This window comes from Canis lupus, chromosome 14, assembly GCF_003254725.2.
Source record: "Canis lupus dingo isolate Sandy chromosome 14, ASM325472v2, whole genome shotgun sequence".
NCBI lineage: Eukaryota > Metazoa > Chordata > Mammalia > Carnivora > Canidae > Canis > Canis lupus.
This window is the reverse complement of record NC_064256.1, coordinates 26,887,582-27,175,939: the sequence shown is the minus strand read 5'-3', so window position 1 is coordinate 27,175,939 and position 288,358 is coordinate 26,887,582. Positions and strand designations below refer to the sequence as shown.

Here is a 288,358-nt window from a genome sequence, read left to right as displayed (position 1 = left end):
GCATTTAAAAGGATCTCATGTTTTCAAATACTGTAGACCTCTACAGAATCTGGTTCTTAGTTAAACTAGAAATAAAATCAAGTATAGTCTTCCATTCTCCATGAATTCTGTTTTAATTAATATTTTTTATAATTGTGTTTCTCTGAATGAGGTTGTTGAATTAAAGATGCCTGAGAAAATGCTGTACGATCTAGCATATACATAACCAACCAATTGGCATTTACATGACAAATTATTTTGTAATGTTAGACTAAAAACCTGGAAATGTATACTGACTATTAGGGATTTTTTTTTATTATGATCAATGTTTATTGCTTTTTGACCATACTATTACAAGGCATTATGGAAAAGATATATGCATATACCTGAAATACATCCTATTCTAGTGCAGAAATAGGTTTCTTTTTATATTTCAAATATATCCACCATAATAATCAGCATTTGGGGAGATAGCCATCACATTATTTTCTTCATTTTCCATTATTTCTTTTCTATGGTCCCTTTACTTTTCTGTGGTAAACTAGAGTAATAAAACATGGAGCAATATAAGGAAACACTTGTTAGCCAAAAAAATTAACAAATTGTAATCAAGATTGGTTTCTTGTAATAAAGATTAATTATAATTATAACTATATTTTATCAAAAGTACTTCATTTTTGAGAATTTTTTTTTTTTTTATTCATGATAGTCACAGAGAGAGAGAGAGAGAGGCAGAGACATAGGCAGAGGGAGAAGCAGGCTCCATGCAGGGAGCCCGATGTGGGATTCGATCCCGGGTCTCCAGGATCGCGCCCCGGGCCAAAGGCAGGCGCCAAACCGCTGCGCCACCCAGGGATCCCAAGTACTTCATTTTTGAAACTACATATTTCTAACAGCAACTTCAGAATGCATTAGTGTTATGGATACATAAAACCTTAAGAAAATATGAAATCACACAAAACATTTTATAAAGTTATTTTGAATCTCATTTCTTAGACAAATACATAATTTATAAGCTGGATTCTATTCCTGTTGGGTGTCCAAGTGCTTCCACATTTTTTGCTGAGTTAGTCTCAAACAACCTTGCATTGGTCACATTCATGCAGGTGCAGCTGGTGCTATAGTCTGTGGGTTATATGATTCTGCTGTTATATGATTTGAATTTATCCAGCACTTATTTCATTCTGAAATGCTGGAATCTAGCTCTCATTCGCTTCTCTAAATACATCACTTAATTCAAGGGAAAGCTTGGATTTTCCAAGAACTGTTCTAAAAGTATAATTGACATTCAGCCATAATTTACCTGGTTAGTATTTGCATCTGTGATTTTCCTGCCATATGTGTCCTGTTTTGCATTTGCCCTTTACTGAATTCATTTTGGAAGAAAGTTTTAGTGAAGAGCTCTTTCTCAGATCTTGGGAAACTTAATGGTGAGTGAGAGAGTCTGGAAGTTAACACTTCACAGGGTTATTTAGAGGTCTGGGAAAAGCAGTGACAAAATGGAGAGAGATGATTTTCTAATTAAATAATCTCTGAAAGTTTCACTTAAAAATAAATTCCTTGTTAGAGATAAATAACAATATACATAATTTATTAAAGTATATTGACAACATTTATGATTTATTAAACAAATTTTAGTTTACTTATCTTCTGGTCAATATATATTCTAAAGGCTCACATGAACATTGGGAACTGGTATAACTCCCATGGAGTTTTTGTTTGTTTGTTTGCTTTGCTTTGCTTGAACATTGTGGTAAGAGTTGCCTGATTCTAAGATGTTCATCAGTGGCTTGAAAAATGAGAATAAACTTTAAATGTTGACGTTATGACCAGTTATTTTCCATGCACAGAGATCAGCATATCTGGTTTCTATTGATTATAACTGCATAAAGGTTGATTTTTTTAAACAAACATATTGAATTACTAGTACTTACTAGTGCTTAAGGTAGGGGTGCTATAGATCACTTTGAAGATTGAAATTCTTTTCATTCAGTTGAAAATATTTTTGTTTGCAATTTTTCCATTACTCTTTGATACTGAAATTTTGCAGATAATTGGCTCTAAAGACTGTATTCTTTTATTGATCCAAATTAATGCTTTGATTTGGCTTATTTCTGTAAAAAAATTAAAGCAACAGCACTCAAAATATTTTTTTGGCCTTCTGTAAAGAACTGATGTAAAATTTAACTTACAATCCATCTTGTCATTACATGGTCATAGACGGTGAAAGGACTCTAAAGTATTCAAAACCATTTTCATGTGTATACCTTGTTCACACACTGGCAACATTTGGGCCACTGTCTCCTTACAGAGACCAGATTCTAATCATTAGAGAAATAATGTTTTAAAGTCGATGCAATATGTCTTCATGTAAATTCAATGTAGTTTTTTTTTATGTTGGGTTGATTTCAGTATTCTTACAAGTAATGTGAATTTTGAGCTTTGAGACAAATTTTTAAATTTTTTCTCTAAATTCCCTCCTCAAGTTTTTGGATATTAAGTATCAGGTAAGTGAAGGAGACTCCCAATAGAGTGAACATCAGGCTCATAATCCAGGCTACCAAAGTTATTTCCACATATATTATATTGCATTCAAGGGGTTATTCTCTGAAAAAAAAAGTAGACATCAAATTTAAATAATAAAAATTAAGTAAATTTTCTAATTGTGTTAGATTTAACAATAATGTATCAGTTGCTTTGCAATAATATTAGCAAATATTTATTTTATTCTGAAAATATATTCTAGGCATTGTTCTACATGCTTACTATCATTTAATTCTAACTTAAAAAAAACTATGGGGTTCCCTCATTTGATGAACACAGTGAAGTTCCAAGAATGAAGCTTCAGGATAGTGTAAACAAGGATTTGAATACAGGTGCTCTGTCTCTGTCTGGAGACCATGTTGTGGAGCAAAGCACTACATATATTCAGATTGGAATAGTGTGTTTCTCCAAAATTATTAAAGAATACATGTAAAATCAACTAGAGAATCACGATTTAATAAGCCATAGTCCTTTCTTTCCATGTACATATACTAATAGAAAAATATCAACTATAATCCATTTGTTTAGGAGCACATCAGTGAAGTGATGAAGCTGTGGAGACTGTATTATTAGCATATCTGACTGCATCTGGATGCCATGGAACTGAGGTGGCAAAAGAGCAAATATAACCTAATAATAATTATTCAATAAATATTGTTACTGATTTTTTTTTGGGGGGGGGGAAGAGACACGACTCAGTTCACTGGAAAGTTATAGAACTCCTAGGATTCATAAAAACCTTATCGGTAGAAGAAAGAAATCAGATCCCACCACAACGATGCCCATTTTATAGAGGAAGACAGTTTGAAATCCCCTAGATTAAGTGACTCATTCAAGGTTTAAATGAGTGAAAATAGGCAGAACTTGTGTAGGTCATTTTGATTTCTGGGCTTACATCTCCTCTTGGGCAAAACAAGTGTATAGAAAAAAATGAATGGCCAGAATTTTTATTTTATCCACATTTTCGGACTCATCTTCTGCCAAACTTTGAAGCAGTTGAGTTACCTCTGCATGAGCTATAGACCATCTAGGAAAGATAAGAATGGTATCTCATGATCCACTGACTACTATGTTGGATTAAAGTCCTACTTGTGATCCAACTTTCTCAAATCCCACCACTCAAGTTGACATGCTAATGCTTATCGTACTTCTGCTTTGAAAGTCTCTCCTATGTAAATTATAATTTGTATCTCAGGTTATCAGTGAATAAGGGAGGTAGAGAAGAGTTTAGTTCTCAGAGTCTACTTCATTAAGGACTTCATTATCTTCTTGCCATACCACTAAAATTTAACTTCTATTATTTTGTGGAACAGTTTAAACCAACAGGAATTTAAGGATGCAATACTTTTGAAAATTGCATAGAAATGCAAAATGTAAACTACTTGTTATGAACTGACTAAATATGACAGATACACATCTAAGATAATAGAACAATTGGGGGGGAGGGACATTTTAGTTTTTTTCATTGCAATTGAGTAAATGTTAAATAACATAACAGAAACACACAGAAGAAGAAAATCTTAGTCCAAGAGTCAGAGATAAGTATTTAGAATGGTGTCCTAATAGACGTAAAACATGTCTTCTATTACATCTTCCATCCTGAAATGAACTGTAGCCCACCTTTAGATGTCTAACATTCTATAGTAACATGCATATCATCCAGAAAAGTAGCTGACAGCACAAAATATGGTAATAGCATTAATGTACCCCTCCTTGTTGAGACTTTATAAAATAATTTATGAGAGAAAAAGTAAATGGAGCATAATTAAATGGTACATTTTCTACCCATATACTGAGTGCTAAAAGTTAATTTAATTCATTAAAATTTTCCGGTATTTGTGGAAGAAAGAATTATCTCTACTGTAGAGATATAAAAAAAAACTGTAGTTTTGAGATGTAAGATAATTTACTAAATTTAATCAGACAATCCATGATGAAAGTAAAAATAAATTTCGATTTCCATCTACACAAACAGATATGTTTCAGGTACAGTAAGCCATATTTTGTCCATAGTTGAGCCATGTCATAATATGAAATATAAAAAAGAATACAACTCCAAATCATGGTTTATAACACATAATAACAACCCTTCAAATCGTATAAGGCTGCTATTTTTTTAGTGCATTATGAAGACCAAATTGTTTAAATGAATTTGAATAAACATACAGAGTTTAGATATTTTGATAGTGATCTGTCCCTTCTTCAGTGCTCTTATTTTCAATATCCATTCTGTATTTGAAGTAACCTTATTCCAACATAAGACCCTAATGTATCTTTTTATTTCCAGAAACACCCTAAACTCAAAATGAAAAGACGTAGCAATTTGTTGAAGAATAATGCATTTGTTACTATTTCCCTGATCTTTCCAAAGATAAATTATTGAAAGGAAAGATTTGTAGCAGCTAGAAACTAACCAGCAATGAGTTAAAACTCCAGTAGCACTATTTCTCTTCCTTAGCTTTAGTATGATCCTTTGGGTTGTCCATAATACAAGATGGATTTCCGTCCTTTTTTTCCCCGTGTCCTTTGTTTTTGATAGACTTTAAAAAGTTAATCAAAGAATATTTTTCCTTGTCTGAGATCTAGTGGATGTTACCTTGAGACAACATTTATAGAAAATAAAAACCTCCATGCCCAATTTTGGAGACACTGACATTTCAGAAAAACTCCTGATGTATTCAAGTAGCGATATATGGACATTTCAGAAGGTCATATGAAGCAATCCATCCACAAATGCAGAAAAAGTAGTGTAACCCTCCTTTGATTTACATATGATATGGTCAGGTAAGCCTTCTGTGCTATCTCAGAGGAAAAAAAAACAGATTATGTTCACAGCAGTGTGTGCAAATTGAGTTTTTTCCTCAAAAGGTATCCAGATATAAAAATGTCAGCACTTTGAGGAGACATATTTTTTTCTGTATCTGAAATACCAAGCTAGTATATTTATGACTGTGACCTCTAAAAACTAGTGAAGAAAGTAGAATTTTTTTCTTTTCCAAAATTACTTGCATAGTACATTTTCGCAGGTGTAGGCAGCAATATGTGTACTTAGAACCATCCTGTTAGTCCTGCCCCTTGGAAACATAATATGGATTCTAGGAAATAGGTTAATTCTGGTTGCCTTTAAATTTTGATCACTGGAAAAAAAAAAATAAATAAAAATAAATAAATTTTGATCACTGGATTTTTGGAATTCAATTTTTCACTTGGGTTAGATGTGGGCTGCTTATTTTAAATGTGTATATTCTAATTCTATTAACATTTTGCAATCACTGGTAATAATAAAGGAAATGGGGAAAATCCTTTCTTTTTAATAATAAATTTATTTTTATTGGTGTTCAATTTGCCAACATACAGAATAACACCCAGTGCTCATCCCATCAAGTGCCCCCCTCAGTGCCCACCATCCAGTGACCCCCACCCCCCGCCCTCCTCCCCTTCCACCACCCCTAGTTCATTTCCCAGAGTTAGGAGTCTTCATATTCTGTCTCCCTTTCTGATATTTCCTACCCATTTCTTCTCCCTTCCCTTCTATTCCCTTTCACTATTATTTATATTCCCCAGATGAATGAGACCATACAATGTTTGTCCTTCTCTGATTGACTTACTTCACTCAGCATAATACCCTCCAGTTCTTTTTTTGTTTGTTTGTTTGTTTGTTTGTTTGTTTTACCCTCCAGTTCTATCCACGTCGAAGCAAATGGTGGGTGGGTATTTGTCGTTTCTAATGGCTGAGTAATATTCCATTGTATACATAGACCACATCTTCTTTATCCACTCATCTTTCGATGGACACCGAGGCTCCTTCCACAGTTTGGCTATTGTGGACATTGCTGCCAGAAACATCGGGGTGCAGGTGTCCCGGCGTTTCATTGCATCTGAATCTTTGGGGTAAATCCCCAGCAGTGCAATTGCTGGGTCGTAGGGCAGGTCTATTTTTAACTCTTTGAGGAACCTCCACACAGTTTTCCAGAGTGGCTGCACCAGTTCACATTCCCACCAACAGTGTAAGAGGGCTCCCTTTTCTCCGCATCCTCTCCAACATTTGTGGTTTCCTGCCTTGTTAATTTTCCCCGAAATGGGGAGAATTCTTGAGAGACTTTTCTTTATGTATTTATGCTAGAGCAGTCTATCTCCAAGTGAAGAAGAGTATATATATATATATATTCATTGATTGTAATGAATTGAATTGAATATATACATATTCATTGATTGTAAACCTTGACAATTAACATATCCATGGGACTCCTGGGTAGCTCAGCGGTTAAGCATCTGCCTTGTCTCTGGTCCATGGTCCCACTCCGGGATCAAGTCCCACATTGGCTTCCTGCATGGAGCCTGCTTCTCCCTCTGCCTGTGTCTCTGCCTCTCTCTGTGTCTCTCATGAATAAATAAATAAATAAATAAATGAATAAATAAATAAATAAATAAATACATACATACATAAATAAAATCTTTAAAAAATTAATATATCCATTACTATTGTATCAAACCATTCAATAATTATCAGTGATCAAGTAAATATGATTAAAATTATGAAGTAAGGGATCCCTGGGTGGCGCAGTGGTTTAGTGCCTGCCTTTGGCCCAGGGCGCGATCCTGGAGACCCGGGATCGAATCCCACGTCGGGCTCCCGGTGCATGGAGCCTGCTTCTCCCTCTGCCTATGTCTCTGCCTCTCTCTCTCTCTCTCTCTCTGTGACTATCATAAATAAAAAAATTTTAAAAAAATAAAAAAAATTATGAAGTAAACCTATTCTTTCTAGAAGGTTTAAAAATATGTTAAAAAGATAACTCAATATAACTATGGATTTTATTACAGATTCCTCTGCAAAAGGGAAAACAAAATCTCTTTCACTATCATTTTTTATTAATAATACAGTTATTGGTTTTTTGTGGGTTTTTAAAAAGATTTTATTTATTTATTCATAAGAGACACAGAGAGAGAAGCAGAGACACAGGCAGAGGGAGAGGCAGACTTCCTGTAGGGAGCCTGATGTGGGACTGGATCCCGCGACTGGGATCACGCTGTGAGCCAAAGGCAGATGCTCAAACGCTGAACCACCCAGGCATCCCTAGTTATTGGTTTTTAAAATTTCATCAACATAGCTTTACAAAGGTCTAAATCCAATGATCACATTTTGGATTATGGTTAACTTCACATTAGCTTGGGAAATAAGCACCTAATTTGATTTTATTTCTGATTATCTCCTTAGATTGGGATACAGGCGTATATCAAAGTACGTAATGATTTTTAAGTTCATGATCTATATTGACATTGTTTTTGGAGAAAATATACAAGTTTACATTGCTTTAGGAGAATACGATTGTATCTGTGTTTACTGTACATCTATCAGCATTTTGTGTTCCTTCTAAAGATGTTTTCTAATTGATAATGAAATGGCTTTTAATTTTTATTTCTATTTTTAGTGTAAATGTGGTTGAGTCTTTTTAGATATATGTATTAACCCCTTAAGTTTTCTCTTCCGTAATTCATCTGTTTATATCCATTGCCTGTTCTTGTTACATAAGTGACTTCCTTTTATCTTTATGCTTTAAATAGTTTCTCAATTAGAAAGTCAAACTTAATTCTATATTTGTAACTATGAATCATTATATATTTATTTGACAGAAGATGAACTTGTTGCATTATTTGTAAATACAATTATAATAGGAACTCTAATTCAGCTATTAAGTTTTGTTTTTTAATCTGTTACCATACCTTTAAATACACCATTACAGGCAGCCCCGGTGGCTCAGCGGTTTAGCACCTGCCTTTGGCCCAGGGCCTGATCCTGGGGACCCGGAATCGAGTCCCACATCGGGTATCCCTGCAGGGAGCCTGCTTCTCCCTCTGCCTGTGTCCTCTGTATGTGTGTGTGTGTCTCATCATGAATGAATAAAGAAATCTTTAAAAAAATAAATAAATAAATACACCATTACAGATGGTGGTCTGAGCACACTGGAAATCTGGTATGAAGGAGCCACTTGAGATTGATAAGTTTTTTGAAAGCTGTAATTTTTTATCCCAAATGAATTAATTCAGAAAATGAATGACTGATGAATAAAGCCATCTAAAGATACTATTATTAGCACAGAAGAACCTGGCAGACCCAGTATACTATTCTGTTGATCATAAACAAAAGGGTTTTGTCTACTTTCTCTCAAATTCTGGCTATTCTAACTTCTTTAAGTGGAGATATCAATAAAATAGATATTTTTATTTTCTTAAGAAAAAACTTATAAAATTATATATGCATATTTATATTCACATAAATATATATTACAAATATATATTACATATTTATTACAACTCCCTATATACATTATATATATTACAACCCCTACACCAAACTGATTGGAAGACAAATATAGTCCTAAAGGGGGAAATGACAAAGGTGTTTTACACACTTAGGAATAACAAATAGAGCAAAACAAAACAAAAAACAAAATAATAGTGAATGGCAGTTCCCTAATTGAAGACAACTAGGGAAATTAAAATGCAACACAGCATGTTGTTTCTAAAATGATTTTCTAAAAATAATATCTTCAAAGATGAAATCTTGCCTGTATCTGTTGGTTGTTTTTCAGTTGGCCATTTTAACAAGTTAAATATAAATGGACACCAACACTTAATGTGATTAAAAGAATATGAAAAGCAAATTATAATGGCTTCTTAGTAACTCTGTAAAGGAGTGATGGAATGTTAACTTAGAATAAGGTACACTATTTATGTAGGTTCTTCTTTAGCAAATGATACAGCACAAAAAGAAAAAGTAGTGTTTATTTCTTATTTTTTAAGTAGCCTATTATATTAAGTATGACAAAATGAGTGAATCACTTTGGAACTCCTTTTTATTTAATTTGAACAGAAATTTCGGTTTTGTTACACAATTATATAAAACTGAAAAATAATATATAGTCTTAGGTTTTAGTAATTTTCAAAAATACTGAGAGAATGATCCTGTATACTTCTTCATTTGAGTGTTTTCTGGGATACATGACTGGTTTGCTAGGAAGAAAGAGGGGACTCTAGAATGAAATAAAGAATAGCTTACATGAAATTAACTTATAAATATGAAAATTCAGTTGGATACAAACACTCCAATGACTTTCTTGATTCTAGTTTTTCACTTTCTTACATTACAGCTGATAATGATGTCAATTAGGTATGAAGACTTTGTAGGTCACAGACTATTTTAAGAATCCAATGAGCACTATGAACTACCTTTCTTTAAAAATATCACACCTCACAAAACATGTTGGATATAATTTCAGAGGTTTCACAGAATCTGAGCTTGATTCACTAATTATAGACACAGATTAAGATCCTTGTCTCAAAGAAAACACAATACATATATCAGGAGATCATAATAGTTAAATTTTAAAATAACCGGGTTTAATATTATGGGCATAGTAAGTGATCTTTGGTCATTTGTGGGATTTATCTTTATAAAAATTACAACAAAAAAAGCTCAATGAAACTATGAGTCAAGATAAGTAGTAGGTCAATTCAAAACTCCTTTGGTCAGAAGTGTATTGCTTATTTTCAAGTTTAATTTTAATTTTAAATAAATTTGTAAGACTCTAGTTTAAGTTTGTTAGTTGAATGACATGAGGTTATAGCATTTTCTTTGCTATATTAAAAAAAGGGGGGGGGCTTTTTTGCTTTAAAAAGGCATCAGCTGTGAATACCAAGACTGGCTTTTATGAAATATTTTCTCAAATTTATTTTTCTGCAGGAAATCATCCATACACAATCATGTCTACTATTTGATTATAAAAAACAGACTGAAAAAAAAAATAAAAAACAGACTGTTGGTGTCATATGATGTCAGTTCAGAACATTTATCTTATTCAACAAGCAGTATGGCACAGCTGATTTATTGCTCCCCCAGTTCAAGTGATATTCTGGTTTTTTTCCTAGTTAAGGGGCACATTATTGATCTATTCAGATTAAATTGTCACTTAAGCAAAAATCAGAATGCTTATTTTTTGTCTTCATTTATAAGTATTCTCATTTTTAGTTTTCTTGCATATTTTATTTGTCAAAAATTTCTAATTATAGTAACTTCTGGAAAACTAACAGAAAGATAAAAATAAACATTTTATTATCTCTAAAAAATCTTTTTTTTGGTGATAATCCATCCTCAAAATACAGATATTTTTGGGATCCCTGGGTGGCGCAGCGGTTTGGCGCCTGCCTTTGGCCCAGGGCGCGATCCTGGAGACCCGGGATCGAATCCCACGTCAGGCTCCCGGTGCGTGGAGCCTGCTTCTCCCTCTGCCTGTGTCTCTGCCTCTCTCCTCTCTCTCTCTGTGTGCCTATCATAAATAAATAAAAAAAAATTGTTTAAAAAAAATACAGATATTTTTACAATGAATTATTGTACTGTTCTTCTTTCATAACTAATATGTGAATATTATTTTAAACTGCATTAGTAACTGGTTTATAAGACAACTAAATCTGTGATTTAATAAAAGAGATTGCTAAATTTTAAGTCTCAATATAATACTTGAAATTGCTCAAATGACATATTTTAAACATTAAGTCATGTACTATGGTTTTTAATCCCATTTATCTAATCTCCATTTTGTTGTAGAGGTAGTTTGTATATACAGAATGGCACATATTTACATGAGGGGAGAGATTGTAGATCCTGCTGCATCTGCTTACACATTAAATTATTGTACTGTAGGTAAATGCAGGTTTTGTTCTATGTAAATAAGTGAGATGCCAGATCTTTTTACTAATCCATATTTACATGTATTATCTAAATTTTTACTGGTGACAGTGAATCTAGTTAATAGCCATGGACCTTTATGGAAATGTATATTGAAAAGTTAAAACTACTGTATAAACAGAGGAAAACATTACAATAGATGAGTTAACTATTATTATTATTGTTTGCCATCATAAAATATAAACATATAATCATAATTTAAACTCATTCTTAAACTTATTAGTCCAATACTCTGAAATCCTGAAATAACCTTTGGTATTAAAAGAAGTCTACTTAACTGAGCAAATGTTCTATGGAACTATGGATGCTTTGTGCCACATGGCTCTATGTCTATGTCTATAAGGAGTTACCAACATCGGGTGAGAGAAATTTTAGGAGACTAGCTTTTGGTAAAGCAAAGCACAACTCTCTAGTCAGAGTTGGATTTACCAGGAAGCTGTTGAAGAATCCACAGCTTCAGGGCTTCTTACTATGACTGGTCATGTACTTCCAGGGCCTCACAAAGGACCTATAGCAATGGGAATCAGCACATGCTTTTGTAATACTTGCAAAAGTCAAGTATTTTATATGAAAGCAGTTAAGACTGTTCTCTCTTCACTTTGTATTCTTTCTACTTTCTTCAAGGTAAATGGGGTTGGAATGATTGAAGAAAGTTAGAAGGGTGCCTGAGTGATTCAGTTGGTTGAGTGTCTGACTCTTGGTTTTGGCTCAGGTCAAGGTTCCAGGGTTTCAGGGCTCCCTGCTCAGCGGGGAGTCTGCTTCTCCCTCTCCCTCTGCCCCACCCCCACACATTCTCTCTCTCTTTCTCTCTCTAAAATAAAAGGAATAAATTTTTGAAGAAAAAAAGGAAGAAAGTTTTGAGATTAGTCTAAAAGCAAATTAATTGGGACACATTGCAATTGTGTTTAAAATAGCACCTAGTTAACATGGCTCAGTCTCTCACATGGATAGTAGCATCATTTTTGGTTGCCTCTGTCTAGAAATGACTTTCTGTGATCTATCATACCAATGAGTGTCATGTCACAAGGATGTTAGCACCTGAGTCAGAGGCATATTACTCTATAAACATGTCCAACAGCATCTGACACTAGAAGAGAAATGGAGGAAAAAAATGGTCTTAAAATATACCTACTCAAACACTAGCCTGTGAAAATGTGTCCAAACTCTATAGCTCACAAATGAAAGACACAACTACTGCAAAACTTTACTTCAAAGCACTAGTGACAATCTGTGAATCTAAATGAATTTTTTGAAATTATTATTAGTAATAAAAATTTTCTATCAACTATTCTAGAAGATTGTCATAAAAATGTCATTATTTCAGGTGAGGAGGCACTCAGAGCATGCAGCTAAAAATTTAGGAAAAAGTATTATCGAAGTTATTAATAAAAATATGCATTTTGTTTGCATTTTGTGATATTTATGGGTTTTGCCAGCTTTTTAAATATGTAAGATATTGTGATTTTTCTCTTTCTAAAAAATATTCATTTTGTATCTGGTTTTGTATGCATAAATTTGTATTCTTTTTTTATAAATAGGGTCCAGATTATACAAACTTTAGGCCTCTTAGAACCTGGTTCTGTCCCTTACCTGAGAAAGTCAGAAAGAACTCTAGCCAGAGAATTTTAGGTAAGGAAGAAGCAATCCAGTGACCTTTTTCTTTCTCTCTTTTTTCTTTAGTCATCATTTTCTTATGGGTTTCTAACTTGATTCCTCATGCTGCCACTACAATTAGCCCTCCAGAAAATAGATTTATTTTCTGTTTTGAAATTCTGTGCCCTGTCTCCACTCCTTCCAAAGAAGAAAGTTTGCATCAAAATTTTGTTAAACTGAGTCATCTTTGTATGACAAGGTTATGGGTGGTTTTTAAAATGTATATTCTTTTTTCCCCTCTTTTTAAAAGTTTTGTTTTAATTCCAGTATAGGGGCACCTGGGTGGCTCAGAGGTTGAGCATCTGCCTTTGGCTCAGGTCATGATCCCAGGGTCCAGGGATCGAGTCCCACATCAGGAGCCTGCTTCTCCCTCTCCCTGTGTCTCTGCCTCTGTGTGTGTGTGTGTCTCTCATGAATAAATAAATAAAATCTTTAAAAAAAAATAATTCCAGTATAGTTAACTTTCAGTGTTGTTAGTAGCAGGTATACAATACACAACAATTCTATGCATTACTCAGTGCTCATCATAATATGTGTACTCTTAATCTCCCTCACCTACTTCGCCCATCCTCCCCCACCTCTGAGAACCATCAGTCTGTTCTCTATAGTTATGAGTCTGTTTCTTGGTTTGTCTCTCTCTTGCTTTCTTTTTTTTTTAAATACACATTCTTCTGACATTGCTTATATTTATTTTCTACATTGTAAATCTGCTTTCTTTTTTTAGTTAAGGTTTTATTTAAATTTTTTTTTACCCTGGTTCCTTTTTAAAGATTATTTATTTGAGAAAGAGAGAGCAGAGCAAGAGAAAGAGAGTGTGTACATGCATACATGTGTGTGTGTGGGGGGGGGCAGCAGAAGAGAGAGAAGCAGACTCCTTGCTGTGTAGGGAGCAGTGGAGTTTCCAGGCCCTGGCATTAGGACCTGAGCCAAAGGCAGATGCTCAACTGAGCCACCCAGGATGCCTCAAAATTAAGGCTTTATTTTAAAAAAATTGCTTAAACACAAGATGAAAATCATCTTGTTCTCATAAACTCAGTTTGAATTGATCTTAAATTTACAATATTGAAAATGTATCACATGCCAGGCCACGGAATTATCCAAATAATTAATTCATTACAATGTTAATTTTTAAAATGTGTGAAGAGCAAAAAACAAAAAGGCTGAAAAAAATCCTACAATATGTGCTGAATATTCAATCTTGCAAAATATGGTTTTCTGAAGGAAACAGCTTATTTCTCATAAATTATCTTGAGCCTCTTATCCTATCTGAGCAATCTGTGGAGAAACAGTTGACTGACTGCCTGAGGAATCTTCATCTCTCCACTTCCTCCTTTGGTCCTTCCTGGTCTATGGAGACTTTCTGTGGAGGGCAGTGAGGGATAATTGGGGTTAAAACCTGTTATAGACTAAAGTATTCCCATTTTATATGCCAAAATCCTAGCCCCTAGTGTGCTGGTTTTCAGAGGTGGGGCCTTTGGAAGTAATTAGATCTCAATGAGGTCAAGAAGGCAGGGCCTTTATGATGAGATTAATACTCTTGAATCGGAAACACCAGAGTGTTTGCTCTCTTTGCCCCGTGAGGGTACAGCAAGAAGAGAGCAGCCATCCACAAACCAGGAAGAGGGCTTTCACCAGAATCAGGATCTTCTGGTTCCTTGCTCTTGGACTTCTCAGCTTTCAGAATTGTTAAAAACAAATGTTTGTTTTTTAAACCACCCAGCCTGTCGTATTTTGTTCTGGCAGCTCAAGCAGACTAAGACAAAGGCCTGTCTCTGTTTACCTGGGGAAGGGCTGCAGAACTCATATTCCCCACGACTGCACAAAAGACTGACCACCTTCCAGATACAAAAGAACCATTTCTACATGTCACTATTTTCCTTGTTTTTCTCCCTTCATCACCCATTATGGTTATTTTCTCAGAGGGAGGCAATTCCTACTCACATGTGGTGAGAACATTCTATTCTCTTAGTTGTTGGTAGGAAGACTCCTTGAAGGGATAGCTTCTCATTATTCTTAGTGGAGGAGATGATTAGTAAGCCTGCTTTAGGGTTCAAATTGAGCCTCCATAGGCCTGTTCTCCCTGGATTTCAGACATTTAGCAGGAAGCCTTTTATTATAGGCCAAGGAACTTGCTTGCTTTCCCAAGGAAAAGTCTAGAAGAGGTGCAGGATGGATGGAAAATCCAAAAGGACAAATAAGAAATTCCCAGTTATTTCATTATAAAATGTGCAGTATAGGTCCTTTCTTTTTGCTCCTTGCAAAAAAAGATGAGATTATTAAGAAAAGTCTTTGGCTTGATGTACAGGCTTGATGCCTCTGCATTCCTCTGGAAGGAAGTTCTGAACAAGTGCTAAGATTGGGGTTCCAGGGACCACACAGATGTAGGAGTCAGAGGACAGCAGGAGAGCCAACATCCAGGCCATGCACAATTAATTTTGGTGAATATATGAATTATGAAAACTAAGAAATACATAGCATATTTTAGTAAAACTCCAAAGCGGTAGACAGAGACCTAGGTAGAATGTGAAGATAAAATATAACATTAATGTCCTCACGGTGTGCTGCTCCATTCCAAATTCAGTCCTGTTCTTCCAGACTGTGGGAGAAATACGTGGCTAAGATTCTTTCCCAGAAGAAAAGAGATCATTTCAGGATATGGGTTGTCCATGAACTGATTTAACACTTGTCTCCTGGAGTGATGTATCTGCTTTGGGCTATTTCACTGTACAATGACTCCCCAAGAACAATGAGGAAGCAATAGCTCTTACTAAACACCCCTTACAAAGTGATCCTTCTTAGAATAAGGTATTTATCTGAAAAACAAAACACTGCCTCTATCCCAGGTGGCAAGATCTGTTTGTAATTCTCCCCAAACAATTTTTCCAGGTAAAAAAACAAAACAAAACACCTTTTATATATCATATAACCATTAGCTATTATAACTTGAAAAGATAAAGAGATGGAATTATATAAAATGTATTTGATGCATATAAAAGGTATATGATTTGACTTGAAGTGTACCTTAGATTTTGAATAATTGTGCCTTTTAATAACCTCTAGAATTAAATGAACTGTTATTTACTCTCTCAACAAGCATTAAACAGTCAAATCTATTGAGATTTTGTGTGAATATGCAGTAAGCAAAGTATACTAAAATTTGTTTCTATTAGTTTATAATTGGTATGCATTGTTTTTAAACATGTCTAGACTGAAATCTGAGTCAAAAATGTTCAGCCCAAAAGAATTCTAACAATTTCTTTCTTAGAAAATAGAAATTTTATATCCAAATATCCCAGCCAATAACTTAGTAGGGTTTCTGCTTATAATAACCTTTTATGTCATTTGAAACATAATATGATCAGTTGTAAAATTCTTCACACTAAATGCTAAAGCATAAGTATTAAATTGTAAAAATTTGGAATAGCTCTTAACCTAAATGATGATATAAAGAATATTTTTTTTAAATTTTTTTTATTTATTTATGATAGTTACAGAGAGAGAGAGAGAGGCAGAGACACAGGCAGAGGGAGAAGCAGGCTCCATGCACCAGGAGCCTGATGTGGGATTCGATCCCGGGTCTCCAGGATCGCGCCCTGGGCCAAAGGCAGGCGACAAACCGCTGCGCCACCCAGGGATCCCTAAAGAATATTTTTAAATCAAATACTACATCCATACAATCCACACAATGATATAGGAGTGTGCAGTCATTAAGAGGATGATATGTAGTTTTCTCTATTAAAATAATAACAATATATCAGAAAAATTTAAAAAGGCTATAAAGCACATGAATAGTAACTTAATTATGCTAAATATAAGTAGTCACACAAAAAAATTGAAAGGATGTGCATTACATATTTTTGTTGGCTATTACTTGGTAATTTCTTTCCTCATTTTTTCAGTTTTCTAGTTTAAACATCTATCTTTAGACTTTTATATAAATGTAGCTTTTTGATTGGAGGTAAATGTAAAAGTGAATATATATATATATTAAATCAAAATGGAGAATCAGAATTATAATCATAACCATGTATATCTAAAATATGGTTTTAAATTACAGATTATTCCATTATTAATTGAGCCTTTGGTTCTCAGAGAGTGTGTTACTTTGTTTAAAGGAAATTTAACCACCTTTTCCTCCTCATATTTTATATTTTATTCTTGGATCCAACAAGTTTTGCCTCCTGACACCTCAATCTAAAACTAGCACCATTTTTATTAACTTTATCCTTGAATGAAATAGTATTACTATTTACTTGTTAGTTGTTTCCGTTAATAGAATATAAGTTTCATGAGGTCTAGAACTTAGCTTTGTTCATCCCTATTACTTTAGTGTCATGCATGGCATCTAGTGAGAAAATTAATGAAATCCGACTGTCAAAATGTTTTCATTTACAATAGCCTGTGTCAGTCTCTCAAATGTTTCCTGTATGTTTTACACTGAGCTATTTCTTCTTTTCTCACCAGAACTATGAATCCTGTTGCTTATTTTGATACTAAAAATATGTTCATGATTCAGATGCACAAACCACAGAGAACCTTGTGTTATTCACTTGTGTGTTGACTTTATTCTTGGCTTCATTTTATTTGATATCGTCAGGTCTTTGAACTCAATATACTTACCTTTTTATGTTATTGTGTCATTTACAAAGATCCTTCAAATTCTTTTGAAAATGAGAATAGTGGAGAAGTAAGAGTAGCAGCATGCAAAAAAAGTAAAGAATGGCTTTGATTATAGTTAGAATGACTATCTAATTTATGGCTCAGACCATGGAATTTTTGAGAATGAAATGGAAAGTGAATAATAATTATGCAAAATAAGATGTCACTCTAATTGTAATAACTTTCTGATGTGATAAGATCAAAGAAAATGTTAATACAAAAATGATCAGTCATAAGATATTTACTTCTCTGGTCCTGCCTCACCATTGGGATGATGACAGAGAACATGACCTGCTCTCTAACCCATTTTCCCTGTGTATGTGTCATTGCCCACCTTTTCCCCCTATGTGGCCATCTGGAATATTTTTTACATGGAGTACAGAGGTGCAAGGGCATCATCCTACCCATGAAGTACAGATTTTTCCTTATGAATTGTAATCTACTAAATTCTCCTATGAATTTGTGAAATTAAAGCAAAAGCTGAGATTCTTAGTATAGTCTAGCTTTATGTCTCAGAATTCTCCTTCAAGCAATGAACATAGAGAAAACTACTTAAAATCTAAATAGGTAAAAGGCAAAAATATTGGAAGAAGGCGAAAGAAGTTAGCATAATATTTCAAAACATTATTCTGCCAGAAATGCAAACCTTCACAGCTGGGTTCATTCCAGCTTATCCAATGTCTTCACTTGCCATTCTCTTGCTCAGTGAGATTTTGCTTCTACAAAACCAAACCCAGGGCAGCCTGGGTGGCTCAGCAGTTTAGCGCCACTTTCAGCCCGGGGCCTGATCCTGGAGACCCAGGATTGAGTCCCACATCAGGCTCCCTGCATGGAGCCTGCTTCTCCCTCTGCCTGTGTCTCTGCCTCCCTCTCTCTCTCCGTGTCTCTCATGAATAAATAAATAAAATCTAAAAAAACAACAACACCCGACTAGTTTTCTTACTCCTCAGGATTTTTTTCACCATATCTTTACATGAGTGGTCTCCTCAATGTATGGGCTCCTTTAACCATGCTTTTGTCCAGAACTTCTTAAGAGTGCAGTTACCTTTCTTAACCCCACAAGCAGGATCTAGCATTCCTTCCTTCAGGTTCTCATGGCACTTTTTACTCTGACTTGAAAATTTTGCATCTCCCTGGTTAGACTCCTGACTTCATTTTACATTTCTTATTCTGTTCTCCTTTATCCCAATTCTTTCCCTAAAGTGAGAGAGAGAGAGAGAAGGAGATATTTAATTTGTTTTATTATCACAGAAACAATATATTGTGAATGTTAACATTTTGACAATTCCTTAAAAAAATTTAAGTGTTTTTCTTTATTCCAATCTCAACTCCTTAAGATACCAAGTATGACAATTTGATAAGTATCCTTAGACATTTTTCTATTAAATTTTATATATGCATACACATACATATATAAATGTAGAATTTCCTTTTTCACTTGATATATAATAGACATCTCTACAAATCAACATATCAGATCCAATTCATTCTTCTGTGGAATATTCCACAGTATGACTTTATCATTGTTTTCCAATATCTTAGGAAACTTACATGAGATAACACACATAGTTATATTTGCAATCACCTGGCACAAAGCAAGTTCTCAGTAATTTCAGCTATTATTCAGAACAGTATAAGAAGCAACATTTCAAATCTTTACACCTCAAGTATCTCTAAAATCTGTTTTGTTCTCATCCTTCCTACCACGGCCATCAATTTTATTGTGGAATTTGATAAAAATCCTTACATACTAAATATAAGAAAGAGCTCTTTTAGTGAAATGAGATGATACACAGCTTAGGCTTTTCCTTTGTAGAAATGTTTATATTTTCTTTCATTAAAATAGTGCCAATTATGATTTTGGTTTACAGTTGTTTCTTACTGTTCTGTGGTAGTTCAAAAACATAAACCAAGATTCTTTGACTCTCTTCCCATTGATATGAGTGTCTGTGCTCTTCCCTTGAATCTAGGGAGGCTTATTGTGGATTTTACCATTAATGGTAAAAGTAACACTATGGGATTTCTGAGCTAGATCAGAAAACGCCATTCAGCTTTCACGTGGTTCTCCTGGGATGTTTGCTCTGAGATAAGCCAGCCACCACAGAAGAAGGCTAACTACTCTGACTCTACCATGCTAGAAAAAAAGAACATTATGGAAAGTTGTCATATGCTGAGAGACAAAGTATGTTGTAAAAAAGGGGAATTTAAAAAGGAAGTAAATAAAAACTGAATATGTTAACAGTCATTGGCTCTGGCTGTCAGGATTATAAATCATATTTTCCAGGCTTTAAGATTACATTGGCGTTTCTTTTTTTTTTAAGATTTTATTTATTTATTCATGAGAGACACACACACAGAGGCAGAGACACAGGCAGAGGGAGAAGCAGGCTCCCTGCAGGGAGCCCAACGTGGGAATCGATCCTGGGACTCCAGGATCAGGCCCTGGGCCGAAGGCAGGTGCCAAACCGCTGAGCCACCCCGGGATCCCACATTGGACTCTCCAAAATATGTATTTAGGACTTTGTATTTCTATTATTATTAAAACAAAATAAGCCAATAAAGGAAGGGGAAAATAAACTATATTTTTTCTATGTAAATGCAGACCTTAATATTATGTTGTTATTTAAAAATGCTTCCCTTGCTACTCTCAAAATAAAGAGATATTAACTAAAAATAAAGCAAATTTTTTAAAAACTTGGGGATAGGTTGACTAATTACATTTATAATTTCTATCTAAAGAATAGACAGAGGTCAAATTTATTTATTGAAAATTCTTTGTGGGACCTATTGACTAAATGAAATGTTTTTAAATGAACAAGGGATTGCTGATTCCCAAGTAATACAATAACCAAAGGTGATTTATAGCATGTCAGATTTAAAGGTATGATAAAATAAGCTATATGGCATAAAATAAATCAGAGTAGGTCATGTAAAAGTCAGATACCAGGTGTAGAAGCTAAGATGCTCCATTTTTTTAAAAAAGTATTTATAGGATTATTTATAGGATTTATAGAATTGACACCTGAAAACACACAAATGCACACAAAGACACAAAACTATTTTCTTCTTACTCTGTTCCATTTAATTGAAATGTTCTTAGACTTCACCGTATTTTTTCAGAAATAATTTATTTTATTTTATGATTTAAGCAATACTAACACAATCATGTCATTAAATAATGAAATAAAATTATGACTATTCAAACTGTATATGCAAACCAGTGAAAGATGATACAACCGCATTAAGTATTTCTTAGTAAAATGATTGGCAATGTTAACTCCTATGTCAGAAGCAAGAGTCTAATGCTGATTTACTCAAATGAAATAATGTTAATACTTTGCTCTTTCGCACAGTGTTAAGAAAGGAAAAAGTCCTGGGTAAGAATTACTTTGTTATTGCTAAAGTGTTGCTGTTGTTTATAATGTTGGTTATTACAGAGCCTCCCTATTGCTTCAAGTATGAAAGGAGGTGAAAGAAACTTATGAAGTAATTTTCTGGATGATAAAATTTCCTCAATTCATAAAAATGCTAATATTGGAGAGGGAATATAATCCTAGGATTCCATAATCTCAATAAATGTTTATTGACTAAATAAATTATGAAAATGGATAATTTGACAAATGAGTATCCAGTATGTACTCACTAATAGTGTAGACTCTGTAGCAGATATAAAGTTTCAACTTAAAAAAAAAATAAAGTTTCAACTTGAATCCAACAAATACTATATATGGAACTTTAACAGCATAAAATGCTCTGTGCCTCTCTCTTCTTTTAGGAAAATAGAAAGCTCATCACCACCTGGTTACTGTTATACCCATTCTTCTTGCTCTTCATCTTTAGTAAACTATCTGTTCTTCTATGTGGCTTCTTCACTCTCTAGTTTGTGTAGATTATTTATTATGAGAAGTTTTTTTTGTTCATGATTTCTGGAGGCTTACAAAAAAGGATAAAAGCATCAAGTTTCCGTATAGGTAGCAACTATAATGGAAACAAATCAAAAGTAACAATCAAGTTACTTATAACCTGTTATACAAAAATTTAATTCCACAAATTACTAACAAGTAGCTTTGCCAAGAACAATACTATTCAATTAATTAGAAACAGCACTTAACTTTTGGTGTAAAAATTCTGTGGACTATCCCTCCATGAAGAGTAGCTTCTTGCTTTGAGTGGTGGGAATAGACCTTGAGAGCTGGGAGAGAAGACTGATCCTCAGGCACTGACTGGAACAGTTGCATTGAACATGGCAATTATTTGGGTTACACATAAGGACCCAATTCAAAATTCTGGCTTTCCACTTACACTGTGAACTAAAGCAGAGTGACCTGAAGTCCTCAAAGACATGGCCAAGGAAAGATCAATAATACTGCTTTTGTCATCAGTCAAATCCAAAAGACAGCCTGGACCACAAAAATGCATTGACTTAAATGAGAAGAGAGTAAGATTAGGAAAATGGGCTGCTGACACTACAAGCTCCATTCCTCGGTGCACCCAAAATATATTGATATCTATACCTATACCTATATCCATATCCATACTTACACCTACCTGTACCTATACTCATACACATATCAACTCTATCTGTATCATCTATCATCTATCTAACTTTTTCTTTTTGTAAAACTAGTGTTAAGAATGCTCTTAACTTCTATCGAAAGATATATGGAGTATGTTTTTTGACATTTAAATTTTGTATTTCAAATGAAAAGTGAGTGAATAGGAAAAAATTGTGATACATGGGGAGATTATCCTGATACTCATGATATTATAAGAGTCTCACAAATTGATAAGAAAACAAATATAAGAATGGGCAAAATATATAAAGAAAATATGGAATGAAAACAATCACAGATGAGGAAAATCAAATGGTCAGTAAATATGAAAAAATACTTTCTCTCACCAGGGGCTGAAAAATGTAAATTGAAGCAGTATCATTATTTATTCATTGGATGATAAGAGGTAATGAGTTTTTCTATCCAGTGTTGTCATAAATGTGAAGAAAGGGAAATGCTCATGTATTTTTTTTACCATTTTTAAGTATACAACTCATGACATTAATCATGCTCACAGTGTTGTACAACCATCACCACTCTTGATTTCTAAAACTTTTATCACTCCACCAGAAACTGCAACCATTAAACAATAACCCCTAAAACTCCCTCCATCCAGAACCTGGTAATCTCTAACCTATTCTCTAGCTCCATGAACATGCCTATGTTAGAGCTTTCATATAAGTGTAATCATGTAATCGTCTTTTGAGGTCTGGCTTACTACACTTGGCATAATGTTGTTAAGGTTCATTCATGTTGTAGCACGGATCAAGGGTTTATTTTTTAGGGCCATTGTATGCATGTACTACACTCATTTGTCAGTGGACACTTTGATTGTTTTCACCTTGTGGCTCCTGTGAATATGCTGCAATGAACATTGGCATACACAAAGGTGTTGAGTCCCTGTTTTCAATTCTTTGGGGTATATGCCTAGGAGGAGAATTGTTAGGTCATGTGGTATTTCTGTTTAGTTTGTTGAGGAACCACCACTATTTTTCACAGTGGCTACCATTTACATTCCCACCAGCAGTGAACAAGGATTTCAAGTCTCTCTATATCCTTGGTGACAGTTATTTTCTTTTGCTTTTGAGGTTTTTAAAAATGATTATTAGAGGCATCATGGTAGGTATGAAGTGATGAAGTAGGTATGAAGTGATGTCTCATTGAGTTCTTGATTTGTATTTCCCTCGCAACTGATACTGTTAAACATCTTTTCAATTATTGGCTTATTGGTAATTTGCATATCTTCTTTGGAACAGTGTTTATTCAAGTTCTTTGCTTTTTAATTGGGCCACATGTTTGTTGTTAAAGTTGTATCAGTCATTTTTGTAATCTGGTTATTAAACCTCTGTCAGATATATGACACGTAAATATTTTGTCCCATTCTATAGGTTATGTTTTCAGTTTCTTGATAATGGTTTTTGAGACATGATAGTTTTTAATTTTAATGAAGTCCAATTCATCAATTATTTACTTTTGCTGCTCATGCCTTCAGAGTAATTCCTAAGAATTTATTGCTCAATCTGAGTTCATGAAGATCTACCTCTGTGTATTTCTCTAAGAGTTTTATGTATTTCTCTAAGAGTTTTATAGTTTTAGCTTTTATATTTAGGTTGTTGATCCATTTTGAATTAGTTTTTGTAGATGGTATAAAGTAGGAGTCCAACCTCATTCCTTTGTTTGTGGAAATCCAGTTGTCTCAGCATCATTGGTTGACAAGACTGTTCTTTTCCTATTGAATGAACTTTTCAACTTTGTCAAAAATTAATGGAGGTATGGGTTTATTTTTGGACTCTCAACTCAATTCCATTGTTCTAAATGTCTATCCTAATACCACTACATACTGTTTTGATTCCTGTAGCTTTGCAGTAAGTTTTGAAAATGACTTGTGAATCCTCCAAGTTTGTTCTTTATTTTCAGATTTTTTGGCTACTCATATGAAACTGAGAACCGACTTTTCCATTTCTGCCAAAAGTTTGTTAAAATTTTGATAGGGATTGCAATGAATCCGTAGATCACTTTGGGTAATATTGACACCTGAATAATATTAAGTCTCCCTGGGGCACCTGGCTGGCTCAGTGGTTGAGAGTCTGCCTTTGGCTCAGGTGGTGATTCCGGGGTCCTGGGATTGAGTCTCACATCAGGCTCCCCACAAGGAGCCTGCTTCTCCCTCTGCCTATGTCTCTGCCCCTCTCTCTCTATGTCCCTCATGAATAAATAAACAAAAGCTTTAAAAAATATATTAGGTCTCCCTATTCATGAGATGTAGTTCTTTTTATTTAGATCCTCTTCAATTTATTTCAATAATATTTTGTAGTTTTCAGTGTACAAGTCTCACCCTCTCTTAATAAATTTATTTCTAGGTATTTAATTCCTTTAGATGCTATTATAAATAGAGTTGCTTCATTAGTTTCCTTTTTGGATTGTTCACTCTAGGCATTCAGAAACACAGTTATTTTTTTGTGTTAATCCTATGCCCTTTAATGTTGCTGAGTTCATTTATGAGTTTTAATAGTTTTCTCATGAATCCTTGGGATTTTCTATATACAGAATCATGTCATCTGCAAATTGAGATGGTTTCACGTTTTCCTTTCCAGTTTAGATGTCTTTTTTCCCCCCCTTTTCTTGTCTAATTGTTTTTGCTGGAGCTACCAGTTCATCACAGTGGTAAAGAAGTCATCTTGTCTTGTTCCTGATCTTAGGGGGAAAGCTTTCAGTCTTTCTTTCTTTTATTTTTTTTTAAGATTTTATTTATTTATTCATGAGAGACAGAGAGGCAGAGACACAGACAGAAGGAGAAGCAGGCTCCTTGCAGGAAGCCCAATGTAGAACTCCATCCCGGGACTCCAGGATCACACCCTGAGCCAAAAGTAGACCCTCAACCGCTGAGCCACCCAGGCATCCCAGCTTTCGGTCTTTCACCATTGAGTATGATGTTAGCCATGGGTTTTTCATAAATGCATTTTAAAATGTTGGTGGAATATTATTATTGCTTTTCAGGCATTTTTTGGTAATAGCAATTAAAATTAAAGAGTAATTTGGAGTTTCTGTTCATATATGATTTCCCAAAGACAAAAGGACTATTTTTTAAGTGTTTTTATTTTTTTAAAGATTTTGTTTATTTATTTAGTCATGAGAGACAGAGAGAGACAGAAAGAGAGGCAGAGACACAGGCAGAGGGAGAAGCAGGTTCCATGCAGGAGCCCAACAAGGGACTCCATCCCGGGTCTCCAGGATCAAGCCCTGGGCTGAAGGCAGCACTAAATCACTGAGCCACCTGGGCTGCCTCAAAAGGACTATTTTTAAGGGTAAATTGCAAATTATCTATACAGAAGTATTTTGATGAGATGGATTATTAAAAGCTGATATCAACTTAATTATCCATAAATATTGACTAGATTTTTATATGTATACATTGTGGAATATTTTATATTTATCAAATATAATTAGATATATACATATAAACCTTGAAAATGTACATGATTTTTTTCCAGGTAAAAAAATACTTTATGTATATTACTACAATATAAGCTCATTTTTTATAAAAACTAAACCAAAACTGCTCTAAATATTATGTGTGCATCTGCATGTGTATGTGTGTTTTTATAAGTGTTAAGTATGAAGAAGGATCTATACCATGTAATTATACCTAGGGATGCCTAGGTGGCTCAGCGGTTGAGCATCTGCCTTTGGCTCAGGGCATGATCCTGGAGTTCCGGGATCTTATGAATAAATAAATAAAATATTTTTAAAAATATTGGGATCCCTGGGTGGCGCAGTGGTTTAGCGCCTGCCTTTGGCCCAGGGCGCGATCCTGGAGACCCGGGATCGAATCCCACATCGGGCTCCCGGTGCATGGAGCCTGCTTCTCCCTCTGCCTGTGTCTCTGCCTCTCTCTCCCTCTCTCTGTGTGACTATCATAAATAAATAAAAATTTAAAAAAAAATATTTATAACTGGTTACCCTAGAAAATAGAAAAATTTCACTATTTTTTGTTATTAATTTTTAAAGATTATTCTGTATTATGATATAAATGTTTCAGAAGATGTAACTAATATTTTATTAAAAATTTACTGATGAGTACTTCAGGAAGACTCATTGTGGAATGAGTGATAAATACTTCAGGAAAAGTCAGAAAAAGAGGTTCTTTTGTCAAGGGGAAAAATTATTACAAAAAGAAATTAATCAACTTCATAGTTTTGCTCAATGCCCACAAAATGAAAATATAGAGGCCCACATGACAGCCTCTACATAAAAGAAACGGGAAAGAGTAAGACAATGAGGTTTTCTAAGTGGCTCTGGAGATAATGAGTAATCATGACAGGAAAATACTTCAAGGAGCTTAATATGTTGTGTTCTGTTTTTAGTATTTCTGGAAAATTAAACTTTGCATAGTGGTTATTCATGTAAAGGCCAAAATATACAGTAGAATATATACCATTTTAACTTGTGATCAACTGAACCTATGCACAGACCATTTTCCCTCTAATTTTAGGAGCTTGCTGCCACCCAAGGGTAACAGTAGAGTATGACAATCTGCATCAATACTCCAATGTCCATCAGTGAGCTATAGAACAGCATCAGATGTAGGCTTGCATTTCATACATTTTAGTTCAGTTCAAATAATATTAATATCAATATTAAATGCTGAATTCGGCACTGGAAATCCATATATAAATAAGGCTTTGATTCTCAAGGAGCTTATAGTATAGTAGTTGAGATAAACCCAGAAACATATAATTTTAATACCTTGAGATAAAAGATCCTGTGCTATGGGAAAACAGCAGAGTTCAGTGTTAATAACGTGTCGGTATGAAGCATAAACTATGAAGAGTAAAGGGTGAGAAGTTAGGCATATCCCAGATCATGGAAAATTGTGTTTTAAGGTAGAAAAATATTTCATGTAGATTAATACAACATAAGTATGGGGGGTATGGGGGTTGAATGATATACAATAGTTATATCCTGGACATGTTGGATGGACATGCTTATAATATGAATCTGAAGCTCAGACAAAAGTCAGGAGTGGATATTTACATTTATGAGCTGGGGGATATGAATAATAGAGAAACCACGAGAGAGAATGAATCATACAATAATACTGTATAGACAGAGTAAAAAGAACAATGAACCAAAGAGAGGAGTTAAGAACACATTTATTAAGAGTCAGAAGAGCAAAAAAACCTATAAGGAGATAGTTTATAAGGATAAAACCAGAAGACTAATAGGACACTGAAAAGGAATTTTTCTTTTTTTTTTTGTGTCACAAGATTCTTTAAAAATGTTTGATTAATAAATGGATGTTTGTCCAGAAAAACACAAAAAACTACATAAAGAATAAATAAGGCATTATGTTTATTTGATTTCTTTTAAAATAGTTGTAAAATGTAAAATTAATAAAATTTTAACTAGAATATATAAGGTTAACTAATATCACTTAGTATAACTAATCAGTACCAACTTGTGGAGTTATATATTTCATACAATCAGTTATGGAATATAAAAGTAACATCAACTAATAGTTACATCCTTACCAGTTTCAAGTACAGAAATGAAACTTGGAAGCAAAAAAAAAAAAAGCATAGTTTAGTGTAAATGATATTTGACTTTCAATTTGCAAAGTAGACTTCTATGTGCAAAATAAATATTACATTTGACAGTAAATTAATATTTTTACTTTAATTAATGTTTAGAACTAAAAACCTCGCCTCACAAAATGACATAGCTACATACAGGGGAAAAAAACTATGAAACCTATTTTACTAGAAAAGTGTAGGTAAGTGTAATATCACATCACATTTTCTAAGACCTTAAGCAGCATTCATTTCAAAGTCTGTCCTATTAATGATATGCTTGCCAGTTGGCAACTGTCCTAGACACTGGGGAAGGACTTCAGGACTCCCATTTCATCTTCCACAAAAGTTGTAGACACACACACAAATCTAGATAATTTCTCCAATAGATTTCACATGAATTACAATACAACAAAAAATAATATCATATGGGTAAAAATTAAGGAAATAGCCAGTCAGTCTTTGCAAGACATGTTGACAATTATTAATGCAAACTGCAAGGAATATGTTAATACACTATAGCTGGTATGCCGAATTACAAAGCTGTGTTGTGTAATTGTAGATAAGGTTTTACTGTAAAACAGCTATATCCATTTGTTTATCGATTGTATATGGCTGCCTTTGCTTCACAACTGCAGAGATAAATAGTTTCTGCAAAAGACTGGCCAGTGAAACCAAAAACATTTACTATCTTACCCTTTACAGAAGAAGTTTGCCAAACCTACAGCAAAAGCTGAGCATCACCTACTGAGCAGAAAGAGTCTAGCTCAGTTGGAGACTAAGTATTTAGAAATCCTTGGCTAAGTGTTAACAGACAGTCTCTCTGTCCTTCTGGGTCTTATATTCTAATTAGCATGTTCACTCTGTCACCAATGATAGAAAAGGATATTTTATGTACTGTGCTTGTAATGATGACCCAGCAATGACAGTATGGTAGGAATCACTGCCAATGAGTATTTACTAGTCATTGTGCTCAATATTTTGTATGCATCATTTTATTTAAATTTTATACCAACTTATTTCCCTTTTTAAGAGGACAAAGTGAAGCTTAGATATATTTTGTAACATAGTTAAGGTTGCATAGAATCAATGTCGAGAGACTCAGCTCTTACTAATGAGATTGGTACTTCATCTCTTTCCCTTGACAGTAGAACCTCCCTTTCTGGCTATCCTTGAAGGATTTAACACTCATTTCAAATGGCTTCTCAGTATGTATTCAACAATTAGTTTCTACTAAGATATAAATTACCCTCTAAAGTATTTGTATCATAATACAAGATAATTTTTAAAAATCATAACCAAAAGTTTCACAAGATTGCACCTTCCTTTTTTAGATAAGCAATCATTACCATATACTCACACACACTTAAAATCACATGCACACACACATATACACACAAAAACACACATGTATAGGCAGAAGGGAGGCTTTGGGGTTATTGTTTCTGTTTTTGCAAATTGAGGTTATGCCGTTCCAGCTATGTAAATTGTGTTCTTACTGAAAACACGTGCTGTGCATTTCTCCATGTCTGTAAACATAGATTTAACTCTATTTTTAATAGCCACAGGGGGACATATCCCAATCTATTCAACATTCCTCTCTCAATGAATAATCAGGTTGATTTCAGCTTTTTGATCCTCCCTACTCAAAATGCTATCATAAAGATCTCTTCCAAGAGATCCTAATATGGACTTTTTATATCTGTCGAATTTATATTTAGATGAGAAAGTGCTCTCTCAAGGGTATATTTTAAATTTTTTTTCTAATTTTGCCAATGAATTTCTCAGAAGGCAATAATAATTTGTATTTCAGCCAGCAAAGCAGGAGAGTTGCCCTTCTTCACATTCATGGCAGCATCAGATAGTATACTTTTATATATATATATATATATATCCACACCCAGCATGAAGCCCAATGCAGGGCTTGAATTCACAACCCTGAAACCAAGACCTAGATCAAGAGTCAGATACTCAACCAACCAAGCCACCAAGGCACCCCACAGAGCTCCTTTCAAAAGACTTTTCTTCTCTTTGGGATCTTAGTCCCTGTGTTCTGGCTGCTTTAGTGTACTCTGATGCCTGAAAGCAGCTAATTTATCATTTTATATAAGCTACTTTACATAGAAAAAAATATGTCAAGAGTAGTCATAACACCCAGTTCCAAAGAAGGAAACAAAAAAAGATATAGATAGATATGTATGTATATACACACATATTTTAGGTGCAATGAGGAAAGACGTAGCTTATAGTATCAACTCCTCTTCTTTTCACTGAAGGCAGAACATTCTTCTGGGCCCGACTCTTCTCAGCTTGATTTTTTGGCAGACACAGAATAATCAGTCCCTTCTAAATTATCTCAACTATTCTAGGACATTCCTCTTGAGTTATTAGTTCAAAGGGAAATCTAGTGTTTTATGTTGGTTTTTGTATCCAGAATCCAAATAAATGTGTAATGTGGTACCATCATCCCTACCTACTTCTTGAGGATCAACCTTCTCACAATGCCCAGTTGTGGGAGTGTTGACAACACTGACACTATCCTTGGCCTTCCGTGCATTCATGCCCACACAATGGCCTCCCTTAGGACTATATTTTCCAGGACTCTTGGAAGTTAACATATGCCTTGGCCCAAATTTGGGAAGATTTGTTCTGATCTTCCCGAAAGTGGTGCACAGAAAGCTCTATTTTAGATAACTGCCTTTCGACTTCAACACAATGCCCCTAGCTCTATAAAACCTGTGGATTAAGGTCCGTAGAGGCAGAGAATAGCTGCATAGCACCTGGATTATTGCCCCTGTCACCACCGTCAATATGTTACACTGAATAAAACTCTGTGTAAATGGTATAGAGCGGTTTGTTTCATTTTTCATTCTCAAAGTATCTTCACAGTTTGGAGAATACTTTATTGTCTCTCCTTCACCTTCTAACACCAAGGGGTATGTTAAAGAAATTCCCATTACAAGAAATCCACACAACCTAGAGAGTAAGGCAGTCAGTAGGAAAAAAGTATACTAAAGGTGAAGATAAAGGATAATGGTGGATTTTAGAATAACAATAATGAGATGGTGAGAAGCATTCTTTTTGTTTAAAGACAGACTGGCTAAACTAGACTGCAAAAAATCTATATATATCATCTGTTTTACTCATATTGGATTGGTCACATAGTGGATACTTAATAGATTTGACAAATTAACAATTTTAATCATTTAATCAGTCAACAACCATTTACTGAGAGTACTGGGTTCATATGATTTTAACCTTTCTCCAACGTCAACACACTAGATGAATTTGAGATGTTTTCTTATCTCTAAAATTGTTACAAGTTCTTTCCAGCTCTTTTTCCATTTAAATCTGTAAGTAGGCTCTGTCATGAATAATGCTAACATTAAAACAACAGCAACAGCAATACAAAATAAAGCCCCTAAAGTATCAATATCAAATTTTTCAATAGTCACATGTATCATTTTACTTTCTTCATTTAGATATACATTTTCCTGAAAACAGAGCACTTGGAGAATTTGCATTACTTTTCTTTTTTCCCAATTCATGTATATTTTCAACTCTGGAACTAACACACAACAGGTGCTCAATATACAAGTTGAATTGATCAATGTATTTTGTTGATTCAGTTCACTGAGATGCAAGAAGACAAATACAAACTCTAAATGCACAGAACACAGAATACCATGAAGAACTACAAAGAAGAAAAAGTATATCAAACATTCTGTTACTTACAAGAACTTGTAAGTTCAAGACCAAAACCATTGCCACTTTGTTCTGATGGGACCAGTTAGGAATCTTCAGATAAGTCTGAGAATCAAAAGCTTTGTGAAATATAACGTAAATTTAAAAGGTTCAAAAGTCGGGACACCTGGGTGGCTCAGAGGTTAAGCGTCTGCCTTCAGCTCAGGGCGTGATCTCAGAGTCCCAGGATCGAGTCCCATGTCGGGCTCCTTGCAGGGAGCCTGCTTCTCCCTCTGCCTGTGTCTCTGCCTCTCATGAATAAATAAATAAAATCTTAAAAAAATAATAAAAGGTTCAAAAGTCTGCTTTAATGGCCAAGTTTTAGGAAACTCTAACATTATGTAAAATGATATAAATAAATGAATGCCAAAAATAAACTTCCTTTACAGCACTACACTACACTTTTCAGCATATAATACAACTCTTTAGTTATCAAAAATATTTACATTTTTGGGAAGACTATATTTTCACGTGGAGAGTTACACTGTTAGGACATATCTAAAAAGGATACAACTGTGCCCTCTAACATAGGAGAAACTTATACCAAAAAATCCCAGTATGGAAGACAACAAAAAATAGCTCTTTAAATTTATATTTTATTACAAATGCCATCCAAATGTAAACAAGAGAGATTAGACAAGACAAAATGTTTTTATTGTTGATAGTACAAAATAAAAAGAATATTCTTTTAAAAGATGAGCAAAAAGACTAGTTTGCCACTTAATATCTTTGCGCTAATTCCACTCACTTTCCAATTTAAAGCATCAGATCTGGGATATTTTAACTGCATCTTTGTTGTAGTAAGTGTGTGTAGGAGAGGAGAAAAACAGATAAAGATTACTTTCAAGTCTATATTAGCTTGGTCCGTGTTTGAATAAATTCTAAAATAGTACTGGTGTATACACTAAGAGATTGTGATTATTGTAAATACTTAATAATGTCATATGTTATTGTTGGGCAATCTGTTCAGAAAACCATAAGAAATATACAATAAAGAAAGGACACTATTACCCCCTTGCATGTGAACAAACAAAAACAAACCAAAATCTTTTTTTTTTTTTTTTTTTTTTTTTTTTACAAACCAAAATCTTAAGTGAAAATATGTAAAAGAATTTTCCTCAGTGCCTGCTGTATGTCTTCAGAATATGTCTTACAATTAGAAATATGTCAACTTGGGGATCCCTAGGTGGTTCAGGGGTTTAGCGTCACCTTCAGCCCAGGGCATGATCCTGGAGTCTCGGGATCGAGTCCCGTGTCGGGCTCCTTGAATGGAGCCTGCTTCTCCCTCTGCCTGTCTCTGCCTCTCTCTCTCTTTCTCTCTCTCTCTCTTTCTTTCTGTCTCTCTCTCTGTGTCTCACATTAATAAATAAATAAAATCTTTAAAAAAAATATGTCAACTATTTTAACTAACTCCTCCTATTTTTACTTATAAAGTTAATTTCTCTACACAGCTTCTCCTGCAGAAGAACAGATGTAAAATAGCTTATTCTCTCTATGTTTCCATAGTGTCTGAGTTGACATTTCAATGAAAATTGACTCTATTAACTTTATTTTGATACTAAAATGAAGTATCAGTTATAATTCTATGATAATATTCTGGTAACACAACTATCATTATATAAAAAGTCATTGGCTCCATTATTGCTTGCATATACTATGAAACTAAGGTGTTTTCTAATACCACATATCTAAGATAAATCTTCTGTATTTCTGCTGCTAGTGACTTGTAAATGACTCTACCATGCGTCAACTGAAACTTCCAATTTAATAAGGATTATTTAATTAAATACTTTAATGCCCTTATGATGCTTGCTAAATATAAAAGATACTCAATAAACATTCATTTCCTCTCACTTCTCCTTGTACCCCTACTCAATTAAACTAAAGGATATTATCCCCTTTACTTTTAGAGGAGCTTAGAACCTGGTAAGTGATAATATTTGTCTTAGCGAGATGCCATTACTATTTATGTGATGGCTGTAAAGGAGATATGTGGTCTATAGTAAAAACTGAAATACCTCTCCTTATTAAATTTTGGTCAGGATGCCTGGGTGGCTCAGCGGTTAAGTGCCTGTCTTCGGCTCAGGGCGTGATCCTGGAGTCCTGGGATTGAGTCCCACATCAGGCTCCCTGTATGGAGCCTGCTTCTCCCTCTGCCGGTCTCTGCCTCTCTCTCTGTGTCTCTCGTGAATAAATAAAATAAAATTTTGGTCAAGGTTTTTATTTTAAATAGTTTGTCTAACCGAAATTAACAGACATGCACTATCTTATATGCATGCATTTTTAAAAGATGTTCATGAAGACACAGTAAATCCATGGTAAATTTGCTAGCAAAACAGAGGAGGCACCAACCAATGATACCTAGAACTCTGAACCTGGTGACAATGCTTGCCTTAAGTAGAGAGATGACAAGGCCACTTAGGGCTAAAAAGAGAATAAATATAAAAGAGAAAAATATAATAAGCTTTTAAGTCTCTTTCCTTTTTATCTTTTTTATTTTTTTTAATTTTTTTTTAATTTATGATAGTCACAGAGAGAGAGAGAGAGAGAGAGGCAGAGACACAGGCAGAGGGAGAAGCAGGCTCCATGCACCGGGAGCCCGACGTGGGATTCGATCCCGGGTCTCCAGGATCGCGCCCTGGGCCAAAGGCAGGCGCCAAACCGCTGCGCCACCCAGGGATCCCAGTCTCTTTCCTTTTTAATATTTTTTTTCTTTATTTATTTATGATAGTCACACAGAGAGAGAGAGAGAGAGAGAGGCAGAGACACAGGCAGAGGGAGAAGCAGGCTCCATGCACCGGGAGCCCGATGTGGGATTCGATCCCGGGTCTCCAGGATCACGCCCTGGGCCAAAGGCAGGCGCCAAACCGCTGCGCCACCCAGGGATCCCTCTTTCCTTTTTAAATGTTGGTCAAGTATTTTCTTGCAAAATGTTTCGTCTTTTTATAATAAATACATGTTTTATAAACTACACAAATCCACTTTTTAACATTCTTTATGAAGATATTATTTCTGTTGGAGAAATTTAGAAAGCACTTATACTCAGGTGTGTTATTTCAGGATATGATCTAATAAATTCGGTTTAATATTCATTTTTAAATTGTGTGGTGGGTGAGAGGACAGCTCCCGATTTTTACAAATCCTAAACAGTTATTAAGTCTTGCACTTCACCCTTTTAAAGCTGTCGATAAGATTCCTCCCCCTACATGACAGATTTCGTTTTGTGAAACATAGGGGTATCTGGAAAATAATGTTTTATGTTTACTTATATTTTATTTATATTTATTCTTTTATATTTTATTTATGTTTATTATTGTTATTATTATATTTTAAGATTTTATTTATTTATTCATGAGAGACACAGAGAGAGGGAGAGAGAGGCAGAGACACAGGCAGAGGGAGAAGCAGGCTCCCTGCAGGGAGCCCGATGCGGACTCGACCCCAGGACCTCGGGGTCACGCCCTGAGCCACAGGCAGACGCTCAAACACTGGGCCACCCAGGCGTGGCTATTTATATTTATTATTAAAATAATTTAATACTCCTGTCTGCATAACTACCGAACAGTGACTAGGGATGGCTAAGGCACACTGTTGCTGTCTCAAGCGCGGTGCACTAAGCTCCGTCGTCTTTGCGGGGACGAAAGGAGTTGGGGCGGGGTCTTCCCGCAGCCGAGGTCTATCTACAGTAGGAGGGGCTGGGGCGGAAATCCGCGTCTCGCTATGCTTCTGGCTAAGTAGCATTTCCTTGCCAGTAGGATGCCTTTAGGAGCGAGTAGAAGTTCCTCACGGATCATTAAGGAGATTTTAAGGAGCAGGGTGTCAGAGGAAAAAGAACAGCCACGGCCACCGGCGGGAGCAAACGGCACTGCACAGGCAGGGGCGAGGCCTGGGTCCCGCGCGGGGATGCTCGGCGGCGCTCCGGGGGAGCCCTGCGTCCCCGACCTCGCGGCGGCCTCGGCCAGCTCCGCGGGCGCGGCTGTGGGGGAGGAGTCCGAGATGTCACGGAGCCCGAGGTGCGGGGACAGGGGCTCCGCTGGTCCTGCGACATTTCGGATCGGCCCGGCGTCCCGCCTCCCGGTTCAGGGGGCGCGCGGCCCAGGCAGCGATTTGGGGCTGCGCGGGGCCCCTGCTGCCCCCCCCCCCCCGCCCCGCGACCCCGCCCGCCGCCAGTCTCTCCTACTCCTTCTCACTCTTGCATCCTGCGCGGCCGCCCGGCCTCAGTCCCAGGGAAGGCTCGCCAGGGGGGATCGGCAGGCAGCACCGGGCTAAGTGCAATTGTTTGGGGAAGGCTTAGTAGTTCTAGAAACTGCAGAGAGGAGCTTCCAATAGATGGAGCAGGTGGAGCTCAGTTGGAAGGGGGTAGCGCCCTGACTGTCCCAGCAGACAGGTTCTTTTTTTTTTTTTTTTTTTTTTTAAGATTTTATTTATTTATTTATTTATTTATTTATTTATTTATTTATTTATTTATTTATTTATTTATTTATTTATGAGAGAAAGAGAGAGAGCCTCTGAGAGCCAGAGCCCCTGTGTGTGTGTGTGTGTGGGGGGGGTGGTGGTGGAAAAGCAGGCTGGAAGGTGCAGGGTGGCAAAGAATCCCAAGCAGACTGTCCCTGAGCATAGAACCCCACCCGGGCTCCATCTCAGGACCCTGAGATCATGACTTGAGCAGAAACCAAGAGTTGGATGCTTAAGGATTGAGCCACCCTGGCACCTCAATCAGCAGACAGATTCTTTTTATTTTTATTTTTTTAATTAATTTTTTTCTTTTTCTTTTTTCTTTCTTTATAAAAAATTATTATTATTATTATTATTATTATTATTATTTACAGCAGACAGATTCTTAACCTTCCAATCCTCTGTGCTGGATTGCTCATGAAAACCTTGCTTCTCAGGAGATGCTTCTGCTGCCTTCCTGCACAGTGAGAAAGTGGAGACAAATGTTGCAAAAGCAGCATCCCTCTTCCCCTGCAGATATCACAGGATTTAAGAAATGAAAGGAGCAACCTAAGACACCATTCAAACCTGTGGTACCAGTAAACAATATATAACAGTGTGTCCAGAGTTCTTTCAGCCCAACCTCTCTGCTGGCTCCATACCAGTAAACCCAAATGCCTGTTGTCCAGCTTCCCCATGGTCCCCAGATCCAGTTATGTCCATTGCTCCCATTCACATACCTGCTTCAAAACTTCTCTTTTCCATGAGTTCCTATTTTAGGAATAATTCCCTCACTTCCTGTCAACTGGAAGCCTGCGGGTCATCTTCATTTCCTTCCAAAGCCAGGCAGTCCCCAAAACCTATCTGCTCCTTTAGCAAAACTCAATTCCATTCATTTTCTCCATTTCTTCCTGACACTGCTTGGGCAGATAGCCATCACCTCTCTCCTATGTTAGCGGCAGTAACTTCTCTTCTTGCTTTCATGTTCATATTCCTACTTAAATCTATCAGTTCATCCACATTGTCCTTTGCATAAGGCCCCCTGTTCAAAAGATAAGCTATAGGAGTCTTCAGGGTAGACTCCTTTTTATCTTTATTTATTCTTTTTTTCCCCACACCCTCATTCAACAGCTTACAGTTCCCTGATATGACCAGCCTCTCCTTCATTTCTTTCTTTCATTTTTCCTGGCCTGAAGGTTTTCTATTCCATCTTTTTTTTTATCTGGCTATCTTCTATTCAGCCTTAACTTTCAGCTGAGACCTCACTTTTTCAGGTATTTTCTTAAACCACCAAGAAAGATTTCCATAGTTCCATGTACTAAGCATTCTTCTGTGTGAAAACTTCCCATTTCCCCGTCTGCCTATCCTATCAAATTGTAAGGTTCTTGAAGTTAAAGATTGCTATCTCCAGAGAATGGCTCAGTAACTGAGACATTGATGACACTCAAAAAGGACTTGCCTGATTAAATTTAACCTGGGGGTGCCTGGGCGGCTCAGTCATTTGAGTGTCTGACTCTTGATTTCAGCTCAAGTCATGATCTCAGGGGCCTGCTGAGCCTTCAGTCATGCTCTGAGCTGCAGGAGCCTGCTTCTCTGTCTCTCTCCCTCTGTGTTTGTGCCTCCCCACCGCTCATGCTCATTCTTCTTTCTCTCTCTCTGTCTCTCTCTAAAATAAATAAGTGAATCTTTAAAATAAATAAATAAAATAAATTGAACCTGATGATAGTATGAATTGTGCTGATGAGGAAAGGTAGGCAAGGGCCTGAGAGGACGGACTTATTCAGTAGGTTCATGAGAAAGTTAGGAATAAGGCCGATTATTGGTCTCAGGAGACAGAGTTGCTTCTGCAATCCCAGCTGAGAGACTCAGCTTTGACATATGAAGGTGCCAGATACCCTGCTTAAAAACTCATCTGCTTTGTCCTCTATTTTTTTCACCCTCAGATATTTAAAAAACAAGAGATTAAACCTAAGTTGATATATAATCACTGCCAATTGATTCTACCTGCCTACCAAGTTGTTGCAGGGAGTCATCAAAAGGACGGACAGCTGTTTTACGTGAGAGCTGAACCCATGGCTCCTCATCTCTTCCTCTCTCCCTGGAATGCGTGACCTACCCTCGTTCCCATAGCTGGGGCTGTTCCAGGGACACAGCCTTGGAGAGTAATGTGTTGTTGAGACCATCAGGATGTTGTATGCAACTGAACCCAGTGAAGGCCTCTCTATAAACTTTTAAGATTCTAGCGGGTACATAGCCAAGACAATTCTTCTTCCCTTGCTTATTAAGCCTGCCAGTCTGGGGAGGTCTGGCCCTTTCTTCACTTTGTCCTTGCCTGCCTTGCAGTGGGACCAATTTATGAACCAACACAGGGCAACAAAATGCTCAGTAATTAATCATATTATAAAAATATATACCATTGTTTTTCAAGTCATGGTACAATTCCGGTTATATATTTGCTTAGCATGATATAACTCAGGGATAGTATATCCAGACTACAGACTATCAATGATAAAGGGGTCTTGTATTTGGATTAGGAAATTGAGATTGATGCACACCATTTTCTGTAAGTACACTCTATTGCAATGTGATATCAAAATGTACGTGTTCTCACACTGCCATACCCTTGTTCACACTGTTTTCTTTGCCCAAACTGCCTTTCCTGCTATTTCTTACTGACAAGACCCTTTCCATGATTCAGCTGAAATAAATTCAGTGGTAAAGGAGTCATAAATTCCATGCCAAGAAAAGTAAGTCATCTCCAGAGTGTCACATTCATTGCTCTCTATGCCTCTTCATTGTTGCACCCATTAATCTTCATCCATACTTGCATAGTAATTGTCAAGCTGTATTTTAATAAACTTTATATGTCTCCCTCCAACATTAAAAATGATTCATTTCTTGCAAATAAGTGACACCGGCAGGCTGTGTTTGGAAAGAAATGTTGCCCAACAGCCAGCACTAGAGCTGTAAAGCAAATATGGCATTTTTATAAGGGTTAATCTCAGTTCCACTGTGCTGTGTGAAAGTAGACAGATTCAAACGGCTACACATTGTTAGATTTCATCAATGTGGCAGTGTACTACTTGGTCAGAGAACAGCTTAGCAGGTGTCAGGGACTGGAGGTGGGAGATCTGTTGAATTTAAACGAACACTAGGGACATTTTGGGGGGAGATCCCTCTTTATCTCTTGCTTAAGGGGGTAGGTGCACACACATTATGTCATGAAAACGTTCAGAGCTCTACACAAAGAGGATACATTGAATGTTCAGAGATTGTTATTTTAAAAGGAGAAATACAAAAGCATTGTGCAGTAGCCACACTGGTGATTCATACCCATAAACCAAAATCTTATTTGTGGTTCAGCTTCCCAGCATGGCAAGGGGTGAGAAGGTTAGGGAGGACTTGATCCCAATGGTCTTTCTCTTGGTTAAGGTGCTATAATAGGGAAAGGACTTTATACTCACATAGTCACTGAGTATTTCTGATTCACTTTCACTTAGGTATGTGTGCCATATGTGACCTTATAAACTTCATAAAATTGTAAAAATCTAAGCCACAGATAATTTCATTTTTAAATATCAACCTATGAAAAGAATACATCCCAAATTATACAAAGAGTCTAATCGAAGGAAAGAAAATCTCCCCTAAATGAAGGAAACAAATATTAATATCTTGAAATATTGTATTTTCATAACTATTAACAAGTTAAAATACCTAAAAACAAGTCTAAAAATAAGTGTGCAGCACATGGATGAGAAAAATTCTAAAGAATATATAAAAAGAGTCTTAATTAAATATATATGTATGCTTTCCTGTGGATATGAGTCAACTCCCCTAAATTGGTCTATAAAATTATTACTAAACCGACAAACAATATATTTTGCTGGGGCTCAGGAGGGAAAGCTCAACCAAACGACAATGGATGCATCTGCAAATGATTAGCATATCTTAAAAATGAGGAAAATTATTTTCTTTTTAAAAAGATTTTATCTATTTTTTTTTGATTTTATCTATTTATTTGAGAGAAAGAGCATGAATGCAGGGTGGCAGCGAGGAGAAAGAGAAGGGGACTTCATGATGAGTTAGGAGCCTGGTGTAGAGCTCCATCCCAGGACCCTGGGATCATGACCTGAGTCAAAGGCAGATGTTTAATTAACTGAGGCATCCAGGCAACCCCAAAATGAGGAAAATTCTTAAAAAGAATGAAGAAACAAAACATTAATAAATTTTGCTTGGATTTTGTTGTTTTATGATTTTGTGGGGAGGAGGTTCTGTTACTTTTAAACCAATAATCAATTATTAAAGTAAATATTAAGTTACTTCTACAGATTTTTTAGTGTACTTGATAGTATGTAGAAATAGACTTTAATGTTTCAAATATCTTCAGCTGGTCATGTCAAACTTCAGTTATAGCTAAAGTAATTGTGGGCCAATTTATTCCTTTAAAAATACAATATTTATATAATCTAATTTTGTAAAGTCCAATGAAATGGAAATAATACATTAATAAGAATTATATTTCAACCATCTATATTTGGGAATCACTCTCTTAGGAGTTATAATATATAAAATTTTGAAATAGAACATGCATCATCAGCTACAGGGTGCCATTTACACTTGAAAGAGCTGGATCAAAACTACTTTAAAGAGAGAAAACCCCATTCAGATGTCCTGCCATACATGTGAATGTTCAGACTCAGCTGTTGTAAATCCGAATCAAACCTGTAGATCACCCTGAACCTTTGTGCCCTCACAGTCCCCTACCCCTCACTTGGGAACCTGAGGATGTAGGGAGTGCTCTAATTCTCTCTGGTCACTGCCCAGGGCTGCCTGGAGAATAACAGGTGCAAAAGGGCCACTTGGCAAAGGGGGTCCAAAGCTCTGAGTTATTTCAAACATTTCCTTCCCTTAGCTCATGGAGCTTTTTTTCAGTCAACAGAGCTGTCAAGCAACATTCTTCAGGGTTTTCGTCACAGGAGAAAATCCATCTGTGATAGAATAAAGTGATCCTTTCCAATTCTATCTCCAGATCTTTGGCCATGTTACTGCAGGTGCCAGATTTTCAATATGTAAGGCCGATGTTTTCATAAACTTTGGGAAGTTTCTACTCTATTTCTCTCCCTCCTTCCCCCCTTCTTTTAACCTAAAGAAATTGTATTATCTCACAGTTCTGGAGGCCAGAAGTCAGAAATAAGAATCACTGGGTGGAAATCAAGGAGTTGGCAGGGCCCTCACTTGCCATCGGGCATCTAGGGGAGAATTTCTTCCTGCCTGTTCTAGTTTCTGGTGGCTGCCGGTATTCCTTGGCTCATGGCCACATCACTCCTTTCTCTGCCTTCATCTCCACATTACCTTCTCCTCTGTGCATTCTGCTCCATCTTAAGCTATAAGTTTCCTCATCAATTGATTTACCAAGACGCTGCCTGACACATTCATGGTGTAGTTGAAGCAGCATTTGAGGTGTTGGCTGAAGCTCTTGAATCACGTTTTCAAAATGCGTATTTCACACTGTGAATATGCTGTCTCGGTTTGAAACTGAATTTTGCTTCATTCATTTGACTGCCTTCACGTAACTTTAAAAATATTTTTTAATATTTAAATTCTCATTTTTCCTGAATCACTCTTTTTCTCTAATTCCAAGTGGATATCACCAATGTGATCTTCTCCAATGAGTTCAAGCGTACTCATCATCTTCAGGAATGTTTCAATCAGAGAGAGATTCACAAGTTCCCATTGTATGTTAAAGTTTTTTTTTTCTTTCTGTTCCTTTAGTTTCCACATTCTTTCTTGCCATTCTGCATCTTCTCTGGCCAAGAGTTTTATGCTTTCTTGAACCTGAGTTCTTCCATCAAAACCACTAGTTATTCCACTCTGATGTAGTTCCATTTGCTTCTAAGATGCCTTTAAGTTGTCCTTGGCCCCAGTAACTTGAAATTGGAAGGATTTTGATGACTCTTTGAGTGACATAGCGACTTCCTTTAAAGATAAACTATCATCACTCCATTAAATGAAATTTTTTTAGAAAGATTTTATTTATTTATGTATTTACTTACTTACTTACTTATTTAATTTATTCATGAAAGCACACAGAGAGAAGCAGAGACATAGGCAGAGGGAGAAGCAGGACCCTGGACCCTGGGATCATGACCTGAGTCAAAGGGAGATGCTCCACCACTGAGCCACCCAGGTACCCCTCCATTCAATAAAATTTTTGGTGACTCTCTTTTTGAGTCTCTGTGAAGGTCTCTGTCCCCCAGGGAAAAGGTAGACCTGTTTGCATCTTTACTAAGTGCTGCCAAACACAGAGTCTGTACCTTTTGAGTACTGGCCTCTACCACAGATGAACTCGAGAGCATCATATGCTTCTTTATTAAGTCTAATCTTCTCACTGACTTCCTGATGTTCTTCAACTCAAACAGAAAATATTTTGCTTAGCTCTTTTGTCTTTCCTTCAAGTAAGTTGTATGTTTATAATAAATGCAAACAAAGAAGTTCATACCAGAATTTCATAGGAAAATCCAAACAGATTTGAGCCTTGTATCCATAATTCAGTCCACACTATCAGAAGATTGCATAGATGCCACAGACTATCTGGAAAGACATATTTTGTGGCCATCAGGAGGCTCTCTCTGGCTCCAAAGGGCACTGCATCTTTCTCTGTGGACATGAGTTCATGGGTTGCAAGTTGCCAGCCTGGATGGAACCTGCAAGTATTTTAATTTAACCCAAACAAATGCCTGGAAACTAGGACAGACCATTAGCAGGAGTAGAGCAGGAGGGCCAGAGTTTACAGCTTAGTGTACTCTAGCTGTGCTCTGGTACTGGAGCTGTCTTGGAAGTCATAAGGGAAGGGCTGTAATCTGATTGGACTGTGTCCTTGTAAGAAGAGGAAGAGAAAGATCTCATTCTCTCCCCACCATATGAGGACACAGAGACAAGGTGGTCATTTGCAAATCTCCTTATGATCTCATTTAACCTAATTACCCCTTAAAGATTCTTCCTCCAGATATAGTCACATTCACGATTACATCTTCAACATACAAATTTGGGGGAGTAGGCTGCATAGCAGGAGGCTCCAAGTCAGATGCTGATTTTGTAAACACATTAAGTCTTCATCTTTGGAGAGTTTGAATTCAAGGCACAGAAAGTCAGCTGGATAGGAAGTGAGTTGATGCCAGGTCACTGTTGCCCTGAGAGTTACTGCATTAAACTCAAGGACAAAAAAATAAATAAATAAATAAATAAACTCAAGGACAATGTAAGGCAAGTCAGTGCAGTAATTAAAATCATGAGTCTGGAATTAGAATGACTTGTTTTGAAAACTGGCTTTGCCAATCATCAACTAGGCAATTCTGAGCAAGTTCTTTTAACTTGTCTTTACCTCCATCTCCTTCTTCTGTACAATGGAGATAATAATACTCTTTGCCTTGTAAAGTTATTGTATGCTTAATAGATGTCTAAGGCTTTTGTTATTATTAGTATTATTATTCCTCATGTGACCTATAATGTAATCTTATTAATTCAGCAAATTTATTCAGTGCAGCCAGAAAAAGCTTAAATTGCATATTACTCTGTGAAATTGTCAGGGAGTTTAGAGATTGCTTATGGACTTCATACTCTCAGTCTCTTTTCTTGTTTTTGTAGCTGACTCTTCCTCTTGCCTTATGAGTTTGCTAATACATCACCTCTAGCAAACTTACCTGCACTGAAAACTTACCTGCTGGATACGAGCAACCCCCAATATTTGCTCCCATGGCCCCCTAAGATGAATTTAACCAGCCTCACAATTTGCTCATGAAAAATTCAAAGATGTAGATTCCAGCTTCAGAGTCCGTACTTAGAACTTTTTGTACAGAAAAATTCTTTGCCACTGACACACTAATTTCTAGGACTGACTTGTTAGCAGGGTGTTAAATTTATTTGGTAAATAATAATTTCAAGAACTGCAGAAAATTACTTTTAACCATGTAGGAAGATTTTTATAAAAACGAGTATTTTCTGGGCAGCCCCTGTGGGGGGTGGGGTGGGGCGCGGCTCAGCGGTTTAGCGCTGCCTTCAGCCTGGCGCGTGATCCTGGAGACCTGGGATCGAGTCCCACGTCAGGCTCCCTGCCTGCTTCTCCCTCTGCCTGTGTCTCTGCCATCCCACCCCACCCCCCCGTCTCTCTCTCTCTCTCTCTCTCTCTCTCTGTGTGTGTGTCTCTCATGAATAAATAAAAATAAATAAAAATAAATAAATAATACTAAAAATAAATAAAAAATAAATAAAATAAATAAAAATAAATAAATAAAAATAAAATCTCATAAATAAATAAAATCTTTAAAAAAACGAGTATTTTTAGAAAGCCTTGATAAACTGGGGAACCCAGATAAATGTAAATGCTATATTGTTATTTGGTAAGTGATAAAAACTTTGGCCTTTAATGTCTTACTATAATATTTCATTTACTAAACCACTTGCTACTTTAAGGTCATCTAAAATAGACAAAGGTAATTACCATAAATTAGATTCTGGGAGAAATTGTGTTTACATTAAAATAATTAGACGAGCATGAAAAAAAAGGTCAACTTTTCACATCTAATGCTGTGTATCCTTGTTATATATAACCCAGAAATGTGATTTTAAAAAAAGAAGAAGAAAGATCTGAACTAAATATGTTGAACTTTTATTTTTCCTTAATAGTTGTGGGAAAAACTGTTTCCATCGCTTGGTCTGGGTAAAACTAGCCCAAAGTTTATATTAAAATGAAAAGACAAGGAACACCTGGGTAGCTCAGTTGATTAAACATCTGCCTTAGGCTCAGGTCATGGCCTCAGGGTCCTGGGATGGTGTCCAAAGTTGGGTCTCCCCACTCAGCAAGGAATCTGCTTGTCCCTCTCTCTCTGCCCCCCTCACTCACGCTCTTTTTCAAGTAAATAAAGAGAAAAATTAAAAATATATATATATAAGTTAAAAAGGCTGGAAAATGTGGGACAATGAAATGTAGGTGACTCGAGATCTTGACTAAGAAAATCTTCACAAAGGTTTCAGTTTAATAGACTGTCTTCTCCTTAAAATTTGCAGCAAATTAGATTTTACGCATTGCAATCTTATATAGACTAAATTTAAACTTCAAAAAAAATGCAAATTTAATCTAATAGTACCTAAAACACATTTAGAACTTTTGTTTCCTTAGTTTTGTAAGTAGATTATACCACCTATGGGTGGTGTGGGATATTACATGTTTCCTTTAGGATACCCCAGTAAACTTCCAGTAGGTAATGGAGCTGTGAATGTCAGATGTAGATTTCAAGTAGATTAATTTTAGTTTGGTCTAATTCAACAGTGTTTTTGTTATCAGTATTAAATACTAAGGTAAGCATTGGGTTCTCAAAGTTGAGTAGTAAGCAAGGTTCTGCTTCTAATGGAGCTTAGAGCCTAGTGGGTGAGATAAAACTTGAAACAGATAACCTTTCAATACCAGTAGATAAAAGCAAATGTACTACGGTTGAAAACAGAGATCGTTTCCATTGTATCTAAGTGTGAAGCAAGAAATATGAGGTGCTGAGGTTGATGAATTACACACAGCACAGATCGTGGACAAATGTACACATTATAAATGAGCTAAGTCTTGGTCATCATGTTGGGGACAGATTCTGATTATATGAAACTGAAGCTCAGGCAGAAGGTCAGGACTAGAGAATCACATTTGTAATTTAGTGGGCAAGAAAAGTAGATAAAGCATCAGAGTTGATGGATAATGCAAAAATATTACAAATGTGAACAAAGTAAGAATGATGGGCCAAGGGAAGAAGTTAACATCATTGAATAAGAATTAACATAGCAAGAAACCTTTCGGGGAAATAGTTAAATAAAGAAAAGAACAGGAGATGCCAAGGGCAGTTTCAGACTTTCTTGCTCTATTTTGTCTCATAGAATCTGGTAAAAAAAAGTTTGGTAAAAAAAAAAAAAAAAAGGTTCCTGGGGCACCTGGCTGGCTCAGTCACTAAGGCATGCAACTCTTGATCTCATGGTCATGAGTTCAAGCCCCACATTGTGTATAGAGATTACTTAAAAATAAAGTCTTAGAAAAGCACAAAACATAAGGTTCCTTTCCAGAAAGTCTTTATGTAAAATCTAGCATACAGAATAAATCATACCTTGTATTTTTTATTTATTTGATAATTCCCAAAAATTAATATTAAATGATGTACTATAATGGAGCATTCAGTTAATATTAATTAATACTATTTAATATAACAATATAATAAATACAAACTAATAGTCATTAATATAAGACATATAAACAACATATGTATTAGTGGCTTTAAGCAAGGCTGGGAATTTTTTTTGGTAGTTAAAAGGAAAGAAAAAGATCTATTTAAAGGCTTCATGTTATTGAAAGTCTATCATTAAAGCCCTATTCAACATGGCATTATTTGTAATAAGTACTGTATTTCCCCAACATTTTTTATACTCTTGTAAAAAATTACATTCATTTGCTTGTACATTTTGAACTGTAGTTTCTTCTTGTTCTACATTAAGCAACTCAAATAATAAGGGTGAAGCTGAGATATTCAGTGTGTCACTTGTTACCTGCTAGACAAATTTTCTTGTATGACTTTGGTGAACTTGCACGTTCAGTGTTATCTATGTCATGAACTATAGTCTCATCCCCTCTGTTTTTAGAAACACCCACATAAACCTGTGATGGGTATTTGTTTTATTGCAGAAGAATACATGAGCATATATTTTGGACTTATATGATAAATTTGGGAGAAATTTATTCTGTAGACCCAAGGGGAAAAGCATATATATTTATAATCATGCTTACCCAGTGAAGCCAATTAGGCCTATACTTTCTCTTTTCTCACTAACTCACACTCAATTTTTTACTTCTATCTAAGATTTAGGAATATCGCAGTTTATCAAATAGTTACTATATACAGGGGTGAGGATAATACTTTCCATTTACTATCTCATTTCATCCTCACTACAGCCCTGTGTGATATGCATTTATTACTATTATCTTAGAAACAGGCAAACTGAGACACAATGGAACCCAGAGCTAGAATTGTGGAAAGTTCTGTCCAGCTACAAAGTCCAGGCTCTTAACCGCTGTAAGATTAGCTCAAAACTCTTCTCAAATCAAAGATAATGTGTTATTGATCTAGCATTTGGTTACCGAGGTCATAGAGCCATATGCCAGACTTATTCAAGTTATGAAGATTTCTGATTCTCCATTACCTCATCTCTACCCTATTGAGTACAGATTGCTAATTGGCAGTTGCCTCAAACAATTGTTTCTTTGGCCAGAACAAGGTTGTTGTTTAATTTTTAAGATTAATTGCAACTTAAAAATATTATACTAAAAAAAACCCCCACAAAACAAGAGTAAAAAGAAAATATTTTTAGTTTTTTCTTGAAAAAACAAACCATCTGACAAAATAGGACCACATTCCTTCAGTGCAACAGTCAGCTGGGATAGACAGTTCCCTTTAAGTTATCAATGCTCTTTTGACTTTCTAATTCCTACTACTCTCAGTTGCCTTGCATTGAACAGAAGTCACCCATTTTCATCTCAGGCACTGCCTGTGTGGACATCTGAGTATTAGTCCTGGTCTCATGCCATGTTTCCAAACTGCTCCCTGCAGAGATGCATAGAATTTCCACACCATCTTCAACCAAAGCCATTGTCACCTGTAATTAACTTTGAATAAATAGCTCTTCACCTTAAATAAGCTTAAAAACAATTTCCCCAAATATTTGAAAATGTCTTATTTCTTACTTTTCAAATTTTCCTATATATTTAAGGTTATTACTATTTTGTTTTTAAAATAATTACTTGATAATACATTTACAAGTAACTACATATAATTATATAACACAGGTTCATGAGTAGTTACTCGCCATTCTTTTGAAGAATTTCCCTTATAATTTTGGTATATTAAACCATCCAACATGCATTTTTAGGTTGTTTTAGAAGACTGACTTTTTAAAAAAATATGTTCTGTGCCCAGCATGGAGCCCAAATTTTACTTCAGTAAAATTCATAGTTTTGCTAGAACCAATTTAATTAGGCATGTGTGGATTGTGTCTATGATGCCTCAAGCACTGAGCCAACCTTGGGGAAAACATCACATCTCAGAAAGATTTACCTTCCAGGACGTCCTCATATGGTGAGTTAGACAATCCGGGAGGAGGAGATTTTTAATGCCATAGGTGAAGATAAGAGCTGCGAGAATGTGGAAGATGAATGCCATCGGAATGATTGTTAGTGGGACAAGAAAATGCTGGAGAAAAAGATGTCTCTGTGAGACTTAAACTCAGGGAGTAGAAAGCCAGGTAGAAGGTGAGGAACAGAAAGAATGCAGGCCAGGGATCCAGTGCTGTAAGGAAGTACTTGCTCAATCCAGGTAATTCCAAGCTGTTTATTACGGCTGGAGAACTGTATTGTGGTAGGAGACTCCAGAGATGTAGGCTAGACTCTTCAGCCCACCCTGAAGAGCCCTGCAGGCTATCTTATGGACAAAGATAAAGGGGAGCTGCTGCAGAAGTGTTAGGAGGCCTGGGGGCATGAATGAAGACCACGGGGTGAGTTCACCTACTTACTAACCCCAGGAGGGGTAATGGTAAGCTATGCTAATGTATTATCAGTAGGAAGGTGAGAGATGAATGGAATTGAGTGATATTAAAGAAACAAAAATTAAATGGAATGGCTGCAAAGGTGAAATAGAGGCAAACATGTCTTTTTCTTCAGGCAGAAAAAAATGTGAAGATACAGGTTTTCTGTAGCAGTGCTGACTTCCTTTGCGCCCTGGCTTCAGTTTATTGAGTATCTAGAGGCATTAGAGTGAGCCTGGTGGCCAGACTCTCTTCCATTTTCCTTGTATCAACATTTTAGCTTTTTGGCGCAGTGCTGGTGGCTGCAGTGGCAGAAGCATTGCTGGCTTCATCTCCACCTACTGAACGCTGCTTTGTAGAGAAGGTAATGGGTCTTTTGAGTCGATATTTCCAAGGCAGCCTCTTGATTATTCACATTTCTGACAATGGTAGAGATCGAAGCCCACTTATCAGGGCAGATCTTCATGCCAAGAGATTCCTGGGACCTAGACTGAAGTCTTTTCCTCAGACCTTGCAATGATTGAGGGAGCATCCAGTTCCTCCATTAAATCCCTTCTTACTTACATCACAGAGTCATTGTTTCCAGCACAGCAACTTGACTGACACAACTTTATCACTAATTTTTTTTAAAGATTTTATTTATTTATTCATGAAAGACACACAGAGAAAGAGAGAGGCAGAGACACAGGCAGAGGGAGAAGCAGGCTCCATGCAGGGAGCCCGACGTGGGTCTCAATCCCGGGTCTCCAGGATCAGGCCCTGGGCAGTGCTAAACCGCTGAGTCACCGGGGCTGCCCTCACTATTTTTTTTTTTTTTTAAGATTTTATTTATTTATTTGAGAGAGAGAAACCAGCAAAAAAGAACTGGCAGGGAGAGCGGCAGAGGGAGAGGGAGAAGCTGACTTCTGGATGACCAGAGAGCCTGATTTGGGGCTCCATCCCAGGACCTGGGGATCATGACCTGAGCTGAAGGCAGATGCTTAACCCACTGAGCCACCCAGGCACCCCACTTTATCACTATTTTTAAGTGGCCCATGTATTATTTATATCTGTTTCCCCTGCAGTACCCAACAAATCACGGCCTACCTAAGAATTTATTTAAGTGAAAAGTAATAAATATTACTATTTTGATTTCTTAGGAATCTTTCACACAACTAGATTACAAAACCCAACAGTCCTGCCAATTTGGTACTTACTCTAGTCTACTATTTTCAACAATTTTCATTATGAATAGGTCATGATGATTTATCAAAGCAAGCTGTTCACTGTTTAAATAATCAGGTTTAAAGAGGACTATAAAAAGAGAATTTTTCTGCTTTGGACTCCTGGGAGTCTTCTTGTTTTATATCCTGCTTCTAATGGTGAGCTATACATTTGATTTTAAGAAATGAAACATGAACATAGTGATTTGTTTTTGAAACCTTTCTTTATTTAATTCAGATAATATCCTCTATCATCTACAAAATCCTTTTATTACAGTGCTTTGGTGGTGTATGCCTTTTTGATTACTGCCTGAAGTTGAAATTGCCATTCAATAAAAACAACTTGTAGCTCTAAGAAATAACAAACAGGAAATTCAGTTCCTTGAAGCAAGACTTGCTTGGATTTGCTTTGATAGTTAAAAGGAAGAAAGAGATCTTTTCAAAGGCATTATTTTATTGGAAGTCTCTCATTAAAACCATTGTTCAACATGATATGAATTTCAAGAAGCCATATGTTTCCTCAATGTGACAATTTCTTCAGTCTCCTTTTGTAGTGAATTATATTCCTGTGTTTGCTTATTTTTAGGTGTAGTTCCTTTCTCATCTAGCTTGAGTGTTACAACATTTAACATGAAACTGAGATATGTAATGTTTCACTGACACTTGCAAGATAGGCTCCCCTATATGACTTGGGTTTCCATGAATTGTCACTGTTACATATATAGAGGGCTACAGTCTCATTCCATCCGCCTCTGGAAACTTCCAAAAGCATTCATATTGTCCTTGTTTTCTTGATTGAAAACTAATATAATTAAACAACTTTTATTCGTGTAATAATTTTTGGAGACTTTAATTCATTCTGTAGACCCAGAAAGACAGAAATGTGTATATGGACATAGCCACAATTGACCAATGAATTAGATCTATATTTTTCACACTTATTTCTTATCAAAATTTTCATTACTTTGTAAAATTTAGTAATAGGCCCATTAATCAAGTGATTACTATATGCCAGGAATGGGACTAAGTGATTTCCATTCACTATCCCATTTAACCCTCTTCACAACCTTGGGAAATATGTGCTTATCCTTTAATGTTACAAACGAAAAAGCTAAAATATAATAGGATTCAGAGCTGAGATTTCTAAAACAGGTCTGTCCAACCACAAAGTCTGCTCTCTTAACTACTACATGATCAGCCCAGTTCTCTTCCTAGTCAAAGATAATGTGTTAGTGAAAAGTGTATTTGGACACCAAAGTCAAAGAATATATACCAGCCTTACTGAAGTCATGATTTCTGATCTTCCATTCTCTTACCCATAAAATGAGAACCTTTTTTTTTTTTAAGATTTTATTTATTTATTCATGAGAGACACAGAGAGAGAGGCAGAGACACGGGCAGAGGGAGAAGCAGGCTCCATGCAGGGAGCCTGATGAGGGACTCAATCCTGGGTCTCCAGGATCAGGCCCTGGGCTGAAAGTGGCGCTAAACTGCTGAGCCACCCGGGCTGCCTGAGAACCTTGATCCTAAGCAGAAGTTACTGATTGACAGAATTGTTTCTTTGATCTAACAAAATATTGTTTCTTTTCTGTTTGTTTTAAACTAGTTTCTAACTTATTTTTTTTCAAGATTTTATCTATTTATTCATAGGAAACACACAGAGAGAGGTAGAGACATAGGCAGAGGGAGAGGCAGGCTCCCTGAAGGGAACCTGATGTGGGATCCTGTGTGGGACTCCATCCCAGGACCCTGGGATCACACCCTGAGCCAAAGGCAGACACTCAACCATTGAGCGCCCAGGCATCCCAGTGACTTTTAAAATTGTAGTGTTTAATAAGTATTTTAAAAATGAAAGAATGAAAGAATGCTTTTTAGAAAAAAGATATATTTAGCAAAATAGGTCCAAAATCTGTTAGTACAACAATCAGATGGAGGTAGCAGCTACTTTATGTAATCAATGCATATATCATGCCCTAGTCCCCACCTTTCCTAGTTGTCTTGCACTGAACCATTGTCACATATTTACCTCTCCTGCCCTACATCTGTGGAATCCTGAGTACGTACCCTGAGTTCAAGCCATATTTCCTAAACCGTCCTCTGCAAAGCTAGTAGGTAGGGTTTCAGGACTTCCATTCCATCTTCAATCAGAGCCTTTGATACACACTTTTTTTTTTTTATAAATTGTCTTAAAATAAGCTTAAAAACCATTGATCTTGATGACTTCTCCAGCTCTAAATAGGTAAATTCTATTCAAATATAACTAGAATATATATATATATATATATATATATATATATATATATATATATCACGCCCTCTGCTGAAGGCGGCGCTAAACCCCTGCACAGGGGCTGCCTGAGAATGAGTATTTATGATAGCCATAAGCAATCTCTCAGTTTCCTGACAATTTCCTGTAATTTAAATTTTTTTATTTTTATTTTTTATTTATGACAGTCACAGAGAGAGAGAGAGAGAGAGAGAGGCAGAGACATAGGCAGAGGGAGAAGCAGGCTCCATGCACCGGGAACCCGATGTGGGACTCGATTCCAGGTCTCCAGGATCGCGCCCTGGGCCAAAGGCAAGCGCTAAACCGCTGTGCCACCCAGGGATCCCCCAATTTAAATTTTTTTTAGTTAAATACCACTAATTAACATATAGTGTATTATTAGTTTCTGAGGTAGAATTTAGTGATTCATCAGTTTCATATAACACCCAGTGCTAATCACGTCATGTGCCCTCCTTAATGCCCATCACCCATTTACTTCATCCCGCCTCAACCCCTCTAGCAACTCTGTTTGTTTCCTGTAGTAAAGAGTCTCTTATGGTTTGTCTCTCTCCTCTCTCTCTGATTTTGTCTTATTTTCTCTTCCTTCCCCTATAATTATCTGTTTTGTTTCTTAAATTCCACATATGAATGAAATCATACAATGGTCTTTCTCTGACTTATTTCACTTAGCATAATGTCCTCTAGTTCCATATACGTAGTCTTATCAGTAAAGGGTTAGTACTCAAAATCTAGGAAGAGCTTATCAAATTCGACCCCCCAAACCAAATAATCCAGTCAAGAAATGGATGATTTCCTATAATTTTATCTTCTTCAGGCTGCAGTTACTAGATGTGCTAAGGTAAAGGAGTTTGCACTGATTCAGTAAATGAGAAATTATAGTATTAACAGTAACAAAAGCCTCAGCCATTTGTAGAGCATATTCCGTACCTCATATAAATTGTTTAGTTTAATTCACAGAAGAACTTTATCAAGGAAATACTATTATTAACTTCATTTTAGAGATAAATACCAGCCATTCCATTCCTAGATCACTTTGCATCTTATAAAATTCTGGCTTATTTCAAACTGGATTAGGGTGAGTGGGACAGTTGGACAAAAACAAATTTACTAGATTTAGATTTATTAGATTTTTGTCATAAATCTAACTATTCATTTTCTAAATAATGGAATTTCTGCTCCAATATTATCAAACTTCCCTTCTATAGTTACAGAATTTAGCTAATCATATATTACAAGTCATAATTATGAGGCTCAAAATGTTTTATGATTTAGAAAGGGATGATAACATAAATCATATAAACAGAAATGTTGCATAGTTTTCCCACCTGCTACAACATTTTATTTAAGTCTTCTGGAAGAATCTAAATAACATTCAAGTATAATCATGACACTTACTAGGCAGACATTTTGGTTATAAAGGCATTTTATAATATATACTTCAGATGCAAACAGTATTACTTATGTGTATGGATGGCTGTTAAAGGGAATAATATACACCTTTTCCAATTCCATTCAAAGGAACTTTAGTATTTCACTCTCATTTTTAAACCACATTGTGGAAAATATTAAGTTGAAACAAGTTAATTTCTTTATTAAAATAACTTCATAAAATCTGCTTTTATTCTATAAAAATGACAGAAACAAATCTTTGAGAAGTAATTTATGTGAAATATTCTGACTGACGAGATAGGAAAACTGCTGAGCTGGCAAATCTTATGTCACCATGTTGCAATTTATGTGGTTTTGCATGGCTGATTGATGTGTAATCAATTTGTAATCAATTTGTCAACCTCTGTAAGTATGAGTTTATGTCCCAGTTGTAAACTCAATCAGAAGTTAAACTATTTTTACTCTACAACATTTCAAGAAATCTTCTTGTAGTCAATAATGTTGAGATCTGTTTAAATGAAGAGTTTACTTTCTGGCTGATGTCTGAAAGATTCACTCATTTTATTTATTTTTTCTTATTGTGAAATTTACATAACAAAGTTATCATTTTAACCATTTTAACTATACAGGTCAGTAGCAATAAGTACATTCATATTGTTGTGTAATCATTATCACCATCCATCTCCTGGAGTTTTTTTATCTTTCCAAACTGAAACTCTGTAATCATTATATAATAATTCCCCTTTGCCCCTGCCCCCAGCCCTTAGGAACCACCATTCTACCTTCTTTCTCTATGAACATCATTACTCTAGGTGCATCACATAGTGGACTCATACAATATTTGTCTTTTTTTTTTTTATATTTGTCCTTTTAACTGGCTTATTTCACTTAGCATAATGTCTTCAAGCTTCATCCTTGTTTGTATTGTATCAGAATTTCTTTCCTTTTTATTTTTTTAAGATTTTATTTATTTATTCATGAGAGACAGAGAGAGAGAGAGAGAGAGAGGCAGAGACATAGGCAGAGGGAGAAGCAGGCTCCATGCAGGGAGCCGGATGTAGGACTCGATCCCAGGACTCCAAGATCACGTCCTGAGCCAAAGGAGACGCTCAACCACTGAGCCACCCATGTGTCTCTTTCCTTTTTTATTTTATTTTTTTTTTAAGATTTTATTTATTTAATCATGAGAGACACAGAGAGAGAGGCAGAGACACAGGCAGAGGGAGAAGCAGGCTCCATGCAGGGAGCCCAACGTGGGACTCAATCCCAGGTCTCCAGGATCACTTCCTGGGCCGAAGGCAGGCACTCAACCACTGAGCCGCCCAGGCGTACCTCCTTTTTTAAAGTGATAATATTCCACTCTATGTATATACCATGTTTTGTTTACCATTCATCCATCAGTGAACACTTGGGTTTCATCCACATTTTAGCTATTGTGAGTAATGCTGCTTTGAACAGGTGTGGAAAGATTCATTCTTCTAACCAGCATTCATCTTGGCAGGCAACTCTCCTCTCTCATGTTATTTTGTAGAGGCGTGTCACGATAAACATTAAAATTCACAGTTAATGGATGTTCTCAATGACTTTCCTTTAATATATCAAATCTCTAGTTCACTCCTCATTAAGAAAAAGAAGCTTGTATTCTTGGTAGTAAGATGTCTATTCCATTTAGTGTCTCTGTCTGGGAGCAATAGCCTCCTGAATATAAACTCGGAATTAGAGCCAAGACATTATTTATGAAGCTCAAGTATTGATTTGGTGATACCATTATCTCCCCCTGATGGTATTTCCTGTTAACCCTCCCCCAACTGCCAAGAAAAAAATTAGATGTATCTGGGAGAGAGCCAGACTCTCTCATTTAGTTAAATATACACTGGCTGAGGAATTCATATGTTATATAAATGTGTGTTTTCAATAATTTTACTCCAAATTACACTGTACACTGTTACAGGATACTACTGAGAAACTATGTACCTTTACATAATAACAAGATAAGAAAAAGAATAATTATGTGGTATTACACCTTTGTTTTATTAACAGTAAACTATTATCTGCATTCATTTTAGTTACTCTGCACCAGATGCTAAGTGTTCTCTCTTCAGAGGAGTCTGAAGTCTTAGCACCCATCCCCACACATATATACACTTCTGTTTCTTAAACTCCGTGGAGTATGTATTATTATTATCATCATCCCCGTTGTACAGAAAAATGAGATTAAAAGAGGTTAAGGGTGGTGTCCAAGGTTACATAGCTAGTAAATAGGTAGATCTAGGATTAGAGCCTGGGTGTTCTGACTCCAAGGTCTGTGCATTTAATTTGCTGTGTCTTTCTGCCCCCTCCAAATTTGGGGGCTTTACCTAGACAAGTTCATCATCATTTTGCAAATGAACCTGGCAAGTGCTGAGTTATTTTCATTTCCAAGAAAAAAAAAATCATCCTTTGAAAGTTTCTATTGATGGGCTTTTCTCTTTATTCAAGTTATATTGTACTTATTGACTCTTGGCTTCATTTCATCTTCCCTGGGACATTCTATACTATTTTCCTCTTAGTGATATCTGCTGCGTTTCCCCAGCGCTTTAGATATTTACAATAAGGGTACCATGCATTCACTGTTTTTTCTCCTTTTCAAAAAAAAATAAAAACTTAAAAGTGTTTGAATCCTTTGAATTGGTTTGAAATCCAATTTTTGATGAACTTCACCAGATATGTGTTAAAGCATCATTTTTATTATGTTGCTTTTTCCCACAATCCTATGACTAATTTTTATTTGGTATGTTCTTACAGACCCACACCAGTTTAGACAATATTTCCATTGAGATTTGAAAATCAATTTTTTGAGTTCAGCTTTTTTTTCCATCTTAACTTACTTATATCAAAGAAAGTTGGTTCTTTGTTACAAATGTAACAAATGTATTGTAAACTCATAAAATGGTATTCATCATCAAAAACTGAAGGGAAAAATGGTACTTAAATTGTATAATCAGGGTTTGTTGAAAATTAGGTAAGTAATGTTGTCCTCTAAGAAAGCATAAAAGTTTATTGCATTTCTACAGATATTGTTGAACCAAAAAATTTACAAAAAGCCTGTTACAACTTAATCTTGATTATAACTATTATTTTATTCCTTGTGATTTCACAAATTGAAACAATTGATATTTATTTTTCTGCCCCAGTTTTTTTTTTCTTAAGATTCATTTATTTAAGGATCCCTGGGTGGCGCAGCGGTTTGGCGCCTGCCTTTGGCCCAGGGCACGATCCTGGAGATGGGGAATCGAATCCCACGTCGGGCTCCCGGTGCATGGAGCCTGCTTCTCCCTCTGCCTGTGTCTCTGCCTCTCTCTCTCTCTCTCTGTGACTATCATAAATAAATAAAAATTTTTTTAAAAGATTCATTTATTTATTTGAGACAGACAGCGTGAGAGAATGGAGGGAAGGGCAGAGGTGAGGGAGAGAAAGAATCCTCAAGCAGATTCCCCCACTGAGCATGGCGTCCTATGCAGGGCTGGATCCCAGAATCCTGGGATCCTGACCTGAGCCAAAAAAAGAGTCAGCAACTTAACTGACTGCGCCACCCACGTGCCCTTCTGTCCCAGTTTTAGTAGGGCCTTATTAGCTAAAACCAAAGATGTACACTAAAAAATCTCTCAGCTTTCATCCTGCTTATTTTAAATTGTTCTTCCATAATTAGTCTAAAGATAAAAATCATCTATCCAGCCCCACCAAAAAGTTATGTTTCATTTTTGTTCTGGATTGGGTGCCTTCTTTGTGTGTAAAGGGGGCTACGCACAACTTTTTTTTAAAATTATATTTATTTATTCATAAAGACACACACACACACACAGAGAAGCAGAGACACAGGCAGAGGGAGAAGCAGGCTCCATGCAGGGAGCCTGATGTGGGACTCGATTCAGGATCTCCAGGATCATGCCCTGAGCTGAACCGCTGGGCCACCCGGGCTGCCTTACACACAAGTTTTGTGCACTGCAAAGTTTTTTGTTTTTCTCAAAATAGGTTAATACTTATATTTTGGAAATAGGTTTAAAATTTTTAATTGCAATTTCTCTTTCAAGTAAAAAAACTAAACTATTTTTAAAAGAACTTCTTTATGCATTTGGGCATCTTCTGTGTTATCAGCATGCCTCATCCAAGCCTCAGTCTTCCAAATCTATAGGTGAAACTGTGGCCTGAATCCTGGAACACACCAGGACCTACCTTCTGTTGACTAGTGTCTTCTTTCTCCTCAAGTACCAGCTCTGAGGGCATAGTTCTAGGTGATGGATAAGGGGACTCAAAAACTGAGACTGCCAAAGAAAAGCGAGGAAAGTTGAGGTTTCATTTAATGACCTATGATACAGAATCAGGTGTTTGTTTGTTTTAAAGGTGGGGGCCTGTTTCCTCTGCAGAGGGAACCACACATATGAAGATAGCTTCAGATCAAAGACCATTTCCCAGGCCACTTTGAGAGTCATGTGACCATGTACTAAAGGATCCTGAGTTACTGGGTCACCACTGGATAACTGAAAGAACAGTAGGATCACCAGCCAATACAGCCAGCAGCATTAATCTCACTCCCTCCCTCCCATCCTTCATCACTGAGGCCTGAGGGGACAGGGGCAACTTCTGAGAAGCATGTGTGCCTTTGGAGGCAAACCAGCACCCCCAATGATCAGGCTAAGAATCCCTCCACGGGTATAATCAAGGACACTGCCCCTTCCAACAGAAACGGCTCAAAGGTTGCTTTTATTGAAGGCCCATCTGAACAATTTCTAGGATTTATCAGTGAGATGCGAGGTGCCAAGCTCTACCCCGGGGGCTTGCCCCTGCACGCCTGTGGTTGAGATCCAAGGTGGTGGAGCCAGAGCTGGGAAGCGCGGGAAGGGTCCCCGGGGAGGGGAAGTGGGCGTGGCTTTGTGTCGGGGCGTGGCTTTGCGCCGGGGGCGTGGCTTCGTGTCGGGGGCGTGGCTTTGCGCCGGGGGCGTGGCTTTGCGCCGGGGGCGTGGCTTTGCGCCGGGGGCGTGGCTCCGCCGGCTGCTGCAGCCGCCGAGGGGAGGCGCGAAAGGCCGGCGCGGCTCCCGGGAGGGCGGCTGCGTCCCAGAGCGAGGACCCGCGGGGACCCTGCGCTCTGAGCGCGAACCGACTGAGAAAGCCCTGATAGGAGGGGACAGGGGCCCGCGTCCTGCCTGCACCCGCTGCCAGGGCTCTGCGACAGCGGCAGGGATGCTCGGCCGGGTCTGGGCGCTGGCCCTGCTGCTCCTGGCCCCGGGCCGAGGTCGGCAAGGTAGGGCGCAGGCGGGAGGGAGCCCGGGGCCACGCTCCGGCCTTCGGGGGCGCGCGGTGCCCTGGGTGACTCGCGGAGCGCCCCTGCGCATCTGCTCCTTCCTCCCCGACCGCAGCCTTTGGCCAATGCATGTTGCTGTTCCTCTGTTTCCTCCTCCTATCCTGGTCCCTGAGGGCTCTCTAATTTGCCGTAAGAAACTTTCACTGGATCTGCCAGGCATCCCAGCTGCAAGTGGATCCGCATTATCCGAAAAGAGTTCGGTTCCAAACTGCTCGGTTTCTACCCCACTCCCACCCTACCGCCGGAAATAAGTAATTGATGAACATTTTATCCCTACAATAAATCAGTAAGTTTTGTGTATGATTTTTTTTTTAGTATATCTATTAGAATCTCTCTTGATCCTGTAAGAGGTCTCTACGAAAAAAATAGCCCTCCTCCCCCCAAAAAAGAAAAAAAAAAAAAAAGCACCATTCCTGCCTCTTTAATCCATGACAAAGAATAGTATAGAATGCAGTGAAGTTAAAACGTTAATTAGCGCTTCCTGATTGTTTTTTGTGTATATGTAGATAAGATATTAAGTGAAAGGTAGCTTATGCTTGTATTATAAATTTCCATATATTTTTCAGAAATAAATCTGTTGTACAACTTCGAAAAAAGAATTATGTGCAACATTTATAATTGCTTAGGGTATAATTTTGTCTTATTATCTTGTTGATCTCCATCTATTTTACTAAGGTAAATTTGCTCTGTAAAAAAAGCAAGTTGCACTAGCCCATGTAACATTTTTTAAAGAATATTAAATATATTATTTCCTGAAAGGTATCATTAGTCTATACCTTCTTTGATTTGCTTACAGATTTACTAGATCTTCCTGAAGAACTGTTCAACATACGTGTAATGACATTAAATATGCATGTATTGCGGTTAGATAAAATATTTCTTAAAAAATGACCAGTATATATAAAGAGAATTTCAGTGTTGACTATAGATCACATAACCCCTTCTTGCCTCTCCATAATAGCTTTATCATCTCTCTACTGAAGCCAAATATTAACCCTTACCAGGTTCTAAACTCGTATCATGGTAAAGTTGGTAACTTTTTTATATTTAATAGAGATAGGAGAGGAATGGAAAATATGAAACTTTTTTCAGACTTTATTGAATATAGTCCACAGTGTACAATAGTTATTGCAGTGTACAGTGATCTGGTTTTTAGTATAGTCACAGATATGTGCAACCACTATCATCAGTTTTAGAACATTTTTATCACCTTGAGAAAAAATACTTACTCTAGCTTTCCATCCCCTATTCCCTCCATGACCCTCTCCTCCCACTCTTCCAAGTGTAAGCAATCTCTGATCTTACTTTCTGTTCTATGGATTTACCTATTCTGGATACTTTATATAAATGGAATCATGTAACAGGTTGTCTATTGTGACTGAATTTTTTTCACCTAGCATGTTTTCAGGGTTCATCCATATTGTACCATATTTAGTACTTCATCTCTTTTTATGGTGAAATAGTTTTCCATTCTAAGTATTTACCACATTTTGTATGTACATTCATCATCTGATGAACATTTGGGCGGTAATAAATATTACTACTCAGAACATCATGGTACAAGTTTTTATGTGGACACATGTTTTCATTTCTCTTATGCATAGGTATAACTAGAAGTGGAATTACTGAATCATGGAATAATTCTATTTAACCTTTTGAGGACTAGATTGTTTTCCAAAGTGGCTGTGCTGTTTTATAGTCCCATAGAAGTGCACAAGGGTTCTAATTCATGCATGTTCTTGTAAAGATTGAGATTTTGATTTTAGCCATCCTATTATGTATAAAGTGACATTTCATTGTGTTTTGATTTTCATTTCCCTGGTAGCTAATGATGGCAAGCATTTTTCATGTGTTTATTGGATATTAGTATATCTTCTTTAAAGAAATACTACTCAGATACTTTAACAGTTTTTAAATTGGGTTAAGTTATATGAGTTATTTATGTATTATAGATACAATTCTCTTACCAAATATGTGATTTGCAGTTTTTTTTTTTTTCCCATTCTGTGGGTTGTCTTTTCACTTTCTTGATAATGTCTTTTGAAACACAGAAGTTTTAATTTTAATGAAATCCAATTTATATATCTTTTCTTTTGTTGCTTGTGCTTTGTTATCATAGTTTGGAATTTGTTGCCAAATCTAAAGTTTCATGAAGATTTACCCCAATATATTTTTAAAGAATTTTATAGTTTTTGCTCTTGTATTTTGGTCTTTGGTACATTTTGAGTTAATTTTTATATATGGTACAGCATAAGGGTCTAAGTTTATTTTTTTTTGCATATGAATATCCAATTTTCCCAGCACCATTTGCTGAAAAGACTGTCCTTTCCCCATTAAATGACGTTGGCCCCTCATGCCGAAAATTAGTTGAAAACCATAGGTAGGTACGTGGGTTTATTTGTGGACTTCCAATTTTATTCATTGACCTATGTGTATCCTTATGTCAACACTATGCTGTTTTTATTGCTGATGCTTTGTAGTAAATTATGAAATTGGAAAATATGATTCCTCCTATATTTTTTCAAGATTGATTTAGCTATTCTGTGTCCCTTGAAATTCCATATGAATTTTGAATTAGTTTGCTAATTTCTACAAAGGAGTCATTTGGTATTCTGTTAGTGATTTGATGAATCTTCATGTTAATTTGGGGAGGATTGTAATCCGAACATTAAATCTTCTGATCCATGAATGTAGATGTATTTCCATTTACATAGATCTGTAATTTCCTTCAACAGTGTTTTTTGGTGTTTAAAGTGTAAGTTTTGGCTTCTTTTGTTAAATTTATCCCTGAGTATTTTGTTCTTTTGAAGCTATATAAGTGAATCGTTTGAATATTTCATTTTCAGTCTATTTGTTGCACATGTATGAGAGCATAATTAAACTTAGTATCTTGATTTTGTATCCTGAAACCTTGTTAAACTTGTTCATTGTAACTTTTGTGTCTGTAGATTTCTTAGGAATTTTTACATAAAAGATCATATCATCTGTGAACAGAGATGGTTTTTCTTTTTTTCCATTCTATGTACCTTTAATTTATTTATCTTGCCTAGTTGTCCTAGTTAGAACCTGAAGTACCATGTTAAATGAAAGCAGGGAGAATGGGCCTTCCTAATCTTATAAGAGAGCATCCAGTCTTTCTTCATTAAGTATGATGTTAACTGGAGGCTTGCTTTTTCTTTTAATTAATTTTTTTTTTAATAGATTGTCAGGTTGAGTAAGTTCTATTCTATCCCTAGTTTGTTGGGTATATATATCAAAAAAAGGTGTTAGATTTTTTTCAAATGATTTTTCTGGGTCTATTGAAAAAGCACTTGTGAATTTTTCTTTTTTTATCCTATCAGTATGGCATATTATGTCGATTCATTCTTGGAATTTAAATCAACCTTGCACACCTGGTTTAATTTCCACTTGCTTATGGTTATAATTCTTTTTCTAATTTCTGGATTCATGTTACTAATATCTTGCTGAAGATATCTGCATCCATATTCAAAAGATACATTGGTCTACAGTCTTCTCTTCTTGTGTTTTTTTTTTTTTTTCTTCTTGTTTTGGTATCAAGAATAATCCTGGGTTCATAGAATGAATCTGGAAGTATTCCATCCTTTTATATATTATTTGGAAGTGTTTGTAAAGAACTGGTATTATTCTTTAAATATTTGGTAGAATATAGTATTGATGCCATCTGAATCTGGCCTTTTCTTTATGGGTGTGTTGTGTTTTGTTTTGTTTTTTAATTTTTTTTAAATTTTTATTTATTTATGATAGTCACAGAGAGAGAGAGAGAGAGGCAGAGACACAGGCAGAGGGAGAAGCAGGCTCCATGCACCGGGAGCCCGACGTGGGATTCGATCCTGGGTCTCCAGGATCACGCCCTGGGCCAAAGGCAGGCGCCAAACCGCTGCGCCACCCAGGGATCCCTTGTTTTGTTTTTTAACTCAATATTTTTACATGATGTAAACCTATTCAGATTGCTTATTTCTACTTGAGTCAGTTTTGTCATTTGTGTCTTTTTAGGAATTTGGCAATCTCATCTAACTTATCCACTTTATTGACATATACCAGCTTGTAATAATATTCCTTTCTTTTAAAAAAATATTATTTATTTTAGAGAGAGAATGAGAGAATGTACAGAATGGAGAGCAGAGGGAGAGACAGAGTGAGAGAGTCTTATGCAGATTTTGTGCTGAGCACAAAGCCTGAAGCAGGGTTTGAATTTACGACCCTGAGATTATGACCTGAGCTGAAACCTAGAGTCCAACACTTAGGCACCCTTGTAATAATATTCCTTAATAAAATCTGTAGTGATGCCTCCTGTTTCATTTCAGATTCTGGCATCTGAGTCTTCTCTTTTTTCTTTCTCAATCTCATTAGAGATATGCCAATTGTGTTGATTTTTTTCATAGAACCAGCTTGTGGTTTCATTGATTTTCTCCATTGTTTTTCTATTCTCAATTTTATTAATTTTCTCTTTAATCTTTATAATTTCCTTGCATCTGCTTCCTTTAGACATAGTATGCTCCTCTTTTTCCAGTGTCTTAAGGTGCAAGGTTAGTTATTACATTGAGATCTTACTCTTATCTAATGTAGGCAAATACATCTATAAATTTCCATCTAAGTACTAATTTGGCAGCATCTCATAAATTTGACATATTGTATCTTTGTTTTAATCTTTTCAATGTATTTTCTCATTTCCTTCTTAATTTCTTTTTTGACCCATTGATTATTTAGGTTAATTTCCACCTATTTGTAAGTTCTATTTCTGCCATTGATTTGTAATTTCATTCCATTGTGATCAAAGAACGCATTTTGCATGATTTCTATCTTTTTAAAAATTTATTGAGGTTTATCTTGTGGCCTAGCGTATTGTCTCTCCTGAAGTATGTTGTGTGTGCACTTCGAAAGAACTTCTATTTGCTGTTGTTGGGAGGAGTGTTCTATAGATGTCTGTTAGATCACATTGGTTTATAGTATTGTTCTAGCTCTATTTCTTTGTTGATCTTCTGCCGTTTTTCTATTCATATGGAAAATGAAGTATTGGGCACCTGGGTGGCTTGCTCAGTGGTGGAGCATCTGCCTTTGGCTCAGGGCGTGGTCCCAGGATCCTGCGATTGAGTCCCGCAATGGCTCCCTGCAGGGAATCTGCTTCTCCCTCGACCTATGTCTTTGCCTCTCTCTCTCTCTGTGTCTCTCATGAATAAATAGATAAAATCTTAAAAAAGAAAAAAAGAAAAGAAAAGAAAATGGAGAATTGTGGGGCACCTAGGTGCCTTAGTTGGTTAAGCATTCAACTCTTGATTTCTACTCAGGTCATGATCTCCTGGTTGTGAGATTGAGCCCTGTGTCAGGCTGCATGCTCAGCGTGGAGTCTGCTTGTAACTCTCCCTCTGCTCTTGCCCCTGCTCTTTCTCTCTCTCAGATAAATAAATAAATAAATAAATAAATAAATAAATAAATAAATAAATAAATAAATAAAAAAAATATTTTTAAACAATGAAGTACTGAAGTCTCCAACCATTACCATTGAAGTACGTATTTTTTCCTTCTGTGCATGTGTGTGTATTCGTAATTGAGTTTCTTCCTCATGAACTGAACCTAACTGCCCCTCCTTATCTCTAGTAACATTTTTAAAGGTTTTTTTTTTGTCTGATCTTAATTTAGCCAATCCAGATTTTTTGTGGTTGCTGTTTGCATGATATTTCATACTTTTACTTTCAATCTATTTGTATTCTTTGCAAGAGGCATACTTTTTGCCTCTTGATATAAAAGAGGGCAAAGTAATATAGCAAACTAGTCACTATTTGACCTTGCTTTTCAACCTTTGTGTTGTTGCAGGATTCATAGTCCTATTTTGAATATCAGAAGCTTTAGGGAAGGTATAAAAATTTTAAAAATCCACAAATATTTGAAATTCCCATAGGGCAATATACCAAAGATTTTATATTTATAAATGAAAATATTATGAAGTACCTGTCTTCAGATATTAATAAGCATTTTTGCCTTTAATAATACAATGATTTATCTACTTTCTTAACATATTTGTTTATCCACCAATTATGAATTTTAAAGAATCTTGGCTATTGTGTTAAACTAGAAAACAATTTGGTACAGATTATCTTGTATCTACAAACAAAACTAGAAAACCATTTTCATATTGTATCATTATGTATCAACTTTACAACTTGACACGCTCTCCCTGCTCTCCCTCTACCCCTGCTGCTCCCCTTGTGCTCTCTCACTCTTTCTTTCAAATAAATAAAATATTTTTTAAATAAATAAAATCTTAAAAAAAGAAGACAGAATAAATAGAAATGTCAATTTTAATGTGTATTTTCTATGTATTTCTGAAAAAAAGAAAGATTTTATTTATTTCTTTGAGACAGAGAGAGGGAGAGCAGAGAGGAAGAGGGAGAAGGAGACTCCCCACTGAGAATGGAGCTTGACATGAGGGTGGATTCCAGGACCCTGAGATCATGACCTAGGTTAAAGACAGATGCTTGACTGACTGAGCCATGCAGGCAACCCTATATGTACTTTTGTTATGAAGGAAAAGTTATATTGGAAGTTTTCTAGAAAGCTTAGCATATTATTCATATCATGAAATTGATTAATGAGTAATTGTAATAATCTAATTGTAGAGCTTTCTTTTATTATTTGAGAAATATTATTTATTATTTGAGAAGCTAAGTCCCCAAATTTCCAAATGGGAGCCAAAACCATCCTAATAATTCTCACCTAGTTAATTATATGTTGCATTCTAGGGTTAAGGTTGTAATTAGGTTTTTAAGAGTGTGGCTTGTTCATTGCTAATAAAATTTTTAAATTTTCTACAGAGACCTTGAACTTTTTAAAAAGACAAGCAGAAAAAAAAAAGACAAGCAGATTTTTTGGTAAAAAATGAAGTGAACAATACAAAATATGAGTTCTTTTAATTATATGAAATAAGAATTTTTGTCTAAAATAAATGTTAAAAATAAATAAACTTTTAAAAATTTCTGAGTAAATATTTTATAGTTCTTTAGTGTTTTGATGTGGGGAAAAAAGGCAAAAGAAAAAATTAAATATCCTGGAGGATCCCTGGGTGGCTCAGCGGTTTAGCACCTACCTTCGGCCCAGGGCGTGATCCTGGAGATCCAGGATTGAGTCCCACGTCAGGCTCCCTGTGTGGAGCCTGCTTCTCCCTCTGCCTGTGTCTCTGCCATTCTCTCTCTCTCTCTCTGTGTGTGTTTCATGAATAAATAAATAAAATCTTAAAAAAAAATTTCCTTACAACTTAAAACCCACTGACAAGTCCTTGAGAAAAGCAGAGTGACCTTTCTATAGGAACTCAACTGCTTCAATGTAATACTTTGCTAGTACCTTATCTTAATATTAACCCAACCCCCACAATGCTGTAAGTCTCCTTTAACATATAAAAATTCTTTTGGAAACTTCCTTTATCTCTAGCCCCACAAGATACATGTTAGCAATCATACCCCAAGCACATGGCCCATTGATACACATCTACAGGGTCTCAAGACTAGGGTTTTAGTAGACAGTAATGAATGGCCTTTCTCTAACAATAGCTAACCCCCTCAAGGTCCTAGAAACTTTGCTTCCAAAATTACTCAGAGAGTTACTCTAACCCCCTCTCAAAAGCATAGAAGTCCTGTCACCATGCTTTATTTTATTTTATTTTATTTTATTTTATTTTATTTTATTTTATTTTAATTATTCATGAGAGACACAGAGAGGGAGAGGCAGAGACAGGCAGAAGGAGAAATGGGTGACTCAATCCCAGGACCCCGGGATCACAACCTGAGCCAAAGGCAGACTCTCAACCACTGAGCTACAGGTGCCCCACCATGCTTTAATAAAACCACATTTTTGCACCAAAGACATCTCAAGAATTCTTTTTTGACTGTTTGCTCTAAACCTCAGAATTTCCACACACTGTTGATGTTATGCTGTGATTGCCACTACATTTATTACATTTTTAGCTTTGGATTAGTGAACAATAATTCAAAGTGCAGAGTCAGAGGAAATGTGAGCACTACAGAAACATTAAGGAGAAAAACTGTACAGAATAAAAACGGAGTTAGTGACTTTTTTTCCCAAGATAATATTCTATCGCAGGAAAGAGAGAAAACATTTCAATAATTCATGCAAACCTCACTGGTAATCTCTTTTTAAATATTTTCCTAAGTTTCCAACCAGGTACAATGTTCTGATATTGAGAGTATCTTGGAGTTATTTCAAAATTAAATGAAATGACAGCATATATATCCCCTGAGTTCTATCCATACACATTTTATGAAATATTTATCTAGTGTTGACAGATTGAGATCATCAAAGTCAATAGAGCATTTTGGATTACATTTTTCTTGGGAAGTTGAAAACTGGTGGAGCAAGAGATAAAGGGAGGAGAAATCTTTTGTGCTCATTCCTAAATTTTTCTACTACAAAAAATTCTTTGAGGAGACTTTGTCTTGAAGAACACTATATTTTGTACAGTTTAATTGCTATCTCTACAAATGACAAAAAACAAAGTTATAATAATAACAGTTTTTATAAGCTACACTTAGGAGATCAACTTGCACATTAATATCTCTAATTTATTGTGCTGTTATTAATTTGTTTCTAGGATATATTTCTACCCCAGTTTCTCTCTTCTTGCTGGGACAAGAGCTCTATGATCTGCCTATGTGGGTTTGACAGAAAAGGTATCTATCTTCCAGGTCAAGTGCTGCTCAGAAAATGGCTTCCCTAAAAAAAACTACAGAACTCTCCCTTTCTCTAGGGTCTTTTCTTGTTTCTCCTTCAAAACTGCTCCCCTACACCCTATTCCTTTCCTGTGCTTGGTAATAAAGTGGATTTCAATACTTTATCTTTAAAAAAAAAAAAAAAAACTTTGAAAACTTTATATTCTTTCCTGTACTGAAGAATGTAAGGAACTTCAGTAGGAGAGCATTTTGCAAAAAATAGATTGACATTAAAAGCTTAATTTACTATGTTGCCTTCCAAGATGTGGCAGAGATGGGACTTGGGGAGTCATGTGGAAAGCAGGTCATGGAGGGTCGTTGATGGCTTTCAGATCCGGAAGGCCACTCTCAAGAGGAGTCTTTGCAGGGTCTGTGACCTCAGGTGGCAACAGTCCTTTTATTTATTTATTTATTTTTTTTAACAGTCCTAACTCAACAGTGATCAGCAGTATTCCTTGTCCAAATTAAATGAAAATAAATTTCTTGAAATACAGTACCTCAAACATTCTTCAGTTTGTAGATTGGTTTATTGCATTTATGGAAAATGCAAGTCATCTTTGACTAAGAGACCCTGACATTTCAGATGGTCATGATGTGCACTTGTAGGTTATTTGCTTAATTTGGGGGAGAAATCAATTTTAATTGAGGGCTAAATTATGTTAATGAAGAAAACACATACACATGAGACACCTGTCTTTCCATCCTAGTTCAGGAGTGCTCTCCTGGAGGACACCAGCTTCTTCAGAGCCCTTATAGAAGTGTGCATTTTGACTCAATGCACCTCCAGCATTCTCCCTTTCAAGACCTAATATGTGACCATTCCCTGTCTCCTGGATGGTATCGATTTCTCATCTTTGACAGACCTGCCGAGATGCCCACCAAATGTGTTGAGGTATTTCAACTACTAAGAACTACACATGTATTTTCTTATATATTCTTTCATGTGAGGATTGAATCATGTTACAATCCATTTATTTCTTGCTCTGAAATATTTTATTATAATATATATATTATTATTTAATATTATAAATTATATTCTTTAATATAACTAAATATTATTTTATAATATTTATTTTTGTGTCAAGATTGAATTAATGCAAAAGAGCATTGCCATGTTTTCTGTTCTAATAATAATAGTAACATTAATATTATGCTCATTCATGCAGTCCACCTTTTAAATCAGAATTTAAAAGTAAAAATTGAAAAAAAAAATAAAATAAAATAAAAATAAAAATAAAATTTGGGAATGCCTGGGTGGCCCAAGGGTTGAATGTCTGCCTTTGACCCAGGGAGTGATACTGGAGACCTGGGATCGAGTCCCACATTGGGCTCCCTTCATGGCGCCTGCTTCTCCCTCTGCCTGTCTCTGCTTCTCTCTCTCTCTCTCTCTGTGTCTCTCATGAATAAATACATAAAATCTTTAAAATAAATAAATAAATAAAAGTAAAATTTGAGGAAATTCACTACATCTTTAAATATTTGTGTTCTTTTTCTTTGGCTGAACTAATTATAATTGTATCTAGAGCCTCCCATAAATGTAAAGGTGAACTGATTTTGCTGGGTCTTCCATGGGGAAGTGTTCCCTACCCCCACCCTCTCATCCTACTTGAGCCAAGGCTTTAGAGCATCCAACTGGAGAATTAGTAGAATTTTTTTTCTTTAACTCTACAGGATTGTACAAATCTGTGTAGATAAATGCCTACTTATGATGGTTAAAATAATTCATGTGTATTATAGAAAATTTAGAATAATGGACAGTTTATAGCATAACATTCATTCATCATCTACTCACACAGTCATACTACCATGAACATTCTGCTGTCTTTCCTTCTTTTCATATTGTTCTGTAAGGTTCATGCTGCATGTTCAGTTGCATAACATGCTTTTCTCAGGTACAGTTTTCAGTTTTCAAGTACAGCATTAGCATTTGCCTATACTGTTGAAAATTCTTTAATATTAATGTTGAAAATAATATTCTGTCATATATAAGCCATATTTATTTAAACATTGTCATGTGTGCACAGTCAGGCTTTTGCTGTAATAATTCTGCAATTAGCATATAAATCACTACTACAAAAAAAATCACTGTTACATTTTAGTGTAGTTAGATTATTTTTATAAGTAAAATTAGTGAAGGTTAATGTCCTTTTGAAGGTTCGATACATGATTATTTTTAAAAAATATAAGGCTCATTTCTCATTTTAGTAGATAAAAATATCTTTTCTAATACTGAATAGTTTCATGTATTCATTATTAAGCATCTGTATGTTTCTTCTGTGAATTATGTGTTTGCGTATTTTACCCATCTCTGATCTTAAGAGTTTTTAAGTGGATAATATTATATCATTAAAATAAAATAAGAAATATAATAATGTGACAATAAACAATACACTGAATATAATGCTATTAACAAATACTTTTTCTTATTCTTATATTTTAAAAACTATTATTTAAACATAACTATCAATCTTGTCCTTTATGATTTCTTTTGTTTTTAAGCATGGAAATAGTTATAATATTGAGCATTATTATTATTATTGAGTTACTGACTCATTGTTTTGTAGAAATTATGTTATGTACATAATTATACTTATATCTCACCACAGCACAGTGAGGTGGGTACTACCATCCACCTAGAGCAAAAGGGAAGGATATTGGGTGCCTTGCCTGAGGTCATGCATTTAGCAAGTGCTTGGGTCCTTCCCAAATTATATAGTTTCCTCTTATTTTTCCTGGGTCAGTTTTCTATTTAACTCCATTTTCCATCTGGAAATGATTTTGATAATTGGCTTCAAGTGAGGCTTTAACTTCATTTTTTTTTCCAAATTGCAAACCCATTGTTTCATCACCAGATTTTGAACATCTTTTCCTTCTCCCCTGACTTTTGATGTCTCCTGAACTGTGCATTAACTTCTTACATACCCTATATCCAGTAATTTTAGAAGAAACCTCCAAGGTGAGTTTATCTTTTGCTCTGTATTAAGATGACTTCAGATTCACTTATCTTAGGATGTATCACTATGGAAGTAAGTTATCTGACACTGAATTTCTCTTGTTTACAAAGGTAACAAATAGAATACATTTAAATTGAATAACATTATTATTGGGGATCCCTGGGTGGCTCTGCGGTTTGGTGCCTGCCTTTAGTCCAGGGCATGATCCTGAAGTCCTGGGATAGAGTCCCACATCGGGCTCCCTGCATGGGGCCTGCTTCTCCCTCTGCTTGTGTCTCTGCCTCTGTGTGTGTGTGTGTGTGTGTGTCTCATAAATAAAAAAAATAATAAAATCTTAAAAAAAAAGAGTTAAGATTATATTAATTATGAGCAATTTACCTTAAATTTAGTATTCTATAGTTACTTTAATAGTAGGGTACAAATTATTAGAATCTTTAAATAATTTATTATTTTAAGGGTTATTTAGAAGAAAATGCAAAGTTGACTTATCTATCATGTGTGAAAATAAATTGGATTTTCAACTTTTGTTTTCTCTGTTGCAAAAGATGAATCACTGTGGAACACAGGCTCCTATCTGGCTGTCTCTGAGAGATACAGAGACCCTGCCTTTACCTGGAGAGATCAAGCAACTGACAGCTTGTGCTACATGGCAGGTTTTGTTTAGTGCTACCAAAGACTGCTGCCTTTTTCAAATCCCAGTGTCTGTAAGAAACTGTGGAAATTTTTTTGTGTACTTACTACAGCCCACTCAGGGATGTATGGGATATTGTGCAGAAGGTAAGAAAATATGAGTAATATATGTGAACTGCTAGTCACAGAACTGTGTGTGTTGATGTGTTGGGGCCATTCTCTGGAGAGGTTGTGTTGAGATAATACATATCTCAGGAAGAGTCTTGGTCTGCCACTGCTGCAAAATGACAGCTAAATTTCTGGTTTAAATTGTCCAAATTTGTTTAGGATTCTTTACCAAGATCTTAAGATCTTGGAAAATATTTGTTGATGTGAAAGTATCAGAGCAGATTGCTTGCCATCCCTCCCATTGAAAATGATGATTGAGAAAACTGGTCAATGCAATAGGCATTGATTGGCACAGGGTTGCTGCCTTACAAAGAATACCTGAAGAAGGTTTCTCTCAATAGGTGATGAACTTGAGCTGAGCTCTGAATGAGGACAATGGGCCAGCCATGGATACTACGGGGAAAGAGCATTCCAGGTAGAAAGAGCAACAAATGTCAGTGTCCTTAGACAGGTATGAAGATGGCCCTCCAAGGAACTGAGGGAGGAACAAAATGGCAGGAAGACTGGGTGGATGAGACTTTAGAGATGAAGTCAGAGTAATAGGAAGAGGCAGAATCTATAGGTTCTGTAGACCATGGTAAGAACTTAGAGTTAGTCATAATTGCAGTATAAAGTCTTATGGGGTTTAAAGTAGGTGAATATGATCTAAAGATTGTATTTAAAGGGCCACGAATGCTGCAGTAAGACTCCACCTAGGAGGCTATGGAAAGATGGTGGTGGCTCAAAGGTGGGGGGAAGAGGAAATGATTTAAACTAGTGGCAGAGGAAAGAGGTTATTGAGTTCAGATGTCTTTTGGAAGCAGAGCTCATGCATTGAATACAGAAGATGGAAAGAAAGGAACCAAGGGCAAATCCTAGTTTTTTTTGCTTGGGCCACTGAGTTGGGAAAGTAACACATCAGTTAGAGTGAAGATAGAAATGGAGAGTTGTATTTTGTCCTGTTCTGTAAGAGGGGACATGAGATGTACAGACATGAAATGCACACCAGATTCATGAGCCTGCCACTGATACGGTATTGACTAAGGATGTTGGGGAGTAGAGTCACTTGTGAGTAACTCCCATAATACACTATCATGGAGCTCACAATAGATAATTGAACTTAATGAGGTTTTGTTTCTTTTTTCTCTATACTCGATTATGACTATGAACTCTTTGAAGATAATGTACCCTTTATACCAGGGTCTCATGACCTTATGTCTTGAACAAAGTAAGGACTTAATAAATGAATGTTTAATAGAACTAGTGACCCAACTCTTCAGATATACTAGAAGCTCAAAATAGAAAGAAACTCCATAATGGTGATTTTTTTTTTTAACTTGGGCTGCTTAGATAAGAATGAAGCCAATAATTCAGGGATTTATTCTTTTGGGAGGATGGAGGGAGTGTATTGATATGCTGTTACGTGGCCAGATTGTGGGAGAAGACCAACCTCCCTCTGCTATGTTATCTGGACTCCTCTATACGTAGAAGATTGAAAATGCTGGGAGATAGTGTTGTAGATCAGTGTTCTTAAACTAGGCAAACACTTGATTCAGCAAACAATAATAATTGTATGAGTAATACCTACAAACATTTTCATTTGAGGTTGTTAGACTTTCCAAATTAAAAAACCCAAATAACAGATATGGCACAACGATGTTAAAGAGCATACATGGAACCCCAAATTGCAGCGAATGGCATGAATGAGGAGATTAAAAGTTGTAGCTGAGAACACCGGAGAGGAGGGAGGGTGACATTTACAATGAGGTGCCACCTGAGAAAGCCTCTTCTGAGAGCAGGGCATTGACAGAGTTTGAGGCTAAATGGTCCTGGGTCAGAGAAAGAGAAGAGTGTGGGGAAGAACCTTCCAGACAACAGCATGTGAAAGGCCTTAAGGCAGTGAGTGTGGTGTTGCTTCAGGAGTGAAGCCCCGTAAGACATTGGAGCAAGATATTGGATTGCCAAGAGTGAGGAGCGTAACAAGCCATGGGTTTGGAAAGGCAGCAAGGCCTGATATTTAGCGAGCTCTTCATTTTATTCTCTGTGCTTTGAGAAGTCTTAGGAGAATTATCCTAAGAGCCATAGCCAGTAAATCTTCACATTTCTCAAAGGGCTGCTAGCCAGTTAAAACTGGCGGAAAGCAATATATTCAGTAAGGACGGACAACATCTGCTCAGTTAATACAGCTAGTGTTATTCACTGGGAAGGAGAAAATCCAGGGAGATGCTTCAGCTTCATTGAGTGGCCAAGATGAGAGATTTTGAAAAATGTCTCTTTGTGTATTTTTCAAAATTCTGGTCATTAAAAATAATTTTTATAAAATCTCAAATAATATTACCAAGTATGTGTGGAAAATGGTGTAGGTGTTGCAATGGGGAAAAAAAACCCAAAATATGCCTACATTATTTTAAGAAATATTGATTACTATTAAAGATGAAAATAAAACTTTAACACCAAATAAATAAAGACAATCACCTCAACAGAAAGAGATTACATTGAATTTAAAAACAGTACATAAAATTTGCATTTTTATGACAAGCCTTTAAAACTTAAAAAAAATTTCTCGTTTATGCCATTTCCACCCATTCAGTTCCTTAAGCTTGAATATTCTGGATTATTTCTCTTATTTTCCATGTTCAAGTCCTCCTACTGGTTTTAAGTCAAGAGAATTTTGGAGAGAAGATAGTTATTTTTACTCTGTGTGTTAGTTATTAATCAGATAAACACATGAATTATCCTCTCTGATGTGCCAATAAAAGCTTACTTTGAAATACTCTTTAGACTTGAATTACACTTCATAGATAGCAGACAAAAATGAGTCACTTAATCCACTTAAGTGTCTCTTTTTCTTGCTTACTAAGAATCTGAAGCAGATGTTCCCTGGTGATGGTGATTTGGCCACTTTACAATGTCAGGTGGAGGTCTCTCTGAGTTTCTAGGCTTTTGCTTTTCCTTCACAGTGATGAGATGAAGCTCCAGTTTTAACCCTTTATGTGCATTTTAGACAAGAGAAAAGCAGAAGCCCTAGGGGCACAAAGAAGGTGTTTGCTAACTGAAACTTATCCCCCTTTAAGGAGCTTATTTGGAAGACTTATCATAGCTACTTCAGAAGAATTCTTTAGCTTATCTCTGTCCTCAGAGGCAGTCTGTAAAATGTACTGTTTTTACCTGAACATACTTCTGCTTTCAACTAATAGGCTATCAGATATCAACAATTAGTCATATTTAGCTTAAAATAATCAAAACAGAAAAAAATAAAGATGTTTCCAATTTAATAATATATCCTCATAGTTATGAGGATTTTAAAAATAATTTATATATAATTTTTACACAATTTATCTGTATTTTCTAGAAGCCAAATAAAAGAAATGTTAATTTCTTATACTTACAGTCAATGCCATTCAAACAAAAATGACATATAAATCTGTCATTTAAGAAGAATTCACTGGAAAAATATTTTTCACATTTTCCATATTTTTACTTAGCAAGGTACTTAGATGCTAATGCTACACCTGAAGAGGCATTACATCATTTGAAAGTAGGCTATGAGAATTTGAGGGCAGATATTATATATCCTACAGGACCCACTAGAAAATGTATATGTGTGTCTGTGTGTATAATAGCTAATAGCCAATATAAGAGATAAGATGCACAAGTTACACATTTATTTAAAGATGCAGAAAAAGGTGAAAAGTGCTAATAGGACATATAGGAAAGAGCAACATGGTAAGTTTAAACCCTATAGTATCAATAATTATATTAAATATATATTATCTAAAAACCCCAATTGAAAGTCAGAAATTTCCATTCCAGAAATGTTATCCAGATTGGATAATAAAAGCATGCTCAACTAAAGGCTGCCCAGAAAACCCTATTTTAAATATAAAGAAAAATGGGGTTGAAAACATAAAGATAGAAAAATATATACTTAGGTATCACAAATCACAAGAAATCTAGAGAGGTGATTTTAATATTAAAGAAAGTAAATTATTGAGCAAAGAATATTACCTATAAAAAAAGGTCATTTCCTAAAGACAAAAGGGTCAATTGAACAACAGGACAAAACAGTTCTAAATCTTTATGTACCTAATAATGGAATTCAAAATACATAAAGCAAAACTTACAGAACTTCAACAAGAAATAGACAAATCTATAGCTCATGTTGATAATTAAGCACATAGACACAACAACAAAATAATGGAGGAGACTAGAAAAACTCTATCAACCAACTTGATCTAAATGACAGAGTGTGGAGGTTCCTCAAAGAGTTAAAAATAGATCTGCCCTACGACCCAGCAATTGCACTGCTGGGGATTTACCCCAAAGATTCAGATGCAATGAAACGCCGGGACACCTGCACCCCGATGTTTCTGGCAGCAATGGCCACGATAGCCAAACTGTGGAAGGAGCCTCGGTGTCCATCGAAAGATGAATGGATAAAGAAGATGTGGTCTATGTATACAATGGAATATTACTCAGCCATTAGAAATGACAAATACCCACCATTTGCTTCAACGTGGATGGAACTGGAGGGTATTATGCTGAGTGAAATAAGTCAATCGGAGAAGGACAAACATTATATGGTCTCATTCATTTGGGGAATATAAATAATAGTGAAAGGGAATAGAGGGGAAGGGAGAAGAAATGTGTGGGAAATATCAGAAAGGGAGACAGAACATGAAGACTCCTAACTCTGGGAAACGAACTAGGGGTGGTGGAAGGGGAGGAGGGCGGGGGGTGGGGGTGACTGGTTGGCGGGCACTGAGGGGGGCACCTGAGGGGATGAGCACTGGGTGTTATTCTGTATGTTGGCAAATTGAACACCAATAAAAAATGAATTTATTATTAAAAAAAATGTAATTCCTCAGGGATAAGATGCTTACAAAAATTAAATCAAATAATCCCTATGAGATATGAAACTCACGGTATAGTACATAAACAGATCTAAAGACATTTGTTAAAATAAATTACCATTTTATAATAAAGCTATAAATCACAGCTCTTATAAATAAATAAATAAATAAATAAATAAATAAATAAATAACAGAGAAGATTCCACAAATGATTGAACAACCCACATTCTTTACAAGTGCACAGGAAACATTTACCAAGATAGATTATAGTCCAGGCCATAAATTAAGGAAATTAAAATATTAGAAAAAGTTTGATGTTAGTAAAAAGAAAAACCCATTAAATATACTGTGAAAACAAGAAACTTTACCAAAAACAAAACAAAAAAAACCCTCAGCTAATATGTGAAGAAACTAGAAACAGCAGCACAAAGGAGACCCAAAATAAGCAGAAAGGAAATAATGATCAGAATGAAAATCAATGAAACAATATACAAAACAAAAAACTTAAAATCAAAAGTTAGTTCTTTGAGAAATTCAATAAAATTAGTAATTCTCTAGCCAATTCAGTCAGTACAGAAAGATAAATTTCTAGTATCAGGAATGAGAGGTTTATACAAATACAAACCCTACAGATATTAAAAGAATAAAGAATTATTATGAAGAATTCCCAATACTTTTGAAAATTGAAATTAAGACAAATTTCTTGAAATACACAGATAGAGCTCACTCAAAAAGATAATTTCAATAGTCCTATATTTATTTAAAAAATTGTATTTCTAGTTAAAATCTATTCCATAGACAAAACAAAACAAAAGGAAATCCCTGGCCCAGATGGTTTGGGAATTCTTCCAAATAATAAAGGAAGAAATAATACCAATTTTACACAACTTGTCCAGAAAAATGAATAGTAGGAACTACAAAACTTCTGTAAGGCCAGCATTAATCTGAAACTAAAAGCAGACACAGACTTTATAAGAAAACTATGAAAAAATGTCCTTCATGAATATAAATATAGATGATATCATCTATTTAGAAGTCTAGTTGAATCTATAAAATAGCTCCTGGAGCTAGCAAGCAGCGATGCTGAAAGAAGAAAGACCGACATATTAAAAGACACTTGTATTTATATACTAGAGAAATTTCATCTAAAAATACCAATTATAGTACCAAGAATATGAAATATTTAGGAATAAATATGGAGAAAGTTGTATAAGGCCTATAAAGTGAGAATAGTAAAACTTTGCTAAGATAAATTGGAAAACTTAAAATAATGGAGAAATAAACCATGTTTATGGAACAAAGATTCAATATTAAGAAATCAGTTCTCCTCAGAATAATTTAAAGCTCTAAAACAATCCTAGTCAATAACTCAGCAAGCTTTTTTGTGGAAATTGATAAATTTATCCTAAAATTTATATGGAAATATAAAATACCTACAATACTCAAAACTATATTGATAAGGGAAAGAATTGGACAATTTATACTAACTTTTAGACTTAATCTAAAGTAGCAATGATCTACAGAGCGTTATATTTCCATCAAGATAGACAGATCAGTGGAAAAAGAATGGAGAAGTCAGAAATAAATTAACATATAATTAACTGATTTCAACCCAGGAACACAGTCAATTCTTTAGAAAAAGGACAGTGGTTTCAATAAATTAGATTTCCATATACAAATAAAATGATAAAAATGCAAATGAAAAAGTGACTCACAATGGTTATTAGAGTTGCAAATACTAGAAAACAAATAAAAACAATGTTTAAAAATGATGAACTGTTGGTGGGAATGTGAACTGGTGCAGCCACTCTGGAAAACTGTGTGGAGGTTCCTCAAAGAGTTAAAAATAGATCTGCCCTACGACCCAGCAATTGCACTATTGGGGATTTACCCCAAAGATACAGATGCAATGAAACGCCGGGACACCTGCACCCCGATGTTTCTAGCAGCAATGTCCACAATAGCCAAACTGTGGAAGGAGCCTCGGTGTCCATCGAAAGATGAATGGATAAAGAAGATGTGGTTTATGTATACAATGGAATATTACTCAGCCATTAGAAACGACAAATACCCACCATTTGCTTCAACGTGGATGGAACTGGAGGGTATTATGCTGAGTGAAGTAAGTCAGTCGGAGAAGGACAAACATTATATGTTCTCATTCATTTGGGGAATATAAATAATAGTGAAAGGGAATATAAGGGAAGGGAGAAGAAATGTGTGGGAAATATCAGAAAGGGAGACAGAACGTAAAGACTGCTAACTCTGGGAAACGAACTAGGGGTGGTAGAAGGGGAGGAGGGCGGGGGGTGGGAGTGAATGGGTGATGGGCACTGGGGGTTATTCTGTATGTTAGTAAATTGAACACCAATAAAAAATTAAAAAAAAATAAAAATAAATAAAAAAAATAAAAATGATGAACTGTAGAGATTTTAGGAAATGTTATTGAATCTGAGGAAGAGTTACATAGGAAGGCCTCAGAAGGTATGAGCCATAAAGCAGCTCCCATGATGTTGGCAGAAATCTATAGACATTCCATCATTGACCTGACTCAGATTTCAAGTTCTATCTCTCAGTTTAAATTCTAAATTCTTCCAAAAGGCAATGTGATGAGCCTATCTTTGTTCAGGTAGTTACGCTTGTTCCAATTAACTGAGCTGTGGCATTGAGTTATAGTTATTGCCATGACAGTTGTTGACTCATTTCTGTGATCCTGCACATGATTAGACGCGAGGCAAGGTCCATGGAAGTGGTTCAAACCAACTGTTGTATAAATTTACGGAAATTGTTTCATTACTTAATAATGTAGACTAAAATTTAGAAAACAAGATATGGGATGCCTGGTTGGTTCAGTTGGTTGAGCATCTGCCTTCAGCTTAGGTCATGGTCTCTGGGCCCTGGGAACAAACCCCTGTCAGGCTTCCTGATCAGTGGGGAGTCTGCTTCTCCCTCTCCCTCTGCTGCTCCCCACCACTCATTCTCTCTGTCTCTCAAATAAATAAAATCTTTAAAATAAAGAAAGAAAAGAAAACAAGATATGAAAGCTATTGTTTTAAAATGGGATTCCAGATTATCTCCACTTGATCTCATCCTGAAAAGGGAAAAAATTATTATTAAAAAAATGAGAAGTCTTAGTCTTCATTAAAACATACTTCTCAAAAAAAAAATAAAAATAAAACATACTTCTCCAAAGAAATGTTATTTCAGATATTTATGTATGTATTTATATCTTTATGCTCAATTGAATAAGTACCCAAACCTTAACCTTCTGCAGCTATTTCTGATGCAAAATTATACCCATGTGACCCTGATGAAATTGAAATTGGAGGTAACTGTGTTCGTAAGTATCACGTTATTTTTAATAATGTATTATAAATTAATAATTTCAGTGGGTTTTTATGTTCTATAACTTAGGTGTTAATTATACTGTTTGACAATGCCTCATTCTAGTGGCTATCAAAAATGAAAATCACTTTATCATGCCTTTAAGGAATAATACTGGAATTGGCAAATATACAGAGTTGAGCATTTCCATACCCTGAAGACATGTATGTATGTTGGTAGCATCTTTTTTACAAGGAAATTTGGCAATTTATTTTAATCTTAAAAATTAATGTGTATTTGTAACAATTCCATTTTCAAAAATCTAGCTTAGAGAAATATTTAAAGTATATAAGTAGAATGTTTCAAACAGTATTTTCTAATAACATGAAAAAAATAAATTGCAGATATCCAATAACTGTTGATAATTCAATATTTTTGATGTACCCATTATAATAAAATATTCTTTAAACAATATTAAAATTCAGGAATACATTCTTAGACATTAGTAATTATTAATAGCATATTGTGGGTAAGAAATTTGATTACACAGCACAATCCCATTTTTGTTTTCTGTGAATTATTACATTTGTACCAAATAATTCTTGAAAGATAACCACCAAAGATGTTAATGATACTGTTTTTCTCCTCCTCTCAATCTCTCTATTTTTTTTATTTTCTAACTTAAATTTTTAAGTTATTTCCAAAATAAAGACTCACTACTCAATATTTCTTAAAATAAATCACTCTAAATAGATTGTCTAATAAAATTTATGATGTCTACTTAAAGGATGAAAAGAAATTAAAAATTTTTATTGAAACATTAGCTTTTTGGTGGAATCAGATATATTGATGGTAATAGGAAGATATTCTAAATGAATAAGGGATTGTTGACATATAATTAATGAAGGTGTTTTAATGGTGAAATAAACCATAATGATATAAAACAGATCAGGATATATCACATAATATTTAGATACCAGTTCTAAAAATTAATATGCTTTGCCTTGAAAAGTACTCTTATAGCAGTGGTCAAAACAAATCACTTGTTTCCTATATTCTATTCCAGTTGTAAATGGATTTGCCTTCTCATTTTTCTCGTGTTCTTTAAACAAGCTGTTATTTTATTTGAAAGTATCCGTTATATAAATCCTGTGATTTAAGATTTTAAGAGAATAAAATAATATCCCTAATATAGTGGACATTAACCATAAAGTATAATTTCTTGGCTGTTCTGCATAATAGGTTTGGATTTTCTTTCTCATACACATATATTATAGTAAAATCACTTTCTCTTCTGAATAAGTAATAAATTTAAGCTACTTATGTTATTCAGAATGTTTATGCAATTAATTGGAAAAAATGCTATACAAAACCATACACAATTTGGGGAGGTGACACTTGAATGGAAATATTTAGTCAAAAGTCAACAGCTTCAGGTCACCTGGGTGGCTCAGTGGTGGAGCGTCTGCCTTTGGCTCAGGGTGTGATCCTGGAGTGCCCGGATCGAGTCCCACATCCAGCTCCCTGCATGGAGCCTGCTTCTCCTTCTGCCTATGTCTCTGCCTCTTTCTCTCTCTGTGTCTCTCATGAATAAATAAATAAATCTTAAAAAAAAAGTCAACAGCTTCAGGATAAAATAGAGAATATGTTAACATATTTAGCAACTCTTAATATTGGAATTGACAAAGGGATAATAATTATGCTTATGAAGCAGAGATCATTTATCTCCGTTTTTGAAACCGTTCCTTTTAAGTATATGTTGACAAAGTTTCTTTGATCTACATTGCTGTAATGATCTGTTTACCCAGAGTTGATGCCATTTAAAATACTGATTCAGGGACGGCTGGCTGGTTCAGCGATTGAGCATCTGCCTTTGGCTCAGGGCTTGATCCTGGTTCTGGGATCGAGTCCCACATCAGGCTCCCTCCGGGGAGCCTGTTTCTCCCTCTGCCTGTGTCTCTGCATCTCTCATGAATAAATAAATCTTTAAAAAACAAATAAAATATTGATGCAAAAATTTTAATTTTCATGAATTATTTTCTTTTCAGTTATTTATCATCTCTAACTCTTAACCATCATTTCCACAGATAGTTCTTCCCTGTTTAGATAAAAGTTCATCTTCTTTTTCCTAATTTATTTAAGAGGGAATTTTCCCTTGGATATATAATTTTTAAAAAATCAATGTACTAGGGACGCCTGAGTGGCTCAGCAGTTGGGTGCCTGCCTTTGGCTCAGGTTGTGATCTTGGGCCTCAGGTTCGAGTCCCACATCGGGCTCCCTGGGAGGAGTCTGCTTCTCCCTCTGCCTGTGTCTCTGCCTCTCTCTCTCAGTCAGTGTCTCTCATGAATAAATAAATGGACCTTTAAAAAAAAAATCAATGTAGTAAAGGGTAGCCTATTATTTCAAATCTGAACATAATGATTTGGTGTTTAGCAAAATATTTACTACTTTGATAAATTTGAAAAAATTCATTTGTTATTGAGATTTTGTAACTAGATATCTAACAAAATAGCACTTTAAAATATCTCAAAATACATTAGGTTTTCTCCCATACATTTAGGTTAAAGTCCCTCAGAGTTTCCAAAAATCTATATGATGGGGCTAAACTTTTAACTTTGCAATTCTTGTAAAGTTACCACCTATTTCACAGAAGAATATTTGTACATTTTAGCACATATGTTTTAAATCTTGTAAAATTTATCACTTATTTTTTTCTTTTCTAAAACAAAACAAATCAAAACATTTAGATCCCCAAATTAATCTTGCAAGTGACCAGAGATAAAAATTGTGAAATCTTCCTGTTTCTAGAGAAAATTTCAAACATTTTTAATATCAGAAAAATGAAAAGAATAAGACTATTTTTTAACATTAAATGTATTTCACTGAACAGTATAATCACTCTCATAATGAGCAGCTCTTTCAATCCAGAGTAATGATGTGTTGAGTTGTAAGAGTAAATGATAACAGTAAATAGTAAGTCATTTGAATTTACATTATAATTTTTAAGCAAGAAATTATAATGTAAAAAATCTTAATTTTGTTTGTTCCATCTTTTAGGAAAATCTTTCAGAAATTTCTTAAAAAGAGGTAAATTACTTTAGTGTTCAAGAGCTAGACTCTTCAAGGCTAGATGTATCCAACATGCATTAATATAAACTTGATGAGCTGATGAATTTCTCTGCCATCAGTATTTCCGTGATTATGGGTCAAAATAAGAACATGCTATTTTGCTGATTGCTAGAGAATAATTATTTCTCTAAATGTTATTTTCCTTTTTGTAATATAAATCCCCGAGTTACAGTCTCCATGAGCTTTACCCATAAGCCAGTTTCCATTCTTTAAGATGCCTGACTACAGATCATTCATTTTCTCCCATCAGGTCAGCTGTCTGCTTCATTGCCACCACCACCCCCAGGAAGGCCGGAAGTTGTGGTGGAGCTGATTGGATCCAGGCTTTTCTGTAGGTGTGCTTTTGATGTTTACCCTACAAACACCTCAGTGGGATTTCTCATAACTTGGTCTAGACTTTCTTCTCAAGAAATCAAAGAGGAACTGAAGCAAGAGGCCACAGTTCAGGCATCCTCTCTATTAGAACTGGATGGCATAAATCTCAGACTTGGAGATAGGGTATGTTCACAAACAATTGGGTTTTCTTTTTCTTTTCTTTTCTTCTCTTTTTTCTTTTCTTTTCTTTTTTCTTTTCTTTTCTTTTCTTTTCTCTTTTCTTTTCTTTTCTTTCTTGTCATGAATGTATTAATTTTCAAAATGGATTTCTTAACATAACATATCCTGAAAATACTCTTGTCCCCAAAATATAAAGCACTATTGTTTTTCTTTTTCTTTTTTCCTTTGCAATTGTGCCAACTCCAGTGATTATTGCATGATCAGTAATCTTAGTGACTACGTATGAATATCCACTGTTACAGTTTGCTGTATTATCAATGAACCTTTATAACTTGATGCCTCTTTCTGGTTTTAAAATGATATGTTTTTATTCTAGAAAAATGTTTTTATTTTTTTAATGATGGTATCACTTATTATATATTTTTAAATATATCTTAAACACAAAGTCTATAGCTCTTTAATTTATGTTGAGGCTTTGAATAGCTAATACTTTTAAATGGTGGAATTTTTCTCAATTTTCAATTAAGTTTTAACATCATTTAATTTCTTATTTTCTTTTTTGCACTACCAAAAGTTAAGTACTTAATTATAAGTTTACACATATTTTCTCCATAATTTTACTACTAAATGATTATTTGTTAATTGTATTTGTAGATATTCTGTAGTGCTTCCATCTTTTTATTGGAGAAACCACACGTACAAAGTATAGCCATCGAAAGCCAAGAATTTTTTGCAGGCATTAAGGTATGTAGCCATAGGGATGGATCAGAAAGATTATTTCTCTATCACTGTGTTTTCCATACTGTGGATGCTGGTTCCAGGATCTTTTTTTTTTTTTTTTTTTTTTTTAGATTTTATTTATTGACTCATGAGAGACACACAGAGAGAGGTAGAGACATAGGCAGAGGGAGCAGCAGGCTCTCACAGGGAGCCTGATGTGGGACTTGATCCCTGAACTGAGGATCACATCCTGAGCTGAAGGCAGACGCTTAACTGCTGAGCTATCTAGGCATCCCTGGTTTCAGGATCTCATCATAGACTGAATATTGAGAACCAAGAGCCTCAAAATCCTAATTTTTTTTTAAAAAAGGTCCAATTATACACAATAGAAACCAGGGAAAAGGGGATCCCTGGGTGGCGCAGTGGTTTGGCGCCTGCCTTTGGCCCAGGGCGCGATCCTGGAGACCCGGGATCGAATCCCACGTCGGGCTCCCGGTGCATGGAGCCTGCTTCTCCCTCTGCCTGTGTCTCTGCCTCTCTCTCTCTCTCTCTCTCTCTCTCTCTATCATAAATAAATAAAAATTAAAAAAAAAAAAAAAAAAAAAGAAACCAGGGAAAAGAGTGAGAAGATCAACCATGTTGCCAGAACAGCATAATCACAGTGGAAGGAGAGCAGAGCTCAGATGTCGGAACACAGAACCTTTGGATCTCCACTGGTGAACACTCAGCAGACAGTTTCAGGGACAGTGGTCAGCCCCCAGAAAATGTTTTTGATTAGGCTAACAGGAAGACAGTGAGGTGCTAAGAAGCATCTGTTTTGAGAGCTAGACAAGAATCAAGACTGAGTAAAAACTTCCTGCCTCAAAAAAGGATTGATCTATGAACTGGGATAGGACCAGTTTTAGATTTCAATACTCCATAATCCAAATAAGGAAAACAGAGGCTGTGAAATAAGCTGAAGGTTGAAATGTTTGAGGTGACAAAAGTATTTCGATTTATATATTCAAAAATACTTAGCTTTCTGTTTGCAACAATGTGGATGAACCTAGAATGCATTATGCTAAGCGAAATAAGTCAGAGAAAGACAGATACCATATGTTTTCACTCATGTGGAATTTAAGAAACAAAACAGATGAGCATATGGGAGGGAGGGGAAGAAAGAAGAGGGAGACAAACCATAAGAGACTTTTTTAAAAAGATTTTTATTTATTTATTTTTGTGGGATACAGAGAGAGAGAGAGAGAGAGAGAGAGAGAGAGAAAGCATGAGCAGGAGAGAGGGAGAAGCAGGTGCCCCACTGAGTAGGGAGCCCAATGTGGGACTCGATCCCAGAACCCTGGGATCATGACCTGAGGTGAAGGCAGATGCTTAACCATCTGAGCCACCCAGGTATCCCCATAAGAGACTCTTAATGATAGAGAACAAACAGACTTGATAGTGGGAGGTGGGCAGGAGATAGGTTAAATGGGTGATGGGTATTAAGGAGGGCACTTATGAGCACTGGGTATTATGTGTAAGTGATGAATCACTAAATTCTACCCCTGAAACTAATATTGCACTGTGTGTTAACTAACTAGAATTTAAATAAAAAATTGAAGAAAAAACCCTTAGATTTGTAACTTATGTTAGGGATGATATTAATCCCTAAGAATAAACAGACTCGTAACCTTGGTGAGTCAGTAAACAGTAACAAACAAATGAAAGAGTGTAGGCATTTCTTTGTCTCCTCCATTCTCCAGTAACCATTCCCAGAACCATAATCGCGAAGGCAGATTCCTACCAGACTGCCTAACATGCTGGGGAACCAGATTATGCCTTAACTCAGAGCAGTCCAGTGACTCTACATGCTGCTAATGTTTTTAAGGGTTTGGTTTTAACTGATCTTATTTAATTAAAAAAATTCCAGGCTTATTTGGCAAAATATGAGCTGTTGAGAAAACTGCTCTTGCAAATTTTTGTCTTTGGAATAAATTCTATTTCTACATATCTGCTCTACATATTTTCTTATACCAGTTACACCCTGAATTAAGCACTATATCAGAAGATGGGAAAGAATATCAGTTGAAGATAGAGAGCACAGTTCCTGTCATTTGTTCTGAATTCAATGAGCTTGACCAGGAATGCAAAATCTCATTAAAACTGAAAACTGTTGAGCAAGGTAATATACTAAATTCCCTTATTTTTATTAGATTTCAAATAATAATTAATGCTTTTTTTCTTCTAGAAAAAGTCACTGGAGTGTACACATATAATTCATTATGTTGTGTGTTTACACCAAATTACAGCTCAGTCATGTTAATAATACTGGGCCATGTTTATGACTGTCAAAACAATCTATGTTGCAATTCACATTTATCCCTCCTGGGCTTGACCACAAACTCAGTACACATTAACTCTCTGCTAGCTCTCTTATTCCTTCTTTTCCCCTTGATGTATCTTTTATGGCCCGGTCCAATTTCCCTCCTTTTTAATCAAGGTGGAAGTAATTTTTATTGACTTTGAGCTCTTATGAACTAAATCTTCAATATAAGTATTTTGATGTTTTTCATTCATAGCCTTATTGTCTTTTTATGTGTTTAGCATATTTGCCTAAAATATATGCTCTTAGAAAGCAAAGGTGCTATCTATTGCCTTAAAGTAATTCTCAATGTTTGGTTAATGTTTTTTGGTTTGCTTTTAAACTAATTAACTGACTATGCACATATACACACACACATACATTTTTATATGCATGCGTACACGCACACACACACACACACACGACGGCAGCAACTTCACATTAAAAAAATCAAACAGACAGTAATGAGCAGCTCCTCCTCATCTTTCTCTTCTTCCTCCTCATTCTCCTCCTCCAACTTATGTTTTTTTCTTTGCTTTGTTTTCTGAGTTGGAGGGACAAACTGCCCTTTAAGTTTTTCCAGATACTCCTAACTAGGGAGGTATGATATGTTATGCTAACATAAGTTCAAACTTGGGCAACACGGATCTCCTAACCTCTCTCTAACATAAGCTGTGTTTGAGATCTTTTGTTTTAAAATTCTATTTAAATTACTAATTATATAGATTGTATGATGCGTGGCTGCATATATGTCACTGTCATAGCCTATAGATAGAGATGAAATTCTCCCATAGAACACGATAGACTGAGAGGACAGACCATATATAGCAGTCATTGGCTTGATTGAGTTTTATTTCTCCCCCTGAGACTTAGATGCAGAGACCAAAGCATGTAAGAGATACATAAATTAGAATATAAGTTGTAAGAGAGATTCTGTTTATACAGTTTTTCACCATAAGACATAAACTGTTATGTAGTAAATACACCAAATACAATGTATCTAGGTCTTCATGTCTATGTTATATCAAATTAAACCAGAGAAACAGATAAAAATGCTAGGAGAGTCCAATGGGAATGAATGTTGCACTCAGAAAAGAGATGAACATGGAAATAGAGGCATCAGGAGAGGCTATACCAAGACAATTGACAATAAGCAGAGACTGAGGTAATACCCCACTACCTATTTAGATTTCAGGAGCATCATGAACAACACTGTGTTGTGAAATTCAGCACAGAAATATGCAGTAAAACCGTCTATCAGACTGCTTGACATAATTCTACTTCATACTATCTGTGAAAGACATATTTTGTAAATTTTACTATAGTTTATGAGGGGCAAATAGGAAGAGGATGATGTTATCAATATTTTCCAGGCCTGTGTTAGACGAAGATTTTCTTCAGCTGCAAGTTTACTTTAAACTATATTTTTGTGCTCTCAATTCTTTCAACAAGACAAGCATAATTATAATAAGAAAGCAATATATTTTCTACATTTTAGAAATTGGCATGTTCCTATTATTTTTCAATTAAAAATAATTTCCCTTTTTTTTGGAGAAAAATTCCTGGATTTCATTCTGGATATGCCTCATTTTATCTTTTTTTAAGTGTATCTACTTCCATACAGAACAAGTTGGTGTCTCTTAGTGATTTTCTACAATGACTGCGCTAATTTTTATAGGCTTACAGAGAACAGTATTTGGCCCTCACACTGTGGATCAAGGGAAATGATGTCAGGGGCTATATCCAAGCCAGATATATTCCATAATTACCTTAGGGAACCGGCTAAGAGTTTAGATGTTTCTGTTATTTTTTAAGTGCATAGGAACAGTATGTATTTCTTGGGGAAGAAATGTACGAAGTGGAACTTTTTTTTTTTTTCAGGATTTGGAGTCTAGTGCAGTGTTCTATGTCAGAACAGTATAATTTTATACTGAAAATTATGTGTGGAAGAAAAGAAAATAAAAAGTTTTTAATGACTGCTTTTTTTCCACATCTCAAAAAGGTTTTGTAATCATTGATTAGATATAAGAGCAAACTTCCCTTGTTGCCAGTTTTTGGAGCAATCTATCCTTTTTGTTTAGTTACACATTTGCGATGTTCCTTTCTTCTGTTACTATTTTCTTTCTAAATTACTAGTTTTTATTCTTTGTTCCATAGGAAAGGGAGCATCTTAGGGTTCTGAATATATTGGGCCATTTGGGAGATGAAAAGCAATAGAGAGTTTATTACTGGTATGGAGTTACTTAATATATTTTAATTTTTCCATTTTTAAGATGATGATACAATAATCATCTCTATCAATAATCATTGCTAACACTCATCAATGGATAGAACATAAGTACAAACCCTGTGAAATACTACAGACATATCTGGACCCAAAGCACAATTTTTAAGTGGAAAGAACATCAAATTATATTCCTTGGTGGTAGAATTATGATTTTTTTTACAGAAATACAATCAATCTTATATATTGCTTTTGAATTTTTTACAAGTACACATGGGTTTATACCTTATTGAAAATAGTACTGTGTATGTATAGATATATGTTTATATTGCAGTTGATTAATTATTCGTAAAGATTGGGAAGGGTTCATAGCTTTGGTTTTATTTAGACAAAATTACAACCATATTTTTTAAATAAGAGAAAATAAGAATAATCTCTCAACTCAGTGTTCCATGTTAATCAAGTTATTACATGTTTTGGTTGGTATATTTCCTTAAAAAATCTCAATGTATTCTTTCACAAAATAGGTAAAGAACAGCTAGGTTTAAATTTGGCATTGTCTTCCTGTCACGCGGACCTTCACCAAACATCATCCTGTGCTAATGGATCCTGTAGCCATGCTTTTGTGTACTACACTGCTGTAACAGATTTTTCTCGAGATGGAGATCGAGTTACAAACATTGTAGTGGAGCCTATAGTTCATGAGGATTTCCTGTGGAACAGCTACATTCCAGACAGCATCCAGGTTGACAAATTACAAAAAAAATCTTTACAATTGGAGCTTTAAAAAAGATATATTTATTTGATTAATGCATCTTGTAAACTTTTCATTTCAAAATTGTTTGTTTTTTCCATTTTAAATGATTCAATTTCAATAACTATGATAAAACAATAATTAATGAAAAAGTCATTGAGATTGCTAAGAAATTTATTGTGTATCAGTAAATACAATTAATGATAATATTTACCAAAAATATCTTTGCTTTTAAGATCAAAGTAAAGGATGTCCCAACTGCTTACTGCTATTCATTTACTGACCCACATATAATTACATTTGATGGCAGGTAATTTCCTGAAAGTTTTTTCTTATAGTAGTTGTTGTTTCCTTTGGATTTTGCTGTTGTCTTGTTTTAAATATCTTACTATTTTATTATTTCTTCATCCTGGTCACTGAAAAATTAGAAGGGAAGACATATATGGATATCGCTGGCTTGTTTCAAACTACTGATTTATTTGTATGGAGTGTTTTTACCCTAAAATTTGGCCCTTGGTAAATACACAAATTAGTTGTGAGCTGAATTTGTAAAAATGAAAATTCTAAAAAAAAAAATGAAAATTCTTGCAAATATGAACAATCATTTTAACTTGATCATTTAGTTATTTTTAATAATGGTTTCTTTACTCTAGTGAATTTTAGTATATTACATTTCTGAATGATACTGAAATAATCTTTAGGATTTAGGCAAAATGATTAGACTAACACATTATAATTATTTTTAAAACTAAGCATTTCTACTTCATGACAAGAATAATCAGGGTAAAACTATTGTAGCCATCATGAATAGCTGGATATCTGCCCCTGGAATGCAAGTAAAGTGGGCAAAATGATCAAAAAGTAATCTAAGCTATCTTGCTATTAATATCTACCTATGAGGATTTAAACTTAGTTATACCATTCTGGGAAATATATAATTTTAAGATGTCACTAAAGAAAATTATAAGAACACCTCTTTGTTGAGTCAAAATTTTCTTCATGATGTAAGGTAAGGTAATTTATTCTTTACAAAAAAATTTTTTAAAGATTTTATTTATTTATTCATGAGAGACATAGAGATACAGAGACAGAGACATAGGCAGAGGGAGAAACAGGCTCCTCACAGGGAGCCTGATGCAGAACTTGATCCCAGATCCCAGGATCACTCCCTGAGCGGAAGGCAGGTGCCCAACGACTGAGCCCCCAGGCACTCTGCATGATCCCAGGATCGGGGAGCAAGTCCCACATCGGCTTCCCTGCGGGGAGCCTGTTTCTCCCTCTGCCTATGTCTCTGCCTCTCTCTCTCTCTCTCTGTGTGTGTGGGTGTGTGTCTCTCATGAATAAATAAATAAATATTTTTAAAATTTTTTTAATGTGATCATTGTCAGTAATATTTTTCAATATGAGCAAATAGATTTTGAACTCCATAGCAAATGATAATCCAGAAGTTGGAGCAAGTGTTGAAAAGTTGTGGAAACTGATTCCACATGCAAGAATCCTTTATGGTTACAATGAAAAGCTTAGAAGTTTTAGTGGAAAAGCCTCCAGAAAGCATAGTTGGGATTACTTTAATTGGTTATAATTCAACAAGATTAATTGTGCAATGAGTGACAAACTTTGTGCTAAATGCTGAGGGTATGGCAGTGCATAAAACAAACATCCTCTGCTCTCATGCAGCTTACATCTGTATAGGTAAAGAGAGATATGCACAATTAATAAATAAAATACATAGTGTATCTAAGGAACATAGGTGCTATGAAGAAAAAAAATACAGCAAGGAAGAGAGGAGAAGAATCTAGCAGGAGTTGACTGAAGTGGTGAAAGGAAGAAACAAGTAGTGAGATCACTACTTTGTTTCATTCAGTTCTCTAAACTAGTATGAAGCAGGGACGCTTGGGTGGCTCAGTCGATTAAGCATCAGACTCTTGATTTGGGCTCAAGATCATGATCTCAGGGTCCTGGCTGGGACCTCCTGTAGGGCTCCACACGCAGCAAGGAGTCTGCTTGAGATTCTCTCTCTCTCCCTCTGCCCCTCCTCCCTCTCACATGCATGCATGCACTCCCTCTCTCAAATAAGTAAATCTTAATAAAATAATATGAAGCTATGAGAAATATGGATTTTTCATTCTTGCATCAAAATATATTGAATGTGTATGAATAAATTTAACACACATTTTTTTGCTTATAACATATTACTGTGGTATTTTGTACCAATTCTTAATGCAGTTGATTTTTGTTAATGATAGGGTATATGATAATTTCAAGACTGGAACATTTGTGCTTTATAAGAGTATGTCACGTGATTTTGAAGTCCATGTACGCCAGTGGGACTGTGGAAGCCTTCACTATCCTGTGTCATGTAACTGCGGGTTTGTTGCCAAAGAAGAAAGTGATATAGTAACTTTCGACATGTGCAGTGGTCAGCTACATGAATCACAGCCATATTTATCTGTAAAGAGTCAAGATGTAACCAGCAATGTCAAGATAAGTGAATCTTATTTAGGAAGAAAAGTCACAGTATGTATAATTCTTTACAATTAAAAGTATTTTTCCTCTTTTTCCTATAGATTTTGGCTTAGTCTGAACTTTTTTTCATCTCCATTAAATTAAGAACTATCATTTTCTAACATTAGTTTTTTTCCCCAAAATAGCTTTTTGATTAATACTGATCTTAGAAGGAATAACATTTTTTTTCACTTTGCACACACAAATAGACACAACATGGTTAAGACTCTGTTAAATCTAAGCAGCCTTATTTTAAGATTTTGGTAACTTGATGGGTTATTCCTAAAAATTATTTTTGATGGTACCTAATAAATTATATGTTACACAGAAATGAAATATATAATTAAGAATAAATATTCAGGAGTAGTTAGCCAATTTTTGAAATGAGTACAGGTGGTTCTGCCTCAGGAATAGGCTGGCAGGTACATGGAAGAGATTAGAAAACCAACAAACAGATCCAAGAATATGTATTCATTAATATTTTAAAATAATGCTTGACATCTATAAGCTCTTTATGTTATAATGTCATTTTCCTTTCATCTTCCAAGAAAGTAAATTCCAGGTGAATAAGGTTCAAATTTAAATGAAAATATTAGAAAAGATAGGTGAATGTTTTTTTACCTGAGGTGAACAAGAATTTTTAAACATAATGTTACGTATTTGAATTCCATCCTCAAAAAACCAAAATGCAAATGAAAAGTTGGGGAAATATTTTCTACATATAAAACATACAGCTAATAGAGAAAATATGCCCTTTTAAAAATATGTTTCTATCTTCCAATATATTTTTTTTAAAGAAACTCTACAGCCAACGTGGGGCTTGAACTCAAAACCCCAAGATCAAGAACCACTACTGACTGAGCCAGCCAAGTGCTCTTAGAAAACAATCTTATACTTTACTAATAATCGGCACTCCAGTTAAAATGAACAAATAATATACACAGGCAATTTACAAAAGAAATAAAACTGATAAATATATCCAAAAGTATAAATAACCAACAAAAATATGAAAACCACAACCTCATTAGTAAAGAAATGCAGATTAAACATCTCATACAATATTGGCAAGAGTAGAAATAGTATCTACGCTCTTTCCAGAGGACACATATATTATGCATGCATAAATCCTTTGCATGTCATTTTTCAAGAAGTTCCTTCTGGAAATTTACCATAATAAATAATTAAGTATATGCAGAGCCCCAATGATATTAATTGCATCTCTCTCTAAAGGAAAACGTTGAAATTAATCAGTGAAGAATATTTTAGGTTAACCAAAACTCTAAGTGATGTCATATAATAGAACACTTTCTAGTCGTTAAAGTTTTGGAGTTGATTGTATTTTTTTGGAGTTGATTGTATTTATTGACAGGCAAAGATAGTTTTAGAAGAAAGAAGAATTAGAAGAATCTGTACCACATTAACATTAAGAAGCTCGGATTGAATTAAGCAATATAAGGTTTGTTTGCTTTTCAAATAATTTTCAGGAATGAGCACTTACCATTTCTATAAAGAGAAAAAAGTGCCATTTTTAAATTTAAAAAATTAAAGGAGAAGGAGTCAGAAGAACAGACACAGATGGTGTATCTTCATGATTTTTAGAGGATAGTTTTTCAACATTCAGGTCCCTGATCTGGGAGTGGTGATAGGCCTTCGAGGAGGATCATAGATGACACAGGCTATTAAGATAATTCAACAAACCCCTTGCTCTCATTCCAACTCCCCAGATATGCCCTGGTTATAATTTGGCTTCTGATTAAATTTGCCGACTGTGAAGATGAGAATATTGATTAGCCACAGGAACATATATTCTTCTGGAATTATATTTATCTGTATAAATTAATTACTTGGTAGTCTAAATCTATATTTAATTATCATCAGAAACATTACTTGGTAAACATTATCCTCAACATCTATAACTGTTTTGATTGTATAAAATATCTCACCTTAGTTTAAATTTATTTAAAGAGGCTTGAACAATATTTATCAATGAAAGAATCAATATGAGATCAAATTTCAAGTCAGCAAAGTGCAAAAGCCCACTGGTTTGACATATAGCATTAAAAGGAAAATTGTAGTCTGAAGAAAATCATTATTCTGTTCTCTTTTTATATTGAAGGAATAAATGAATTTATTTCTTCTCAAATAATAGTTTTTTTCTTAGTCCATGTTGAATATTGTTTAAGCATCTTTTATTTCTGTATTTCAGATCTGGTTTTCTTCTGGAGCATTTATCCGTGCTGATCTTAGTGAATGGGGCATGAGTTTAACAATCAGAGCCCCTAGCCTAGACTACCAAAACACTCTGGGACTTTGTGGCACCTTTGATAATAACCCAGAAAATGATTTCCATAATAAAAATGGGATAAAAATTGATCTAACATTTAATAATTGTGTTGCTTTTATTAATGAGTGGAGGTAAGAAAGTAAACTATTTTCATTTGTTATTGTATTCACGTTTGATTTAAAATGGTGACACGATTCTCAGATTTTTTTTGCAACACATTACTGAGAAAACATGTTCTTGTCCAATTTACTTTTCTTTTCTGTTTTTCACCTGGAAGGATTTTGCCGGGGAAAAGCATGTTTGACACAATGCCAATTTCTCCGCCATCACCTGGAAAACTCTCCTATTGTAGCTGCTCATTGAACACTAATTCATTATATCCTTTTGATCACCTGGACAGTGTATCTCAACAAGAGATTATTTCAGGTTGCAAAGATCTCAAACATGCCAAATTCTCTTTCCTGATACCAGAACTAGATGTCACCTCTGAATATATTAATTCAGAAGCTCTCATCAGAGGAATAAATGAGTATACATCTGGAGAAGAAAATAACTTGAACTTCCTGCCTCAAGAAAAAAAGCATGTGAACCTAAGCAAACTGGAATTACATTTACAAAAACATCCTGGAAATGAAAAACAAGAGGCACCGAAGACTTTGGACAACGAGAAACATACACAGGACCAGGGGAGCCACAGCCAGGAAATGAGGCGGGATCCACAAAACAGATGGAAACGGCAAAACTTTTATGAGTTTCTTCCTATGTTTGCTTTCCAGAGTCTCAGCCAAAGTGACCTAGAAGAATTGACTTATTTTTTCCCTGAGGACCATACTGAGGATGTCCACCAGGAGTTTGTCCCTACGTGGCCCACACCCTCTGGTCTCACCGAAGGCCACACTTTGGCACTGTGCCAGCAGACTCTTGCCAACTCTAGTGTAGGAAGACACTGTCTTGCCTTTCTGGGCAAGAGTCTGGACAATGCTATAGATATGTGTGTTAAGGATGTTCTCCTAAAAGATGACCTCAGCTGGGCAGAAGCAGGTGTGGCTCTTTTAGAAAATGAATGTGAAAAGAGAATTTTGGAAGAGGGGAAATACAATGCAGAAGAAAATAGCAAGTCAGTCGAAGATATTCTCTTGGTACTAAAATGCCCCAATTTATGCAGCGGCCATGGGCAGTGCATGGAATGGGGATGCGCATGTTCCCCTGGCTTTGGTTCCTATGACTGCAGTGATTCGCATGGTAAGTACTCTCCAACTTCGATATTGTGTATGTTATTTGATTATGAAAATTCTTTGTTTTTTACCTTCAGTATCTTAACAATATTTGTTCAGATTATATAGGGCAAAGAACCCAAATTATTTAATCAATATAGTAATAATTCTTCCAAAGTGTCTCATCTTACTCAGAGTAAAAGCTGAGGTACTTATAGTAGCCTATACTGCACAACATAATCAGGCACGCAGTAACTCTTCAGTCATCCCCTACAACTAAAACCCTTACTCATTTCATTCGACCCACTTTGGTTTCTGTAAAGCCAAGTTCTCTTGACCTCAGGGTCTTTGCACACAGCTCATCCCTCCACTTGTAGAGAATAATTATTTTTTCTAGAACTCAAATTTAATATTTTTTGAGTACTGTGTTTATAATACTCTGCTAATCATACCAATTTGCTTAATTTTTCTCTAGTCCACCTACGTGGCACAAACTATTATATCTCAATATGTAAGAGAAAGAAATTTTTAAAAATCAATTTGAGGGGTGCTCAGGTGGCTCAGCCGGTTAAGCGTCTGTCTTTGGCTCAGGTCATGATCTCTGGGTCCAGGGATCAAGTGCTTCCTCAGGTTCCCTGCTCAGTGAGGAGTCTGCTTTTCCCTTTCCCTCTGCCCCCAACCCTGGCCTTGCTCTCTCTCTCACAAATAAATAAAATCTTTTTTTAAAAATCAACTTGATTTAATTAGCTATTAAACCAATTACTCCTCCTGATTTTCCTTCTACCCCCACCATCCTGCCCTTTTCCATCTGCAGACTTTGCCATCTCAGTAAATGCACACTTCATTTCTCTTAACTGTTCACATTAAAAACTTGTAGTCATGTTGACTTTTCCTCTTTTTTTCATGCCTCAAGCTTAACCCATTAGTAGCAAATCCTGCTCTAGCTTCAATGATTTTCATTTCTTCCCCTGGTACAACTTAGTCCAAGCCACCATTAGCTCTCACCTAATTATAAATTCTCTCAAAGCTTATTCTCCATGCAGCAACTAAAATGATCCCTTTGAGGGGCACCTGGGTGGCTCAGCGGTTGAGTGTCTGCCTTTGGCTCAAGTCGTAATGCCGGGGTTCTAGGATTGAGTCCCATGTCAGGCTCCTCGCAGGAAGCCTGCTTCTCTCTCTGCCTCTCTCATGAAGAGATGAATAAAATCTTAAAAAAAATAGTAATCCCTTTGAAATGATAGTGAGATCATAGTACTCCTGCTTAAGTCTCTCTAATGGCTCTCCCCTCTCCTTCCAAGTAAAATCTACATTCCCTACTACCATGGCCTAGAAGCCCCTATCCAATGGGAGTCTCCTCTCTCACTGAATTTCATCTGTCATTCTCTCTATAACTCACTTCACTGCTCCCCAGTATTCTTAAGTGGTTGTTTGCTGTTTCTCAAAGCCAAACCTGCTTCTTCCTCAGAATCTTTGCATTTACTTCTTTCAACACATATCTTCATGATGGACTTCCTTCTCATCTCTCTTCAAATGTCATATTATCTGAGACTTCTTCCATGGTCATTCAAAATAAAGTGGTTTTCTTCACACAAGTCTATAGTCTTTATGTCCTTTCATATGGTTAATATATATGTTTTCTCCCTAGTCTTGAAAACATTTATGTTATACACTTTATTTTTCATTTGTTTATTTTTTTGTCCTCCTATATTAGAATGAAGTTATATGAAGGCAGGAACTTTATTCTGGCTATATATCCCAGGTACCTAGAATAACCAGAAAAATAGAAATTGCTTAGTAAACAGTTTGTCGAATATGAAAGCATAAACTACCAAATATGTTTTTATAATTTTCATAAGCATTTTTGGGATTCTGAGTACACAAATTATGATTTTATATTCCACTGCTAGTAAAGTTCTATTCACTTCAGTTTTGCCAATAGAGGATTCAATTACTTTTATATGCTGCATTAATCTATTTTGACAACTAGATCTTGCTTATACAAATACTGTGTTATCTTACCAATGCCAGAATCATAGATATAACTATATGAAGATCAGTTAACACTGTCTGCTAGGAGAATTTTTTTCTATGATTGAAAGTACATCTAAGATTATGGTGGCATATAAGATAGCAATAATACCTAAAAACATTAATAACAGTTAAATGAAATTTTGATACCTCTTATGTTTAAGAATTTTTAAGAATTTTAATACATTACATTGCTAGTTACACTATTTTTAAAAAATATTTTATTTATTTATTCATGAGAGACACAGAGAGAGAAAGGCAGAGATACAGGCAGAGACACAAGCAGAGGGAGAAACTGCATCCTGCAGGGAGCCCAATGCAGGACTCCATCCCTAGACCCCAGGACCATGCCCTGAGCTGCAGGCAGATGCTCAGCCACTAAGCCACCCAGACCTTCCTAATTACAGTATTTTATTACCAAAGTATTTTTTTCTGTAACCTATCTCTATGGCACAAACCAAAATGGCAAGAACAAAACACAGACCATTGTAGTAGTAATTTCTTAATACTTGTAAATAATTGATATTAAACTTTATTAAAACATGAATTAAACCTGCATATTTAGGTATTGGTAATATCTTTATTGCTATTTGTATTGGTTTGATGGTGGGTCACACTTCTTTTAACATCAGATTATTCTTAATATTTAATAGTTTAATTAATGTGCTAATATTTGGAGTAGACTTCAAAATATTATGTTCCATATGCTTTTAATTTGGACCTTGAAAATAATTAGTTTATTTTTCTGGAATTAAAGAAAATTTATCCATTTTGTTTTATCATTCTTTCCAAAAGACATGCCTCCTGAAATTATAGAACTTGAGAATGCTGGATTCTGTAATATTCGAAAATATAATTGTATGATAGTGAGAGTGTTTGGTAAAGGCTTCAAAGAATCACCTTCAATTAAATGTGAAGTTACTAAACTGCAGGTATGTTAAATTTAGTGTTGAAAAACAATTAAGTTTATGAGTTATTCAGATTAATTTTATCTTGGACTAATTTGGTTTACCAGTTAGCAACATAATCCCAAAAGATGTCATATCCACAGAGAGCTCAGTAGGAAAATGGCTAAGTTGCTTAAACTTAAAGCTTCTCCCTTATTTGTTAACTCTATTAAACTATTTTATATAATTCTTATTGCAGTATTGGTTCACTATTCCAGTCATACTAAGAAATTAATATGATATTAAGCTTGATATGCAAGCTTCTGTATTCATCGAAATGTAAAACCACAAAGAATGGAGATCATTTTTATCCAAGACAATCTGTATAACTTATAGGACATAAGGATATGAACAATTCCCTTTACAAGACAAAAAGATGAAGATTAACTGCACTTATCCTGTATATTCTCTTACTATGGATTTCAAAAAGAAAATAGTGTTTTCTTTCTTCGGGCCACAAACAGCACATATGATCACTCAGTCTGAACACTGGTATATCAGATTATACCTTATTTGGATGATTACTTGTATGTTCTTCTTTTTCTTTATTCAGGTGGATTTTTATTTTAAGGAAAATTCTTTGAAGTACTTACTTGGAGAAGCTGAAAACTTAAAACAGCAAATGACATTTTAGCATTCTTTATACTTTTTTCTCTAAATTGTTGAAGCCAAATATAATACTGGGTTTGAGAATTTAAGGAGGAAATAACTTTTATATCTGTCTTTATCAAATCATAATACAAGACAAGTATACTTACTTCCATGTTTTTTTTTTAAATTTATTTATTCATGAGACACAGAGAGAGAGAGAGAAGCAGAGACAAAGGCAGAGGGAGAAGCAGGCTCCACGCAGGGAGCCCGATGTGGGACTCGATTCCAGGACCCCTGGGATCACGACCTGGGCTGAAGGCAGGCGCTAAACCGCTGAGCCACCCAGACGTCCCCTTCCATGTTTTTTGAGTAGAGCTTTTCTAAATAACCATGAAATATTTTAATCCCAGTGAAATAAGACAGAAAATAGAAAACGGAAATTTTATTCACTTCAGTATTACTCAAGAGAGTAGACATTATGTCTACTGTTGTTCATGTAAAGTTGTTCATGTTGTTCATGGCAGAATAAATTATATGACATCATACTACTATTAAGTGACTTGCCAAGAAAGAGTTTTGTAGGTTTATATTCTCTTGGAAAGTACACATTGTGCTTACTTTCAGATACATTATTTGCTGTGATATTTATTCTCATATTACATTCCTTTTCTAAACATCTGATAAAGAGCACACTGTGAAATTCTCTAGCACACTATACAGAACTACAGAAAGAAATATCCATGTTCACTAGCCCCAACCGAACTTACTTAGATTAGCTATTTTCTTTCGCACCCTGTTCAGGATATTTTTGTATTTCACTTGTAAGACAATTTGGTTTATTTTTAAATATTTATACTCCACTTCGCATTTTCTCCACACTGTAGTTGATTTTAGTTATTTACTTACTTGGAAAATATACAAAATAATATCATGGTTCTGAGGGTCTGCGCCATGTGAAAGGTATACACAGAGAAATGCCACTGTCTTATCATCTCTGCCACTCTGTCCATTATCCTTTCTTTCCATTCCATTTCCATCTATCACCTTGAGGTATCCACTCTCATTATTTTCTGGTTTATCCTTACTGCATTTCTTTTGCACAAAGGAACAGATAAATCCCTTCTTTTTGCATGAAGGGTAGCGTATTATTGATGTTCTTTTCTGCTTTTGCAGTAGTACTTTTAAACAAGCTTTTATCTAGAGATGCAAGCACCCAATCCTTTCTTTCACTCCCTTCCCCCCAAAACAGGAGTTTATAGAATACAATTTTTAAATACTTATAGGATTAAATCCAAGTAGCTATCCTAGAAATGAATAGCCCTTTGTGATCCAGCTCTTGTCTAATTTTGCAAACTTGAACTCCCTGGACATGTTCTACTAAAATCTCATGCTGTCTCATGCATCCTTGCCTTGCACTTGGTATCCCCTCCATTTCTGCTTCCAATGTCCAGATGAATGGCACTCTCTCCATTTCTGCTTCCAATGTCCAGATGGCAGTCTCTTCTGCTTTCAGGAAGAGAAGCCTCCCTAACTGTGCTAGACTCAATGGCTTCCTTCTCTCTCACTAAGCTTTATTTGAGTCTCGATTACAGCAATATTAAAATTATTTTGTCTGTCTTTTCCTCTGTGATCTTTTTTCATCAGAGAGTCCTCAGCAAAAAAAAAAAAAAGAGAGTCCTCAGCATATAAAGATACACAAAATATGGATAAATGGAAAATAAATAGAACTCTGTTTATTCCTTATTTGGGGTAGGCTTCTCCAAAGACAAGTGGAAATAATTTCTGGATTTCCAGTCATTGGCTGGAGTCTTGTTTCAATGCACAAAGTCCTGTGTCCATCCAAGTGTCCATATCATGACTACCCTGAGACATTGTTGTCAATTTCTCTCCACTAGAGGGGGACTAGAGAGGGACCACTGAACTGACCGATCTGTTGGGCCAGATTGTACACACTCCCTTAAACGTAGAGATTTCTACTTTGGCCTACTCTTTCAGTTATCAAATCTTAACAGGATAGTTTCTGTTGGCCACAGGTGAGCATATTCTTACTTTCTTTCCCATCTCCGACTGACCCTCAGTATGGAAGTGTCAGCATGCTCCTTGACCATTTCTTTTTTTTAAAAAAATATTTTATTTGTTTATTCATGAGAGACAGAGAGAGAGAGAGGCAGAGCCACAGGCAGCGGGAGAAGCAGGCTCCATGCAGGGACACCAATGTGGGACTTGATGCCAGGACTCCGGGATCACGCCCTGAGCCAAAAGCAGATGCTCAATCGATGAGCCACCCAGGCATCCCTCCTTGATCATTTCTGAACAATTGAAAGCATTCTGCAGTCAGAAATGTTTTTAAAAATTGAAATCAAAATATTGTCAATAAAATATGTCCTTTTAGTTTTCTGTGTAGTTACCAGTACACAGAAAATTATTGTGGCTTTTCTTTTTTAGACACCAGTGCATTTTAATACTGAAAAATAGTCCTTTAAGCATAGGCTAAGTGTGATATGCCTCTGAGTTATTAAATAGGGCTAACTGATTAGAATTTAGTTATAAGTTACATAAATTCATTCAAACTACCCTGAGCAAAAATAGTATTTATTATGAGGACAAGATGTTTTTCACAGAATCAGGATTAGAATGTAATTGCTGAATTCTCAGGAATAATTTGAACTTGAGACTTGAACACATAAAAACTCTGTCTGCACTTATATGTGTGTTTATCTGTCTCAGTTCTGTTTTTTCTCTTCAGGCTTCATTTTTCCCCTTTTACTAGATACTAACTTTCTCCAAGTAGTGAGAAGCACAGCCCCCACCGCTCCATAACTTTGTGTCTTGCACCTCAAGCCACCAGAGCTGGACTGGCCTAACATACCCTCTAGTACAAAGTTAAAATATTCCAAATAATCAAAGCATTGGCTCAGCTTAGATCCACCAGGGAGTACTTAAGTGTAGTTAGGAAGATGGGTCATATAAGAACATGAGGGGGTTCTGGGAACCACACAGATGGAAGAATGGAAAGAGCAATTTTGAGTAGAAGTAGAAAGGAGCTTTTGCAGGAGAGATTAGTTTCTGGGTAGGAAATCAATCCACTGTGTGTCAGCTATGTAGTCAAATGTGTTTCCTCTTCCTACAAAACTCACTACATGGTGATTCATTATGTATGATCAATATTGGTAACTTCTTTGATCTGAACCCATAAGAAATGCATGAGGCATTAGAAGCAGTTTATGTCAAATTAAGGTGTATATGATTTTCATTATTCTGGATAAAATTCACTGTGGATGTCACTTTTATTACTTCATTATATATTCCAATATACCAGGCATGCATTTTAAAATTTATATTTTGATTATACGTAATTCACTAGCAAGAGATTTCCATAATTAAAAGGCGTTAATTACCTTCTCATTATGCCTTTAGTATAATAGCAGTAAATGGGTCCTTGGAAAAACTGTCTACACGCATACTGTTTTTCAAAATAGCAGAACTGTTGATTGTCAGCTGCCCCCTGATGTTCAACCATCTGATACCATGAATCTGATGGATGAGAAACCAATTGCGAAGTGGCAATTAAAGGTAAAAAATATATATATTATCATATTTGTAAACAAAGTAAATATATATTAAAATTTCATAATTTATGAAGCCACATTTAGAATAAATTATCTTATTATAAAACTATATCTTACAGGTATCCAATGATGGTTATAGGTTCAGTAATCCCAAAATAATGATCATTTATGATGGAGCTTGTCAAATTTGTGGTCTCTATGGGAACGACTCATGTGCTCTAAAGGTATGTATTTTTTTTTCACTTATTTTCACATTTACTTGATAGGTTTTTTTTATTTCCCATGCTACTGGCATGATAATGGTATATTAGTTTTTTCACCTTCATATCAGAAATACTAATGGAGAAAAGCCTTTCTCAAGTTTATATGAGGTTAATTAAAATTGGTACTCTGACTGTAACTCTTGTTGAAATGGCAAGGAAAGGATTTCTACCTTTTGTGTTTTGAAGTTGGCAGATTGTTTATTCTTTAAAAAAAATTAAAAGAGGAGGTTCAGATTGAATTTTAATTCCTGCATATATTTCTTTTTAAGGACTAAAAATTATTTTCCAGTAAGATGTTTCTCCGCAATCACCTAATCTTTGTAACAAGTGGTGTGCATTTGAATGGAGCTTGTAAAATGTATAAGGCTAACACTTTTACAGGAAGGAGGTTTTTTTTGGTTTATTTTATTTTATTTTATTTTATTTTATTTTATTTTATTTTATTTTGTGGCAACTAAATTAATTGAACCTTGCAAATCTCCACCACTGAAAGGATCACAGAACAACCCAAAAAAAGCTGAATCCTCACAGCCACACCCTCTTAACCTAGGTCCAGTCTGTTGGGTTTATCAACAGATCTTTCTCATATGCCAGCTGCTGATTTAATAGATACCATGGATCTAATATTAGTTAGCTCTTCAAAACTGAGAAGCATATCAAATAATACTCAAATTTAAAGTATTATTATTTAAAATTTTAAATCTATCTTCCCTTGAGATTAGTAATTAGACCATATCAGTAAGAAGTTTCTGTTTCTGAAAAGTTGTTTGATTTTTACTTTCCCCTAAGTACTCCATTTCCACATCTTAAAAGAAATACTTTTTTCTTTTTTTAAAAGATTTTATTTATCTATTCATGAGAGATATAGAGAGAGAGAGGCAGAGACACAGGCAGAGGGAGAAACAGGCTCCCCTCAGGGAGCCCAGTGTAGGTCTCAATCCCTGAACTCCAGGATCACCCCCTGAGCCAAAATCAGAGCTTAACCACTGAGCCATCCAGGCATCCCAAGAAATACCTTTAAAATGTCGTAACTCACAATTGTTTTATATTCTTTCTGTTCTTATTTTTGCGTCATGTTCTAAGTGACATCAGAAGAGATTTTGTTAAATGGGCAAAGTTTATATATGCTGAACAAAATTTGGTCTTCTACCCAGGTTAAAAATGATTGCTACATTAAACATTATTTTTTTGCAGATCAGCCTTTCTTTCTACTATTTTGTAAAAGGCTATCCATTGTCAAGTGTGGATAATTATGCCATGGTTCTGGTTGAGTTTCACCATGTTCAGAGGACATAGTGGGCTCCTAGAGCAAGGGAAAATGCTATAAACTAATGTGTTTCTGTAAGATGAGCAGGGGAAAAAATTGCTTCATTTCTTTATTAAAAGAGTACTTCCAGCTGAGTTAGCAGTAAAAAAACAAAGAACAAAACAAGAAGAAAAGACAGGTTTTCTTTTATGTTATTTATAAGCTATAATTCTACATAGATAAAGCTATAAAGTGTTTTCTTATTCTCTCCATATTGATCAGTTCCATTAGGACATATGAAAAAATCAAAGCAGACTTAAAATATACTTTCACTAGAATCACCAACATATGTGATGCTGGCTTTCTATGTACATTTTTTCCTAAACACTAACTATGGTATCTTGTTTTTCTTTTTAAATTTCCATTAGGAAAATGTTTGCATTATTGATGGACTCTGCTACGTTGAAGAAGATAAAAATCCTACCAGCCCTTGTTTGATTTGTAAACCAAAAATGTCAAAATTTACTTGGTCAGTTTTAGAAAGTAAGTTAATCTTTATTAATCCAAATGTTTTCTCTACAAGATATTTTTTAAGTGATTATAAACCATTAGTTACATAAATGTGTTTAAGATGAACACTGTGCTTAATTTAGCATCTTTCCTGTCTGCATGATTTACTTTGCTTGAATGTAATATAAGGTGAAATGTTATTTCATGTAATTTCTACAATTATACTACAATAGAGTATGAGATTTTCATTTTAACGTTTGATACTGAAAGCAAATGTGAATTATTAATAGAAGAAATGGAAATGATTAGTTCAGCTATACAGTTTGTACAAGTCAAATAGCTACTAACAAAACAACCTCTAAAGTACTAGGTAAGTACATAAAACATCCATCAGTAAGGTTGGTGGGTATAGTGGAAAGAGAACATTGCTTTGAAACCAATGCTTTATATCCTGTTCTTAGCCTTAATTCTTTTTTAGTTTTGTGACAAGATATCTAGCTATTTAAATTCCAGAAGCCATGCATTCATCACCTATTAAATAAAATTACCTGGACTCACGAATCTATTAAATGCCTCCCAGCCCTACCATTCTGTGACTACTTGAGTATAATAGCAGATCCAGATAATGTCTGGATACTTTGTTCCATCTGAAAAAATACCCCACATCATAGTTATGTACCATATAATTTCATCACTTCCTCAAAATACAGCATCCATTCCTGATCAAAACTCTTCAGAGTGTAGGGATAGAAGGCACATTCCTCAGCATCTTAAAAGCCATCCATGAAAAGCCCAGAGCAAATATCATTCTAAATGGGGAAACACCAATAAATAAATTAATTAATTAATTAAATTAAGAAATAAAAAAAAATAAAAATAAAAAAACATTCCTTGGCATCTTAAAAGCCATCCATGAAAAGCCCACAGCAAATATCATTCTAAATGGGGAAAAACCAAAAAAAAAAAAAAAAAAGGAGGGGAAACCGAGAGCCTTTCCCCTAAGATCAGGAACACAGTAGGGATGTCCACTATCACCACTACTATTCAACATAGTACTAGAAGTCCTAGCCTCAGCAATCAGAAAGAAAAAGAAATAAAAGAAATAAAAGACATTCATATTGGCAAAGAAGAAGTCAAACTCTCCCTCTTTGCAGATGACATGATGCTGTACATAGAAAACCCAAAAGACTCCACCCCAAGATTGCTAGAATTCATACAGCAATTCAGCAATGAGGCAGGATACAAACTCAATGCCCAGAAATCAGTGGCATTTCTATACACTAACAATGAGACTGAAGAAAGAGAAATTAAGGAATCAATCCCATTTACAATTGCACCCAAAAGCATAAGATATCTAGGAATAAACCTAACCAAAGAGGTAAAGGATCTATACCCGAAAAACTGCAGAACACATCTGAAAGAAATTGAGGAAGATACAAAGAGAAGGAAAAATATCCCATACTCCTGGACTAGAAGAATTAATATTGTGAAAATGTCTATGCTACCCAGGGCAATTTGCACATTCAATGCAATCCCTATCAAAATACCATGGACTTTCTTCAGAGAGTTAGAACAAATCATCTTAAGATTTGTGTGGAATCAGAAAAGATCCCTAATAGCCAGGGGAATATGAAAAAGAAAACCAGAGCCGGGGGCATCACAATGCCAGATTTCAGGTTGTACTACAAAGCTGTGATCATCAAGACAGTGTGGTACTGGCACAAAAACAGACACATAGATCAATGGAACAGAATAGAGAACCCAGAAATGGACACTCAACTCTATGGTCAACGAATATTCAACAAAACAGGAAAGACTATCCACTGGAAAAAGGACAGTCTCTTCAATAAGTGGTGCTGGGAAAATTGGACAGCCACGTGCAGAAGAATGAAATTGGACCATTCTCTTACACCAGACACAAAGATAAACTCAAAATGGATGAAAGATCTAAATGTGAGACAAGAATCCATCAAAATTCTAGAGGAGAACACAGGCAACACCCTTTTTGAACTTGGCCACAGCAACTTCTTGCAAGATACATCTATGAAGGCAAGGGAAACAAAAGCAAAAATAAGCTATTGGGACTTAATCAGGATAAGAAGCTTCTGCACAGCAAAAGAAACAGTGAACAAAACTGTAAGACAACCTACAGAATGGGAGAAGATATTTGCAAATGACATATCAGAAAAAGGGCTAGTATCCAAGATCTATAAAGAACTTATAAAACTCAACAGCAAAGAAACAATCCAATCATGAAATGGACAGAAGACATAAACAGAAATTTCACCAAAGACCTACACATGGCCACAAGCACATGAGAAAATGCTCCATCAGGGAAATACAAATCAAAACCACAGTGAGATACCACCTCACACTAGTGAGAATGGTGAAAATTAACAAGGCAGGAAACAACAAATGTTGGAGAGGATGTGGAGAAAGGGGAACCCTCTTGCACTGTTGGTGGGAATGTGAACTGGTGTAGCCACTCTGGAAAACTGTGTGGAGGTTCCTCAAAGAGTTAAAAATAGATCTGCCCTACGACCCAGCAATTGAACTGCTTGGGATTTACCCCAAAGATACAGATGCAGTGAAACGCCAGAACACCTGCACCCCGATGTTTATAGCAACAATGTTCACAATAGCCAAACTATGGAAGGAGCCTCAGTGTCCACAGACAGCTGAATGGATAAAGAAGATGTGCTTTATGTATACAATGGAATATTACTCAGCCATCAGAAAGGACAAATACCCACCATTTGCTTCAACGTGGATGGAATTGGGAGGGTATTATGCTGAGTGAAGTAAGTCAATCGGAGAAGGACAATCATTACATGGTTTCACTCATACAGGGAATATAAAAAATAGTGAAAGGGATCATAGGGGAAAGGAGAGAAAATGAGTGGGAAAAATCAGAGGGGCTGACAAAGCATGAGAGACTCCTAACTCTGGGAAATGAACAAGGGGTAGTGGAAGGGGAGGTGGGCGGGGAGATGGGGTGACTGGGTGACGGGCACTGAGGGGGCACTTGATGGGATGAGCACTGGGTGTTGTACTATATGTTGGCAAATCGAACTCCAATAAAAAAAGATATAAAATAAAATTTGTCACTTCCTGAAATACAGCTTATATAATTCCATGTAGATATTTCTTCATTCTCTTTCCTCAGTCAAAAGACCAGGCATCGTTACCCCCTGCCCCCAGCCCCATGTAATTTTATCTGAGTCGTAAAACCTTATACTGTGCTTTGTAACATCACTATATATATTATTGTATATAAAAATTCCGTTACTGTGTTAGACCATTTGTCAGATAATTCATCGCTCAGGTGCAAGACTCATGGGGTGTTATAGGAAGACGATGAGAATTTGGAGAAGAATTTAGTGCCGGAGACCAGGGAAACACAATAGAGCTTATGAATTGATGTCTATGTTTTTCATGGCTTGGTGTGACTGACTCATCACAGATTTACAATGTTCAAGGATAAAAGGGTCTGGAAATATCATCTATCCCAAATTTCTCATATTGAGGGGTGAGGACATTAAAATCAGTAAATTATATAAAGATATATGAGGGCAGGGACGCCTGAGTGGCTCAGTGGTTAAGCGTCTGCCTTTGGCTCAGGTCCTGATCCTGGGGTCCCGGGATCGAGTTCCACATCGGGCTCCCTGCGGGAAGCCTGCTTCTTCCTCTGCCTCTCTCTCTGTGTCTCTCATGAATAAATAAATAAAATCTTAAATAAAAAAAAGATATATGAGGGCAGAACAGGAGCCAGAACTACATTCTCTTGGCATCAGTGCTTTGTTGATGTCAGCAGAGTGTATTTGTACCCAGCGCAATTAAAAAGGCTATTCTTCCTATCTGTTAAGCCGGTGGGTAAGGAAGGGGGACATTTTTTTAATGTGACAGTATAAAAAGATCTTTTAAAGCATGACATGAGCACAAAGGGAGCCCCCGTGCCCTCTGAAATAACCAGCATTCCAGCATGTGAGCTTGGCAGCAGGAAAGCCCTTGGAGGAGCAGAGTATTGCGGTGACTCTCTGGCCCCCAGTTCTAACTGAGGAGACAGGTGCAGTGAGGAAAATTCAGGGGACAAGAAAAATGAACAAGAAAAAAAGGTGTCGAGGGGGAAAGTAAAGCTGAAAAGGGAGAGGATGAAGGAGAGTGAAAGAGCAAGCAGTTAGTTGGTCGACTCCAGAAGTAATTTTCAGATCTCAAAGAAGATGCATCCTGTCTGAGGAATGCAAATGTGGCTATGTATCTTATGCTCTGGTCAAAGTGCTTTTATGCTCTCATAGCAAATTTTGAAGTCTTGCACCTGCCAGTTACTTTTACATTTTCTAAGAATGCAATTTAATTTATTTCAAATGTAAAAAAAAAATTGAAAAAGGAGTCAAGGTAGGTATTGGATGTTATAGCAGAGTTCAAAAACTTCATCAGAATGTTGAAGTGAGAGCTCTCTGTAGCCTAGTCTCCCTTTTCCTTTATCTTTCTACACAAATATAAAGTATATGTTTTCTCTGTGACAGACAACCAACCTCCAGTGATTCAAATACCGCAAGACAAATTACAGACATTTTTCGGGGAGAACTTTTTGTACCAGTTCACGGCCTTTGATCCTGAAGGTTCTGACGTCCGTTTTACCTTGGACTCGGGTCCTGAGGGAGCAAATGTTTCCTCTTCAGGACTTCTTATGTGGAAAACAGAATCCCAAACTCCACAGGAATTCACTCTACGTTTTAATGACGACTGTAATGCTGAAACGAGAGTCACGATTATGGTAATATTTATCATTACGTAAATGCCACTGAATTAACAATACCATTATCTATTTTAAACTCAAAATATAATTCTTAATTTGTGATGAGGAACTAAATTATTCAACGTCATGGAAAAATTAAACTGCCAAAATTCTGTTTTTGTTGGAATTTAAACCTTAGGGAGAGTCTCAAGTCTAGAGCATGGAGCTAAATGACTAATTCCTAGACCATTTTGGCCTGTATATAACTATGAAAAAGATAAAGAATACATTCATGTCTATCTCTCTGAATGATCAACCTAAGATTGATAATTATATACTTTTCCTTCAAGGAAAGTCATTTTTTATTGACTGTTATTTTGGTATTATCAGTCATGAGCTATTAATAGTGTATTTTGTACACTGTATTCACTTGAAATTTGGGACACATTTATAGAGAAGTAGTAGTATGAAGCGCAATTGTGTACTGTCATGTTAACCTGTTAATTCAAGTGACTGTTTATTCTCTATATTTGGGATAACTGGTGACTGTTTTACACTTCAGGGATTTTTTTTTTCTAATTGTGTTGCTTGCATTATAGAAACTGATCGATCATCTAGTAAAATTTAAAAATTTTTCCCCAGCATTTATATTTTGGCTATGCTCTTGAAAGTTGGCATAATTGCTTTATTAAACTATCTTTTCAAATACTCTTGTACATGAAATATATATGTATTTTTAATTTTTTTTAAATTTTTTGCAAAACTTGTGATCTGGTCGTACTTACACATAAACATGCATACTTATCACAATTTCTGGGGGCATAAACTGAAGTTACTTTTATTGAAAAGTAGAGCATTTACTTTTTGTTTCTTTTGAAGGTGACTGTGAAGTCTTGTGATTGCTTGAATGGTGGATTATGCGTGTCAGACACTAAATCTCCTCCAGGAAGTGGAATGTACCTGTGTGTCTGCTTGCCTGGCTTTCAGGGCAGTCTTTGTGAAGTGAACGTCACTGAGTGCCAGTCAAACCCCTGTGGTCTTGGCAAATGTGTTAGTGGATTTCAGAGTTATTCTTGTGTATGTCCACCTGAACTCAAAGGTAAGTTTTGGTTCTTCGTGAATGAAATTAATATGTGAACAAGTTAGACAGCAGATTAATCTGCAAACAAATTAATCTGCAGATTACTCAAGCAAGTATATGGTCCTAAAGATTTTAATACACATTTAGAAAGTCTAGTAAAAGTCATCACAAATACATTTGCTACCCATATTCTTTTATGATTTACATTGAATACACTCTTATAATTTTTCCCATTTTCATAATTTTAATGGCAATATTCCATGTCCATGTAGTATTTTGCAGGTTCCCAAACACTTCTGTATATATTTAGTAGGTAGAAACATATTTTAATGAATTGCCATTAAAATATTGTATGGAATAATAAGGAAATTTGCCATGGGAAATGTAAAAATTATCATTTAAAAACGTTGATATTTCATTAACTTAAAAGGATCATGAAAAAAAGATCATGACATAACGTTAGAGTTGAAATTAAATGAAATTTGCTAACTCATTAATTATCCTAAAGTGTCTGATTCTAGAAATCTCAACCAAGTATATGAATGACAACTTTTAATTTCCCAAGGCTTTTTATATGTCATACCGATATTTCCTCTAATTTCCAGATATAAATTTTATTTTATTTTATTATTTTTTAGATATAAATTTTAAATAAGTAAATATGCAATTATTGAGCTGATATTTTCCTTAAAGACATCTATTTTAACATTGTAATAGAACTAAGCAGGATATTTAGGTGTCTACTAGTTTTCTCAGCATTTTGAAATAAAAATAATAGGGGCACCTGGGTGGCTTAGTCAGTTAAGTGTGAGACTCTTGATTTCAGCTCAGGTCATAATCTCAGGGTCTTGAGTTCAAGCCCTATATAGGCTCCATGTTCAGCACAGAGTCTGCTTGTCCCTCTCCCTCCCCTTCTGCTCCTCCTACTGCTCACATTCTCCCTCTCTCTCAAATAAATAAATAAAATCTTAAAATAAAAACTTTATCATTTTATAATTTGGAACTATTGAACTATAGACTACATTTAAAGAATTCATATGTTGTACTCTAATGAATAAATGACTATGAATATATTCATTCAATTAAGTTTTTAAGCATTTCAGAGAGCAATACTTGATCTCAAAAAATTTTACTGAGGAAAGATTAACTTTTCCTAGCATGCTGTAAAATTTTCATGGATTTTCACGGCTAATGCATTAACTGCACTGAGTAAGTTGTCCTTAAGTTAAGCAGGCAGTCATTCTAATAACTTTTTAAAAAATTCCCTGAGCTTTTTGTAACAAGGTAAAAATTGCTGCTATTATATGGTAATTTTTTGCCTTAAAATATTAATGGCTTTCTTATCTTCTTTTTTATAGAAAAAAATCTTATGTACTTGAAAGGTCTTTATTTAATGTTAAATAGAATCTAGTTAATGACTTTTTAATTCTGCTGTAAATTTTAAAATGAGTACATTCCTCTTACTGTATGATAGCTTTTCCAGAATTTATAAGACATAGCTTAAAGTAAAAGAAATAAGGATGTCTTTAGGAAAGTAAAATAAAATATCTTTAGGTAAAAGAAATCAAATAATGAGTGCTTGATAGGACATATGATGTTTTTAAAATAAATAATTTAAACTCTCAATCTGTATTTTGTTTAGGCAAAACTTGCCAGGAGGATGTTGATGAGTGTGAATCCAGGCCTTGCTTTCCAGGAGCAGAATGTCTCAATACCTTTGGTTCCTATCATTGTGGTGCATGTCCAAAAGGATTTTATGGTGATGGGAAAATATGTCATGGTAAACGTCTCGATTTTCTGCCATGAAATGTTTTTTGCTACATTTCATTAATCCAAATTTCTCAGTTCTATTATCTCTTTAACTCATGCATTCATGTGGTATATATTCTTTAAGTGTCATGCACTGAGCTGGATGCAGAGGATGCAAAAATACATAAGACATGCCCTCTGACCTAATAGGTTTGAGTATAATACCAGGGAGTCTAATGCGTAATCACATAGTTAAATATGGTGTTCTGTGTCTTGATAGAAGTGCCTGGAGAGAATAGAAGGAATACGAGACAGGGAATCATGTCTACCTGGAGGGATAATGAAAAGTTTTAAAAAGGAAGTGTCGTTACAGCTAAATCTAATGTATCCAATCAAGAGAGAGAAGCTTTCTAGGCAAAGAAACATCTTGAATAAGGGTGGAGAGGCATGTAATGTCACAGCACACCTTGGTCACTATGAATAACTCAGTGTGCTTAAAGTCGAGGGTAAAAGGGACTGCTACAAAGAGTTAAAGCTAGAGAACTAGCCAGTGGCCAGATCACTGAGACACCATGAGAAACATGATACAGTTTACATCTGAGAAGTCTACTCAAGACACGTACAGAGGATGACCACTTATGGGTGAGGAACTGTGCAAGTCTGAAGGTGGGAAGAAAAGCTGAGACAATATTACAAATAAGTAGGAAAGACATGAAGATATTCTGACCTTGAATAAGGAGGTAATGTCTTAAAGAAACACTAAAGAAGCAAGTTGATGGCCTGTGGTCTGTAATTAATATTAATGTGGAAAAAGAAAGAGTTACTAAGTCCCAAGCACTCAGTTTAGGCAAATGAGTGTGTAGAATTGGCATTCGCATTGAGATTAAATGAGATCATAAAGGAGGATTTGGATCCAAAAGGATTAGTATCCTTATAAAAGGACACAACAGAGAACTTACTCTCTTTCTGCCCTGTGAGGACACAGGGAGAAGGTGGCTGTCTGGGAGCCAGGAAGAGACTCTCACCAGGGACCAAAAGGGCCTCCATCTTGATCTTGAACTTGCTACCCTCCAGAGTGGTAAGAAAATAAATTCCTGTTGGTAGGACACTCAGTCTCTGGTGTTTTATTATGGCAGCCTGAGCTGACCAAGACACACAACATGCGTGAAAACTAAGAAAGAAGAAGTGATTTGGGAAGGGAAAGAATGCATTCAGTATGGATACATAGAGATTGAGGTGACTTCAAGTGGCACTCAGGAGGGAAGGTTAAAGTAAAGATACAGTTCTTAGCGGCATAAGTCCTGGATGAAATTGCCCAAAGAGAATGCTAAGAGAAGGGAGGACAAAAATTGGTGGATGCTAACATTTTAAAAGCTTAAAAGAGAAAAGTTATTTATAGAAGACAGTGTCAAAGAACCGTATTTTGGTATCGTTAAGTAAATAAGACCCCATTTTGGTGAAAAATAGATATTAATGCAGGATGGTAAGGGAAGTTCCCTATGAGCTCAGCCACTCACATTTCTCCCTCCATACACAGTCCCAAATACTCAACAGTATCATACCCTTCACTCTATGAACTCAAGTGATCTAAAATCTGCCTTTCACAGAAACTCATTCCCTGAATGAAACCTATAGCAAGTGGAACTTAAGACAAAAGCAGGTTGAACCAACTCCCATTACACATGAGTGATTAATAAATTTCTCAACTCTGTACAAGACATTTGTGTATTTAAGAAAATGCCTATACAAAATATTTTTTTTTATTGTTGGTATTGTTTGGTTAGTTTTATAACAGACACCAGAGTCACTGACTATAAAAGGAAATGCAGCATAGTTCTTATTCTTGAGGCTGCTAACTAGAAAATGAAAGAAACACATAGGAGTTAATATCATGAAAGACAAAACTCTCTGGGAGAACACAGATGGATGAAATTGGTTGGGTGGCTGTAAACCGTCGGAGCATCTGTTATTCACATCGGGCTGCCATAACAGAATAACACAGATAAGGTACTTAAACAACAGAAATTCATTTCCTCAGAGTTCTGGAGGGTGGTAGGTCAGGATCAAGGTGCCAGCAGGATTGGTTTCTGGCTTCTCTCCATGGCTGACAGATGGCTACCTTCTCACTGTGTCCTCACCTGTATACCTTCCTTGTGGTTCCTCCTCTTCTTAAAAGGACACCAGTCCTGTTGAAATAGGACCTCACTCATTACTTCATTTAACCTTAATTACCTCTTTAAAGGTAATATAGTCACATTTAGAATTAGGGCTTTAACATAAATAAATAAATTTGGGGGAACACAATTCAGTCCATAACGCATGGATTTGCTGAAGAGGAACATTTAAACTAGCTCTGTAATCTAAATTGTGAAGCGTTCATTCCAAGTGACATTTTTTTAAAAGATTTTATTTATTTATTCATGAAAGACACACAGAGAGAGAGAAAGAGACAGAGACACAGGCAGAGGGAGAAGCAGGCTCCATGCAGGGAGCCAGATGTGGGACTCGATCCCCGGTCTCCAGGATCAGGCCCCTGGCTGAAGGAGGCGCTAAACCGCTGAGCCACCCGGGCAGCCCTCCAAGTGACGTTTTTATTGTATGTTCTTACAGTATTTTGATTTTGTAATAGTTTAGTCTGTTTTTCATGCATACATCCATAGTTGAAACACAGATTTTACATGAATCTACTACACATACTGTGGTTCTGACAAGTTCTAACAAAAGTAAAACTAAGGAAGAGAATGGTAAAAATGCCATACAAAGAGAGAGCTATGTTAAGTCAACAAATGGAAATGCCTCTAGTAAGTAACGATCTTGCTAAAATTTAATGATGAGTAATACCTCCCATTTATTTCCAAGAAGACCAACATAGTTTTCCGTAGGGATTTTTCTTTTTAAGATTATACAATACAGTTAACAGATTATTCTTTTTCTTGCTAATCCATTGACTCCTTTGGTTTATATTCTAGAAAAATGATGCATGTTGTATAATGAACAAATGACATTTAAGATGATTTCAGAGAAGCTTATGACTGGAAGTGACCATTTCAAAGTTATATTTTATAACTCCGTGGTCATTCAACATAAACTCAAACCCTAAAAATTATAAGAAGCTCATTATTTCATAATGCCTTTTCTCTTCCTAAAGAGTACTATCTTTATAACTCTTGATTTATACAATAAATATTCTAATTGTCTTCATAAAGACCTTACACATTTTACATTAGTTTTCTTTATGCTTTTGCATTTTGTAATATTAGCTATTCATCTTGCAAAATTATCACTACACATTTATTTTGAAAGATATCATTGTTGATTACTGCAATATAGGAAAGCTATCTGATTTTAATGTATTCATGCATCGTTACCTTACTAAACGCTCTTATTTACACTGTTTTTATAGTTTATTCTCTTTCTTTGTTTTATAAATAGGTAATACCTCTTGCCAACAGTGAGTTTGTCTCTAACTCTTATTTACTTTCTTATTATAGTAGTAATTATGATTTATTCTGTATTCATGGTATACCAGCGTTAGATATTATTTATATACTATCTCATTCAGTCCTCTCAATAGTTATAGACAGTAACTGTTATTATTTCCATTTAATGGATATTACTCATCTTTACAGAGGCATAGATGAGTTAAGTATTCTGTTCTGATTTATAGAGTTTGTAAAAGAAGAGAGATTTGAACCTGAATAGTCTGACTGCAGAGTTCCAGCTCTCAAACTTGGGCCCTCATTGAAACGGCTGGGACCTCCAGTGCAAAGTGTGTAGGGAGAGAATTGTTTCTTAATGGTTTTAATGGAAATTCTTCTCACGTTTCACCATTAAGTATGATATCATCATAGGTTTCTGCTAGAAAACCTTCACCCAGTTAAGGATGCTTTTATTTGTTACTTTCTAAGAATTCTCTTTAGTTTTAAATTAGAAGTAGTTTTCAAATTTTATCAAATGGTTTTTCAGCATCATTTATTACTTGCTGTTATTTCTGTTAATGTTTCATTAGGCTAACTTTTTCAGAATGTTTCAACAGAAAATTGTAACAAATTACTTTTTAACATTTTATATTGCTCTCTTTATTAATATTATAATGCAATTATATGTAATTCGATTAGTAGAGATACAAGTCTATTTCATCCTGATGTAAGAGTCTGTAATTACACTGCTGCATTTGATTTGCTAGTATTTCATTTAAAATGCTTATGTATTTTCATAAATGGTATTGATGATAGGATTATGCCACTTGATCAATTGTTTATAAAACTTTTCATCTCTTTCTGTGCATTGCAAGAGTTTTATAAAATATTCTTTCCTTGATAATTTGGTAATTTTTTTCCATTAGATCATCTGTCTTGGCATCATATTTGGGGGTGACTCTAAAATATTTTTGTTTCTTTCCTTGCAATTGTTCTATCAACTCCTCTGTTTCTTCTTCAGTCAATTTAATCATTTATAATTTGAAAAAAAATGTTTATCTCTTTGAGATTTCAAATTCTTAGCTTAGAATTATACATAGTATGTTTGTATAATTTAAAATTTGCCCCATGTCGGGCTCCCTGCATGGAGCCTGCTTCTCCCTCTGCCTGTGTCTCTGCCCGCCCCCCCCCTGTGTGTCTCTCATGAATAAATAAATAAAATCTTTAAAAAAATTTTTGCTTCAGATTATTATTATGAATTGTGAGTAATTTCCTTTGCTTTGAGCCTCAGTGTATGAAGTGGTCAATAAATGTTTGTTGGCTATTTCTAACTCTTAATAAAATTATTAGTTATTGTTCTTTAACTTTTACAATGTTTAACATTCTATGTACTTGGCATATCCAAATGGATTACAAATCCCTTGAAGGCAGGAACTGATTGGTGACTTCTTATTACTATACAACTCCTAGTATAATGGTATACATGTGATAGACATTAAATGAAGGAATTAATTGCTTAATGTTAAATACTATGGGAAGAGCAGAATATTAATAAATGTTATTGACTGACATTTCTTTTTCTTTTTTTCGTTCTTTAGATACAGCATTTCAGCCACCATCAACAGATCACTCACCATCTGGGGCAAACTTTACCCACAGTCCTCCTACTGTCAAGAAGTTCTTGGACACACCCAGTAACATCTCACACTTCTCATTAAAATCAGTTACAACTCAAATGAATAATTCAAAGAAAGTTCTTTCCCATCAAATATCAGGCTTTGAACAGATGGATCATACTATCAGTACAAATCTCAGTCTGGAGGAATTGGGAGTTTCCATGAACAACCATAATTCTTTAAGCATTAACCCAAATCATTCCCCTGGTGAAGTAAAGGATTTTATACAGAGCACCATCCAAACAGAGGCAGGAGGGCATAATTCTCAAATTAACAGGTCTGCCCAAAGTTACACGCAGTATAAAGATAGGTATGCCTCATCAGTTACTAGAGCCATCACTGTTTTGCCAGAAAAGCCTGGATGGATGAAAATATCAACTTGTGCTGGATCACCTTGTTTTCTCGGTGTTTCTTGTGTGCCAACCACAGATGGTCACTTCCAATGTGGACGCTGCCCCTTTGGATATTATGGAGATGGTATCAATTGCAGAGGTAGTATGAAAATTCTTCAGAAGATGGGAAGAAAACTATTTGGTTCACATTTAAGTAATTAAGAGATGCTTTTCTTTTTACTTCACTTAGTTCACCAATTTCTACACCAATTTCTATTCATTGTATTTGTTTATTATTTGTATAAATACTCTTCATATTTCAAAAAAATATTAACATGAGTGTTCCTGAGTTATTTTTTTAAATAATATCAAATAGTACTAAAACTATATATTATAAATACTTTCTGAGTACCTTCTGTGTTCCAAGGTCTATAGAAACATTCTTTGTCAGGTATGCCATATAATGCATAAAGACTCCACATATTATGTGTTATTTTTCCCATTGTCCAGATAGGAAGGCAGAGCCTTAGTGGGCTAGCTCACTTGCCTAGCATTAAGCAGCTAAAGAGATAAAATAAGGATGTGAATGACATTGTGGTCTGGGTTCTTTTCAGCTCATGGTGGGCATTTAGCCCATTAGTAATTTAAATTACTAATTCTGGCATATTCACTTATTTGCATAAACTAGATTTCTCTGTAATTCCTCTAGCTCTTGAGAATAAAACAAGTTGGGCATCACTTTAATTTTGAAAGGAGCGTTTACTCTTCACAATTATCAGTATTGTTTTCTTCGATGCAAATCAAATTGTTGGCTTTGGTACTGCAGAAGCTTTTCTGTGTTGCTGTTATTTTGTTATTTGTTTTGTGTTATTTGTATTTTGATTTATTTGAGACCAACTTAAGCAATAGAGCTTGTTGGAGTATTTCTTTGTTCCCAGTATTACTAAGAGTAATTACTTTGTTTTTTTGGTTTTCTTTCTTTTTTTTTTTTTTTTTTTGTAGGAATAGTGATAATAATAACTTTCAATTCTTACATGTTTATAATATAAACTCCATATTATTAATAAACAAAACAAAACAATCACATACATTTGGGTTACCTCAGAAAAATGTTAAATGCCTAATAGAATATATCATGAGTTAAAGAAGCTTAAGGAATACAAACCTATAAACTTAGGATGTGTTCCTAGCATCTTGCTCTTGCACTTTTATATTCTGATTATTCCTGCCATTTACCAACATTTACCTGATTAGTATCTGAAACTTTACAGACCTCTGAAAGAAGACTATAATCCCATTTATGGCTAGCAGCCACCTTCGTCAGGCTTTGCTATGGGAGTAATTACCACATATGGTACTTCTTTCTGACTATATTAGTCATGTTTCTCAGTCACTCTAGTAGTAAAACAAATACAAGGGAAAAATTTTATGGATAAATGCAGATGTTATTGCTTAATAAGCAGCCTCAAAATTTTCAAATTTCAGAGAATTTGATCTTCCTTGTAAGTCTATGAGCAACATGTATATATTGTATCAATAATTCAGCTTTTTTTCCTTCATTTCTGCAGCCATTTGTAGACACCCATGTGGAAAAAGCAGGGAGTGTGTAGCCCCAAACATATGCAAATGTAAACCTGGTTACACTGGTTCTAACTGCCAAACTGGTAGGTATGGTATTCATTAGTTCACATAATGAATTTAATTGATAATTGACATTTCTAAAACATGAGCTTTATTTTACGCAGCTGTATGTCATCCTGATTGCAAAAACCATGGAAAATGTATCAAGCCTAACATTTGTGACTGTCCCCCGGGACATGGGGGTGCAACCTGTGATGAAGGTGATAATTCAAATTAAAAATCAAATAACAGATCCAAAATAAAACTGTTTTCTTTAAAGTTTTTTTGTAAAGATAAACCAGTTTTACTGTGTTTATACTAATATATGCTCATTAATGCTGGTGGGGAAGTCTAAGCTTTTTAATGTTTATTAAAAATAATTTATTTAATTTTTAAAGATTTTATTTATTTATTCATGAGAGACACAGAGAGAGAAGCAGAGACACAGGCAGAGGGAGAAGCAGGCTCCCCGCAGGGAGCCCAATGTGCGACTCAATCCCAGGACACTGGGATCATGCCCTGAGCCAAAGGCAGCTGTTCAACTGCTGAGCCACCCAGGCATCCTTAAAACTAATTCATTTGAAGATTCTGAAAACTTAAAAATAGAGAATTAGACATCCAAAGAGTAATAGCTTATTTGTCCTTGGTAAAATTGTCTTCGGAAGTAATATTTTTGAGTGTTAGTTATAAGGTGCCATATCCCTACGTATATTTTAGCTTCAAGCAAAGGACACCTGATTATTGAATAACTTGCCAAATGTGGCTCCAAGAAAGTGCTAAATCCAAATAGTTAGAAGATACTAAATAGTAAAAAGAATCCTGAAGAGTGATTTTTAATAACATGTCTTTAGCCATATAATTTTATTATTTTGGTTGCAATCTTTGGAGAGGTTATGAAATGGCATTTTAAAAATGGTTAATATTTTAAAAGAACACATTTGTTATTTTTAATATAACATTTTAAAGAACACACTTTGATAGATGGTACAATAATTATGAATAAACTAAGTTACATTAAATACTTTCATGTCAAGCGTAGGTACAAATTAACAAATTAAATTCAGTAGAGAGTGAACTAATAGAACACTCAATATTGATGGCATATGAAAGTAATTGTGGAAATATAGGAGTATTGTATTTTTAGGGCAGGAACATGTAAGTCTAAGTCTCACTTTTCAGAAGAAACCTAAGATGGTATATTTCCATCCAACTAACCCAAACATGCTGATGATTTGCTGGTGTTTTTAGGGTATAAACCCGAATAGTCAATCCCACAGAACTAAATTTCATAGTAAAAGAGAACTGAGGTTGGGTGGGTGACTCAGCGGTTTAGCACCTGCCTCCTGCTCAGGGCATGATCCTGGAGTCCCGGGATCGAGTCCCACATCAGGCTCCTTGCATGGAGCCTGCTTCTCCCTCTGCCTGTGGCTCTGCCTCTCTCTCTCAATCTCTCTCTCTCTCTCTCTCTCTCTCTGTCTCTCATGAATAAATAAATAAAATCTTTAAAAAAAATAAAAGAGAACTGAGTTTATTATAAATTGCTCTTACAAGAAAGTTTATTGTGGCTATGATTTGTAAATATAAACTGACCTTTTCCTAATAGCTGATATAATAACATAATCTGTGTCTGCAGAACATTGTAGCCCACCTTGTCAACATGGTGGCACCTGCTTGGCTGGAAATCTCTGCACTTGTCCTTATGGTTTTCTAGGACCAAGGTGTGAAACAAGTAAGCAGAACTCTCTTGCAGCCTAATGTAATGAAACTGCTCCTTTAAATAGTTGATGGCTTTAATACTAAGATAAACCCAGAGCCTAGTTATAGAACGTACATTAATGATTTATTATGACAGTTATCATTCTGCATACCACCAGGAGCCCTGGGTGCCAGTACTAAGATAAAGAATTTTGTTCTTAGCAACTCTCTTCTTGACCATTTCTTTGAGATAATAAGAATTTCAGTTTGTTGATTTGCATGTAAGTTTATCTTGTTTCATTTATATCTATGATTATTTTCATTAATAACTAATAATTTTCTCAAATACCCAACTCTTATTTACCATTCAGTTCAGTGATTTTCTTCTTTCCCCATATCTATTAGCAAAAAAATAGCTGAATGTGAGAATCAGAGACTATTTAAAGCCAAAGAATAAATTATTTTTATTTTTCTTTCTGATCTCATTCATTAGAAAATGTGATAGGCAGTTATGAGCTAGCTAGGTAAGAGCCAATAATATAACCAATTCCAAGACTAATTTACTTTGCTTTTATTTTTATTCTATGACCTTAGTGGTTTGTAACAGGCACTGTGAAAATGGAGGTGAATGTCTTACACCAGATATTTGCCAGTGCAAGCCTGGCTGGTATGGACCTACTTGTGGTACAGGTAAAATAAATATTTCAATGAATAAATCAGTTAAAACAAATTTAAAGCTTAAAATTAATATGATAAGATTAATTTGAAGTTTTACTAAAACCCTATCTCTTATCTTGGTTCTTTTTCTTGTCTCAGACCATAGAGTGTATTTCAGCTTTACTGTTATCCACCCCAACCAATACCTTTCTTTTTCTTTCTTTCTTTTTTTTTGGCGGGGGGGGGGGGGCTTTTTATTTCCATCATCCACTTGCCTTAGAGTGGAGAGAAACGGATCTGTGCTACATCTTCTCGATCTCTTTCAAGTTTGTTTTTTTTTAATCACAACACAGACATTCTGTTTCACGAAACATTCAAGCAATTGAGTTAAGTGACACCATCACATTATTCTGTTTCTTTATCACAATATCAGGCTTACTTCTTTGCCAGCAATGTTTGCAGGTATCTATGTGTAATCTAATCTATTGTGATCTAATGACTTCACAAATTTAACTTAATGTTTATAGCTTGCCAACTATGTGTGAAGCATGATGCAAGGGGGAAACAAAGATCAGTTTGATGTTTGCCCTGACTTCAACTAGCATAGCATTAGTGAAGGAGACTTAGGATACAGTTATTTAAAAAGACTATGATACAGGTTGGATTATAATTGGCAATGTAATTAACGCACAGTTCCTTGGAAGCAGAGAGGACAGAAATTCATTCTGGCATGTACAGTTTGGAAGAAAATAGTATTGAGGTAGACCTTGGAGGATAGGTAAAGTCTGGGTTGAAAAATTGAATTGGGGGTGCCTCTCAAAGTGGGACAAGGGAAGAAGCAAAAACAGAGAATGCTTTTGAAAATGTTAGGACTTGAGTGTTCCGGGCAGCCCGGGTGGCTCAGCAGTTTAGCATGGCCTTGGGCCCAGGGTGTGATCCTGGAGTCCCAGGATCGAGTCCCACATCAGGCTCTCTGCATGGAGCCTGCTTCTCCCTCTGCCTGTGTCTCCTTCTCCCTCTGCCTCTCTCTCTCTCTCTCTCTCTCTCTCTCTGTCTCTCATGAATAAATAAATAAAATCTTAAAAAAAAAAAAAAAGAACGACTTGAGTGTTCCAATTTGGATTAGGAAGGAGACTTAAAGAGGTATTTGAGTAGATTACAGACCATCCCTTAGTGCTGTTGAAATGTCTTCTAGTTTCCCATCATGTTCTCAGCCTACAGAGGGCATTCTGAATTCTAATGATAACCTCCATATTCTTAGCGTGGTATTATTTGTAAACTTAATGAACAAACTTTCAAAGCTATTATCCAGTTATTTCATTCCTCTTATGTTTGGCGAAGTCAAATTAATTGTAGGTTATGGGTTTTACTTGCAGTAAAAATAAAATATTTCATTATGCACTCTTTTGTACTTCAGTGCAGCTTTCATTTTATAAATAATAAAACTTTTATGGTGTCTCTTCCCCCTGCTGTTCAGCTTTGTGTGACCCCGTTTGCCTCAATGGTGGTTCCTGTAATAAGCCAAACACTTGCCTCTGTCCAAATGGATTCTTTGGTGCACAGTGTCAGAATGGTAATTAGTTTTTATGTCTTTCTTTTTTTCTTATAAATAAAAAGGGAAAAAAAAGGGAAAAGTATAAACAGAATTCAGAGTAAACATAAGATAAGTCTCAAAAGGGAAGATGCTATTTTTTTCTCTATTTCTTGTGATGTTGCACCTGTGGCCACCAAATGACCAGATCATAGAAATGTATGAGTTATTATATAAAATATTTGTATTGGGATCCCTGGGTGGCGCAGCGGTTTGGCGCCTGCCTTTGGCCCAGGGCGTGATCCTGAAGACCCGGGATCAAATCCCACATCGGGCTCCCAGTGCATGGAGCCTGCTTCTCCCTCTGCCTGTGTCTCTGCCTCTCTCTCTCTCTGTGACTATCATAAATAAATAAAAATTTAAAAAAATTAAAAAAATAAAATAAATATTTGTATTTATTCAACATACATTAGGCTCCCGACCTTGGCACTTGTCTGTGCAGTTCGATAGGATCGAAGTGTGAACCAAATAAGCAAAGTTCTCTTGCAGTCTGTTGTGTGCAGTGGTGTCATTTTTATTGCCCCCACAGCAAAAGCATTTGATTTATGGCTAAGCTAATGTCTGCTATTATCTCATGATCTCTCAACTTCAGTTTTATTAAACGTTTATGAAAAGCTAGCTATGCATGGCACTGTGCAAGGTGATATGGGGACCTAAAGACGCATCATTTCCCCCCTTTGTGGCCTGCTATTTTAATGCTTTTCCTGATATAGTAAGGATACAGGGTTTTGTTTTGTTTTGTTTTTTCAAAATAACGAGCATGTCCTGAAGCTCACGGTGTAGTCATGAATTAATATCAGTAAATGGAATTTAAAATGTATTTTCTACATCATCATATCTTTGGGTTTATGCAAAATGCAGAGTAGATTTTTAGTAGAAACATGTCAGAACCTGTCATAATTCAATTCCTAAAACCTATACTTTCCTTGCCATGTTATACTTTGATGTGATTTCATTTCTTTTATTTGGAGGTTGGCTAGGATTCTTTCATTGCCATTGAGGTAGGGAAGAAACCATCACTAGAGTACTAGCTATATAGGCATGGCAGATGAGTTTTTCTAATTAAGATTTCCTTTAAGGAACTAGTTTGTGAAAGGGGAGGAAGTAAAGACTAAGTTAAGGCAAACCTTGGAAACCAAGCGACTATGTCTAAACCCATATTTATGAGCTATAGATGTAGTTTTGACTAAGAATGTAAGAGAGAAATAAAAAGCTGATCTCTCTCATGCTCCTTGCAGTAGATGTAAGATAAGAGTGAGAAAACTTCTCTAAACTTTATATGCCAACTGTATAACTGGGAAAGGAGCAGATCTCTCAATTATTAAATATTGAACTAAAATGTACCTATTGAACATATGTCATGTTAGCAGGTTTTGGAATTAGGTAGCCTCTAAAAGTTGTAGCTGGCATGGTTTGAAATTTACTTAAAGTCTCTAGGATTAGACCTCCTGACTTTCAGGTTTGAACTAGACAGTTGCTGTAGGATTAAGTGAGACATACATACTGTAAGCACATGGCTAGCTACCATAAATAATAGTATTTTTTTTCATTTTTTCGTTTTTTTGTTTTTAGAGAGGAATAGGAGGAAGGGCGGAGGTAGAGGGAGAGAGAGAATGCTAAGCAGGCTCCATGCCCAGAGCAGAGCCCAATGTAGAGCTGATCTCATGACTCTGAGAAACAACCTAAGCTGAAATCAGGCTCTTAGGTAGGGCGCTTAACTGACTGAGACCCCCAGATGCTCCATTGTCTTTAAGACATGCTGGACAAGATGCAGGAGAGATTAAAAAACATGATCTTTATTATCATTTACAGAAAAAATAAACTTTAAATTTCCAGGCAGGATTGCTTTTTTATTTTATTTTTATTTTTTATTTTTTTTAAGTAAAGGCATTTAATCATCATGTCTGGAAGAAACATGAAACAATAAAAATTCTCTCGTAAAAGATGATAAATATTAACTTCTGAATTCCATGGAGCAGAATCATTTACACAGAAAATACGAGTAATAGCATAGTCAAGGTTATCCAATAAATATTCCTAACAAAGCCAAGGATTTATTGTTAAAATGAATTTTCACTAAGCATCCACAGAAATAAGTCACATATAAAGCTCTGCCTTTATTCAAAAGTCAATTTAAGATTATTTTCCAAAAATCCTATGACAGATTATTGACATTTTCTAATTTCTGCAGGAATAGATACATTTCTTATTTTGAACCAGGTTTTAACTTATTTTCTTGGTTCCATCCAGATCATTTCACTCACTCTTAACTTATAAGAGTGGTGAAATATAAGATTCATAATTTAAGCATTATAATACCAAAGATGCCATTTGTTGTGAACATTTCATCAATACATTTCAAATTGTGCTAATTCACTAGCTGCTTAAAGCTATGAGCATTGGATTTTATGATTTAGAAAGGATGGTTTTAATCACCTGCAGTTGTGATCTTTTATTTTAATAGCACATTTCTCTGCCTTATGGCCCCATAGATAACAAGCACATGATGCAATATGTAATATATAATAATTGAATTTGTAATATTCACAGATTGCTGCCATGTGTTCTTTTAGCTATCTGTCACCCTCCCTGTAAGAATGGTGGCCGCTGCATGAGAAATAATGTGTGCGCCTGTCGTGAAGGATATGCTGGGAAGAGATGCCAAAAAAGTAAGACACCACTGGATGTATTTGCCAACCACAGGTAAAGCAGACACATTAAATCTCAAAAGTATTGCTGTTTCAGGGCTGTTTCATCCTTTTACCTTAAGGTATCTGTGATCCCATGTGCATGAATGGAGGAAAATGCGTGGGACCAAACATTTGCTCTTGTCCTTCCGGTTGGAGAGGGAAACAATGCAACATAGGTAAGAATACTCTTCAAATGTTAAAGCCTCATGAGAACATAAAGCAGAATTTACTACAAAAAACATTTTCCTTGTTTTTGTTGTGTTGTGTTTTTTGTTCCTACTTTAGGGGATTCCCTTTTGAAATAGAGTAAAATGCCAAGCGCTCTGAATTCATTCTTTCAGGTTACCAGAGAAAGAGGGTGTTTTTCCAGTCTCTACACTGTGATTGCCAACATAAATGACAAGTCTTTAAGTCCTGTCTCCTTGTCATTAAGTAGAAGACAGGAGAAACGGTAAAAAATGACATTCCTCCACCCTGTCTCAGACCAACCAATTCAGAACCTTCCAAGTTGGGGTGCTCCTGCTTTCAAGTCTGGCTAGATTTTGAGGTGATAGCAGCTCTCCTCATCCAAATGATTCATTTTTTTTCCTTTTTTAAATTATTATTTAAAATTATCAGCTATTATAAGGTATTTATCAAAGTGAAAAATAAGAGGCAACTTAAATATCCAACAATTGAGGAAAAGTTGAAACACAATGCATTAGATCAGTGGAACGTTATATACTCATTAAAACCAACTTATTAGAGTCAGCAAGAACAGTGAAAAATATTCTTGGCAAAATGTTACGAGAAAACTTTAAATCATCAACTTTTAACTGGTTCTCTCCTTTAGTGAAATTTTTTGCGGTTTAATTTTTTAACTTTTTTATATTTCTGTTTACAGCTCTCTGCTTTCAGAAATGTAAAAATGGTGGCGAATGTATTGCTCCCAGTATATGCCATTGTCCTACCACATGGGAAGGAGGGCAGTGTCAAATACGTAAGCCTACAAACTTTGTCTTTTAGTCTACATTCTTGAACCTGAATCTTTACAATTATCAAAGTGTAGTGTGAGGAAAAATCACAGAAAAGAGCAAATCCCAGCATATTGATCCATTCAAAAAATGGTTTTAGAAATAAAGAAAATCTTATTCATTGTTACACCCATTCAAAAGGAGAAAATATGGTAAAATGATTTTAAGATTTTGTATGATAGAGTTAACTCCAAATTACAGTCTGTGCATTGCCTTTGAAGTTCTCTCAGGTGTGCTGAAGAAGCACTTAATATACACTTTGAGTATTTTTTCATATTATGAGAAAAATACATATTAATCATGAAAATAATAAAACATTAAAAAAAATTTTAAACTAAATTGTCCCAGATTTCACCACCCAGAACTAATTCCTTTTATGACTTTAGTATGTTAATATAGTTCCCTTTAGTTTTAGTCATAGATGTTACATAGATGAGGTGTCAGGATATTGAAGAAAATCAAATTTCATGAAATTTTGAAATTTATGAAAACTTGAAATACCATGTTAAAATATTTAAAAACTTGGGGATCCCTGGGTGGCTCAGCAGTTTAGTACCTGTCTTCAGCTCAGGGTGTGATCCTGGGGTCCTGGGATCAAGTTCCACATCGGGCTTCCTGCATGGAGCCTGCTTCTCCCTCTCCCTGCGTCCCTGCCTCTCTCTCTGTGTGTGTGTGTGTGTGTGTCTCTCATGAATAAATAAATAAAATCTTTAAATAAATAAATAAATAAATAAATAAATAAATAAATAAATATTGAATAATTGACTCAATGGGAAAAACTGGAAATCCCCCCAAATATTTTCAAGTGATCAATAATTGCATCATTTCAAAACTGATGATCCAAGTGCATTGTAAACTGAATATATACAGTTGCAAAATGACCATGTGTTTTTACTAGAAATACTTGCCCTGTTTTTTGATATTTTATGAACCACACTTCTTTCCATGTACCAGAGAATCTGCATATATCTTTTATGACTCTTTGACTTTATTTTATTGGTAACTGCTATTATAATTTGTACATTTTTCATCCTAAGAAAATATTATCAAAGAATTCACTAAGTGCTAGTACCTAGTTAGGAAATATCTGCTCAAAAGTTTGATCTGCTTGAAGGTCAGTGTGATTAAATTGCTAGAAAAAAGAGCTATTACCGTCAATTTGGCCTGCTTACTCTGGAGAGAGGTCTATGTGGACCAGGAGGGAGAATGATAAGATATTAAAAGCACATTAATGTGGGACGTGACCTAGTGTGTGTGGATTGAAGTACTCTGACCACGGCCTGAAGATGTGCCTCTAATTTTGTACCTTGCAGCTTCTCTGAGAATTTTTCAAAGTCCCCTTCCTCAAAATCCTTTATTTCCAACTGTCCAGAAATTCTAAATATTGACGTTACTTGAACTAGATGTCTTATTGCCATCTGCTGGAAAGTTCTTGTAACAAATATTCAAATCTATGATGTCTGTGATGTGAAAAGTTCTTCTTTAGCTGTGGAACTTTGTGCCTTACACAACCTGCCCAACCATACCTACCAGCCCTGAGAAGAACATAACCTTTTAATGTTGCACTTATACCAAAGAAAATATTATTCTTGAGTTATACAAGCTTTCATTACGAGCTCTGGAAGCAGATACCTCTCTCATGAAAAATAACTGTATTGTATGCAATTTTATATTATGCTTATTTTCACTCAGTATTACTTAAAAGCATTTTCTATGTCCTTCAAAACATAATTTTGAATGGAATATTAAGTTCTGTAATACATATAAAATGTAATTTTAAATGTAACATAATTTATATGTACATATATACATATGACATTCACTTGATTTTTACTCTTATTTTGAACATTATAGTCATTTACAGAGTATTACTCTACCAGGCATTTTCTCTATAAGTCAGTAGGTAGATAGATGATAGTGTAGGTTGATAGATTAGATAGATAGATGATAGATAAGTAGATCGATATTGAGGTATATTGAGATAGGTATAGGTATTAGATTTCATGAGAAGAGATTTTAAGGAAGAAATTGCTAGTGTAAAAATTTTTAGGAAGTTTCTTTTTTTTGTTTGTTTAAATATTTTATTTATTCATGAGAGAGAGAGAGAGGCAGAGACGCAGGCAGAGGGAGAAGCAGGCTCCATGCAGGGAGCCCAATGTGGGACTTGATCCTACCCCTCTGATATCACGCCCTGAGCCAAAGGCAGACGCTCAACCTCTGAGCTACCCAGGCATTCCTTTAGGGAGTTTCTAATAAAGTTATTACATTCAATGATAGTATATTAAATTGTCAATTTTTCCATACACTGGCCAGTACTGAATTATCTCTTTTAAACTTTTGCTAAATTATTAAAAAGCAAATTATGAATTCTATTTTATGTTGCTGATTTGTATCTCCTCTCTAAAGAAAACAAAACCATATACCTAGTGTTTAAAGTGTAGCCAATGAAAATTCTATTTGCTTTAATAATATCTTCATAGAAATGTGAAAATACTGTGTTGTGTTTTGAATGTCTTGTTTTTTTGTGTATGAGTGTGTGCGTGTGTGTGTGTGTGTGCATGCACAGTGGCTGCACAAGGATGGGACTGCAGTTGGTCGTTCATAAAATCTTATGACTATTTTATAGTTGAGTAGCTGAATGGCTTCAGACCACCAGAATAGATGATGTCATAAGCATTTGTGTCAAAGGACAGTAATTGTAAAAATCTGTGTATTGCAGCAATTTGCAAACAGAAGTGTCTTTATGGAGGGAGATGTGTATTTCCCAATGTGTGCTCCTGTCGCAATGGATATTCTGGAGTCAAATGTGAAAAGAAAGTACAGGTATTTTCAATTTTAAACAGAAAATAAATATTATATATTGACATCTGCTGTCTACTCAGATATTCTACTTAGCAATTGACACCTACCTATTATGTTTATTTTCTTTTACTTCTAAATAAAAAACATGGGAGGATTTACTATTTGCCTCTGAAACTAAAAATAATATCATTTTGTATCATTATAGAGTTATCTTATTCAAAATTTTGATGTGCACTTAAGGAATTTTAATGAATAGATATGACTGGCAAGTATAATGTTTTATTTCATGGCACTGGAGCTGAAAGAAAACCAATATTCCCCAATATGGACTTAAGACCATTAATTTATATTTTGGTCAAATACTAGATTAAAAGACTACCTTCCTCCTCCCTCAATTTTTTTTTAAATCCACTACTTGATTGATTTGAGGATGAATTGTGTGCCATTAAAACTTTGTCTATCAGGCAGCCCCGGTGGCTCAGTAGTTTAGTACTGCCTTCTACCCAGGGCATGATCCTGGATCCTGGAGACCCGGGATCAAGTCCCACGTCGGGCTCCCTGCATGGAGCCTACTTCTCCCTCTGCCTGTGTCTCTGCCTCTCTCTTTCTCTATCTCTCTGTCTCTCATAAATAAATAAATAAAATCTTTAAAAAAAAAAAAAACCTTGTCTATCCTCATTCTTTTCTCAGACAGTATTTCTTTTCTTTTCTTTTTTTTTTTTTAAGATTTTATTTATTCGTGAGAGGCACAGAGAGAGAGGAAGAAACATATAGGCAGAGGGAGAAGCAGGCTCCCCAAAGGGAGCCCAATGTGGGACTCAATCCCAGGACCAGGATCACGGCCTGAGCCAAAGGCAGACACTCAACCACTGAGCCACCCAGGTGTCCCATCAGACTGTAATTCTTTCTCTTTATTTGCTCCCTATTAGAATCAATTTCAGGGAAAGAAAAAAAAAAAAAACCCTCTTCTTATCATTAGAATTTGGATCTATTTAAATTTTAAAAATCAAGAAAACAAAGGAAAAATAGATGCTTTCTTAGAGTTCCTGATAGAGCCCCACACTTATTTAGAAGGCCAGTGCTATAGAAACATCTATTTTAAGAGTTTCTGTAATCAAATCTGTGCTTACAAGATTAAACTGAATTTTATCTTGTCTCCAGTCTTAAATTTGTAAATATCTACAGCCAAGGTATTTTGTCAGTCCTAATTCCAGTATGTATGAGGGTAATGCTAATCGCAAAAACAACAACAACAGAAAGGCAGCAGAGCTCTCGAAAGTTTCTTAAAGTTAATCTGCATTAGTTTTAATTTAAAAAGCAATTATACAGCAGCCTGGGTGGCTCAGGGGTTTAGCACAGCCTTCGTCCCAGGGCATAATCCTGGAGACCTGGGATTGAGTCCCTGCATGGAACCTGCTTCTCCCCCTGCCTGTGTCTCTCCCCCGCTCTCTCTGTTTCTCATGAATAAATAAATAAAATCTTTTAAAAAATAAATAAATAGCAATTATATTCTATTTAGCATTTCAGAAAGCCCAAGGTTGTGAATATCAGTCTGCTGGAGTACCATAATTTGAAAAATGATAAAGAATTTTCTTTCTGAAGTGTGATAGTGAATCAATGTGGCTTAGAGGCAAAGTGGACATGCACTTGCACTTCTCCTTGCCCTGGTGTCCAGCCTGGATGCATACAAAACAAAAACAAAAACAAACTCATAACATTACTGTGTTTTGAAAACCAGAATACCAAAGTTATTGAGTATCCATTTGATTAACTGTTGTTAAGAACAATAAAAGTAAAAACCCGAATGCCCTGATTCAGCAGCAAACATGTCTATTATTTTATTTTATTTGAGATTTTTATGGCACAGAAAACCCTATGACTTCAAAAGCTTTCAAATCCACTTTGACATACTAAACTAGGTGTCTTCTCTATAACCTATATTTATCTATTTCTTCACTACCTCACTCCCTCCTCAGATTATCTTCATCCCCACTAATGGTGCTGCTGAGACTGTACCTGGAGTCTTATTAAGGAAGGAAAGAACAGTGGGTCATGGAGAAGGAAAAGGAAAACAAACAAACAAAAAAATAGCTCAGGGACCCCATGTCCTACTTTCCTATAATCTTCTCTTCCAAATTCTTGACTTCAGTTCTCACTTGAGCTTTACTCTATTGCTCATTGGTGAGCAATAACAGAGGGTAAAAATAAATTTCTTTTTAACAGGGAAAAACAAACAAACAATTACTATTTATGGGTTTCACAGAACCCTCCCTGACTCCTCCCCGAACTCCTCCCTGCTCCCTCCCTGTCTACCTTCCTGGCCCTTCTTCCAGCATCCTGAGGTAGTGGGGGGAAAAATAATGGAAGATAGTGATTGAGTTGCTAGAATTTCAATGGAAGCAACAAAACGAGAATTTCTAGCTAGAAACAAGTGCTAAAGACAGGTGGATTTATGAAAGGCTTCCAGAGGTTTCAGAACTTGCTGCCAGCTGCTAGGTACATTTAGCATTGGCCCTGCCACTTATTCACTCTATGACCTTCAGCAAGGTATTGAAACCCCCTGAGTTTCAGTTTCTTCATCTGTACTACGGTGCTCATAACACCTAATCATAGGATTGTTAAAGGACTAAATTAACACATATGCCTAGTATGGAGAAAACATTGTGTAAGTTGGTTATCGATTATTACGATTATTACGTTGAATAGAGGAATAGACCTGTAGAAGGAAAAAAATGAGGAAAGAGACTGGAGAGAAATGTTGTCACACACTGAAAAAACAGTCTTTTCCTGAAAAGTTTCAGGAAGAAATGTCCTGGCTTCTATTCAGCATGGATGTTTCTTGAATACAACCTTTTGTCAAGATGGAGTAATGTAGTATCCAAGCTCCATTTAGTCACAACTGCTTTGATATTTAAATATGATCTGGATTAGATCTTAGTTTTATGAGAACAGTATTTAGTCTGCAGTGGCAAACGTAGAACCAAGAGCTTTCTGTCACATCAGAGAAAAGGAGGTACAAATAATGAGCAAGGGTCAAATGGTTTTCTAATATTCATTGAAACTTGATTTCCCTCTTCCTACTACAGACAAAACGCCATTAATATCAAGTTATGTGCATCACAAGCCTGTTGTAAGAATGAAATTTTTAATTCAGAAAAAGTTGAAGATAACTACTTGAAGTTGATTTGAACCTAATTTTAAAAATTATTTAAAGACTGAAGAAACTAATAACATATAGAATGCTCTTACCTGTCATTGTTAGAGAATATCAAAGAAGAAATCCAGGTAATCTGAATTGACCTGGAAATGTGATTTGTTATTTTCATATTGAGATGATGTATCTGATATTTGAGACATTCACCATAACCTAATAAACTGAGTATTTCCCAATTCTTACTGTGATGGTGTCTTTATCATCAAGAGTAAGTCATCAGTCAACATAACAGAAGCCATTTGATGTATCCAGATATGAAGTGTTTAATGCAGAATTAGGAACTCTGAGGATTCTTGGAAGAGCTGGAGGTGAGGGTGGGGAAAGGGGAGGTAGAGGTCAGGAAAGCAGCTGCTGGAGCTCAGAGAAGTACATATTGAAGACAGCCTAAAGGCTCAAGCAGATGCCTTTCAACTTTCTTAGAGCTGCTGCAATACTTGAGAATCTTTAAAAACTCCACCAATTTCTCAAGCAAAGCAGGTCATTATAAAAAAATTGTTGCAAAGCCACTGTAATTTTTTTTTTTATCTATCCAAATACCTAGATGCAAACACCTTGAAAAAATAATGACTTCCATTTCCATCTCCTGTCTCTCTGGAAAGCTTTTCTCATCAGCAAACTCTAACCGAGAACCACATAGAAAAGGGGATTCCGGAGAATGTCGCTCCAGCCTTAGAAGGAAGTCAGTGTTACCGACGAGACAATAGTAAGCTACTAGAAGACATACCCTGCATCGTACTTATTGCTTTGGGCTATATTCCAGAGACTAAAGCCATCATTTTTCCATGATAAAAATACTATATTTAGTTTTGCTGTTTTTTCCCCTCAAGTCTTTCTGTTGCTCTAACCTGTACCACTTCTGAATGAAGTGGAAGAAATAATGAAATTTTTGTCTTGGAAGGCTTACTTGGTCACTGTACTGATATGTAAAAAAGAGCATGAAATTGTCTGTTTCATTTTTCCATTCTTTTGGTACCTTGATCTATTTTGATGTAGAAGCAAAGAGAGAAACTATCACAAAATCAAATCCTTCTACAAATATCAAAAGAGAAGTGAATGCTAAATAAAAGAAAAACTTTTTTTTTTTAAGATTTTATTTATTCATAAGAGACACAGAGAGAGAGAGGCAGAGACACAGGCAGAGAGATAAGCAGTCTCCTCTCAGGGAGCCTGATGTGGGACTCAATCCCAGAACCCTGAGTCGAAGCCAGACGCTCAACCACTGAGCCACCCAGGCGTCCCAATAAAAGAAAACTTAATGGCATTAATTATTGGGGAAGTAGGTAATGTCAACAAGTATAAACATGTGATTGAAGGATTTGCCTCAGATATAAATAATTCTAGATTATCTACAGTTATAAATCTTTTCCTCTCCTATCTCATATTTGACCTCACTTTGTCTTTTCCAGAAAATATTTTAATTTAAAAAAAATATTTTTATATTTATTTATGAGAGAGAGAGAGAGAGAAGTAGACTCCCCACTGAGCAGAGAGCCTGACACCACGCTTAATCTCAGGACCCAGAGATCAAGACCTGAGCCTAAGGCAAACATTTAACCAACTGAGCCCGCAGGCACCCCCAGAAAATATTTTAATTTGAAGATATCTATTTTAAAGCATGCAAGTTCACAAAACTCATTTTGTTCTTTTAAGTGGAAATATTGAGCATTCCTAAGTCATGTTTATTTTTTTTCTAAGTCATGTTTAAACTATAAGATAAAGTAAGACATTTTTAGACTAAAATTATGCTGACTTTGGTAAGAATCTTGTAAATAATAGCATTTAATGTCAGAATTAAAGAGATTTTAATTTATTTCATATTTACGGAAAGGTATTTTTAAATAATTATTTAAGAGGGATCCCTGGGTGGCACAGCGGTTTGGCACCTGCCTTTGGCCCAGGGCGGGATCCTGGAGACCTGGGATTGAATCCCACGTCGGGCTCCCGGTGCATGGAGTCTGCTTCTCCCTCTGCCTGTGTCTCTGCCTCTCTCTCTCTCTCTCTGTGTATCTCTCATGAATAAATGAATAAAATATTTTAAAAAAGAAAGAAAATACAGTATTTCACCATGTTTTACTTTGTTACCAAAAGTACAGATACATGAATGCAGAATGACAATGCAATTGACAATTAGTGTGTGTCTCAATTTTTGTGCTCTCATAAAAATATAAGTCCTAGAAAGAAAAAGAAAACTAGATAAAACTGAATACTTTAAAAAAAAAAAAAAACTGAATACTTTTTAAAAGTTAATAATTGGAATTAAAATTCCTACAAAAATAGATGTAATAAAAATAGATATAATTTTAATAATTGTCTCTTTACGACCTTTGCTGTATTCAACATAGCAACTTTATCAATACCTTATTAAATTAATTTTCAATGTATTTTTTATGACTAAAAAGTTATAATTGCTCAAGGATTTATTCTGAAATGTCTAAACCAACACTTTTAATCTTTCATTAATATTTTCTAGATCTACATCAAGAACCCCAAGCTACAATTAAAATATTAATCAGTAGACTATCCATTTATAATAGATTTAATGGGCCTGTACATGCTAATAATGAAGAAATGCTATGGTTTACAGATTTTATATAAAAGCACTCTTTATGAAAGCTAATGACTCATGCAAATGAAAGTAATGTTTTAGAAATATAATATGAGTTTAGAAAAGCAAGTAATTTGATAAATTTATGGAGAAGAAATTTAATTTTTCTTACTTCTTGTTGATATTTTTACATTTATTAACTTTAAAATGTTTTATCCAGAATCCATTTGGATAATACTTTGAAGATAATGAGTGTCTGAGAACTTAAGCAAAAATGCTTTAAAATGTGTACCTTTCAATGTTTACCTTATAAATCATTTTCCAAAAAGAATTCAGATTATAGGCTTTGTTTAATATGCTTGGCTTTTTGTGTTTATTCATGTTAACATTTAAATGAAATGTTTGAGTTGTCCAATATTCCAATCCTTTCTCTGGCCCTCTATTTAAATATAAACTTCTCTAAACTTTTAAAATATCCCTGCCAGCCCTTTTTCTAAAATATTAAAGTATCATAATCTTTTTGATGGAATTATAAATATATCTTATTTTTCATATTCATGAATTATGAAACTTATCCAAATCACAACATACATAATAAAATTTTAAATTTTAGATTAAAATTATCTGTAAATATTTAGAATCAATAATGGAACATATATATATTATATATTTTATAAGTATCATTATTACTCTGTAATTATTTTTATAGTACTTATGTGCTAGAGTTTAAACCAGTGTATTTATATTAATTAAATAATGTAATATTTTGCTTTCCTTTATGCCACTTAATAATTCATTCTTCATGATATGTGTGCCTCTTATTTCTAAAATGATATGAAGTAGCCTAAATATTAAACATGTTAAATGGGGAAACAAAAGAGGAATAGCCTCTTTTGTTCATAAAAGATTTGTAGATGATCTATGTGGAATGTATTAATTACTTCTGAGACTTTGATAGCCCTGTAGCTGATGTTTTCTCAGTCACTGTTTGCAAATGATACCAAAAACATCAACTCAATTCTTTATAGAAAAAGAAAATCCTGATAGTCTTAAGAATCCATACATTTTCAACATATTTTCCTCATCTGATGAAGAGGATGAGATGATATATTTGTAAACATTAGTAAAATACAGTTATGCTGAAATTTCTAATATTTAACATTGAATAAGAAACATCTGGGTAGCCCCAGTGGCTTGGTGGTTTAGCGCCACCTTCGGCCCAGGACCTGATCCCGGAGACCTGGGATCGAGTCCCACGTTGGGCTCCCTGCATGGAGCCTACTTCTCCCTCTGCCTGTGTCTCTGCCTCTCTCTCTCTCCCTCTCTCTCTCTCTCTCTCTGTGTGTGTCTCATGAATAGATAAATACATAATCTTTTTTTAAAAAAAAAAAAAGAAACATCTTACAAAGTCTTTTCCTAGATACCTTACATTTTTCATAGAACTCAGCCATTAATCCTGACAATGGGCGGCAAAAATGAGCCTGTTGATGACTGTCAGTTTTTCGCTTCCCAAGGACCTCCTCATATAACTCTTCAATGATGTTGAAAATGATGGGCAGCAAAAAAAAAAAAAAAAAGGATGGGCAGCATCATTGACACCATATCCTCTGATTATCTGTTCGCAACAGCCTGGAATACTTCAGAGTTTGCTGCATATATGTATGTGGGACGGCTACCTATCCCTTGTGTTGAAGAGTGGTTAACTGCCCCCAGCTTCCTTCATTTTCTGTCTTGTCGTACTTTGCTGAAAACTGCCTCTTTTCGAACATACAAAGCATCAAGTTGTAAGTCTAATTGAACGCCGTGAAAATGACTTAGTAAAAGAATATAGAGAAATCTCATAAAGCTCAAAGGCAAGATGCAAAGTTGGGATTAATGGGAACCAGAAACAATCAAGAAAATAGACCCACTCTTTTCTCTTACCAGAGCTGCATAGCTCATCTTCCCTTGGTTTTTCTGAAATTTTCTAGTTCTCTCTACTCTGCTGTCCTTTATGGATCCTCCTCAGGATCCAATATAGCCACCAAATCCACATGGCAGTCTTTCAGTTCCCATAGCAGCCACCCACTGGCTAGAAAACATCTCGTTTAGTTCAAAAGTCTAGAGTGAGAAAAAACTCAGAAGGTAATGAAAGTCTAAGGATTGGGTAGGCTTGAACCAGTGTCCAGCTCTGACTAGCCATGATCACAGCCAGAAGAGTTACATGGGTGGAGCTGCCTGTATTTAGGCTATGAGAAAGTTCATGTTCTGAGGTGGGTATATAAGACTTCTAAATACAGGAAGATCCCAGTATACCATGGGTTTTGTGATGCTGAAGTTAGTTGAGTTAAATAACTAAGAGTTTGACTTTGGCGCTCCTGAAATTAATTGAGGTAAATAATTAGGCCAGAATAGACCCCTATTCTTGAGAAATTATGGTAATTCTAGATAGAAAATTGTTGTCAAGGGAAGTTTTTTGTATTTGAGTTTTCTTTTTAACTATTTTAAAGATTTATTTATTTATTTTAGAGATAGCACTCATGCTCTGTCTCGTGTGCTTACCAGTGTGGGGAGGGGCAGAAGGAAAGATCTCCACCACACCCCTGGCTGAGTGGAGATTCCCCCAGCGGGACTCAATCTCATGCCCCTGAGATCATGACCTGGGCCAAACCCAAGAGCTGGATGCTTAAATGACTGAGCTACCCACGCACCCCTGGATTTTAAAAAAATTATGTATTTGAGGCAGGTAAACTAAAGCTCATGAGAATAAATGTCTGTTAAAGAAAAATGCTACCTATGATACTATCTCCAGTCAACATCCACTCTTTTTTCATAGATTTTTTCAGTAGCGAATTATGAGAATCAGAAGTATTTTCTTGATTTGAAGTAGATCAATTATGTGATTATCAAATTGTCAGGCTACATTGAGAGAAATAAAACTAAACTGTATTGAACACAACGCCAGGGATTTTAACTAATATTAATTATTTAGACCTCACAAAATTATGGAGATAAGGAGATTCATCCCCTTTTTACAGATAAAGATTCCAAAGGCCAGAAAAGTCCAGTTGTTTAATATGCTGCTACTTATGTATTGCAGTGGTTGTATTTGAATGCGTATCTATCTGAAATGGAAGCCTATTATTTAATTGCATCGTATCACTTATTTAAAAAAAAAAAAGCTGAGAATTTTCAATGGCTTTCAATGGCTCAAGACCACTTGATAATTTCAATAAAGGATTCCTCTTGGGTATCTCTCCCCCTCCATATCTTTTCGATCCACAGTATGCACTGATAAAAAAGACAATGCATGTTAAAATAAGGGGTTTTAATTTATTCACTTATCTAGCAAAGGTATTTTTGAATGGAACACATTTCAAGAAGACTTTCTGAATTAGTAGCCTGTTTTATTTTAATTGTGGAATATGCATCCATATCTAGAAAGGAGTCTGATAAGAAAGAGCATTCTCCAGAAATAAAACGAAAGGCAGGAGAGCAGCATGACATTGGGCTGGGACTTTAGAGTTGGGGGAGCCTGAGTTTAATTCAGCCTCAAATCTTTGCTCCACCTCTTCCCAGTGATGTAGACATGCACAGAGAGCTTCACTTCCTTCATATTTAATTCCTTCATGTGTAAGATAGGGGTAAGTAATATTTATTTCATGGGAACACTGGGTAATTTTAAATTGAAAATGAGATTATTAGAAATGATTTTTCACAATGACTGTCATCTATTAAGTGCCAAATATGTGGGTTTATTATTTATATTTATTATCTATTATTTCTGTTGGTGAAAATAAGTCTGTGGAACCACCCAAGGACAGGATGACAAATCTACTCCCCTACTTGGGTTCTAGGTTTTCCAATGGTTCCTGTATATTGGTGTTTCTTGTTCCCTGATTAAAGAATTTATTTAAAAAAAAAAAAACGGCATTGATTAAATAGTATGTGAGCTGAAAACAAGATAAAATAAGTGGATGTAAATTTTAAATCAAGTCTGGCATACAATTAGTGAGAATGAGACTAAAAAGGCTTTAAAAGCAGCTGGTGTAGAATGACTACAATTTGTGAACTGCGTGTGTGCCAGGTTGTGTTGTAAGTGCTTTACACGGTTCAGTTGATTGCTCCTCCTGACTCATCTGTGAGGAGTGCTCTTTCTAGCTCAGCATTGAGCCATCCATGGGTGCTGAGCCCTCCTGTCTTTCTGGGCCCCTTCCTCCACTTAAAAATATTTAAAATGATATTCTTCAGGTAGGTTGATAAAAAGGCCAATATATTAATATTATACTTTAAAACATTTTCTTGGGGCACCTGGATGGCTCAGTGGTAGAGCATCTGCCTTTGGCTCAGGTCATGATCCTGGAGTCCCAGGATCAAGTCCCACATCAGGCTCCCTGCATGGAACCTGCTTCTCCCTCTGCTTGTGTCTCTACCTGTCTCTCTCTCTATCTCTGTCTCTCTCTGTGTCTCTCATGAGTAAATAAATAAAATACTTAAAAAATAAATAAATAAAACATTTTCTTTGACCTATAAATGCTTTTTCCCCTGATTTTACAAAAAATTAAAACATTTTCTTGAGCCTCTAAAAGTACTGTGGATCCTAGTCACTGTGTCTTTTGTGCCTAATCAGAAAGGTGGCCCTGCCTGCCAGTGTAGCAGCCGGTGGCATACCGAGTCTTAGACCACAGTACTACCCACTGTGGATGCTCTGAGAGAATGAAAGAAATGGAAAACAAACTAGATGGCATTTCACCTGACATTTTTGTTGTAAGGACCGTCTTCTTCATTGGAGAAACAATTTTAAAGCTTTGGAAAGCTTTAAAATATTGGAAAGCTTTTGTAAAACTGTATCCTGCCGGATGAAATTAGCCAATTTTCGCCTGCAGGTGGTGCTAGATCCTCAGTTCCCAGGTAACACACCAGAAATGCAAAAGGACTTTAGTAAGAGAGCCTACTAAATATTTAATGCAAACAGGACATTCTTCAAAATTAAAATTCTTCATTAATACAGCATCAGTCTTTCCTGCAAACCTAGATATCTTCATCACTCCTGATGAGTAATCAATAATAACAGCCACATGCCTGAGTGCAGTGAACATTTCATTCAAAGATGTGGTGATTTACCCGATCTATACTAGATTAAAACTTTTGTGAGTAATATTAATGTAAGCAGAAAACCTTTTGATTTTCATATATACCCTGAACTTGGAAAATTCTAGCAATTTAAATAGCCAGTAGTTTCAAGTATTTCAAAATTACCTTTTTTTTCCTGTCCTTAAAAAATAATTCTAAATCAAGATTCATAGGATCTCTCCATGAAAGAGAAAAAAATATTTGTGAAGGATGCTTTCCTGAATATGCTCCTTCTTGGCACCAGCCTTTTGTCTGCAGTAAGTGGGATCCCCCCTAGCCACGTGTCTTGTACATGAGGATACCTAAAGAATCTTTGACTAAAAACACTATGAACTTGGGGAGCCCTGGTGGTTCAGTTTAGCGCCACCTTCAGCCCAGGGCGTGATCCTGGAGACGCAGGAGCGAGTCCCACATCAGACTCCCTGCATGGAGCCTGCTTCTCCCTCTGCCTGTGTCTCTGCCTCTCTCTCTGTGTGTCTCTCATGAATAAATAAATAAAATCTTTAAAAAAAAACAAAAACAAAAAACTATGAACTTGAGAAAAGTATAAGACTTACTGGATACAAATATTAGAGTAAGAATAATCTCAATTTGTTTTATTTTTTAATTCCCTCAGGCAGACAGATACATAGATCAAAATATATAGAAGGGTTTCTTTTTTTTTTTAAGATTTTATTTATTTATTTATTCATGAGAGACAGAGAGAGAGAGAGACAGAGACACAGGCAGAGGGAGAAGGAGGCTCCATGCCGGGAGCCCGACGTGGGACTCGATCCCGGGTCTCCAGGATCACACCCTGGGCCAAAGACAGAGACTAAACCACTGAGCCACCCAGAGATCTCGAACAGGATTTTTATTATTATTATTATTTCAAATCCTTTCTGGTGCCAATTTTCCATTCTTTCTTTGGAGTTGACATGAATCCTGTCTCCCTATATCAAAGAGTCAAGCCATTTCCAGTGTAATGTCATAAACACAGCCTGCTGCAGCATTACAAGTAAAATGAATAAAGCATTAACGATGTATATACATAGTCTGACCAATCATTTCCTACTCAATGGACTACATAGGAGAGTAGAATGGTTTGATCCAGGAAAAAATAAAATCACAAGGCACCAACAGAGCTTGGCGTAAAATGTGGGTACCTTTATACAGAGAAAATGCATCATGCCTCACATGAGTTGCAAATACTTTGAAAAAATATTTTAGTTTTACTTGTCACCCCATAAGAGAAGAAATAGCTATAGGAAATGGAAATTTGCATTCCCAAAACATAAAGCCTGAATTGCTCCTTTTGAGGGTTTGGCATATGGCTGTGTGCCTGGCTCTGCAGAACAAGAGTGGGATTTTTCTAAAGCCATATGGTCAAATCAAGAAGGGCAACGGGCTAGAGCGGACAGAAGGCAGTTTACCGTTAATGATAAAGTCCTGATGCATAATATATTCTAAAAAGCTTCCAACATTAGATTCACGTTAAAAAAGGAGGAGCCTGCCAAGGAATACATTGTTGTTGTTGTTTCACCTAAAATGAAAGAACAAAGATCCCAGATAGAATACTATCTGTGAGCTCTGTTTAGCTGACCTAACCTTCCTATCACTGTTAAGACAAGCAAATTAAGAGAAAAATTCTATTTGTAATTGTTTTAAACACCATAACAGTCTTCCAAGCGAGTAAATATTGAGTTTCCACTAAAACAGAAAACTCCTTTACCAACCCAGACAGGCCTATTTCAGGCCCTGCCTTTCCCTTTAACAAGCATCAGTGAGATAACTTGCAGGAAAGAGGAACGGGGTGGGCTCCCCTCCCTTAGGAAATACTCAAAAAGACAAGTGTGCTTGAAACCAAAATGAATAACCAGTTTGTAACTTCTGATAGAATACTCATGCAGAAAATATACATGTGAGATTTTAACTAATGAGGCTCCAAGCTCTTTGTAAAAGCCACATTGCAATTAATTAAGATGATTGCTACTCATTATTCTTTAAAAAGCAAAGTAAATTCTTTATCTTAAGTGTAAGACTGTCAGAGGAGAGCAAATACTCTTATACTACCATGTGATAGTTTTTATGCTAAATTAGATAAAATATTTAAGACTAACTTTATTTTTGTTAAGTTGTTCATTTGAGTTGAAACTGACATACAATTATGAATACTTTAGTTAATATATAATATAATTGAATTAACAAGTGAAAATTAAAATCAAAATCTATAACCTTTCATTGATGCCCAAACTTAAAGAATTATCACATCTATTTAGTGCAATGAACTGGGACCTGCCAGTGAAAATTATGAGATATGGCCATTTAAGAGAGCACATGGAGGGCATGTGGCTCAGCGGTTTAGCACCGCCTTCAGCCCAGGGCATAACCCTGTCCTGGGGTGGAGTCCCACGTTGGGCTTCCTGCATGGAGCCCGCTTCTCCCTCTGCCTCTCTCTGTGTGTCTCTCATGAATAAATAAATAAATGTTAAAAAAAAAGAGAGAGAGAGAGCACATGGAGATTTAAAATTATAAACTCTGGTATGTTACTCTTCTGATAATTTAATTATTATGGCAATAAATAATTCCACTGCCAAAAATGTTTATTGTGGCATAGTTTCCAATACGAAAAAATAAAAAAATAATAAATAAAAATATTTAAGTGACTAATAGGAAAATAGTTAAATTATTGTATACTCATGTATAGAATTTCTATATACTCAATAAAATAATGATTCATGCAGAACTATGTCTTATATCTTGGAAAGATGGCTATGTTATAGCAAATGAAAAAAATGCAGAGGCAAATTTTCAGGCAATAATTATAGTATATACTCTGAGTTTAAAATGTATATGTTTGCATATATATAAACAGATGTGTATTATTAAAAGCATAGAAAATTTCTAAAAAGACAGATATTGGGACGCCTGGGTGACTCAGCGGTTGAGCATCTGCCTTTGGCTCAGGGCATGATCCCGGGTCTGGGGATCGAGTCCCACATTGGGCTCCCTGAGAGGAGTCTGCTTCTCCCTCTGCCTATGTCTCTGCCTCTCTCTGTGTGTCTCTCATGAATAAATAAATAAAAATCTAAAAAAAAAAAAAGACAAATATCAAATGTTTAAAATTTTGTAAGTCAGGGAAGTGGAATTAGGAGCTGAAGGATGATGTAGGTAGATTTCTTTATTATTTCGTATATCTTTGTACTGCTTAAAATTTTAATAATAATCTTATTTTTACAATATAATTTTTTGCAGAATCTCTAATTAACCCCAAACAATGCAGCTTTCTTGAAATGCCAATTAAGAGACACTCAAAAAAATAGGAATTGAAAATCAAAGAACCAATGCGTAGTTTTCTTTAACTGAAAAGGGTAAATAAAAATGAGTTAAAATATAATATGTTCTTTGTATAAAATTTTAGCCATGATGCTTCTACTCTTTTTCAGAGAAAAGATTTTGCTAATTCATTTTTGCATATGTGTTTAACTTGGAAACCATTGTATTTAAATTAGGGAGAATGGTTTACAGTCCCTTGAGTATTATCATAAGATTAAAATTAATTGCTCAGAATTTTCATATGAGGCCAAACGGGACAGGTAATCAGTCACAGGCTAATGTTATTAGCTTGATTCATGTTATCAAACTATATTTCTAATACTATCAGGCAAGGGGGTGGGCAGGAGAGAAATATGCTACATATGAAAATGATGAAACCAAGTTCTTTTGTTTGCATTAGTTCTAACATTTAGAGGTCACACATTTACAGCTTAGAGTTGAGTTTATTACCTGAATAATTCAATCAAGGAGTTCACATTTGCCTAAATTTATGGGAGAACATATACCACAAAATAATGTTTTATACTTATATGTTGTAGAATGCCTATTATGTGAAATTTTTGGAACCTTTATTTTTTTTTAAGATTTTATTTATTTATTCATGAGACACAGAGAGAGAGGCAGAGACATAGGCAGAAGCAGGCTCCCTATGAGAAGCCTGATGTGGGACTGTATCCCTGGACCCGGGATCAAGACCGGAGCCAAAGGCAGATGCTCAACCACTGAGCCAACCACATGCCACTTTTTGGAATCTTTAGAGAAATGACTTAATGATACTTTTTTTTTTTTTTTAAGTTTTATTTATTTATGATAGTCACAGAGAGAGAAAGAGAGGCAGAGACATAGGCAGAGGGAGAAGCAGGCTCCATGCACCAGGAGCCCGACGTGGGATTCGATCCCGGGTCTCCAGGATCGCGCCCTGGGCCAAAGGCAGGCGCCAAACCGCTGCGCCACCCAGGGATCCCGACTTAATGATACTTTAAAGTGAATTTATGAGCATATTAATTTACAGATAGAATTAAAATGCTCTATTCATTATATATATATGTATATGCATATATATGTATGTGTGTGTGTGTGTATATGGCAGATAGAGATGAAGCAACTTTCCCAAAGACTCATAAATCAAATGAAATGCAATGACTAATTTTCAGTAGAACTAAAGAGGTCAGTACTGAATACATAGAGATTTGTTTTGTTTCGAGGACGACCGGTACCTTTCTTTTTGAAAAGACATGTGGTATTTTATGCATGTAAAAGAAAATAGTATGTATCTCTAAGGTTATAAAACATACCAAAATAGACATCCACAATTCAGTCATCCAATCCAGAAATATGCTATGTCAATATGATTGCACCTACTTCTATGCTCCTCTTGTGACTCTGCTTCTCATGGCCCCAAGCTACTGCCCTGTATTGTGTCTATTACCTGTGCCAGGCAACTTCTAAGATGCCCACCAACGACTACCACTTTCTCCTAGTCATACCCTCATGTAATCCCCTTCCTTTGAGGGTGGGTTGCATTTAATGATTCACTGCTAACAAATAGAATCTGAGAGAAGTAATAATGGCTGTCACTTCTTAGATTATAGAATAACTATAACTTCTCCCTTGCTCCTCTCACCCCTCCTCTCTTGATCTCTGGCTTGCTCTGGGGAAAGCCAATTGCCATACAGTCAGTTTACCTATGAAAAGGTAGCAAAGAATGAGGAGGGCCTCCAGCAATCAGCCATTAAGAACCGAGGCCTTCAGTCCAAACAACCCAGGAGGAACTGAATCTTGACAACCACTGAGAGATTTTGAAGTGGATCATGCCCAAGTCAGGCTTTGAGATGAAAGCATAGCCCCAGGCACCACTCTGATTGAAACCTAAAAGTGACCCTGAGCCAGGGGCACTCAGTTAAACCAAACCTGAATTCATGACCCACAGGAAATGGAATATAAAAGATGTGTGTTATTTTGAGAGACTGTTTTGGAGTGATTGTTTGTCAGCAGTGGACAACTCATATATTGTCCTTGCCTTGTATAAAGTGTTGATTAATGAACACAAAGTATATTAATTTCTGCTAAATCAAACTCTTAAATTATGTTGTTCAATTTCTTCACCTTGCAAATTTTTTAGCTGTTTGATCTTCCGAAAATTTAGAAAGGTATTGAAATCTTTCCTTTTTAAAATCATTTTTGTATTTGTCTCTTTCTCCCTGTAGCTTTCTCAAATCTTACTTTATAGGGGCACGTACGGGTGGCTCAGGTTGCAATCCCGAGGTTCTGGGGTTGAGTCCTGCGTCAAATTTCCTGCAGGAAGCCTGCTTCTCCCTCTGCCTGTGTCTCTGCCTCTCTCTCTCTCTCTCTGTATCATAAATAAATAAATAAATAAATAAATAAATAAATAAATAAATACGTACATACATACATAAATAACTTTATATTCTTGAGGCCATTAAATTGGATGCCTACAAGTCTCTAGTACAGTTAGCCTTTGATCAGGGACCATATCTTGGTGGTTTAGTGCATGGACTCTAGGGACATATTGCCCTCTGGATTTGAATCCTAAACTTATTAGCAGGGTGATCTTGAGCAAATTACTTAACCTCTATCCCTTCATTCTTCACCTGAAAAATGGAGATAGAAATAATGCCTACTTGAGGACTGAAATGAGGTTTAAATAAGTTAATACCTACAAACCCATAGTAGTAAGTTTACATACAGCTATTGATAAATCAATACATGTTCTGACTTCTTTATTCCTAATAATGCTTTTTTTGATTAATGGTTATTAAAGGTTACTTACAGGTTATTGATAGCTACTCCATTTTTTAAAAAAGAATTTTCCTGAAAAAAAAAAATCCTCCTGAGTAATCGTTTTCTCCTGTGTTTTCAACTTTTTTCTCTTTTATGCATACCTCTTGAATTCAATATATAGCTGGATGCTAGATTTTTTTCTAAAAATACAATTAGTTGGGGCAGCCCCGGTGGCTTAGTAGTTTAGCACTGCCTTCAGCCTGGGGTGTGATACTGGAGTCCTGGGATTAAGTCCCACATCAGGCTCCCTACATGGAGCCCGCTTCTCCCTCTGCGTCTCTGCCTCTCTCTCTTTCTCTCTCTCTCTCTCTCTCTGTGTGTGTGTGTGTGTGTGTGTGTGTCTCATGAATAAATAAATAAAATCTTAAAATATATATATAATTAGTCATTTTGTCTTTCAACCGGAAAGAACTGAATATTGTGATTATAAGTACTTTGACATTTCGATTTTTTGTTTTTTCTTTTTTTGCTAGTTGTCACATTTTTACTATTTCCCTCCCTTTCTTGGTTTATTTTTGGATTGACTGAGATATTATGTTTATTTGATTATGATTCATCTTTTTGTTTTAACAGGCTTGGGAGTAATTTATATTATATTTTGATCCTTTTGATAATTGCCTTTGAAATTTTCAATTGATGAATAAAATATAAATCCCTCTTCACTCTCATTTTAAAAAAATATGAGCCATTCACAACCTCCTTCCAAGTTACATGTTATTGTTGTATTTTTTTTAAAGATTTTATTTATTTATTCATGACAGACACAGAGAGAGAAAGAGGCAGAGACCCAGGCAGAGGGAGAAGCAGGCTCCATGCAGGGAGCCCGACGTGGGCCTCGATCCCGGGTCTCCAGGATCACGCCCTGGGCTGAAGGTGGTGCTAAACTGCTGAGCCACCTGGGCTGCCCCTGTTGTTGTACTTTAATTTTATCTTCTTTTACATACTAAATTAGAATTTTTTATACTTTATTTTATTTATTTTTTTAAAGATTTATTTGTTTGTTTGTTTGTTTATACATGAGAGGCAAAGACAGAGGCAGAGACAGAGGCAGAGGGAGAAGCAGGCTCCCCACAGGGAGCCGGATGCGGAACTGGATCCCAGATCCCAGGATCACACCCTGAGCTGAAGGCAGAAGCTCAATTGCTGAGCCACCCAGGCATTCCAGAATTTTTTAGACTTTATAAAGATAATTTATAAAGACAATTATTACTATTACTGTAAAAGACAATTATTTGCTTAAATCTAGCTAAATATTTATCAATATTTTCTCCATTCTGCCTTGCTTCTTCACCTTCTTTTTGCAATTAATTTTCGTCTTCCTGAAGTACATTCTGAAGCTCTTTTAGTGAAAGTTTTGAATGCCAACATTGCTTTTACCTTAGAATATTGCTGTGATTCCCTCATACTTGAAAATAGTTTTATAGGACACCTAATTATACATTCATAGCTATTTTCTTTCTATACATTGGATTCTTATTCCAGTGTTCTTAAAATTTCTGTTATCAATCTAATTATTGTTACTGTCTTTTATTTTGGCTCTTTTCTCTTTCTTTTCTTTTTACGTAGTATGCTGTAGTTTGACTACAAGGTGAATGTTAGTTTATTTTTTATTTATACTGCTCACTAATTACTGTGTTTCTTGTATTTTTGGATTCATGCTATACCTACTTCTAAGATTTTTACATTGATTAAGTTAGTTAATGGATGTCAAATACCCAGCACATAGAAAATGCTGTATGTGTTTTCTATTATTATTATTTTTAAAGATGTATTTATTTTACAGACAGAGAGAGTGCATGCAGGAGGAAGAGCAGAGGGAGAGGGAGACAAGCAGACTCCTGGCTGAGCAGGGAGACAGTATAGGGCTCAATCCCATGGCCCTGAGATCATGACAGGAGCTGAAACCAAGAATTGAGCACTTAACTGACTGAGCCACCCAAGCTCCTCCACGTTTTCTCTTATTATTGGAAAATGACTACTTTTATTAACATCTCCTTTAATTGTGCCTCCTCCCTTTATTTGTGTTCTTTCCTCCAGAATACTCATTAGAAATATAAAACACTTGGGGCACCTGGGTGGCTCAGTGATTGAGTGTCTGCCTTTGGCTCAGGTTGTGATCCTGGAGTCCTGGGTCGAGTCTTGCATTGGGCTCCCCATATGGAGCCTGCTTCTCCTTCTGCCTATGTCTCTGCCTCTTTCTGTGTATCTTTCATGAATAAATAAATAAGATCTTTAAAAATAATTAAATAAATAAAAATTTAAAAAACAGAAATATAAATCCCTTGTTCTCTTCCATTCTGCGTGTCAATTAACTCATATTCCTTATTTTCCAAATCCTCTCGGTGCTACTGGATGATTTCTTCAGACCTATATCTAAATCGCTAATTATCTTTTAAATTTTGTCTAACCTGCTGTTTGACCCATTTGTACTGGTGGTTAGTCATTCTCTGCCTCTGTGCCGTCCTGTTGATTTTTACAGAGAGCCTTACCCTGGCTTCCTGCAGGGCAGCTTCTGAGGCAGCCAGGACACTTGGAGTCAGCAGCAGTAGATCTAAGATTATTAGGAGGAAGAGACATCAGGGTACTCAGTTCTCTCTCTCTCTCTCTCTCAGTGTCCTAGCCCTTGCATTTTAGCGGAATTAATATTTTACTTCCTTCTGAAGCTTCGATTTATTCTTCAGTAGATGAAAGACACAAAAACACAAAGGGTGTTTTTCCTCAGACGAGTGAGTTGAATTCTTCAGAGTCATGACTAATTCCCAAATAAATCAGGAAAAACAAAACATTTTTGCTTCACCTGAATACTGCCATGCCCATCATCTCTGGGTGTTTTATGTGGGATTGCTTCAACAATGTTAAAGATAAATAAGCAAATCCTTTTCCACTCTAAATAAGAAAGACAGAGCAATTCTCTATAGATGTAGCACATCTGGTAACAGAATGGGCATTGTTGAATGAAGATGGGAAATCTGATAACAAAAAAAAAAATTTTAATGCATAGAGATTTGGCATAATGGATCCAAAGTGTTTAGAAAAGGAAAAAATAAAGACTGCTGAAAAATGAATTTATAAGCTAAAATGTTTTTTTCCCTTGGCGACATAAAAGATGGTAATCATAAAAATGCTTTGTTACTTTTCTGTATAGTTTTATTATTTATAGGCAATTACTGCAATATTAATGACACATGTAAGGTAGAAAGATTGCAAGTTAACTTCTAGATTTAAGAAGGAAGAACGGAATTTTAAAAGTTGAAGAAATTAACTTCATACTGCAAGGAAACTGCTGCTTTAGCATAAAACTTCTTCATCTAGTCTATATTTTACAAATTTTCCCTACCATCTAATGTAGTTAAGAGTGGGACACGTGGGTGGCTCAGCGGTTTAGCACCTGCCTTTGGCCCAGGGCATGATCCTGGATTCCCGGGATCAAGTCCCACATCGGGTTCCCTGCATGGAGCCTGCTTCTCCCTCTGTCTGTGTCTCTGCCTCTCTCTGGGTCTCTCATGAATGAATAAATAAAATCTTTAAAATAAATAAAAATTAAAAAAAATAAATACAGTTAAGAATGAGAACGGACACTGCCATCATTCAGGCTCATTTTTAGTTTCCCTTTGAAGCTTAGGGGAACTGAAGCATGTGTACATCATTTCCAGAACTGCTTTTCTCTCTCAGCACTGCTACTTGGTGTTAGTAGCTGAAAAGCTTAACCAACTTCCCTGCCCTGCCCAATGACCATCTCACAAATCCTAACCTGTAATAGTGTCACCAAAGTCCTTGAGATGAGAAATAACAGAAGTCAATTTGTCCAAAGCATCTCTAACCAGTGACTCCATTCTTGAACTTTCCTTTTGACCTAATTGTGCTTTTAATCATCTTATAGTGACAGAAGTAAAAATAGTAATGAAATCTAGTATGACAAATGTTGACCCTTACATGCATGCTTTTTAGTTGTTAGGTCAAAGATGTCATTACTTACATGAAAAAATTGTCTATAATACTTCAATGCATATAAAACAGTTCAACTATTAAATTATAAAACATTTAAATCAAGAAAAAATCTAATGAGATCTGCTCTTTAACAAAGAAGCTAAAAAGTATTGGTATTCATGTGTTGCAATGGGCAAATTAAGTTGTTTCAGAAGTGCTACATGTATTTAAAGAGAAACCTCAAATTTAGAGTATTATTGACTAATGCAGTAGTGTGCCACTTTTGATAAGATGACATTTAAATGGAGGTTTGCTTCAAACCAACAAAGATATACACTGCATGTTTTGAAAGTGCTAAGGACAGGGCAAGTATGAATATTTCTAGAACCAAACCAAATTTATTTTAATTTTAAATAAATTGACTAGGGTATAACATCAAGGAAGAAATGTGAAACAGTACCCTTTGTGTTGCTTAAAATTTGGAAAAAAAAAACTATGAACAAATGTATCTGTCTTGAAAAATATATAACTGAACTCAGCAAACTTGATACTTTATCAATTATTAAGAATACATATAAAGGGAATTTCTCTGCATACTTTCCTTCTCCCCTCTGCCATATAGCTTTAAAGGTTCTTTGTTCCTTCTGATTTACTGTCCTGTTTGTACATTCCAGCCCCGGAGTCATAGTTAAGGGGACAGCCTAAATAAAGGGACTAAGAAATAGTCTGTCAATCTTTGCCCTTTGGGTAGAGGCTGCTATAAAGCAAATGAAAAATGAAGCATCATTAAGAATAAATTGTAGGTTTTGAGTATGTTCCTTTATTCTCAAAATGGTTTTTCTTTTTTGAGAATCATCTCTTTCCATTTGAATTGGCTTGTATTATAAGCTGATTGTGGCATTCTGTTTTCATCGGAGTCTGCCCAGATGTTCCTTCCATTTACAGGAAAAATTTCTACTTCACATACAAAATTCTGTATTTTTAAGGCCTATCTGATGAGTTAGGCTTCAAAGTCCTAGTAAAGTTTTCAGAAACTTTAAATATTTTCATTTTTATTTATTTTATTTATTCATGAGAGAAACAGAGAGAGAGAGAGACACACACACACAGGCAGAGGGAGAAGCAGGCTCCATGTAGGAAAACCGACGTGGGTCTCGATCCTGGGTCTCCAGGATCGCGCCCTGGGCTGAAGGCAGCGTTAAACCACTGAGCCCCCAGGCTGCCCTCAGAAACTTTTCCTTTCTTTCACTCTACATTTTGCTTTCTAATTTGAAGAGAACTTCTGTTGATTTTGTTTGTTTGTTTGTTTGTTTTATTGAGCTTTGAAAATTATATTGCATTTTACCAGTTTTTTTCCATTTCAAAGCAGGATCTTCATGTTAAAACTGTAACCTGAATGTTCAGCTTTGAAATGTGTTAATAGCTTTATTTTTATTTTTTGTTTCCATTGATTATTACTATGGATGGAAGTTTTAATGTTTCTAATCATAGTAAATTGACAAATACAGAAAACCATATATAAATATGAAAAAAAAATGGTAGAAGAGAAGCCAGGTCTTGGCCACAGGTAGCCTACCCTACAAAATAGAAAGGTAAAAAAGAATTTCTCAGACCAGTTATTGTAGGAGTATCATTGGGAACAAGGTTAGGAATTCACAGAAGCCATTCCACCCACATCTCAATATCCAAATATAAGCGAAAGGAAATCTCTTCAGGTAACCCCTAGAAGCTGATGGAAGGCTACTGCCCAGACTCCTACAGTGGCAGGAAGGACTGTCCAGGGTACGTCAGCAAAAACAAGAGAAGAATGAGGACTCTACCATAGCCCAGCACCCTGCCACAGTGTGCCATCCTCCACATCTTGTCCTGGTATTCGGCGCCCTCCTTACCCTCCAGGCTTATTTCTCTTTCCTCCATGCCACCAGGCTGGACTACTTCTCAGCTGAACTACTGAAAAGTCACAGACCAATTTTTTTTAACCCACTAAAGAGTTCTGGCTCAAGTTTTATTTCCTAAAATAAAAGCCATTTCCTGGCTCCTCTAGGCAGCATGAGTATCTGCATTCCCAGAGCCTTGAGCATATTTTAGCTGTCTCTGTTTCCATACTCTATTATAAAGCTCCCAGCACCAGTCATTATTCCTTGTATATAGGAGGTGATCAGAAATGTCTGGTAGATTCATGAAGGAATCAACAGAATTTTAGTTCTAAGTAAACCACAGACTGACACAAGATTTTAAAAATTGATTTAGCACATGGTTAATGAACTCTTGGTTATTATTGATGCTACCTTAAGGAGACATGTTCTTTTTTGGAACACATTTTAAAATTTATAAAAACTAGCTAATGATTTTTATGGATATAACTGATTCCAATATCAACTTTTACTGATTCAATCGCTGCTATAAAATTTAAAAAGAGGCCTATTCCTCAGTTATCCAGTGCAAATTGTCAGGCCATCAGTTTTCACCATGCTGAAATTTAATAAGAGTGTAGGATTTTTATTGTAAAAAGGTCTGAGGTCAAATTATAAGTCACTTTATAAGAATTGTATTCTCACTGTGACTGGAAATATTTCTTAGAGGGAACATAGATTAAACTCAGTTTTTAGCTACAAAGTGTTATCTATCAATCAAAGGAAACTGAACATTGTTTTTAGGCCCCGAGTGACCGAGGAGAGGACATGTGCAAAGGGGAATTACAAAGATTTTCATGTTTACAAAGTTGAGTTTCTATTTGAAGAGAAACTGATTAATTTATATCTTCATAATAAAAGGATAAAGAAATAAGTGTTACCCCAGCCCTATTTATTGACATATGATCTTTTCATTCAAATATTTCTGGCTCGTACATTTTATCACCATAACTTTTATATTTTAATGTGATTATCCACTGGCAGTTTTTAAAGCTTTTCCAGTGCAAAGATGGAAAGAGACAGCACACGGAATTTACAGGAGGTGAAGGTCTCTTTAAATACTCTTGAACTTCTTCAGTATGCAATGATTTAAGAATTGGATGACATAAAGCCATTATTTTTTCTTTCCATACCTTAATGTCATTTTTCACCAACCAACCAACCAACCAGCCCCACAATCCTTATTATCATACCCATTTTTCTCCAGGGCTAGTGGATTACGTAAGTCTATACACATCACTTTCTACCTGTATGTCACCTGAATTCACCACAGGTGCAGATCTTACTGATGCTGCGTATCCCAGGGACAATCACATCCTATTGCCACCAGCAATGGGAACTTGTTGGCATTTACCTAGTGTGTGATTGATTCAATTCCATTATTGTGTCTCAAGGCTTTACTTTCGATACTGTCTTAATTTTGCTTATCCCCACCCCAAGTCGACCTAAAACAAGGATTTGAGTTTAACTAGTTTATTGGAAGGTGATTCTAGATAGCATTTGCAGGGTAGTGAAAAAATGAGGCAAAGAAGAAAAGAAAGTTGATTAAGAGATTTTTTTTTTTTTTATTGAGGTCAGCTGAAGCCTGATCTCACACAGTAATGGCCTCATATCTCAAAACTCATTCACTGAGGCAGCAGTAGTATTTACCTACAAATTTCCACTAGTCACTGTTTGAAGGATGTTATGGGAGACTAGAAGGCAGGCATTATGTGCCATTCCAGTTGACATGGTCAAAGTGGAATAGCCAGAAAAATTCTTCTGGCAAAGAAATACACATGTTGACAATTAGAAGTAAGGTTTACATATCATGCTTGTTATGGAAGTCAGATTGAGGAGTAACCAACAAAATTACTTCTCATTTTATAAAATTCAAAAATATCAAGAGCAGACCAGTAGAGAAGCCTGCTACAATGGAAAAATCATTGATCATGTTACCCAGTTTCTAGACCTAAGCCATTTCTCATTCCCAATTGAGAGGGATGTTGAGTGCTATTAAGGAAAGACTCTAACACCATGGCAAGTAGAGTAGGTATTCCTACTCTTCATAGTATTCCTAGTCTGTCCCCAGAGGGATCCATGACATGTACCCATATAACTGTATGCAAAGGAAGAGTACAGATATTCCTCAGGACTGTTGGACACCGATTTGTGACTGATGCTGACAACCAATATTATGCGATAGGAGGTAGAGCAGACAGCATGCAACCATAGACCCCATAGTTTGGTTTTACTAAACTTATCACCCAAAAGCTGCCGGACTGATCTGGAATGGCCTCTTAAATGCCCAGCTAAGGCTTCAGTCTGAGGATGAGTGGTTGGCAGTTGGGACATTATTATATAAGATGTAGTATATATGTTAAACCAAAAGCCATTATATGGTGATATTTTCTCAACAACTATAAATGCATGAGGCAGAGTCCCAGGCAAGTGAGTACAATTAGACTCTCTTATCATCACTCCTACTGACCCACCTGAGGAATGTGTGCTTAACTCTGACACAACTTTGGGCTTTGTAGGATTAGAGGTACTGGTTTAGGGAGGGGTAGGGGATGGAATGATTCTTTCAGGAAACACAGCAAAGTTTTGCCTGTAAGCCTATAGTTGTGGTTGCCACCTGGACATGTAGGATTCCCAATACCAAGAGACAAGCAGGCAGAGTTACTATAGTGGGAGAGGTCATGGATCTGATTATCATGAGGAGGTAAAGTTGCTGCTACTAATAGAGGCAGGAAAGAGTAAAGTTTGAAATTTAGAAAATTCTGTTGCATGTTTCTTGCTGTCTGTCATCCCCAGTGATAACCATGAATGGACAATAAACCATACACAATCCATTATCATATTGGTGAGGAAAAAACAGCATTTTGATGCTAGTTTGATATAAAGAATGTTAAGATACCGAGAAAAAGAGTTTCTAAATTTATTTGTAATTTTAAAAACTTAATTGTTATCCTTATTTTTCATTATCTTCTATCATAGAATATGATTTTTTAAATTAGAAAATGGGTTATGGATAATGTGCAATTAAAAAGAGATGAAGCTGTATATACAAAATCTACTTTTCTTTAATACCAGAGCTTGTTTGAAAAGCCACAGTGTAATAAGACTTCAACTGAAAATTGAGAAGGTTAAGCTATTTGTCAGAGAACATCTATTTCTAATTTCAAAGATTATTAAAATCAATTGAGAAACTCTGTTTTGCCTCATCCTTTCATTCCACTTCAGAGCACTCATATTGAACCCCACAGGGCTTGGACAATCATGGCAAGCTAGCTATCATGCAGCATCATTTTAAAGCCTGTTGGCTTATTACGTAGTCATTAAGGAGATTGATTTTTTTTCTAAAGTAATTTTCATATTTCCGATTAAACCTTTCCATGGATTTATTTAAAAAGTTGTGGGACACATCAGAGATGTAGAATACATTAAGCCTAAGTTGAAACCTCACTTAAAGCACTATTTGATAGTTTAACACATTTAACTAATTTGCTTCTGTAAGGGAGTAATTTTTGGAGATACTCATTTTTGTTTGGCTTCCACTGCTATGCCAACTACCTGCCAGTACATCTGCTGATGCCTTCTCCATCTTTTCCCACCCTGTTTTGTGCCTCAGGATGCTGAGCCCAGGATGCATCGGTGATTCCCTTGCTCACAGGCTTTGGCTTCAGCCAATGGGACAAAGCCAGGAGATTGGAGAGAGTGGGGAAACTCATGTCAAAGTATGCATTCTTTCATAATCAGCACCTGGCTGACTGTGGTCTGCTGCGAGGCCACCCTCTCTCCACAGCTTTCTTCTCTGGGATCTAATCACTGTTACCTCCCTTGGCCTCTATCAAGTTTGGGCTGGTAAAGGCCCTTGTTAGTTGCACAAGCATAGTGTATCACTCATTGATGCTTTTTCTGGACAATGCTTTCACTATTGTAAAGTCCTTTTTACTAAAAATTCTCCTTCATGACCAAACTTGAGCATACGTGTGTTTCTTACCGGGACCCTGGTTAGTATAATTACTCTAAGTATATTTTTCTTCCCTACAACAAAAAGCTAGCAAAATTATAAAAGGTAATTATTACTTTAGAATTCATGACTTATAATCGCTACACTGAATTTCCTTGGACACACACTCCTGAGCTTGTAAATCCGAGATGGATGACTGAAGTTCTTCCTTTACCGACAGAACACCTTTCTTCCTATTTTCTCAAATCAATTTTATGATCAGTTTACCTTGAGCTCCTTTCTTGTGCTTGTCGCCTCCTCCTATTCTCTGATTTCTCCAAGTGAACCAAAGATCTAGACTGTATCTTCCCGTTATATCAGCCTCCACTCCAACTAAAGCCTAGAACAAACACAGATGTTTGGAAACATCCTAAGCAATTTTCAAGCCCTTCTTTTATTTTGTTTAAAGATTTTATTTATTTATTCATGAGAGACACAGAGAGAGGCAGAGACATAGGCAGAGGGAGGAGAAGCAGGCTCCCTGCAGGAGCCCGATGCGGGACTCCATCCCAAAACTCTGGGATCCCGTCCTGAACCGAAGGCAGAGGCTCAACCGGTGAGCCACCCAGGCATCCCCAAGTCCTTCCTTTAACCAGTGTCTAAATGAATACAATCAGTTATCTACTGGAAATTTCTACCAAGTTATCAAGCACCTGTGATTTAAAATGCTCCAATATTGTCTTTATTTTCTAAGTGATTTGCTACAACATCCTTGCCAAACTAGAAACTGTGTTCATCCTCCTCAACTTTTCATTTTTTCTTTCTCTGACATCAAGTAATAATACTTATTAAAAGTATTGCACCAAGCATGCATTAATTACCTTTATATCCAGGCCCTAAAATCAGTACTACACATAAATTATTATTATTATTTGTTTAAGATTTTATTTATTTACTCATGAGAGACACAGACAGAGAGAGAGGCACAGGCACAGGCAGAGGGAGCAGCAGGCTCCATGCAGGGAGCCTGACGTGGGACTCGATCCCGGGTCTCCAGGATCAGGCCCTCAGCTAAGCCACTGAGCCACCCGGGCTGCCCATAAATTATTTATATAGCATTTACAATAATAGCTAATATTTATTGGGAAATTCTATTTATCAGATTCCTTGCTGAGTTTAATTTGTTTTAGCTCAATCTTCATAACATCATTTCAATGTTAAATATCATCTTCCTTTTCCCAAATGATACAGAAACACAGTAAGCTGTGTAATTTCACAAAGTTACACACATCATAGCTGACATGACCTGAATGCGGGTAGTTTGAGTTCAAAAACGTGCTATGAACCACTCCTTTTTTTCCCCTTTAACTCCATATGTAAGAACTATTACCCCAATTTCACAGATGAGAGAATGGATTTCCAAAGATGCTTAATAAGATTGCCCAAGACTATACAGCCAGTTGGAGATAAACATAAGTACAACACACAATTTTTTTCTTTAAAAATTCCCAGAAACAGAAATTTTATTAGGATTTGCTTATAGAAAAAAAGAAAAGAATAAAAATTTGCAAAAAAAAAAAAAAAAAAAAAAAAAGGAAGAAGAAGAAAAAGAAGAAGAATTTGCTCATAGGTCTTCCAGAAAATTTTTACTTCGAAAATCCCCCAAACCTGAGCATTTGAGCAAATTTGGATTTAAAAAATAATATTTATGAACCATTTTTAAGTTTTTAAAAGATTTATTTACTTATTTGGGAGAGAGTGTGTGCATGCCCTTGAGTGGGGGGAGGGGCAAGAAGGAGGGAAGCAGACCTCCTTTCTCCCTGGAGGCACAGAGCCTGACTCCAGGCTCCATCTCACAACCCTGAGATCAGGAATTGAGCTAAAGTGAAGAGTTGGTTGCTTAACAGACTAAACCACCTAGGCACCCAGGACCATTTTTTAATGAAAATTGTGGGGCAGCCCTGGTGGCTAAGCCGTTTGACGCTGACTTCGGCCCAGTCCTGCGTGATCTTGGAGACCCCGGATGGAGTCCCACGTTGGGCTCCCTGCTTGGAGCCTGCTTCTCCCTCTGCCTGTGTCTCTGCCTCTCTCTCTCTCTCTGCCTCTCATGAATAAATAAATAGAATCTTTAAAAATATATATTAATAAAAATTGTGTGTACAATTATGTTCTAAAAACACCAATACTTGGCTATCCAGCTAGTAAGAGGAAGCATGAGGATTACAGCTAACAGTGTCTCACAGCAAAGCCCAGCTCCTTCATCTGCTGTTATTATCAGATACAAAAAAACAACTCTTTAAATTTTCCCTATTTCCTCTCGTTTTCCATCACTATTGCTTCACCATTCCTCATTTTGAGTTACTCCAATAAGTTAGTAATTGTTCTTCCTTCTTCCTTCCTCATTCCTCCTAATTAGAGGGAACAAATATTTGTAAATCATATATCTGATAAGGGCCTAGTATCCAAAATATAAAAGAATGCTTACAACTCAACAATAAAAGACAAATGACTCAATTACATTATGACATAAGATTTGAACATTTTTCTTAAAATGATGTAAAAATGGTCAATAAGCACATGAAAATATAATGAACATCACTAGTTCATTGGGGATATGCAAACCAAAAGCACAATGAGGTATCACTTCATGCTCGCTAAGATGATTCTATTCAAAAGGATGGACAATAACAACTATTAGCAATAATGTGGAAATATTGGAATCTTCGTACATTGCTAGTGAGGATATAAAATGGTGCAAGCTGCTTTGGAAACAGCCTGTCATCTTTTCAAAACATTAAACCCAGTGTTACAATATAACTCAGCAATTCCACTTCTCAGTATGGACCCAAGAGACCTGAAAATACATGTTTGCACAAATGTTCATAGCAGCATTATTCATAATAGTCAAGAAGCAGAAACAACCCAAGTGACTGTCAGTCAATGAATGGATAAACAAAATATGACATATCCATGCAATGGGTATTTCAGCAGTGTGGGAATGAAACCTTAAAAACATGGATGAACCTTAAAAACATTATTCTAAACAAAATAAGCCATTCACTAAAGGACACATAATGTATGATTTTGTTTATATAAAAATATCCAAAATAGGCAAATCCACAGAGTCAGAAAATAGATTAGTGATGACTGGGTGCCAAGAGGAGGAGAAAATGAGGAGTGGCTGGTATTAGGTATGGGATTTCTTATAGGCCAAGCCTTTCACTACAACTGTTCTAATAGTTATATTACCTACACCATATTAGTCAAGACAGACTTGGTAATCCTGTAGGAATAAACCCTGGTAAAATCTCAGTAGCCTAAAACAATCAAAAGTTAATTTCTCATGAATGCTGTAAGAAATATCTCATATTGGGTCATCTGGGTGGCTCAGCGGTTTGAGCATCTGCCTTTAGCTTCGGGCATGTCCTTTGACTCTGGGATCAAGTCCCACATCAGGCTCCCTGCAGGGAGCCTGCTTCTCCCTCTTCCTGTGTCTCTGCCTCTCTCTCTCATGTGTCTCTCATGAATAAATAAATAAAATCTTAAAAAAAAAAAAGGGAATATCTCATATTTACTAGAAAGAATCAACTTGTCAAACCACTGGTGAAATGTTAACTGTATCACACAGAGACTGAAAGGAGAGACAGAATTGCTTTAACATACCTTCCATTGACAGCATCCTTAGTAAAACATATTTTGCAATATAGGCTATATTTTGCCTCGTTTTTTTCTTTTAAAAAAATCCTTTAACTAACTTATTAAATTTGAATGAAGCCCTGAAAATTCATTGCTCTTTAATGACCTACAAAGATATTTGTCTTCCTAGTTTAAACATGTTTTATGCCCAATTAAAAATAAAATAAGCATGTCTCATGTGGTGAATTTTCATATCATTTTATGACTATAAGAAATAAAATTAAATTTTGTAGTCAACAGCCTGCTAATTTTTGTAGTTTAGTAATAAAAGCTTAGATGTAATGAAAATATATAGTGATTTACCTTGTAAGTAATCAAATGATTGAGGGCATAATTTTAAGGGTATAATTTTTAGTATAAAGTAATATTTTGTTACTCTGAAAAAAAATATTTTGTTACTCTGAATAAACAACTAGTCAATTAAGACATTACTTCTTAAACTTTAAAAAGTATTCAGAAAGTTCTTAGTAGCTCAAATTTTAAGTTGCTACATTTCAATAAAATTTTGTTATATAATGAGGCAGAATTTGAAAGTTAAGCAACACATTCTGTAACAGTAGGATCAACTTCTTCGGTAGACAAAATAAGGATTGGCTTATATAATTTGAGGGTGTCTCTCCAAAGAAACTCCTACTTGCTATTCTGTCTTACATTCCAATTAAAGATTTAGTCACACAACAAATATTATCTACTATGTATCACACTTTGTTCAAAGTCCTGAGAATTCAACAGATAACAAAAACAAAGACCCTGTTCCTTTTTTGGAAACTTTGTTCATTGCCACTTTGATAAAGTTTGACTCGTTTGTGTGTGTGTGTTGTGAATTTATTATCTCTTTTGAGAAAAAAAAAAGTCTAAGCTGAGATTACTTTTTTTTAAATATTTTATTTATTTATTCATGAGACACACAGAGAGAAGGCAGAGACACAGGCAGAAGGAGAAGCAGTTTCCTTTCTGGGAGCCCAATGTAGGACTTGATCCCAGGACTCCAGGATCATGCCCTGAGCCAAAGGAAGACTTTCAACCACTGAGCCACCCAGGTGCCCCTAAGCTGAGATTATTAATAAGGGAAAAACAAATCCTGTCATTGGTGTGCTGGACAGTTTTGATTTGCTCAACTAGAAACACTATCTTCACCCTACTCTGTATTCTGGAAGACTGGACTTTTATGGATTATGTCAAAAAGCTCCCTTGTTGTAGGACATCATTCAAGGGAGGAAAATGAAATATGAATGTATTTTCTCTCTGGCTTCCTTCCTGTGAGGTGACATGGGTTGATGAAGTCCCTTGACTAGATCTCAGTACCTGCCAAGAATTCCTCTCAAAACAACTTTTTATCACTTCCCCTTCTGTCCTAAGGGTGGAATTAGTGCCAGGATTCATTCACTAGTCCCAAGATATAGGACTATTTCTTGTAGTTTCCCTGTACTCCGTCCACACACCTAAGGAAAAAAAAAATCATTTCATTAAACATTCCTCAAGTTATCCAATTTTTTAAAAAATACTTATTTATTCCAGAGAGAGAGAGAGAGCGAGAAAGTGTAGTGGGAGAGGAGGACCAAAGGAAGAGGGAGAGAGAATCTCAAGCAGACACTCTCCCACCCCCACAGCCACCACCACCACGTGCCACTGAGAGCAGAGCCTGACAGTGGGGCTTGATTTCACAACCCTGAGATCATGATCTGAGCAGAAAACCAGAGTCTGATGCTCAACTGACTGAGCCACCCAGGCACCCTCCTCAAATTACCCAATTTAAATGTATCACTTTTTTATTTCCTGATAGGTCCCTGACTAGCTCAGTCATTTATCTTCTGAAAAACTTCAGTGGTTTGGGACCAAGTATGTAGCACATACAATTAATCTTTCATAAAGAGACCTAATTTTAAAATGACATTTTACTGTAATGTTTTATATTTCAGAGAAAACACTCTGTACTAGCATTAAAAATTCGGGTCCCTGCTCTCTATTTCATTATAACTTATGGTCATTATCTAAAAGGGGCAAAAAGGGGAAGCCTAGGTGGCACAGTGGTTGAGGGTCTGCCTTCGGCTCAGGGCGTGATCCCAGGGTCCTGGGATGGAGTTCCACATCAGGTTCCCTGCAGTGAACCTCTGCCTATGTCTCTGCCTTTCTCTCTGTGTCTAATGAATAAATAAATTTTTAAAAAGGGGTGGGAAGTTTGGGAAATAAAATACAAAATTTCTAAAATAGCTAAAATCTCCTATTATCTGATTGCAAATACATATTAAATTTTTTTTTCTTATAATAAATTAGTTTTCAAAATTTAATGGCTGGTTCTGGCTACTATGGAGTAGCTAGGACCAAGTTTAAACTCCTGTTGTGAATATAATAAAAACTGGAAAAAACTTCTAAATTTAAAAAACGATTTGCTGGCAATGAAGAGCTATCACATGAGGTTACTTATGATCTTGAGCAAAGGGAAGAAGGTAAGATGAGAGCACCACATTCACTGGCTTTCTGACTGAGGCATTTCCCACACAGTAATTCAGGAAAACAGAGCCCAATGAGAGGGTGTAGTCTCATTGTGGGAAAAGAAAACAAAGATCAGAGTTCAGAGTTACATAATTATTTGAGATTTGAGAATCAGAGTACTGAAGAGGAGGCCAATACACTAGGCCTCAAAAATCTGCATAAAAATTTCTCTCTAATCTTTGGCCAACTCCTAAACTTTGCATATGTATTAAGAAGGGCTGGGAGGTCTAGCAGAGAATAGCTGTTGGGATCCTGAAGGGATGAGTAGAGATGCTGGAGCTGCACAGAACAGTGCCTTACAGGGACAAAAAACTAAGAGGAAGAAGATGGCTAAAGCTAACCAGGCTACACATCCCTATATCAAGCCTTTTAAAATAGGTGGTGTTAATTTATTGCTGGCCAGAGGAAAACATGACAAAAGCTAGAAGAATATAATTAAGAACTCCCATATAAAATAATTCACAATATTTGGCATAAAGTTAAAAATTATTAAACAAGCAAAACAACAACAGGTAGTCATTGATATTCAAGATGTAAAATAGTCAACAGATTCAGACCCAGAGAAAACTAAGGAAATGAAGTTGAAGAAAAAGAACTGCAAAATAACTGTGATTAAAATATTAAAGAGAGGAAAATGAAGAAATGAATGAATAATGATTTCTATAGAACTTTAGAATCTGTAAGAAACTGGACAACAGGACAGCAAAATATAGTATCTGGAATTAATAACATTGAAGAGTTTTAGCAGCATACTAAGCAAGGGAGAAGAGAAAATTAGCAAATATGGAGATAAAACTTGTACATAAAACCCAAGAAGTTTATGCTCTGCATCCCGCAGTTCTTCAAAGTGACATTTAAGTGTTCTTACCGGTCTGCAACTCAGCTTCTCTTCCAGGTCAGCTGATTTCATCTGGGATTCTCTGTATTTGCCTATCTCTTCAGATTTCGCATGGTGATTTGCTCTGTAACCTCAGGTCTCCAATAAGCCCAAGATAAACCACAATTTTCAGTTTTTTTTTCAAAATTTTTCTTGTTGCATGATCTGAGTGATGACTTCTAAGTTCCTTACATGTCAGAGTTTAAACTGGAAGTCTGCATACATTTTAAATTAAACTTTTTATTTTAGAACATTTTTATACAGTTTTCAGAGTCTATCTGTTAATTGAAAACTAACATGTGCCCTGATATCAAATAAAGAAGCATTTTCCAGAATGTCCCTTTTTGGTTTTCTTTTCTCTCCTCTTGGTCTCTCTCTCTCTTACTGTCTCTCTCTTTTCTTTGTTTGTTTACAGATCAGTTTCCTCCAAAGGATGTGCCTGTGCTTGTTTCTTGCATGCATCTCAACTGCAATTTGGGAGAGACATGACAATCTTCTCAATAATGGTGTTGGGTCAACTAGTTTATGCATTTTTTAAAAAGAACCTAGACCCTTATTTTATACCACATACAAAATTATTCCAAGATTGGTCCCAGATTTAAATGTAAAACTAAACCTCTACAAGATACAAAGTAAGATATATGCATGTAGTGAACCATAAAACTATTAACATTTGTTAAATTAAGAACTTAACGTTTATTAAAATATGGGATGCCTGGGTGGCTCAGAGGTTGGGTGTCTGCCTTTGGCCCGGGGCCTGATCCTGGAGACCTGGGATCGAGTCCCACATTGGGCTCCCTGCATGGAGCCTGCTCCTCCCTCTGCCTGTGTCTCTGCCTCTCTCTCTCTCTGTGTCTCTCATAAATAAATAAATAAAATCTTAAAAAAAAGAACTTATGTTTATTAAAATAAATTATTAAAAGGATGAAAGGTAAGTCAAAACTGGGAGAAAATATTCTCAATACATAGTATGTCAACAGGCTCACATTTAGACCTCCTAAAGAACTCCTACTAATAAATAAGAAAAAGAACATTTAATTATTAATGAATAAGAATTAAACACTTCCTAAGAGAATCAAAAGAACCAATAAATATATAAAAAGATCCCAAAATATTAGTTATCAGAAAAATGTAAGTTAAAACCACTCCACATCCACCAGAGTAGCTTAAATGAAAAAAAAAAAAAACAAAAGAGGATGGGTGAGGATGTGGAGCAACTGGAACTTTTACTGTTATCATCTATCACCAATTTGGAAAAATATTTGCTTTTCTACAAATGTTCAACAAACTCCCTGATCTACCAATTAATGCACAGTAACAAAAAGTAACTTATTACCGATACACATGACATGCATGAATCTGACAAACTTAATGTTGAGTAAAATAAGCCAGATGCAGAAGAATATTTGATGTAGGAACCTACTGATGAGGTTTAAAAAGTAGCAAACTGGGACATCTGGGTGGCTCAGGGTTTGAGCATGTGCATTTGGCTCAGGGATGGAGCCCCACATCGGGCTCCTGCATGGTGCCTGCTTCTCCTCCCTTTGCTTATGTCTCTGCCTCTCTCTGTCTCTCATGAATAAATAAATCAAAAAGTCTTAAAAATAAATAAATAAATAAAAAAGTAACAAACTTAATGTAGTGATCAAGAGTAGTGCCGTGTGTGTTGGGCGCGGGGACAGGGAGTACCGGTGGGTATGGGCACAATGGAATCTTCAGGGAGGTTTAGAATATTCTATATCTTGATTAGGGTAATGGTTAAATGAGTGAACCAACATGTAAAAACTTATTAAGTTGTGTACTTATGATCTGAGCACTTTATTTTGTGTAAGTTCTATCTCAATTTTTAAAAAGACATATTCTCCTTTCCCTTGCAAATGAAATCAATATAAGGTTGAAATCTTTCCTCCCTACACAATCAATTTTTAGTGCTGCTGCACAGACAAAATAGAAACATTATCTTCAAAATATAGTACAAATTTTCCTTTAAAATTTAATTGCTAATGTATTTTTTATGATAGTAATGTTAAGCTTCCTTTTAATTGTTCATGTTATAAAAAACTGAAGCAACTCTTTGCCAAGTATACACAGAACCATCTACCCTAATGTTTTTGTCAAATACTGAGAAACGGGTGGGATACTAATCATAATCAGAGATTTAAAGCAAACATATTTTTAGGATTGAATAAAAGTTTCTGTTGGATATTGCTCCAAAAAGAGAATGCCTCTTTCAGCTGTCCCCTCATTGTCTAGTGGAGTCCTGAAATGAACTAAGGATCATAAGTACCCAGTTAACTTTTTATATATAGTTTTCTGTAGGTTTACACAATATTTGCTTAGTAACAATCAATTCCAGTTAAACCAGTAAGCAATAATGTAACAAACCAAGAAACAGGGGAATGTTACCTTAATTTAACAGAAACATGACCCATGTATAAATTAAAATAGTGTAAAAAGAAATATAGTCCATGTATGATATAAAATAGCTTTTGGGGGCATTTTGTATTAATGATAGATCAGCCATTTGGAATGATTATAACACAAAGATTAGGAATCTGGCACCAATACTATTTAATTATAGGGCCTTAGCTGAAGCTCTTGGTCTCAACTTCATCATACATATAAAATGAAGGGTTATTTCTAAAGTTTTTTTTATTGCCTAAAAGAAAGTTCCATAATAATTTTTAATACACTGTATCATGACTTTCTACATTAATAGTCACTTATAAATGCAGAGTTATTAGGGATTTAATCATTTTCCATTTTAAATATAGATCAGTGCTTTGCAAACTATGAGAAAAAGAGTCATTTTGTTATGAGTGGCAGTACAATTTTAAGAAAACTTCATAGCATGCATGAGATTCCTCCATTCTCTCCCCTTTTCTTGCACTGTAGCATGAAAGTATTACAAAAATACTCATCTGAATCAGTAATTTCCTCTCAGTCCTATACCAATAGTACCCAGGGATGCCATGAATGCCCTGTTAGGTAATCAGGTCTAGCAGTCCAAACATAAAAGATACAAAAAATAGGCCAACAAATTGTTAAATATTTTCTACCTTTGTAAAAACAAATACAGCTCTACACAGTTGTGTGTGTGTGTGTGTGTGTGTGTGTGTGTGTGTGTGTGTGTGTTTAATGTCAGTAAAGAACAGTAGGATGGATAGCAGGATTTCAAAATTAATTTCATTCTTTGCCAAAAACATTGTGGTACAAGGCAGTGTAGGCAGCAAAGGAGAAGATTTCTTGAAGGCTTGAAGGCTTCTCTTTAGGTCTAGAATCCTCTGACCACCTAGTGATCCCAGGCTCTACCTCCTGGGTTCTTCCTTAAAAATCCTGCAAGAAGCCTAAGGCTGAAAGACCATGTTCTATTTGAGGCTTTTCAGATCAGACCTTGTGAGGAATTGTGTGTGAGGTTAAAGCTTGAGACACCATAAAAAAAGGGGGATTGGGGTGATGTCTAGGAATTCTGAGGTCCCGGGGAGCCCCTTCACCTTCAGCCAAGGGTGTGATCCTGAAGACTGAGGATCGAGTCCCACGTCGGGCTCCCTGCATGGAGCCTGCTTCTCCCTCTGCCTGTGTCTCTGCCTCTCTCTCTCTATCTGTCTGTCATGAATAAATGAATAAAATCTTAAAATAAAAAAAAATAAAGGAATTTGGAGGCCCCAATAGACTTTCAGAGTTTTTTTCATCCTACAACTAATGTAGTGATGGCAGGAATTGGTCCAGTCCCATCTCCAGCTCTCTCCACTTTACCACCCACTCCTGTTCCCCATTCCTTCTCTCCCCAACAGCACTCTACACTTGTGCCTCTGGTGGCCAAAGGACACATTCACATCCAAGATCCATGGACATCCCTGCTAACAGCTGTCTCTTGCCCACCCTTGGGATATAAGGATGAGTACACGGGGCTGAAAAGTGGGCTCAGAAACAGACATCCAGAGTCCCAGCTACCCATGGTATGGTCTAAAGGCAGAATGTGGTCTCTGGATGACCACATGCCCTTAGTCCTATAAGGAGTGACATGGTGAAAAACAGCTCCAGAGCTCCAGCACCTGCCTGGGTAGATAAAGACCTCTGTTGTCCAAGTCTGAGATGAACTGATCACAGTGCTACCAGAGGGACAAAATTTAGTTAGAAAATTTAGTAGAACAGTTAACTGTGTTCAAATGTCAATGCTGTAAATAAAAAGCAGAATGCTGGCAAGAATGTTCAGTGAACAGAAAATATGATCAGAGATATATGCCTCTGATGTTCATTGACAATCCCATCTGCTCCTAGGCAGCACATAAAGCATGTGGCTTTTGTATTGATGTCTTCCCACTTTTCTATGTCCCCTCTGCCCTTTCAAGATGAGGAACCTGCTCAAAACTTGATAGTTATCTCACCCAGAATTATTTTCCTCATAAGGATATGACCTTATTATTTTCCCTTTCCTTCTAGAAATTCCCTTTATCTTAAGGAAAGTGATGCCACCTAAGGGAAAGGCAAAAAGCAAGGATGAGAAGAGCAGTCTCAACAGAATACTCTCAGAGAATTTTTTTATTTTAAAAGATGATACTCACTGGGAAAAATGAATCTTTCATTGGTGGATATCATATTACAGCAAAACTTGTTGAAGAGATCATTTGGGTTAATGTATTCTATTTTTAGACACCTAAGTTTAAATGAGGAAAATACTACAATCCTATTGGCACATTTTGGAAAATATGATAAAAGATACACAGGCTTCTTGTAAAGATTTTTTTTTAAACCTAGGAGCATTAAAAGTAACAGACTGTATATATAGTGTTAGTAATGGAGGTGAGACTGGAAAAGAGGAATAGAATATGTATAAAAATAATATATATAATTTCTATTAAACAGAAAATATCATAACTTTTTCAATGTAAAAAAAATTTAGCTGTCCCTTCCATTAAAAAAATTAGTGCTTTTTCAAATTCCTTATAGTCATTTATATATTGTCTATTCCAGATTTTCATTTTCCTACTTTACAACCTAGGAATGAGTTCTTAGAGGTGCAATTAATGACTCCATTCTCGTTAACTAATATGAGAGTATAATGATTTCATTGGAAGTCACTACAATGTAAGATTTTGTACTTTATTTTTTCCATAACTTTGTTCATATATTAGCTTCATACAGTGTCTACCGTATAAGATATTATAAGAAATTATCAGGAGAGATTTAATGTAGAAATAACTATGGTATATGATATCCCTACTTATTCATTTATGCTTATATAACCTCGGAGGTGCTCAAAGAGTTCCACAAATATTGAGTCATTAAAGCTTAGTACCCCTGTGAGGTGCACTTGGTTATTAACATTATAGCTTATTATTATTCCTACAGATCAAGTTTCCCCTGGAGTGCTGAGTGGCTCTGTAGAAAGTGTTGGCTTTTTAATATTCTGCATCTGAGAATCACATTTCAGGTTTATAAAATCAGTTCATTTTTCCTTGTCTCTTGTGAGTTACCAGCGGCCATCATCCACTTCAGGTAACATAGAACTAAGTAATCACCCAGTTTCAGAAAGCCTTCTACTTAAAAGGGCATTTTTGTTTCCTACCAGAGGTATGGATAAAAGGCAAAATACTTGAGGGATAAAAAGTAATCAGTGGATGGTTTGCTTTCCCACACCATCAAGCAATTCTCCAATTTTCAGTGAACATCAACTGGGTATCCTACAAATATAACTCAATCCAGACAATATTTACCTGAAGATAGCATCAGATCCTGCAGGTTAAGGGTTCAGCCCCACAACACTGCCCCCGCTTCAGACACCAACTTCAAGTCCAGATTGTTGGCTGTACTTGGAGTCACAGGCTAAAACCTGGAGTTCTCATGACCCCTTCTTTGAATTCAATTTGCTAGAATAGCTCACAGAGCTCATGGAAACATTTGCCAGTTTTTTATACGGGATATGGATGAACAGCCTAATAAATTGGTACACTGGGGATCCCTGGGTGGCACAGCGGTTTGGCGCCTGCCTTTGGCCCAGGGCGCGATCCTGGAGACCCGGGATCGAATCCCACGTCGGGCTTCCGGTGCATGGAGCCTGCTTCTCCCTCTGCCTGTGTCTCTGCCTCTCTCTCTCTCTCTGTGACTATCATAAATAAATAAAAAATTAAAAAAAAAATTTAAATTGGTACACTGGGTGAGGTACAGAAGGTCCTCAATACAGGTGCTTCTGTGTCCATAGAACTGAGACTTGCCACCCCCTTGGCATCTGGATGCCTTCACCAACCTGGAAGCTTTCCAAATTGTGTCATTCTGGATATTTATGGAAGCTTCATTACACAAACATGACTGATTACATCACCAGACACTGATAACTGAGCTCCATTTCTGGTCTCCCCCACCCTTCCGCAAAAATCTCAGGGATTACATTGCCAGTTCCAACCTCTAATAGCTGGCTTTCCCAGCAACCAGTCCACCCAAGGAATTTTCCAAATACCACATCATTAACATAAATTCGGCTGTGATTGAAAGGGGCTTGCTATAAATAAGAGAAGGCATTTTTATCACTCCTATCACTTAAGAAATTCCAAACGTTTTAGGACCGCAGTACCAGGAATGTGATGAAGACCAAATACATGATTATAAATCACACAGTAGGTGATGTGAAAATTATTGGCAATTTAGCATCAAAATACAGCCTATTTAAATCAATTACTGTGGTTTTTTCATACAGTCCTCTTCATACAGTAAAATGTTAGCTTGACTTACAGTAGGGGCTGTTTTTAAAGAGGGAGGATGGAGAGATATGGCAACTTATGGAATCTTCCCTTTTGGGGAAACTGTGCCTGGTCTTAAGTAGCCCACTGGTAAATTAGGGCCATTTGGAGGTTTTGAGGTGGGTCAACTGATGGGCCCATCTGTATTCAGCCAGGAGGTTGCTGTGACCCTCTCCTACATCCCACAGCTCAAGCCTGTTTGCCTAAAAGTCGTCTCTATAAGGAAGATATTGGTTTAAGGTGCTGCTTTTAAATTAAGTGTGCTAAGTAATGTGAATATTCAAATAACATAGTTTTACAATTTCTAAAGCAATATTCCATATTGCTTAACTTAAAAACACAAAAGTTACCTGGTAAGGACTCAAAGGTAAAACATAACAAGTAGGGATGTATTTTTTAAAATTTATTTTAGGATGTAAATAGAAAAAGTCTTTTTACTCAAATCAATTTCAGATCCATGAAAGTTCACATTTTAGTAAACACCATTTAAAAGAATCTGACTTTAATCTTATTCTTAACTTTACATAGGTTATTACATATGCCTGATTATCTCCATTTGTATTTGTTCTAAACAGCGGAAATAATTGTTCACAAATTACCAACAGGGCAGAAAACTCAGTTTTGTTTAGGAAGTGCACCCTTCAAAATTTAAGAATTAAATATCTGAAGCAGATATGGGATTGGAATTCTTTGTAGTTCTATTCTCTTCTGGTAACTTAAAAAAAATGCTATTATCAATATATTCTATTCATGAATCTGGAATCCATTAAATAAAAATAAATTCATGGGAGGCCTGGATGGCTCAGAGGTTGAGTGTCTGCCTTTGGCTCAGGGCGTGATGCTGGTCTTGGGATTGATTCCTGCGTCAGGTTCCTTGTGAGGAGACTGCTTCTCTCTGCCTGTGTCTCTGCCTCTCTCTCTATCTCTCATGAATAAATAAAATCTTTAAAAAAATAAAATAAAAATAAATTCATTATATAATCACTTTAAGATGATACACATTGTCCAAAGTCTCAAGCCTTTTTTTTCTCTTAATTTCCTTTGATCCTGGAGACCCGGGATCGAGTCTCACATTGGGCTCCCTGCATGGAGCCTGCTTCTCCCTCTACCTGTGTCTCTCATGAATAAATAAAACATAAATAAGTAAAAAGTAATAATTTGAAATATATGTAAAAATGGAAAATCACTAATTAGAAAGTTAGGAATTCCATGAGCTCCCTTTGTCATTTTAAAACAATTCATAAGGGCAACCCCGGTGGCTCAGCGGTTTAGTGCTGCCTTCAGCCCAGGGTGTGATCCTGGAGACCTGGGATCGAATCCCAAGTCAGGCTCCCTGCATGAAGCCTGCTTCTCCCTCTGCCTGTGTCTCTGCCTCTCTCTTTCTGTGTCTCTCATGAATAAATAAAACCTTTAAAAAAAAATAAAACTATTCATAAAATATAAACCTAAAAAATAAATTTAGGCTTGTATTTGCTCAGTTTCTAAAAATGTGCTAGTCATACACAAAAGGAATTTTAAGTTGCCCTAAGTTATCAGTAAAGAAGTGGCTGCAGGTTGGCTTCCTCTTCTACTGTGGAAGGAGTTGTCTCGGACTGCATGCATGCATTCTGCTCCTAAGTCAAAGTGGTTAGGTTTTGTCATAATGGGGTTGTATGTAAGATGTTACTTTAAAAATAGGTTTCACAATTAAAATGATAAAAAATTCTGAAAACCACAGATCAAAGGAACAGAAATCTACCAGAAAAAAAACTCTCACAAATTTGCTGGTGATTCTTCTTTCTCCCTTTGGAAATTCACTAGGCAGAGCACACCCAGGTAATAGATCTTTTTTATTCCCCTATTGAATAACTATCAAGTTGTTTTGGTTAAATCTCATCTAATTTCAGATCATGCTACTTGAAACAAAATTTTTATTTTTTTAAAGATTTTATTTATCTATTTACGAGACATACAGAGAGAGAGAGAGAGAGAGGCAGAGACACAGGCAGAGACAGAAGCAGGCTCAATGCAGGGAGCCCGATATGAAACTCAATCCTGGGACTCCAGGATCAGGCCCTGAGCCAAAGCAGAGCTTAAACTGCTGAGCCACCCAGGCGTCCGGACACAAGATTTTTAAAACTATAATTAAAACATTAGTTGTAAACTTGCAAAACATGTAGTAAATATTGATTGAAATAAAAGCTTAAAACAAGTTTTTAAGTTCAGTTCAAGCAAAAAGTTTTGAGTTCAAAACCAAAACCTTCTTTGTGATTGGACAATTCTTTTAAAAACTGTGCCACATTTGGAAAATAAGTCACTCAATGTGTGAGTGAATATACAGTAAGAGTCAGAAAGTCGAGTGGGGCACTGGGCTGAACACTGAAGAACAGATAGGCTTGAGGATTAAAGAAATGGTCAAATAATTTTCACAGGAAAAGGGAACACAATGAGCAAAGCATGGATAATGGAAAGGACTATTTCCAAGAATGGCCAACATTTCAATCTGGCTGGGACAGAGGTGAAGGAAAATGACAAGAAAAAAGAGTGTGGATTTAGGTATGGCCAAAATATGGAAAGTTGTCAATACCAGTAGCAAGGAAATGGGCTTTCTTCAGTAAACAAGTTAGGGAGTAATAGCAACAGAGATTTCAAATATGAGACAGATTCCAGAGATATTACAGACATAAAACAGAATTTGACAACAGAATGGAAGCCAAATGGATGAAGAAAAATAAATCAAGGATGATGCAAAAGTGGAATTCAGGAGAGAACTGAAAGGACTTGAGAGCTCTGAGCTAAAGGACTTTCAATATCTACATTGATTTGTTTTTGTCAAGGGAATTTCAAAAGTAAGACCAAGATACTTGCCTGATACAAATTTTATTTTTCATGCTAAAATGTTTACAAATTTTATTTTGTCAAACACAATTACAAGAGCAACAGTTACAAGTAATTAAAAAAATAGCATTTGGGAGCACTTCTATTCCTTTTACTAATATAAGCATGTTTTGTTACATGAACAGCAACAATAATTACAATTATAGAACTGCTCAACTTGGAAATTCAGCGTGTTATGGTGTTATGATGGAGGCTAACACATAATATTAGCAAAGAGTAAGTGCCCAAACATAGTCTTTCATTCTATATTATGCTTTATTCCACAAGTAGAATCATGGATTAGAATCTATCCAGTAATGCCATCATTCAAGTATCTGACCGATCAGGTCAAGTCAGCAAGCATTTTAAATTATTTTCCAAAAATCTTACTTAATATAGTTCTATAAGGAAATATAAGACAGAACACAAGGCATAGCTTGCTGGTATTTTATGCCTAAAACAAACCATTACATAACAAAATTATGCATATTTTGCAACTTGGCATTTGTTCCATCTTACACAATAATTAAAAGATGAATATACTTACAACACTTTAGAATCACCCAACCACAGCTGATACATTATCTCCCAGACTTCTAGTTTCTAAAATTCTGGGGGAAGTGGGACAGTTTGAACAATAATAGTCTACATGGTAGTAATATTACCTCTTGGCCATTGGCCCAATACTAACCCTTTTTGTTTTTTAGTATACAAAATATGCTGAAAACATTTCTCTTAAACACATTTCAATTAATGTAATTAAACAGAAGGCAACAATTTCCTTCTAGAAGAGCTATTTAGCTATGAAAAACTTGCCATATATTTGTTAAATTAATTTATGGAATAGTTTTAGGGTCAATACAGATATTTAATTTAGACTCTGTGCTAAACTTGTGTAAAAAGAACTATAAACATAATTATACTAGTTTTTTTAATGGAAATTATCATTTTTAATTTATCCCTATAGTAATTTTATAAATATATCACTTGCTTTTATCCAAAGTAAGGATAAATTTCAAAAATCCACTGTGAAATTTACATTCTCACTAAGCACAAAAATACACAAATGTTGGTTCTAATCAGAAATTTCAGCTAAGTGAAAATTTTTACTTTGAAATAAGATCTGGGATATAGAATAAAATTTTTGATTTAAGCACATCACAAATATATTGTTTTCATGTAAAAATAATTTTTTTTAAAGAAATAATGTTCAAGTCTTTTAACCCCATCTTCTCAAACACATATATTTTCCTTAAAATAAACGTTTCAGATAAACATCTCATTTAAAATCTGATTTTATGAAAAAGAGAAATAAAATTTAATTATTCTTAGATGTATTTGAGTCATGTAGTTGCTGCTTCCAGATACTATGACCTAAAAATCATGACACAATGGTAAATAACCTTTGGTTTGCAACCTAATAACTTGAAATTCAATTCACACTGCTCACCAAAGAAGTCTGATGTATATTTGTAAATTTAAAATTTTCTTTAAAAAAAAAATCCTGTATAACAGATAAGTATGAATTTAAAAATTTTAAAATTCATTGAGAAACGATTTTTATCATACCAAAGATCTACAAAATAATAAAGTATACTAATAGTATTTTTGAAAATACTAGCAAAACCCTCAAAATCTTATATATTAAGTGCAATAATCAATACATTTTTACAAATAAAACATTCTCAAAGGCTGGAAAGAAGATATGCTAATTTTAAGAGCAATGATGTTTTTGAGTCAATCAGACACGTTTTGAATTTCAAATCTGCCACTTCCAACCTTATGTATATTTCTTAACTTCTCTAGAACTCAATCTCCTCAGATATAAAATGAGGCATTGTCAGTATCAACCTTAGAGGGCTCTTCTGAGTAATAATCAGATAATGCACATAAGAGATTACTACAGTATATGACACAGTAAATAACTAATAAATGTTGTTATATTGAGCAGTGACTTACTTTGGGGGTCAAGCACCTAACAAACTATTTTCCAAAATGAAATATAATCATTATATAAAGAATTAAGGAAGTTTTAAAAAATTGAGGATATAACCTACATCAAAACATTCAGAATTATATTGCAGTAATGATAGTTTTTGTGTTTTGGCAATCATTTTCCTTCTAACACTGCACTGTATCACTTCCAAACTATAATTCAGAAGATCTAAATTGAATTTTGTTTTGTCATGAACTCTTAAGAGAAAGTAATTACCTCACTGGCTTAAAAAAGAAAAAAAAAAAGCATGAAAAACTGCTCATAAATAAAACCAATCATTTACATGTCATATACTATATTAAAGACGGTTATTTAGCAATTTCAAGCAATTTATTCGGTATTTAATATTTTCACACTGTTCTTATTTCTAATCTCAAATACATTAATCTCTATTATTTATAAATAGCCTACTCTGACAACGTATCAGTCATATATTTATTGGAATGATCAAGGAGTATAAATTCTAACAGAAAAAAATCAGCTATAGTTTATGCTATACCAAAATATTGTACAAGTGCTCATTTTTCATTTAGAATTATTTCAGGTACGGTACTAACTTTAAAAGTACCCAAATCTTAGTTCATCAATATTATTTTGATTGTCACTATTAACTAAGTAAATGTTTTCTCTGAGTTTTTTCATACTAACCTGAGTCAACAGGGCTTCCTAATGGACTCTATTTTAAATGACAGAGCACCCACAAAGGAAACAGAAAAACTAGATCTGGGCCCAATATAACTATTTACTAAGTAAGTAATCTTCTTCAAGTCCCATAACTTCCCTATGCATCTCCTTCCTCTTCTAAAAGATGAGGATCCTGCCATCCTTTGACTCACAGGACCAGGGAAATTATATAAGAAAATTATGTAAGAAAAACATTATGAAAGAGCTCTAGAAGACCATAGTATCAGATATAATATCAATACACAGAGACTTGTTATAATATTGCATTTGGTTAGAACGACCAGTCTATTAAAAGTGTAATTCAAGAAAAAAATTATTCTTGAGTATCAGGAAAAAAATTTAACATCTTTACCATATCCTTTGAATAAGATCCAAGAGCAGTTAAAAAAAAAAAATCAAAAACACATAACAATATCTACCCTACCATTATGCAAGAAAAAAATTCACTGAACAATGCTCATTCATTCTTCCCTATTTTTTTTTTAATGGCTATAATTTTGTTTCACCTGAATGTGTTTTTGTAATTTTATTAACTTACAGCCTACTCTGTTCCAGGCTTATTCTGGCAAGTTACTTAAACCTCTCTGAAAGCAGTAACAGGTGATCCTCTTTTCCTCTACTGTTGATTTGCACTTATTTTAAATTCTAGGTTTTTCTACCTTATACTTCATGGAATGTAGGTATAATAAAGAATTTTTAATTAAAAAAACGAAGACAAAAAAATGAAGACAAAATATTTAAAACTAAGTCACTAAAAGTAAATGTTCCCTCATTTTTCTATCTCTTCAGCAGACACTATGCATGCACTCTAAAAGGATATCAGAACCACAAATCAATAGAAAATTCCATTTAATTTACACTACATACCTTTCCAAGGTTAAAAGATACAGAGCAGAAAAATAAATCAGGATTGATTTTTGAAGGAGGCATATCTGAAGGATGATTTTGAAAAAAATGGTGATTTTGAAGTACACAGGACTCAAGGACAAGAAAACAGAATATGATTAAAAAGTTTTTCAAACATTTTATGATTTTCCACAGTGTCACTGAAATACTATTATCTCTAGGTAGACAGGTGACCAGTCAGGTATATAGAAAGACTTGGAAGCCCTAACAGATGGTTAATTAAAGGTTACAGAATTAGAAATTTTGAGGCAAAAGAGGATCTAAATAATACTCATGTAAAGATGTCAAAAGACAGGGAAAATGAAATGCAAGGGATTTGAAAAATACAAATAGAATCAATATATTAGAGGCGTGTAGTTTCAAGGAGAATGGGAGTAGTCAAAAAACACAGCAGAAGAAAAACATATTAAGACTGGATTTGACAGTGAGTCTGTAACAAATATGATGGGGTGACTTTTAACAGTGAAGATGGATGAGTTCGCAATGGATTAAGGTAAGACAAGCAGTTAAAAAAAAAAAAAAAGTTTGCGTATTCCACCCATTTAAAATGTTCACTCAGGAAAAGGTGGAGAAAATATGAAAGCTAAGGAGAGACCTGAGTGTTTCAAGGCAGAAAGGAGGCTTCATTCACTCTAAATAGTTAGACAAAGCTTGTGTGTTATAGCTGGAGTCTGACTGATACTAGGTATGTTTCAGATATAAGTTAGGCACTTTTTTGGGGGGGAGGGGGAGACCTGACTTCTGTCACTAGGAACCAGAAAGAAATTCATCTCAAGCCACGTATTTTATTTTATTTTATTTTTTTGGTATCACAGTCGGCCCCTACCCTCAGTGGTACGTATTTACAAGGTAATCAGAACCTGATAAGTGAAAAGGCAAGAAGCTCGAATGGAAAATGGTATTGAAGATATAAAACAACGATGTGAAAAAGTAATTTATACTTGAAAACAATTTTAAATAAAATCCAAATAAAAATTTGAAAATTTTAAAATGTAACCACTAGAGGCATGATATCCATGTGAAGTGCAAAGTGATTAATTTTTTAAAAGGATAATACAGCTCTTAATTTTGATATAGCCACCATCGCTTAATGACAAAATTTCTTGGATAATTTCTACCAAAGACATAATTTCCTCCTTAAAACAGGTATAAAATGGATGACATGGGTGACTTACATACCTAATAGTTGTGAAAAGTATCTCTACAACTTCTTAGTATGCAAAGCAATATTTAAAAAAAAGTGGAGAATCAAAATACTTTATTTCAAAACTATTTTATGCCTGATCCCATATGTAATTGGAACCATATTCACATTCTGTAAGTTTCTGAATTTCATTCTCCTGTTTATTTTTATGAGCGACTTACTTTGTTGAAACTGTACTTTGATATTTATTAAAGCTGTATAAAAGCCATGCAAAGTTTATTTACAATATTGTACATTAACTATGTTTGAAGACTACACAAAAATTTCACAAAACTTACTTACATGGAAAGACATGTGAAACGGGGCTTTAAAAAATTTTTAGGTACAGAACTTTGCAAAGATTATTTTGGTTTCTAGTGTTATGCAAGTACTAGCTTGAAATAAGACTGTCAAAATGTGCAAATGAGTAGATTTTCAACAAATGAAAAACTACAAATGTTTAGCTAAAAGCTAAAATATCCTGAAATACTACTATGTAGCAATGGGAATTTGTAAAACAGAAAAAAAGTTATTTTTTAAAAGTCTTTCATGAATAACAGGTTCTCGGTAATATTCTATAAAAACATCCAGAAATAAAGTTTCTCCAATTATGTTCATCATCAAAATTATGTTTCCAGTAGTCACTGAAGCTGTGAATTATAGATAATTATTTGTTGTCCTACCTGGGAAGTCTCAATGTCCCCATTAGGGGAGGAGGGGGAAGAAAATCAGCAAATTTAGATTCAAGTAAAAGATCCTGGTACAGATATGAACACAGAGTATAATGTACAAGTCCACACAATTTTAACTGTACCCCTAAAATGGAAGTGTAAACTTTAGGTTTGTTCAATTGAAGATCTTCTATCAGGAAGTAAGTACCTCATCCTTCCGAGTTCAGAAAAATATCAATAGGGATTTCTTCTCCAGTGGCATCTCTTTCGGTTTTTACTGTTGTGGCTGAAGTACATTTAGATACTCAGATTGCCCCAACTGATAAGTTGTGTTCCTTCCACAGTCAACATACTGGTACCTCTCCTGGGATATCTGTTCAGAGTGTCCGAAGTATGTTGTTGTCACAGTAACTCTAAAAAAGAAAACAACGAAAAAAAAAAATATATATATATATATAAAACGTTTCCTAAACTGAGAATACTTCTATATATCAAAATTTTCTTCAGAGACTGATTAATGATAATTTTGTGGATGTGGACCTCTTGGGGACTATTTCCCTAATAGAAAACATAAATGCTGGTTTAGCAAGCCTTGCTCAAATAATTATACAAAGCAAAATATGTTTCCAGAACACTTATCATGAAATAAAAATACATTCATTTCACTCTTCAAAATAATTATAGAAGTGGCTGGGTGGCTCAGTTAAGCATCCAACTTTTGGTTTTGGCTCAGGTTATGATCTCATGGTCATGGGATTGAGCACTCCATCGGGCTATGTGCTCAGCAGAGTCTGCTTCAGATTATTTCTCCCTCCTCTATTTCTCAAATAAATAAATAAAATCTTAAAAAAAAATCATATAGTTCTCTTATCACAGGAAAAGGATTATTTAGATGTCAGCTAATGACCCAAACACCAAACCTATAACCTACAATTTTTTAATGGCTTTGAATAATACCCATCTTTCAAACCAGTAACAGTATTTCTCATTACTTTTAAGGATTATTTACTACAGGCAGTCCTCCTCTCTGTCCCAACCCCCTCCTCATTTTCCAGCATTCTTGCAAGGTCCAGATTCACTGCTTAGTGGCCATGTCATCCTTCATTGCTTCCTTGAGCTCCTCTTTTCATCATTTGTAAAGTGGAATATTTACTCACCTCATAGAACTTTTATAGGGTTCAAAATTCAATTGAACTGATATTTGTAAAGGCGTTGCATATGCTATAAGCCAATGTTATACATCTTAATTTAACAAAGAAATACCTCAAAAAAAATTCATACTTACTGCATCATGAGTACTATGTTATGCACTTTGATGGACATCAGTGTACAGAAATCACTGTTAAAAAGAAAAAATGTGAATAAATGCAAGCTATATTATAAATTTAAAATTATTTAATTATGATTCCTCCTGTGTTACAACTAATAGAGATACTATAAAGAAGATATAAGTGGAGTGCCTGGGTGGCTCAGTTGATTAAGCATCTGACTTGATTTCAGCTCAGGTCATTAACTCAGGGTCCTGGGATCCAGCCCACCATCGGGCTCCCTGCCAGAAGGGAGTCTGCTTCTCCTTCTCCCCCATCTTCCCCCTCCCCACCTTGAGTGCTCTCTCTCTTTCTAAAATAAACAAATAAATCTTAAAAAAAAAAAAAAAGATAAAAGCATTTATTGACTCAAAACTTTCTATAGCTCAAATAATGGTTAAGTATCTTCATGACTTTTTATTCTAAAAACAGACATGCTTTCCTACTATAGAACTTGTAGAGCTATTTAACCCAGGCTACAAATTATTGCTACTTTTTACTCACTTTTTGAAATTTTAGTAAACAGTCTACTACTTAGAAATTCTATGTAAGCCTGGTATAAAGGTGATAAAAATGTATCTTTTTTCTTTTTTTTTTAAGATTTTATTTACTTATGAGAGACACAGAGAGAGGCAGACTCAGGAGAAGCAGGCTCTATGCAAGGAGCCCGATATGGGACTGGATTCCGGGACTCCGGGATCACGCCCTGAGCTGAAGGCAGATGCTTAACCACTGAGCCACCAGGCGTCCCTTATCCCTTTTTTTTACTCAGTAAGAGTCAATAAGAGTCAATAATCAGTTAGATTCAACTGAAAAGCCTGAGAATTTCAAACCAATAATAGAGTATTATAAATTACTAGTATTTTTTTTTAGTTCTCTTACACTAAAAAGTCAACAAATACTAAAATATGTAAGAATATCTTAATTCTGAAAAATAAATAAGTAAAAAACAAATATTAAGTATATAGGTACATAATGTACATAAATATTATGTATGTTGACAAGGGCAAAGAGAACAGAAACAATCAGAGGCCAACAGGATTATTCCAAATGTGGTTTCCATGTCCATATACTTTATTCTTCATACTTTATAATTTAATGAGAAAATGATTAAAAATCAAAACTTACTACATATAACTCATTTCCTCTGCTATGATAGTAGGTACTGTATAATCAATCTGAAAAGCAAAAAATGAAAATAAGCCAACTGGAAAGAGGATCAAAGAGTCAAGTATTGCAGACACATTTCATACATAATCTCAAGGTTTAGAAATTTCTCCTTTTGCAAAGTTGATTCTAAGACTTTCTCTTATACATGGACGGGACACATGTCAAGGTCAGTTTTTTGTTTTTTTGTTTTTTTTTTAAGGAAATCTCCCCACCTCCCCTTGACTCAAGTTAATATGATAGACAAAGTCAAGATTCATTTAACTCCTCCAAAGTATTTCATGATGGAAGCTTACTTGTTTCATATCCAGTGGGCCAATATTGGTTATGTTGTTTAAGCGTGCCTTTCCAATAACTGTTTTTGAAAATTGAACTTGTGCAGTGATGTTTTCAACTTCAACAGAATAGTAGTTATTGTTTGTTATATTTAGTGTGTTCTGCAAAAGAAAGATAAAAAATGTATAAACATAACAAATATGTACTCAGAATTAATTTTAGGGGCACTGGGGTGGCTCAGTGGTTGAGTGTCTGCCTTTGGCTCAGGTTATGATCCTGGGGTCCTGGGATGGAGGATGGAGTCCGGCATCAGGCTCCCCACAGAGATCCTGCTTCTCCCTCTGCTAGGTCTTGGCCTCTCTCTCTGTCTCCCATGAATAAATTAAAAATAAATAAATTTTTTAAATGACCTCAAAAAAATAAAGACTTCAGCTGTGGCCATGCTTCAGTTATTAGGAGGAAGAAAAGTATTGCCAAAAATATCAAAGGACATTAAAGGAACTGCTTATTTGGTTTTATGGTGAGTACTATGTATATAATATGCTGATAATAAACACAATAAAAAGTCCAAAAAGTGTATTGTACAGGAATATAGAAAAATGAATGTTAGAAAATCTATTTGTAGTCTTAGCAAAAATTCTATTAAAAATTTAAGTTTCACCTAAGTTTTTGATAAATGTTAATATATAAATATCTTCACAGTCAATATTAATAAGCTACTTCCTAGTCTACTAAACACAAAGATGACCATTTAAAATGTTAAATAATACTTTAAATAAATTTTGTTTAAAAGAAATTGGATTTTAACTTCTGAGTAGAGATTCTAACTGGGTCACTTTGAGGAAGAAATGTGATACATTCAAAGTCTGTTGCAAAAAAATGGAGCTATATATTTCTATGCTTAATAGCTGGGGCAACTTCTGCAATTCTAATTCATAATGATTATCTTAAATTATTTTAGAAAATGACCAATGAAAAAATGTTAAATCAAGAGACAAAAAATAACAAATAAAACATCCAGAATAGTCATCACGAAGATATCAACAGAAACTAAATGATAAATATTTGTAAGGCAGATTGTAATGGTTATCATCTACACAAAAGGTCCTTATAAACCAAAAAAGAGGGCAGCCCGGGTGGCTCAGCGGTTCAGCGCTGCCTTCAGCCCAGGGCCTGATCCTGGAGACCCGGGATCGAGTCCTACGTCGGGTTCCCTGCATGGAGCCTGCTTCTCCCTCTGCCCTGCATGGAGCCTGCTTCTCCCTCTGCCTGTCTCTCTCTCAGTGGCTCTCATGAATAAATAAATAAAATCTTAAAAAAAAAATCAAAACAAAACAAAAAAACAAAGCCTTAAGAGGAAAAAAAAAAGCAAAGCATGAGTAAACAAATCAAAAGAGTACAAATATAAATGGCCAAGAAACACTTAAAAATTCTCAAATTCATTTATGGTTGAGAAAAAGTTGAATTTAGTACAGAATATTGCTTTAGATACATTACACTAGTAAAACTTGTAGAAAGCAACAAATTCTATTCCTGACAGGGATATGAGCAAAAGGGTCTATTTTTACATTCCTGGAAAACATGTGAAGTCTTGCAACCATTCAAATAAGGAAACTAGCAATATCCACTAAAATAAAAATAATGTATATCCTGTGACCTATCAATCCTACTTTTGAGCATTTATTCTAAAGAAATAAAAATATTAGGATGTTAATGACAGTAACATCCTAAACAAACAAACAAAAAAACTGAAAACAAAGTGAATGCCCATTCACAAAAATGGCCGAATAGCATTAAATCATTACATGGAATATTATGTGGCCCACTGGAAAGAAGAGATTAACTCTAAACCAGAAAATTAGGAGAGATTTCTACAAAGTATTAACAGGTGAGAAAACCAACATGTATAAAATATGTACAAAATATTATTCTTTGAAAATAAGTATTAAACTAAAAAAAAGCTAAATGTGAGCTTATAAATTAATATGAATATGGAAAAAGGTAGAACAATGCCATATGGAGTAAATGGAAAGAAACAACAGTCTCAGTAAACAAGGATTAAAAAAAAGAACATGGTAGGGGCACCTAAGTGGTTCAGTCAATTAAGTGTCTGCCTTGGGCTCAGCTCATGATCCTGGAGTTCTGAGATGGAGCCCCACTAGCTTGCTTTTGGGCTCCCTGCTCAGCAGAGAGTCTGCTCTTCTCATTCTCTCTACCCCTCCCTCTCCCACCACCGTTGGTTTGCTAGCTTTCTCTCTCAATAAAGTCTTAAAAAAAAAAAAAAAAAAAGAATATGCTAGCAGTGATTTTGTGACCCCATTTTTGCACTAATTTATAGTTATAAATATAGAGAATTTTTAAATCCCATAATAGTAGAAATAACCTTTATCTAAATATATAGTTTCATTTACTTGGCTCTTATTACCCATGTCAATTTAATTTCTAAACACTACAGGAAAGGGTTGTTAATCTGAAGTCAATAGACTTTCTGATACACGCCAAAGGGGATTCAGAAGAATCTTGGAATCCTTTGCACATGCAAAATAATGCTGGTATGTTTCTTTCTCTGAAGTGTCCATAGCTTTCAGTAGAATAGTGAAGGGATCAATGATGCAAAACAGGTTGAGAATAAAACTACAAGAATTAGAAAAAGATGTATTGAAGATTTTTTTTTAAAGATTTTATTTATTCATGAGACATACAGAGAGAGAGAGGCAGAGACATAGGCAGAGGGAGAAACAGGCTCCATGCAAGGAGCCCGATGTGGGACTTGATCCCAGGACCCCGGGATCACGCCCTGAGCTGAAGGCAGATGCTCAACCACTGAGACACCCAGGCGTCCCTAAAGTAGTTCCTCTAATGTACCGAAGATTAAAAAGATAACAAAAAACAACAGCCAAAAAAAAAAAAAAAAAAAACCCAAGACAGAAAGTTTAGCATTATCAGACATTTTGTTGCTGAGAGCAGTGAGAATCCACTTAATCTGTAAGTCAAGAGATCACAGTCGTAAACTTTTAAGTAGGGCAGCCTGGGTGGCTCAGCGGTTTACCACAGCCTTCAGCTCAGGGTGTGATCCTGGAGACCCCGGATCGAGTCCCACATCGGGCTCCCTGCATGGAACCTGCTTCTCCCTCTGCCTGTGTCTCTGCCTCTTTCTCTCTCTCTCTCTTTCTCATGAATAAATAAAATCTTAAAATAAACTTTTAGGTAATGATGACTTATTATCAAAGGTCTTAAATGATCTGTGATCTTTAGTTAGCAAATTTACACTTAGCAATCTATCCTATAGAAGTAACCTGAAATGGAAACAAAGTTTAAGTACAAAGATGTTTTCTGAATATTTATAATAGCAAAATTAAACATCTACTAAGAAATGGTTGAGTAAATTGTAATACATCCATATAAAAGACTACATGAAAGCACTTAATATGGGAAAATTTAGTGAGATTTCACTTAAGGTAAACTGTGCATGTGTATACACTTATACACGTGTGTATCCCTTATATACATTATGAAAATACCTGACTACATTTCTAAATGCATATAAGTATGCAAATATATACATGCATTATTAGCAAATATATGTATATATTTATAGTTAGATCTAGGTAGAAATAAAAATATACATCACAGTATTTTTCAAATGTATTACAATGATTAATATGTTCATAAGCAGAAAGACAAAAGTTATTAAAGCAGAGTAAGCAGTACTAATGTATATTCATTTTAAGAAACAAACGCAGTACTATATAATCCACTTTTCAAAATACTGATAGAGAACCTATGGAAAACTCAACCTCATCTGATGGTAATCCAGTCAAGCTTAATGTTTATCTTATATAATAATATTATTTCTTATTTAATGTTCATACGTTCTAAGTGTTAGCATCCCAAAAAGTGGGAATTCCTGAATATTTACTGAAAATAAAGTATATTTACATCTAAATATATTTATATTTAGAATGGAACATCATAGGACTTTTTAATCTTTTATTATGAATTTATAATATTTGATACTAAAACAAGTTTCAGAGGTTGGCCAAAAGAAAAATCTGGCCACTGCCTTAAACGCTGTACAAAAAGAAAAATACAATTCTCATTCCAGATGACTGTTAAAGTGAGAAAATATAGGACGCGAGAAAATATGGGACGCCTGGGTGACTCAGCTGTTGCCTTTGGCTCAGGTCGTGATCCTGGAGTCCGGGGACCAAGTCCCACACTGGAATCCCTGAATGGAGCCTGCTTTTCCCTCTGCCTATGTCTGCCTCCCTCTCTCTGTGTCTCTCATGAATAAATCAATAAAATCTTAAAAAATAAATAGAGTGAGAAAATAGTCAACAATTATTCACCAGTCATATGAAATGATTTATAATTAGCATTATGTTGTTTTATGCACATTTTTTTCCATAGATGCAGTTGTTTTTTTAAGCCAGGAGATTAACAACTTTTGGTGGTAAGTAATGAGGATAAATGGACCCAGGAGAGTTCTTTTTCTCCTGTAATTAATGAGCAATTCCATTTTAACATACCATTCCCCTATACTCCTGTCCCTCCAAACCTCTCTCCTCACAACTACAACCAGAGGTATCTCTATTTCTACCTCAAGGATATGAACCACCCCTGCAAGGAAAACCAACTAGAGTCCAATATTGCTCTTCCCAACAAACCACTGCCACACAGATGCACCCTTGTGGCATGACCAATACACATTTTCCTTTTTAATTATTTAGTGGTTTCCAAACCATGCTTCTTTTCAAACAAATGTTAACAGTTAAATAGGCAGACCTTCTCTGAGGTTTTGTTTGTTGCTTTCAGGAGTAGGGAGGCTGTAGAGTACTGAAACACCACTGTCCAGGAAAATACTGTGGATATTTTCCCACTCACTAATTTATAAGAGAAATCAAACAGTCATCTATACTTTATCTTTCAAGACCATAAAGGAATAGTCTGGTAAAATGACAAAAAAAAAAACAAAAAAAAACCAAAAAACAAAAAACAAAAACTGTACTCCACCAAATACAAGGAAAAGAAAATGGTATATTTATAACATTTATAGAATCAATTATTTTAACACTTTGCTAGAAGCTAGTTGAAGTCAAATGTTGAAAAGTGAACAAACTGTTAATATTTTTTTGCCCAAGATTGTTCATTTTACCATCTTAAAGGCAACTTCAAATGCTTAAATGATTCTTGTATACACAATTGCCAGTACTATTTGCCATTTTCAGCAGAACCAGAAATGATAAAGATCAATAGCAGACACACAGAAGCAAACTGACCAGTGCCACATTTAATATTCTCTAAAGGGACAAAGGCATACTTAATATCATAAAGGAATATAGTAAAATATTTAACGTAAATTTGTACTTACCGTGATATTTAAATATACTGTACGCTTTTGAACATCATAACTGACGTATGCTGATTTTACGCCAATGTATTTCACGTCAATAGAGCGAGGGAAAAGGAAAAATACAGCCAATCCAGAAAGGAGCAGACAAACAAACACAGAAGCCATCACATACAGCTTTCTGAAAAGAAAAATGAAGTACTGAAATACATGTGCATCAAAAAGTACATAATAAAAACATTTAGAGAAGATATTTTCAACTTGAATTTTCCCTATTATACTTGCAGTAGATGTACAATTTTACCAACTTTTTGTATTATAAAAATATTTAGTAGGATTGGGTTTGGTCTATTAAGTGTTAAAATGTCCTCCTTAAAAGACATATGTACCATTTTGGAGACTGGGATTTCAGGGCTATCGTAGGTAGAATATTTACTACAGTAATTCCTAAACCAGGCTATACACTATAATTAATTAAGCTGAGGAACTTCATAAAAAAATAGACTTCAAGACTCCCTTCTCTCCCTTCTGAATTCACTAAAGCAGAATTTTCACATGTGGGTTTTGCCATTATATAATTCCCTAAAGTGACGGCTCATCAGAACCTGTGAAATCCTTAAAAACATAATGACATAACCACATGCCTCATCAATCTCACCAAGTCGCACTAACACTTTGAATCTCTCATTCCAAAGTATTTATGTACTCCAGTTTTAAAAATACTGTTGACATTAATCAACTCTGCTTTGATGATGTTGTTAAACTGCTTTTTTGAAAATCAGGAAAGGAGTAATATTATGCAGATATAAGACAAGAAAAAAATAAACTTTCTATGCCTTTACTATTTTTCAAATTCCCCTTGAAATCTAGCTCTTCTTTTTCTCGCTCTTTATTTCCAATCTCCAGGGATCCGCCTCCATCCTCAAGTTTACCCTCCAAACTAGGGTTTCAAAATACAATTTTCCTGATTTCTCCAACAAATAACTCCACAGCAGCACCTTTGTTTCTTTCTATGTCTTGCATGTCACTTTATGTCATTTATTGGTCTGTTTCTATAAGTGAACTCTCCTCATTATGGGCCACATCTTTCATCTTCTTTCCATGCTTGGTAATTTTTAATTGGATGCCGACTCATGTATTTTACCATGTTGAGTGTTGGATATTTTAGTATTCCTGCATATATTCTTGAGTTTTGTATGGGGTAGAGTTGAGTTTCTTGAAAACAATTTGAACCTTTTAAGGTCTGCTCTTGGGTTTTGTTAAGCATGAGCATTACAGCTTTTAATCTACTGTTTTTTCTGTTACTGTGGAAATAATCCTGAGTACTCTACACAATTCCCTATGAATTATGAAATTTTCCATAGTGATTGGTGGAAACTATCCCTAGCCCTATGTGGGCTCTGAGGATTGTTCCCTCTGTCCTTTTTTGCATGTTTCTTCCTTCAGTCTCAAATACTTTCCTTATACACATACACTGACCAGTACTCAGCTAAACACTCAAGGAATACCCAGTGTGGCTCTCTACTGCCTAGTAGTACTATGTCCTATTAAGTCTGGTCTTGGCCTCCTAGATTCCCATTACCATTTATCTCCTCAGTTTAGGGGCACTGCTAAACTCTGTCTGGGCTCTTTCCATTGTGCTGTGGTCTGATATTTTTCCCTAGACACTAATGTGATACGATTGTAGGACTTACCTTATTTGTTTTTCCTTTCTCAAATACCACTGTCCTGTACTGACTGATGCCTATTGTCCAAAAATATGGTTTCATTTATCTGTCTGGTTTTTTAGTTGTTTTATACAGAAAAATAAATCTAGTGCCTATGAGGATTCCATCTTGGTCAGAAGTAAAAAATCAAATTTATTTGATTTTGTATTTGTAGCCCTTTGTTTTTATGCAAAGAATCTTGTTCCCTAATGGCATTAGTACATAACTATCTGCTTTATGTATCAGTTTCAAAATGATACTAACATTACTTCTAATAATGTAGCTATTGAGTGCAGTTTAAACTTTTGTTTTTAGTTGTCTTTGTCATTTAGAACATGTCTTACTAGACATTGACAGTCAAAATGAAATACTGTCAAGTCACTTAAAAGTGATTCTCTCAGGGATGCCTAGGTGGCGTCTGCCTTTGGCTCAGGTCATGATCCCATGGTCCTGGGATCAAGTCCCTCATTGGGCTCCTTGCTCGTGGGGAGCCTGCTTCTCCCACTGCCTGATGCTCCCCATGCTTGTGCACAGTCTCTCTCTGACAAATAAATAAAATCTTTTAAAAAAAGTGATTCTTTGATCTGTGGTTATGCCACGAACTGGAATTCAGTTAGAATCATTTGTTTCAGTTTTTAGGAATTTTTTTTCCCTTCTGATTTCAACTTTTAAGTTCTCTTTTAAAAAAAATGTATTTCTAAAGTCCAAACAATATAAATACATATACATACAGAGATCTCACTTGCTTACCTGTTCCCCCTTCCTAGTTCCCTCCCAAACTCTCAGAGTAATTGTTTTATAAGTCTTTGGTTTATCATTCCACTGTTTCTCTCTCCTTCTCTGTATGTATGTGTTTATTCAGATAAAAACGTACTCTGGATATCGACAGTAGTACAATATAGAGTTCTCCCTCATTTCATCATCGTATAGATGTAGCATAACTTATTCTACTAGAACCTCATCACTGGCCATTTACATTATTTCTAGTCTTTTGCTATTACAAACATTGGCACAGTGGATAACTTTCACAAAAGCCACTGACTATATCTGACAATTATCCTTAGAAAAAAAATTTCAAAGTAGAATTCCTGAGCCAAAGGGTCAATGTATATGTAATTTTCCTAGGTAATGCCAAATCCCCCTTTACTAACAAGGTATGTGTGTGCTCATTTCACACAGTACTGCCGACAAAACACTGTCAAAATTTGGAGTTCTGGCTAATCTGGTAGATAAGAAGTGGTATTTCAATGTTGTTTTAATCTGTTTTTCTCTTATAAGACTGAACATCTTTTCCCATGCTTAAAAGACATCTGTATTTCTTTCTTGTGGACTAGTCATTCATAATATCTGTGATAATGTACAGACATCACTCCCAGCTTGCCATTTAGATTCTGGCTTTAATTAAGGTTTTTGTTTTCATCTTATAAAAGTTAATCTATGCTCTGTAAGATGAATTCCATCTTTTCTTTCCTCACTGGATTTTGAATCAAATGCAGAAAAGGTTTTTCATCCTAAGATTTAGAGGAATTAAGCCTAATTTCTTGAATATTCATAACCATCTACTATAGACTTAAAAATCCCTGGTTCATTTTCCTTCCATAGATATTTATTTCCAAAGGTTTTATTTATTTGAGAGAGAGACCACAAGCTGGGGAGAGGGACAGAGGGAGAAGCAGACTCCTTGTTGACCAGGGAGCCCGATGCAGAACTCGATCCCAGGACCCTGAGGCATGATCTGAGCTGAAGGCAGACACTAAACTGACTGAGCCACCCAGGCACCCCTTTATGAATGTTTAAATATTCTGCTCTACTGGTTACTTGTTTGGAGCACTGCAGTCAAGAAGAAGCATGCTAATCTGATTTTCTGTCCCTTATAAATTAATTGATCCTTTTGCCTGGTTTTATCGAGGTTTTTTTTCTTTCTTTTTTTAACCTTCAAAGTCCAGTCATTTCACTAGGATGGGTAGAATATTTTGAAGTTCATGTCTTGTTTTACTTTAGAGAAGTGTTCTTGAACTGAATGTTTAGTATTTGTTCAGTTTGATTCCTTTGATTTTTCTTCAGAGGCTTCAATAACATGTGTGTTCAATCTTCTTTGTGTTCTATACCATTTTATCTTACTTTTCATTAACTGTGTTTTCATTTCCTCCTTTGTAACTTCTACTTCCTTTGCCATACTTTACAATTTGCACTTGTGTTCTACCAGTTTTCATTTCCTTGGTTTCATTTCTGAAATTAATTTTTTCTAATTCAAGGTACATAGGTTTTCCATGTCCTCATGTTGTTTAGTCATCTCATTTCTGAGCTTTTCTATTTCCAACTCCTGCAATTCTTTCATAGCTTCCATAGTTTTCTTAATTTCTTTTAGAATAATTTACAATATTAAGTTCCAGTTTTCATGTCTCCTGATATGCTTCTACTATGGGTCAGCATTTTGTTTCAGTTCATTTTTTTTTTTTTTTAAGATTTTATTTATTCACGAGAGAGGCAGAGACACAACACAGCAGAGGGAGAAGCAGGCTCCATGCAGGGAGCCTGATGTGGGACTCGATTCCGGGTCTCCAGGATCATGCCCTGGTCCGAAAGCAGACGCTCAAGCATTGAGCCACCCAGGGATCCCCACTTTTTTTTAACTGTCTTTGTATGATGCTTCATTGCAATACTTTTTTGTTGCTCATGTTTAAAGGACATGTTTTTGTACCTTTAACAGAAACTTGCATTTTAGATGATAAGGATGGGCCAGGGTGGCCTTCCTAGCTTCACTGCTCAAAACTCCTTCTATTGGAATACAAAGTTGTTCTTTTTTTTTTCTTTTTTTTTTATTTTTATTTATGATAGTCACAGAGAAAGAGAGAGAGAGAGAGAGGCAGAGACACAGGCAGAGGGAGAAGCAGGCTCCATGCACCGGGAGCCCGATGTGGGATTCGATCCCGGGTCTCCAGGATCGCGCCCTGAGCCAAAGGCAGGTGCTAAACCGCTGTGCCACCCAGGGATCCCCTTTTTTTTTAAGATGTATAAACACTTCTATAATTCTGAGATTCTCTCTTTAGTTTTTTTTTTTTTTTTAATTTTTATTTATTTATGACAGTCACACAGAGAGAGAGAGAGAGAGAGGGAGAGAGACAGGCAGAGACACAGGCAGAGACAGAAGCAGGCTCCATGCACCGGGAGCCCAACGTGGGATTCGACCCCAGATCTCCAGGATCACGCCCTGGGCCAAAGGCAGACGGCAAACCGCTGTGCCACCCAGGGATCCTCTCTCTTTAGTTTTTGAAACTTTTCTTTTTTCCCTATTCTTTCTTTGGACAAAATGGATTCAATCCCTAGCAGGCTTTTCCTTAGGGTATGTCTGTCCTTTTGAAAGAGTTTTTGGTGTTTTCCCAAGGTCTTTGAGAGATCAAGGTGGTCTAGTACCTTCTGATCTTCTTAAGGCCCGTTAGTGTATCTCTGTAGCCTTTTCTACACTCTTTTCCAAGGTATATAACACCAAGAGTCCTCCCATTTTGACAGGTTATCCAGAAGCATTTGCTGGAAGTGCTCTGTGTGGGATCCTCTTCTTTTGGGAATTATGTATCAGAACATTTGCTTTGTATATCAGGGTTCTCAGGACCTTCAGCAATTCTTTGTTCCCTTCACAAATTCTACACAGCTGCTAACATGCTTTGACCCTTGCTCCATTTTTATTCTGGGATGAGTAGGAGAACCTTAACACCCATTTTTTGATGAAAATGTTTCTGTGTTTCCTACTGCTATTCTAGGTTTGTCTGTTTTAGTAAATAGATCTGAGAAGATTCAGACTAAGCTGCTTTGAAGACGTTACCCCAAATCAGAAATCCTTTTTTTAATGATATGAAGCATCTGATAGCATAATTTAACAACCTGATAGCATTTTTCATTTTAATACTGTTAATTAGAGTAATTATATGTAATTTGAAAAGCAAAAAATACTCAAAAATTTTGCTATTTTTTTTTATCACTTACGTCCTTCTTGGCCTTAATCTCTGATCACTATATGGAATCAATGCCACAAGCTGGTTTTCTTGCCCTAAAAGTAAAAGGTTTAGAAATTTATTAACATAACATACATAACATTTGGTAGTGGCTTTCTACCAAAATCTGGGTCTCATCTTATCTCTCTGGTAAATTGCTCTCGAAATTTTCAAAACTTATCTAGTAGACACAGAGTTCCAAACAGATAACATATTTTTCATAGTTTGATGTCTAGCTATGACTACAAATAATACAAAGAATGAGAAAGAGTAATCTGTTTACTGAAAGTCCCAGCTTTTGGTAGATCTGAATTTACCAAGACTTCTTTCAACTATTTTCCATGTAGATTCTGATTTGGTTATCTGGATAAGAACAGAAGAAATATTGCTACCTTAATGTCCTAAAATTCTCTAGAGGTTACTAAACTATGCCCCTTGAAAACCAAATCTGACATATAACAAGTCTCATGCTTTAAGAGAGCATACAAAATGAGGCTTCCACAACTCATACAGGCCACACACTATCTACAGTAACTCAATTTAAAATCCATCTTTTATTTCTTAGGTTGGGCTATATCCATATACTTAAATGCATAAATAGATCTTTAATAAACAATTTTTCAATCTTATCAGAAATGTGGCTCTTTGTACTAACTCTTAAACCACTATAGTCAAATTATTTTAAGCTTCCTATAATGCTTCCATTATTCCTCCATGCCCCTTCTACCAATTCTCCCCTCATGTACACACACTACCTCCCCACACCCACATGTAAATATATGTTATAATATATATTTTTCTCTCTGTATGTACATGTATCCTGTCTTGTTTGGGGGTATTCATTTGGCTAAACTACAATCCTGCTTAAAAGAAATCTTTTTTTTTTCTTTTTTAAATTTATTTATTCATAGAGACACAGCTAGAGAGAGAGGCAGAGACACAGGCAGAGGGAGAAGCAGGCACCATGCAGGGAGCCTGATGTGGGACTCGATACCGGGTCTCCAGGATCACTCCCCTGACTGCAGGCGGCGCCAAACCGCTGCGCCACCGGGGCTGCCCTAAAAGAAATCTTTTAGCTAATATGCTGATATCCATATGGCTAAATGTGGATAGAGAAAAATATGCAACTCTGCTCACTGGCCTTGTTTAGATCAATAATCTCAAGCGGCCTTTAATGATGTCAACCATCATACAATACTCCCTAGTTCACACTCTCAACTTGCCTCTCCAAAATCACAATTCTGTAATTTCACCTCTTGCTTCAAGTTGCCAATAGCTCCTTCCATATCCTCACTCTTAGCCCATGATGTGGTAAACAAGAAAGAACTTTCACAAGCTACCACTACCACATCCACCCACCTATTTCTGTATCTATATACTACCTTTTCTCCTTTTACAAAGAGTAAACTGTAGGTGCTCCTCTGTAAGAGCAGTCACCTAAACTTGTGCACTACATCTAATAATTCTCCCATCTCCTGCATTAACCATTGTTTTTCCTCATCAGCAAACATATTATTCACCCCATCTTTAAAAAAAATTCCCTCTCCTGGCCTCATAGCTCCCTCCAGCTACCACCACTCTTCTTCTTTATATATATACTATTATACATACTATATATGCTATTATATATATACTATACTATATATATACTATATATATGTATATATATAGTAAAACTCAAAAAATTTTTTTACTATATAACTTCACTCCTCCTGTGCTCTCTTGATCCCACTCTGTATATGCTATACATGCTTATGCAACTTGCCAAGCTGTTCTTTTAAAGGTGTCCACTAGTCTGTATCTATATCATCAAATCCAATGGTCGGTTCTCAGTCCTTATATTATCTGATCTGTTGGTAGCATCTAACAGTTCCTTACTCTCTCTTTTTTTTTTTTTAATTTTACTTATCTACTCATGAGAGACACAGGCTGAGACACAGGCAGAGGGAGAAGCAGGCCCCACGCAGGGAGCCCTATGCGGGACTCAAACCCGGGTCCCCAGGATCACGCCCTTGGCCAAAGGCAGGTGCCAAACCGCTGATCCACTCCCCTCACTCCCTAGTCTCTTCTCCTTAGTACACTTCCTACATTTATTTCCAGGACACCAGACACACTAGAATTTCCTCCTTCTCCTTTGGCTGCTTTTTCATTGTCTTTGCTAAATCTTTATCATATCACTGACTTTGAAATGTCACAGAGCCCTATGGTTCAGCACTACGGTGTCTTTTTAATTTACACTGATTGCTTGGTACTCTCATCCAACTCAGCTTTAAGTACCACCTATATTCTGATGACTATAGCAGAGGCCTTGTACTTGAATTCCAGGCACTTATTGTAACTACCTACCTACTGAATATATCCACTAAGATGTCAAATATGCATCTCCAGAATTATATCTGTAAAATAGAGCTCCTGATCTCTCCCAGAACATACACATACACTCAAATCTTTTCTCCATTCTAATAAAGAGCTAGCTACTTCCATTCTTCCAGCTGTTCAGACAATAATACTTTCCGGAGTCATCCTTGATTTCCTATCCACTTCCAGGCTACCAAAAAGCCTACTGGCTATACCTCAAAAACTCATCCAGTTGCTAAAATAGTCCTTTTTTCTCTCCTCTGAGCCTGAGGCACTAATCCCTTTCACTTAGAAAAATCCTTTCATTCTCCAACAGCTATTTACCCCTGCAAAGATAAAACCATCACATTCAAAAGGCCAACTCTCTCTATATATAAACTTCCCCAACCCAGGGCGTTAATTAGAAACTGGTGTATATTCTATTGTCACGTTGTCCTTCCCTCATGGTTTCTCCAGGGCTCCCTATCAACTTCAACCAAGAACAAAACAAGATTAGCACAAGGTATTTTTATTATTTCCATTGTGGCCACTTTTACTAAAATTTGTCTAGCCTACAAACAGCACATGAAGATTATTCCCTTCTGGATTTCCCTATGATATACCACAAACTGATTTTTCCCCCATATTGCTCATCTTCATTTACCATCCCTCTTCGTGTAGTTCCTCTTAAGAATGACTAATTAGGGCATGACTGGCTTCTTACTATTCTTTAGTTCATGAATAAAAATATTAGGTCACCAAACTACTTAAAATTGTTCCTAAAGCCCAACATGTGATTATGACCCCCTACTGATGCCAAATAGTTCTAAAATGTTTCAGTCAAGTGATAGTACGTATCTGCTATTGCAGGTGGGAAAGAAAAAATACTAGCGGTAGACGGGTGGTTTTCATGACTTCTTTAGGAACCTTAACCTGTGTATTTTTTTTCTAAATGTTTATGTTTGTTTCTCTGTGTCCCTTTAACTGAAGGCAATACATGGTTTTGACTTTAATCCTAAAAGAGTTTTAAAACAAAGGACTGTGCTTAGATCTATGGATTTTATATTACTTGTGCGAAAGCCTGGAATTACTCTTTAAAGGAAAAACAACACAGCAACACATACCTCTAGGAATTCTTCCCGTTCCTTGACAAGTGGGGCAAGTGACACTATCTCTTCCTGTAAATTCCACATATGGAAACTGAGAGACATCTCCACCTCTCCCATCTTCATTATGGACTTCATTATTAACCAGTCCATTCCTCATACTTTCAGTTGATGTGACTCCATCATAAGCATCTTCTTTATTTGAATGCAAAGGCAACTGAGAAAAAGACTTTCCCATGTCTAAAAGAAGAAAAATCTTACAGTAAATTTTAGGGAAAAAAGTATACATCAATACTGTGGGATTTTTATACCAATCTAATTAATATAGAGCAAACTACAAGGGAATATTCAAATTACTTTTGATTAGAATTATATTTAATGAAAGTAATGTCTGAAACAAGGGAGCCAGGAGTCCAAAGTGTTCTTCCGACAAAAAATTATAAAATGATATATCAGACTTATGATGAGAAGTCTACACTTCCCTAAGGGTTCTCTGAAAAGAAAGGGGGCTTTACTTTTCTTAGAATAAATAAAACAAAAACATTCTATCTTTAAACCAATTAGTGCTAAATGCTAAAATTGGTTTAAACAGATTATGATTACCTATTATATGTATAGCCAGGTAAATCTAAAAGACTACAACTACCTCCAGATAGACCTCAGGCTATACTTTCTAATTAAATTCTTCCTTCCAGCTTATCTCTTAACTCAGGCAAAAGACCCTGAGGGTAAAGCATCCCTATGGAGGAAAGCAAAACTAACACCTCAAGCAGTAAGAGGCAGCTTGACTAATGCAAGACAATGACGGATCTAACCTAACCTTTACTGCCCACCTGCATGTACCCACCCACCTTTTCCCCACATTTTCCTTATATAAACTCAGAAGTATTTTCTGCACTTGAGACAGTTTTTTGAAATGTTAGTCCGCTGTCTTCCCCATGCTGGCCTCACTGAACTAAATTCCTTTGTTTCACCACCACTCCTCTCTTTGCTTTTGGATTTTGTCAGTGGTGAGTGGTTGAACCTGGTGTGTTTGGGACTCCTGGAGCCAGGTTCTCTTGGGCCCCTAACCCCTGGTTATAAGTTCAAAGTAGTATTTTTTAGCCTTATAAAATTCATTCCCCTTTGTGATAAATAAAATCCACAATTCTTCTCATTCTCACATTTCTAGCCTTAACGTTTAAACATTTGCAACAAAAACTAAAAAAACCAATCATGAGATTATTTTCATTCAACTGCTGGCAGTTAAAATTGTGAAATTAGTATTCCAAAATATTTAATATAATTCACCAATATAAAAAAACAAAATTTAGAACATTAATTTCAAAATTTTAATGATAGCATCTAAAAATAACGGGAAACCAAGTAAGAATAAGTAGTAGTACTTATACATACACCACGCCTATACTAAAATAATCCTTGCATGTAGGTAATGCAATAGCACTGCAGTTGAGTAACACAATTTTAAGCATGAAGAGAAAAGTCATAATCCAATCTGCTGATATTCGGAGGGAAAATTAATAAAGAAGGAAAGCATAATTTAAAAATAACATTTCTTCTCTTTCTAAATTTGATCATGTATCTTTTACCAGTTCCTAAAAATAATTATAGACATTTATATGAAGAGATAAACATTTCTTTTAAAAATTCTCATTGATTTGAGTAAGGAAAACTCAGTCATTCAAGTCACACTATCATATGAAGAAAAGTTTTTTTAATACTGGCATGCCATCTAAGTGTTGGTATCATTGAAACATAGTGTATATAGCAGGATAAAAAATTATACAACTAGGAGACAAATTTAAAATTGTAGAATGAAGATGCTTACTTTCACAATTTTACCATTAAAAAACAAACTACACACATTGTCCATATAAGTTTAAAAACATAAATGATTTTGTAATTTCCACAAATGCATTATCTTCTTCTTCTCTTGGTTTGTCTCAATGACATTAAACCCAAGCAAAAAAAAAAAAACAAAACAAAACAAACAAATAAATCCAAGCCAAACGAACCCTTGCCAATCACAGATAGTTGAGGGGTGAATTAACATCACTGTTCCCACACACTGACCTATATGGAATATCAGCTGAACAGGGATGGGAGGCCTCAGTAGTGAGGTCTCAGGCATCCTTTTTGGGATCTCAGTGAACACAACCGGCGTGTAAGGTGCACCGCACCAGAATGCTTTGGTGGAGGGTGAGGGGAGACACAGAAGGCAAGATCAAGATCAAGTGGCTCTCAGCATGGGCCTGTTTTCTATTCCTATCTGTTGTTTTGATGACTCGGCCTCTGACAGGTGTTTGTTTCAGCAAGGCTAGCTGACAGGCACCAGACTTTTGTCAGGTACTTCGTATCCCCGCCCCCCCGCCCCCACCGGATTTTCCTCACAGGGAAGAAACATTTACCACTTTTATTCCTGGAGACTCGCCGGTGTGTTTATGAGGAGGTGCTATGCCCCCTTCTCTTCCCTGTAATCCATGTTTTTCCTCACAATCTCTTACTGAAAACCCAACATGGATCTAAGGCAGCGTAGAGAGATTTAAAAAAAAAAAAAAAAAAAAAAGAAGTACAGCACTCCATCCAATTTAAAAGGGTCATGATCTTCTGTGATAACGAAGTAAGCCATCACCTTTCATAAGCTACATAAACAAAACTCGGCGCACAGACTACTCCGGAGAGGTGAAAGGGCAAGGCAAGCCTGCAAGACAGCTCCACAACAGCAACACCAGGCCCCCTGACCGCGCAAGGTGTGAGGGCCTGGAATCAACCCTGCGCTCCGGGCTCGGGCCAGAGCCTGGAGCCCCCTGGGCAGGAGGCTGGGTCCGGGTAGGAGGTGACACAACACCGCCATCACCCAACCCTGAAAGCGCCTCTGTGGTGGCGGGCGGGCCCGGCTCCCCTGCGGCCTCTCCTCTCCCCCCCCACCCCTACCCCCACCCCCGTCCGTCTCGGCTCTTCCCAGGGCGCCGCTGCTCTGCTCCGCTCCGCACGAGGGACGGGGGGGGAGGGGGCGCTGCTCGTCCAGGGTCGCTCACCGTCACGCGGGGCGCTGCGCCGTCCGGAGCTGCTCCCGCGCGCAGAGGCCCGAGGACAGTGTCACGAGGTCGGCGGTCGCGACCGCTGGGGCTGGAGCGACAGGCCTGCAGGCGCCCGGCCGCCGCGGATACGGGGCGGGGGAGGGGCGGCCAGAGGACGGCATCAGCTGAGGCCGGGCGCTGCTGCAACCTGCGTCCGCGCCTGCGCACAGCGCCTTCGTAGGTGGGTGACCCAGGCGCGGGCCCCACGCATGCGTCCTTCTGACCCTTCGCTACAGCCCGGAAGCGCCGCGGCGGCTCTAGTTTGTTCACCCTGCAGGTTCTGTTGCCTTGGTCTCCCAAGACCCAGAGGTTAAAAAAAAATAGTCGTCCTAGCCCTCGAAAATTTAAAAATAGTATTAACCCTTTTTTTTTTTTCTTCCTATCAGGCTTTTTCCTTTAGCAAAAGGAAAAAAAAAAAGACTCTGCCTCAACCCTCAGCTGAGCAGCTTTGCCGGTCGTCGCTGACGCTCGCGACGCTGGGAATGGGATCAACTGGTTGGTAGACAGGCGTCGGGCAGCCAAAAAGTCACATCCTTTAAAATTTAGAAGCTTTGACTTGGTAGAAGGAAGCTAAGTGCGGCAGGAGCCCTGTCTTTTGTTCCTGGTTGGTCTGGTGTTGCTGGTTTTGCGCGTAGGTCACCGTCCTCCACCCCCTGGTCCCCTAAGTCCCAGGTGAGTGACCGCGGTGGGAGCCCAGCCCGAACCCCGGTGCTTCCGATCGTCGCCGGGCCTTGAGGCTAGTGTCTCAAAGGCTGGGCTGTCTCGTTTGGAATAACAATACGGAGTTGTTTTAAGGATTGAGTGAGATCCAGAAAATACCTGTCAAGCGCAGACTAGACTCTGTTGCCTGCAGAGAAATTTTAACGTTTCATGAATGTTAGCTGCTGTTACCATCATGGTCACCGCATACATGGGAAGGAAGGACGGAAGGAAGGAATGGAATTTTATTTCTCTTTGGGCAGGACCGGTTTGTTTCGCTGGTGGAATATGAAGATACGTGAAAGTAAGAAATACAAGTCAAAATAATACATAATTTTTTTTTTGAAGATTTAAAGTTACTACAGCTAAGTCTTCACAATGTTGGTGAACATGCAATCTCATAACATGTATTAAGACTATTAAAATTTGGGGGCACCTAAAAAAAATTGGGGTGGGGGCACCTGGCTGGCTGAATAGAAGCAAGATGGGACTCGATTTCAAGGTCCTGAGTTACAGAGCCACCTTGGGTGTAAAGATTACTAAAAATAAATTAAATAAACTAATTTTTGGGACTTTAATTTTCTCATCCTTTGGTGCAGCAATCTTACCCTTTGGAATTTATCTTAAAACTAATGAGAACTCTAAAAAAGATTTATGTACAAAGTGTGTTCATTTAACCTAAATGCCCAACAATGGGGCATTGATCAAATCATTTTCAACCCCTCTTGTTTAGCCAAATCTTCCGAAGGTGAAGGAAGAGGGCAGGGAATGGCGTCTTCCACTAACATTATTTGAGTTTTCAAAATAAATAGCTTGGTTTCAACAAATCATAATCTTGGGGACCCTCCGCCTCCCAATGGAAAACAGAGATACACAACAGTATTTTGTATACATTTTCAAAGAGTTCAAAGTTTTTCTTGAAGTCTGTCCATTAAGACTAGAGTAAAAACCCTAGCTGTAAAATAATTAAGGATGGCAAAAAAAAAAAAAAAAAAATAGGTTATAAAACCCAATTAGATAAAGATGGCTGTATTTAGACCTAAATCAGTAGTCCCAGTAATGGTGTTGTATCTGCTAGCCATTATTTCTCCTTGTTTTCAAAAGTGGCTTTGGGAAATGATAATTATGAGTTAGAAATACAGAGGCAGGATTCAATCATGGTATATCAATACTAGGTGACCCCTCATTTCTTTTCAGAAAACTCTGAACAGTCCTTCTTTTTATGGTTTTTTAAATGTCCTATTAAAAAATTATTTAAATCGAGTTTAACATTTAAAGGAATAGGTTTTAATTTTCACTTATGAAATGAGACACCCATGATTCTGGTTATAGGGGTTCTTCAGAGTTGCTTCAGTGGCCACCAAGGTGAGGAATGGTGGAAAGATGTCCAAGTAGGTTTGGTGTTTTGTGGATTGTCATTGTAAAAAATACAAATGCCCTAAGCATATAATCTTCTAATATAATACAGTAAATGTCATATGAGAATGAGTGAAAAAAAATTACTTGAACATTTAAAGTTTTAAGGGAGCTCCTATATAGAGAGTGCATCACTTTCCACATCTAGTTATCCTCTGGATGGGAGAACAGGGCTAGCTGAGGACAAAGCACAGCTGATAACCCACAAACGACAGCCACCACCTCACCCCACCCCTGGGTGGGATATGTGTGGCATTCCTCACGAGGCTAATGCTAATGCCTTGCTAGAGGGAAAAGCAGTCTTCAATTTGACAATGGAAAGCCTCCAGTATCTCGTAAGGTACTTAGCATATGAAAATCCTTTTGGAATCTCCCTTTTGCTTACCTCCCCTAAACTCCTGGGTATATAATCAGCCATTCCTCACAAGCTCAGGCCAGAAGCTCTTCCTGCCCACAGATCCTTTCTCCATCCCTTAATAAAACCACCATTTTTGCACCAAAGTTGTCTCAAGAATTCTTCCTTGGTCGTCGGCTCCAGACCTCACCTGTATTCCAAAACTTCATCACTCTGACCTTGAAATAGTGTTTTTAAAAACCTAGTTAGAACCTGTAGTTAGAGTTATATTTTCTCATTGCATATTAAGTCTGAAATAGGAATTGGAAGTAGGTGAGAAGCTAAAGATTCCTGAGTATTCATTCCACATGTATAATTACCCAATATAACTCCCTATCATGAAGGATAGTTGGAAGGCAGCCAGGCAAGAACAGGGGGCCCCACCCTAAATGGAACCACCCTTAAAAGAAATTTATACCACCCTAGAAGGAGCCCTCCATCGTTTCCCAAGTGACAGGTGACAAAAACCTGATTGGATTACAGGCACAGGGAAGGTTAATCTGATTAAAACAGCCCACTAACAAGCCCATAATAACCCATAGAGTTAGAAAGTCCTATTGCTACCCTCTTGGGTCCCCTCCCTCGGGAGCTTTGTACTATCATTTTGCTGTCACTCCATAAACCTTGCTTTGCTGCCCACCACTTTTCTCTGGTCTGCCTCTTCATTCTTCAAAGCAGCAAAGAACCATGGTCTCCAAAGGAAAAAACCCTGCAACAACTAGTTACCTGGTCTTCTAGAGTCACCCTTTACATTAATAAGCAAATGAAATACCTGAACCCGGCAGCCCGGCAGTTTAGCGCCGCCTTCAGCCCAGGGTCTGATCCTGGAGACCCAGGATCGAGTCCCACGTCGGCCTCCCTGCATGGAGCCTGCTTCTCCCTCTGCCTGTGACTCTGCCTCTCTCTGTGTGTCTCTCATGAATAAATAAAATAAAATCTTTAAAAAAGGTAAGAAATAACCTGAACCTTCTCCTGTAAGGAGGCAGAGGTAGGGGTCCTCAGAAAGAGAAGTCATTTTAGGTCCTCAGCTATTTCCTGTGATATTACTGCCTCAACTTGCCCTAACACACTTCTTACAGAACTTCCTAGGTGTCAGAATTACAAATAAAAAGCAAAAACCTCAATAGTTAATGATTTTAAGGAAACAAAGAATGTAAAAACTAACATCTCTAAAAGCTGAGACATAGCCAAACCATATCAAAGACAATAAAAGAGTGGTAAAACTACCCTGAAGTCCTGTGTTGTTTCAAAAGTAAGCCAGGCCCTGCATTTCTTACCTGAAAGAAGGAGCCCAAGATGCATCCAGTTTATAACTGCTCTTTGAGTACACTGATAGTCCCTTCTCCTTGTCCAGTAGTTACCTCTGCTAATTGTATCAAAGTCTCCGCCCCAGAAGGAGCACAAGCTTTATTAACATAACAGACTATTGTTATGTTAAACATAGGGTGTATAAGCATGTTTTCCAAGAATGGTTGCACAATGCTATGCCCACTTTTCCTTGTAAATGAATGACAAAGCTTCCATTTCTGAAGATTCATCCTTACCCTAGATAAAAGAAACCCACTTAACCCACTTCTGGAGTCATGGCTTTGGGAGTTATTCAGTGATCTCCTTAGTTGCTGTAAATAAAGTTTCCTTTGTGTGACAACTCCACCTGGTGTAGTCTACTCATCAAGGAGAGAACTCATGTTACTTCTGTTCCCTTATACCTTTTCTTCAAAGGAGTGCATTCCCCAGTTTTTCTAAATATTTCTGAGAAGGGCTTACGACTCTGTTGGTAATTGACTGTCATTATTTTATGTGCTTTGCTCCTGGCTCAAATCTTGATCACTTTGTGCTATCTAATCACTGCTTCTGGATGCTTCTTTGCTCTCCATATACCTCTGCCATGTGTTTAAACACGGCTCCTTTCCATCATTTTACAATCAATGAACAGAAAGCTGTATGGACAACAAACAGATTACCAAAGACTTGTAGAAATAAAAAGGGACTTAAGCACAAAAAAAGGAAACAAAACAGTACCACGCTGATCTTTATTCAAGTTTAAAGTTCATTTTATGCCAAGAGTCACATAGTGATCCCCTTTCTTCCTGAGCCCAATTGTCCATCTCTTCCCTGGGGGCCTCCTCTGACTCTCTATTGAGCTTTTCCTAAATTCTAAGTACCAGAATCCCTTTTTCTCAAGCTGCTGCTGATGAAAATGGAGAATTTCTCTTATACAGACCAGTTCGATGCTATCTTTATCTCAACCTCTCTCTTTTGAAACTAGCCTGGAGACTTATTTTTTTATAACAAGACCTCCCCTTAATATTTGTTCACAAACAGCAATATCCTTCCAACCCTTTTGGAATGCTGGTGATACAAGACCTCCCCTTAATATCTGTTCACAAACAGCAATATCCTTCCAACCCTTTTGGAATGCAGTGATACTGTTATCAAAATTTTAGAATCCTTTCTCTTTTGTTCCTCTATTCAAAATAGAATGATTAGAACTTAAAGGGACTAATAAAAATACGGAAATTCTTCCTCAGAGATGCCAATTATCAGTTCAAGCACTGGATGAAACTGTTTTATTCTGTATATTCAGTGCTGCCCCACAAAAATATAATGGAGCAACAAATGCAAGCCATATATGAAATTTTGCGTTTTCTAGTAGCCATGTTAGAAAAAATAAAAAAATAGAATTGTAATAACCCAATATGTCCAAGACATTATTTCAACATATAATAAAGATAATAATGAGATATTTTACTCATATGAAGTCTTAAATTTTCCTGATTCAATTTAGATTAGCCACATTTCAACTTCTTAATAGCCACATGTGGCCAGGACATATTCTTTTAGACAACACAGCTCCATACAATAACACAAAACTACCCTAGAGTTCTTAGGATTTTTTGCTGACAAAGAGCAAAAAAGCTTTAGTTTAAGAGAGAAAATATCATTTATACTTTACCTTAATATCTACTGAGATTTTCGTGCTAACCCTGAACTTTCCTTTAATTTTTATCGTGCTTTTTCTTTTTTTTTTTTTTTAAACACTGAGTTCTAAAGCCTCTCCACACTAAGACTCCTAAATTATGACAGTTTGGAATGGCTTGGGCTGTTATCCGACATGGGACCCCTAGCAAAGATTTTGGGGAATTTTATGAACCACATGCAACCACATGCATAGGATGACTTCGTTTTAGATTTAAGACAGAGGAGACATGTAGAAGCTGGCATACCTACAAGATATGTCAGAATATATGTATTTAACATTTTAATTTCAATTCTCAAAGTTCTTAACTTTCAGTGTGAAATATTACATGTTCAATTCTGCTGATCTCCAGATTAGTCTTCAAATTTCAAACACCAGTAATTAATAATGACAAATATTAGCATAAGAAGAGGGTGTTGGGCATCAGTACAAGACAATGTCCATTCAAGTCAGTGTTCTACTTTGAACAGAAACAATGTGTGTTTTCTGAAAAGACCTATTTTAGCTCTAAGAAATCAATCTCAAAAATAATGTCTTTCCCCTCTATATTGCCTATAATTTAGTGACCTAAAGGAGTAAATCAACAAAACAAATAACGTATATGAATAATAGAAGAATGCTATCTAAGTACCACTAAAAGATTTATTAAGATTCCCTTGATAAAGTTAGGAATGTGTAGGAGATTTTTAATTTATTTTTTATTTCTTTAAAGTATTATTGGGGTATAATTGGCATACCGTTAACTGTACATGTTTAAAGTATACAACTTGAGAAGTTTGAACATATGCATGTACTTGTGAAACCATTAACCATAATCAAAATAATGAATATATTCACATCCACAAAAATTTCATTGTGTCTTATAATTCCATCTTGCTCTTCTTCCACTGATATACTTTCTTTCATTATAGATTAGCTTGTATCTTCTGAATTTTTCATTAATGGAATCAAACATTATATACTCTTCTTTTCCTAGATTTTTTTCATTCAGTGCACTTATTTTGAGATTTATGCAACTTGTTCCAAGTACCATAGTCCATCCCTTTTTATTACTAAGTATTCCCTTATAAATATGTACCACAATTTATTCACTTGTTGATGGATATTTAGGTTACTTTCAACTTTCTGGCTGTTATAAGCAAAGCTGCTGTGACCATTCATGTACAAGTCTTTCTAAGACATGTTGCTTTCATTTCTTTGAAGTGTATACATAGGAGTAGAACATCTGTGATAGGTTTAAGTTTGAAGTTTTAAAAACTGCCAAACTGTTTCCCAAGTGTGGCTCTATCATTTTATATTCTCACTGTTAGTGTTTAAGACTTTCCTTGATCCATAACTTTGTCAATTCCTAGAATGGTCATTCTTGTTAATTTTAGGCATTTAAATAGGTCAGTACTGGTTTCTTATGGTTTTAATTTGCATTTTTTAAGGGTTACTGATGTTGAACATGTTCTCAGGTACTTATTTGCCATCCTTATAGCATCTTTGGTGAAGTGTCTGTTCAGAATTCTGTCCATTTTTTATCATTACTTTATTTTTACTGAGTTATAAGTTTTTAATTCTAAATACAAGTATGTATTCTGCATCAGATGTGGTGTGCAAAAATTTCTCCCAGTCTGTGGTGGTTCTTTCATTCTCTTAACTGTGCCTTTGAAAGAGCAAAAGTTCTTAATTTCAATGGCATTGAACTCATCAATATTACTTAGAGCCTAGTGGGGAAGAGAGTTAAGTAAATCAACAATTATAATGTGATAAATGCTATGATAAAAATTTGCACAGGAGGCATACAGAAATAGCATTTGGTTCAGACTTAGGGATTAGTAAAGAATTTCTAGAGGAGGACATATTTGAGAAGAAATTAGCTGAGTAAAACTGGAAATGTATTACATGCAAAACAAACAAACAAACAAACATGTACACAAGCCTTGAGCTATAAAAGAGTATGGTTTATTTAACTATAAACATCTGATGAAAATAGCATAAACTGCATGTGAGGACAAATTAGAAAATGAAATTAGGCTGAACACTGAGAAAGAAAATTAGTCATTTTGGAGTTAGGGCTTAAGGAGTTATGACTTAATGCTAATTTAGAATTATGACTTAATGCTAATCATTAAGTACACTATATAAGTATGAGAAGGATCCAGAATAAAGGTAATAATGCCTGGTAAACAGAGAAGATGAATAGGTAGCAATAATTGGGAAATAAAATCAACAGGATTTGGTTATCACTGAGTGTTTCCTGAGAGACTATGGAAGGAGCTAAATATAGAATTTGGAGAAAGGAGTTTTTAATTTTGTAATTTATTTTTATAGATTTATTTATTTATGAGAAAGGGGGGAAGGGCAGAGGAGAGAGAGAATCTCAAGCAGACTCCTACTGAGTGCAGAGCCCAAATTGGTGCTCAAGCCCATGACCCTGAGACCATGACCTGAGCCAAAACCAAGAGTCCAAGAGTAGGACACTCAATCAACTGAACCACCCAGATGCCTCAGAGAAAAGAGTTTTTAAACTTAAAATCAGTGATGTTGCTGAGGAATAGAGTCACATAATTCGAAATTTCATGATTTGTTTTATATATTTTATTTCCTGACAAACTGGTGGAATGAGAACAATGAGATAGCTGATAGATGAAGATATCATTAAATTACTAATAGCTCCTGGTAATCAAAGAATAGAAGAAGCCCACTATACTAAAAAATATATATATAGCCATATGTTTTCCAAGGTCAAGATTATTTAAAATTCAAATAATATATTCTCATAGTATTGATATCCTAATTATTATCTCCCATATTCATTTTGGAGGTTATATATTAAATAATCAGGAGCACCTGAGTGGCTCAGTGGCTGAGTGTTTACTTTGGCTCAAGGCATGATCCTGGGGTCCTGGGATCGAGTCCTGCATTGGGGTCCCTTCATAGAGCCTGCCTCTCCCTCTGCCTATGTCTCTGCCTATCTCTCTGTGTCTCTCATGAATAAATAAATAAAATCTAAAAATAAATAAATAATCAGAACAGCAATCCAGGTGAGACAACAAATCTAATAAGTTATTTGGAAGACATTGAGACTATTCAAGTTGGAGTTTTGGTAAATAGAGGGAAGGGGAAATGACAATTTTTTTTTCTTCAGTGACCATAGCTATAGAAGAAGTTAGAGAATAATAATAACAAGTTTTATGTGCTCAGTTGGGCAACTAGTCAAGTCCAAAAGTTAAACACAGCTGGGAAGTAACATTTTCAGATTTAGGGTTAGACAGGATGGTTAGTATTTAAAAAAAAAAAAAAAAAAAGGTTTCAGAAAGAAGCAATCCTTAAAATAGAGTGAGAGAGCCAACATAATGCAAGTTAAGAATCTAGGCAAAATGTCTGGGCAATACATCTGTGGTAAGTACTTGTCCAAGAATTGAGCTTAACGATAACTAAAAGCCTTAGGGTTAAATTCAACTTATATATGTCCTAACAAAGGTCAGTCTTGTTCTCAAAGTCCAGGGAGACCCAGTTATGCATAGATAGAAAAGAAGGGAAACATGACTGGAGTGAGAGACTCCGGGAATAAGAAGCAAGGACACATATGAGTCACAGGGGGCCAACTAGCTTTTTACAACCTGAATGCAAGGAAGAACAATCAGTAAAATTAAGTGGTTAGGGGAGAAATGAAGTATTTTCAGTTTTTAGTAAGTGATCACCACCACTGTGGCAAAGTGGAGAACTGAATCCAGAAACCCTGGAGGAGGGTTCTGAAAGGGTTATAAAATAAGAAAAATACAGAGCCCAATTAGGACTTAGGAAGTTGCAAGAGAAAACTTTTGGTCCTCTTCACCAGCAAAAAAACAGAGAGAATTTTAAAAGTCAGTTAAAAACTAACAAGCAAACAAAAAGCTGGTCAGAGACCTGAGGACACAAACTTTAATAAATTTTAATACAAAAGGCAACAACTTCTTTCATTGCCTACACAGAACAGTTTATGACACGTAAAGTACCTTTATACTACATGAATGCACCATAAACAGAGATAAAGGGAGACCAGCCAAATGTTTAATGGTTGTGTGTGGATTGGAATGATAAATGACAATCTCATGGAGCTCCAGTCTGAGTAAGTCTGCACCCACCCTATCTCTAACTCCAAAGGTTAAAATTTTCAAACATAGTATGTGAAAGGGAGGGAGTGAGGTAGGATTGATGGGAGCAGTCCCTTTGAGGATTCCAGACTTTCATCAAGTGTATTGCAGCAGCCCTCTGAAGACTGGGAGCAGGGGAACAGGATGGAGACAATTATATGCAGACACTGAAAGACAGGCAAGACTGAGGAATAAAGAGAACAACTCTTGGACATACTGGAAGCTGGGTTTTTGAGCTAAAAGAGTAGCAGATAGTTTAGTGGGTGAGCTATCATGTACAAAGTAATCTCCAGGGTTTTGCCTGTGCTGAGAACCCAAGCACATTTTAAGGAAATGGACTGAATCTAATTAAAGCTTAAACAAAGTCCAGACTCAGCAAATCTAAAGAGTTAATAGACTCAAACTTCCAAACAAGAAGTCTGATAGAAAAAGTGGCAAGATATTTTTTAGGGCAAATACTATTTACTCTTCCTTTTTTAATATCTAGCATTCGATAAAAATTATGAGATGTGTGAAGGCAAAAGAAAATGTGAGCCTGGATCAAAAGGAAACTTAATAGAAACACAAAAACACAAAAATGCCCCATTTGTTGGACATTTCTGAAAGGGTCTTTAAACTCACCATGATAGGGGCACCTGAGTGGCTCAGTGGTTGAGAGTTACCTTTGGCTCAGGTGGTAACTGGGGGTCCTAGGACCAAGTTTCACATCAGGCTTCCTGCAGGGAACCTACTTCTTCCTCTGACTCTCTCTCTGTGTCTCTCATGAATATATAAATAAAGTCTTAAAAAAAAAAGACAAATCCATGGTGACAAAAGTCATTGTTTAAGAAGATACAAGTCTCAGTAGGTATGCAGCAAAGCCACAAAACGATATATGATACAATTAAATGATGAAATAAACAAATCTAGAATAAATAATTAATAGAACAATAACAAGAAAATCAAGAAAAGAAGATTTGAATAACACTGTATAACTTGATCCAATGAAGTTAACAGAATATGAAATCCATCAATCAAAAGTACAAATTCCTTTTAACTGCACAAAGAACATTCAGCAAGATAGACTGATTATATGCTAGCACATAAAAAAGTCTCAATAAATTTCAAAGTAACAGGAACAAATAATACATGCTCTATGACCACAGATTAGAAATAAGTGACAAAAATATTTGGAAAAGGGCAAAATACTTAGAAATTAAGTAATTATTTTCAAAATAACCCATGAATCACAGAAGAAATCACAAGAAAAATGAAAAATACTTTAAACTCTATGATGATGAAAACACAATATATCAAAATTGGTAGGATGCATCCAAAATCGGTGTAAATGGAAATTTATAACACTAATTGCCTGTATTAGAAAAGAAGGAGGAGGTATAGCTTTTACATTAGAAAAGATAAAACTAAACCCAACTTAAGAAGAAGAAAAGAAATAATACATATAAAAATAGAAATTAATGAAGTAAAAGAAAAAAAGAAAACAAAGTCAAAGTTACTTCTTTGAAGTGACTAATAAATTTGATGAGCTCCTAACAAAGAAAAAATAAAATATAAATTGCCAGTATTATTAAAAAATAGGGGACATCATTACATATCTCACAAACATTAAAGACACAAGGGGTATTATGAATAACTTTATGCCAGTGGTTCTCAGGTGGGGACAATTTTGCTCAGAGAGGAAATTTGGGAATATCTGGAAATAGTTTGGTTGTCACAACCTAGGGGAAGAAGTGCTACTGGAATCTTATGGATACGGGCCAACGATGTCGCTAAACATACTACAAAACATAGAGCATTCTCCCATAATAAAAATCTATATAGCCCCAAATACCCATAATGTTGAAGTTGAAAAGTACTGCATTGTGTTAGTAAATTCAGTAACTTAAATAATTGAGTGAATGTTTTCACTTACCAGCTTACCAAATTGACCTATAAAGGAATAGAAAAATCCATGTAGCCTCCTATCTTTTAAGGAAATTGATTTTTTTTTTAAGATTTTATTTATTTATTCATGAGAGACACACAGAGAGAGAGGCAGAGACACAGGCAGAGGGAGAAGCAGGCCCCATGCAGGGAGCCCCGGGGTTCCAGGACCGTGCCCTGGTCCAAAGGCAGGCGCTAAACCGCAGAGCCACCCAGGGATCCCCGGAAATTGAAATTGTTATCAAAACCTCACAAAACTCAAATTTCAGATGGCTTTACCATTGAATTATATCAAATATTAAATAAAGAAATAAAACCAGGGCAACCCCGACGGCTCCGCGGTTTGGCGCCACCTTCAGCCCAGGGCGTGATCCTGGAGACCCGGCATCGAGTCCCACGTCGGGCTCCCTGCGTGGAGCCTGCCGTTCTCTCTGCCTGTGCCTCTGCCTTTCTCCCTCTCTCTGTGTCTCTCATGAATAAACAAATAAAACCTTAAAAAAAAAAGAAGAAGAAATAAAACCAATATTAAATAAGTTCTTTAAAACAAAAAAACGGGAAGGAACAATTCCCATCAAAGCCTAGTAAATATAGTATCTAAAAGGAAAGTTATACCTCCATACCCCTTCTCATGATCATAGATTCAAATTTGTTGGGGATCCCTGGGTGGCGCAGCGGTTTGGCACCTGCCTTTGGCCCAGGGCATGATCCTGGAGACCCGGGATCGAATCCCACGTCGGGCTCCCGGTGCCTGGAGCCTGCTTCTCCCTCTGCCTATGTCTCTGCCTCTCTCTCTCTCTCTCTCTCTCTCTGTGACTATCATAAATAAATAAAAATTAAAAAAATAAAATAAAATAAAAATCTTTCTTAAAAAAAATCTTTCTAAAAAAAAAGATTCAATTTGTTAATATTAGCAGATTCAATACAGAAATACATAAAAGAATAATGCTAGTGGCTAACATTGAAGCTCATTCACAAAATCACAAAATAAAAATCATGTAATCACCTAAATAAATGCAGAAAAAGTAGTTGACTAGTTTTTCAATATTCATTCATTATAAAAATTTCACCAAATGAGGATAGAATCATATATGATGGCAAATTGATAAGTAACTTTCCACTAACATCAGGAACAAGGCAAGGATGTCTGTTCTCATTAACATTCATCAGCATTTTATTGTAATTTCTAGCCAGTGCAATAAAACATGAAAAAGATTGAAATGCATAATGTTTATAAATAAAACTGTAAAAAACAGGATTTTGGTATGTAGAATACCATATGGGTCCAAAAAAAGATCACTAGACATAATAAATTGTTTTAATAAGTGCATAGGACAGAAGGTAAATATACAGAAATCAAATTGTAATGATATAAGCTAGTAATGACAATTGGCAAATAAAAAAGTAAAAAATACCATTTATAATTGCATTTAAAAATTAAATACATAGAAACAAATCTAGTAAAACTCATGCAAGATATCTATACTAAAAACTACAAAATATTTAAGGGAGAAATTAATGAAGACTGAAACAGATACTATTATCATAAATTAAAAGATTCAATTTTAAGATATTATTTTCCTTCAAATTGGACTATAGATTCAATTCAATCCAAATCAAAGTCCTAGAAGTCTTTTTTGATAAAATCAACAATCAGATTCTATATTTTATATGCAAGTGGAGGGACTTAGAAGAACCAATACAATCTTGCTGAATAACAACAGAATTGAATGACTTGTAATTTCACATTTTAAGCTATAAAGTTAATGTAATTAAGATAATGTATCATTGCCGTAAGGATAGACAAATAAAATCAATAGAACATCACAGCAAGTTTAGAAGTAGACTCATGCATTAATCAACCCATGGTCAATTAATTTCCCAGAAAGTCAACTCAATAGTGAAAGGAATAATCTTTTAATCTGGAACCACTGGATGTTTATATAGAAAAAAAAATAAACATCTGAAAAGTCTTGCTATATGGTTCCAATTACATGGCATTCTGGAAAAGACAAAACTACACGAGATAGTAGTGAGATAGGTTTTACATGAGGTAAAAAGATTTTTTTTTTTTAAGATTTTATGTATTTATTCATGAGAGACAAAGAGGCAGAGATACAGACAGAGGGAGAAGCAGGCTCCATCCAGGGAGCCTGATGTGGGACATGATCCCAGAATCCTGGGATCATGCCCTGAGCCAAAGACAGATGCTCAAACGCTGAGCCACCCAGGCATCCCTGATGATTTCCTTCCAAAGAATACAGTGTAGAAAGGGGAGAAATAGTAACTTTGCATTTGAGAAATCTAACCCAGACTACCTGAGCCAGGCAAAGTTAATATGAATGGTGATAAGTCATGCTGATAGTATATAGTCTTTGTATAATGAGATGAGAAGGGCACTTCTAAAGTCTTTGTCCCCAGAACCTATAACTGCAGTGCATTGGTCAGGATTCTCTAGAGAAACAAAACCAACAGGTCCGTCTGTATCTATATTGATATTGAAGGAGAGAAAGACAGTTGGGAACCAAGAAAGAGTCAGTGCTACAGTTCAAGTCTGAAGACTATCTGCTGACCAAATTCCTTCTTGCTCTGGAGAGAGCAATCTTTTATTTTATTCAGGCCTTCAACTGATTGAGGCTTACAATCTGCTTTACACAAATCCACTGTTTAAGTGTAAATTTCTTTCGCAAATGCCCTCACAGAAATATCCAGAATAATGTTTGACTGAATTTTGATCCTGTGATCTAGCCATTACACTCAATCTAATCATGAGAAAACCAAAAAGACAATCTTAACTGAAGGACATTTTACAAAATACCTAGCTGGTACTCCTCAAATCAATGAAGGTCTCTGATAACAATGGAAGTCTAAGAAACTGTCACAGCCAAGTGGAACCTAAGGAAACATGACAACTAAATGAAATATTGTGTCCTGAATGGGAGGCTGAAACAGAAAAAGTACCTTAGGTAAAGACTAACAGAATGAGAATAAAGTTTGATACATGTATCAATATTGGTTCATTAATTATAACAAATGTACCATGGGATATTGGGTGTAGGGTACATGGGAATTCTCTGGTACTGTCTTCTTACTAACTTAGAACAGGAAAAGGTTTATTATAAGATTTTATTAAATTAAATATTAAGTATACATTAAAAGATTTATTAGAACTACGAAAGGAAAATAATGATATATTGGTTGTTCTTTATCAAAATTAAGGTTTTCTTCTTACCAAGTACACCATCAAATAGGCAAGTTATGGACTGGGAAATACAATTATCTGACAAAAGACTGAACATATGAAATTTTTACAAATCAACAGTAAAAAGACAAAACAGCCAATTAAAAAGGCAAAAGACATGGCAGATGTCTTGCAAAGTAATGGACGATTGGAAAATGAAAAGATAATGAATATCATTAGTCATCAGGAAATGATGACTACAGCTACAGTGATACACTGCTTGCCATCTACTTAGAGGTCCAAAAACAAAAACAAAAAAACCTGACAATATCAACTGCATCAATATTGGCTTATTAATTACAACAGTTATCATACTAATGTAAAATATTAATATTGTTGGGGGTACATAGGAACTCTGTTGGTGAGTATATGGAATAACTAAAAAGTTCATAAGCTGCGGGGTGCCTGAGTGGTTCAGTTGATTGAGCACCCAATTCTTGATTTCGGCTCAGGTCATCATCTCATGGGTCGTGGGATTGAGCGCTGTGTCAGGTTCCATGCTCAGTGGGGAGTATGCTTGAAGAGTCTCTCCCCTTCTGCTCCCCCCACTTGCACACTCACTCTCTAAAATAAATTTTAAAATCTTTTTTTTTAAAGATTTTATTTATTTTTTCATGAGAGACACAGAGAGGGAGTCAGAGACATAGGCAGAGGAAGAAGCAGGCTCCCTAAGAGGAGCCTGATGTGGGACTTGATCCCAGATCTCAGGATCATGCCCTTAGCCAATGGTAGAAGCTCAGCCGCTGAGCCACCCAGGCGTCCCAATTTTAAAATATTTAAAAAAATAAAATGTTGATAAATTGTTAGTAGGAATGTACAAAATAAATTCTTTGGACAACTATCTGTGTGTTTAATTTCTTTTTTAAAGATTTTATTTATGAGAGACAGATAGCAAGAGAGAACATGAGCCAGGAGGACAGGGAGAAGCAGGCTTCCTATTGAGCAGGGAGCCCAATGTGGGGCTGGATCTCAGGACCCTGGAATCATAACCTGAGATAATGGCAGATGCTTAATCTACTGAGCCACCAAAAAAAAAAAAAAAAAAAAAAAAATCTACTGAGCCACCCAGGCACCCCTATCTGTGAGTTTCTTATAAAGTTAAACATACATCTGTCTTGTGACAGCTATCTACAGAGCCATCAAATATAAATATTTATAGAGGTGTATTCTTTTAAGGTTAATACTTGAAAATAAAAAAACCCCAACAAATATCCATTAATAGGGTAAACCAAATGATAAACATTTGTACATTTGTATAATAGAATACTAATCAGCAAAAAAGAATAAACTATTGATACAAACAACATGGATGAATCTCAAGAACATTTGTTGTATAAGAGAATCTACATGCAAAAAAAGAATACATACAATGATTCATTTACGTAAATTCCAAGAAAAGACAAAACTAATATATAGTTATAGAAATCTGCAAATGGTTGCCTCAGGAGTTAATGGAAATGGAAAGGTAAGTGGATATAAAGGAACTTTTTGGAATTATATAAATGTTCTATGTAAATTTTCTTATAAATGTCCTATATAAATATTCTTTATCATGTTTTGGGGGTAGTTAAAGGGTTGCATGTAATTGCAACTAAACACTTAGGATCGTCATTTTAAAAATGTTTTATACTTTAATAAGAAACTTAAAATTCATGCTTAAAAAAAGGCAAAGTATTAGGCATGGTTTTCCTTCTCTTCACCTTACTTTATCTTCCAGGCTAGAGGTACCTATTTGTCTTGTCTTTCTTTCCTTTTTTTTTTTTTCTAAGATTTTATTTATTTATTTGTTTAGGGAATCAAGTGGGGCGAGGGTCAGAGGTGAAAGGAGAAGAAAAGAGAGAGGGAGAGAATCCCAGGCTGACTTCCTGCTAAGCAAGAAGCCCAAGGTGGAGCTTGATCTCAGGACCCCGAGATCATGACCTGAGTTGAAATCAGAATTGGATGTAATGGACTGAACCAACCAGGTGCCCTTGTCTTATCTTTTAATTTTTGAGGCTCAATACTTCATATTTTTCCTATCAAACAATAAGTTCATAAATCTATCATAAATTTATTAGTTTGAGGCCCTATGTGATGTTGGATCATATAATTCCCATAAATATTCAGAGTTTGGCTCTAAATTCCTATTGTATGAAAGTTTGCCTTTGTCTGGCCTGCGTTACCCAGTCTTTTTGCTTCATTTTCTTATCTCAGTTGCCCAAACTGTTTTCCTGGATTTTGAAACTATTGCCTCTTCTGACCTTTGGTATCTGCATGAACTTTAAAGTTCCTTCTTGTGTCTAAATATTTTTATCAATCACTGTACTGTCTCCACAAGCTACTTCATGAAATAGAGAAACCATATGTTGGTTTTGAAATAAAGGTTAACATCGCATACTATAATTTTGAAATATATTAATTTATACAAGGTAAATTAAAATAATGAGGGTGAATAATAAGTGGGATTTGATGCTTTGACTATATTTGAATAGATGCATTTTCTCCTATATACCTGGCCTGATCTGATCATAAATAATTTAGATGAAACTTTTAAATTCAATACATATAGTAAATGTCATAAAAATGATGATTTATTATATGCCTTAAAGTCTCTTGCATATTTACTATTAGTTGTTTTCTGATTTGTATTTAAGATTTGGTTAGACAAAGAGACTACAATGAGATATAAAATAGGCTTGTGATACTCAGAATTTTGAAACAGACAGCAGATATAGATTGAATCTTGTAAACCAAAGTTGACAGTGGCTTTAAGGAGTTGATATCAGATGTTAATAGCAACATGCCATTTGCACTTTAAAGAAGGAGATAGAGAATGTTGTCAGATACTAGAAAAAAGGAATTAGAATTGGTCCTGCTGAGCAGGCCAATAATTTCACACAAGTGTGCCCTTTAGTTTGTCTAGTCACATTAGTTGCAAAATTTAGCCCCCTTGGTATCTGACCTTGGGCATATGGACTTGACCGCTGCCTGGGATGGCTATTTAACAGGATACTGATGGCTTCTACAAAAAATCCAAGTACAAACACTGTGAAGACTCTGCAGTCCTTGCTCTCTTGCCTTTTCTGTCTTATTCTTCCTACCACTGTGCTTTCATTTCTGCTCTGTTTTCTGCTTGGAATGTGCTTGTCATCTTCCAATCACAGTTTTATGGTTTTACTGCTTAATCATTATTTCTCAGCTAATGTTAAATACATAGTATTTTATCAGTGCCTTACTTTCATTATCTTCATTATTAAGAATTAATGATCTATGTGAAAGTGCCCCCCCCTTCCCATTTGCTTGTGGATTTATTTGACCTTTTTCTTTAATATAATTGTCCTGATGACATTTCCAACCCATTTGCATTAAAATATTTTGGAGAACTCATAGAATACTTGGCAGCAATACTTTGAGTCACAAATACAAAAGTAAACAACAAGCAGGGAACATTTGAATAGGCTTTGGCACCAGCCAAGTAAACCAATTGAAAGTCACAATCTGCTGTTTAAATCTACCACCTGATGACTAATGGAAAATTACAGAACCTCACTTCTAACCTTGACATTCTTATAAAGCTTTAGTTTTGCAAGAGATCAGGCATGCATATGTAATAAGTAGAACACCCAAACAAAAATAAGCCTTGCTAAAAACAATTATCTGTGAGAATGTTCTTATTTGTTTTTTTGTACTCCTGGCACCAGAACTTGGCCAATTACATAGAGGTCATTGTTGCAAGTATGCCTGGGAGGATTCTTTTATTAGGACTCTATGAACACTTAATGTTTATGTGTAGAATCACTGACATCACTATAGAATGAGAACTATATAAAATTTAGTATGCAATCAACTGGGAACATAATTATGTGCAAAAGACATTGGGTTTTCATATTCCTTTTTCACTGAGAAATTGCAATAAAATTCACCCTGGTATTTGTCAGAATGTCACCTTTTTAATCAAGTCTGGATTCATGTCTAGTGATTTCCAAGTCTGTTAGAGATTCTGCTGTGTTTCTCAATGCTTATGTTCTTTATTGGCTTATATATTTTTAAAATTCTTATTCCAAGTCTTCAAAATCTGTTTTTAGCATTGTGCTTATTAGTTATAATTTTTGTGAAGGTTGACATTTTTCGTATTTTTTAACTAAAATGCTTAGTGCCAGTTTTATATTTCTAGAGACAGTTTATTTTTCTTTTTAGGGAAAATGCATTGTACCTCTCTTTTTCTTTTATGGATGTTCTTTGTTCCCTGGACAACTGCCTAAGTGGTTTACTCACAAGTGGGGTACAGAATTCACTTATTTTGAATGAAAGAATATAGCTGAAAAAAGCAGAAATATATTAACCATGATATTTTGTGTAATAAAAATAGCCCCTGGAGTATTAGTTCTAAACTATTTCATGCTGATATCAGTTACATTACTTACAAATAATTCTTAACATAGTTATATAGATTATTGAACCTCAAAATTTTTGTCCACAGTTATCTGAAAACAGGTGACTTAAGTATAGTCTTTTTTTTTTAAGTATTGTCTTAAAGAAAAAACAAACGGAAGGGTTGCTTTTTAAATATTAAGACCCAAGTGCCAATGGATGATATGGTTTATAATAATTGCCTGCAAACCTCATTATATAATTGATAATATATAAGATTATTTTTTTCTCTCTTGGCACAAATCATTCCTTAAGTTCCACTGACCTGTTTTCCATATTGGAACCTCATATAGAATCTAGGTGAGAAATAATACTTTCAGCTCTATCCCAAATTAATATTTTCTCACATAATAGTAAAACTAATTTCATTTTGACAAAATACGTTCGGAAAGCATTTTTGATCAGCATGGTGGTTGTAAATCTAAGAAATTGTTAACAAGATATGTGGGTAGCCTAGACATTTCTTAGGTGTGGCAAATGGGCAGACCATGTGTTGTTTCAAAGCAAAAATATAAGCCTTGTAAGTATACAAGGCTGTTTTCCAAATTACAATGTTGAAGATTTCTTCCTGTGCTTTTAAGTTATGTGTATATTTTTCTTTTATTTCAGTGTTTCATTCACCTTTTAAAAGTTTTTCACAGGTTGAAGTCAGAGGTACCTATCCTGTATAAGTGAAAAAGGCAAGGGAGCTAAAATTCACGTTCATCATGAAGTTTGAAAAGTAATTTTATCCCAGACCACATTTCCAGAAATATCATAGGTGAACAATTAGTTGTTGTATGAATAAATACATACTAAAGAGAGGAATATTTCTTACTACAATTTAAAACATATATATTTTTCTCAGTTAAATGATGCTAAAGCCTGAGATATGGAAAACTACTCCACTCATTATTATTAGTGTTTCATTATTACTTATGATCCTCATTTGTGTTGGCTCATTTATTGTCTACTCCCTCCCTGCCAGTTACTAAAACTTGCTGCCAACAAACACGTTACTGCTCTGAGCGCTTGTAAGCATTGGAACTTCTTCAGAAGACTCATGAAGCATACTCCAAGGAAAGAAGAAAGTAAGGAACCAACTATAAACTTGGGAATGATAAGGAGACTTATTATATAATAACATGCTAATTAATAGTCACTTAGGAGGACACTAACTAAAGTGGACCACATGGCCTGACTATAGTGCTATATTGATAGATAGCACCTGTATTACAGAGACAGCAAAAAGATCTTCCTTTTTTTATTTGGAATACCCAAAGTCTGGTAAAGATTTTTTCCCCTGGGATCCCTGGGTGGCGCAGCGGTTTGGCGCCTGCCTTTGGCCCAGGGTGGGATCCTGGAGACCCAGGATCGAATCCCACGTCAGGCTCCCGGTGCATGGAGCCTGCTTCTCCCTCTGCCTATGTCTCTGCCTCTCTCTCTCTCTCTCTCTCTCTCTGTGACTATCATAAATAAATAAAAATAAAAATAAAAAAAAAAAAGATTTTTTTCCCCTTTGTTTCCTCTACCTCCCAGTGGAAAAGCATTTAAGGTTAAGGATTCATGTAATGGTTATTTATTTATTTGTTTATTTATTTTCCATGTAATTGTAATTTATATTTCTTAGTTTTCTACTGCTCTGTCGATGTACTTCCACTCTGTGAGCCTCTTCTCTTTAAACCCTCATCTTCTTGTTCTGTAGCTCACCAACTATTTATCAACATGTTTTCATCAATTGATCTGAAATATTCTCTTAAAACATTTACATCTATATTCACATGTTAATTTATATCAAAACATTTAAAAGTTACATTAATAAAAGTCACATTTGTTGCAGTAGAAATGCTTGAAGGTGTCCTTTCATTGATTTACCATGGATATTTGCAAACATTATAAGTAGTAGTAATGATAGTACAACTAAATAATATTTCCTTACTCATATTAACATCAATTTGAAATAAAATTTATATCAGTGGTAAGTAGAAAGTATAGACAGTGATAAATAATTTTATTGGGAAAAGGCAGAATAGTATAAATATGAAACGCTAATGGTAACATCATGACATATGTTTTAACTTTAAAAAGAGAAATGGAACACTTAAATAATGGCGAAGTATAGTCTTTTAATCTGACCATGCATACTTGAAACAGATTTACTTTCCATGTGTCACACATTATAGGTATTCTAATATGAACGAGTGTAGGAGTCATTGAGGACAGTTCTAGAGAGAAATTTCCTTTAACAGGATCATAATTCTGCAGAGGAGTACTATCTATATTGTTTTACTGTTCTATTAGAGTTTCCCCTGTGGATTTGACTCATCTATCAGCTTTAGCTTTCTAATGGTCTCCAAAAGGGAAGAGAGTATTTTGTTTCACCACAGCTGCTCTATCAGTTAGATGTATGTTGCTTTTGTTGTATAAAGTAATCAGATGTATTACAGTTTAATGAGTGTTGTTTTTTGAGTTAGGAGAGCACAGGCCAATTATATGGAATTGAACTTCATTCAATTGAGTGGGTTGATTTAATTCCTGAAATCAGTACCGGTAAATCTGCTGGTAAGCCCCACCAAAATTATTTATCAATTATAGAATTGTTTTTGATATAATGGAGATAATAATAGACTCCAGATTTAGAGATATTGTAACTTAATTAACAAGCAATATGATTAAGTGTCATTTTCAAATAAATAATAATATCGATCCATTGTGAGTAACACATGTACTCATAGCAGTTCTTTCTGATATAGGGATCATTTGCATTAATTTAGTCTCTCTTTTTCTCTCTCATACACAACATACATACACATATTATATATACACACACAAACACAGTTTTAAGATTTAAAAGTAATGAAAAAGATGGAAATTAACTGATATATACAGGCATCAAAGTCTCATTAGCATACTCCTTTTATCAACTAGTTAATTTATTTTCTGCACTCTAAAAACTTTCCTGCAATATTCAAAAGCTTAAATAATTAAATTCCAAAGTCAGAATTTTTTATGTTCTAAGTATTACCCATACTTTGCTACAGATATTAAATGATCTATTTAGAAATCTATTAAATGGTCAATATATTTTCATCATAAGACTCAGAATAAAGGTACCATCTTGCATATAAAATGTCATATGGAAAAAAGTTGCTTGTTTGTTAGAGAACACATCAGCTTGTAAGTGTTGTCTTCACAGTAAGTTTACCTCAGAATATTCTGGGTTTTCTTATAAAGATATGTTTATACATGGGTAAAGATTATAATTTGGTTATTTAATTAATAAGGATATTTTTTCAGAATTGATTATTACCTCTTAGATTCGGTATCATTTGAAAACAAGAAAAGCCAAAAAAGAGTGGCGACCTTCATCCTTATATCTTCTCATATAGGGAGAAAACGGTGGCTGGAAGGGACAGGGCTGAAGATTCAGACAAAAAGTGTCTGAATCCAGATTCATGGGTCTATGTATATATGTACGCATATAAGCCTTCTTCCCTTTATAAGGTTGACATTACACTTTAATGAGTATGTGCCTACTAGGGGAATGGTAGGGTAAATATTTAGTCTCAAACATTAACAACATAATATTTTACTTTTACTGTGTAATGTAGAAATATATAATGACATATGACTTTAGAGTTAGGTAAAATAAAATACTACAGTGATACCTTGTACTTTCAGTGAAAGACATCATTGGCTAGCCAATGGAAAGTGAATGACCTTTGAACTCTCCTCATTGGTCTGCAGTGACTATAAGATTGATTTGTTTTAGATTCTTCGAGAATGGCCTCCTCTTAGCATATTTTACTTACATAAGTATTTTAGCATATTTTACTTATTATGAATATGCATAATGAATTAATTAGTATTTCTGATCCAATACTTTAATACTTTCTTTTTCATTTATAATTCCCAGTTTACTTTTTTAACTGTTTTGTTTTGTATTTTATTTAAATTCAATTTGCCAACATATAGTATAATTCTCAGTTTAGACTTAATTTTTATCGTGTTAATGAAAATTAGTTTTTTTAAAAAAATATTTTATTTATTTATTCATGAGAGACACAGACAGAGAGAGAGAGAGAGAGGCACAGACAGAGGCAGAGGGAGAAGTAGGCTCTATGCAGGGAGTCAGACATGAGACTTGATCCCGGGTCTCCGGGATCAGGCCTTGGAATGAAGGCAGCGCTAAACCCCTGAGCCACCCGGGCTGCCCTGAAAATTAGTTTTTTTTTTTTTAATTAGTTTTATCAAATAGTAACTCTATATGGTTTGTTAATGACTAAATTTAGGATAAGCATACTGGCTAGAGTCATCCTAAATTTAGGATAAGCGTACTGGCTACTGGAAATAGGGGCAAGAGTATTATAGCATTCATAGAAGAATGGACAGTTTATGAAGTTTCCTTCTGAAAAGAGAAAGTAGAACTTAGAGATATAATTTATGAATTCGTTCTTTGTATGATGTCCAATGGAGGAATTGTTTTATTTTTATTTTTTTAAAGATTTATTTATTTATTTATTTATTTATTTATTTATTTATTTATGAGAGAGAGACAGAGACAGAGACAGAGAGAGAGAGAGAGAGAGAGAGGCAGAGACACAGGAGGAGGGAGAAGCAGGCTCCATGCCGGGAGCCAGACAGGGGACTTGATCCCGGGACTCCAGGTTCACGCCCTAGACCAAAGGCAGGCGCCAAACTGCTGAGCCACCCAGGGATCCCCAAGGAATTGTTTTAGCATGTTTAAGTAATCTTATTCTAAACTTAGCTATACCCACAAACCCCAATCAATTTATTTGATGTCAGTCTCTAGATAATGCTTTCCTACAGAACTTTCTGCAATGATGGAAATGGTCCTTTATCTGCACTAATATGATAGCCATAAGTCACATAAAGGCATAGAACACCTAATGTGTGACTAGTGCAACAGTGGAGTTGAATTTTAAATTTTCTTTAATTTTAATTTATTTAAATAGTCATGCACCTAGTAGCTACTCTATAGCACAATGACACTTATTTTTTTTGACACTTAATTTTTTATGGTGTTCAGTAGAGGCAATGTTCATAATAATTATATTTTGATTCTTACTCTGATAGATTGTTTTATTGAGGTTTATTGAGTTTCAAGAGACACGTCAGCTTTGACTAACTTAAATTCAGAGGAGGATTTATTGGATACGTATTGAAGTTAACTCAGATTAAAATGAATTGATCAAACTTCAGAAAGGCAGCTCCAAGGATCTCAGTATCAGAAACATAAGATTGTATTGAGGGGCTTCCATTAAAGTGACTAAGCTTTTTTTTTTTAAGATTTTTATTCATCCATTCATGAGAGACACAGAGAGAGAGAGACAAACATAGGCAGAGGGAGAAGCAGGCTCCCTGTGGGGAGCCTGATGTGGGACTTGACTGGAGGGGCCAGGGGGATCATACCCAGAGTCAAAGGTAAACCCTCAACTGCTGAGCCACCCAGGCATCTCAAAAGTGACTAAACTTTAATAGTCATCCAGAAAGGGACAGCTGGGTGGCTCAGTGGTTGAGCGTCTGCCTGTGGCTCAGGGTATGATCCTGGGATCTGGGATGGAGTCCTGCATCAGGCTCCTTGCATGGAGCCTGGTTCTCCCTCTGCCTAGGTCTGTGCCTCTCTCTCTCTCTTTCTTTCTGTGTCTCTCATTAATAAATAAATAAAATCTTTTAAAAAAGTAGTCATCCAGAAAGAATCTTATTGTCTTCATGGATCAAATGTTTCTAACTGGACTGATAGCCTTTGACAGGGGTGGAGGTGAATGGGAAATGGTATTAGTACTAAAGTCACTGGAAGAAGTGCGAGTTGGATAATCACTTTGTGTCCAGTAAAAAATGCTAAGTCAGATTAATATTTAGGAGGTTAGCATGGCCTGTAAAAGGATGACATTTATTATAGTTATGATATAGTGTGTGAGGAATTTCCTAAAATCTTCCCTTTCTTATTCAATGTGTTCCATGATCTATAAGCATCAGCATCACTGGAACTTGTTAGAATTTCAGACTACATCTAGACCTACAGAGTCAGAATGTGCATTTTGGCACATTCTTTTAAATGATTTATATGTACATTAAGCTGGAGGAGACCACATAAAATTTGTCAAGTCAGCATAATGGTAGTTTCACATGATAACTTTTAGTCATGTATTATTATATAACTTGGATTTTTCTTTATAATTATTTGATTGTGGAATGGAATTTAGTTTCCCAACCTAAAAATGTTTAATTATGTTTGATAGTAATGTACCCATCAGTATAAAATTTTAGTTAACTCATTCTTCCCTTAGATTAGTAGTTACCATTCAATATTAAAAATATAAAGCTGAAATTGAAGAATAATTAATTATGTAACTGGTATGCTATTTTTTTTATCTGAAGGTAAAGTACACTTCAAATAATTTTTTGTAACTAGAATAAAGGAAACTGGTAAACATACATAAAATTGCATTTAAGAACATTATTTTAAATTTTGGGAAATGCAATACACACATTTATATGTATTACACGAATTTTTTCTCTGGTTTTAGGAAGCATATTATCATTTGGAGAACTGCTAGAACTTCTTAAACTCATGTATTTCAAGTGAAATACATGACTTAAAGAAATTTACTTTTTTCCATTTTTTGGATGTTTCCTCTGATTTTAAAGTATTTATCTGGAATTATCTGTTCAGATCAGTGTGGAAAACAATATAAAAGCTGAATTCCTGGATGTTTGTGGTATCCATAAGAAGACATCTAGTGTAAAACTGAGAGTCTGAGATATGTTTGTGTCTGACATGTGAAAACATACATATAACTGATATTTATGGAAACTGGCATAATAAATTCTCTGCTAACTCAAATACTTGAAGGTTATGGTAAATCTGCTAAAAACCCAGAATTTAAAAAAAAATAAAATTCCAAATTATTAAAGAACTGGCCTGCTTAACAAGATAATGATGAATAGATTTGGTAGAAAATCATATACTTGGGTTATTAATCACATGTAATATTTATCTTAAGTATTATTGACTCTTTATTTTTAATTTTATATACACCAGAAAGTTTAGAACTTTCATGCTAAGGGAAACTATATGACTTGTTTTAAATTCAGCCTTACTTGGACAACAGAATTATGTGTGAAATGACCACTTTATTCTGGAATTCAGTAACTTTCAAAGAATAAATGCAATTTCAAATACTATTGAAAAGTTGTTGCTAACTTTAGAAATTAATGATGAAAACAAAGGTGAGGAACTCATGCATACTTTTAGTACAGTACCTTAGACATTGACAAAAAATAGAAATATTATTTTGAGGTGGTCTTTGTTCTTTGGTTCCAGCTGTCTTAAATTATCTTTATAGTTTCTGCTATTATGCTAGGTTCTTTGTTTTGCTAAAGTATTTTTGTTTGTTTTGCTAACATCTTTAAAAGTATCACAACTTCATTTGTAGCTCTGGAAACCAAGGTATGCCCCCTGAATTCCGTTTCTTTAATCACAATTTGCTCTCTCACTCTTCTTCTTTTTTTCCCTACTCTGTAAAACTTCTCATACATTTATGCATTTATCTGTTGTGGGCAACTTGTAGCAGTTAATTATAGACAGTCTATTCCAATTCTTTTTAGTTCAACAACGTTGTTCATGTGAATTAAGAACTCTTTAACATCACTTAGGAGGAATGCAAAACAATCCATTTATTAGGTGTAGTGGAAAGAAGGCAAAAAACATGGAAATGGCACCAATCACCCTTTGGGTAGTTGCAGGGTAGAAGAATCTTAAAATTGTAGATGAATAAGGCCATTAATTGCATTTCCTAGATGAAAATTTAGTTATTGTTGAGCCCCTATTTTTATAGCTTTGCTGGCTGTTATGAAGGAAAAGACATGACTTGAGTTGGTTCTCAAAACACCATCTAAGCAAATATGGTATGCATTGCAGCAACGTCATTCCTTATTTCTGAGTCAGTACACACCACTCAGCTCTGATCCATTATACTAAAGCTGGATTGTGTGTGTGTGTGTGTGTGTGTGTGTCTAATATACAAAAGAGAAAGCTTATCTGCAAAGGATAATTATTTTTTTTCTCAAGAAGAAAACATTTCATTATATTAGAAATAAAACTGACAATGCTGATCAGAACAAAATTTTCTGTATACTTTTGATTATAAACAGGTTCATGATCTAAATATCATACTATCCTATTCTATGAATCTTTTTAAGAAGAAAATTCAAACAGTAATATTCATTAGCTGATGACCTTCAAAACACAGGGTGACTCCTTTTCTTTTTCTTAAACAAGTTTAGACATTCACAAGTAAAAATATAAGGAATGGTTTCTTTGGAATCAGTGTCTTTGATCATATTCAACTCAAGTATATGCTTTTTTTAACATCAGGAATTAATATCAAGTTTCTATTGAATATTTTATAACAAACAGTATGCAACATACAGCCACTTATGACCAGAAATTCTAAAGTATCAAAAAATAGCTTATTGTATATACAAATAAAAGTATTTATAATTTCGTTACTTTCTGTGACAAAAACAAGTCAAACAGAGGTAGCATGAAGAAGCAAACGTCAAATTAGAGAGAATAATTGAAGAAAATATTCCAGAAAATTTTTTTTTCCGGAAAAATTATATAATAAATTCATTAGCTAAGAACTACCTGTCTTTTATTGCCACAAGGAGCCTCACTCTCTAGCCACCCATGTCTTTTGTCATCATTTTGGGAAAAGAAATGGAGATGGAGACAGTCATTTAAAACATCTAGTATTAGGCAGCTCAGGTGGCTCAGTGGTTTAGCGCATGCCTTCAGCTCAGGGCATGATCATGGTGACCTGGGATGGAGTCCCACATCGGGCTCCCTGCATGGAGCCTGCTTCTCCCTCTGCCTGTGTCTCTGCCTCTCTCTCTCTGTGTCTCTCATGAATAAATAAAAATATTAAAAAAAATAAAACATCTAGTATTAAAAAGAAGATTTACTATTTTTTCCAAATGATCAACTATAACTTAAAGGGACTTTTAAAAGTATTGAATCAATCTCAGTTTAAATTAAATTGGATGATAGGGACATTTAGCTTATATTTTCTCATGCTAACAAACAGGTAGAGGTTTAAGAATAAGTCTAGATTTATTGTTGTCTTGTATTCATTCAACAACTAGTTTCTGAGTGCCTTTAACATGCTAGACTCTGTTCTAGATAATAGAAATACAAAAGTAAACAAAACAAGTCCTTGTCTTTAGGGAAAGTACCTATAGGAAAGTGGGCAAACACTGATAAAAAACAAACAAACAAACAATCAAACAAAAAAACCCAATATGGATCAATGTACTAAAATGTCAAATATTGGTAAGTCCAATAGGGAAATATAAATTAGAGTCAAGGACAGTGAAAGGGCTGATGTTTTATGGAGGCCTTTCTGAAAGGTTGGTGTTCCAGTAGGAAGCCAGGCATGTATAGGAAGAGCATCTCAAGAGGAATAGCAATGACTCTGAAGTAGGAGAATGTGAGGCATATTCCAGCCTGGGGGTTGGGGCACCTGGAGAACAGTGAGCAAAGGGGACAGTAATCAGAATGGAGGTCAGAGAACCAGCTTGAGTTCAGCTCATCAAGAATTGTTATTGTTTCCTCAGTATAATGGGAAGCCACAGAAGGAGTAGATATGGAAATGATATCATGTGATTTACATTTTAAAAGAGTCACTCTGCTTGCTATGTGACAAATGGATATAGCAAGGACAGAGTAGTTTGTCTAGTTAGGAAGCATTTTTTTTTTTTTTAAGATTTTACTTTTTTATTCATAACAGATACGGAGAGAGAGGCAGAGACAGAGGCAGCAAGAGAAGGAGGCTCCCTGCAGGGATCCCAAGGCGGGGCTCAAAGCGGGACTCCAGGATCACGCCCTGGGCCGAAGGGAGGCGCTCAACCGCTGAGCCACCCAGGCATCCCTATTTAGGGAGCTTTTAAAGTAGTCCAGGCAAGAGGCAATAGCTTGTATTAGAGTAGTGGTGGTGGAAGTAATGATAAATTGACAGATTTCAGATATATTATGAAGTTGAATCTATAGAATTTGATGATAGATTACATATGGATGGTAGGAGAGAAAGGATAACTCCATTGTGTCTTTATCTTGTTCTCTCTTGTCTTTCCTCTCTTTAGTTGTCTATCCTCAGCTCACACTTCTTTCTTCTTCTTTTTCTCACATACACCTCATTCTCCTTAGTTTTCTCATCTCTCCTTCACATTCCTCCTTGTGTTCTTCTCTGTCTTCTACCTCATCTTTCCTTTTCTATCTCCCCCACCCTCTTTTGCTCTTATTCGTATTTAAAATAGAATTATGTTTTCTGTGCCCAAAATCCATTATAGGAAGCCAAAGTTGGGTGACCTATAAGGAGACTTTTCATGACTAGGGTGGCGAGTAGTATATATGATATATGGTTATATTTGGGACTTGAAGGTTGAACCAACTACACTTACTGATGAATTGAATATAGTAGGTGGGCTGGGGAGGTAAATCATAATGGTTCCAATGATTTTGCCCTGAGAAAAAGTATAAATTGTGATATCATCAACTGAAGTGGAGAAACAGGCTTGGCTGGGGGTAGCCTGTTTCTCCACTTCAGTTGATGATACCATGGGCTTGTTTTTTTTTTTGTTTTTGAGATTAAACAGGTACATTTTATTATCAAATATAATGATTCTATGAAAATTCAGTGGTATTGTGGGAAGTATTACTTCCTACCTTAAAGTCTTTCAGAGCTTTGGGCAGACAGCATCTTAAGGTATCAAGTATAAACAGCTCTTTTTCTGATCTTAAATGTCAGTTGTCACCAGTTTCACACAAAATGTTTTTTTTTTTTTTTGTTTTGTTTTTTCCTACTGTAGTTAAAGGGCCATTGCTGGTCAGGTGAAGAGGGAACATTTGGCACTCCATATACACACATGTATACCATTTACACTTCATATATATATATATATATGAAGTGTAAATATATATATATACACATATATACATATATATACATATTTTAGTAACGATTTTATTTATTTATGAGAGACACACAGAGAGAGAGAGAGAGAGAGGCAGAGACTAAGGCAGAAAGAGAAGCAGACTCCACGCATGGAGCCCGATGTGGGACTCGATCCTGGGACCCCAGGATGACGCCCTGGGCGGAAGGCAGGTACTCAACCGCTGAGCCACCCAGGCGTCCCTTACACTTTATATATATATATATATATATATAAAGAATCTAACTGCTGCCTCTAAGTCTAAATCCAAATTTTCAGAAAAGAAATTCTTGTTTGACAAGCTTAGATAAATTGCTTACCCATAAACCAAATAATTGTATCCTGGAAGAATTCGGGGTGCCTAGAAGAAACATATTGTCAAGAACTACATCTGTGTGGACAAGGGGAAGGGAATATACGGATCAGAGAAGAAAACCATGGTTTTAACAAACACCCTCATATTTTCCTGTCATATCTGTCCACTTGGAAGAATGTAGAAAGATACTTTTCCTCTTTTGTTTTTAAAAATTTCTTGGCTAATTCACTTAGGGTCTGTACCAAACAGAATACTGGATAGCAGTTTCTCTACTATATGATGGATTTTTTTAGGAAGTCAAATTCATAAAATGGGAAAACTATATTTATCATAATATTGGCCCCTGAGAAACTTTGTATTTATATTTTAAAATCTGTACTAGAGATCTGATGTTCTCTGACATGTAATATTTTTTATTTTGTTGTAGTGCACATGCCAGAAGAAGAGCTGTTCATGTTTCATCCTCCTTGACCCATAAAAAATTATCAAGTTCCCTCAATAAAATACATTTAATTCTCCAAAATGGTGAGCATTAATAAAATACATCAACACTGTGAACAAATCAAGGGGTCAAAGAAAGGATAATCTATTTAGCAGCAGCACTGGCTGATATCACAATCCTATCTCTTTGAGGATTACTGGGATTCTATGGAAGGTTTATTAGCAATAATGTCTTAAAACCTACACTGAAGGCTCTGAATACTTTGAAGTTCTGTACTAAAGTGTCTTAACCGAAACAGTATTTCCTGAATTGCCTGATTACATTTCACTTGTTTTTGTCATTATGCCAATTTTATGTTATCAAACTGAAGCTAAGATCAATAGTGTTTTCATTTTTGCTCTCAGATCAGTATTAATATCCTAAATTACTATAAGTAGTTGACCCTCAAAATATGTCAATTATGTAGTTAATTCATAACTTGGAATTCACTATAAACATTCACATTGTTAATAATATATGCAGAATTGCTACTTGGGTTTTTACCTAGAACAGTTTCAGGTATAAGGCATCACAGAGCATCTGTAGTCCCTACAATATGATTTTACTATTTAAGTCAAGAAAGTATGATAAAGCCCTGACATTATCAACTTAAAAAAAAAAAAAAAGATCTCTTTTCTTGCAAATGCATTGTTATTTCTATAAATAATTATAATCAGGGCAGCCCCGGTGGCGCAGTGGTTTGGCGCTGCCTGCAGCCTGGGGTGTGATCCTGGGGATCCGGGATTGAGTCCCACATCGGGCTCCCTGCATGGAGCCTGCTTCTCCCTCTGTATGTGTCTCTGCCTCTCTCTCTCTGTGTCTATGAATAAATAAATAGAATCTTTAAAAAAAATAATTATAATCAGAATTATCCATTCATTATGCTTAACTATTCAGTGTTGAGTAGAATGTTTTATTAATCTCTCATCCATTAGATACCTGATAATGACACAAAGTCAAAGTATAAAATTTACATGTCACATGTTCCTTGGTTGTTTAGACCAATGTTTTGTGTAAATTTTTCGAAGTCATTTGGATGCGAATTTTTTTGTGATTTTCCTCAGCTTTTATTTAGAATAATTTGAATATGACACAATTAGAGAATTGTTTATCTTTACTAAACCAGCTTTCTTCTTTACATTTTCTTTCTTTCTCTTATTTCAATTCCTTAGTTTTCTTGCTCATGTAGTTGGGTTGAATTATATGAAATTGCAATATCTGCAATTTCTTTCATTTGGCTCAAATTATTATAAAAGAAATTATATCAGAAAATGGATATTTATCATACCAAGAGTATTTGTCTTTGAAGGTCCAATGAATAATACTATATGTTAATTTTTATTTTTTTAAAAATATTTTATTTATTCATTCATGAGAGACACAGAGAGAGACAGAGACATAGGCAGAGAGAGAAGCAGGCTCCATGCAGGGAGCCCGATGTGGGACTTGATCCCGGGACTCCAGGGTGACACCCTGGGCTGAAGGCAGCCGCTCAGCCACTGAGCCACCCAGGTGTCCCTATGTTTTTTTTTTTTTCTTAAAAAAAAAAATTGAAATTACTAGACAAATCTTAGATTTAGCTTCATTAATATAAACATATTTACCTCTGTCAAAATTCTAAGATCAATTCATATGAGGTTAATCATGCTGTAGCCATTATTATTTACTGTGAAATAACATTTATCTCACAAAGAAGATATAATATTTATACCTGAAAGCACACAAAGCATTTTCCTTCTTGATTATTTTGTCTTTAAAGTATGATAAATGACCATTCATACTACTGGATTGTGGATTCTATGTAAATTTCTAGTTATTATACAAATGGCCTACATTGACAGGATGGTTCTATAATGCCTTTGTCTTGCTCTATAAACAGTCAAGATGTAAAACTGATAGCTTTTTAAATAAATAAATAATACATAATAGTATGCTGTAATTATTTTCTATGCTCATATAAAATAAGTGACCAGATATCTTACTCTTCACTTATGTTTTGTTTTAAATAGAAGACTATTATACGGTAATGGTGTAAACAAGATGAAATGAGAATTAAAAATTGTACCTAATGTTCAAACTTTGTGCTCTAGTCAGGTTAGCATTTCAAGAAATATTTTTCAAAAGCTAAAATGCCTTCAAATTAAAAACTACAATATGGAAATAGTTTTAGAGAACTAAATTTCTTGAGTATTTTCCAGAAGTGGGCTTTATAGATGTTAGCTAAATTGTGTTTTGGTGGAATTAGAAGACAGAAAAATACAAAATTAGGCCACTAGTTTAATTTTTATCTCTTGGACTATAAATCTCTGGCAATTTAATTCTATCATAGAAAAATTTCCTTCCGTTCTTCTTTTTTCCCCCTTCTTGTCCCCCTTCCCTTCATTCTTTTCTTTCTTTCTTTTTTTTTTTTTTTAATAGACTCCATGCCCAGTGTGGATCCCAATGTGGGGCTTGAACTCATGATTCTGAGATCAAGATCTGACCTGAGATCAAGAGTTAGATATTTAACCAAGTGAGCCACCCAAACAATCTTTCTTCTTTCCTTTCTCTCCTTTTGATAGAAGTAATACAAAAGGGGGAAAATAAGTTGAATAGAAAAGATAGGAAATGTTCTTAATACTAGAAAGACTTTCAGTGACAAAATGACAATCATAAAGATAAGGAAAGATTTATTAATACCTTTACTCATGGATTACCTGGGTGGCTCAGTCAGTTAGATGTCTGCCTTTGGCTCAGGTCATGATCCCAGAGTCCTGGGATTGGGCCTTGACTCTGGCTCCCAGCCCAGTGGAGAGTCTGCTTCTCCCTTTCCCTCTGCTGCTTCCCCTGCTTGTGCTCTCTTTCTCTATCAAGTAATTAAATAAATAAAAATCTTAAAAAAAAAATTCTTTACTGGAGTTATGGAGGCCTTTATCCCCCATAATGCTGTTTGTGAGATGACAATGATCTATCTTAAATATCCTCAGTGTAACTCTGTCTATCATTCTCACTATGAGGCTCTATATCCAATTTCACAGATGATAATTTCTAGTTTGTAAACCATTGGTTATCAATTAAAAGAAATCATCCAGAACTAAGTCTTTGGCTAGAATAATTAATCTTTATATAATTTAATCCCTATTTGACGAAGTGATTTGCATCAAAGAATGGAGTATTTACTCCAAATCATACCCTGGGTGTACTGGTAATCAATTTTTTTTTCTAATATTACAGTCATGTAGAAGAAAGGGAGCTGAAAATGATGTATTTCACATATAGGTCATCATTCATCATGTTACAAACCATACTGCTTCACTAAATTCTGAAGTCTTTACTTTCCTATGCAAGGTCAATTCTGGATATAAAATAAGGAATAATTAAATAGGATGACAAGGATTAAATGCTAATTTTTGTTTAGTGTTTAGTATATAATGTATTATATTATTTCTTTTCATTCACTTACACCAATAGTATATTACCAAATTTTTATATTATAGTAGAAAATATATACTAAATCTTGCTTAAAAATCTGTTTTCAAATTCTGTAACTACATCTTAAGATTGGATACGTCATTACTTTAAACCAATGGCTCTCAACTGGGGATCATTCTTCCCTTTAAGGAACCATTTGGCAATGTCTGGAGACATTTTTGTTTGTCATAATTTAGAGAGTACTACTGGCATCTAGTAGACAGAGGCCAGGAATGCTGCTAGCCATCCTACAGTGCACAAGACAGCCTCTTCTAACAAAGAATTATCTGGCTAAAATGTTAGCAGTGCTCAGGTTAAGACACTTGACTTAAACAAATATGCATTGAGTACTTTCTCTGTGTTTAATATTGTGTGTTGGAGAATACAAAATAAGCCAGGTAATCTGTTCACTCAAGTTGAAATCTCAGAGAAGAATTGGGTTGAAAGTCCAAGTAAGGGCAGCCCGAGTGGCTCAGCAGTTTAGTACCGCCTTTGGCCCAGGGCATGATCCTGGAGACCTTAGATCGAGTCCTGTGTCAGGCTCCCTGTATGGAGCCTGCTTCTCTCTCTGCCTGTGTCTCTGTGCCTCTCTCTCTCTCTCTCTGTGTGTGTGTCTCTCATGAATAAATAAATAAATTATTAAAAAAAAAAGAAAGTCCAAATAAAGATGATGGTGATAGTAAATTGATTAATATGTCACAAAAAGACAAAATAAAAAGTCCTGAAGGCTCGGTGGAGCCCAACTCACATTTTTGGGGGGATAAGTAGTTTTACAAAAACTACTTAGCAGTTATGTATCCCCCCCGCACTTTTTCAAAGTAGATAATTCTTGTACTTGGTTATAAAATACTAAAGGTAAAGAAGAGTACTCATTGAAAAATAAATTTACCCCTCTGGTCACCCCAATCATCACTTCCTTTTTCCCTTCCTTCTTTCTTGTGGATCCTATCCAAGGCATCCTATTCCTTTAAACACATGTATATTACATTATGGATGGATTATGACTTATTTAAAAATATCCCTATTGATAAGTATTCAGGTTATTTCAATTTTCAGTGCTGAGATGAATATATTCTTTTATACATCTGAGTGCATATCTAAAGGATAACTAGAAGTGGGACTTTAGTTTCAGGATTTATGCGAAATTTTCATTTTGAAAAATGTTTTCCAACTTGTTTCCCTGTGATAACAAGTCTCCAAAAATGGTCCCCAGTTATCTTTTACTCCTGAAATATATACTCCTGTGTCGCCCCCTTCCACATTGAACAGTGCCGACCTATGTGACAAATAGGATATTAGGGAAATGATATGTGACTACAGAGTCTAGGACATAAAAGATGTAGCAGTTACTACCCTGTCTTTTTTTTTTTTTTTTTTAAATCTCTGGCTCTAGGGGAATCCAGTTACCAGGTCATGAGAACTCTCAAGTATCCCAGGGAGAGGTTACATATAGAGGATCTGAGGATTCTCATCAACAACCAGCACCAACTTACTAGCCAGTTATGTGAGCCACTTTAAAAATGGATCATCCAGCTCTAATCCAGCTTTAAGGTGACTACAGCCCTGTCTAACATCCAGGTTGCAGCCTCACAAGGGACTCTGAGTCAGAACTGCCCAACCTAAACTGCTCCCAAATTTCTGACCCAGATAAATTGTCAGAGAAAATAAATGTTTATTGCTCTTTTAAACCTCTGGGTTTTAGGGCAATTTGTTATGTAGCAATAGATAACTAATACATTCTTCATAGAAGGTATTACAATTTATATTTCCAATAGTAGTATATGAGTTTGCCTAATATATCTTATACCTACCCTGTCAGTGTGATAACTTTTTTTTTAAATGCTTGCCAATGATATAGGTAAATAATAACATGTCATTGTCAGCTGAATTGCATTCTCTGAGTGCTATTGAACATATTTTCATGTATTTAAGAATTATTGTTTTAAGATTTTAATTTATTCTTTTGAGAGAGAGAGAAAGCACGCACAAATAGGGGTGGAGAGGCTGAGGGAGAAGCAGACTTCCCTTCGATCAGGGAGCCAGATGCAGGGCTCCATGTGGGGCTCTGTGTAGGGCTTGATCCCAGGACCTTGGGATTATGACCTAAGCCAGAGGCAAATGCTTAACCAACTGAGCCACCCAGGCACTCCTATTTAAGAATTATTTAATTCAATGATATCTATTCATAAATTTTGCTCATTTTTCTACTGGTTGTTTATTATTTTCTTATTTATCAGAACTGATCATATGTTGAGAAAATTTGCCAATTTGTGTGTGATACCAATTGCAACTCTTTTTCCCTCTTTTGCTTTTTTAAAAGTGATCTTTAAAATAAAAACATTTAATTTTTTTTTCAAAGTCTTCAACATTTAAAATTGGTTTCTGGGCTTCATGCCATAGCTTTAAGACTCACCCTATTTCTGAGATGATTTTTTAAATTATACCATGGGTTTTTTAGTATTTCTCGGTATCTTTTTTTATATTTAAATATTTAATTCATCTGGAGTTTAAGTTGTAAGGTAAGACTTCTGTTTAATTTTATTTTATTGTAACAAATGGATATTAATTTATTGGAATGCCAATAATTATGAAACAATCTTTCTCCTAATTTGCATTTTTTTCTCTTTTATAGTAAATTGCATTGTATTTGATCAATTTCTGGTCCTTTTAGTATATTTCATTTTGGTTGAACTCTTTATGTTATGCTGACTTAGGGTTACATTGTTGTTTTTATGATATGCTAATTTTCAGCATGATTCTGACTATACTTATTCATTTCAATATTTACTGAGCACTTGCTGTTCAGATTGTAAGTGGTCAGGAATTTCTATTTTTGTGGAAATGCACCTCCTAGTGGAGAAAGCTAACAATCCCCCAAACAAATCAATCTATGATATGAAGAAAATAAAATAGTATACATAACTGTGTTTTTCTTGGAGTGTCAAAGACAGTTTCTCTGAGGAGGAATGAATGTGAGTCCATAGAGCACGGCTGGCAGATGGAACGAGGAGTGCAAAGTCTGATAGGCAGGAGCTTGAAAAGCATATTTCTGGAATATGACTGGAGAAAAGAGAAAAAAACAGAAAAAATAGGAGACTGAATAAGTAGGGCACTGGTAGGAAATGTGATCAGAGAAAGATTCAGGTACTAGAATGCCTAGTGGACTATGTTAAGAATTTTGGATTACTCTAAATATGCAGGAGAGCCATTGGAGCAGGCGAATGAGAGGTTAGGATATGATTGATATTATCAAAGGAACACTATTTTAGAGACTTGACTAATGGGTGGAGAGGAATGAGGGAGAGGATGCAAAGGTGGAAGCAGACAGTCCAGTTACACTATTTCAGTAACCCAAATGAAAGATAAAGGTGGCTTGGGCCAGTAGTGGAGGTGGCAAATGTGATCCAAATTCAATCAAAACTTGTGGAACAGCTAATGCCATTTTCCTTAGAATCAGCTTGCTTTATGTTTTTTATTTTAGTTGACATCGCATTAAGATCATAATTAACATAGGGAAAGTTAACATCTTTGTATTCTTCAGAATTTTTTTTAAACTCAGAAATATAGTATGCATTTTCTATTGATTGATATCCACGGTAGAACTTTAAATTTTTCTTCATAGATGTCTTTCATATTCCTTGTTCTTTTTTGGTCTTTCATTGCTGTGGCAAGAGGAACTCTTATGTCCATTATAATATCCTCTAACTGTTGTGAACCAGCACCTACTGCCAGACATGTGAGGGAACGTGTCTTCAGATTATTCCTGCCCCCAAATTTGAAGCCTTCTCACTAAAGACCTGCATACTGTGGAGCAGAAAACAGTCATCTCTGCTATGCTCTGTCTGAATTCCTGATGTACAGAATCTCTGAAGATAATAAATAGTTGTTTGAAGTAATTTCTTATATAGCTATAACTGGGAGAGAAAGTTCATTCTCTCTCTTCGAGTTGCAGAAGTCAGTAAATAGAATTTGCTTTGCTCTTATCAATTGTTTTTTGTTTCCCATTCACCCCTGCCTTCCACCAAATGAAGTATAGCAGCTCTCACTGCTTGCCCACTTATGTATTCTTTCTCCCTTATTGTAAAGAAGTAACTTTTGGTTTTGTATCTGAAAATGAGACACTTATTTGGAGAAGTGTTATTCTATCAGCAGTGTCAGGGATATACAGCTGGGGGCATCCTTTCTCCACATTTTCCTGCATTCTACTTGACCTGGGCTACTTTTGGCAGTCCCTTATTCTGTTCTCTTATTTTGTGAACAATGAGATTCAAATCTTTATCCTTTTCCAGCATTCTATGAAGGGGATTGTGATTATTTTTTAATTAAATATTATTTATGAATAAGCAACAACAAAAAATTGAAATACAGTGTCACTTTACCATCAAAATTTGCTTCCTTATTGGTTTGAACTAAAATTTAAAAATACTTGAGATAAATTTGCATTAGTTTATAATTTGGTGAAATCAAAATAGGTTTTTAGTTGAAGTATAAATCTTTGTGAAACTTTTCTTATATATTTTAAAATGGCAAATTATACAATATTCTCATGTTTAATTGTGTGTGTGTTTGTGTGAAGATTTTATTTATTTGAGAGAGAGCAGCAGGAGAAACAGAAGGAGAAGGACAAACAGACTGTGTTGAGCATGGAACCTGATGTGGGGATCAATACCATGACCCCAAGGTCATGATTAGAGCTCAAATCAAGAATCACTTAACTGACTGAGCCACCCAGCCACCTCTATTTAATTCTTTTTTAAACTTTATTTTTATTGAGGTATAATTGACATGCAATATTATGTTAGTTTCAGATGTACAACATAATGATTCAGTATTTGCATATATTGCAAAAAGATAACTGCAATAAGTTAAGTTAATATCTGTTGCCATACTTTACTACAGAATTTATTTTTCTTGGGATAGGAAATTTTAAAGACTTACTCTTGGGACACCTGGGGGGCTCAGTAGTTGAGCATCTGCCTTTGGCTCAGTCATGATCCTGGGGTGCTGGGATAGAGTCAGGCATCAGGCTCCCTGCAGGGAACTTGCTTTTCCCTCTGCCTATGTCTCTGCCTGTCTGTGTCTCTCCTGAATAAGCAAATAAAATAAAATAAAATAAAAAAGAATTACTGCTAGCAACTTTCAAATCTGCAATAAGTATTATTAACTATAGTCGCCATGTTTTTTTTTCTGCCATGTTATACATTATTATATCGCCATGACTTATTTATTTTATAACTGGTAGTTTGTACTTTTTGACACCTTTTGCCTATTTCATCATCCCTCCCCACACCCCACTTTGGCGCCCAAACTACTAATTTATTTCTGTATTTATGAACTTTTTTTTTTATTCTACCTGTAAGTGAGATGATATATTTGTCTTTTGCTAACTTACTTCACTTAGCATAATGCCTTCAAGGTCCATCCATGTTGTTATACATGGCAAGATTTCATTCTTTTTTATGAATAATATTACATAGTATAAATATATCACATTTTCTTTATTCCTTCATTCGTCAATGGATACTTAGGTTGTTTCCATATCTTTACTATTGTAAATAATACTGCAGTGAACATGGGGGTGCATGTATGTTTTTAAGTGAATTTTTAATTTTCTTTGGATAAATGCCTGGAAATTGAATTGTCATAAGGTAGTTCTATTTTTTTTTTTTTTTTTTTAGAAATCTATATGTTTTCAAAGTGGCTACACCAATTTACATTCCCACCAAGTGTACACAATGGTTCCCCTTTTTCCATATATTTGCCAACACTTGTTACCTCCTTTTTTTTTTTTTTTTTTTTTTTCATGAGAGACACAGAGAGAGGCAGAAACACAGACAGAGGGAGAGGCAAACTCCATGCAGGGAGCCCGATGTGGGACTTGATCCCAGGACTCCGGGATCATGACCTGAGCCAAAAGCAGGCACTCAACTGCCAAGCCACCCAGGCTTCCCGTATCTCTTGTATTTTTGATGATAGCCATTCTAACCGTTGTGAGATGAAATCTCATTGTGGTTTTGATTTGTATTCCTCTGATTATTAGTGATATTGAATACTTTTTCATATACCTCTTGGCCATTTGTAGACATACAAAGGGAAAACTTTGGAAAACTCAGCTTCTCTGACCATTTTTTTTTTTTTTCAATCAGGTTGTTTGTAGAAAAGTGATTACCCAGGCTTGAGGAATGAGGAAAATAGGGAGAAGTTGGTAAAAAGGTATAAACTCCAGCTGTAAGATGAGTAAAGTCTGAAAACCTAATATAAAACCTGGTGATAATATTTGATAACCCTGTATTGTATGATTGAAATTTGCAAAGAGAGAACTTAAATATTCCTATCAAAAAAGCAAAACAAAAGAAACGAAAGAAGAAAGAAAGAAAATGAGTGGGGCATCGCACTAAGCACCTGAAATAGAGGGCTCTTTTATTCAAGTGTCCCATTGTCAAGGAGGTCACAGCATGAAGGGATCGACAATTAGCTTGACTGAATCATGAGTGACCATGGAGATCAAGTTAGGTTGGTGCCAAGTTCTTGTTGAATGTCAGTGTCACTCACTAGCAAACATGCAATTCCATAAACAAAGTCAGCATACTGGGATGAAGGTAGTCAGGTAGTCAATACAACTTTTTGAGTAGGGGCTTTAGGGTAAATTTCCTAAAAGAACCATAATTTGCCCTAGTAACCAGAGATTTCTCTTATCTGTTACAGTGTAAGTAACGCAATTCACACTTAAATATCTTTGTCCAGGGTATAAGGCATCTTTTGTTCTTGTATGATTCAAATTCAATAAGAAATGATTAACAAGGGCAGCCTGGGTGGCTCAGTTGTTTAGCGCCGCCTTTGGCCCAGGGCATGATCCTGGAGTCACTGGATCAAGTCCCATGTTGGGCTGCCTGTATGGAGCCTGCTTCTCCCTCTGCCTGTGTCTATGCCTCTCTCTCTGTGTGTCTCTCATGAATAAACAAATAAAATCTTAAAAAAAATGAAATTATTAACAAAAAATTGAATATGTTTTAGTAATGTTTGGCCTATTTTCTCTTTAAGACAGAACAGAAAGGAAAGAGATACCTCCTCATATTCTGCTGTTAGGAAAAATTATTTTACTAGTATATGCAATTATAATGAAACATGTATATTTCAAGAGTTTATTTTTTAACTTCATAGGGTTTTTAGCATTGAGGCACATCATCACTTTGTCAAGAAGTATTATCATATAGAAGTAGATTATTATAAAACATTTATCCACACTTTGTCTTTCATTTTCTTATAATAGATATTTTTAAAAGAAAAATCAAGATCCCTGGGTGGCTAGCGGTTTAGCACCTGCCTTTGGCCCAGGGCATGATCCTGGAGTCCTGGGATCGAATCCCACATTGGGCTCCTTTTGTGGAGCCTGCTTCTCCCTCTGCCTGTGTCTCTGCCTCTCTCTCTCTCTGTGTCTCTCATGAATAAATAAATAAAATCTTAAAAAAAAAAAAGAAAGAAAAATCAGCAGAATTAGAAGCAAAGTTCTAGGGGTGTCTGGCTGGCTCGGTTGATAGAACATGAAACACTTGATCTTGGGATTGTAAATTTAAGCCATATGTTGGATTGGAGAGATTACTTAAAAAATAAAATCTTAAAAAAAAAAGTTCTAATTTTTAGAGTTATCTCTTTTTCATAATGGAACTCAATTCAGTGTTTCTTTTTCTCATATGATACTCATATTTTATGTCCTATTTAAAAAAGGAATAGTCATAGCTACATTGTTTTATATATTAATATACATTAGCTTCAGCATGCTGTGTTCAACTCAGACTCACATTATAACCTGACACCTTTATAATCCTGTAATGTTATAAAGACACAGTCTTATGTTTATGCACTTTGGCTATTAAATAAATTCTCCCACAGTCATAAGCAGTAAGATGCCAATGAATGTCTGATGTACATTCTGGGTGCCTTGCAGAAAACATGTTTGAATGGAATCAATAATTTAGGGTCATTTAAAAGAGGCATATTTCTTAGTTTCCACCAGTTTATAGCATTTTCTCAGTATATATATGTGTATATATATATATATATATATATATACTCACATATATACGTATATATATTTTTAAAATTTATTTATTTATTCATGAGAGACACAGAGAGGCAGAGACATAGGTAGAAGGAGAAGCAGGCTCTACAGAGGAGCCCGATGCGGGACTCGATCCTGGCACTCTGGGATCATGTCCTGAGCCGAAGACAGACTCAACTGCTGAGTCACCCAGGTGTCCCTCACGGTATATTTTTTAAGACCTTGAGAGTTTTGAAGATAACTGGTTAGATATTTTATAGAATGTTCCCCAATTTGGGCACAACTGATGTTTTCTCATGATTACACTGGGATTCTGTGTCTTGGGGAAGAATACTACTTAGATGAAATGCCCTTCTCCCTACATCCTACCAAAAGCACATGATGCCAATACGTACAATGATGGGTAAGCTTAATCTTATTACTTGTTTGAGATTGTATCTACCTGGTTTCTCCACTGTGAAGTCGCTTTTTTCCTATCTTTTTCTTTTCCTATCTTTCCACCTGAGTCATTAAATCCTGTCCACACTAAAAAGAGTGGAATTGAACTCTCAATTCTCTGGAGGGAGGAATGTACAAATTTTGTGTATGTGTTAAAATGATCATAATAATCAATATGTATGGGACAGGGTATTTTGACACTATGCAACTATCTTGTTTTACCTTAAAGTTTTGCCACCCATCAGGGAATCTTATCACTGTTGTCTTCTAATGGTGATTTTCTACTTCTTACACTTCTATATTTACTCCTTGGAATTTGGTAAGGAAGATTTATCCTGCAATAGTAGAAAACTTTTATCATCTTCCCTTTAGGTTCTTTGACTACTCTAATAATTAACTTGGCAAAAGACAGATTTACAGAAGAAAAATAAATTTAATTTCATACAGTATAAAAGCACCGAAAGACATGAGAGGCTCTCATATAATCAGGCTAATTGAGGCTTCTGTATTATCTGAGCTAAGAAGAAGGGGATAGGGGACTGGGGCTTCCAAGAGAAGGAAGACAATTCATAGGAAAATGAGAAAAGCAAATGTGTGGTAAACAGAAGTTTCCCGTGCCATGCAGAAAAGTCTTTCTGATATAAAAAGTTACCTCTGTTAATAGCTCTTCCAGGTATAGGAAGTTAAAGGAGAGATTAAAAAGGGAAACTAAATCTTTCCTGAGTCTGCTGGGTCCTACTTGCCTTTGGCTCAGAGCAATCCACATGCAAAAGTGGCACATTTTGGGGTGATGTACTCTTCTCCCCCATAGTCCTTTCTCTCTCATTTATTTATTAATTGTAAGGGCTAGAAAAATTATTCTGATAAGGGCCAGATAGTAAATATTTTAGGCTCTGAAGGCTGGATTTTGTAGGAAGAATTAAAAAATATCTAATTACTACTTTATTCCAAACTTTGTAACTTTCTGTAATTCTGGTCTGTTAATTATGTATATGTAAAAGAGTGTTTCATAATAAGACAGATCTTTGAGAAACTGAGACATTTAGATGTTATCTTCTGGACACATTTTAATAAACGGAAGGTAAAATATACTCTTAGGTGAGCTTGTTTGTATTTAAAGATTTGACAATTGGACAGTATCTTTTCTTACTGGAAATACAGTCTCTTAAAACCTCAGCAGGCGTCAGAGGTCAGTTCTTCTATTTTATAGATTATAAAACTGAGGCTTGGAGGACTTAGGTAAATTGTGTGAGGTCATATATAGGGCTGGGACCAGAATGTAGACTCTAATACTAGTGAATTGTTTCTTCCATTACCCTTTGTTGCCAAATACAAGAAGAAATGAATATGTCAGATAAAAAATGTAGGGTTAAACTATTCTTTAAAAAGTTTTGCAACTAAAATGATTTAAAACTGACCATTAGATATAATCCTGGAAAAAAAGAAAATTCTTGTCTATTTGGTTTTTATGACTGCTCACTGCTGTGAAAGGTGGCGAGCAATAAAATAAGTTCACAGAAATAAAACAAGTGCTCTGGCTACCATTTATTTTGGCAATTGTCAGGAAAGATGAATTAGCTAGTACAAATTCCCCAGAGGTGGCATGATGTGTAAGACTAATAAAATGATGCCTGATGATTCCCTTGGAGAAGGAAAGCATAACCTCAAAGAAGAATCAGAATTAACAAGAAATGAGACCAATCTTTCACAGCAGCATGAAGGTTAGAAAGATAAAGCTATAGTACTCTAAAAGCCATGAAATTACTTCTAAAGGCAATAATCGATTGAGTGGGAAACATTAGAAAACTACAAGTCAAAAAACAACATCAACAAGAATGGTAAGTCCTGGAGGTCATAGCCATTGGAAAAAGTGCCTGGTAAATCCCCCCACTCCCACTCCTGTTAGATTGATTCTATGCTGAATCCTGAGCCTAAAATGACTGTTTCCTGAAGAGAAACCTTTTTACTTACTATGAATTACCTTTCCCTCACTTGCTCCTTGCAGAAAAAGGAGGAAGGAAGGAGAAAAGGGAGGGAGGGAAAGAGGGAGGAAGAAATAAAGCAAGGGGAAAAAAAGAGGAGAATATCTACCACTGGCCATTTCCTTTTTTGATTATTTTCTTTACTAGATTGGTTGATCAAAAAGCCTTCGATGGAGTAGACTAATGGCACATTAGAATATAATTGTGTAAATCATCACAGGTAATGATTTCCTTAATCATTTCAAATCTTTTCTGAATAATATGCATTGCTCTGTGCTCTGATAATCTTCATCGATTCCTCTTACATTCAATTGTCAATTGGATATTTTCAATTTATAATTAGTTATTTGGCTGGCACTTTATTTTGTCCTGTGGAGACTGAGATGAAGAAAGTCTCAGTATTCAAGCAAAACAGTGATGTTTAGGTGAGTGGTTCCTTCATTCATTTGGATCATTTCCTGTGTGAGGTAGAACAACTTTGGACATTGGCTAGGGAAGTGTAACCAAATTAAAATGATAATTTTCTGAAATTTCTAAGTTTTATAAAATGAGCACATATTTTCTTTGATAATAACAACCTTAACCATTAAACAAATTAAAGACATCAAAACAAATTTAGATGATTAAAAATGAAAAAGCATGAACAAGGGCATCCCTGGGTGGCTCAACTTTGGACATTGGCTAGGGAAGTGTAACCAAATTAGAATGATAATTTTCTGTAATTTCTAAGTTTTATAAAATGAGCACATATTTTCTTTGATAATAACAATATTAAACATTAAACAAATTAAAGACATCAAAACAAATTTAGATGATTAAAAATGAAAAAGCGTGAACAAGGGGATCCCTGGGTGGCTTAGCGCCTGCCTTTGGCCCAGGGCATGATCCAGGAGTCCTGGGATCGAGTCCTGCATCAGGCTCCCAGCATGGAGCCTGCTTCTCCCTCTGACTGTGTCTCTGCCTCTCTCTCTCTCTCTCTCTCATGAATAAATAAATAAAATCTTAAAAAAAAAAAAGAAAAAGTGTGAACAAGATTTTGCTTCTTTAATTTTATTTATACAATTTTTGTCAAATATATCTTTTTGAAGGATTGATTGATTTTTCTATACTCTCTCTTTTGTTTTAAAGATCTTATTTATTTATTCATGAGAGACACAGAAAGAGGCAGAGACATAGGCAGAGGGAGAAGCAGGCTCCCTGTAGGGAGCCTGATGAGAGACTCCATTCCAGAAACCCAGAATCATGACCTGAGCCAAAGACAGACACCCAACCACTGAGCAACCTAGGTATCCCTAGTCCTCATTTCTAAATAACAAGTACATGGTGATATTTCCTGATTTTCAGTTGCAGGTATCTAGTGAATTCCTCCATAGCTGAGGTTTCATTTTTTTCTCTTTGGTTTCTCCCCTCCCACCACACACATTTTTTCTATTCCTGTAGTTCCAAAACACATATTCACAATCATTGGTTGAATCAATATTAGCATTAGCAGTATTTGGGAATACCTAAATATCCTTCACAACAAAAGGCTGTAGATTTTCTAACCACATAAAATACAACTCTGACTTATCTTCTAGGAAAGAAATTGTGTTGGTTGCCTTCCATTGCAGCTTCTGTTTTTTCCTGTGGTAACCTTGAAACTTTTTTTTCCAGTCCCTCAAAGAGAATATACTCGCAGAGGAATAGTGAGAGAAAGATTTTACTAAAGTCCCATTAGAGGTGTTGGGGAGGAAGAATTTCCTCTAGCTTTCAAGGTCCTGGCTGGACTTAGAGTCAAATGGACATGAAACAGATTAAAAGGAGAAAATCAAATTTAATAGTGTATGTATGAGGAATCCACAAAGAAATGGAAATTCCAAAGACGGTCAGGCAATATGATGCTTATATGAGCTAAGGAGAGGGGTAGGGGTCTGAAGATACAAAGGGGTAAAAAACCATTAGCAGGAAGGTAAAGGTGATGTTTGAAAAATAAAGGTGTCCCTACTACACAGATAAGTTTCTTAGGTAAAGAGGAATCTCTATTAATAGCTCTTTTCCTGATAAAGCAGGCAGTTGAAGGGAAGGTAAAGGACTTTTTCTGAATCTGCTGGGTTTGGACTGCTTTTAGCTAAAAATCATGTTTATGCCAAAGTGGCCTATTTTGGGATGGCCTACCCTTGGCCCCTACAAAGGAGAAGGCTTTAAAGGGGCACAGGTAAAAATAAATAAATTAATAAATTAAAATAAAGGGGCACAGGTCATATACTATATATGATATAATATTTTTACATCTTTAAAAATCTCTGGAGGAATCAGTTCTCATGTCTCTTTTTCTCATTTGCTAGACAATGAAGATCTCTTTATTTTGCCTCCTTCCTCATAATTTTTTTATTTTATTTTTTATTTTATTTTAAAGATTTTATTTATTAATTCATGAGAGACACACAGAGAGAGAGGCAGAGACACAGGCAGAGGGAGAAGCAGGCTCCATGCAGGGAGCCTGACGTGGGACTAGATCCCCAGGTTTCCAGGATCACTCTGAGCTGAAGGCAGCGCTAAACCGCTGAGCCACCTGGGCTGCCCTCCTTCCTAATAATTTATGTAATTCTCCCTGCATAGATCTCGCTCTGATTCTCCCCCTCCCCCCCTTTTTTTTTGCTTTGCCTTGATACGTTCTTATGCTATATATTTTAGTCCTCTTCAGGCTTCTCTGCCTTTACAATCTTAGAGACAAAATATGATATCTGTGTTATGTGTCAGGATAGGCCATATTATTCCCTGGTAATGAATAGCCCCTACATTTCAAGTGCTTAATATTTAAAAACAAATTTATTGTACGTGGTACATGTGCAAAGCAAGTTGGTAGGAAAGATCTGCATCTGGTGGATTCATGTTTCTGTGATCATGGCAACAGCGGGAAAGGTGACACATGTAATCTCCACTCACATTTTATTAGAAAAAGCAAGTAATGGGCAGCCCAGGTGGCCCAGCGGTTTAGCGCCACCTTCAGCCCAGGTTGTGATCCTGGAGACTCGGGATCAAGTCCCACCTCAGGTTCCCTGCATGGAGCCTGCTTCTCCCTCTGCCTGTGTCTCTGCCTCTCTCTTTCTATCTCTGTGTCTGTCATGAATAAATAAATAAAATCTTAAAAAAAAGAAAAAAAAAGAAAAAGCAAGTCTTATATCCACACATAGCTTCCATAGGGTCAAGGAAGCATTATACTTACCCCACTGTGTGCCAGGAGGGGCAAATGGAATATTTTAAAATAGTTCTAATGACAATCTTAACCAGTATGGTGAGTATAGAGACTATATTAAGAACAGAGGAGGCTCTTGCAGGTAACATATACTTTATTTTATTTTATTTTATTTATTTTTTAAAATATTTTATTTCTTTATTCTTGAGAGACAGAGAGAGAGAGAGAGAGGCAGAGACACAGGCAGAGGGAGGAGCAGGCTCCATGCAAGAAGCCTGACCTGGGACTTAATCCTGGGACTCCAGAATCAGGCCCTGGGCTGAAGGCAGGGCTAAACCACTGAGCCCCCCGGGCTGCCCCGATAACATATATTTTAAAAATTATCTGTGCAAATAACTTTTTCTTCCATTACATACAAATATTATTTAAAGATTTTATTTTTTTATTCATGAGAGACACAGAGAGAGAGAGAGGCAGAGACACAGGCAGAGGGAGAAGCAGGCTCCATGCAGGGACCCTGATGCAGGACTCAGGCCTGGGAATCTGGGATCACATCCTGAGCCAAAGGCAGGTACTCAACCGTTGAACCACTCAGGCGTCCCTACCATTACATATATTTTGAAAGCTTCTAGTAAAGAGGCCCCAATTAACCTGACTCACTTCTGACTAACTCACTCATTGGATCACATGTTTGTTTAATAGAGGAAGATATTTCCCTTATTTTGAGATGTCTTCAGAAAACATACTTTTGTGAGTTTACTTTTAAGTTCCTCAAATAACAAATGGATTTAAAATATTACAAAAGCTGGTGGTGCCTGGGTGGCCCAGTCTGTTAAGCAACTGACTCTGGATTTTGCCTCAGGTCATGATCTATTGATAAGAGTTTCTAGGAATTTAGAGTCATCCTTTTCTTTCTAGTACAGAGAGGCAGACATCCTAACAATGGAGATTTCCCTTATAAATGTAAATGTCTCATAAAAGGGTAGTTTCTTGTTTTACAGAACTTTTCCAGTCTGCAGTTTAAAATAATCAGCTTAATACAATCCTTATGCCAAAAAGACATTTTAGGGTAGGCAATTCTGCTCTCCTTCATTATTATACCACGTGTAAGTTTTAATTATTAAATATCTAAAATAATACTTATTTAATATTTAGAACATTGAAAATATTGAAGATATTTTTGCCTTAGAGAGTAAAATTCTAGTCAGAAACTGAATACCAATTAATATAATATATTAACTTTAGGGCCTTGAAAATGAATATTAGTATGATAATCTAGGTGTTTACTCAGAGCAGAAAATATTTCTAATTCAGGTAACTATCATTCAAGTCCAATAAGCAAATAGAGACTAACCATTCATTACACGCAAGCCTCTCATGAGCTGCCTATGGAAACAAATGTCTCTCATTGCTCAACTAGGTTAGATTTAAATACGTGACTTGGAGGTGAAAGGTTGTGGATTCTGTTATCAATCATCTAAGCTACCCATTGCTCAAGAAGAGAAACACTGGCTCAGACAAGAGGGAAGAATTATTTGACTCAATTCATTAACACATTAAACTATTCTGTTGGTAAATATCTTCTTGAATAAAACAACCTTACAAAAATCAGCTTCTTTTTAAAATTGTAATATATGGAACGTATGTGAAGAAAATGTACCAATTACAATGTTCTGCAAATTGCTATAAATTGCTAGTGAGAAAATTCATTTGTAATTCCTAGGTACTTCTTCTTGTCTGTGACTGTCAAATAATGGCAACATGATGGATTGTGTCACCACAAGCATATCTCCCATGGACAGAGTCTCTGGCCTCTGTCGGATAGCATTACAAATCTGACTTTTATACTCACTGTTAACATACTTGGAGAACAAATTATTTACTTTTCTGCCACACTATTTTCTATTTCTTTGCATTAAATATATTGGAGAGTAAAAAATGATTGTTGAGACGTAGCTGGCAGAGAAAACAAGGGCTATAGTTTGGGATACTCATTACTTCATGAGGGTATTTCACTTATGTAATTTCTTACAACGGAATATAAAAAGATAAAGACAGAATATAGTTTTGTGATTAGTAATCATTAAATTTTCAATTAAAGTTTGAAATGTACTCTTGTGCTTTTCTATGGGGCATTTTGAACTTCTCAAAGCACTATGGCAGAGTATTCTTTCTGGTCCTAGGACTTAGAGGGCATTCCACAGGACAGCCAAGAGGATCCTTGACTTCATGCATGATAGAAATCAAATGCAAACGGAGAAGAAATGGAGCAGATTTTATTGATGATATATAGATAGTGTAGTTACAGACAGAGCGTCTGGGAGACTTGTAAAGAAAAGGAGAAAGAATCTCATCTTTGCTTGGGGGTGTACGGTTTTTTATAGAGGATAGTGGTTTGGTGTACATGTCCTCTCAGGCATCCAGGGACTGGTCAGAACAAAAAAAAGGGTCCAGGAGTCCTCCATCAGTCACTTATTCTTTACAGCCACAGGGTCTTAGTGTCTAGATGTCTAGTGCCAGTGGTCTGGAATACATACAGGATGGCTTCAACTGGTCATTTTCACCTGGTCATTCCTTGGATATTATTTATTATGCTGGAAGTCTCCGAAGAAATCATTAACTCCTTGATCCTTATAAGGAGGACATACATTATTTTGACTATGAGGCACATGTAAAGTGGGGGTGCAGGTCCTGGCAAGAATAGAGGTAGCAAAAAAAACAGTCCTTCCTGGGGTCCCTTCAATTTCCCTATCTCAATAATAGTGATAGTTTTAATAAGTACTATAAAAAAAGAAAACCTAAAGCAAGTGAAAAGAGACACGCAGTTTTCTCCCTTAGATAAGTGACTCATAAAAGGCCTGTATGAAGAGATAACTTGGAAAAAAAGAATGCCAGTTGCGAGAGTATTTAAGGGAAAATTATTTTTTTTAAAGATTTATTTATTTATTCATTCAGAGAGAGCGAAGAGAGAGGCAGAGACACAGGCAGAGGGAGAAGCAAGCAGGCTCCATGCAGGAAGCCCAATGTGGGACTCGATCCCGGGTCTCCAGGATCACACCCCAAACCGCTGCGCCACCAGGGCTGCCCAGGGAAAATTATTTAAGGCAGAAAGGACGCCAAATTGAAGGAGTATAGTAGAAAATTTGCTTGGAGTGTCCAATAACTGGCAAGAAGATCAGTATGGCTGAAGAAAAATAAATAAGGGAAGAAGAAATAGGATATGATATAAAAGTTATTCATGGGCCGAATCATTTGGGCCCCAAGTCACATAAACGATTTGGATTTTGTTCCAAGTCTCATGGGAAGACTTGAGAGCAGGAAACTGATATATGATTTACCTGTTAAAGTATGTCTCTGGCTTTTGCATGGAAATAGACTCTACAGGGTCAAGATTTGAAGAAGCTTTTGTAGTAGCCCAGGCAAATGATTAGAACCAAATGATTATAAGAAGTGTTGCTTTTCTGGACATAGCTGATAGGATTTTTCAGTCTGAGAGGCACAAAGGCATCAGTAATGGTTCCAAGATATTTTAACTAATCAGCCAGGTAAATGGTGAGACATTAACTTAGGGAACACTAGAAGAAAGGCAGATTTGAATGTTAGGGGTATCAATGCTCTATTTTGGACAAGTTTAATTTGTGAGAAGATGCTTGTTAAATCCCTGTACTTATTTTCTATGATGCATAAAAAAATCACCACAAATGTAATAACTTAAAATAACATAAATTTATTATTTCATGGTTTTTGTGGGGTTGGAGTCTGGGCATGGTTTAACTGGGTTCTCTGCAAGCCTGCAAATAAGGTATCAGCCAGCTGGGTTCTCATCTTTTTTTTTTTTTTTTTTTTTAAGACTTTATTTATTTATTCATAAGAGACAGAGAGAGAGAGAGGCAGAGACATAGGCAGAGGGAGAAGCAGGCTCCATGCAGGGAGCCCAATGTGGGGCTCGATCCCAGGACTCCAGGACCACACCTTGAGCCAAAGGCAGACACTTGAAAAACAGGCAAGACGGCGGAAGAGTAGGGTCCCCAAATCACCTGTCTCCACCAAATTACCTAGATAACCTTCAAATCATCCTGAAAATCTACGAATTCGGCCTGAGATTTAAAGAGAGAACAGCTGGAATGCTACAGTGAGAAGAGTTCGCGCTTCTACCAAGGTAGGAAGACGGGGAAAAAGACATAAAGAAACAAAAGGCCTCCAAGGGGGAGGGGCCCCACGAGGAGCCGGGCTGAGGCCGGGGCGAGTGTCCCCAGGACAGGAGAGCCCCGTCCCGGAGACGCAGGAGCTGCACCGACCTTCCCGGGGGAAAGGGGCTCGCGGGGAGTTGGAGCAGGACCCAGGAGGGAGGGGATACCCTCGGGCTCCCCGGGACAGTAACAGCAACTCCGCGCCCAGGAGAGTGCGCCGAGCTCCCCAAGGGCTGCAGCGCGCACGGCGGGACCCGGAGCAGCTCGGGGGGGCTCGGGGGCGGCTCCGCGGAGGGGGCTGCGGGGCGGGGGCAGCTCGGAGGGGCTCGGGCAGAGGAAGAGGCTCTATGCGGTGGGGGCTGCGCAGCCTGGAGCAGCTCGGAGGGGCTCGGGAGGCGGCTCCGCGGAGGGGGCTGCAGGGCGGGAGCAGCTCGCAGGGGCTCGGGTGGAGGCTCCGGGAGCAGCTCGTGGGGGCTCCGGCAGAGGAAGAGGCTCAGTGCGGAGGGGGCTGCAGGGCGGGAGCCCGAATCCAACAGCGCAGGCCCCGGAGCACAGGGCGCCGGGACACAGCCCAGGATCTGGCCTCCCCCCGGGACAGGCAGAGGCCGGGAGGGCCCAGGACAGCAAGGACGCTCCTGCCCCGAGCTGAGCAGATCAGCGGCCCCGCCCCAGAGCCTCCAGGCCCTGCAGACCAAGTTACTGCGGGGGCTGACTCCAGGGCTGGAGAGCTGGGCCCGCCACTGCGGTTGTTCCTCCTGGGGCCTCACGGCGTAAACAACCCTCACTGAGCCCTGCACCAGGCAGGGGCAGAGCAAATCCCCCAAGTGCTAACACCTGAAAATCAGCACAACAGGCCCCTCCCCCAGAAGACCAACTAGACGGACAAGTTCCAGGGGAAGTCAAAGGACTTAAAGTACACAGAATCAGAAGATACTCTCCCGTGTTTGTTTGTTTTGTTTTGTTTTTTGCTTTTTGATTTCTGTTTGCTTCCCCCACCCTTTTTTCCCTTTCTTTCTTTTTCTTCTCTTTTTTTTTTCTTCCTTTTTTTTCTCTTTTCTTTACTTCTTTCTCTCTCTTTTTCTCCTTTTCCCAATACAACTTGTATTTGGCCATTCTGCGCTGAGCAAAATGACTAGAAAGAAAACCTCACCTCAAAAGAAAGAATCAGAAACAGTCCTCTCTCCCACAGAGTTACAAAATCTGGATTACAATTCAATGTCAGAAAGCCAATTTAGAAGCACTATTATACAGCTACTGGTGGCTCTAGAAAAAAGCATAAAGGACTCAAGAGACTTCATGACTGCAGAATTTAGAGCTAATCAGGCAGAAATTAAAAATCAATTGAATGAGATGCAATCCAAACTAGAAGTCCTAACGATGAGGGTTAACGAGGTGGAAGAACGAGTGAGTGACATAGAAGACAAGTTGATGGCAAAGAGGGAAACTGAGGAAAAAAGAGACAAACAATTAAAAGACCTTGAGGTTAGATTAAGGGAAATAAACGACAGCCTGAGGAAGAAAAACCTACGTTTAATTGGGGTTCCCGAGGGCACCGAAAGGGCCAGAGGGCCAGAATATGTATTTGAACAAATTCTAGCTGAAAACTTTCCTAATCTGGGAAGGGAAACAGGCATTCAGATCCAGGAAATAGAGAGATTTCCCCCCCTAAAATCAATAAAAACCGTTCAACACCTCGACATTTGATAGTGAAGCTTGCAAATTCCAAAGATAAAGAGAAGATCCTTAAAGCAGCAAGAGACAAGAAATCCCTGACTTTTATGGGGAGGAGTATTAGGGTAACAGCAGACCTCTCCACAGAGACCTGGCAGGCCAGAAAGGGCTGGCAGGATATATTCAGGGTCCTAAATGAGAAGAACATGCAACCAAGAATACTTTATCCAGCAAGGCTCTCATTCAAAATGGAAGGAGAGATAAAGAGCTTCCAAGACAGGCAGGAACTGAAAGAATATGTGACCTCCAAACCAGCTCTGCAAGAAATTTTAAGGAGGACTCTTAAAATTCCCCTTTAAGAAGAAGTTCAGTGGAACAATCCACAAAAACAAGGACTGAATAGATATCATGATGACACTAAACTCATATCGTTCAATAGTAACTCTGAACGTGAATGGGCTCAATGACCCCATCAAAAGGAGCAGGGTTTCAGACTGGATAAAAAAGCAGGACCCATCTATTTGCTGTCTACAAGAGACTCATTTTAGACAGAAGGACACCTACAGCCTGAAAATAAAAGGTTGGAGAACCATTTACCATTCAAATGGTCCTCAAAAGAAAGCAGGGGTAGCCATCCTCATATCAGTTAAACTAAAATTTACCCCGAAGACTGTAGTGAGAGATGAAGAGGGACACTATATCATACTTAAAGGATCTATCCAACAAGAGGACTTAATAATCCTCAATATATATGCCCCGAATGTGGGAGCTCCCAAATATTTAAATCAATTATAACCAAAATGAAGAAATACTTAGATAATAATACACTTATACTTGGTGACTTCAATGTAGCTCTTTCTATACTCAATAGGTCTTCTAAGCACAACATCTCCAAAGAAACGAGAGCTTTAAATGATACACTGGACCAGATGGATTTCACAGATATCTACAGAACTTTACATCCAAACTCAACTGAATACACATTCTTCTCAAGTGCACATGGAACTTTCTCCAGAATAGACCACATACTGGGTCACAAATCAGGTCTGAACTGATACCAAAAGATTGGGATCGTCCCCTGCATATTCTCAGACCATAATGCCTTGAAATTAGAACTAAATCACAACAAGAAGTTTGGAAGGACCTCAAACACGTGGAGGTTAAGGACCATCCTGCTAAAAGATGAAAGGGTCAACCAGGAAATTAAGGAAGAATTAAAAAGATTGATGGAAACTAATGAGAATGAAGATACAACCGTTCAAACTCTTTGGGATGCAGCAAAAGCAGTCCTAAGGGGGGGAAATACATCGCAATACAAGCATCCATTCAAAACCTGGAAAGAACTCAAATATAAAAGCTAACCTTACACATAAAGGAGCTAGAGAAAAAACAGCAAATAGGTCCTACACCCAGGAGAAGAAGAGAGTTAATAAAGATTCGAGCAGAGCTCAACAAAATCGAGACCAGAAGAACTGTGGAACAGATCAACAGAACCAGGAGTTGGTTCTTTGAAAGAATTAATAAGATAGATAAACCATTAGCCGGCCTTATTAAAAAGAAGAGAGAGAAGACTCAAATTAATAAAATCATGAATGAGAAAGGAGAGATCACTACCAACACCAAGGAAATACAAACGATTTTAAAAACATATTATGAACAGCTATACGCCAATAAATTAGGCAATCTAGAAGAAATGGACGCATTCCTGGAAAGCCACAAACTACCAAAACTGGAACAGGAAGAAATAGAAAACCTGAACAGGCCAATAACCAGGGAGGAAATTGAAGCAGTCATCAAAAACCTCCCAAGACACAAGAGTCCAGGGCCAGATGGCTTCCCAGGGGAATTCTATCAAATGTTTAAAGAAGAAACCAAACCTATTCTCCTAAAGCTGTTTGGAAAAATAGAAAGAGATGGAGTACTTCCAAATTCGTTCTATGAGGCCAGCATCACCTTAATTCCAAAACCAGACAAAGACCCCACCAAAAAGGAGAATTACAGACCAATATCCCTGATGAACATGGATGCAAAAATTCTCAACAAGATACTAGCCAATAGGATCCAACAGTACATTAAGAAAATTATTCACCATGACCAAATAGGATTTATCCCCGGGACACAAGGCTGGTTCAACACCCGTAAAACAATCAATGTGATTCATCATATCAGCAAGAGAAAAACCAAGAACCATATGATCCTCTCATTAGATTCAGAGAAAGCATTTGACAAAATACAGCATCCATTTCTGATCAAAACTCTTCAGAGTGTAGGGATAGAGGGAACATTCCTCAACATCTTAAAAGCCATCTACGAAAAGCCCACAGCAAATATCATTCTCAATGGGGAAGCACTGGGAGCCTTTCCCCTAAGATCAGGAACAAGACAGGGATGTCCCCTCTCACCACTGCTATTCAACATAGTACTGGAAGTCCTAGCCTCAGCAATCAGGCAACAAAAAGACATTAAAGGCATTCAAATTGGCAAAGAAGAAGTCAAACTCTCCCTCTTCGCTGATGACATGATACTCTACATAGAAAACCCAAAAGCCTCCACCCCAAGATTGCTAGAACTCATACAGCAATTTGGCAGCGTGGCAGGATACAAAATCAATGCCCAGAAGTCAGTGGCATTTCTATACACTAACAATGAGACTGAAGAAAGAGAAATTAAGGAGTCAATCCCATTTACAATTGCACCCAAAAGCATAAGACACCTAGGAATAAACCTAACCAAAGAGGTAAAGGATCTATACCCTCAAAACTATAGAACACTTCTGAAAGAAATTGAGGAAGACACAAAGAGATGGAAAAATATTCCATGCTCATGGATTGGCAGAATTAATATTGTGAAAATGTCTATGTTACCCCAGGGCAATTTACACGTTTAATGCAATCCCTATCAAAATACCATGGACTTTCTTCAGAGAGTTAGAACAAATTATTTTAAGATTTGTGTGGAATCAGGAAGACCCCGAATAGCCAGGGGAATTTTAAAAAAGAAAACCATATCTGGGGGCATCACAATGCCAGATTTCAGGTTGTACTACAAAGCTGTGGTCACCAAGACAGTGTGGTACTGGCACAAAAACAGACACATAGATCAATGGAACAGAATAGAGAACCCAGAAGTACACCCTAAACTTTATGGTCAACTAATATTTGATAAAGGAGGAAAGACTATCCACTGGAAGAAAAACAGTCTCTTCAATAAATGGTGCTGGGAACATTGGACAGCCACGTGCAGAAGAATGAAACTAGACCACTCTCTTGCACCATACACAAAGATAAACTCAAAATGGATGAAAGCTCTAAATGTGAGACAAGATTCCATCAAAATCCTAGAGGGGGACACAGGCAACAACACCCTTTTTGAACTCAGCCACAGTAACTTCTTGCAAGATACATCCATGAAGGCAAAAGAAACAAAAGCAAAAATGAACTATTGGGACTTCATCAAGATAAGAAGCTTTTGAACAGCAAAGGATACAGTCAACAAAACTCAAAGACAACCTACAGAATGGGAGAAGATATTTGCAAATGACATATCAGATAAAGGGCTAGTTTCCGAGATCTATAAAGAACTTATTAAACTCAACACCAAAGAAACAAACAATCCAATCATGAAATGGGCAAAAGACATGAAGAGAAATCTCACAGAGGAAGACATAGACATGGCCAACATGCACATGAGAAAATGCTCTGCATCACTTGCCATCAGGGAAATACAAATCAAAACCACAATGAGATACCACCTCACACCAATCAGAATGGGGAACATTAACAAGGCAGGAAACCACAAATGTTGGAGAGGATGCGGAGAAAAGGGAACCCTCTTACACTGTTGGTGGGAATGTGAACTGGTGCAGCCACTCTGGAAAACTGTGTGGAGGTTCCTCAAAGAGTTAAAAATAGTCCTGCCCTACGACTTAGCAATTGCACTGTTGGGGATTTACCCCAAAGATTCAGATGCAATGAAACGCCGGGACACCTGCACCCCGATGTTTATAGCAGCAATGTCCACAATAGCCAAACTGTGGAAGGAGCCTCGGTGTCCATCGAAAGATGAATGGATCAAGAAGATGTGGTTTATGAATACAATGGAATATTACTCAGCCATTAGAAACGACAAATACCCACCATTTGCTTCAACGTGGATAGAACTGGAGGGTATTATGCTGAGTGAAGTAAGTCAATCGGAGAAGGACAAACAATATATGTTTTCATTCAATGGGGAATATAAATAATAGTGAAAGGGATTGTAAGGGAAGGGAGAAGAAATGTGTGGGAAATATCAGAAAGGGAGACAGAACATAGAGACTCCTTACTCTGGGAAACGAACTAGGGGTGGTGGAAGGGGTGGAGGGTGGGGGGTGGGGGTGAATGGGTGACGGGCACTGAGGGAGCACTTGAGGGGATGAGCACTGGGTGTTATTCTGTATGTTGGCAAAGTGAACACCAATAAAAAATAAATTTATTATAAAAAAAACAACAAAAGAAAACAAAACAGAAAAAAACAAAGGCAGACACTCAACTGCTGAACCACCCAGGCATCCCGAGGGTTCTTATCTTGACATAATCTGGGGAAGGATCTGCTTCCAAGCTTAGTGAGGTGACTGGCAGTCTTCCATTCCTTGCAGCCTTAGGATTTATGGAATCTTGCTTGTTTAAAATCAGCAAGGAAAACAAGACTGTAAAGCAAGTTAGTAAGCAGGTTGGAGACTCGTATAATGTAATATAATTATAACAGTGGTATCCCAGTATCTTTGCCATATTGAAGTCACAGATCCTATTCATATTCAATGGGTGTGGACTGTACAGGCGAATGAGAGCCAGGATGTGAGGATCATAGGGACCACTTAAGAGTCTATAGATACCAAAGTAAATAAACTCACTTGAAAATTGTATATAGATTACAGAATGAACGCCAGGCTTGGAGATACATTTTTTTTTTACATTTTTAAAAATTTAGATTCAATTTGCCAACATATAGTATAACACCCAGTGCTCATCCTATCAAGTGCCCTCCTCAGTGCCCATTACCCAGTTACCCCATCCCCCCCACCTCCCCTCCCGCACCTTTTTGTTTGTTTCCCAGAGTTAGGAGTCTCTCATGGTTTGTCTCCCTCTCTAATTTTTTCCCTCAGTTCCCCTCCTTTCCCTTATAATCCCTTTCACTATTTCTTATATCCCAAGTATGAGTGAAACCATATGATGATTGTTCTTCTCTGGTTGACTTATTTCACTCAGCATAATACCCTCCAGTTCCAACCCTGTGGAAACAAATGGTGGGTATTCATCTTTTCTGATGGCTGAGTAATATTCCATTTATATACATTTTATATACATTTTATATATATATACATTTATATACATTTTATATATATATATAAATACCACATCTTCTTTATCCATTCATCTGTTGAAGGACATCATGGCTCCTTCCACAGTTTGGCTATTGTGGACATTGCTGCTATGAACATTGGGGTGCACATGTCCCAGCATTTCACTACATCAGTATCAGTATCTTTGAGGTAAATACCCAATAGTGCAATTTCTGGAACGTAGGGTAGCTCTATTTTTCTGGAGATATAAATTTGAGTTATCAAGATATTGATATCTTAAAGCCGTGAGTCTAGCTGAAACTATAATCAATATTGACATGGAAATGATAGATATTTTATTCCAGTAGACACACAGAGTATTCCAGCCAGGTATATTAAAAAAAAAAAAAAAGAATACAGAAAATAATTCTTAGACCAGTTTTTTTACTTAATTAGTCAATTCTTGTCTGCCTTAACAGAGCTACTACTCTTGGCTATTAACAGATGTTTAGAATGTGCCACACAAATACTGTGCTAAGAACTTTGAAAAGATCATCTTACTTTATCTCTACAATAAACTAATGAGATAGATTATATTACTTCTCTTTAGTTGATGAGAAAATTAATGCTGTAGTTCATACAGCCACTAAGAGGTATAGTCAACGAATGTGGTGTGACTCCATAGTCTGTACACTTGCCCACATCCTGTATAGTCCCTTTGTGTGCAGGTTGCCTAGATCAGATCCTCTTCTGATCATTAATGGGCATTCTTTATGCCTGCATGAGTTTGTCATTCTTTTTTTTTTATTTTTTATTTATGATAGTCACACAGAGAGAGGGGGGTGGGCAGAGATATAGGCAGAGGGAGAAGCAGGCTCCATGCACCGGGAGCCCGATGTGGATCCCGAGTCTCCAGGATCCCGAGTCTCCAGGATCGCGCCCTGGGCCAAAGGCAGGCGCCAAACCGCTGCGCCACCCAGGGATCCCGAGTTTGTCATTCTTGATTTGTTTTCTCTTGTCTTCCATCCAAATCATATCAACTTACTTCCTCCTTCCCTTGGGAGGTGTCAACTGTTGTCTTTGTAGCCCACAACTGCTTTACCATTGCATAATAGACAAAATCTTTTGTAAACATTAGTCTTTTCATCAAAGACTAAAATATCTGTGGAATTACAAACTGAATAAAGTTAGTGCACAGGAAGGACTCAGAAGAAAATCTGTAATTTTGAACCTGAACGAAAAGGAAATACAAGAGGAAAGATGTATTTTTGAGTAGGAGAGAAAGAAGTAAACATATTTATCATTCTTACAATTATTAAGGAAGTAAGTTATGTTCTTTACCTATGAGAGTAACAAAAGAATTATGAGTTGAATGAATTTACTTTCTCAGTATCAAAAAAAGATGGTACAAAATGTGTTTCTCAATTATAGTGAAATGCTTTATAGGAGAAATTTTAGTTGATTCCTTTTTAAAATTTTTTATTTTGCACTTGGCTCCTGGTGAATGGTTATAACTAACGCTTATTATAGAATGTACTTATTTCTGTGGTTCAAATTATTTCGGATGGATGTGATTTAGTATTTCTCTTTTACCTTAGTGATGTTACCCTTGACTCAATATTAGCATTAAGATGTTTCTACTGAATATTCAAATCGAGGTGGACAAGAACACAATTTTTTTTCTCACTGAAAAACAGTCTAAGATAAAACAAATTATTCTAGCTAAAAAAAAAAAAAAACCTGAAATTTACACTAGCTTTTTTTTTCAATGGAAAACCCTAATCCAATTTTTCTGCATAAATAAAATATGCATTTTATAGACTATATGAGAACACAATCACATCTACTGATGAAAAACTGACTTCTGCCTATGGTGTCACACCTTCAGGTTCCGGATTATTTCTACAGGCATGTAACATCCCTATGGATCAGTTTCGGTTTGAAAGAACTAGAATTAAGATTAGGCAAGACAGGTAACTAAACACCAGAAAAGTAACAGCACTTTTTGTAAAATGTCATGTGTACCCAGGACTACTGTAGCAAAGTATCACATGCTGGATGGCACAAAACAACAGGCATTTTCTTGTCTTGCAGCTTTGGAGACCAGAAGTCTGAAGTGAAGGTGTTGGCAAGGCTATTCTCTTCCTGAAGTTTACAGGTAAAGGAACTTCCCCTGCCTCTCTTCTGAGGCTTAATTCCTGTAGCCTATACCGTGCTCTGGCTTTTAGTAAATGCTTCTCTCCAATCTTGTGTCTTCACGTGACATTATCCCTGTGTATATTTGCATCCTCTTCCCTCTATTTGTGTCTGTCTTTGGGTCCAAATGTCCCCATTTTATAAGAACGCTGGTCATAATGGATTAGGGCTAAGCACAATGACCTATTGAAACTTGTTTACCTTGTAAAGACTTTATTTCTAAATAAGCTTACATTTGGAGGTACAGCGGGTTAGGATTTCAACATATCTTTTGTGGGTACACAGTTCAGCCCGTTACACACACACATATATATAAAGTCACACATTTAAAGTCACACATTTAAAGCTTTTGTGCTGAAATATTGGATGCAGATTGCCGTTGATATTGATGTCCTCATGTTTATTGCTTCATGCAGACTAACTGCATTATTTAACTTATTTTTAATTGAACTCATTCAGGGTCCTATATATTATCAAAATACATTTCTTTTCCTTTCCTTTTGTATAATTCAACATGACAGAATATAGACTCAATGAGAAATTCATAGTATTATCCCAACAACAATCTAGAAAAGAGATGCTATAAGCAATAAGCAACAAATATGTATCACACGACTGTAACAAAAAAGTGAAGATCCATAATTATGAGCAATAATAATAACTAGACATTAATCTACATTTAAATACATATTAAAGAAATCACCTATGGTTAGTATGTGAGTTTAACTGTAGACATGAGTTTAAAAAGTTAACTATCGGCAACCCTGGTGGCTCAGCGGTTTAGGGCTGCCTGCAGCCCAGGGCGTGATCCTGGAGACTGGGGATCGAGTCCCACATCAGGTTCCCTGCATGGGGCCTGCTTCTCCTTCTGCCTGTGTCTCTGCCTGCCTCTCTCGCTCGCTCGCTCTGTGTCTCTCATGAATAAATTAAAAAAATCTTTAAAAAAAAAGTTAACTATCAAGTTAAAAAGGTAAATCCCAGTCTCTAAGCTTATGTTCTTTTATATTTATTTAGCACAGTTTAGAGACAAACTATTAATATTTATAACTATCAAAACCATTAGAAGTTCAATGAGTTGTTATTGTGTATGCATCTCATCAGTGAAGTGAAATTCTTAGTACATTCTGTCTTGACTAGGATTGTCTATACAGAAAGACTTTGAACAGTTGTTAGAATATGGTGCTATTGCTGCTACTACTACTACTACCACTACTACTACTAGCTAACACTTAACCAGATGTTTTTATTTATTTAAGTGTCATGACAACACTATGAGGTAGGTACTATTATTGTTTGCAACAGATGAGGAAAAGGAGGCACAGAAATGTAAAGTAACTTGTCTGAGATCACATAGCAATTTGTCAGATCTGGGATTAGAAACCAGATGGTCTGAATTCAGGGAACAACTAATTATTACTGTTATGACAGAGCATTACAAATAATCCATATGGAATTATCATCATGCTTTTTTTGGTTGCTATTTTCCCTAATATTATTATTTTAAATCTAATATGGTTTGTCTTGACAAAGGAAGTAGAAATAGAGGCCTTATTTTAAAAATCAGCTAACTTTTCTTTGTGCTTACTTCATTTGATTTTTAGATTTTGGTCATAAAATGGACATTAAAGTGTATATTTTGAACTCTGTCTTGGATCTTGGTACACAGCAGTGACTGAAATATATAAAGATTCCTGACCATGTAAATGGTCATATCCTAATGAAAGAAGAGTATGCCAGCCTCTTAAATCTATGAAAACTCTCTCTCTCATGTCTGAATGGCAATCAGCTAATAATTTATTTATTTTTTATTATTTTTCATTTTTAACATTTATTTTCAATTCAATTTGCCAGCATACTAATAATTTAGTCTATTCATTTGCAAATTATAATACAGTAGAATGAGATAATTACCCTAAAATATTTTAATTTTAATGTCTTTTTTTAAGATTTAATTTATTTGAGAGAGCAAAAGCAGGAGGAGAGTCAGAGGGAGAGGGAGAAACAGACTCCTCACTGAGCAGGGAGCCCGACATGGGGCTCCATCTCAGGACCCTGGGATCATGACCTGAGCCCATGGCAGACACTTAACTGACTGAGCCATTCAGGTACCACTTTAATGTCTTTTAATTGTGAATTATCTGAAGAATAGTAAAGTTTAGAGACACCAATAGTATTTTATACTGCTAATTCAAATTCATTGGTCTCAATTTTCTAATGTCTTGAAGAATACAACTTTGAATGATTCTAGATATATGCAAATCAGTTATTTATTTATTTATTTATTTATTTATTTATGATTTTATTTATTTATTCGTGAGAGACACACAGAGAGAGAGGCAGAGACAGGCAGAGGGAGAAGCAGGCTCCATTCAGGGAGCCCAATGTGGGGCTCGATGCCAGGACTCCAGGACCAAACCCTGAGCCAAAGACAGACATTCAACTGCTGAGCCACCCAGGGATCCTACAAACCACTATTATATCTGAGTTATAGAGTACATGCCTATATAAAATTACATGACTAAAATTTAACTTTTTAACAGAATAAGCCACATATATAGTAGTTACTAAACTCTCTTAAGCTTGTTTATCATATTAACCTGATTTAAAGGTATAAATATAATCTGGAGGATTAAGCATTCTTGAGAAGATTTTTTTTTAAATATTTTATTTTTAAGTATTCTCTAAACCCATCATGGGGCTCAAACTCATGACCCTGAGATCAAGAATCACATGCATTACTGACTGAGCCAGCCACGTGCCCAGGGAAGACTTCTAAATAGCAAACATAGTACCAACAAAGTGTTACTGATTGAATGTGTTTCTACCAAGGCCAGTTGTTTATTTTACTCATTTTTAAAAAGAGTTTATCTTTAATTAATCTCCACAGCCAATGTAGGGCTCGAACTCACATCTCTGAGATCAATAGTCATATCTCTACTGACTGAGCCAGCCAGGCATCCCTCTCTTTTTTTAAAGTTTTTATCATAATTCCAGTTAGTTAACATACAGTGTTATATTAATTTCAGGTGTACAATATAGTGATTCAACACTTCCATACAACACCTGGTGCTCATCACAAGTGCCCTCCTTAATCCCCAACCCCTGTTTCACCATCCTCTTACCCACTTCCCCTCTAGTAACCATAAGTCTGTTCTCTATAATTAAGAGTCTGTTTTCTGGTTTGTCTTTCTTTTGTTTTTCTTCCTTTTATATATTTATTTTGTTATTTATTTATTTATTTATTTATTTATTTTTGTTTTGTTTTGTTTTTTTTAATTCCATATATGAGTGAAATAATTTGGTATTTATTTTTCTCTTACTTATTTTGCTTGGCATTATATTTGTAGCTCCATCCATGTCATTGCAAATGTCAAGATTTCATTCTTTTTTTTATGGCTGAATAATATTTTTTTGCATATATGTATACCACATCTTTTTTTATCCATTGAAGGATATTTGGGTTCCTTCCATATCTTGGCTGTTGTAGATAATGCTGCAGTAAACATACAGGTACACATATCAATTTGGATTAGTGTTCTTGCTAGATCATAAGGTTGTTTTATTCTTAACTATTTTAGCAATCTCCATCCTGTTTTCTACAGTGGCTGCACCAGTTTGTATTTCCACCAACAGTGCATAAGTGTTCCTTTTTCTCCATGTCCTCACAAACACCAGTTGTTTTTTGTGTGTTTGTTTTTAGCCATTTTGACAGGTATGAGATGATATCTCATTATAGTTGAGATATTTTACTCATTCTTTTTTTTTTTAAGATTTTATTTATTTGTTCATGAGAGACACAGAGAGAGGTAGAGACATAGCAGAGGGGGAAGCAGGCTCCATGCAGGAAGCCTGATGTGGGACTCAATCCCAGGACCTTGAGATCACACCCTGAGCCAAAGGCAGACGCTCAACCACTGAGCCAGCCACAGGGGAAACAGGCATCCCTTGTTTCTTTTTTTTTTTAAAGTTTTTTTTTTTAATTTTTTTAATTTATTTATTTATGATAGTCACACACAGAGAGAGAGAGAGAGGCGGAGACATAGGCAGAGGGAGAAGCAGGCTCCATGCACCAGGAGCCCGACGTGGGATTCGATCCCGGGTCTCCAGGATCGCGCCCTGGGCCAAAGGCAGGCGCCAAACCGCTGCGCCACCCAGGGATCCCAGGCATCCCTTGTTTCTAAATATATTATCTCAATTTGTATGTTATCTGTCTAATTTAATTAGCTCTTTTATTTATGGCATTTACTCTGGACTTTTATATTTTATTTTGTGTTCTATGAAGAAAATGGGATTGAATGCTTAGTTAACCTAATGCTTAGTTAGGTTTTTTCTTAAATTATAGTCTTTTTCTTGTTATTTTTACTTCCAATACTGTTCTACAATCTTAAGAAAAAAAAAGGTAACTGAATTTTTAGAACTATGCATTTGAGAGTTGGTCCCTAAAAAAAAAAAACAAAAAACAAAAAACACAGGGAACAATCCTCCACAGATTCACACTGCATTTGGGCCAGGATGTTGCAGTTTGATACTAATTTTCTCACCTTCCAGTCTTTTGAAGGAGTAGAATGACACTAAATACCACTTAGCCATACTCTTGTGTTTTCTAACTTTTGAATGAAATTCTGTGTACTTTCTAACCATGTACTAAAGACATAGAAGCAATAACAGTTTTATTAACAGTGGCTGGACAGTGACCAGCATCTTCTATTTTTGTACTTCATAGGAAAATATCAGTGCAAAGAATTCCAGCTTGTTTTCTGATTTTTTTTGAAATTTTAAATTTTTTTCTGATTTTTTTTTTTCCTGAAAGGAGTTATAATCTGTTTAAAGGGGAAAAATATGGTAAGTGGCTTAAAGAGATTTCACCTTTATGGGACTTAATTCTTCAGTGTAGAGGAAAATTGAATTTATATTGCAGGTGAAACTTAAGAATCCAAACCACTTAGCTTGCCACAAGGGCTTCTTGCTTTTAATACTTCACTTCAGAAATTAAAGACAGGCCTTATTTAGTCAAAGTATTCTACAATATTTTCCCTAACCTTCATATTTGCATATAAATGTCCTTTTTGTGGAAACATTAAAGGTTCTTTATACCATTTCTAATGCTTACAGCAAGCATTGGCGACTCCAAAGTATAGCTACTCTAACATTAAACTAGAGTGCATTATTATCTACGTGAAATTATTTAAAATATGTGATGTGTTCTGATTTCATTCTAGATTTACCACTTAGAAAGTCGTGATGATCTTCAAGCAATATGACTTAAAAATTGTTCCAGTCTGTTCTGGCATATCTCTTTTACGTGTGTATTTCTCTTGATCAATGTATTGAGTTTTTGCTTGAATTATGACTTCATGCTTCAAAGCCCTTACTATCAAGTCTTTGTACAAAAGATTTCAATGTTAATTTTTTATTAATAAAACTTTATGTTGTGAAATATTTTTAGATTTGTTAAAGAATTACAAAAAGAGTGCAGAGAGTTACTGCATGCCCTTCAGCCATTTTCCTTTTAAGTTGACATCCTACATAACCAAGGCACACTTGTCAAAATGATAAATTAGCATTGGTATTTTACTATTAAAAAAAATCTAGTCTTTGTTCAGATTCTTCCATTGAATGTCTATGAATGTCTCTTTTCTGTTCCAGGATCAAATTTCTATCCCAGGATACACAGTGAATGTAGCCAATATTAGTTTGGAAGCACTGGGGTTTTATTCATTGCCTTCCTTCATTAAGCTCTGTTTGGGCTTGCTCGATGGTCCTGAGAAGGTCCTGTGTTCCTGCTGCTCTCATCAATTGCACACTCATTTGAATTCCCTGGTCTCAGTAGCTTCCGTGTCTAAATTGTTGAATTGATGTTCTCAGTGGAATTCATAGCCATCAATGACAATAGATGGTAGAGAGAGATGACAATGGCAAGCAAAAAGAACATAGAAAAAGAGGTTTAGTTAAGTTCTTTTTGGTAGACAGATCTCATGCATGAGATCTCAATTTACAATGTTTGCCCATTATTGCAACACCATGAAAAGACCTAGGATGTCTTAAATATTCACAAGACAACAGGACCCAGGACATCAATTAATACCATACACTCAGCCTTTGGAACTGAGTATATTAGGTTTAGTTTTCCTAAATCAGTCAAAAACTAAGATTATTTTTATATAAAATGTGTCATTTAGCAAGTTAGTGGGTTAAAAATCTTAAGGATTATACATTTAAATATTTTGAAATGTGTCTTAGTTATATGTATGTATATGTTATGTATATACTTATACACACATATAATTTAGATATGTTTAAAGATATTTTAAAGTATAACCTTTAAGATTTTTAATCCACTATCTTTTTTAACAAATATATATGTGTATACATGCATACATGTATTTAGTGCTAGAAATTTTTCTCTTAGCACTGCTTTAGTCCTTCAAATTTTGATTTTTTTTTTTTGCATTTTTAGATTACCATTTGAATTTATGGATACTGTCTTTTTAAATTTCTCATTTATTTTTGGCTCTTAGGGCAATGCTATCTTTTCCTTTTTTTTTTTTTAAGATTTTATTTATTTATTCATGAGAGACACAGAGAGAGAGAAGCAGAGACACAGGCAGAGGGAGAAGCAGTCTCACTGCTGGGAGCTCGATGTGGGACTCGATCCTAGATCCTGGGATCATGACCCAAGTCAAAGGCAGATGCTCAACCACTGAGCCACCTAGGCATCCCTAATGCTATCTTTTCCATAGGGAAAAAAAACAAGTTCAACTCAAAAAAGAAATTTGAAATGTGGGGACACCTCAGGGGCTCAGTAGATTAACCATCTGCCTTTGGCTCAGGTCATGATCTTGGGGTTCTGGGGTTGAGTTCTGCAACAGGCTCCCTGTTCAGTGGGGAGTCTACTTGTCCCTCTGCCCTTCCCCTGCTCATTCTGTCTCTCTCTTTCTCTCTCACTCTCATGCACAGCACACACACACACACACAGAAGCTGTCTCCAAAATAAATAAATAAAATCTTAAGAAAAAAAAAGAAATTTGAAATGTAGGACAGGACAAAACCAAGAGTGGGGGGAAAGGGTGGGGGTATGGGTGACAGGAAAGGGTAGTGGGAGGGAATAGCAAAAGAAAGAGATAAGATGTTGCCATAAGACAGAGGGTCTCTTTGTCCCCTCTCTGGAGGAATGACCCAAATATTTAGGTGATAATACCCCCTTTCCATATATACACTGCAGGGCTGGTTTTATTTGTTTGTTTGTTTTGTTTTATTTTGTTTTGTGTTTAAGGATTTTATTTATCTGTTTATGAGAGACACAGAAAAAAGGCAGAGACATAGGCAGAGGCAGAAGCAGGCTCCTCGTAGGGAGCCTGAGGTGGGACTTGATCCCAGAACTCCAGGAGCACACCCTGAGCCAAAGGCAGATGCTCGACCACTGAGCCACCCAGGAGTCCCTGGGTTGTGTTTTTATTAAGAAATGACGGGGGATGGGGAGAGCCTTTCTGGAGGCTTTAGGGACCAAGTCTAGTCCTTCTTCCCCTTCTGGGCCCCCTTCTCTAACCAAAGGAAAAGGAAGGAATTCAACATGTGAAGGAGGATGAGTAAGAGGGAAGATCCCACTTAACAGAGTGGGGTAGACTCCTGAAAAGGAAACAGCTCAGGATAGAGCTTGGAAAGAGACTAAAAATGGAGATACTACTGTTAACAGCTCCCCTGAAGCTAAGAGAGGAGCAGGTAAATTCCTGGAAATTAGGACGTCAATAGCCTGGATTCCTCTTCAAAACTGCTCTGGAATAGAAAACCTTACCTTTTCTCATACATACTTCTACCTGCTATAAGGTAGCTTGGCTTACTTTCCCCTGGGTTAACACACAGGCTTAGGATAATGGCCATGGATCTGAGCTTCCAACACGTGGATCTAAATGGGATCTGATGAGGCCCAGCTTCTTAGAGAATTATCTTCAAAAAGCAAAGGGAAATATAAGCTGGGCAGATGGGAGAAGTGAACACCAAAAGGAAATACAGGGCTACCTAGAATGGCAGAAATCTAAGTTTCCCAAGAGTAGGAGAGGAGACATTGAACAAACAACAAAATATTTATTGAGCTTCTATGATGTGCCAAACACTGTTCTAGGGCCACATCCTCCAATAAAGGAAACAAACAAAAAAACAAGATAGAGGCAAAAATGCAAATTCTGAGGGAGAGGACAGGGATGGTTGGGGAAGAAGGCTGAGAGAACTGAGAAGCCTGAGGTGATGGTGCTCTGCCTGAGTCCTCCGCTTCTGCTGTGGCATCCTGGTATTGCTGGTACTTGAAGACAAAGTTGTTCATATTGCTCTCAGCTTCAGTGAACTCCATCTCGTCCATGCCCTCACCTGTGTACTGGAGGAAGGCCTTGCACCATTATGTGACTGTGAACTGCTCTGAGATGGGCCTGAAGAGCTCCTAGATGGCCGTGCTATTTCTGATGAAGGTGGCTGCATCTTGAGACCACAGGGTGTGATACCACAGACAGCTGTCTTGACATTGGTGGGGATCCATTCCACAATGTAGCTGCTATTCTTGTTTTGCACATTGAGCATCTGCTCATCTACCTCCTCATGGATATCCGACCATGAAAGACAGCAGCCATTGGTGAGATAATGGCCATGGCTAGAGTCACAGGCAGTCATCATGTTCTTGATATCAGAGACCTGCTGCATGAATTCAGGGACAGTGAGGGCCTACCTAATACTGTTGGCTTCCACTGCTGGTCACTGGGGCAAAGCCAGGCATGAAGAAGTGGAGAGGTGGGAAAGGCACCATGTTGACTGCCAGCTTGTAGAATTCTGTATTGTTTTTGACTGTATTTTTCTGTTTGGCTGTTTAGTGGTTGTTCTATTACATTATATGTGTGTGTGTCTGTGTGCCTGTGTCATATCTATATATTTGTATTATATCTTTATATCTATGTCTATATTGTGATATGTCTCACAGTCTATTGGTGTCATTTCCTCAGCAGTTTTTTTTCCCTTTTTTTTCTCAGCAGTTTAAGTGAAATGTAGAAAACTCATCTCCCTTTATCTCCTTTTATCCTCCTCCATTTATAATATTTAAAAATATTTCCTTCATATATATTTAAAATAATATCAGTGTTAGAATTTTTGCTTCAACCATCAATAATTTTAAAAACTAAAAAGAAGGAAAGTCTATTTTATTTACCCATAATTTTCCTTACTGTATTCCTTAGCAACACATTTTCCTTCATCTGATGTTATCTTGAATTTTTCTTCATTGTTGAAGGATATTTTTACTTTATATCAGACTCTAGGTTGAGAGAGTTTTGTTGTTGTTTTTGCACTAGAAAAATACTGTACCACTCCTTCTGCTCTCTACAGTAAGGTATTCTTTTTCTCTAGCCATTTCCAAGATTTGTTTTTAGTTTTTAAACTTTTATTATGATATGTCTTAGCATTGTTTTCTTTGGGTTTATCCTGCTTAGGGTTCACTCAACTTCTCAAATATGAAAGTTTATGTTCCTTAACATATTTGGGAAGTATTTAGCCATAATTTCTTTTAGCACTCTTTTAGCTTCATCATTTTTTTCTTTCCCTAAATCATTTGTTATAGTCCCAGAAATCCTTGGCGGTTTATCTATCTATCTATCTATCTATCATCTATCTATCTATCTATCTATCTATCTATCTATCTATCTATCTATCATCTACTGGGGTGTATATTCTTTTTGTTGTTCAGACTAATTAAAGGGTTAGATAAGAAAAATCCATTAAACATTCTCCCCTGTGATGTGACTGAAAAAAATACAATAATAGAACACAATTGTCTTTGTAATGAAAAATATTTATATAGTTATAATAAGATAAATGCTGTTATGGACTATAAGCCTTTATGGCAATTAATATTAAAAAAAATTCAAGCTTAGTTAACATTATTGAATATAAGGTAAATGTTACCAACTTTGCAATAAAAATATGCTGGTGGCAGAAACTGAATGATAGAGTGATGAGAGGTGGGAGAATGATAATACTATCAACTTGCAAAGTAAGGAGTCAAAAGATCATATTTGAGAATGATGGAATAAAAAATAAGAGTTTGAACTGTTAAGCATTTCATAGTAACTGTGTAAAATATGACTGGGTGCTCATCAAACTTTATTTTTAGTACAGCTAATCAAAGTTTCTAGCTACAGCTTGCCACAATTATGGCCAGTGAAATGTAGAAAAAAGTAATATACACTATATGTTGACTTCTCAAAATCATATCGTGTTTTAATTTTCTACATTTTTTTCATGCTTTTCTTATATAGCTTTATTTTCCCTGGAATTGCTTATTATCTTTTTTTTCCTGAAAGATAAAATATTTCCCTTCCTCACCATATCTTTATTATTTTTGGCATCTCATTCAATCATTCTATTTCTTGGTATCTGTTGTATTCTTCTTTCTTATACCTGCTGACTACTTTCTCTGATTTGAACATTCACATCATACTTGGACTATGGCTTTCCTGGATAGCTTTTAAAAATTTTTCCTCATGATTCTACTTTTAATTGTTGAGACATTCTATGCTTTCATAAAATCTGCCAGATTTTCAGAACTTATGAGTAAGAAGAGGTGAATATTTGTGCCAAAATTGCCACCTGAAACCAGAAGCCCGTGTTAGCATTATAAATTTTACGTGATTCAAATTAATTGCAAACAACAAGCCAGGGAATATGTCATAGAAGCAATAAGGTATATATTATCCATGAATGCATCCTAATATTATGTCCTGTTTTTATTCATCTTAGAAAAGATGGCAGATATTTTATATTTATATATTAATAGTATATAATATATAACACTTAGTGTATATCTTCCAACATCTGAATAGAATTGTATAATCGCTGGAAAACAACTTTCAAAAGTTAGGCAGGAAAGAATGGTGTCCTCATTTAGGGGAATTGTTAATAACATATCTCTTTTTTATAGTTACTCATCTTAACATGCATCTTATCTCTAATGATCCCACAAGGCTGGCAAGGAGTGAAAGTGATGGTGGTGAAGAGATATTCCAAGTGTAAATGATAGATTAATTGATTAACTTGTAAGTATTTGAATACATAAAAATCTTGAAATCAGGCCCTGTAATTAGTTAATGTAAGCTTTCTATGTTACCAGTAACAAGATGCTAAGATCTCTTAGATTTTATCTCATTGTTTGCCCACTTCTTAATGGAAGAGAAACTGTGCAAGCCAGTAAGATTCTTGTAGGCCTATATTAGAAAATGTTTAATAGTAACATATTGGTAAGTTATTTTAAAACTTAGTGTTAATAATTTTATACTGGTTTAATCTTCCCAAAATTGTATGAGCACTCTGCTATCAATTTAGCAGGATTTCAACCATTGTGAAATATAGTAAGTTAATGTTTCTGTTTCAGCTCAACACTTACCAGACTGCTTTGCTCAAAATAAGTATTATATTAAACTTTAGTAAATGATTGTTTTTTGGATTATTGAAACTAAATCTATGGTTGTAGTATGGAAAAAAACCTTTTGAGGAAATAAAACGGGCTTTATTTTAGAGAAAGAATATTGAAAATGTTTTGGGTGAGCAGATGGCAGCTCTTGGGTTTATGTGTCTGGGCGAGACATAATGTCATAGGCTATTGTGTAGAGAACACAGAATTATAAGCCAAACTGAAATTTACAGTGGCAGAGTCAGTGGCAAAAGGGATACATGAGACAAAATGGCTTAATGCTCTTATTGTTTCCTGATGATATTATTTCCCATAACTAGAAATTCCTCTTATAATTATGAATTCAGCAAGATGTAAGATACATTTGTTCAGCCTTTCCTTTAAACATGGTGTTTTTTTCTTCATAAGAAATAAGTTACTAAAAAAAAATAAAAAAAAATTTAAAAAATAATAAAAAAAAGAAATAAGTTACTGAGCACATCCAGATTTGAAAATAATTCTATTTTATTTTAGATGCCTTAGATGTTCATTCAAAATTTGAAAAATTTTAGTAAGAAATGGGCTATCTGAATCATCTACCCAGAATTCTTATAATCCCTAAAAGGGCAATTAAAATTCTTGATAATTAAAGGCCTAATATTCAGCTAGCTGTTTAGTTTTAGATCAGGTTTGTGATTCTCTCTCTCTCTCTATATATATATTTTTTTCCCCATCTAAGAAGTTTGCTTTCTAGTTTTCTCAAGTTCAATAAAACTCTCTACTATCCATTATATATACATATATTTTTAAAAATTATTTTAAATTTTTATTTATTTACTTGAGAGGGAGAGCGAGAAAGAGCACAAGAAGTGGGGAGGGGGAGAGGGGAGGAAGAAGCAGACTCCCCGCTGAACAGAGAACCTGATGTGGAACTTGATATCAGGACCCTGGGATCATGACCTGAGCCCAAGGCAGACACTTAACTGACTGAGCCAACCAGGCACCCTATCCATTATGTATTTAATCAAAAAATATAAACATAATTCTAGACTCTTCTCTTATTCTTCTGCCCAATTCAGTACATTCCATCACCAATATTACTCTGAAATCCATTCACTTTTACTTGCGTCCATTGTCAATGTCCTTAACTAGGCTACATAGCCATACTTACCCAGTCTCCTCTTCTCCATTCTCCAGTATTTACCCTTTTTAAAATACAGACTTGAATATGTCATTTCTTTCTTAAAATCATTCAGCAGCTTCCAGTGGACCTTCAAAATAATGCTCCTAAAATTCCAATAATCTGACCTATAGTTAGTTGCCTTTCTAGTGTCATACGTACAAATCTATTTGCTCAATTCATGCCAGTCACTCTGGCTTTCTGTATAAGCAGATAATACTTTTTCCTGTTTCAATGTTTCTGTGCATACTGTTTCATATTCCTGGAATGTTCTATCCCTTCTCTTTACCTTATCTAAATGGTGGTCCTCCTTCAATTCCTAGTATGAATATTGCTATGACAGTAAACATTTCCTGATGCATGTAAATAAGCTGGATCCCCAAATTATACATTTCCCTATCACTATGAAAATCTACTCTCAACATTTTGCACATAACAATTTCTCAACAGCTAGTAAATAGTGGTACAGTTTTCCTTCACTGTTAAATGTTGAGAGTAAACTCCATAAGGTAAGGCACTATTTTGTTATAACCATGTCTATCATATGAATGCATGCTATTGTCTGGTAGGTATCAGGCATACAATAAATATTTATTAGCCAAGTGACAGATAAAGTAATTTAGAATTTAATATACAATTTTATATACCTACAAAATTTTCTTCCAAATATTTTTGCATCCCTTACCATGCTGCGCTTTGTCAGGATAGTAGATGAGATAAAAGGAGAACTGCAGAATGGGAAAGCAAAGAGGAAGGTAAGAGAAACACTGATATTGAAGAGTAATATTGTTTTATTTAAACATCACAAAACAAGATCCAGAAGTCTTTTCCATTTTTTTCTTTCAACACAAGCTTTGCCATATAGTTTAATCTTACTACTTAGAAGTTAATTAACTAGAATATTGTCTCCATATCTTTATTCCTATTGATTTTTTGACATTTATGCTGGTCATTAACACTTTCTTTACAAAGTGACCATGGGAAGGAAGGCAATTTGCGTCCTGTTGACAGATTTTGTAATATGATTGATGGGGGCAGAAGGTGAAACTATGTGGAAAAATGAGTTTTTTGCATTATCTGTGTATTTCATATATCACTGCCAGTATTTCTCAAACTGCAGGTCAAGACTCCAGAGGGAAGGGTTGCAATATAATTTAAGGGGTTTTATATATGGGAACTACTTGGAGGTGGAAATTGTGGGCTATATTGAGAGTATGAGTCTTCTTTTTTCCCTCAGCTCTCCAAACTTCTTTCTTTCTAATCTGTTACAATTTCTTTTTAACAAAAGCTTGCCAGTTAGAGGATATAAAATGGTTAAGTCATATTAGTCATAGTATAAGCACTTTAAAGTAAACAGTGTTAAAACTCACTGGTCTTTTCAATGCTGCCTGCAAATCTTGCACAGTGCCTTAAAATCAGTTAATATCTGTAGGTTGATTTGCTTTCCATTTATCAGAAAGAAGATGACTATATTATGAAAGAAATTATAAAAATGTGAAGGAGATGGGCACTACCTATTGTATTAAATACCGGTTACCTTAGAGAAGAAAAAAATGAAAGCTGAAAAAAATATTCTTACTTGATAAAGATGTTTGGGCTTCTGATAGAGTATCAACTCCAGGATTAACAATATTTTCAAGGTTATCTTTACATTTTATGTTTGGTCTCAGCCCTCAGTTATCCCATTATTTCCCATTTTTATATTTCCTTTTGCATCACTTCTCTGTTTTATCTAAGAAAATGTCCTTTTGTTTGTGGACTATGAAGATTTCTATTGCTTCCTAAAATTTTATTACCTAATTAACACACTCATGTTGAGTCAAGCAACTTTGGTTGAATATTGGACCCATGTAAACATTTTTCTTTGCAGTACATAAACATGGAAAATAATGGAATAAAATGTGAATCATTTTCCTTATCTAAATATTACCAAAAGAAATAAAAATTATGATAAAATTTCATTTTAGAATTGTTTGGTATAGGTGATCTTATCATTAACTGACAATCCAACTTAGAGTCTAATAGCTAGATAAGCTGATACCTGTAGTCATATATTCTATTTTCTTAGTATTCATCATTAAAATGAAATTAAAGGAATTGTCAACATTTCAGCTAGTTATTCTTCTAAAATATATTTCAATATTTTTGTATCAACATTTAAGGACAATTTTTGCAAGTGATAGACCCCCTACTCAAACTCTTTTAAGAATGAGAGAGGATTCATTGGCCAATAAAACTGATTTGCTAAGGTGACTTTCAGTTGGAAGGTGTGATGAACACCAGGATTCTCTCAGTTTACCTGCTGGTATCATTTCATTTCTCACACATTGCTTTCTTCCAAAACTAAAGCCATGGCATATGATAACATTTTTCTCACATCCTTATAGATTTACAAGAAAGAAGAGCAAGAACTTTCCTTTCCCAAATCATAGGGAGAGATTCTTGGTAACATGACCTGGATTAATATTCATGGCCTGACATGATAGAAAGTGGTTGCATTATGAATGGTCTGGCTTGCATTTCCAGCCCATTCCCAGTTAATCAAAAAAAAAAAAAAAAGAGTGTAGTACAGAATGAGGATATTATTGTGAATTCAGACAGTTGCCCCAATATGCATCTACAAAATTTTCATATGCAATTAAAAAATCCAAATTATATAACACACATGCAACACACACACACACATAGCAAGCCAAAAGCTCTGAGAAATATTGTGCACATTAAAATCTTAGGATACAAGGACTGTCTGAAGTCATTCAGTGTTATATTTCATAACTGTTTATTGAATTAAGATTTTTAAAATTTAAATTTTTATTTTATTTTTTAAAATATTTTATTTATTTATTCATGAGAAACACAGAGAGAGAGAGAGAGAGGCAGAGACACAGGTAGAGAGAGAAGCAGGCTCCATGCAGGGAGCCCGATGTAGGACTCGATCCCGGGACTCCAGGATCATGCCCTGGGCAGAAGGCAGGCACTAAACCGCTGAGCCACCCAGGCATACCAAATTTAAATTTTAGGTACTTAATATACAGTGCAATATTGGTTTCTGGAGTAGAATTCAGTGATTTATCGCTAACATACAACACCCAGTACTCATCACAACAAATACTCTCTTTAATACTCATCACCCATCTAGCCCATCCCCCACTCCCTCCATCAACCCTCAGTTTGTTCTGTATCATTAGGAGTCTCTAATGGCTTGTGTTTCTCTCTCTTGTTTTTCTTTTTCCCCTTCCTATATGTTCAACTGTTTTTTTACTTAAATTCCACATATAAGTGAGGTCATATGGTATTTATCTTTCTCCACCTAACTTATTTCACTTAGCATAATACACTCTAGCTCCATCCATATCATTGCAAATGACAAGATTTCATTCTTTTTGTTGGCTGCATAATATTCCATTGTATATATATATTCCATATCTTCTTTTTTTTAAGGTTTTATTTATTTATTTATGACACACACACATGCACACACACACACAGAGGCAGAGACAGAGGCAGAGGGAGAAGCAGGCTCCATGCAGGGAGCTGATGTGAGACTCGATCCCAGGATTGCAGGATCATGCCCTGAGCCAACTGGCAAATGCTCAGCCGCTGAGCCACCCAGGCGTCTCTTTACCACATATTTTTTATCCATTTATCAGTCAATGAACATTTGGACTCTCTCCATAATTTGGCTATTGTTGATAATACTGCTATAAATATTGGGGTGCTTGTGCCCCTTCAAATCACTGTGGATAGAAACATATCCTTTGGATAGATACTTAGTATCGTAACTGATGGATCATAAGGTAGTTCTATTTTTAACATTTTGAGAAACCTCCATACTCTTCTCCAGAATGACTGTACCAGTTTGCATTCCCACCAACAATGTAAGAGGGTTCCCCTTTCTTCTGCATCCTCACCAACACCTGTTGTTTCTTGTGTTGTTAATTTTAGCTATCCTGACAGGTATGAGATATATCTCATTGTAGTTTGGTTTGTATTTCCCTGATGATGATGATGTTGGGCATCTTTTCATGTGTCTGTTACCCATCTGGCTGTCTTCTTTGGGAAAATGTCTATTCATGTCTTCTGCCCATTTCTTAACTGGGTTATTTGTTTTTTGGGTGTCGAGTTTGATAAGTTCTTTGTAGATTTTGGATACTAACCCTTTATCAGATATGTCACTTGCAAATATCTTCCTCCATTCTGTAGGCTGCCTTTTAGTTTTGCTGATTGTTTCCTTTGCTGTGCAGAAGCTTTTATCTTGAATAAATCCCAATAATTCATTTTTGCTTTTGTTTCTCTTGTGGTGATGTGCCTAGGAAGAAGTTGCTATGGTTGAAGTCAAAGAGGTTGCTGCTTGTGTAATCTTATTTTTTTAAACTTATTTCTCAGATCATAAAGGATGATTTGTTTTATTCATAAGCCTTTCCTTATTTCATTTAATTGTAATGTAATTGTGAGTACAATACTTCTTTCTTGGATAAGAATCATTGTGGGCATAAGAAAGCTTCTGAGAAATAATTCTTAACATCAAGTATAGCTATCCTGAAGGGTAAAAAAAATTAATAAAAAATTTAACAGAGTCTCTGTTAGTACAGACAACATACACTTAGAATAGTCCATTCAGCGCACAAAAAAATTAAAATTCTTAAGAAAAAACATCTTGACAAACTTTAGTTTGGGGCCAAGATGGAATGAAAGAGATTGGATTTATCCTCCTGTCTGAAGAGTGAAAACCAAATATGTATACATAGAATAATTTTCAAGACACTGGACATTAGGCAATTAGGATGGAGCTCCTTTAAGAGAGTTTTCAGATGACAACACAGGAAAGGGAAACCTAGGTGGAGTTCAGTAGACACAGTGAGTTGAGGCTATGGAACTGAGAGTTCAGTGAGACCAAGGCAGCTGTAGTTCACAGAATGGATTTTTGTAAAGAGTGGCACAGAGAGAAAATTCTGGAGATTTTCAGAGGATTCTCCATTGAGAATTCAGCTGATTACCAATCAGCACATGTGTGTGAGGATGCAAGGTTAGGAAAATAACCTTCCAAATGTAATGATGCTCAGTGCTCACATGGGGCCAGGAATAGTGTTTACTAAACAAAATGGAAAATCCCAAATGTCATGGAACATTGGGCAGAGTACAGAGAACCTTTCCTCAGTAACAAAGAACAGATGACTGTAGATTGATCACTGCATTGTTCTCATAAAACAAATGTTACAAGCAAGATCAGAAAAGGTAGCATTGTTTCTGAGTAATTTAATTTGATCCCAGAAAAACAATGTTTAAAAATATATATAGGAGCAAAAAAAATTTTAGCACTCAGCAAGTTAAAATTCACCATGAAAACTTACCAAAAAAGGGGGGGACAGGAAAATGGAGCTCATAGTGGCAAGATCAATCCAATAAGCAAAACTGATCCAGGGCTTAAGGACTTTAAAAAAGTTACTCTAAAGGTATTCAATATGATCAAAGTTAAGTGAAGATATAAAAGATATAAAAATGACCTAGATATAACTTCTAAAGATAAAAACTATAATGTGTGAGGTGAAAAATACACTGGATGGCATTAATGGCAGATAACAGTTTGCAGAAGAAAAAATTAATGAAATTGAAAATTCAGCAATTTTTTTGCTATCCAAAATGAAACCAAGAAGGAACAATAGGGAAAAATAAAAAAGTAAACTCAGTTTTGTATCAGTGAATTGTGGGACATCTTTAAACAAGACTTATGCACCTAATAACAGAGATTGAAAATATGTAAGGTAAGAACTGCTAAAACCATAAGAAGAAATATACTAGCCCACAATTATAGAGGAGATAGAACTCAATAACAGATAGGACAAGAGAAAGAAAAATTAGTAATAAATATAAGATTTGAATAACATTGTCAATTGACTTCATGTCATTGACATTTATAGAATGCTCTACCCCAAACCATACATTCTTTTCATGTATTCACAAAACATTTACCAAGATAGATTGCATTAGACCATAAAACAAATCTCAAAAAATTGAAAAGGATCTGTCAGTCAGTGCATGTTTCTGACCACAGTGGAAGGAACTAAGTTAGAAGTCATTAATAGTATGCTTTCTGGGAAATTTTTCCAAAATTTAGAAATTAAACAATACACTTCTCAATAACATGAGTCAAAAAAAAATCAAAGGACAAATCAGAATTTTGAGTTGAATGAAAAAGAAAATGCAATGTATCAGAATTGTGTAATGCTGTTAAAGCATTATGAATGGAGAAATTTATAGCACCAAAAGTATATATAAGGAAATAAGAGAGATATAAAATCAATGACTTCAGTATCCACTGTAAGAAAAAAAAAAAGAGCAAAATAAAGCCAAAGTAAGTGGGAAAAGAAATAGACCAGAGCAGAAATTAATGAGAATAAGAACAAGATGGCAGAATAGGAAGACCCAGCCCTGTCTTCCTATGGAGACACTGACTTAGCAGTATAAGGACCAAAATATCTTTATGGGAACTCCAGGAACCACTTAAGAGGTTGTATTAACCCAAGGAGATGAAAAGTTCAGAACAGCTACATTGAAATGAATAGGAATTACTTAACTTTACTCCCAATTGCCCCATCCCCAAGCCAGCACATCTCAGTGTCATCAGCGAGAACTCTAGCTCATGTCTTTTCCCTGGGGAAGGAACAGGAAAGTGGAACATATATCCAATATACAAGTGTTTTAGAGGGCTGCCTGGGAGACTTGTTTCTTTCTTATCTGACTTGAAGCACTGGCCTAGCTGGAACCAGCATAATTTGCTTGGGGGCCACTAAATTAAGAGAAAATGGGAGCAGCTTAATTTTGCACTGGAGGACCTGCAGTGCACAGACACCCATGTGACTTGGTGCATGTGGTAAAAGGCACCCAACTCATGGCATGTTGGAAAGGAGGAGCTTTCATCCAGATTTACAGAGGGCTGCCTGAGAAACTGGTTTCTGTCTGATCTGACTTGGAGCCCCCTGACAGGGAATCAGGATACTTGGATGCCTGGGGGTTGCTGAGAACAAAAGAATGCTGAATAATTTACTACATAGTACCAGCAAACTTGCAGTATTGCACAGTCACCAGGGGGAGCAAAAGATTATGAGCTCCTGAAAAGGAAACAAGCAAATCTCTAATTGGGAAATTTACAAGCCCAGAGAAGTCACATCCTCACCCCACAAAAAGTTTCAGAGGCCCTCAGAATCTGGGTTAATTGGTGAAGGTCTTCCCTTGTCCAAAGTGAGCCATAAGGACTGACAAAAGTGCTGTTTTTTCAAATGCAAAAACTGAGGAAAAAAATTACAGAGACACAAAGAAACAGAGAAACATTGTACAATCAAAGGAATAAAATAAACCTAAAGAAACAGAGATCTATGAATTACCTGACAAAGAATTAAAAATAATTGTTTTAAGGGAAGTCAGTGATCTACAAAAGAACACAGATAAACAAAGAAAATCAAGAAAATACAAGAACAAAATGAGGATATCAACAAACGACAGAAAGTATATAGAAGAATCAAACAAATTCAATAACTTAATTGGAAAATTCACTAGAGAAATTTAATGTTGAATTTGATTACACAGAAGAAAACAGTGAACTTAATGACAGGTAATTTGAAATCATTGAGTCACAGGAGAAAAAAAAGAATATAGAAAAGTGAAGAAAGCTAAAGGAACTCAAAAAATACCATTAGGTAGCCATTATATGCTTGTGGGAGTTTGCGAAAGAAGGGAAGGGAGGCAGGGAGAATATTTGAAGAAATAATGGCTTTTAAAGCTTTTTCAAGTCTGAGGAATATAATGGTCACCTAAGTTAAAGAAGCTTAAAGAATTCCAGCTAGGATGAATCGAAAGAGGGCCACACCAAAATACAAATTATAATAATTAAACTGTCGAAGTCAAAGTTAAAGAGAAAATCTCAAAATCGGAAAGAGAAAAGCAAACTGTCATGCACAAGGGAGCATCCATAAGATTATCAATATATTTCTTAGGAGAAACCTTCAGAATGGAAGAGAATAGGATGACATGTTCAAAGCGCCCAAAAGGGGAAAAAAAAAACCCTGCCAACCAAGAATACGTTACCTGGTAAAAGTGTCCTTCAAAGATGACAGAAATAAATATGTAAACAAAAGCTGAGGGAGTTCATCACCAGCAGATCTGCCTTATAAGGAATGCTAAAGGGAGTCCTGCAAGTTGAAATGAAAGGATGTCATTCAGAAACATGAAAGCACGTGAAAATACAAAGCTTGCTGGTAAGGGCAGCTATATAAGCAAGTACAGATTACTGTAATACTATATTGGTAGTAAGTAAAGCACTTTACCTTAGAATTTAAAAGACAAAAGCATTAAAAATAACTATAGCTGCAAGTGTTAAAAGATTCACATTATATAAAAATCTGATTTGTGATATCAATAAAATAAAGTGGGGATGGGATAGGTAAGAGTCATTTTCATAAATGATTGATGTTGTTATCAGGTTAAAATAGATTGTTATAACTTAGATGTTTTATATAAGCCCCATGGTAACCATAAAGAGAATATCTACAGAAGATACATGAAAGAAAATGTGACAGTAATCAAAGCATGACAACATATCTAAAAGTAAATGTGACAGGAATCAAACTATGTCAGCACACACACACAAAATCAATGAAACACAGCAAATCGAACTTCAATAAAAAAACATTTAAAAAAATCAATGAAACTCACATATTTTCCACAGCTAATATTTGTTAAAACACTTTGAAAAAGTGACAGAGATGCATTTTACCAGCATAAATTGATTGCCATGAGATTTTATTTAAGAGAAGTTTTAGGTACACAACAAAATTTAGAGGAAGGTACAAAAATTTCCCATATACCTCTTTCTCCCACTAATGCATAGCCTCCCCTATTATCAACATCCCCCCATGCACAGGGATACATTTGTAATACTTAATGAACCTACATTGACACATCATTATCACCCATAGTTCATAGTTTGCATTAGGGCTCACTCTTGGTGTTGTATATTCTATAAATATATTATACAAATGTATTTATATACATAATACATATATATAATAACATGTGTCCATAATTTCAGCACCATATGAACTATTTTCACTGCCCTAAAATACTATTCATCACTCTGACCTTAGCCTCTAGTAACCATTGATCTTTTTCCAGTCTCTACAGTTTTGCCTTTTCAGAATGTTGCATGGTTGGAATCATACAATCCTTAGCCTTTCAGATTGGCATATTTCACTTAGTAATATACATTTCAATGTTCTCCATGTCTTTTCTTGGCTTGATAGTTCATTTCATTTTAGTGCTGAAGTATATTCCATTGTTTGAATGTACCACAGTTTACTTATACTTTCACCAGCTGAAGGGCATTTTGGTTGCCTCTAATTTTTGGCAATTATGAATAAAGCTGTTGTAAACACCTATGTGCAGATTTTTGTGTGGAAATAAGTTTCTAGCTCCTGTGTGTAAATACCAATGGGCTCAATTGCTGGATCATATGCAAAAGTATGTTTTATTTTGTAAGAAACTGCCAAGCTATCTTTCAAAGTGGCCATACTGCTTTGCATTCCCATTAGCAATGTATGGTTGCTCTTGTTGCATCACATACTCTCCAGCATTTGGTGTTGTCAGTTTTTGAATTTTAGCCATTCTAAGAGATGCGTAGTGATATCTCATTGTTGTTTTAATTTGCATTTCTCTGACGGCATGTGGAACATCTTTTCATAGGTGCTTATTTGGCATCTGTATATCTTCTTCGGTAAGATGTCTTTAAGGTCTTTGGCTACACATATTTATTATGAGATATATCCAATCTTTTCATTAAAAAATTTTGTCAAAATGTAAAATTCTAAACATCAGTGCTTTTTAAAAAATTAAATATAATGTTAGTCAATTTAATATACTTTCTGGCTATTTTAAATGCTTTCTAATATAATTAGTAGAAATATATTCACATATTTTAATTGTTATTAACTTTGAAGTATCTGATATCAGTTACAAAAATTATTATAGTTCATAATTAAAGTATATAGTTTTGGATGCTAAAAAATTCTGCATGTTGTACATAAGCCTGAAGATTTTAGAATTTTATGCACCTTAACACATGAATTATATATGATGATACATTGGCCAGGTTTCTTCTGGCAGTTAAAAGCACTTCATTAGAGACAAAGGGGGGAGGGAGTAAAATTTTATTTTGTATTTCTCTTAGTTGCTAAGATATAAAAAAGTAACAACTATTTTATAAAAGTACATAAATAACAAGATCTCTAATATATGATGTGCCCAACTAGTAGATTATCCACAAAAGAGAATGGCTTTTTGGTGATTGAAAGTAGTCTTTAAATATGACACAAGAAAATTTTAATAGGAAATAATTTTTCTCTGTTGGTAACTTACATAGAATTGGTAATTTTCATTCATAATAACTATAGCATTTGCTATATAATCAATATTTAAGCTTTATTTTAATAGAAATGATAAGTTTAAAAAAAAAGAAATGATAAGTTTGGTGATCTAAACTAATCTAGCCTTGTCTATCGAAAAATATTGAGTAAGTTGTGTAATTAGAATAGTCAAATTTATTTTCCTCTTAATAGTGATACATTTATATTTTCTATAAAGTGAAAAAACAATAGTGATACATTTATATTTTCTATAAAGTGAAAAAAAAGGTAAAATTACTTGAAGGATCCAGATGCTTTTTTTTTTTTAAGATTTTATTTATTTATTCATGAGAGACATAGAGAGAGAGAGAGATGCAGAGACATAGGCAGAGAGAGAAGCAGATTCCATGAAAGGAGCCTGATGTGGGACTTGATCCCCAGACTCTAGGATCACACCCTGACCTGAAGGCAGACCCTCAACCGCTGAGTCACCCAGGCATCCCCAGATGCTGTTTTAAGAAAAAAATTATTTCCTGGATACTAGGAGCTTCATCAGGCAAATATGTTATCCTCATACTGAAATCTCATGTATGAGAGGAAGTCAGTTATTGTAAGAGTCTCTAACTAGGGAGAGTGGACAATACTTATCATGTATCTCTACTCTGTCAGAAGTGTTCACATTTTCCTACTTCAACTCTTGTCTGAGCACTCATGTCTGTAGTTTTCATATACAGTATGCTAGAATCAATATGCATAGGTATCATTATTACCAAATCTGGGTTTTATACCACTATTTAATATTTAGAAAAAAATACATAATTGTTCAATACTTTAGTATGACCCATGATTTTCCAAGCAATATTCCTTTTTTTATACAAAAATGTGCTTTTCTTCATATAGTAATAGTTCTAGCAAAGTTCTACCTTTGTGACATGTAAATATGTATAGTCTTTCCCTTTTAAAAACATCAAATTGAGGGCTCAGTGGTTTAGCACCACCTTCAGCCCAGGGCCTGATCCTGGAGGAGACCTGGGATCGAGTCCCACATCAGGCTCCCTGCATGGAGCCTGCCTCTCGCTCTGCCTGTATCTCCGCCTCTCTCTCTCTCTCTGTGGGTCTCTCATGAATAAATAAATAAAATCTTAAAAAAACCCAACAACATCAAATCGAGGTATATTTTATATCATATATCTAGTTAAGTGTATAGCTTAATGGATTTTATACAAAGTGAACACTTGTGTAGCCATTATTCCAATCAAGATATAGAAAACTATCCAACATTCCAAAAGACTTTCTTATGTCCCTCTCAGTCATTACCTCCATCTCTCCATCCAAAAGTTGCTACTATGCTGGCTTTCAGTTCCACAGTTTAATTTAGCCAGCTTAAATTTATGCGAATAAAACCACTCAAGGTGCATTCTTCTCTCTGGCTTCTGTCATTTAGGATTATATTTGAAAGACTTGTCCATGTTGTTGCACATATGGACAAGGAAATTCGGGGTGATAATACCTAAGAGTATAATTGCTAACAGGTCATAAGGATATATATATATATATATATATATATATATATATTCAGCTCTATTCAGCTATATCTGCTTGCCACCATTTTGTGTGGTCAAACAATTTATTCAAGATTAAATGTGCAGTAGTATTTTACTGTAGTTTGTATTTGCATGCCCCTAATGACTCATGGTTTTGACCACCCCATTAGTTTATCATTGGTCACTTGGATAAATGTATTCTCTTAAGTGAAATGCCTGTTCAATTATTTTGCACATTTAAACATTTTCCTGCCATTTTCCCATTAATTTGTGAGAATTTTAATATATTATGGATGTGGGTACTTTGCCAGATCAATTAGAAATGTCTTCTTCAAGTTTTGTGTCTTCTAAAATTATAAGAATGAGGATGCCTGGGTGGCTCAGCATTTGAGCATCTGCCTTCAGCTCAGGGCATGATCCCAGGGTTCAGGGATCCAGTCCTGCATCAGGCTCCCTGTGAGGAGCCTGCCTCCCCCTCTTCCTAGGTCTCTGCTTCTTTTTCTGTGTCTCTCATAAACAAATAAATATAATCTTAAAATTATTAGAAAGGAGGAAAAAACTGAGGGATCAGGATATATTACATTATCTGCATCAGTGGTTTTTCAAACTTTACTACACATTAGAGACACAAAGAAAACTTTAAAACCCCTAATGCCCATGCTGTACCCCAAACTGACTAGTTCAGAATCTCTTTTTGGGGGGGCATCTAGGAATTAGTATATTTTAATTTGTATATAGAGCGTTTAGGCAGAGAAAAATCAGTAATGGAAGGACAATATAGGAGCAAATTTGGTTCATATGAAATCTGGAGCTAGGGGCAGCCCTGGTGGCTTAGCGGTTTAGCACCACCTTCAGCCCAGGGTGTGATCCTGGAGAACTGGGATTGAGTCCCACTCATGCTCCCTGCATGGAGCCTGCTTCTCCCTCTGCCTGCATGGAGCCTGCTTCTCCCTCTGCCTGTGTCTCTCATAAATAAATAAAATCTTAAAAAAAAAAAAAAGAAAGAAATCTGGAGCTAGACTGTAAGGTTCACAGAATATAGGAATGGTGAGTCTCACAAGATGAAAAGCAGTAGCTTATAGAATTTTGAGTCCAGAATAAAGATTTAGATTTAATTATACAAATAATAAGATAGAACAAAATTTTTATGAGGAAATTAATATAATTAATCAATACATTAAGAGAATTAAAGTGGCAGTGGGGGTAGGAGTAGATTGGAAGTGGGGGAAAGGAGCAAATTTCCAAACTTACACTTGTGGTCTGGCTGCTGTAACTGCTAATCATCAGAGACTGCAAAATTGACTGCATGGTCAGTTTTGTGTGCATAGAATTTTTCAGGTAAGAGGACATAAAGCTATCATCATATTCTGCAAGGAATCTGAAACTCTCCAAAAGCTAAAGATAATTAGATTAGAGAAGGAAATCAGTTGATGGTTATTATTACACTTAAGTCATTGAACATCTAAACCATGTTTGTGGTAATTGACATAGAAAAGAGATGACTGATGGTAAAGATAATTATGGGTAGACTAAGGGGTTGTTAAAGGATGGGTCGATGTGTGTGTGTTGTGTGTTTGTGTGTGTCTGTGCATGCAGACAGAATGAGAGACAGGAGAGAGGGATGGGTGGGGAGAGAAAGAGGGAGAGAGATAAGTGAGGAAAAGATATTAAAAATATAACTTGAACAGGGAGAATGGACTTGTAATTAAGACGAAAATGATCAACATGAATGAGCAGTGGAAAAGATATTAATATATCTTTTAAACCTTGAGTTTGACAATTAGATGATAGAACTGAATTTCTAAATATAGATTTTTTAAGTTATCAGAAAGAAAAGTCAATCATCAATCCAGGATCTTTATGTTTTTTCCCATAAGCATTCAATGGGTATGAGAGGTAGAAGACTAATTTTCATCCTGGTCATCCGTTCTTTGCCAATAAAAATACATCTTTTTATTTTCTACTTGGTGGTCTACACTTTAAAACACTTTAAAATATGTATTGAAAACAGAATAAGTTCCTGTGATCATAGATTTCAAAGCAAGAATTATTCTAAATTATAAAAACATGTATTTAGAAGTTTAAATTTAGATACAACTGTTGGAAGACCATAGGAATTCATTATAATTATGAAGGGATACATCTTTAAAACCTCAGTTTTCTAACATAAGGGCAGGAAAGAATTACTGCACAAGGATCTGACAGATGAGCTAAATCTTATCACTGCTTCACAAATAATGCTAGGGTGAATGAAACAATAAGTGGTTAATGAGAAAAAAATTGGCAGCATCCTATCTTCAACCATATAACATATGTGTAGGGCCAGAATGATGACATTAGGTGCCCTTGGGTTAAATAAGAAAACAGTGAGAAAAATAATGGATTTAGTTTTTGGCAGATAGAGTTCATAAAGGGAAATCACATTCAATTTATACCAATAAAATAAATTGAGGGTTGCTTAAGAGCAATCTCTGCAAATGGTTATTATTTCAAACAGAAAGTGAGTCATCATAAAGTCTATCTGTGCTTATCATCTTGCCACTTGATAGATTGATTTCTCAACTACAGTAAGCACACCAGCTTTTCATGATAAAATTAAATCTTGCTTTCAAGATTTGGCAATCTGATAACTTCCATAGAGCTAAATATACTAATTAACAGTTTAGTTTTCCTTTTTTCTACCACCCCCCCCCCCTTTTTAACTTGTTATAACTTCAGAAATTTGTTGGGCTTTATTGGAATCAGTGACATTTGTAAATTCTAGTCCTGCATCACTATTGTTGATAATTTTTTTCTAGCAGATCTCAGCAACCTAGGAGCAAGCTCAAAGACAGTGTATACTTATTGAGATTTTGGCAGAGGAATGGGAGGAAAAGCCAAAGATTGCAGGGAAATATATTGATGCAGTTATTGAGCTAGATAGAGGGGACAATAAAAGTAGGATGATGCTACCAAGTGCTACCATCTTTCCCATGTAGATGGCCCATTTGAGATGGCCATCTCAAATATTAAGAACATGGAATGGGAATAAAAGGAAGAGAATGAAAATCTGGTATTTATACTTAGAATGTAAGTTCTTTCATAAAATTGATGCTCAATAACTGTTCTTCCTGGTGTCCTTTATTTCCTCCTCATCACATATCAATCGGGTTGTGATTTGACTTCTTTGATTTAAAAAAATAAAAAATATTCTTTAAAACGATTCCTTATGTTAAGTAAAAATAGAGATAAAATGGCTATGGCATGTTAGGAAAGGAATATAAATAGAGAAAAAGTGACTTTTAAATGACTAAGTAATATTATTTTTACTTTAATATTCATTTTAAAAGTCTCCTTTACTGTAATAATTATAGTGTTCATATTTTTTGCAATGTACTGATTAAGCACAGTTGGAATTAGAACATATGAAGTATTAAACTACTCTAAAAGAAATAATATCACACTATTAGCCAGTTTGGTATTCCATGTATATTAAGTAACCTAAGGTGCTAAATTATAGATATTCAAATTACCTTTATTATCTTTTTATGGAAAACTTACTTAAAGATAGTATAAAAATCTACCTAATATACAAGTGAATAAAAATATGTGCCACAGTAAGTTAACTCTGATGCCAATTCTTCCTGCTTGACAAATCCTCTTTTGGAGGCTCTTATTATAAAAGTAATAATAAGAGACTAATATGTAATTATAATTGCTTTTAGGTGACAAGATAAAAACATTAAAAAAGCAGAGATTAATTTATGATAAATTATACTGCTTGATATGATCCAATTAAACTTTTGTTCAAATCTATAGTTAGCTTTGTTAAAAATGATTTAAAATTACTTGTTGGTGTCTATTTCCTCTTCTTACATTCTCATGATGTAATTGCTCTCATTTTAATAGAGGAGAGAGAGGGACAGATATTAAACAAATAGATGTGAAGAGAAATTTGCCTTACCATTTATTTCTATTATTG

General features: G+C 35.7%; 2 protein-coding genes, 2 long non-coding RNA genes and 1 pseudogene across 7 annotated transcripts; 3 read left to right on the top strand and 2 right to left on the bottom strand.

Annotated features, from left to right (window-relative positions):
* The first annotated feature begins 58,405 nt into the window (after positions 1–58,405).
* VWDE (von Willebrand factor D and EGF domains) lies at positions 58,406–156,004 on the top strand. 3 transcript variants are annotated; one of them, XM_035698567.2, is made up of 31 exons: positions 58,406–58,638; positions 67,319–67,397; positions 68,144–68,328; positions 70,936–71,167; positions 79,295–79,360; positions 82,724–82,971; positions 83,623–83,712; positions 85,702–85,846; positions 88,778–88,995; positions 89,241–89,314; positions 91,251–91,521; positions 93,716–93,924; positions 94,071–95,035; positions 97,831–97,967; positions 101,991–102,146; positions 102,262–102,366; positions 104,080–104,194; positions 108,688–108,938; positions 109,779–109,998; positions 111,623–111,760; positions 116,747–117,316; positions 118,725–118,820; positions 118,902–118,997; positions 120,410–120,505; positions 121,066–121,161; positions 122,606–122,701; positions 125,293–125,388; positions 125,490–125,585; positions 126,293–126,388; positions 129,142–129,245; positions 155,666–156,004. In XM_035698567.2, the coding sequence occupies exons 2-31, from the start codon at positions 67,367–67,369 to the stop codon at positions 155,690–155,692; spliced, it is 5,325 nt and encodes a 1,774-aa protein (XP_035554460.2). In that variant the 5' UTR covers positions 58,406–58,638; positions 67,319–67,366; the 3' UTR covers positions 155,693–156,004. The 3 variants fall into 3 exon arrangements, with proteins under 3 accessions (XP_035554460.2, XP_025326983.3, XP_035554459.2); XM_025471198.3 differs by lacking the exon at positions 67,319–67,397; XM_035698566.2 differs by lacking the exons at positions 67,319–67,397; positions 155,666–156,004 and adding an exon at positions 132,311–132,614.
* A 16,628-nt stretch (positions 156,005–172,632) lies between these two features.
* Positions 172,633–202,276, bottom strand: TMEM106B (transmembrane protein 106B). 2 transcript variants are annotated; one of them, XM_035698565.2, is made up of 8 exons: positions 202,190–202,276; positions 195,342–195,563; positions 191,873–191,936; positions 186,207–186,366; positions 180,856–180,996; positions 180,521–180,570; positions 179,371–179,424; positions 172,633–178,498 (listed from the first exon to the last, which is right to left on the bottom strand). In XM_035698565.2, the coding sequence occupies exons 1-8, from the start codon at positions 202,212–202,214 to the stop codon at positions 178,360–178,362; spliced, it is 855 nt and encodes a 284-aa protein (XP_035554458.1). In that variant the 5' UTR covers positions 202,215–202,276; the 3' UTR covers positions 172,633–178,359. The 2 variants fall into 2 exon arrangements, with proteins under 2 accessions (XP_035554458.1, XP_025326985.1); XM_025471200.3 differs by lacking the exon at positions 202,190–202,276 and adding an exon at positions 198,362–198,568.
* On the top strand, positions 198,583–199,665 carry LOC112674840 (uncharacterized). Its single transcript, XR_003145604.3, has 2 exons — positions 198,583–198,680; positions 198,790–199,665. It is a non-coding gene; the product is annotated as an uncharacterized LOC112674840 (long non-coding RNA).
* Positions 202,277–259,752: 57,476 nt separating the features above from the next.
* LOC125752473 (uncharacterized) lies at positions 259,753–265,294 on the top strand. Its single transcript, XR_007402037.1, has 2 exons — positions 259,753–259,819; positions 265,077–265,294. It is a non-coding gene; the product is annotated as an uncharacterized LOC125752473 (long non-coding RNA).
* A 294-nt stretch (positions 265,295–265,588) lies between these two features.
* On the bottom strand, positions 265,589–272,469 carry LOC112674771 (tubulin beta chain-like; annotated as a pseudogene).
* Between the last annotated feature and the right edge of the window lie 15,889 nt (positions 272,470–288,358).

What these genes read in the sequence shown, in the direction of transcription:
- VWDE (XM_025471198.3), top strand. Translation starts at nt 58,578, where the DNA reads ATGCTCGGCCGGGTCTGGGCGCTGGCCCTGCTGCTCCTGGCCCCGGGC. An exon ending in ACTGAAAACTGTTGAGCAAG is followed by an intron (nt 85,847 to 88,777) that starts GTAATATACTAA and finishes TTCACAAAATAG; the next exon opens with GTAAAGAACAGCTAGGTTTA. An exon ending in AGGACCAAGGTGTGAAACAA is followed by an intron (nt 120,506 to 121,065) that starts GTAAGCAGAACT and finishes CTATGACCTTAG; the next exon opens with TGGTTTGTAACAGGCACTGT.
- TMEM106B (XM_035698565.2), bottom strand. Translation starts at nt 202,214, where the DNA reads ATGCATCTTGGGCTCCTTCTTTCAG. An exon ending in AGATTAAGGCCAAGAAGGAC is followed by an intron (nt 186,367 to 191,872) that starts GTAAGTGATAAA and finishes TTTTCTTTTCAG; the next exon opens with AAAGCTGTATGTGATGGCTT. An exon ending in GCCCACTGGATATGAAACAA is followed by an intron (nt 180,571 to 180,855) that starts GTAAGCTTCCAT and finishes TTTGCTTTTCAG; the next exon opens with ATTGATTATACAGTACCTAC.